General features: G+C 42.7%; 2 protein-coding genes across 5 annotated transcripts; one reads left to right on the plus strand and one right to left on the minus strand.

The window, feature by feature from the left end:
- The first annotated feature begins 32,041 nt into the window (after positions 1–32,041).
- LOC115401948 (MAM domain-containing glycosylphosphatidylinositol anchor protein 2) lies at positions 32,042–215,051 on the plus strand. 4 transcript variants are annotated; one of them, XM_030110342.1, is made up of 18 exons: positions 32,042–32,417; positions 93,207–93,346; positions 103,039–103,213; positions 126,171–126,367; positions 130,114–130,249; positions 130,839–131,108; positions 145,650–145,741; positions 145,841–146,078; positions 159,633–159,953; positions 170,281–170,553; positions 181,576–181,724; positions 190,011–190,188; positions 200,447–200,467; positions 202,358–202,513; positions 204,650–204,811; positions 211,870–212,000; positions 213,472–213,568; positions 214,794–215,051. In XM_030110342.1, the coding sequence occupies exons 1-18, from the start codon at positions 32,345–32,347 to the stop codon at positions 214,880–214,882; spliced, it is 2,898 nt and encodes a 965-aa protein (XP_029966202.1). In that variant the 5' UTR covers positions 32,042–32,344; the 3' UTR covers positions 214,883–215,051. The 4 variants fall into 4 exon arrangements, with proteins under 4 accessions (XP_029966202.1, XP_029966204.1, XP_029966203.1 ...); XM_030110344.1 differs by having other exon boundaries at positions 159,660–159,953; XM_030110343.1 differs by having other exon boundaries at positions 130,117–130,249.
- LOC115401949 (low choriolytic enzyme-like) lies at positions 70,665–72,522 on the minus strand. The gene is made up of 7 exons (XM_030110346.1): positions 72,408–72,522; positions 72,265–72,318; positions 71,995–72,141; positions 71,792–71,909; positions 71,058–71,233; positions 70,890–70,971; positions 70,665–70,806 (listed from the first exon to the last, which is right to left on the minus strand). Exons 1-7 carry the CDS (start codon positions 72,520–72,522, stop codon positions 70,665–70,667), a joined length of 834 nt encoding a protein of 277 aa, XP_029966206.1.
- Positions 215,052–270,908: the final 55,857 nt, after the last annotated feature.

Genomic DNA, 270,908 nt, shown 5'->3' on the forward strand with positions numbered 1-270,908 from the left:
TTGCCTTTAATAACTCCTTTGTTTTCCTGCCTTTATTTCCATTATAGAGATACAAAAATGTTCATTTGATGGTAAGGATTTCATATAAGCCCAATGGGCTTCTCTTCTCTTCAGCAGTTTAGTTTCATCTTGTCATTTTGTAATTATATTGTATATTTATTTCATGCAAAATCAAATATGAGCGTGAGATTACCAACATTATCATTCGTTGGTGCTCTCCATGTTTCCTTCAGTGTGTGCCTGACTTTTCTCCTGGTAATCTGCTTTCCTCTCTCCATCTGAAACCATGAGTTTGAGGTTGGTCGGTCACTCGCATTTGCCGATAGGTATGAGTGTGCATGCGTGCATTCACCCAGTGTCTGCTGGGATTGGTTCCAACACCTCGTGACTCCAAAGTCATGGAGATGATGGATGGACAAAGTCTTCAGCGCTACGTGGATCAAAGTCATTTTATGCGACTTATCTTTCTAACCTGCATAATGTACTGAGACAAACAAGTAGCATTTGATGGATTTGACTTAAAGATAGATAAATCTATCAATGGATGGATTGATGGTTAGTTCCAGGATGTGTGGCAAAATCAAACTTACATAGAAGGCAACAACTGGCTAAATGAAATATCATGCTGCAAAATACCAATGAACCAAAACCAAAAGCAAACTGCCATCAACTGCTCCAACAAACCTAACCCGGAGCCTTTTTATTGGCAGCTCTGGACTCTTTCCAGCAAAAAGTTAGAAAATGTCTCGGTAAATAGAACAAAATAGTGGTGAGCTGCTGGAAACAGGAAAGGCAGAGAAAATAATTGTGTCCGTCTGTCTGTCTCTCCAAGCAGCCACACGCCGGCTGCCAGCTTCTGATGCAAATTCAGGCTGTTTTTTATATGAACATTTTCCAACCAAAGCCCCTGAATGACACTATTTCCTTTCATGTCAGTTGAAGCTCAGGAGACGGCTTCATCGGTGCTCTCTTCTCTTCGCCTCCTCCCTTCCCCTCTGTAGAGTTTTTTTTTTTTTTTTTTTCCTGGAGTTGACGGGGATATTCCCGTAGCTTCACCTGCTCTGGCCTAACATCCTGACCCTCTGCAGCTCTCCCCTTTTTTTTTTTTGCCTTGTCTGCAAATGCCAGAGCCTTTCTGTACCTCGGAGAGCACGCAGAGATCAAACGGCCACGATTCAATGTTGTGAACTCCAGAAGAGGGAAAATGTCACCAGAGGTCTCCTCAGAGCTCGCTGTGGGCCAGGATGAAGATACCAGCTGATCGCTGACTGATACAGGTCTCAGGGAAAACACCTGCACCTTTTTCATTCATACTGTCTGTCCTGCTGACTGGAAATGAGCTTTCTTGATCTTCCCAACATCTTGGAGTGTGGGCATAAGAGTTATTTCAATATGAAATTAAAACGTAGTACAAGACCTTGAATTACCTTCCTGATATTCTTTGAAGTAATGTCTGGTAATCTTGGGAATTTGAGTTAAAAGTGCTTTAGATTTGCATTAGTCTCGCATAAAGTTTTAACCCAATATACATAAGAGCTATCACAGAGCCACACAACATTAATAATTTAGAGGGAAAAAAAGGATAATGTGTGATGAGTCATCTTTTAATGTGTAGTGTGCATGCATGAAGGAGGGCGCTAAAAGAAGTTATTTGCATTTAATTAGTCATGAATACACATGAGACAAAAAAGAACAAAAGAAGAGCCACATGAATTTTGGAATCCGGGCCCCCGATGGGTTGACGCGCGTGTGAAGCTGCGAACATTTTACTCTCGCATAATACCACTTACAGCACCGCGCTCGCAGAGATGAATATAGCCTCTCACTTCTAAACGCTTCGCGCTACCGTGGGAATTTAAAGCTTTTCATGCCAACGATTATACTAAATACTTATATAAGACGCTATTGTTACATTAACATTTGCAAAAGGGTGGCCTGATTTTAGGTGTTGATACTCAAGATGGGTACAAGTAGCTTGATAAAGGGAGTTTGGATTAACTTTTTTTCAGTCTCATTCATGCACTTGTCATGTCGCCACTCACCACTAGTTGGTGCTGTCAGATAGCAGTCCGCCTCCACATAGCATGACCGCACCAGCAGTTTAGAAATAGCTTTTTTGAAAAGGAACTGGCTTATAAACGTTTCGCTGGAGCAACACACACTCAACACGAGAAATGTTTATCTCAGTTTTATCTCTTACAAACAGCAGTGCTCTTTCTCTTGCCCCTGATTCACACCAGCTGTGAACCTTCAGTGTGTTAAGTGTTGATCTTGAGCAGTAAAGCTTCATCTGATTTACCAAATGTGTCAACATACAGAGCATGAATGCATCGAAACGTAATTAATCTCAGTGTGTTTATACATATTCTCATTTGTCGTGGTAGGAGATTTTTTTCAAAGTGAAATTAACCATTTCAGCTATACATTTTCATACATCCTGGTAAATGTTTCACCTGCAGTTCAAGAGACTTCCTCAGTTCAACGTGTTTTCTTGACTCAGACAACAAGTTTGATTTATTGACTGTCAATATTACATAAGATCACGTGGGGTTAAAAGAAAGTTACTTGAAATGAACTATGAGCCTTTTAAGATGAGTCGGGGAAAGTCTCCCTCCTGCTCTGATAATCAAAGATGCTGTGCATGATGTATTTTGCAGCCTTACTTACTTAGCCACACTCAAGTTTTACAATTTTTGAGCACTTATTTGAGAATACAACACTGTTCATTGCAACAATCCCATAAGACATGCTCTCACTTGCATACTCGCAGTATCCAGAAATTTGGAAACAGTGCTTAACTTTTTATTCGGTCAAAGAAATTAGTCACCAGGAACCTTCCTGGTCGACACGCCATTGCCTGTGAAGGCATCAGTACATAAGCAGTGTGCAGGGGGAGCGGTTTGCAGGCCCACCTTCTGTAGCTGATCGAATCTGCACTGTCAGCGTGTGAATGGACTTCCTGGACAGGCCAGAGGTGCCTCCCTGATTGGCTGTCACTCAGCGTCAATCACCCGGAGCCCGACCATCACTCATACAGAACACACACAAAGTGATGGATTGGGCTATGAGAAAACAAATTGTTTGCAAGTAAATAGCAAGACTTTCTTCCAGAGAGAATTACCCCTGAGATCGTATTGCGAATGGCTGCCTGAGTTCACAGCGGTTCTGCAGCAGCGGTTTACTTGTTGAAATGTGAGAGGCTCATTAGGCCGAGGGTTCCCTGATGAGACAGTTTAATTACGTGCCAATGGGACTTGTGCAAGTGGTTGAGCTGCCATTACAACTTTTATTAGTACTGTGAACCAAGAAAATGCAATAAGTTTGTTATTTGGTTTTCTTTCTTTTTTTTTTTTTTATATACAATGTCATGTTTTTATTGTGGGTGCAATTAAGAGGATGGCAGCTTTGGTCACATCAGGTACATATACAGTATTTTGTTCAAGCACTTTTTTTTTTTTTTTTAAGTAAAAACTTTTCTGTGATGGAAAAAAATATGTCTCTGCGAATCAAGATGAACATATTCAATCCGGTGTCACAGTGCAGAGCGTAGGTGTAACTACAGCTGAGGATTTGCTTGCCGGTCGGCATTTTGCATCATGCGCGCGGACACGATGACATTCAACAGAAACGCCGCCTGATGAGTGTTTGGAAACTGATCCCAGACGCAACAGGCTCTCTGACAGTAACAGGCAGCTGCCCAGAGTGCACTGTGCTCTTTTCCATTGGTAACAGATGCGCCTCTCGCCGTGTCCTCTCACATCTGCCAGCGCTGCCCACGTTGAGTCCTGCTGCTTCTGCCTCCACATCGGCTCCTGGTGGAAAATCGCTCACATTTCTTACCTCTGCGGAGCCTTTTGTTTCCCCGTGGCCTGGCGGTCTCTTTAGCATGCAGATGTGATTAGCTAATGTCACAGCGCAGCAGGGCTGATTCAGACTGTTCCTCTCTGCTGGAGTCGCTTAGACATTGCAATCCCAGGAAAATCAAATTATAGAGCCATTAATTTGTCTAGGTAATCCAGCCTGTCAGCTGCTCTGGAGAAGTAATCTCCCAGGACTGCGTTCATCAAGTGTGTGATGCCAGCAGAAGTGAAGCATTATCTAATTAACAGGAGAGGACTGAGTGGCTTGGAATTACATCTGGCCTGAATCACCGGCCTTCAAACTCCAGCTGTAGTGACGTGCAGACAACGTTGGGCGCATGTGTCTCTGACATCTGAACTGATTGGCTTTTCAGGAAAGGTCCTGTTTACTGGCCTCTCAAAAATGGAGCAAATTTAATCAATACATGTTGTTACCGATTTGTTTCTGCATATGAGTAAAGATCTTCAGATGACCCAGACATATATTATGTATTCGCAAACTGTCAATAAGGTTTTTCTGTCAAGGTAATTGCAGACAGCGAGCGTCACCATCTGTGAGAACCGATGTATGCTGAAGACTTGTACCTATTAAATAGGACACAAACTTCTACATCAGCAAACCTGCACAAGGTGACCACCCCGAATTTGCCCATTTAGCTTATTTGTACCGTGGAAAGGGCACAGGGAGCTGTCACATTTTGTTGTCCTGCTCATTAGTAGAAGAGGACCTTTTGAGAGGCTGTGCAACAAAATTACACAGTTCTGAAGGTTGGAGGAGATAAAATGAACTCTCCAATCCTGTTACCTTGAGTAAAGTTAATTATATGAAAATAAGGTGAAATTAAAGCCACTTTAAAGGTAACAGCAACATGGATCAAAACAAGCACTTCATCCCGGAGAGGATAGCCAAATAGTTCTTGATAAATGTGACATTCCCAGCTAAACATGGGCTGGATCCAAACCCACTTTAATGAGAATCACATTGATGTTAAAGCTTTTCTGTTTACTTCATGTAGCCAACTTCCTTGAAAGTGTCTCATTTTTAAGCTATATTGTGTTTATATATTGCATTTTCAGAGATATGCTATTCAGTGATCTTATAGTTCTCAGTGCTGCAACTACATGCTTTTCCCTGTAGCCTATTTGTTCCCCACCTAACGATCATGAAGCTATATTTTCAAGATGATATTGTTTAATCATTTCTTGCAATTATTTCCAGGTTGTTAACATATTTAGATTTGCTTTACAAACACTCAGAAGAATTAATTCAAACTTTTGCTATGCAGACAACTTTTAATGGTCAATAGAGGATCAGTGCAGTTGTCAGGAAAATCTGTCCTGCACTTCGGTAGAGTCACTCAGTGGCTGAACGTCCTTTCCCTGAACACCTCCGGGTGGTGCAGTGAGAACAGTGGTGGAACTTGCTCTCTTTATGAGTTTGTCCAGTTTGTTTCTGTATCTAGAGAGACCCCACTGGCCGCCACAGGCTGGCAGAAGGTGAACACAGGAGGTCTGCAGATGTTGAAGGGTTTGAACCTCCATGTGGCTGGACCTGTGCAGATTATCATCCGGTTGCACACTTTTGTACTTCTGGAGCTCCACCTCCGAGACTGAATTGGTGACAGGATCCATTGTAGGCCTCTTCCTCCAGTAATCAATCACTGTTCCTTTTGTTTTGCTGATGTTCAGTTGGTGATGGAGGCCACTGCACCACTACACAAAGTCTTTGATTGTATCTTGATAATTGCATTGCCAATCTGGATGTTCAATTCATTTTAATCTATTTTTTTTATTGGAGCACCAATCGGCATAGCTGTTCTGTGTATACATTCAAGAAGATGCAGATAAAAACCTAACAATCCCAAAACTAAGATTTTCCACAGACCCTCCAGCATATTCAGACTTGGAGGCGGAGCTTCAAGTTGAGCTTAGAGAGTAGTAAAAGAAGAAAACAATAAGACCAACAGGTTGATGAGCCAATCAGCAACGTTATACTCCTTTCACCAAAAAATGATGCTCGCATTATTTATAAATAAACTCGAAGAGGATTTAAAAGGAATATGTCAGATTTTTAAGGTAGTAGATCTGAACTGCTTCAGTCAGTCTCAGCTATCCATCATCTAATTTAACCAAGAGCATGTTAATGACTCTAAACATGTGCGCTGTGGTTGTAGTAAACAGTTCTGCACGTGTGTGTGTATAGATCGAAAATAGAAGTGAAGGAATCCTTTGTGCTGTCTTTGAACTTTTCAAAATTTGACAGCAGTTCTGAAATAAACTGCATTTAATGCACCGTCATCAAGGAGGAAAGACTGTTTAACATTAGTTCAATGTTTATTTTGTACTGTTGGTCTGTGGATGTATTAAACAAACACAGTAGCCACTAGTAGTATTAGAACTACATTGTTCTCAGTATGTCCGGTGTGCAAAGTGATCTTCTTGGTTCATCTCTTTTATGCGGATGATGGTTGGGTGTCCTATTTCAGTGAATTATGTAAGATCAATAAATTGCGAACAGTGCTCGAAAAAGTTCAAAATTGATTGACAGAACTCTGAAACAAAACAATTGATTAGAAACCAGGAGAAGTCAAATGAACTCCAACATAAATATTACTGAACGCAGCTGAGTGGAAGTTTGCAAACTCAGGTGCTTGAACCAGCGTATTCAGTTTATTGCTCCTTCTTCTTCTCTTTATGACACCCCGCTGCTCTCCTATAGATATTCTACATCGCTGTTTCTTTGAACCTCGTGCACCCAGCCTCGGGGTTTGCTGTCATTAAAAGGGTGATCGGGATCTTAATATAGCTGCATGAGCGCTTTACTTGATCTAAAACATTTGACTTTTCAGTTTGCTGAGAGTGGAGATAAGTAAGTCCACATGACACCAGAACATTAAAATACACTTATAATCTTGCGATGCCTCAGGTCACTTCGTTGCGCAGCCTTGCCAATTTTAAAAGTTGTAAGCACTTGATGGCAGAATATTGTTAGAGTATTTATTCAACTTTTTTAAAACTTGGTTCATGTTTTAATCTGTTCTGAATGGAGTGTTAGTATCTGGCTATTGGAATAGAGAATGCAAGCTCATAAATATTAAATTCAAAGAACACAGAACAGTGTTGAAGTTCTAGCCGTGGTCAGAAGAAAGTGGCGAGTGTGATGTGAAGATAAAGCAAAGAAGGGGATGATCAAAGGCTGCGTCAGCCTGTCTTGTGTATCGACGCCTTTCTCATTAGCAGACATGAATAGGGTTGAATATTGCTCAGAAAATGTGATTTTGAAATATTAATTTTCTACTTGATTAGATTTGAAATTGATGAGAAATTTAAAGCATAATTAGGCATTGATAATGCCAGCCGAGATGACACAGTACGAAGAGAACAGAAGGAGCGAGTTAGAGGAGCATGCCGTTCCTATGATCATTTTCAATTTGCTGTGGTTTTAAAGTGATGATGTTAGCAGATCATTTAGTTCTGAAAGACATTTGTTCTCGCCCTGCTTTCAACTGTGTGTTTTATTTTCTGTGTGTTGTCTTTATTTCTGTGTCAAAGCCTTTTGCTGACATCCTTCCTCTGTAAAAAGGAAGCTTTTTGCCTTCTTTCACATCCAAGGGCGCTGCTCTGTAATCACATTAGCGGATCATTTGTGGCAGCTCTTTCACATGTTTCACTCCGAAAGGTTTTTTTTTTTTTTTTTTTTTTTTTTTTTGTCTCTGCATTGTGCCAGGAGGAGTCTTTAAGCATTCATTTTTGCCAAAATAAAGACTCCGAGGGTACAGATACAATACCCTTTTGTATTTCGGAATGTAATCATTGGCAGCGTTTGTTAGCATGCAGGGGAACATGTCTGCACAGCGAACAGTGAATAACTGCTAACAAGACATCATTATTACCAATCTGTTTCCGTTTGTGTGAAACCTGGCTCCAATCCTGTGAGGGCGTATTCCTGACAGTTTTTTCTTTTGCCTTTTTAACACACAAAGGAGCAGTGGCGGAGCGGGATGTTGAAGAAAAACAGCTCCCTGCATACTGAGGACGTAACCCAAACCTTTGCGAAATGTCATCTTCCCTGCGACTAAGTTTACTGCAGCTATTTGTGTCACAACAAACAACCCCTGGGTGCGGATGATTGACAAGTTGTGACTGATAATTTGTCACATTCTGTCATTATTCCTTTATGCCGACTCACAGTGTATTCTGAAGCGCGCAGCAGCACTGTCAGCCGGAATCGTAATGACACCTGACAGCCACACATGAGAGGAGACAGCGTTCCCTTTATACAAGTGAAAAGGTTTGAACTTTCAACTTAAATGTCTTGCGCACAGGAGGAAAACAAAAAAAAAAAAAAAAGTGTGCCTTCACCCCCTTGGGTCTATGTGACTTTAAATCATAGTTTCTTCAGTTTATTTCGGTTTAGATTTCTTCATTACCACCAGGGACGCTCAGCTGAAGATGATGCACGACGCGCAAAAACTCCTTTGAAATGCATAAACAACGGGCCACAAAAGAGCCTCGCGTCAACCGCCGCCGCCGCCGCCATCCCGGCAGTCGGCTCGACGCGGAGCTGTTTAGCAACCGGGGCCATTGATCGCTTGAAGTGAGTATCTGCCACGATCGGCATCCTATCAAGCAGGGGGGACGCAGGGGAGCACGAGAGGTGCAATTAGCTGCTCCCAGGAGCGCTGAAGGACTGACAGACAATCAAGAGAGAGGACGACGGGGGGAGTCGTACAGGCAGAGGAGGAGCTGAAGGTGAGCTACAGCTACATATATATGTATATAAATATATATATGTAAAGATAGAGGGTTGTAGGCAGAGGGAAAAAAGCTGGTCATTACCTAAATGGGTCGTTATGCCCCATCTATCCATCCCATGCTGCCATTCCCCCTCGCCCACGCCACAGGAGTTTTAATTGGCCCAGTACACAGTGTTTGCTCAAGCACTCTGCAAGTTTGGAGAAGGGCTCTGTGGGGGAATGCGGTAAGCTCAGTCATGCTGGAAATACATAAGATGGAAATGAGTGGGTAGGGGGAGTCGGGACGTGTTTGTGCGTGCGCGTGCACATGCGTTCCAGTGTAGATTCCAGCGCGCCGAAAAACTCCTCATCGACGTTGAGAATTTTATAACCGGCTTTGTGGATAATGAGCAGCTAGAGTTTTGGTGATTTCCTATGAGGGGCGCATAAAGGGGAATCAGCAGTCTTCAGCACTCATTATATTGCTGCTGTCACTGCATTAAAAAGTACTGGTCACTAAACCTAAACTCCATACCAAGACCAGCCCGCTCTTATTGTCGGGCTCAGTGTGATGGGGATCTCTCCGGCGCTCCACCTGCCTGTTAAATGCAAACCGTCCCGCACAAGACGTCCCGTCCCCGTGACTTGACTGTGCGCCGCGCTCGTCATTAATCCCCTCCATAAATCCACACGCCTTTCACCTAGCAAAGCAATGTTAATTTAGATCCCTTTGATCCCAGGAGCAAAGTTTCTTTGAAAGTGGAAAAGACTTTCTTGCCCACAGCAGAGGATAGAGCTGCAGCTCCCGGTCAGAGATATGGAGATGGAAAGCGGACTGAAGTCTTGTCTCTTTCAGCCTGATGAATACCCTCCATGGGATTATCTCAGCCAGCAAAGATGGAGTCCTTGGCCACAGGGCAAGTCTTTACTTGTGGGTGTGACACTGTCGTAGCTGCAGTAGGTGTATTATTCCCACTGCAGTTGTCCGCATCTTTTTTTTTTTTTTTTTTCCATCCTAGTATTCTTGGGTAACAGAGTGGAATCGAGATCCTATCAATTTACAGAAGGTCACCGTCTCTTTCAAACTATCTACCGCCACTTTTAAGCCCTGATCTCTATCATTCCACAGCAATTTTTTACCCTGGTTTTATAATATTGGTGATTTCAAAGCTTAAGAATATTCTGAGACATAATTGGACTTGCTTTTATAATTTTAAAAAGACTGAAGTCTTGTGAAGATTGTCAACTTATGTCAACTGGACCGGTTGAGACTTCAGTTGTTGATCAAAGCAAATGAGCAATTTGAGAACTTTTGTTTAATTCATATCAATAAATATTAAACAGTGAATTAATAAATGTGTTCCAGTAATGACTTCCAGAACGTAGTAAACACTCATAGTTAACTAAAAGGGATTCTGAATAAAAGGACAAGCGTGTTTGAAGCGTTTGTTTGCTGTTTTTCTCTGTTGAAGGAATTGGACTTGAAGCCAGGACTGATAACATTTCCATTCAAAATGTTCAACTTTTCACCGCTAATTGAGCTGCGATGATGTGAGGAGTTTCTACACGATCAAACACTTCAGTTTGGCCTTCAGAGAAACACGGGATATAAAACAAGTCAACGTATGATGTGGAGTCATGCTGCTACATAAATCTCTGCATTCTAATTTGCTGGCAAACTAACTGTTTGATTTCAACTTTGATTGTTGTTTGTGTGGTGAGTTTTTTGGTGCGTTTGACTTTGCTGCACGGCCAGCAACACAGCAGGTCAATGAAGTGGACTGGAAAGTTAAACTGCCTCAAACTATTCGGCAGAAAAACCTGAGTTCAACGCCGTTAAACTACTTCATCCAACACCTAAACTGCTTTAAACAACTTAGGGTCACAGTCGGTTTGAGGCAGGGAGGCCTGTTTTACTGAGAACCACACCAGTAAATTGGAAATGTCCCCCATAATATTATAAATGCAAACATATTTTGCATTCAGTTTGCATGCATTTTCAGGGGAATCTACTAAAAGTGATAACATCTGCGTCATGAACAGGACGATCTAAATGAGTGTTAACATCAGACCCTGACAGTAAAGGCAGGACACAGCCTGGACAGGTCCATCCACATGCATGTATAACATGCATATGCTCATATTTCCAACTTTTCTTCATGACTAAAAAGTTCCTGGTTATAAATGGCTACTCACTGTTCCTGTGTAGAATTTTCCTCTGGGTAGTCCAGCTTCTTCACACAATCTAAAGACTACTTGTTGGGTTAATTGGTGAATTTGTATTAGCTGTAGGCGTGGACTTGTGACTAATGGTCTTTTTTTTCCTTCCTAGTAATGAAATGGCTGCATGTCCTGGGTGTTCTCTGCCCTTTGCCAATTGATGATGATTTCCCTCCATATTTTGAGCACATTTCGGACCGAGAAGCATCTTTATAAACTTAAATTTTCATCATTTCTGAGACTGATGAACTCCTTCTCATCTGTATCATAAGCTTGACTGACGTGACTGACATGCTGCTGGTATCGTCCCTGTTAGGCTAAACACGTGGACTTCGACTGTGTTGTGGCTCGTTTTCTTGTTATTATTATACACATTTTCTATACTTTTGTTTCCCTTGTTCTATTTTTGAAGCTCCAAAAATGAGCTCCAGGTTGTACTTTTGTTAATAAAGTTTGAACCTTTGCTTCCCTTTTTAAAAAGAGGGTCTGACTTATACAGAGCTTTTTTTAAAAAAATTCATGTTTTATTCCCTTACCTTAATAAAATAAATATGTAAGTCACTTAGAAAAACAAAAAAATATATATATTTGGGAACATCAGTAATTTTTCTATAGGATATATTCACAAAGCTTTATCCTATATCTTTATATTTATCGAATTTAACATCTTTATTCGAACACAAAGCCACGCACGCACACACACACACGCGCACGCTTTAAGATGGAAATTGCGATTTTCTCACTGATGCCTTGTCTGATTCAGGTATGTCAAACAAAGCATTGCACACGCTCTCCTGCACACACACGTCCATAATTGATGTGCTCAGCTTATCCTGTTGGAGAAGAAGGAATGAAATGGTGAATTAATCATGGACGGAAGTCTGTGAGCTCTGAGGGAGAGAGAGAGAGAGAGAGAGAGAGAACGAGAGAGCAGTGATGGTGAAGATTTAAACAGGTTGGACTGGAGACTTGAAGTGTGTGTTGAGCAGAGCGGGATGAGGATGCAGCGTCAGGCACAGCCACATGGCACCGCTCAGTCTCGCAGTATCTGACCTCATGAATACAGCATGGAGCCGCTGCTGGGAAACCAGGAGGCATAAATGAGATCTCCTTCACTCAGCTGAGTTTGCTGCTTCCCCTCGCTGCAGCTGCGCTGTCTGCTGCTCATTTGATATCGGAGTAAACAGAACGCCGCTCCTCTCACCCTATAGCCAGACGGAACGAGTTCAGCCGAATTGATTGTGTTCCTGCATCACATTCCTCCACCTGCCTCTCAGCTTTTCCAATTTCATGACGACAATCTGAACATCTTGTATGATCGCGCCTCCATTTATATCTTTTCTTCGCCGTCAATGCGGGTTCGGTGTGTGGCGGCGTGTGCAGATGCAACAACCCGGCGCTTAACTAGAGTGAGCAATTACTCACACCCAAACCGAATCTATCTGAATGCATCCGCAGACGTACACACAGCTGCACAACACACATAAACCGTCCGCTGTGCCTTTTTTTTTAATGCGTTGCGCTCCGTGCTCGATCGCTGGTTCTGATTGCGTTACACTCCTTCTTCACGTTGCTGCATGCATATTTTTTTTTTCCTGACATATAAGAAACTGCAGCCGCTTCAAAGGAATGCCGGTAAACTATTTCATTACATTCTCTGCAATGACAGTAAAGCTTCTTCCATTCCATGTACAGCATAAATCCACATATTGCCGTCTTTCACGTGGTTGGTGGATTTTTTTTCTTCTGCTGAGCCTTTTGGCAAGCTCAAAGCCATCCTCCGACTGAACTGTGTCCATGAGCTCTCCTTCACTTGCAGCCTGTGTCCGGAGGTCAGACTCCATTCAGGAGCCCGGAATGCAAAATGATCTGCTGCCCTTGTGGATCAAAAGCTAAATACAGGCAGATTGTGGCTGTAGATGCATTGAGAACCACTGCACACATTCGCAGCACACTGTCAGAATAAATCCTCAAGTCAACGAACGCCGTATTCCCTTGAAAAAGGGTCACAGTGTGGAGGCGTTGTCGTCATGTCGGATCACCAAAACCAGCAAGTAACAAGCTCCAGGTAAAATTAGTGGCCACAGTGAAAAGGCCACAATCCACATTTACTGTAGTGTGTTCAAGTAAATCAGTAAAGAATGGGTATTGAAGATGGTTTGTGAACCGCAATTAATAATTCAAGGGTCTGATGGTATGCTGTATAAGAAAAGTATTGGACTATGAATACAAATATATGTAACTACAAAAAGCTAAAAAAAAAAGAAGAAAAGGAAAAGCTAGCCAGTGCCCTCAACCTCTCTCCACACTTCAAATTCAGAGGAAAAAACGATTAACAATTGTGTTTCTTGCTACTGTATTTATTCGGTGACGTTTGTTTTTGCTCATCCTCCCACCTTGTTTACAGTGTTCTGTCTCCCTCCACTGCCTTCCATCATGGGGGCTGCTGCCTGGCCTTTTTTACACACTGAGACATCACCACGTGAGCTCCAGTTCCGGCTCCACAAGGTTTTGTTGTTTTTTTTTTGTGTTGTGTTTGTTTTACAGCAGATTTGTTTATTTGCATCCAGAGAATCCAACCTCTGAGTATTCATCTTTAGATCCTTATCGTCTAAAATTGTCATTAAAACACACAATTACATCAGTTACATTAGAGATAATTTCTTTTATTTATGTCATAGTTATTGAATGACAACATGGAGCAGTGTGAATCTAATTTAGTAGAATATAATATTTCATTAACCCAACCTGAAATCAAGTAGAAAAACTCTTTTTCACATTCAGTTACCTGCATTTCACTTAAAACCAAAACTTTTCAACAGTTGCTTCAGCAGACTCAACTGGGTTATGAATATGAAATCTAAAACAAATCTATTGAGATGTACTTTTCTAAAACATTAAAGACAGACTATATAGAAGTGCTGGGAGATAAAAACAAGCCAAACAGTGTTAGTCATGTACACATACACTATATTTCTCCTGGAAATTCTTCTATCTAATAAGAAAATGCATAAGTAATACCATGGAAGCCCTAATAACAGTTTTTCATAGGATCAGTACAAATGTGATTACTAACCTTTAGCTGCTTGTCGATGCTGAGTACCGATATGAGTATTTATTAAATGCCATTAAGCCTATGGGTCGACGCTGCGTGCACCTTGGCCTTTCTCCTGATATTTTGACTGGACGTAATTTACAGTCTGCCTTATTTTTCTCATTCTAATAAATATTGAAGAATCATGTAATCGGGCTGACGTCTCTCGTGCTCTCTTGTCCATCTGCTGCTGGCGTCGCTAGTGGATGACGCCACGTAATTAATACTTGATATAGTTATAGTCTGAATAAAGTCAGATGAAAGAAAACTGGAAAATTTCTCACTTTAGTTAAAAACAAGTCCATGTTGTGAGGATGGAACAGGACCAGATCCGCTTTTTTGCTTCATTCCTTCCTTTCTCAAACAAATAATGTGTGAAAGAAGTATTAAAAAGGACACCATGCAAATTTACTGAGGTGTCAACCCATGGATGGAAAAAAAACCCCCAAATCGGCTCTCTGTTCCATTTCATTTTGGATGCTTTCCTGTGCCAAAACCATGAAACACACTGAGGTTTCTAAATAACTTTAACTCATGTATTTCTTTTTTTTGCCATAAGCTCTGCTCAATGTGGAAAAAACCCGAGTCGTCCTCTGAACACATCTCATTTTTGTTGAGGCAGATGTTTAATCATTTCTTATTTATACAGTGGAATAATAGTAAAACCAAACAAACTAATAATCCTTCATTTTTGATGGGGGCGGTCTGTTTCAGTCACCCCGAGTGTCTAAACTCATCTGTCTGCTGCCGTCCTACAGTACATTTCCTCTGAAATATCTCTGGTGACATTCTCACTGTACGAGTGCAACTTTAAATGATCTATTCACTTTTTCAGTTGCAGGAGAAATACCATCAATTTCACTAATGTACCTTGCAAGGGCGAGGCGACATTGTGCTAAGAACAACTATGAAGTTAAATTACGTGAGCAGAATCACCTTCCGGTGCACTTTCGGCTCCTGGGCCTGCGACGGGATGACGCCGTGTGGGAGAACCCAATTACGAGGCGCTCATATTAACAATAAAGAAAAATCAGAGCTGAAAAGACACGACTTCCACCGAGAGACTGAAATGCCGTTTAATAAGAGGAACAGATGTGCTTCAGAGGGATCTCGCACTCAGTCGAAAGATGCATGTTTCAAGGTTTGACTATTTCTCTTCCCTCTTCTTTTGTAGCCTTCCTCTCTCCTGCTCTCTCTCTCTCTCCCCGTCTCTGCCTAAATCTGTTCTGCTCCAGTGGACGCTCTTCTTTAATCCTATCTGATTAGGACCCCAGTTGTCCCCCCCCCCCCCACCTCCCCTCCACCCACTACTGCATGAAAAAAATGTATGCTAATGTAACCCGACTGCAAAAATGGAAATTAGACTGCTTGCACTCCTCGCAGCAGACCAAGACAATGCAGCCGTGAAAGATGCGGCATTGTTTCAAGCCAAACTCGGGCAGATAAGAAGTTGTCAAATTTGATCAGCTATGAATAATGCATCGCTGGCCACTGGGTTTAAGCGTCATAGTTTTTGATGAGTTCCCTTTATCTCTTCATCTGTTTCAGCAATCTCGCTGTGTTGTCGGGAACGGCACCTTTATATGTACATTTATATAAGCGCGCGAGCGTATCCGGTGTGTATTAACCCAGCTGTGTGTGCTTCTGCTTGTGTAAGTGTGAATAGATAAGATACAGCTTCCAAAAAGTGATAAAGACAGAGAGGAAACAACTTACTTTTGCATTTTTGATCCACACAGCAATAAAAAAAAAAAAAACAACCCAACCTTGCATATTGTATATTTAGATCCAGGAAGAGCAACGGCAGCTTGTAAACAGCTCTGCTGGGGGAAATCTTAGATGTAAGCAATAGATACTGTTATCACAGATACCTTTCCATCGAGGCGAGTGGCTGCGGAGAGAGCTGCTAACAGGATTATGTCTTGCGTGCTCACCTTTACCGAGCAGACAGAGGGGCAGGATCGATACGTGACTAATGTGATCAGGGAGGGCTATCACCCCTCATCTTCTTGCTTTCAATGAAGCCCATTAACCATGTGACTGTGGAGCTCCAGCAGCGGCTTGCAATTTTTTTTCCCCCCTCTAAGCCTTACAGTAAAGCTCACTCCCGGAGCACAATATGTCCCTGAAATGGGATACGTCTGATATCCTCCCCCGTCTCTCTGTTTGAAAATTCAAATCTGGACCGCGTGAGACAGGAGAATGAGCCGTGTTGCTCACACATGAAGACTCTTGTCAGTAACAATCCGGCGTGCATTTACATTTACCTACAGCACAGGACTGCAGCTGGCTTGAGTTGAGCGCATCTCATTAAAACAGAGGAGAATGATTCCGCCGTGTCTATTGTGCTCAGTAATTCCTCGGTGATGTATTCCTCCCCCATCTTTGCTAATGTAACAGCGTTTCAGATCCCAAACCCCCTTCGCGTCTCCATTTTCTTCTTTTCTTCCAGGAACGAGAGCCTGATTTCCCTCAAGTTAATGAAATTGTCACAGTACCTTATGAAATCGCCACCGTGTAAGCAATAACATCTGGCAAATAGATGGTGCATGAAATGTCTGCTGAGCCTCGCTACACAAAACCGTGTTAATGAGTGGAAAGACGGGCCGGAAGACGCCGATGTAGACAGACAGGCGCAGATTGACAAGCTGACGGACGGATCGGCCAGACAGGAGGGAGAAGATTGCAAATATGTATGAATGGAAATGCGGGGAATCTGAAAAAGGGAGCATGAAGCTTGAAAAATGCTTTTGGGTTTGTGGCGCAGTTAGACGAAATTTGACAAAAGATAAACCTGAAATGGAAAAACAATCAAAACCAAAAATTGATGCTGTTTTGTGGGACAGGGATGCAAGAAAAAAAGAAAAAAGTTAGCTTGAATGGTATATTGAATCATAACCTGTGCACACACACACACGCACACACACACACAAAAAGCATCATAAATTTGTTTTTGTGTTTATCTGTTTCTGGCAGATGAAAGAAAAGATGAGACACACATTATGTCTTAATATTGATGTTTTCAACTGCAGCAATTACTTTCTCCCAGACTGAAATCTCTCATTAGCTGCTGGATGAATTCCTCATAAAATTTGTTGGTGTATCTGGTTTTAAATTAAGGCAGAACCAGGATAGTATTCATTGTAATAGAAAAACACAAATTGACCAAAAAGTTCTGCTTTACAGAGCCGCTTCTCTGACAGGACAAGCTTATGTGAAGTGATTTATCAGTTCTTTCTCTACTGGTTTATTGTCTTTGATTTCTAAGGGGGGAATTGATGATAGTTCAGTGTCATTAGGATGATATTCAACTCTTTGATAGTACGTTACTTTCACCGTTACACTGCTGACAAACATAAGGGTCGTGGACCAAAACTGACCTGCAAGAGGCTCTGATCTGGTCAGTTAAACCACCAAGTGAATGTAGCTACCTCACTGCTAGCAAACTGCCATGAGCCTCAAACCCATGCTATCAGGGTGAATTTTGGCAGCTTCACTGTAGTTTGCACCAGAATGTATCATTAAAATTAGCTTTTTATTCAAATTACAGCAGTTCCCAGGAGTAATTATTGTTTTTTTTTTTTTTTTTTTTTTTTGCAGAAAAATAGACATTTTCATCTCGTATAACTCTGAGCCACAGTAAAGAAAAGCTTCAAACTTAAAATGCAAAGGTTATTATATCACTGTTTTACTGGTCTGTCCCACTCAAGGAGAACTTAGGCGACAAGTGACCCCTGAACTAAAATGTGTTTGCCGCCTGATTTACACCATTCATTGTCCAAAGTAAGAGATTTCTTAAAGAGGGAAGCATCTACTCACTGACTGATGTTCTGCACATTTATTTTTTTCTGTTTATACCTCAGGCGTGAAAGCAAGCATCTCATTGAGATTCTACATATGAATAACATTGAATAAGATACATAAAATGAATCGTGCATGAACTTCCTGCGTGTGTGTGTGTGCATTTGTGCATGTGTTGCCTGTTACTGCTTCATGCTGAGCAGAAGGGAGAGCGCACGGCTTCTCAGTAGCTCTGGCAGGCCCCTCACAGTTTGTGCTGGCTGCTCTCCCAACCTGCCCTTCCAACGGGACGCCAGCTGGCCCGCTGCTGCCACCGCCGCCACCGCCATCACCGGGGAGGGCCAGCCGAGCGCGCGCGAGACGTCGGAGGGGGGAGGGAGTGAAGACGGGTCCTGCCAGAGTGCGCCATCCTCACCTGCTCACTGAGATGTTGAATCTGTTGTCGGCCTCTCTTGTCTCTCCGCCGAGGCTGGGAGATTTGTATGCAGACGGTAAGTGGAGTTCATTGCAGGCTGCCTCCTTTACCCATCCTCTCATCCGGGGCCGCGCTGGCATCCGCCGGCGTCTCCTGCACCACACTGTTTTGAAAGCCGTTTATGACAACAACGGAACAATCGGTGAACCTTTGTAGGAGTGAAGCACATTCGGATGTCGAGGCGGTCAGCTCCCCGCGGTGAGAGCGGCGAACGCCGCTGCTCATTAATGGAGGCCAGCCCGAGCGCGCTTCAAGCAGACGGACGGAACGGGAGGGGGAAACCGACGCGATTATCTATTTATTAAGCGGTCCTCCTCGCGTTTCCACATGTACTTTGGCACCTGCGTGTCCCATTAGAAGTGTTCGGTCAGCAGTGCTGAGGGCAGCTTATTGAACCCGCGTCGCACCGTAATTAGGCGCCCCCTCCCTCACACGTTGCGGTTCTGCTTGGCTGTGCTCTCCAGGGACGAACCCATCATGTCTGCACACACAGCCCAGTCATCCAGCCTGCTGACCCCGCTGACACCGACATGCCAGTGAAAGCTTTACTCTCACACCCTCCGAAACAAGCCTGTCTCTGAACCACACCACAGATCTATACACTATATAGGCATTTCATGATCTTACATTGAAGGAAAATTTGAAGTTGAAATGAATCGGCTTCTTTAGACTTCGTCTTGATTATGTTTCACTCTGTCAAACAGCCAAATCTTAGATTTCACCATCGTTTGGATTTATCCCTCCTCTCAGCGGCTCTAGGTGTCTCCCCTCTCATTCAGCATCTATTAGCCATGTGTAGGTTTACAGTGTTGGATGCCTGCCTGGCAATTAAAAGACAGCTTGAAAATGTGATGAGGGATGATGCGAAATGACTAAAATCTTTAGAGAAACACTCCGCCGGCTCAATCCTCTTACAATTTGACTTAATGTACTTACAACCTGGGTGTTGTGTGGCACGTAAACAACACGCGTCCCAGCAAAGCATCCTGAGGAACAATGCGAGCCTTATCGCTGAAGTAATTTGCATCAGCATCTCAGAGAAGATTAAATCCAATTTCATAATGAGCTCTGCAGAAAGATCTTTATGGTATGGGAGCCCGACGAAACCTAGAGGGAAGCGAGAATTCACCTGACGCGCTCACATTCATCCATGAGCGGATGCGGCGGGGTTTGGACGCAGCCGACGTGGAGCGCAGGGAATACAAGCAGAAAAGACTCTGGTTTGCTTCTTGATTAAATATTACTTTCTCTCATTGTAAGCTGCGCGCTGAGAGCCAATCGCATCCCAGGTGTTGCTTTGGGAGGAAACTGTGTGACGGGGGCTCAACAACCTTTGTTTTGTTACCTTGGAGCAAACATCAGCATGAATATTTGAGATGTTGCGTGTCAGAGTCGACTCGCACCTTTTCCCTGAATGCACACGTTAGACTTAGAGTAAAACATATCAAGAATCAACCGATGTTTTCCACCAGACACTCGGGAAGCGCATGAAAAAAGCATGAGTGTAATAATATCCTTGTACTTGTATTTATGATTAATTGATGCCTCTTACTAGTGGCATTTACTGGTGGCGCTTTGTAATATTACAAGTCGTCTGCCGGAAGTTGCTCCGATTGAAATGGAAGTAAGAAAGGCTTTGACCGGCAGTGTGGCCGAGACGCTGCGGCGTTACAACATTCATGATGACAGCGTGCGCGCCGAACAAAGGTCTCCTCCGAGCAATGACATTACAGAGCCTTTCATGCGGGGAAGAAAATCTAATAACATACGATCGCACGCACATATTCTACCACCTGCGATAACAAGGAAGCAGCGGCTTACATTTAGCATTCAGCAAAAGGGATAATTCCCTCCAGGCTGTGGAGGGATTTTTTTTTAGTCGCCGTTGTCACATCAGTCCTCTTGTGACGTCCACGGAGCCTGAGCACGATTCTCATTCTCACTTCTCATAGATTGGGGAATAAGGTCGCAGAAGAGGTTAAATAACCGCAAAGATATTTTAGCGGCACATGTTAAAGCTGATTTTGTGACTATTCTGTGATAACTAAAAGCTTGCTTTGTCATTCCTCACCAGAATGATTCCTACAATCTGCAGGGAGCTGCTGGTAACACCAAACTCTCTCACCAATAAAACCGAGTTCATGAGAATTAAAAGTAGCGCGTTTGTTGTTCTTAATGTTGTTGTTATTGTTAGCTGTCATATTCAATGCATCACATTAACTTATGTCAGATTTTTTGTTGAATGAAGGAAAGAATGAATAAAACACTTATGAAATGACTGTGATCCCGAAGGCAAATTATAGAGTTGCTGGAAAAAAAAATAAAACTTTTCTGGTTTGCTTTCAGCTGACATTTTTATATTTATTATGCATGTGTGTTCAGGATAAGGCACAAGCTCCCAATGTAATACTAAAGAAAAGGTTTTATCTGATACGATCTCATATATTTTTCATTTTTTAAACCTTGAAGCCATAGTTTCAATATTTTCTCCATTGTTTTTTTTTTTTTAAAGTCTTGGCCGACTCTGGTCTCACAGAAATGGAAATGACTCCAAGAAGTGTCTCGGTGAGATACTTCTTGGAGTCATTTCCATTCAGACACCTCAGGAGATTGTTTGAGGAGCGTTTGTCAGATGTTTCAGGGACCGCTCTTCACACCCCTCCTGCCGTTGTACAATTAGTATGTCAGGAAGCAGTCAGACGAGGGAGCCGTTCACTGTCTAATTTCCTCATTTCATCTATCCTCTGTGTCCTCTTTTCTCCTGATAATAATGAACGTTGCTCAAAAGTGACGCAGAAATTACGAATCTCAGAATATAAAGAACGCTAAGTCCAAAGACGTGAGTTGCTGTACTGATGAACCATGTTTTATTTTTTTCATTTAAAAACATGAACAGCAGACACAGACAGGAAAACGATATAAAGGGCAATAGGATCCATCTCCTCCACTCGTCCTCCTCCAACACCCTTGCTGTATACACACACACAGTTGCCTGTTTCCGAGAGACTCGCACAGATGATCCGCACAGCAGCTGCAGGTCAAGAGGTCGCTCTCATCCCTGAGGATCAAGCTTAGGACGACTGTAAAATACCTCTCTCAGAGTCGTGTGAGAACATGCACACAATGAAACGGAGAAAACCTCTCCGTATATCAGATGACCCATACGTCTTGGCGATTCTCTCAAGAGGCCTTCCAGAGCTCTGTTCATTCAAAACATGCTCCTGCCGACACCTTCAGATTAAACAAACCTGGTTTAGCCTGAGCTTCGGAGCAAAACTGACCTTGATTTGAATGGAGATGCTCACAGAGAGAAACAGAAAATGTGCTTTTTGCCTGAGGGCCCCTGGAATTTTGACCATTTGGTTTCCTCAGGATTTGCAGCTTTGTGACTCGGGAGTCTCAAATAAGGATAAAATGATGGATAATGATGGGGCTATACCTGCCCTGGCCAGCTGGACCTATTTTGTAGAGAGTACATATGTTCTCCCCGGTGACTGTGCGGACTGACATGAGTATTCGTACAAATTTTTCCTCCCCCAGTCCAGACGCATTCAGGCTAGGTGAAGTGGAAACTCTAAATTGCCTGTAGGTGTGAATGTGGTTGTCCGTCTGTATGTGTTAGCACTGTGATAGACTTGTGACCTGCTCAGGGTGGACACTGCCTTTTGTCAATTGCACGCTGTTATAGACTGCTGCAAACACCCCCACGACAACAACAAGCCTGGACAGCTGCAGGAGTCGGAAGATAAACCTTCCTTTCACGCCGGGAGTGAAGTACAGTGCAAGAAAACGGCAAGATTATTTGTGCGATCTGAAATTGCAGGTCAACGCAGTTCAAAAAAGAAATGAAATCAGCTTTTAAAACTAAAGTGTCTGCTCGCATTTCAGCGCTCTCCCTTCGTGGCTGCTCATTATGTGTGCGGCGCATAAGCAGCGTTGCACGCTCTGAATTCGGGCTTTTTGTTTTAAGCCAGTGGCAAAGGAAGACGATTCAAAGGACAACCGGGTGAGCAGATGGCAGAGCCATTATTACCCTACATTTGAACCATAGTGCAAAACAGAAAAGCCAGCGGTTACACGGAGGCTCTTCCAGGCTTTCTCTGACCACTCGATTACTTTTCAAAGTGGGCACATCAGAAGGCAATGTTGGGTGAAAACAAGGGACACGGCGTTATTCGCCCGCTGGAGAAATATTGTTTATTGTTGGCCACGGATGACAGAAGCAAAATCAAGCTGAATTGTGAACGAGTGCGTTTACCATCATGGAAGAACGCTGTTTGTGTTGAATGTAACAAAAAAACGAATTCTTTTAGGAAAAAAAAAAAAAAAAATCCATGCATTATACATTTTCTTTTTGTAATCTTTCTCTGCCACGAATTCGGCTGCACGCTGGTTACTATTTCTGCTCCATGTCCTGACGTCGAAAAAGTGATTAGAATTCAGCTTCCACGGAAGTGAATATCCAGCCGTGTAAATCAAATCTGCCGGCTTATGAAGGAGAGGCAACAACAATTTTGAGAGCAATATGCAATATTCATTGTTCATAAATAATTAATTTGTTTGCTCACAACTCAGCCTAAAGTGATTGTGGCCCTTTTTCATTTGGGTGCATGTATCTACGGCAGACTCTGTCCTGCTGAACGGAGTGGCATTTGTATTTCATTCACACACACACACACACACACACACCACTTTACCCATACTTCATTACTTTCTGCTGTTGCCCCCTGGCCTTGCTGTGGATTCAGAGAGAGCTCAGATTCACAGTGAGACTTTAACACCGAATCAAGCAGAGGATCTGCTGCGGAGAAAGCAAAATAATTACACTATAATGGTATCAAACAAAGCGCTCAATTATCTTCATCTGTTTGTACACACACGCAGGGATAAAAATGGATTACTAATAGCCTTTTGGACTGCAGAGGTTGTGCTGCTGTGTAATTTACTGGTCATCTGAAACACAGAAGTTTACTTTGGAATGAGGATTTCCTCCACTGTCACTCTTTACCTGCAATTTTGGGTTTGTGTTCAGGAGTGTAATTTACTGTCTGTCGGGGGTGACGTGCCGTCTAATGGATGCACTCGGAATGAGATGGGTTGTGAAGATTTATGTTCCGGGCCGGGTATAACCAAGGACAGGAAGGCTAACATGGGCTTCACTTTGCCTTCTTTACAGAGAGATAATTACATTCTCAGACATTGAACCAAGCAGCGCCGCATACTTAACTGGAAACACGTTTACGATGCAGCTGAGGGGAGATATATTTGGAACCTGGTAGTTCTTGCTTAGGTCATGGTATTTGTGATTAGCGCGGCGCTGGAAAGCCGAGCGCCTTCTTATTTCCACCAGGAAAAAAACAAACTGCAGATTTCTCAAGGTAATAAAGGACAGATTTTATTTTGGTTCCAAGGTCTTCCTTCTTTGAGAAAGAAAAGTAATTTCAGATAATGAGTCTATCTGTATTGGTGTTTCAACATAAACTAATCCCATTCAGCACCATGTACTGCAATACTTTTTCTTTTTTGCACCATCATTAAAATACTGAATCTTTATTGTTGCAAGATGGATTTATCTGTTTGTGGTTTTTAATCTTCATTTTCATAACCTGGACACCGAGAAAAGAAATGTTTAATGTCTATATGGATATGTGTTGTTTGAAAACGTGTAGAAATGTTATCACAGGCGAGCGACAAACGGTTTATTTCTCATTATCATAAAGGAGCTGCCGGAATGAAGACGCTAATTAGCTCTGCTAGATTTTCTAAATTGATACATTCATCAAATATAGCTTTTCTACGAACGCTCAGTCTCGTGAAATATGTTCCGAAGTTTACAGAAAATTTACAGTCATTTTCTTTGAAGAATAAATGAGAAAGCCAGGAAGAAAGACAGAAGCTGATTTCCATAAAATTTGCTGAGAATCCTCGTGCTTGTTCTCCTGAAAGCTCGCCGATACAACCCAGTGAGTGCTATCTCCGGTTTGTAGAGGTTATATCAGTACTCGCCATCGGCAAATAGCTAAGGGTTACTATTCGCACTTGTACCTTTTACAAAAAAAATGATATTCGTGCATCCCTAGTTAGGAGGAATGATTACAGCTACAGTATGTAGAGTTTCCAGTCATTCTGCAACTATTCACACCCTGGACGTTGTGAGCAAATCCACCCACACAAACAATGCAGGGAGAGCACTAAAAGCTGGCAAATGTTGGAACTTTCCACTTTTATAAAACGTTCATCTGTGTAGGAGAACTTTGCTGTTTAAAAGCTTATTCGTGCCATGTGTTGGTAATCCAGCTTCTATTGCAGGTTAAAGTAAAAATCCACAATATACTTTTAAATTCAACACTGTTTTGCAGATGATACAAAAAAATCACAGGAAAAAACAATAAGCTCATAAGCTAAGCATTCAGTCGTTGCCCAGTAATAATTTCTACAAATAAAACACTGAAGTGGACAATGTAGAAAGCATACATCATTAGACAGCATCGTGGCAGCATTGTTGGTTCATTCTGAGAAGTTCATGGGTTCAAATGCCGGCTTTGTGTGAAGTTTGCATGTTCTCACTCTGTGCAAGTGGGTTTTCTTCAGGTACGCAGTCCAAAAACATGCAAGTGAGATTAATCAGTGACTATAAGGCTCTGTTTACACGACGTCTCAAGTGAAAACACATCGTTATTGTGTTTTCATTTCATAAAAGTTGTAGATTTACACTGAAACAATGTCTGTTTACACAAAATTGCAGAAACTTTGAAAACAAAACTTTCATGATGGGCCACGGATGGGAAAAGTTCCACCTTGGAAGATGTTTTCAAAAAGTTGCTTTTTCAGTTGCCTCACAACAGTGGTGCCATTGTTGTTTAAACAGACATCCAAAATGCAGAAAAGCAAAGATTGCAAAATATTTACCAAAATGCGATCCTTCTGTTCAACTTTTATAGAGGTTTTTTTTTTTAATTCAGGCTCAAATTTAGGGTTATCATTTAACCTCAACTGCATCTTTTACATTTATGTCTGTCTGGTGCATGCATCACTGTGTTGGTCTTTCACGACGTGATTATCAGGCTTTTTATAACATCCACTGCCTTCTAGGTTTCTAATATCAGAGAAATCCTCTTCGTCAGCACGTGGTATCGGGTTTAATGAGGGAAGCAAGATCATACGGCTTAGTCCGAGCGCCATGCTAACTGTCTGCTGTCTCACCAAAACAGCCGTGACAGAATCAATCCGTCGAGTTGGGACGAAGCACTCGGGAGCAAAGCTTGATCGATAGGCCGATTGGAAGTTCCTCCGTGTTAAAATGGATAGCTGCTGCATAGGTGAATTGAAAACTTCCGTGTTCACAATAGACAATGAATTAACATACACGGACAGTGGACACGCTTGAAGGGTGTCTTGGAAATAGTTACTTGGTGAGAAAAGTGAGTGTCAGTCTTTGTCCTCTCCTGTTAAAAAAAAAAAAAAGAAAAAAAAAAGCTCAGTATTAAAGCTACAAGTTCAACACATTTTATGCAGCGTCGGCATGTTCTGCAGCGCTTCAGATGTGCAGGCACAGTTATAGCTCTGAGATGAGTTCATCCTCTCTTCAGCCTCTGTGGAGACCACCCAGATACCGACACAGGGACCGTCACAAAGCCCCGCCATCTCTGGATTTTTATGGCATCTTGATACCACCTGCTCTGAAGTGCTGCGGCTCATTGTAAAATCTAATCTTTTCACCCCAGTTACGTGTGTAAATACAGCCGACAGGCCTCCCGCTGCCGTGAATACCGAGTGTGCCAGAACGCCTCCACCCAGGGAAAATGGAGGTGTCTTGGTGAACATTTGTGGAATAGAAACGCGTGTCAGGCCTGTCGGAAGTGCCTTTTATTTTTACAGGCAGACTCAGGCCTGCCTCACAGCGGGAGACCCTGTGCCGGTCCATGTTAAAAGGCTGTGCTCAAGATGATGGTTCTTTTAAGGGAAAGCAAATCTCAAGTGGAGCCGGCTGCTTTCAATTGGCCTGTCATACAGGAGCACTGAGACGAATTGTACTTTGAATTAGCATAAAAGAAGTTTTTAGTGGCGTTTTAGATCCAGTTCCTCAACTTTTAGAAGCCCACTTGATTTTGAAGGCTATAGCTTCTCTTTGTGCCTTAAAAATAAATAAGTCTGCATTTAATTCATGTGTATGAATCAGGCTAAAGAGAAAGATGAATTGGTCTGAAAGGAAAAAGGAAGGTACCAACAGAGTTACACAGAATATGGCTTTGCTGAAGCTAAATGCTTTCAGTGAAAAACTGAAACTGTGTATGCTGAAGTGGCACCAATCCACCGTAAATGGAGTTTATCCTCAGAGGATAAAGGAGAAATGTCAATATATGCAGAGGATATAATTCACAGAAAGCCAATAAATACTAAGGAAAGATACATTAGGACAAAACAAAAAACCTGAACATGTGATGAAGTTTGTCAAAGCTCAATATTTGTAGTAAAAATGCTTTAAATTCTCAGAGGTTTAATCAAGATTTGAGATTTCCAGTTGACATGTGTGCTGAACATGGATTACACACTTTGCTCAGACAAACATCTAAAGGCAGCTCTGCTTTAGTGGAGAGGAGACACCTGCAAATGCATTTCTATAGAATTCAGATTTCATAAACACTTGTACGTGCACAATAAGTCATCAGACATTTGACATTATTTTTAAAGAAAAAAGGTCTGAAACTTCTTCCCGGATGTATGAGTAATTCCGGTTGAGGTGCTTATCACCTGAATGAATGAAATTATACATAGACTTCTAAAAATACTTTTTTTTTGTTCAATTATATAGCATGTTTTTACTGCTCTGGCAGCTTTAAAGTGAGTCACATTCATCCATTTATGCATACGTCAATGGCGACGGCTGTCATGCAAGGTGCTCCAGCAAACTGCACTTCAGCTGGTGAACAGGGCCAGATGGGGTCAAATCACTCACATTTCCAGTGGAACATGACTCACTACCAAATGACCCAAGATTAAAATTAAAACAAAAAACAAACAAAAAAAAACTAACAGGCAAATGCATTTTTTTTTTAATTAAAAGAGGGAACAGTTAAATACTGTAAGTGTTTAATCATCTCTATTTGTTCAAGAACAAGCCATTGTTGTGAGTTTGTACTCCCTCTGATGTGGTGACAGAAAGCGGACCCCTCAGGTCTGAATCCGCTGACAGGTGGTCTCTGGGCTGGCTTTAAGGTACTCGGGTAATAAAAGAACAAGACCAGGCTGTTCTTTCATCCAATATGTTGGGAATGTGCAATGCCCCAGACAGAGATGAATATCTATCTTTCGCAAGCAGCCAAAAGCCGACCATTAAGCCTTTAGCCAAGTGCTGCTCAGCCTGATTATAGCTTTGTCAGTGAACTCAGATTCAAATTGTGTCTTTGAGCTCTGTTTACTGTGTCAAATTTCTCCATCGCCTGCTCTGACCGTCGCTATTATCCCGCCAGCTAAGCTCCTTAAAGATGCCAGAGCCGGCAAACATTAGTTAACATCTCATTTCTCTGCAGCATATTAATTTAGTGTGCTCGCTGCCGTGTCTTTTGCATCATGTGATCAATCTGGATAGCCTGTCATCAAAGGCCAACCAGCATGCATACTAACACATGGATGCTAAATTAGAGCGGCAGAGGTTTTTCATTAAGAAATATGGAACTTAGCTTTTGCATTTCCTTAAACTTCAATGTGGAGATGCTCATGTTGGATGCACTTTTATTTCCTTCCAGCTGCATTTGGATAATCCACATTCAAGGCGCTGACACGCTACGAGCCTCGCCATCAAATTTCTCCTCCTCTCCCACATTGGGGCTGAAGATGGAACCTCTTTCTAAATGTAAACTTCAATGCAGTGACTCGCAGTGGGATGCTTCATTCTGTGGAATGAGGTTTTGTAGTTATTATGGATGCAGTCTTGGCAGGAAGTCAGATACGTGCAGTTTTTTTGAATAAAAGCCAAAAATGTATATCTCATATCCCCATGGGTGCGTGTGCTTTGGATACTGCAGATTTCCACAGCTTTGCTTAATGAATCTGGGTCGTGCAGATGAAAAGGTAATTATAGGTGATTGGGGCGCTAAATGCGGTTAAATTCAAAATGTACAGGTCTGTTTTATTCCTGCTTCAGTGTGTCTGTCGTTTGAGGCAAGATCAACAGATAAAATTTTAAAGTAATGAGCCTCTTCAGGTGTCACATTATGGCCATCATGCTGGCAAATAAAATGAAGCAGCAGCAGCAAGCGCAGAGACAAAACAAGCGGCGCTCTCGGTTACAGTCGTCAGTCGGACTGCTTCCACAGGTGGCTGGCCGTTACAGGACTTTTAGGGCAGCGAGATGGAAAAATACATGTTGTTCCATTTGAGATTTGCTCATGTGTGATGCCAATCAGAGCAGAATATTGTCTGAGTACCAAAGCCGTAACCCTCTGATCTTCTTTTTCACGCATTCGCGATCACACGGGCAGATACACACACACACACACACACACACACACACTTCTCTCCGGCCCGCTGGACGGCCTTTTGTGACGTTATTTGGACATTAACTGTGTTTGAAATGGGATGCAAAACCAGCAGAGGATTTCCCAAAATGTTAAACTGTCTTTCATCATACCATATCCAACACCTCATGCAGTGTACGACTGGCTAAATTTAGCCAAATGTCATGAAACTGCAGCTGCAGTAGTAGTGAGTGCATGATATGGAAATTAGGCCCTTCACAGCGCTACGTAATGGGCCTCATGCCTGCATTAATGCCAGTGCACTGTCGTAGGGTGGGACATCTCAGATATTTAAAGGTTGTATTGTATTCCTGTAGGGATGGTGAAGAGAGGGAGGAGGGGGCTGAGAGCAGCAGACTTAACCACAATAGACAGATGGGGTGTTAAAGTCTAAGCTTCCCCGGTGGTCGCCCACTCCGGGTCCATATTGGGTGGGTGATGCAAAGGTGCGGCAATAAAGTGAATGATGAGCAGCAAGCAGATGGAGGATAAGTGACAAAACGCACACACACTCCAGTGCATGACAAAAAAAAAAAAACACCCACTTTCAATCTTGTCGGGACATTCCAGCTGAGTTATTCACGTCCAAACTGCTTAACTGTCGACGAACGGCTCTGACAACCTCGTATTTTCTTAGCGCGGAAAATATTCTCCTTAAAAAAAAAAAAAAAAAAAAAAAAAAACGTCAGCGTATCTGTCTGGGAGATGAGGTAGTATAGGTCCGGTGTCCAATCATTTCAAGAACTTTCCCCAAAAGTGACAGTTGAGATAAATTATGCCACTCCACCTCCTCCGACCTGCGAGCTGTTTCACATAATTCAAGCTGAAGTGGACTCTCCATTTTGAGTGACTTATGTGACTTGTTTTAAATTTTATTTATCTGACTATAGAAGGAATTCTTTTATTCCGCTTGCAGACTCTGATGCATGAGTGTTTTTACATATAGAGAGGACAGGGTTTAATAAAAAAAGCAAAGTTAATAATATCACGTATTGTGAAGTAAAGGGAGCCAGCCTTTAAGAGGAGTAAAGACACAGCTACAGCTCATTATAAAATACAGATTTAAATTTTGCAATTAATTTTAGACAAACCAAATACAATATTGACCCTAATTTCTTTATTTCCACCTCTTTTCCACTGTGAAGTCTTCATCTAAGGATCAGATATCGACCTTCTGGCTTATCAGTGACAGGAAGCTTATGAGGCAAGGAAAATATCATCATGTCATTTTGTTATCTGTTTCAAACTCTGACAAACAAGCGATAAAACTCACGGCCTGGTCAGAGACTGGATGTAACCCCTAATGACTGTGCAGTGTTACATTTGTTTAATTGGATCCTGAAGAGGGCGCCAAACCTTGCACAGCTGTCTATGAAGAAGAGGCCCTCTGAGGACAGTCTTTGTGCTTCAAATTGAATTGCTTTTCTGTCACAACAAGGAAAAATGTAACATTATTATAATTCGCTTCAAGGGAAGCCTTTACTCCGGCACGCATTACCAGATGAATTACTTGTCAGGACAAATGTATGGCTTTGCAGACACTGTGATCAAATGCTGGATTCTGCTTCTTCGGCTTGACTGACAAAACTGTCAAAAAGTAATTAGCGTTATATTCACGTTATAGAACTAAAGTCATATTATACTGTCTCCAGTATTGTTATCATGTGATGGGTTGGAGATAACTTTTGCCTGTGTGTCTTTGTATGAATGTCTGTATCCAGTCTTAACAGATGAATATTATGAATTACAGAGAATATGCATGTTGAGCATTGAATCAGTCATTTCTATCTCCTATGCTTTTTGCAGCTTTATTAAACTTAAGGTTGTGTTAGGAGCCTCACGTTTGTACATCCCAGAGACAGGATGTGCAGACGAGTGCTCTTACAAAAACCCACACAAGCCCAGGGATAACATGCAAACATCCAGGAGATATTGCCATTGTGAGGTTAGAGTGCTGCTTTACTGACAAACCTTCCCACAGTGTTTCAACTTTACCTCTCAGTCAGCGTTATTTTAAACACATGTATTTCTGCTAGTTTTGAAGATATGTTTGACCACTGCTGCATGAAACCTGTCACTGGGACAGAACTTATCATCTGGGGTATTTTCAAGTTACCAAATGCAGCAAAAAGCAGTGTAATGAAAAGGATTTTTGTAATTTTGCAGACTCCCCCTCTGGTCCTCTGGAGCAGCCTGCAGGACCCCCGAGGGCCTGCAGGGACCTAACCACTTACCTGCACCTTTTCTAAACTTTTAGCAAAAAAAAAAAAAAAAAAAAAAGTTTTCAGAGATATGTAGGCCTGTGGCAGCAGGAGTAGTAGTAGAAGTAGTGTTGCGTTACAGGGACTAACGTCTCACCATTTGAAGCCAAATGAAGCTGATGCGGCAGATGAACGCTGCATGACGGGCGGCGTCTGATAGAGGAGTCACGGTGAAACATGAGCAGACACGAGTGTGTGGACTGTGTGTTTGGGGGTGATTGCAAAGGTCTGTCAAAGCTCGATCTCCTGAATTCCAATGGCTGCGTCTCTCTCTCTCTCCCCTCTCTCTCTCTATCTCCCTCTCTCTCTCTATCTCCCTCTCTCTCTCTCTCTCTCTCCCTCTCTCTCTCAGCATCCAGCAGCTGCGCCTCTCATGCCTTTCCTAACGCCGAGCGAAGCCTCCCATACAGATGAGCGCTGAAAGCCACGCACCTCTTGACGTAGCCACAGACCGGTTGCGGTGCCGCTCGCGCGCTCCGTGGCACGTATTGCGCAACGTGACCGATGCTCAACTGGCACCACGGCGTGCACGTCCGGCTCGCGGCGCCCGACGGATCCGCTAGGAAGTAGTCTCGCGACGCCGAGACGGCCGACGGCATCGCGGAGGAGCCGCGGAGGACCCACCCGGCGGCGGCGGTGGCGGCGGCGGCGGCACGGAGCCCCCCGGACCCTCCCCTCGTGCCATTGCCACCGGGAGAGATGAGTGGAGCGCGGCGCGTCGGGCTGCAGAGTCGTGATGTGACTGTGTGAGCGCGCGAGCCTCCCGCCGTAGCACCGACAGGTACCGCTGGCACAGACCGCTCCAACGCCCAGAAGGTGAAGGGAGAAGAAGGCTCGACCGGCCGGGAGAGCTGCGGGGGAACGGTGGCTGGGTCTGACAGCATGCGGCGGAGCGAGCCGTGACCACAGCTGGAGAGCAGGGAGCGATGTGCCGTGTCCCGAGCGCCCCCGGAGTGCGGTTTCCGGGCTGTTTTCTCTGAAGCTCGCACGGTTTATCTAACCTGGGAATCGAGGAGAGTGTGCATTATTAATATTATCATCATTATTGTTGTTATTTTTTTTGTGGGGAGTTTAAGGCCGGGCTTTCTGCAGACGGCTCCCCGCTCCTGCCTGCGCCCCCCTCCTCATCCTCCTCCAAGGCGTCTCTGTGCCGAAAGCGCCCCGCATTTTGACTGCATGACAGTTTACATCCGAACCATCACAACCTGAGCGCGTTTGCCTTCCTGCGCACGTACATACCTTCACAGAGAAAGAGAGAGAGAGAGAGAAAAAGATCATTAATCGACGTGCAGATCGGAGCCGTGCCGTGTCTATGCACCTCAGACACACCGCTGACTTCTTGCTATTGAGAGCTGGATATGCAGAGATTAACGTGAGAGGATGGATCTAATTATCTGTGTTTTGGGGCTGCTGGCGCTCATCGTAGAAGACATCCGATGCCAAGGAGTGTACGGTGAGTGTTTGCTGTTTACTCCTGGAATCTAATGTGATCATGACCTTGTGAGGTGGGGGGGAAGTGTTTTCCCCTAAGAACCAGAAGACCCCTTAATAGATTAAATAAATGGATTTACGCAGCAAGGTTGACAAACCGGGTCTGAATGTCATGTTTGAGTGAGAGCCTCCAAATGTTCCTTGCAAGCCTGAGGTTATACAGCAAATCGCGTGTGTAGCCAATCATGCACAGCCCCTTTTCTCATCCAATCCATCACTCAGGATGGTCGGTGAGCAAGCTAAATTTAGTAGGGTGCGTTCATGGGAACATGGGAACCTGGTGAATTTGTCTTGACGCCTTTAGACTGCCAGACTTGTCACACGCCAACATGTAATTCCTTAATCGCCGTTCAAAAGGGTGATGTAGTGATTATCTGCCTTTTGAGCAAATGTGTTTTGAATGTCATGATCAGGACCCGTCGAGCAGCGGCAGAGACATGCACAGTCATGGATGGTGCTACCATGTATTTGATCTGCCCACTACTTCCTGTCTGTCTGTCCCTCTCATCCTTACACATGCTTATCAAGCCTGTTTCCACTTGTGCAACCAGTGGCACGGATCACATCGAATATGAATGGTCAGGCTCACGGCAGCAGGAGGGGCTGTGGTGGTGTCGGTGCTGCTGATTCATGTACTCTGACATCGGAAGAGGGAGGAAGCCTTGAGGTGTGCGGCTCAGGCCCGTCAGATGTGACAGCAGCGACGGCCAAAGTAAAGGTTGGCCAGGGGAGCTTGTGAGGTCAAGTAGAGATGTGGGACTGAGGAGTTTCAGAAGCCATTGCCAAGCAACTAAAGGCCTTTTGTCGCCATGGCGTTGAATGTGCAAAGATGATGGAGCAGGAAAGGTTAGTGTGAGCAGCATGACAGGAACAGTCATGCTGCTGCACATGACCAGTCAGTGCACCTGGATTTGATCTGTCCTTTTCCTCTGGAGGATTTAAGTGAATAAGATAATAAATCACAGTGAAGACCAGTGCAGCTGGGGCGTAATTGCCTCTACATGTGTGCAGTTATTCCAGCTACTACATTTGTCCCACTTTTAACACCTGTTGTGAAGATAGTGGAGACAGTCAAATGCATCTTGAAATGCCTCGGGGGCACGCATCATTTTCATCTCATCTTAAAACTTTCTGCAGCGTAAAAAGCTGATATAGGTGTTGTTGTTTGGAGTTCATGAATTCCTCTAGTTATATGAATTAAGCCTGAGGGCAAAGCTTCTCTTCAAACATTGACGTCTCAAGAAATCATTGCCTTTATTTCATTCGATATCCAGTAAAACACTTTCTCCAAGACTTACATATATTCCAGGCAGACAGTCATGACGTTTGCCATCAGAAATGATCACATGAATGTTAGATCAAAGCTGCGGTGTGAGCGAGCCAGTCCGTGCTGTGGCCTTAGCGTGGTTAAAGATGCAACCTCATTAGAAGGAATCATATCCCATCATGCTTGATGTGGCGTTCGCCTGAGCGGTATGTATAGACTGCTGGGCTCCTAGCAGCAGCAGCAGCAGCAGATGGAAGTGTTTGGGCATTTTACTGTCTGTGTTTGCGTGTAGCCTGAAAATGCCCTTGAGTGTATTCACTCCTGCTTTTTTTCCCCCCGCAACTACAATGCCTCACCTGTTCTGCAGCAACTGTGCATCCAGAAAGATTCACGTTCAGTCTATCCTGCTTTATCTGGCGTATTAACATGCATTATGGATACAGACCATGTATTTGCATGCATGTTGTGCTGCCTCACCTTATGTTCCGTCAAGGTTCCCACGTATGGATAGTGTGGGAATTTTGCACATCGGTTGAAGGGCAGCAGGTGTGTGGCTGAGTAATATGCGAAGAGATACAGAATGACAGATAAAAGCTACCTGGAAACTCGAAGGCTGTTCACTCACTATCTCTGCAGTCGTAAAGTGTTGGATAGTTTTTTTTTTTTTCACAGTGGACTTCATTTCAATATACAAGCCACCAGATTCCATCATCTCCTTTTCTACAGCTTTCAAAGGTTTTCTTATCTTCTCCTTCCTTGATTTCCAAATTGACCCAAGAATTGATGCATGAATGGGGCCATTTTGAGAAAATGAGACTCTCACTGATTATTTTTGTCCCGCAGCACCGCTATACGTCATCACTGCCAACTAAATGGTGAAATCATGATGTAGTAATGAAGAAATCACATACTTGCGTGTTAAGTGGTACTGCTAGAGTCATTAAATACGATTGATGAAAGCCATCCCTCCACGACTCCAGGCCACGGAGGGAAGAGAAAAGACACCACTGGAGTGTAACATCTTCTCCTCTCTTCATCCTTTCTTATTTTTCCATCGTTCCTTTTTCTTTCGCTTTCTCCCTCGTCACAGACATCCCTCTCTTCTGGAGATCACACCAATATGTTGATTTCTCTGCCAATCATGACTCAAACACTGAAGCAAGTGGAGTTTTTTCCAAGATTTATCCTCAAACTTACGGAATATTCTCAAATGGCATTTATGTTTGAAGCTGCTGACAACCAAACTCTTAATTGTATTAAATAATACAATTCAAAGGCTACAGTGGAACACCACTTCTATGATAGCGTGGAAATGTTTTTGGTGCTTGTTCCTTTATCTTAAGATGTACCGCCGTCAGTATGTTCTCTTTGCATCAAAGTCAGTCAGCGACAACCTCCATGGGATGTGCAGATGTTCCTGAACTCGTTTATGTTTTCGCTACCGAGGAGGAAAAACTTCCTCCTGCTATTTCTCCCATTCCACGTCTCCCTCCTCCTCGCCGTCTCGCTCTGTCTTTCTCTCGCTCTCCGTCTCTCGCTCCTTCTCGTTTGCATTGAAGTCCAAGCAATTGCTGGGGTTTCTTTTCATGAGCCCCAGTTCAGACGCTTTGGCTTCTAAGCTATGCAAATGCATTCTGCCAGTGAAACTAAAGCCGTCTTTGTTGGTTCTCAGAGGCCTCCTCCACAGAGTCCTTCATCATTCCCTTGGATCGGGACCCTCACATTTCCCACCGTAATGAGACCACGGATAACTCTATCTCTTCTCTCCCTCCTACTCTCAGTCCCCATTTCCCTGCCTGTCTTTCTCTCTCTCTCTCTCTCTCTCCTGTCTCTCCCCGCACTCCCTTGGGGAAACAGCGGACGGACGTCTACAGTATATGCTTCAATCAGAGGCAATTGAGGATATACAGCTGGCTACGGCACAGAACAAGCAATTTGTTGCAGTGGAACACTTTGCTGTGCACATTGGGGATTACTCCATACCCCTGGGTGGGGTTTCAGATAGCTCTAACTTAATCATACCGAATGTCAGTTCTCTTTGGACCCAGTCCTCCGAGACTGGCACTGAGTATACAGAGACAATGTTTTTGAACTGGAGCGTCCCCGCTGTGCAGTCAGTGTACCCAATAGATAATATTTAACCGTTTTATTTAAGCGCTCCAACTGAAAGCGATCAAGATGAAACAAATGTTTTCGGAAACACAACTTCATTATCTCAGCGGCTTGTAGGACAGTGTGGCGAGTTTGGATTGGATGGAAGTCAAGCTGGGAACTATGTTTGCAGAGCAGCAGAGGCTGAGGTGGTTTGGTTCGAACTCCGCCAACACTGGGTCCTACACTTCCCAGGATGGGAGCACTCTGTAATTGGTCTTGTTTTTCAGACTCTATATTGGTTTTACAAAGGTCTGTGTACTTTTCAACTGAAGTCTGCGATAACTAAGATAATATCAGTATGAAAATCAATTTCCTTAGACTTCAGTCAGCTTCTTCAGAGCTACAGAACAGCCCTTTTACCCGGCAGCCATCACTTTCATATACATCAGTGGGTAATTTTATCTCTCTAACTTGCAGTGTTGATGTGAAACTATGAGGTCGCACTTGTGAGTCGCCGACCCACAGTTGTGGGTCATGTGTGCGCCTGTGCGATGCTGAAAGGATTCCACGCTCAGATTTGACCTTTCCGTGCCCCCTTCAGCTATTTTGAGAGATGCAGCTGTGTATAGTTTGGCTGTAGGCAAAATGGAAAATGGAGCTCCAAGCTTTGGGCTTGTACAGTAGTGTGGATTTTAGCAGCATTGTTGACTATCACAATGTCCTCTGCATGGAAAATAAGCTTCTCCAGCTCCCCTTTTCTGCTGCGTAGTTGAAAGCAAACAGAATTGTGGATAGCTGTGAAGAATGGAATATATTTTCAGCCGGAATGTAATTTTTCTCTTTATGATTTGTGATCAAAACTGTAAAAAAAAAAAAAAAAAAAAAGTATTATGGAGCTTTGTGGTACTTTGCACACATCATGAACAGATGTAATACTTTCCTTCTTCTACTGTGAGGATTTGGATGAGTTCAGGAACACAATTTACCTCTGGATCATTCAAGGGCAAATCCCTACTGCGGACCAAAGAAGCTTATTGTAACCTGGCTGGCTGCTTGGACTGTTAAGCCCACATCCCCAAACCCTGAGCTACTTGTCCTCCCTCACACAGTGCTGGGGACAGAAAGCTGCTGCTAATGATCTTGTAGTCATTCATTCATTAAGTCCTGTTCTGGTGCATGGCTAGACTAGAATTGTGTCTGCATTTATTTAGTCATTCTGTACTTTTAATGAAGTCTTGTTTGTCCTCTAACCTGCAGAGAAAGCCTGCACCAAAACCAGAACTGATATTTGTCTCTTTACCTCCCGAGATTCTAATTAAGTGCCCGTTTATCATTCGGATCATTAAAAACAAGATTTAAATCTTAAATGTCAACCTTGGTCCTGCTAATATTACATAGCACAGCAGCTGGGCTTTTATCTGCACTGATTTCATTTCTTGTAATAGTGTTAATTTCCTGATGCTGGTAGACATGTGGTTATACCTCGATAAATTAAAACTGCAATATCTGGGTTTCAGAAGCCAACCTGGTCAAAAGTGCTGCTGCCGCAGTTGTAGTGTGAGACATGACAGCTGTAGATCCCTGGGATAAGCCGGGGGTGTGCTTTCCTACAGTATGACTTCAAGACTCGCTGTTGCTATTTTCAGACTCGTATTTAAATGGATGCAAGTTATCAATAATTGAGTACAGCCTTCTGCTGTTTTCACCATATGTGTTGAAGAGGGTGCTTATATTACTTTAAATTGATCCCCTCAGGGATGTTGTCCTTCAACCTTAACTACAAATATAAGAAGCAGTGGACCGCTGCACAGCTCAGTGTTTCATAGTGGTGATGATGAGGGTAGGAACAAGCGATGGCTTTATTTCCCCTCAAGATCTATTCCCGGTTTGGGATTTCAAACCAGCAATTTTTCCTGCCACGAGCTCGCTTCTCTAACCTTTAACGTAATTCATGTTGTGACAGCAGCGGCAATACCGAAGCAGAGCTGTTTCCTGATAATGAATGTATGTTGGACTGCTGTTATATAGACAGAGCCTCACGATGCTGCAGTGTCAGGCATGAGCACTGATCCTGAAAAACAGATAAAATGTAATTCTAACATCAGCATAATGATGAATACGCAGACATAACAAGTACAGATGTATACAAACTACAGATGTATTCAGACTCAGGGCTCATGGCAACATAATGTGAGTTACATTTTCAATTTTGATATGGACCTTATGTGTTGGTTCGTAGAAGATAAGGGTTTGCAGTGATTTTTCTCAAGTAAAATCTGCTCACAAATCTGTTTTCTCAGAGAATAAGAAGAAACAGAAAAAAATAGAAATGGCCTAACTTGTCTCTTCTGCTTTTGTTGGTTTCTTTCTGTTGAATGGGGCAATTCGTCATATTATCACATAAAGATCTGTAAAGACCTCTAATATGAGCAAGTAAATGCAAACTGCCGGCACTGTAACCGCATTTTATTCAAACATTAAGTCCAACTCTGTTCAATCCATTCGTATATCATAGAATTTAATACTTTAAAATAAAACCTTAACATCCAAAATATGCATTATATAAAGAATGACCATAAGATTCAGGTAAGTCTAACACAAAGCACATTGAGATGCAGAATGTGATGTATGAGTGAGCGACAGATACAAGAGAGTTTCTCATATCAAAATTGTGGCCGACCAAAGAAGTATTGAAAGGTGAAGGTTACTGCTTTATCTAGTGTGTTCTTTGTATTTGCCACTGAGGTTCTTGAACGTGAGCATCGCTCACTCCTGCAACAATGGTTCCAAAGAATTTCGGTCAACTGTGACCCAGCGTGAGTTTGAGCCGCTGTGCGTGTCAAAGACTGCCACTAAAGCCAGCCAGTAAAGTGAACAAACATTTTGTTCATTGTATTGCTACATGCCATTAATGATTGTTCCTCTTGTAGCCTATGTACCCTGTGTTTATATATGAATTGTATGTAAATACAAGAAACTGTCTGTCCTATCTCCTTCTCTTTCTGTCCCCTCACCCCAACCGGAACGGCAGAAAGCCGCCCCCTCTGAGTATGGTTTTGCAAAGGTTTTCCTGTTAAAAGGGAGTTTTTCCTTTCCACAGTCGCTTATGCTTGCTCATGTGGATCTGTTGGGTTTCTCTGTAAAAGTGTCTAGAAACGACCGTGTTGTAATTGGCACTTCATAAATAAAGCTGAATTGAAATTGAATTGAATTGATTTGAAGTTTTACAATGACATCTAATTAAACTCAGTTGGTGCGGTTTGTAAGAAGTCTGATTAAAAGTCATATGACATTTGACTTCAGATATGACTGCTGTTGTTAAATTTTAACTTGGCAGCCGCTTTTCATACGGTTCATCTCACATTCATGCGTGATCGGTGCCAGTTTTGCAGTATATCTACATTCACAATCCTGTTCATTCTGCTGTTGAGAAATCAAAGTAGTTACATTGAGTGAAGTCTGAATGAGCTTGTTACTTGTATATATTTTTTTCTTTTTTTGTGGAAACAGTCTGAAGAAGACTTCACTGACTGTTAGCATTAGCAAAAAGCTCTGGTCACGAAAAAAGAGCACCGACCGTTTCTCGTCGCCGAACGTCTGCTGACTGGAGAATGGGTGCTGCCAGTAATCAGCGAGCTCAGTCAGAGTCGCCCGTATTGTAGCAGTGCTGCAGCAGCGGCATTAAAGAGACTGTGATACATGGTGCTTTTTTCTCTGTTGGGACAGTTTTGTGGCACCTTCTCAATTTCTTTCTGTAATCCTGACAAAATTAGTGTGAATTATCCAACCAATCTAAAGTCAGATGGTCTTCATGGGTCAATTTATTGAGTTACTCATTAGGTGATTACAGCTCAGAGAATCAGAGTTACTTCCCCCGATAAACTAAACCTTGATTTGCAGGTGTTGGATTGTTGAAATCACCACAAACCTTTCAAGTAAAGTCTGGCCATCAACAGCTTGTTGTAACCCTCATGCCTCTCACCCGCATCTGAAAGGTGACGCAGTTACTAGTATCTCCATCAGGTTGTTAAAATCTGTAAATATTTACTAATTTCAAAATAAGAGAGGGATGAGATCTTCTCTGACTCTTCTGTGCAGAGTTCGTGTGTTCTCCGATGAGTGTGTGTGAGTTTTCTGCCTGTCTATGTTTTCCCTGTGGTGGACTGATGACCTCTTGAGTCTGTACCCTGCCTTCGCTCATTGCCCACTTGCCTTTGCTCCTGAATTAGATAAATATAGAAGATGGGTGACAAAATGTTATGATCTCCATAGACAAAGCCAGGTGTGTTTGATTAACTCACAGAGAGAAGTGAGAAGTACAGCTGCATGCTGATAAGAGCAGAATACTTTCTCTTTTGCCGGGTTTGTTTAAAAACATTCAAATATGTGTGTGTGTGTGTGTTTTTGAGGTTATAGTTTTGGCAGTTGACGGCCCAGATGTAGGACGTCAGGGACAAAACATGAATAATGTCTGTAATCAAATGGAAGCCAGAAAATGGGAAAAATTGAAACCACAAAAAAATGCTTCAGACAGGAGAAAGTGATTTCAGTAGTGGAGAACTTTGGAAACACACCATGTCCAATGCAAATGCAGAGATGTAGGTGAAAGCCGAAGCCACACACACTCGAACACACACACACACACACTAATGGTGACAGCTGTTGTGCAAGGTGCTCGTACACCATTGGGAGTAATTTGGAGTTCATTTCTTTGCCCAAGGACACTTCAACACCTGGTCAGAGCGACATGGGGGATTGAACCGCCAGCCGAGGGATTTGAGAAGACCAATCAACCGAGCCACAGCCGCCGCTGATGGAGACCGCTGCTTTGTCTAGTTCACACTTAATGAGGAGCCAATTTGATTGGCAATCAATTATAGTTGTTGATTGATCAATGGGGTTTCTAAGTTCAAATGCAACATTTTGAGAAGTTAATCAGGCCGGGTATGTGTCACACACACCCAAGAGTTTGATCTATTTGAGGAAAATGCCGCCGCCGTAGGTGCAGAGAGGACACCATGGAAATCTGCATATGCTTTTCTTTTGGAGAAAGAATTCTAAAATGCCTGGAGTGCAGAATGACTCACCACACATTAGATTCTGTGTTACAGGAAGAGAAATGAAGGGAATTTCATGTTGGAAATATAACTTTATGACAATCGCTTGACATGAACTAAGAGAAAAATGGATGAGCTCATTGGGACAAGATGAAAATTGTTCCTTTTTAAGGCACTGTCTCGGAACTTAATCAAACTCTGTTCAGTTCTAAAGCATATTCTCTTTCTGTGTCATTGGTCAGTGAGTAGTTTAAAAATGAAATGATTGAGAGTTACAGGATTGTTTTATTGAACAGCAGACTCGGATGCTGAGACAGATTTATTTTACTGTGTATGATGTGTTCCTGTATCTCCAGCTATAATTTCCATGATTGGCATCACTTCAAATCACAGAGAATTATACATGCTAGTAAACTTCAAAGTGACGCAGACGATGAAAGGGGCTCATTGAATATGAATGTCTCTTCCTGTCTTCCCGTACGCATTTCAGTCAATTGAACTGTCGTTGTTAAGCCAAACTGGCAGCGCCCGCATTTAAACACACCGAGTACAAATCTCTCGGTAATCCCAATAGGTAGCTGACAGGAGCAACAGGGCGCCTTTTAGCCACGTTGTGGGAGAAATAAAACAATAAGAGAGAGAAAGAAAGAAAGCAGGCCAGGAGAGGATTGGTACGCTGTGGCACCCACAAGAGGCTAATGCCAACCTTCAACTATGTCACTTCAGCCCACACAGGCATCCTAAGTGCTGCTCCTGTGAAGTGATGTCTGTTGTCATGGTGACAGTATGTGAGCCTGGCATTGCACGTCCTCTGACTTCCCCGTTGCCTCCCCCCCCCCCCTCCCTCCCTCGCTCGCTCGCTGCCTACCCACTCGCTCATTCTCTCCTTCCCCTCACATGCCAGCAAATCAATCGCTGAAACAAATGTGAAGTGATTGCAGAAGCGAAAGCTCCTCGCAGCAGCCTTACAATTGTGCACGAGAGCAGATGAGATGGCTGTGAGGGGAGTAGGCAGGCGGGGTGGGGTGGGGGGTGGGTGGGGGTGTACGTGAAGAAGGTTCAGGGAGAAAGGAGAAGAGAAGGGGGGGGTGGATGTGTCTCTTCAAAAATCACCACCATTTCATTGCTGTGAGGCAACTGCAGGAAAGGGCCTACTTATCTTTGCAGCAAATAATGCTTAAGCTTCTCTGACAAGCAGGAGCAGTGGTGAAGTAAATGTGTCGACAATGACGCGCTCAGAAGTCTCCTGCTTCTAAACTAATGCCAAACAGACAGACACACAGCATGGGGGTGGGGGGGGGGGGGGGGGTGGGGGGGGGGTCACACACACACTTAAACACACATCCTGAATAAATCTGAGATCATGCTCATACCTCAGCCCAGCAACTGAAAAAAATATGTAACATGCAGAAGCCTAAGCAGTATATGTTTTTTTTTTCCCTTCTCCTCTCCTGATTGCAGTTGTTGAACGCGTTTGTTTTACCCTCCTGGCAAAAAGGAGACTGACACTGTGGAGATGTGCTGCGGCTCCGAAGAGGCGCCGTGAAAATTCAACACGGATGAACATGCAGTTTGTGCGAGTGTGGGAGGATGTGTACTCACTTTCTGTGCGTGCGTGTCTGCTTTTTCATCTATCTAGGGCAACTCTTTGCTGAGATATTAATTTAGCAGCGTGATTTATGACCACGTTCACACTTCAGCCCATCTGAGCGAAGACTCGGCGCGGATGGTGAATGTGCCCAAAAGTGCCTGCAAACATGAGATGCAGTCATTATGTGCGCTTTTACACTTACTACACCTCCTACCCTGCGTAAAGGGATATCCAGCAGCCTGCTAAGCCCTTCTTTGTATTATTTAGCTTCCTGTGTATCCCTTAATAGTCTCTAAAAACCCTATTCTTCTAACAGAAATTCACAATGTAATAACTAATCTCTTTAGCGTCATGCTCTCTTCATCTCTGCACCAGACACAGTATATCCCAGAGGCTGTTGCACCCATGGGGATAACCTCAAGCCGTGTGCTGTCAGTTAATGGCTTCACATGGCAAAGCAAGCAGAGCTATGTGGAGTAGGCAAAGCACTTCTCTGTTGGGATTTCATTCAGCGGAGAGAGAAAATCTCAGCGCGAGAGTTAATGCAGATCTCACCACTTCTGATTGTCTGCCATCTTCTCTCAGCTTTTTTTCCCACGCTGCTGCAGCAAAAACCCGTAGCCGCGCGTGCTGTATTTGGGTAAATTTGGACACTGTAGGTGTAAGAGTCACGTGTCCGGAGCTGAGAACAATCCCTAAATGACAGTCAATTAAAGTCCAGAAAACAACTGAACTCTTGCTGTGTTGACTCAGCCTCCCCGGAGTTTTGCTGCAGCTTTGCCCTCTCAGTTATTAGAGCCCCAATTTGGCTTTTCTGACCCGGTCTATACAGTATGTCTCGGCTCAGCATGAGGTATACTTCCTTTTGGAGAGCTTCTCCCTCGGCACAAACAGCAGAGGAGTCAGCCCACGCGCTTCGCCTTCAGTGCAATTCTCACTTGATTCGATTCTTCTCTGGCCTCCACAAAGACGCACATCATGTATTCATGGCACAGATTCCTTCTTCTCCGAGCCAGTCACTTTCATTTTTTTGTAACCAGATGTTTTTATTAGATAGGCAAATCAAATTATTGCACCAGCGTACAGTAACACGAGCCTCACTAAATGAACGCGCCGCATATGAACACAAGTCGAATTACTGATTAATTCGTGGTAAAATTGCACTGTATTGCAGCATTTGTTCTCGTCAGTAACACAATGCTTTCCCTTAATGAATTTTCGCGCTCGTGTTTTGTGACAGAGTAATACACATGTTATGTATCATTTAGTTGAGGCGTGATTATGACCCACTTGCCTCGCATCAAAGGATCGCTGCTTTGCTTCCGTGTTGAAGTCTTTCAGTGTGTGGTTTACATGTTTTTCTTGGGAAAGCAACTTTTAGAATAAATATTTGTCTATATATGCTGGCGCTGTGATGGACGAACACACGTCCAGTTGTCAGGGATCAAACTAGTGAATGGTTGAACAAGATAAAGGAATGGCTCGGTTCCGTTTGTGTTCTACCTGACGTCTGTTAGTTTGTTCTGTGCACTCCTGCTTCCTCCCACAGTCCAAACACATGCTCGCTAGGTTAAGTGGGGACTCTGAATTACCCGCAGGTGTGAGTGTGTGTGGGTGTGATTGTCGGTCGCGCCGCGTTAGCCCTGAAAAGAACTGGCGACCTGTCCAGGTTGCCCTTCTTCTGGTGTCAGCTTGGATCCTCTCCAGCCTCTCTTACTTGAACTTGGATCTGGCGCGGTCCGGGGATGAATGGAAATCAGTGCCCAGCGGGGCGGTCCCAACCTTGAAGGGCAAACCTCACGTGCCCATGCATGTGCACGCCAGCAGACCCACAGTCGGCACTTTTGCTCGCTCGTCTTTTGGTGTCAGTTAGATGTTTTTCATCTGGAGCTAACAGACGCCTGAAGGGAGCCCCCCTCAAATGCCTCGTCCGCGGCTCGGAATGACCTCCAGCCCTGCTTTTATTCTGGCTGCTTCTTCCCATTTCCTTCCATTTCACTTTCCCGTGCCCTCACATAGCTTTCTCTCTCGCACACAATATCATTACTATTTTGGTCCTGAGTGCTTTACCGAACACCTCATAGAGCAGCGTCTCTCCTGAGCAGTAAGGACATCGTAATCATAAGGAACAGGCTTGGCCAGACCTCTCAAGTGACCCTTCATCTGTGTGATTACCTTCAGAGGGCTGCTAAACTATATGTTGGAACAAAGTTTACATCCAATTGCTCTTGGGCTGTAATCAAAGGTCTCTGCGCTAAGCAGAAAAGCTCCCCACGGTAGCAACTTTTTCTCCAGCCAACCGCCAGACTCACGAGATTTTTATCCTCCCCAGCTCAGCTGGGGGTAGAGTTGATTGTGTGAAATTGCAGGTCAATAGTGGACTTATTGTTGATTGTTTAGGGACGAGTCTCTGCATTTGCAGGAAGAACTGAAGCATTTGCTCTGTGAGTGCATATGTTCCGTCAGTGTTTTGGTGATTTATTCTTGGCTTGGACAAATACACAAACTCAACAGTCTTGTGACGATGCATAGATTTTCAGGCTGTTTTAATTATACAAAGTGGCCTTTCTGGATTTACCTGTGACCCTATTCTCCACGTGGCCAAATGTCATGCCTAATATTGGAATATTATCGTAGTATCTAGTCAATAGAAAAATATGTGTCTGTGGCATCCCACATGAATTAACAGATACCACAGATTTGTCAGGTTCAATAAAAATGGGAGCGGCACTCCAGGACACTTCATCATGTTGTTAAATGAAATGATGGGTCTTGTATAATTAAAAATGTACCACAAAAATCGATTTCACAATAATGTCTGGTGAAGCATGATTTCCCACTGGTCGTCAGGAGGGGAGGTTGTTTTTAGGAAAGAAGAAATATTAATGTTATAAGCCTGTGTAAGGTAGGGGAGGAGGGGAAAAAAAAAAACAACCTGCATTAAATCTGGGATGTTGTGTTGTAAATGAGTTCATTTTTGCAGGGCTATGTGGTCGGAGTGCTGATGTGGGATCGTGCAGTTATTAAAGTTTGTTGTTGGGGATATTAAAGAGGTGGAAATCTCAGCTTTTTCCATGAGAACATAGGACTTCAAAACAGCTTTGAAATGCACCAATAAACCTCCGCATATTAGTGGATCCGCAGGTCCTCTTGGCTCATCAGAAGAGCCCATCCAAATCCAGTAATGGCTTCACTGAATGCATTAGTAATGCTCTCCAAAGAGGTGGAACCTGGGTGGTGTTTCCATATTGCTATCCATATTTATATCACAAGCCACATATCAACACATGCTTATAATATTCATGAATTCTGTAGCAAGTGGTCCAGCAGAGGCAGAATAGTAAAATTTGGCTGGGCCCCCTCTGCGTTGAGAGCCTCCTTCAGTGGGTGTCTGACATGCCGATGTGTGTGTGGGCGCACGCCACGCACGCAAACACGCAAGTGTGCATGTGCCTGTTAGTGTGTGCATTCCTCCATGCATTTTTTTTTTTTTTTTTTTTTTTTTTTTTTGTGATGCTACCGAGGTAATTGGATGTGTGACGCCCACCAAAAATCCCCCTTCAGCCCTGGGCAAGCTCTCTTTCAATCCCAGCATGCCTCTGTGGAAAGCACAACCCAAAGGAAGGCTTAGTCTTTCAACTGGCAAACATCAAATGGTTCCCTGTTCTCTCCATCACAGCCTCCGTCTCTGCGCTCCGCCGTAGCATCAGAGGAAAGCCCATTAACATGTAATGACATGACCCAGTACATGTGTGGCAGTGGCGAGGGGAGGGGGGACGTACAGCTGAGCATGCACACTGCAATCTTCCCTGCTAATAACTGTTGATTTTTCAGTGACAATTATTTTTGAGAAGATTGGGGAACTGATTGTTCACTCAAAGTGCAGACACACACAGCTCCAAGGCAGGCGCTTTAAATTACCCCTGATGGGTGGAGACGTACCTGCGCCCTGGCAGAGTGTCGGCATTTAATTACGGCTCGACTACTTTGGCCTTTCCAGATTTTCCCGATGATAAAAAAAAAATTTGCAAGCTGACACATTGATATCAGCGTGTAAACACCCTGGAGAATCAACAATTAACTGATTTGTGTAATGTTACATTACCATACTAAACACTGCTGTTGCGATGAGCTGCTGTGCTTTTGATTATAGGGGCACAGTTTTTCTCATTATTTAAGAAGCTGAAATGTTTTTTTGCATTGGTGAGCCTGATTAAAATGTCAGAAAGTAGGAGTAAACACAATTTTTCAAAAGATATGTTTCACGTTGTGTGCTTAACTATCCAATTATTTCCTGATCAGATAATCGATCCCAGACTTACCTGTGGCACTTGAAAAATGCAGAGAACTTGTGGTTTTATTCTCTCCAGGTTGTTTTGTTTGAGTTTACCTGGACTTCACAATTTAGTTGCACTATTTTTCTCATTGTTTATTGCGGTGCTGCAAGGCCCTTTTGGCTTCATTCTCTACAAAGACTTTATTTTACTCCTTTAAAACAGAATCTGTGTATTTGTTGTTGTCTATAAAAGAACTGAAGATTTTCCTCTGTTAACTGACAATGCTGAAGTCGTTTTGTTGTTTTGCACCATTTTGAAGGGTCCTCTGTGTTAAGAATCAGATCCTGACGAATACAAACAATAGTCCACAGACTGGGCCAGGTTTTACCAACAAGTTTTCATAACTTTCTACTATTTGCTTTAAAATGACATGTTCCTAGATGTTCCTGTGATGCAGTTGTGTCACTATAACAAACTCACTCCGGCACCTATTTGGTTTCCATTCAAGTAAACTTGTAAGGCTTTTCTGATTATATTCTTAAAACATAACTTTTCACAATGGGACATGTCTTACATAACATTACAAGTGATGAAAATTCTGAAATAAAATGTACACTTTCCAACAGTAAGAATAACCTTAACTGAACTTCAAGTTTTTTTTCCCCAACTTTTTCAGATTATTCTAGAATATGTATTCCTTTTTTCTCTCTTTTGGTGACACTCTCAACTTTAAAGCTCGACACTCCTTGCTGCCTCTCCCCAAATCCTTCCCTTTTTCAAAAATATTTTTTTCACACTCGATGATGAATTCTCCAAATTACTTGCAGTTAAAAGGCGTGTGTTTGCATATGTGTGTGTTCATGTTGTTCAAAACTGATTGTTTAGTTCCATCAGCAACTTAAGAGACATTCTGTTCAGATCCATGACTCATAATTGCTTAGAGCAGCAGTTACTTATTAGTAGCCTGACAATATTCCAATAATTGCATAATTAGTTTTAGCGCTGAAGTTTACACCCAGTGAGTAAAACAGGCCATTTAGTCGCTCGTGAAGGATCTGGATTTATTGGACCAGGTGTGTATTGTCCCATTAGAAAACTGATCATTTCAGAACACAACTGTATTTTTAGCTTTCATAGAGATTCAAAGAGATTTAATAACTTTATTGACTAACATCAGAACATTCATATAAGTTAAAAGGCTTTGGATACTTTGCATTATTCTTTAGATAACTGCCTTTGTAAGTGACTGTACTTTCCTCTGTGCACCAGTTAATTGTAATCCCTTGTGTATTGCAGACTATGTGACGCTTCCTCGGCACACCAGGGGTGTTTTTTTTTTTTTTTTTAACTAGAAGCTTTATTAATAATACATGACAAAGCAGGGTCAGAATAAGGTTTCTTACTCGAGAGGATGCCATGTGAAGAAAACTTGATATTAACGGTGGCTGAATATTAGTCCTCGCAGCGATACACCTCACTGCACGCAGCCTGAACACGTGCATGCAGAACAAGGGCACAATGGACCATGCCTTGTTGGAACTATCATGGTCTTTCCGGCTGCAAGTGGCTAACATGCGTGTGTGTGTGTGTGTGTGTGTGTGTGTGTGTGTGTGTGTGTGTGTGTGTGTGTGTGTGTGTGTTAGCGTTGTGTGTTTGCATGTGTCTGGCATTTGTATGCGTTGTGCGCTGCGGGCTCTCTCATTCCAGTGGTCTGACCTCCTGCTGAATCACTCGCTGCAGAGGGAGGAGGAAAAAGGATTCCTTCCTCTCCCTGTTTTCCTTTTTTGATTCGTCTCTGAATTTTTCTGTGACCTTGTTTTTTGAAGTTGCATAATACGCTGCTGGAGGTTTGGGCGGAGGGCAAGGGGGTGCGCAGGCAGCGGCGGCGGCGGCTGCAGGCAGGACACTGATCTAAACTGTGATGACAGCCCAGGCTTTCTCCCTCTCACCTCCTCCACGCTCTGGAGGGGAGGTGAGAGCGCGGCGACGGAAACAAACCTTTAAGACAGCGGGGGATTTCGTCATCGCCACAAACACGGTTTACCGAGTGAATACGGGAGCGCTCTCCGAGGCGTGCACTTCATTCATACATTGATGGAAAGAATCACACTTGCACGTGTCCGCTGCCCACTGGTCTCTCATGCAGAGGGAGGGGTTAATAAAAAACAAAAACAAAAAACGGCTCATTTATTTCACCATTAAGATGGTTTGTTGTCCATGTTACAAGGTTATTTGCTGCAGCTGAAGTGGGAGTAAAGCCATGATGATAGCATCATTAAAACGCCAAGAGGGGAACAGCTGTGGGAATTGCTCACTGCTTTGTCTGATGACATAATATGCTAAAACTTATGGCATAAAATTGCACGGTCACACATAGCTGTGCCGCAGCGGCGAGCACTGCAGCGAGCAGGCAGAAATATGTTTCGACTGTTAAATGAAACAAAGCAATTAGAAATGGCCAATACAGATAAAATACTGTCTGCAGTTTATTTAATTAATTTAGGGCATAATTAAAACTAAATTAGCAAAAATTCAATAAAATGTTGAATAGAAGAGAATAGCTTTTTTTGGGGGGGCAATCCAATAAAACTCCAATAGAGTGAAGCATAAATTAAAAATAAATTGCGAAGCGCACACACACACACACACACACACACACACACACACACACACACCCAATTCCAAATCATAAAAATGAAACATTGTACCAACCCTACTCAAACAGTGTGTTGGTGGGTGCAAGCATTTTCTACCTTTCTGTATACTGGAGCAAGTTCGTGTTTCATTAATGGCAACACGTTTGAATTGTAAATGGAAATATTTAAGCATTTATCATCCTGCCCAGTGTGCACTTCCACTTCCCATACAACCCTCGTTCTTTCTCGCGGAGTTGCTTCGGGTGCCAGAAGAGGACAGCAGGCCGGATATTCGGTCTTTCTTCAGGTGGCGGAACAAGGAAATTCCACCGACAGACACTCTTGCTCCTTCTTTTATAACACAAAGCTGGGATGTTGCCTGCACAGCTAGTGCAGCAGTAACCTCCTGTAGCCATACAAACGCCTTGTATTTCTCACTTTTAGAAGCTTTCCTGAGACTTGCCTGCAGAATAAATATATTGGGCTGATCGCTGATTCACAAAGTTCAGCCAAAGTAGAAGGAATACACACAACTTCAGTTTGTTCATAACAGGTCCTGAAGCTCTTCCTTCTGACTGTGCCAATTCTTTAAAGTCCCTCAGTATAACACACGTTTTCATTGCATTCTTGACCAAGATGCTATTTTATTAGACTCCATTATTCTGTAATAAAATGTTTTTTTATTGTTCAACCCGTAAACAAAGTGCAAGCTGTGTGCATACAGCCCACTGTAGCTCAAAGCGCTTTGGATCCTTTGTTTTTCAGAACACAACTAGAAATGATACAATGCTACAACCTAAGCTCAAACCAAATTTGCTGCTACTTAAGTGTCCAGAAATTTGTTGGTCCGAACATGAAGTGAGGGTCGATGCCGTGGCAGCACACAATCTGTGACCAACAAAAAGGTGCCGTCTGAATGTGATCGTTCTGTTGAGGAGCCTCTTCGATCATCTGAGATGCTAAGAATGTGCTAACTCTGCCCTGCATGTACACAGCGACACATACATGTGTGACACAACATAAAGGAGACAGGATCATAGTCATCTGTCAGGGTAATTTACACCTGTATTTCTGATGGAGTGGGAAAAAGAAATTGGTGTTATGCTGAAAATGAACTTTTCATCGACTGACAGGATTAGACCCTGTCAGCCATGTAGCTTGTTTTGTGTTCAGACGATTCGCTGCTAAGTTTGATATTTATGTTTCTTATGTTTCATTGTTAGGACAATAAATTGTCTGCAATAAACCTAATTATTTTTTTCATCACCATAAATAAGAATTACAGTCGCCTTCACAGCCAAATCCAAAAAAAAAAGAAACATAAAAAAAATATCTGTTTGGGAAAACGGTGTGTGACTCTTTAGTGACACTCCTGGCTGAAAAAGGTCATGAACACAGCTACATCTCACACTCCATTAGGCTTTTTTCCCCCGCTCACTGAGGGCTAAGATAAATCAGATTTACTGCAATATGCTCTTTTTCCCAAGCCTTATTAAATGTATGCAGATTACTGCCTCTGTTTATGATAATAGCACAGTGTTGCGGGAGGCTGCCTGTAAGTCTTTATCTAATATTTGCAAAGCTTTCTTTATTATTTTCTCAGCGTTCTTTGGAGATGTAATCCAGCCTGCCTGCATGCAGTGGCTCTGATCGTGATTTTATAATAATTCATGCATATATCTGACCATCTGTGTTGGAATGGTTCAGGATGTACCCTACCTTAGTAACCATGAACAGGAATAAACAAGACAGAAGATTGATGGGTGGATGGATATGCCATAATCTTTTTAAAATTTAATGCGAATGAGGGTCATTTGGTGGCTGTGAAAGTATTCTACACCTTGGACACGTTGCCGGTTCATTGCGGGTCTAACAGAGAGAGAACCACTCACTTCAGAATTGTGATATATAATAATGAAGTCTGGTTTGTCTTTTGCATTCGCCCTAAGTGCTGTTCGCTCACCAACAAGGCTAAAAAGAAAATGAAAAATATGGAAGATTTTCTTACCTTGAAACAGCAACACACGGTAATCACTGCTATTCAGCAGATAAAAGGCAATGGTTACACATGTTCCACTGAAAAGCTTTTTCAACTTAAGTCAGGCCAACACCCATAAAGATCAAGAGATCAAACGTCTGATGTTAATATGCCAAGTGTTCTTTGCAGCATTTGAATAGAGCCGGCCCGGATTTGCATTCACTTGACGTTGATTTTGTCTTTTTCTCCGGGTGAATCCTCCCTGGATGGACTGTTAATGCTTCTTTTCTGTGGTTTACGAGTCTTAATGTAATGTCTTAATGCACTTACATCATCAGCAGACATTACCGTATTGTTAGCGGCAGTATGTCATCGTGCATGCCAGCACGCGGGCGCTGTGTGCTCTGGGTGTTTTATCGCTGTACAGGGAATATGTTTGTGAATCTATTTACATAATGGATGGTCTTTTATGGGTGGTTTCATTGGAGACGACTCCCCTTGGACTGAGGATAACTGGTTCCCCGCCTCTGACATGACAGTAAATGTGTGGACATTTAAGGTTATTACAAAGCTTTGATTTTACAGGCAGTTATTGGACCATGCGGGGTTATTTATCAAAAGCAAAGGGCTGCGTTGGAGTTCAAATTCCCTGGTTTTGGTACTCTGTGCACTGACTGGACACTGTGCTTTTGCGTGGTGACTTCAGCTCTCCGTGCTGTCCTATATAAACAAGTCCAGGATCCAGCAGTGCTTCGCTCATTTGTTGGCTTCACTGCGGGGCGCCAACTCTTTAAAGGGAATAAAATCTTTCTGGGAAATAAAGTGCACATGGAGCTCAGTTAAGAGTGTCCAGGCTTGTTCTTTTGCTGGTTTGCAGGCTTTCAGTTAATGAATGGTGAGAGAACAAGAGGAGGAATAAGACTGCAGGAAGAGAATTTTCATGAAGGATTTTTTTATTATTATTTATTTTCGGTATGGACATGGTTCTAAGCAGTGGATCAACTGGAGAAGATGGAAATTCCCTCAGTGACATTATATGAACGCTCAATTTACATATGTAAAGAGTAGAAAAGAGTTTTTCCATTATCTTGCTGTTTATCTTCTTGAGCTGTGTTTAGAATCGCGGGCTTATTTCCTCCTCCTGGTTACCTTTACCTCCTCTGTCATATCCTGTTTTTTCCCTTCTTTTATTATCCTTAAGCCAAGGTGCACAATGTAAGCGATGGCTCCTTTGACTGCCATTCTGAAGGAAAGTATTAGCAACCGTAGAAAGGAGAGAAGGCTCAGCAGGGAGGAGATTAAATTATCTCCTTTGAAGGTGTGCTGGCGCTTTCATGAGACAGAGGCCATTATTAATATGCAGTGACACATGCATACATCCAAAATGATCCCGGACGCTTCGTCATGGATCATAAAATTCCCCAAGGTGCCTTTCGCTCATTGCATACTGAGAGTCGCCACCACGGCTCTTATGAATCATCGCAGTTCTGCCAGGATATATGGAAGGAGGGCAGAAAAGAAGGAGAATGCCTCCTGTGTTTTATTAGATTGCCCAGACAAAATCATATTAGTTTTGAGCAGTTTGACTCGATGGCAGGCCGCCACGGCGTTCCATCCACGGGTGACGGGAAGGCCAGTGAACAGACTGTGGGTTTTGCATGACTTGCAAGAAGGTTAAATGGGTCATGTAAGCTGCCATCAGTCTGGGTCATGGTGATCTCATTGCGTGATTTGTTGCTGGCATTTAAAGTTGAACTTTCATCACAAGAGATCTGCATTGAAATCGACTGTTTGTTTTTTGTTTTTTTGTTTTTTTAGAAGAACATGCCCAAGTTTTACACCGATATCCCAAAACGCGAGTGAAGTTCTCCCTTTCACAGCCCAACTTTTCTATCAGGAATCTGGGAACATCCCACAGCAGCTCCAGTCTAATCATCTCACTATCACAATCTCGCCTTTCTGAAACTGAAAGTTGTCTATTTTTCTTTTCTTTTTTTTTTTGTTTATTTGCTTTGAACACAAAAACTTTGAGGACAAAATGTTCCCTTGCTGCTTTATGCCACCCACCAGCAGGGAACCTGATGCAGATACGTCTTTTGTCTTTGTCATTGTTATACTTACATTTTGCTGAAGCAACAAAACACAATGAACTGATGGCCAGCTTGGTTCAGCTGTGCACAACGATTACTTTTTTTTTTTAAACAGTGAACACACTATGAACACGATAGGCCACGATGAAAAGAAGACAACCGTCACTGGATGAGTATGCCTCAGTGCACCCTGTACCAGTGCTGACAGTCAGCGGCTGCGATGTTTCCCACGTGCGAAAAATCACATATGTTGATCAGGGGTGTCAAACATGAGGCCCGTGGGCTAAAACTGGCTCACAAGCATCTCCAATCTGGCCCAGCAAACCAAGATTGCAAACATTTCTATGCTATGCTACTGTACTCTTTGCCACAGCAGATTAAAGTTGAAGGTTATTGTGGCCCCTGAAGTGAAAATGTGTTTGACACACCTGGTGTGCATTGCGAAAAGGCAGAGATGCTGATATTCGCACAGAAAATTCTAGCTCTCGCTATGGATTTGTACCATGTAGGATTGTATTTTTTTCCCTTGGATTCGAAATAAATATTGTCATTGATTCAAGCTCATGATCATTTTACTTTTCTTTTCTCTCCAATGCTCTCATTTGATGCTATAAAATCTATTTATTTATTTCTGGTGTCCATCAAACAGCCAGTTTAATGATTGTTTCAAAGTGTTGCAATATTGTACATTTTATACAAATTCAAGAAAAACCTGCTTAAGGCCCCATTTACATGACAACATCTCAAATGAAAACGTAGACGACTAAGTTGGGTTGCTATTACGGTTGACTTTTAACTATAAAACTATCCAGTCCCAGGAGAATACAGACTGGGAGTCAAATGTTGTTACTGTCCATCATCTGAGCATGTGCAGAAGAATTATTTACTATGGTTGTGCAAAGTAGTAGTGTTTCAAAAAGGATGCGTTTTCCCACATTTCCACAGGAGCGGAACCTTGGGAGAAGTTTACAGAATGTTGCTTTTTCAGTGTTGGTGAGCACCATTTGTGTGTCAATGGATACACAAAATGCAACCAAAGTTTTCTGTTTTCACTACAAAATAAGCCGAAAAATAATCTCCAAAAAAACTGATGAAGCCCTCCATGAATGGTAAAAGCTACGTATCCTAGATCCCACCTGTCACCTTGTGTAGGACACTGAGCTCTGCAGCAGCCACTTCAACTTTTTTCCATCATATTTCAAAAAGGACATCATCTGTTCCCCTCACTGTTTCATTATAAGACTGAAAATTCTTCCCCACGGCGTCATCTTTCCATTCACCCCTCCATCTAGTCGAAAGTAGGATGAAAAAGTGGGATGACGGGGGGCTGTAACCTCGGTCAGCTGACGTTAGGCAAAAGGCAGGATGCACCCTGAACAGATCTCCAGTCTGTCAGTTACTTGAATCTGATTCTTAAATCCACTAAAATAAGTCATACCCACAGCACACTCATTGAAAAATTGGTTGGAGGCATCAACAACATCAGCCAGAGGTTACACATATCCACGGAGCAAATGGGCATTGACTGTGTAATTGGAATTTCTCCCCTTTTTATTCCCTTATTCTGCCTTTGCCTGGTAGATAGCTCAAATGAGCTGTCGTCCATGATTGATTTTCACATTTCAGGGATGCCTACTTTCACTAAGCACTAACTATTAGAGAAGCTCTGTCATGCCTGTGGCATGGAGTGGGCCGTTAAGTACGGAGCAAGGAAATAGTTTGGCTTGGCTTCTCGTATAATGTACATGCAAATAGGCACGCATTTAGTCCTGGGCATGGTGGAGAACTGTGCAGCACTATGCAATAAAAGCTTTTATGATCTAAAGACGAGGCGGACTCTCAAATCCACCTGCTGGAAGTGTTTGTCACAACGTGGCGGCTTCGCTCGCATGCCGCACGGTGTCAGCTCCGCGTTCCAGATATGGTTGTATGGCTGCGCTTAACGTCTTTGTATGTCACAGCATGTTACTGCATGTGATTGCTCACCGCAGTGTAAGAAACACTGTGTAATTTTCTGACAACTTAATAAGAAGCCTCTGATGATGAAGCAAAGCTGTAATTTCTTTGCTTCAGTGTCTCATTACACTTCACCTCTGTTTCACAGTGACTTTAAGCTGCATTCAGAGCAGCCATTATGAGTCAGTCTGCTGGTTACTCAGCTGGTTGTTCAGTGCTTTCATTTTGTTAAAAAACAAACCGGCGTTTGCCAAATGTAATTGCTTAGACATGATTTTGCTTTGTGGGAGTACGAAGGGTTTTCCTAAAGGCATATTGACTACTAGTGAGTCAAGCATTATAAGGAGTAAAGAATGTTTTTGTGCCATGCGGATCTGGCCATTAGGTTAAATATCCAGCTATTAATAGTTTGAGAGTGGTGGGTTTGTCTTTGTCATGTTTACCAGACTGCTTTTCGCACAAGAGAGTCTGATTCCAAAACTGTGTCGAACTGGCCAGGCTGACTGGAGCAGATTAAAAAAACAACACACACAAAAAAAAAAAGATGATTAAATAATAATGAAATTGGGCATTCTCTCCGTGTAGACCAATTCAGATAGTTGGCTTGATAGATGGTGGAAGATAATACATCCTCCCATCCTGATGATTCAGATATGGTTGAGTGTTATCCAGCCACTTGACTGGATATTAGATAATTCATGCAAATAGGGAGTGAAACCCTTGTTGTTAATATAATACACTGCTGCTGACAAAAATTCTCCATCCATCCAAAAACTGGAAGCCGTTGCGAAGTGTTATTGGCAAAACTTTCCGATTAAAGAGGTTTCGTGCTATCCAATGTGGCCGGTAGCCACTCGATGCCCTGCCTTGCTTGAACATTACGTCCTCTGACTTTATACTTCATGACAGAAGAGTTTGCCTCAGGATTTTTAGCTTATGACTGGACATTGACTTACTCCTTTTGTGGATGAATGATCAGGGGGGGGGGGAAAGCATTTGTCTCACTTACAGAATGAACTGGAGTGTATTCAAAAATGTGACTTTGGATGGCAGATAGGCTCATATCTGCACATAATGTGTCCGGTCTGTGCAGACAGAGTCGGAGCAACATGGTGACATGGCACACAATCAGGCACAGTTTACGGTGCGTGAAATGAACAAAACAGACACACTCCTCCCTGGCAGTAGGTGTAGCATTTTTTTTTTCCTTTTTTTTTTGCTGAAGGTTGGGATGAATCAGCCGTTTCTGTCCAGCAAAACAGGCATTCTTTCTGTGCAAACGGTATGTGAAGTGTACTGGTATGCTGAGACTTCTTGGAAATCATCGACAAGGGCGGGCTGCCTTCCTTTAAAGTGTTGTCAGAGTATTTCTGGCAGAATTGTTCAAGGTAAATCCTGGTTTACCTATGCTTATCTATCTTTGGATGCCTCAAAAGATTCTGTTAAGTCTCCACAGTAGCAAGGACACTGCAGGACTTTGCGGAGTTTTACTGCTGTGCTTGCTTTATGGTTTGAATCGGGGCTTCAGGGTTTCCTTTTGGTGAAACGTAAGCCTTTGTTCTAGCCCGAGACCCTGAGTACTCAGTCGAAGGTTCTCATCCGGCAGCGCTTCATATTTTTCTGCATTCCTTTCCTTCATATATCCCGTAGGCCTCCAGCATCTGACTGATAAACCCCGCCGCGGTTCAGTTTAACCAACACAGTATTTGCCGGTAAAGTATGGGGACCTAAAGCTCAGTGCTGGATTCAGTGTGGACGTTGAGTGAGAGGTTTTAGCGAAAGACTTTTGCTTTGTGAGATCAGATGATTTTACTTCTCATGGTTTGAAAACCCTTCAAATGCCTTTAGGCAACATGCTGTTGAAAATGGCTTAGATGCGGTTGTTCTTAGAAGTGTTGAATCCTTCTCTAATGGCTCATTCATCTTCTCAAGAATATAAGGGATCTCATTCATGATGGCAACTGGGCTCTTGGTTATCCATCTGACCACAGTTTTTTCCATTTGCAAGGCTACAGTTTCTCAAGAAACACTGCATAATGTTTCTCGATCTTACCAAACATGTTTTTGCTCTGAGGTTCCGAGGAGGCACAGGAGGACTGCATTCAAGAGGCAGAAGCTTCTTGGTAGAAGTGAGAAGCACAGAACCTGGACAGTGAGTGTTACAGTAAGGGTGGTGACCTGTTCAGGGAGTAACCCTGTCTTCACCAACAGAGGATGGATGGACTTATAATTGTCCTAAAACATATTCAGGGCATTTGTTTTGTATGCTTATTCATCCATTCATCATATAATCCGCACTTGAGATCTACGGTCCCCCATGAATATGCCTGTGTCTGTGTTACATGACATTTAACCCATGGAGATGTGAAATATTCATGTCGTTCCTCCTCCAGGCTGCTTGCTTCCCGAAACCCGGTAGGTTCTTGCCATGCCCTCGGGTGCAAGGTCCCGCATTATAAATTCTAGAGTAGAGGTCACCGACGACGAATCAGAATCCGGTTCTGCCTGCGGGGCCCCTGTGGGTGCGCTTTAATGATAAGTCAGCCGCCGTTGGAGGTCACGAGACAGAATCAGGCCTTGTATATAACAGCGTGGGGCCACTTGTAGATGCACGAGAGCACAGGGAGAATTATGAAGGTTTTTGGTTTTCATATTTAAACCAATGAAAATGATTTTAGAAAATTCTGATCCATATTACACCATTAAAGCTGAAAACATAATCTGTATTATACATGCTTGTGAGGAATTGTCAGGAGCTCATTAACCATGCAATTTAAATGCTAAAAAATCTTATTTTCACATCAGAGGAATAATTATGTCTCTTCTACTAAAATGAAATGCAGAAAATACCAGATTAGTGTTTCCCGTCATAAATCAAAAGATGTAATTTGGCACAAAAGTAATTCTGAGTCACCTTTTTTTTCTTCTTACTCCAATGATTTAGATGGTCCATGAGGTCTCTGCCAAAAGTAAAGTGTAATTCCTGAAAGATATGAATCATTTCTGGGGTATGATCTTGTGTCCCTTTGAGGCCTGTTGTCATTTATAATACACAAAGTTGCAGACTTGCATGCTTGCAGTCTGGGCTTTCTGTTTCACGCCAGTGTCTCATTTTTCATCTGTTAAGCCTTCATGCGTCTTTGTGCTTTTCCCCCTTGACTCTAGATTGATGTGAAAAATAAAGAACTTAAAACAGAGTTTGGATCAGAACGTGCTTAGAGCAACAAAAAATGCACAGATCAATGAAGGAAATACATTTAATTGAAGATATAAGTCTGGTAACGTTGAGACAACTCACATAAAATTCATGTATGGATTTAAAATTGCATGATTTGCCTATAGACTGTTGATCAGATTATTTTTTCCTTGTAGACTTATTCAGAATTAAAAGCTTCACATATGTAATTACATAAGAAAACAGCTGAAAGAGTGATTCCTGTAGACTTCCCTGTCTTTGTAGCCACACTGACGGAGCTCTGTTTGGCCGTTTGTGGCTCCTCCTCAGTCGAGGGTCCCGGTCAGTGAGGAGACATCACAGGTTGCTCGGCCCTGACAGGTATCTATAGATGCCATCGACTTTGAATTAAAGCAGTGTGTGAGGTGATCAATCATAAGAGTGCAGTCCAGACAACAGGAACAGTGTGATGCATGGGCTTTTCCCTCACCAGGCTTCACGACAGTTCACTGCGATCAGAGCTAAATTACCCCAGCGACCTGCCTTCCCTCACTTCTCCCCTGCTGTCCTCCCTTTCTGTACACTGCCAAACCCTCCCATTTTACACTCCATGGAACATCACTTCTTTTTTTTATTATTATCTTGCTACACTGCTTGCACAACCTCGCCCAAACTGTTACTGTTTCCATTTTGGAGTATGTTAGAGCTGGAAGTGCACCTTATGTCAGGGTTGGAAGTTTACGACTCTGCTCAGGTCCAGTGCACCTCCCCCCCCCCCCCCCCCCCCTCACAGCGGCGTGTTTGTGTCCCGAACATTTTACTGTGTGTTGAATTCAAAAAGGGAAAAAAAAGAAAAGCCTCACACTGTTTGTGTCTACGGGCTCGTTCTGTCCTTGGATACTGTTGCTATGCATGTGGAGTTTCGCTGCAGTGAGTGTAGCGACAATGCTCTTCTCTTTGTAACCTGCTGATGAATGTGATTCAAGGACCACGTCACAGGACGGCTATCACAACAGGCCATCGACTGAACATACAGCGCACCACCGCTACAATACCATACAGAAACCTCCACACTACTGGCCCACACCAACATAGTGTTTTGACAAACGCTATTTTTTTAATGACTTGATGTAAAGGAGCCTCTTTCTCAGTTTCCCTTTCTTTTTAGTGTGTTGTGGTCACATGATAATGTGGGCAGAGACTGTTTTGAAAAAGCTCCGTGCTTCTGTGCTCAAGGACATCTGTGATTTGTGAGTCTGGCTGAGAAGCTGCTAAAATTCAAACAATCGTTCTCACCGCATCTGCAGCAACATGCCCGGCGTGTTCCGTCTCAATATGCTCCTGTCAGTGTTTCAACTGGAACGGTTATCTTCTTTTGTGATACAGTGACACTTTTAGTGGCTGATGGCTGTACACGGTCTCCTGAAACTGTCTGAGTGTAGCCTTGTTTTCTGTGACAACCAGTCATGTGAATTTACTGAATATTTATACTGTCATGCTGCCTAAATTCAGACATGAAAGGGTCAAAATCAAGAAACAACAATGTATTTCATGACATTTTCAGCTAATCCGAATCCAAAACCATAATTTGGTCCATATTGTCATCACGATATCGCCATGCTGTATTGATAAGCCTCACACATCGCACTGTGGACAGCTGGTGTGGCGATCATGTGAGTGTTTTTGACGGTGTCAGACATTCTGAGTGACCGCCTCACAGTGTAGCTCCAGCTCCGGCCTACATTTAGGAACGCTTCAAGAAATGTCACACTGATCAATGCCTTTTGTTGTTCCCAACTGCCAGCTGTAACACTGGCACGCCAAGTCGTCCTCTTCTCCATCACCATGAAGACGTCTGCACTTCACTTTTTTCTTCCTGTACAAACAAAACAGACCCTGCAGTGACAACACGTGTATATTTTGAATTGCGTAGCATCCTCTTTAGTAGGTGTTGTCATCACACACTCTGTATGCATCAGATTTTAAATGATATACTTGGCTTTTTTGGGTTTCAAATGTAGAAAATAGGTCACAATGAGCTTTAAAGCTGACTTTAAACTGGATGCAGTTTGACAAGGAAATACAAATTGCTTCTACTACCACAAAACACTGTAGAATAGAAACTAGTATGATGAAATGATCCTGGAAATATGCAGCTCCATGTGATATTAGATAGGAATGTTTGTCATTTTTCTCCTAAATCAGTGGTTTCTAAGTGTGGAGGGGCGCGGAGTCAGCAGTGTTTTAATTTCCATGATTGCCGAAGTGAAATTCATTTCAAACCCAACTGATGGAAGCTGCATGAGGAGATGGTCTCTGCAACTCAGCCGTTTGACTTTGCAAAGCAAATTTTCACCTTTTTTTTTCTTTTTCTTTTTTGTCTGTTTCAGAGCACAGCTTGTTTTTAAAAAGCAATTTTGGCACAGACAAGCAATTTTCAGACCAAATCTTGAAAATGGAATTTTTACAATGCAAAAAATTTAAAACATGGTGCACTTTCCAAAAGTTCACTGTAATTTTTTTCTTTTTTTTTTTTTTTTTGTTAGTACTTTGATAAGTTTGAGTAGTTTGAGAATCTTCAATTTTTAACAAATATTTGCTCAAATGTTTGAATGTAAAACCATGGGCTAAATGAATAAACATGTGGTCTCCTTGCTACTTTGCACACAAAATATTAGTTGGTTAAATATTAGTCTTGTGAAATGTTGCTGAACTGTCTTGTTGCAGTGTTATCAGAAATGGATATAATCATTTCAATGAAATATTGAACTTTAGCATTTTGGATTTTATTCTCCACACAATTCTCTCGGCAGCTCCACACTCTGGCCAGTTTATTATCTTTAACTCTGTCTTCCGTCGGAGCAGATAAGACCTGACAAGATGTGCCGCTACTTAACTTTTTTGAAGGTATTGAAGGTATTTTTGAAGGTACAGAGCACTTACAGTTTGAAGAACTGTTGCCTAAGTGTTTTATTTACCAGCAACATCTCCAGGAAGTTGGCAGTCACCTGTTAAGGAGTTAACGGCATAATAGAGGGACCGAGGTGCAAACTGTATCCATTTCTGTCGTTCTCTCCACAGCTCACCTTACTGTCATTTGTAAGATTTGTGTCTTGAAAATCGAGGAAACATTGTTCAATTTCATGGTCTAATGAGCCTCTCATCGCATAAGGTTTCGCTGGAGCACACCACTTGTCAACTTAGTTTTGGGAATGGGGGTAAAAACAAGCTTTTCAATTAGTTTCTTGCGCTGGCTGTACAAAGGAAAACTTATTTTTTGTGCAATGAACTGAGATGGAAACAAAAGGCCAATGCGATACGTTCAAGAGTTTCAGACGTCATGGCAGTAAACACATTTCATTGAGATGCATCGCTGTGGGCTTTCACTCTTAAAAAAAAACCCCACAGTTAATTTTCTGCATCACGACGTGACATTCGAGATTGTTTGTGTCTAATATAACGAATAAGACAAACGGCAGTGTCTCCTCTGTTTCAAATTATACGTTTTTTTCTTTGAGAATCAGCGAGGACTCTCACGTCACTGTTCCAGTGCTCTCACTGCCTGCGAAAAACGATGAAAGGATACATAATCAGAACTGGTGAACTGAAGACAAGGCTAATGAGCATATGCACTGCAGTGATGCACCAGCACCATCTTCACTTTTTTTTTTTTCTTTTTGCTGCTTTGCAAAATGATCAGCTATCCTCATGCTATATGCAAATGAACTGAACATGCTTGCCTGCTTTTTACGCAGGCTCAACCCGAGAGGAGGGTTTTTTTTGCAGGTTCTTAGCGCTCGGCGTCAGGGGTTACTCCATGAAGTGGTGCATCTGTTTTCCTCTCCTCCAGTTTCCCGTCGATGAAATACAGCAGCGGCGCAGAGGTGTTGCTTGTCTCTCACATCGGATCTGTTGGTGCTTTGTTAACAACTCGTGCGAGTTCCTGCCCGACCACTTGAAGGTTTTCCAGTGGTTGGTAGTGGTTTTAGAAAGGGCTTAATAGTTTCGTTTCACTTAACAAATAAAAAGGATGTTTGGTATACGAAGCAGTACGAGGGCAGACAGAGAGGTCAGACGTACTTGGAAATTCTCCTGAAAGGAAACTCATATTTTTAAGTGGAAGCAGAATTCATGTCGGCCCTGAATGGCTGCAGTCTGCATGCAATCCAATCTAAAACAGGCCAGATAGTATTCACATGAAGAAAAAAAAAGCTATTTTACCCTGTCTGTGAAATGTTATCGCTTCCATTCCGTAACGTTCCCAAAAGCACCGACTGGACAAAGAAGCTGACAAGATGTTCCTTTAAAGGCCTCTCTTTGTACCACACTGTTTGACCTTTCTGCTGATTTAGCACGTCCTTGCGGACAGCGCGCTCGGCTCCGAGACAGAGACATCCATCGCCTGAGTGGACGTTCATGTGCTCTCCAACCCATTCATTCAACAAGAAGAAATTACATTTTCCAATTGTCTGCGGCAAGATGATGGAAGCGCGCTGGGGGCAAATGGGTGTGTGGAGCAACGTAATCAGCGGAGAGAAGGACTCAAAAAAAAAAAAAAAACATGCCATCAAAGTGAATTTCATAGAAATAACATTTTTAGAGCACAATCTGAGACTTTTGACCTTTGTTTCTGAATCTTAAGCCGCTGCTGCGAGGAGCTTGATCCTCGCTCTTTGTCATATCGGTTCATGTTCTCCTGGCAGGGCGATGAAGCTGCGCTAATTAAATCTTAAAATGTGGGAGTATACTAACATATGCAAGTATACTCAGTTAAAAATATCTTAAACGTACAACAAATCTCTGCAGGGACAGTATGTCCTCCTAGGAACATTATGCTGTAAACAAAGAAAACAGAAGCACTTAAAGAAAAGGAAAAAAAAGAAAATTACTTTACCCTTACTGGCTGTATCTGAGAGCGCCAACATCCTGAAAGAGTTCATCATAACAAATACGAGCCGCTCGTCTGGGAATCACGCTTCACTGTGTTGGGAATTGCGTCATCAGTTTGTCGTCTCGTTATCTGCTCATTTTATTTGTCGCCTGTTTTATCCGCAACGTACGACTGTGCTTTGATTACAGCGCGCTTTAATTTGTGATCCAACTGATTGATTTGAAATTGACTTGGAGAATATCAAAAACTTACCAAAGTCTTAATTAGCCACAATCCTCCCCATCAAACAAAAACAACAAAAAAATAAATAAATAAAGAGAGAAAGATCTAGGCTGTATAATCAGCTGGAAATCAAGAACAGCTGTCAGGCATTACAATCCACCTGGGTTAACTGGCAAGTCTACCAAGGACAAAGACAGTGTAGTATAGTCCAACCGCATGGTAATTAGCAGAAACCATATGAGTTCGTCCTGCCATGCATGCAAGAGAGCTTCTATTAATATAACATGGAGTCAACGGCCCTTCGTGGTGATCCTGGCTGTCATCTACTCCGCTGCTCGCCCAGTCAGACTTATACAACCTGCATAATTGCCACATATAATTGCCACATTTCAAGGTTGTAATTACATTTCTTCTGCAATAATTACACCGTGCCACCTTTAGCGTGCAGGTATTGAAGGCGCAGCTATAGAACGTCGCGCACGTGTGGCGTCTCAGGTGCATCTTGTTACGCTGGCGAGAGAATGAAACTTTGATACATGCACCTCCGGGTTGAGGGTGTGCAAGAACAGTGCAGTTTCTAAGAGTTACATAAAAAAGAAACTCCTTGTCCGCATACGGCTTCAAGCTTTCTCGCCGTGTTGAAATGATCTGTCAGAGTCCACTTCTGCAGACATCTCCAGTGGCGTGTACAGCAAGCCTGGGAGCTTATCTGCTGCTGTAAGCCAGCGAAACAACCTTGTCAATGACAAAATGACAAGACGGCCCGAGTTTGTGCCGCTGACCTCGCTCACCGAGGTTGCCGTAAAGGAGCTTCTTTGCTTCAGAAGTTGCAAACATACACAGATTCTTCACAGGAGTTGAGCTGTATGTGCGGTTATTTACATGAGAAAACACCTTCTTTTTGTACCGAAGTAAAAAGCATCTTCCTGAAGGACATTTCTATTGGCTGCTGCAAGCATTTCACGGTAAAAAGGCCACGGATGAGAAATGTGTTGCTACTCCCAATCTGCTGTCAGTATTTTGTAAGTAACCTTCTTCTTACTCGTCCTTGTGACAGGCGTGAAATGCACCATTTACATGTCTGTCTCGTACTGAGGGTCACGATAGGTCATCCCAGCTGACTGTACGGGAACATCAGCCAGAGCAAACACAGGCGCTGTTTACGTGGCAGCGTTGCAAGTGGAAACTTATTGATTTTACGTTTTCATTTCAGAAAACTTCAGTGTTTGCACGGTGATGATGGAGACACCCAAAACTCAGTTAAGAATTTCCATATAGCTTGTAGAGATGTAATATCTGAACCATAACCTTTTATGTTCTTGGATTTTGCCTCAAAAAAGCACTGGTAAAACTTGCGCTGTCCTCCTAGAAAACCTAGTGTGTGTGTGTGTGTGTGTGTGTGTGTGTGCGCGCGCGCACACGCCTGTGGGTGATTACAAACTCTTCAGCAGATCAGTTGGCTTAAATATGCAGCGATACACCAGAAAACATGGGGATAAAGACGAGGGCTCACTCGTAAGCATGGCTGTAAACAAATACTGGCTTTGAAGTGCTCTTAAAAATCCTCTTTGCTAATGTTTTGTGAGGAAGAATACACTTTCTGCACATTTGTTGGAACCCATACACGCCTTCCCTGGATTTTTGGGGGAATACCACTGAATGTAAACAGCCTTTGTTTGTCTGTTTACAGGAAAATACACAGTACACATTTACATGGCAGTGTGTTGAGTCCAAGCAGTATGCAGACTTGGATTTTAGATGTTTGTACAAACAATAAAAAAAAAAAAAAAAAAATTCACTGGTCCTGTTAGTTGTTTGAATGGTTGCAGTAAAGGGATTTATATAAATGTAGTCAGACAGTTGACCAACATGGGCGGTGTTTAGACCAAGCTAACCTTTGACAGGGAATGGTTTAGCAGGCTGTATGGATATGACTCTGCTCTCAATTCATATTTTAGTGTCAACACTTAGCACTTCAGTTCTTTTCATTTCCTGTGGTCTGAACCTGAACCGGCTGTTATTGTGCTTCCTGCACCTCCTGCCGCACTTGTGGTGATTGTGAAGATAGTTTGCTTAATATCAAGCATCAGGCCACCTTTGAATAAAGAAATCAGTCAGGCTGCTTATTAATTATGTGTTAATTCTGTTGAGGGCTACATCAGTAAGGGTCTCGCTGGATGAAGCAGGCCTCTCTGCTGCGGCACGTCTGTGTCTTTATCCCACCAGGCACACAGTTTAGCTCGGAGGTGGAACGATCAGCGGGATGAGAGATCAGTAACTCCCCGTGAATAAACCTGCCAGTCTTTCCGGGCACAGGCTTCTGGGCATCTTGCTCTCTTTCTCCTCGTCTCTGGTCAATTCCCTCGCTTCGATCGCCCGCTTTGATTCGTGCGTTTCGCCGGTTCCCTTCCCCTGATTGCCGTTCCAGTCGCTCCCCCTCGCTCCCCAGTCCCATTGTTCCCGTCTCGATTTGTCTCTTCTTATCTCCCCCCATCCTTTTTCTTCCCGACTCTCCTCTCTTCCTCATCCTCGGTGCTCCCCCTTTATCTTAACCCCTCCATCTCCTCCTCTGCCTCGGTTCTCATCAGACAGACAGCGAGCGCGGTGCACAAACACCATCCCTCACATCTCCAATGAGAACCTTGTTATCATCTTGTCCCCACAACGGCTTTCTGTCTGGCTCCGTCTCAGCTTGGATCCCGTCACTAATGGGACCGCATCATTTTCGACAGCTGCAATTCCTCAGCGTTGACAAACAGAGATGTGGCGCGGCTCGGCGAAGGCGGCTCAAAGGGATTGTGTACTAATGCTCCTCTCTGATTTACACATTCACAAAGGCCTTTTTAAAACATCATTTCTCTTTGACACAGGCTTTTTTGCCGCACGCCCTGAAAAGACAATATACATTTATGGTGTTTGCTCGCATGCGTTTACACTTTAAAATCTCTTGGCATCACCTCATTTCCCTGCCTTCTGTGATGTCCTTTTATTATTTAAAGAAATGTCAGCCGCAATCTCGGTGTCGGAGAGCACAACACATTAAATCTGAAATTTGAGAACGGCGACAGCAGACAGTAGCTTGTCAGCGTGCTATTCTGGGTTCAGACACATCAGAAGTCTGCGAACGGCTCGTTGGCCCTCTCAGATCTGCACAACAGAAGCTAAGTGAAACTTCATGAAAGCTTCAACAGCAGCACATGTTAAGAGTCGACTTGCCTTCGACGTCTCGTCCCGCTGATCATTTCCGCGGGGTCCTGCAGGGCAACAGCAAAGATTTGCACAAGAATTCTGCCCGATCTGTTATTTTTATGATTGCGTCCTTCACTGAATTTACTTGTTTTTGTGTGTGCGGCTTTCATCCCTCTCCAAAGGGGCACCTAACAGCTGCCCCGGGTCGGGCTCTGAATGCATTTGCACATCACAGATTAGAGAGTCAAATAGACTTAAAGAAACCAGATGTCTGCACCTGTAGAAAACCCACGGACAAACTCCACACAAACATCACTGTGTCCCAGTTCCCTATGATTTTCCTGATTTAACTGCATTAGTTTCACCACAAACAGCAAGCCTTGAATTGAATTGACCTTATTCTAAACCTGATCCAAACGAAATATTTGAAAAAGTGGAAAGAACGTGTTTCAGCGCACACAGTGAACTCCTTGTGATCGTACTGAGTAGTAATAAGTAATTCGAAAAAGTACTGGATACTTTAAAAATTACAATTGTGACGTTGGATTCATCCTCCCAGAGTAATATTGTTTTTGACATCACGGGAGGAAATAATTGTTGTTCTGTTCATCTTCATAGTGAGGCTCATGCAATTATCATTTCATAAAAAGGCAATCTTTCTGCGAAAGTCTTATTTTCCCAGACAAGAGCTTTTGTCTCCTGAAGGACAGTAACCATCCATGCCGCTGAATGCTGCTTTCATAATCATTCTCTAATTAAGAATGCGATTATTTTTGCATAAGTATTACACTATTTTGCAATTCAAAGAGAAAATTCATAAACTACAAAATTGACTTTCATTGTTATCTTTTTTTTATTGTTGTTATTCTGCTGAAATAGAAAGATACAGATAGATGGAAAGTCAAAAAAACTGCTAGTTTGGACCTTAGCTCATTCCCATTTTCTCATAATTTGTACTATAAATGTGTACAAAACGCTCTATTTGTTTGTTTTGTTTTTTTTTTTCAAAAAGCAGTGAGAATACGTGACAATAATTTAGGGAATGTCAGTGTTTCAAAAACATAAAAAGCCACATTAAAAAGGCATTTTGAGAATTTTTTTGTTGTTTTGTTCAGTAATGTAATATATTACATGTGTCAAATCTCTTTGTATATGTTTATTAAAGTTTTGAATCATCAGTTAACACATCTGAAGTCACTCAGTTCCTATTTGACCTTTGATTTCAACCAAAGTCTTGAAATGTTTTTGATTTTCCTTTTGTCTCCGGCGTAATACATAGCTTTAAGGTAGCCTTATTCAGGTTCTTTGAAGTTAGGCACCGCATTTTCAGAAGGTCAAAAGTCTTCCCGAAACAGCCTCCAAGGTTGCGGCAGCTGCAACGGCAGCAGCAGCCGGAGCCGTGGACATTTTAATTTCCTATTGGTGTGCGTGAGGCGGCTCACGCGGTGAACTGAGGAGAGCTGTGTGCTGAGGCTTATCGTGTTTGAAGAGAGGCAGGTACACTGATCTGTGTTAATAACGCAGCGGTGAGAGCCGCTCAGCCGGCCAGCGGTTATGGCCTGCCAGCGTATTACCGATGGCATCGCAGATCAGACTACATTTAGCTCCGCTCGGCCTGCTCTCATTAGAGCAGACGTCCTTACAGGAGACCCTGCTGGTCATGTGCGGACTGCCCTTTAAAACATGGTCAGAGAGCATCTGCGAGAGCCTCGGAGTCTTTTAGAGCTGCTATCAGTTAACAGTGCAATGTCATGTGAATGTGTTTCATATGTCTGTGTTTTATAAGGCTTCAGTGACAAAAAAAAAAAAAAAAACACCCAAAGGGAGACACGTGAGGATCTGCAGGAAAGAGCAAACCCATTCACTGTACTTGGCTTTACAGTAGAGCGATCGGTCTGCAGGAACAAGCGGAGGTTTGAGTCGGGGTGCTGCTGCGGTGGCCTGTTTGTACTTCTGTCCTGGGATCTCAGGCTCATCTGGATTCCGACTTTAATCAGGCTTTGCAGAAACACTCCCAATTTATAGTCAGCCTGAAAAATCTCTCTGAGCTTCTTGGAGCATGAACAGAGCCGGAGCGTTAAATATTTCAATAAACAAGTCGATTTTGAATATTTCATAGGCAGAACGATTGATACGCACTGAAACTACTTTATCAAACATTAAAGGCTCTGTGTCCATCTGAACTATTCAGATTCTCTGGATTTCTCTCAGCTCTGCTTGTGCCACGGCCTCTTTAGCTGCATTTAAGCCAGAACACAAGAGAAATTCATGTAACTCTCTTAATTGTTTGCGCATTCTTACATCAATAAAGGAGGGAAATGTGTTTAATCGGAATCTGTTCTGTGTCTCAGCTGCACGCCGCCTCTATGTTGCCTTTCTCACCCAACGCTGCTCTCTTTCACTGAAGAATAGCACTGCGTAGGATTTTCAAAGGGTGAAAAACACATACACAAGAGCCCGGGATGTGGCCAAGTGGGAAAGGAAAAAACATCTCTGCAGGGTGGGAGAGTGGAGGGAAAGGTTTATCTCGTGTCCAACCACATCCACGCCTTCCCGCTGAGATTCAGCCCTGGAAAGTTTGGCTGGCTGAGTGTACCGCAGTACTGATTCATTCTGATAAAACACCATACTCCTTTTTTTTGGGGGATGTACAAATCCCAAACTTAATTATTATAGACCCAAATTAAAATGAACTCAATTATGAAGATATTGCCACTGTTTCGCCCTTCAGTCATTTATGTATCTAATTAAATCAGTTCTTTGGTTTTCAACTGAAAAAAAGATGGATTTTTGGCAGAAATTTTGCGAGCACAGTTGTTTTAGTAAATATTGATTTTCAGAATGTTTGTACATCTAATCTGTAATTCAACTCCATTCTTTCAGCATTCCTGCATTATAAGCAAAAAATCTTGTCTGGTACGCTTTGGTTTGAAATGCACACTCCAATTCACAATTATCTATGCCTTCACAGATGTTTTAGTTATCGCCATACTAAATACTAAAGAAGTTTACGTTTTGTCTGTAAGAATGTCTCTAAAAGCAGCATTTGACAAAAGAATCATAATTTAATAGTGATTTAATGTTGTCAGTATGGAGCACTGCATCAGGAGCTGTGTTATAGCTGTATTATGTCGGTATTCACAGCATCAAGCACCAATATATACATTTCTTTTTAAAAATACTGGCATAACCCACATTGGCACATATCCAAAAAGTTGCGCTTTCTTGTGTCTACATGGAGACATAGTTGATATGTTTTCGAGGAGTTCCACTCTGGTCAATACTTTCAAAAAGTGTGCATTTTCAGTGGCTCTGAGCACCATTATCGTCTAAACTCGGCCTTTATGTGATGCTTCCATGTTTACCATCTGAATTGGGCCGAAATTTTGTTACTTTTACTGAAGACTTCCAAAGAAACATTGAGAATGCCAAGTTCTGAGGACAACTGTGAGGAAAACAAGTACTGTGTTTTCTCTTTCAGTTGCTTGGCTGGTCATGCCGTTAAAATACAACTTTAGGAATTGAAATATACTGGTATATTACTCATGACCAGTAGATGGCACTGTATGACCGCACAATGCTGCTACGGCGCCACAGAATACCTCCCATCAGAGTAGTATTGGAAAATGAAACGCATACGCACATGAGTGTGTTACATTTAAGCCGTTCTCCCATCAAGATTATGCAATAAACACCACCCAGTTACTTTTTTTTTTTTTTTGCTTTATTTGCACGTTTTCATATTGATGTGCAACCTTAAAATCACGCTCATACGGCATTGATCTTTCATCCTAAGTGCATCCTGCACTTGTAGAGTCTGTTGATCTTGAGAAAGTCAGCAGGCGAAGCCCTCCTCCTCTGGCCAATTTCAACATTGGGGTTTGGAATTGGAGTCATCGATTCCATTCCAGGTTTTGCAAAGGCCGTCCTGAAGATTACAAACATTATATTAAGCCAATAAACATTGCAGATGATTGTTCTTGATGCAGATTAAGGCTTTGTGTGACTTACTTTCCATAGTGCAGCACAGACGAGTAGTCATATGGAACGCCGAGATTGTTTGTGTCATGTTTTTCGAAGTTGTTTTTATAATCTGGTGACAAATCAAAGAATAAATGACATATTAACTAAAATGAGATCAGTCTTAATAAATCACAGAAGTTGTGGCGACTTTCTCACAACTCAATATGTTCTCAAAGTTGATTCTGATGTGGCGGTCGCGGTCGCTCCGACTTTGTTCGTGGAAGAAGCCCAGCGCATGCATCAGCTCATGCTGGATGATGCCAAAAACCAAACAACCCTTCTGCAGCGACAATTTCTGCCTGTCTCCCACGTAACCAACCGTAGATGAACAGCTGCGAACAAAAGGAGTGAAAGACCGACTTGACATTTGTGTTTGGTTCAGCTTGAAAACAACAAATTTGCAAGACTTTACACAGGTCTATACAATCACACAAGACATACAATCCACGCAAGCACAAGTACTGAGGCTCACAGCTAATCTGAACCTAACTGAAAAACCCACACATGCACAGGGAGAACATGCATACGTCACACTTCAAGTGAAAATGCAGAATTTTTTAATTTACTCTGCAACATTTTGAAGAAGATGTTGGTTTACACTGAAACAGCAGGGATGCTGAAAATGATGTCGTTTTCATTACAGTATCCACCCTGCATCGCTTCGAGTTATTGTTACTCAATACATGCAAAGAAAAAAAAAGAAAAAAAAGGGAAGTCCCCCTTTAAAGCAGTCACTCTCTAAGGTCTCCTAAAAATCTGCCTTTCAGTCGGGCTGAGGCGACAGCAATCAACCCTGCCTCAATAACGTCTTGGCAAGTGAATGCTAGGAATACGTCCAAGGACGGTCCTCCATTCATCAGTATCTCTTAGTGCTTTAAATTCTCACTCACCCAAATCTTGGTTCAATGTTCAGGTATCCTCTTTGCCGTCTGTACGGAACGAACCGAATGCATGTTTCTGATTCCAAGTCTCTCATGGCGCGTTCAATCTGAGACTTGTCATCTCGAGCTATAATAGTGGCAAAAATGTAGCAATGAAAACATGTTGTCATGCAGTTACAGAGTTTTAGTTATGCAGTGGACTGGAACCCCACCATATTTTTCACTCAGTTTGTAAGGGACCTCCACATCTCCGTTCCGGTTCTTAGGCCACAGACAATTGTCTGGTCTATTCAGACACTTCCTTGCAGATCTTGTTGTTGGAATCATCAAGTCTCCTTCAAACAGAAGGTCTCTAGATCCTAAAGAGAGAATAGAAGGTTAGACTTTTTATTCAGTCATCAATATAGGAGGTGCAAAAATTAAAAAAAGAAAGAAAGAAAAGAACATGGTGATGATGTGGCTTTGTGTAGTCCGATACTGACCGTTGTTCAATCTGAGGATGGTGGTGGTTATGTCCTCTGTATCCTCTGAGGCCTCTGAGGAATGGGAGAAATGCAGAAGTCATACAACCCTGTGCACCACCTGAGATATTTAACCCATTGGACGGTGCTTCACAGTGACTCACCCTCTCCAGAACCGAGATCCTCTGACACCGAATCCAGAAAGCTTGCTTTGCCATGATGGGCGTTACAGAGGCCGAGAAGCAGCAGCGACAGCAGCAGCTCAAGGGGAAGCCTCATTTTCGACTCCTTTTGCCGTCCGATTCTTCCAAAGTTGCTCCAGAGACTCCAGCTTCCTCTCAGAGGACTGATACACACCTCAGTCACAGGGGGGCAACATATATGGAGGCTCTCGGGGTGTGTCTGCGCGCAGAGATTAATGGCACAGGTGGGATGATGGGAGTGCCCTCCCCACCCTGGGCCACTGCTTCCTCATGGGGGATAATCCCACTGCGGGTTGGATTACAGTGACCGGAGGTTGCTGTTGTCTCTGCTGGCATCAGATTTCACATGGCGATCGTAGCCGGCGGGCCGTCGGTCCACAAGACCTCGGCTCGTCTGAAAGTTTCATCCCACGTTTAACAAATACAGCGTTTGAAACCAACAACGCTGGGCTCCTGTTCTGTGTTTGCTGGCAGCGACTTCAAGTCGTAGCAGCAACTAACTGCCAAGCTTACTTAATTTTGAAGAGGAGCTTAAAATTAACGCAATGCACTCTTTGAAACAGCAGGTTTATCTGTGTCAGTTACCCTCTTCAGTTATTTATTTATTTATTTTTGTTGGTTTCAGCTTTTGAAACGTGGCGGTTTAACTTCTATTCAGGCATATAAGACTGAATACTCATTTTTTCAACCTTCAGATTTAGTCTCTATGATTAATTAATTGTGACAACTGTTACAGTTTTCTAAGGCTTATTTCCTAATTTAAATTGTTTTGATGATATTTGCATGGAATTGTTTGCGTTTTAATAAAGCAATTGTAATTTGTACCCTCTACTTCCACCCTTTTCCCCCTTAGAAATGAAAACAACAAACACACTGCAGGATTGCGCCTCCTGAAGCTTTCTGCCACCCCCATTCTCTATCCATGATATCCCCATTAATCTGAGAGAAGAGGGATAATTATATTGAAATTAAAAGTGATTTACTGAGGGAGTTGCAAAGATCGGATCATTGCTTTAGTTTGTAATTATTGTGGAGGAACTTCCCACACTGTTGTTTTTCTTCCAGCCAGCAAACTTCATTTTACTAGATGTAATCTTTACAGTAGGCTTTGGCGTAACATTAAGAAAAAAATAAAATGAAGTGTACAGATACTGTTGGAGTGGTTTCTTTTGCCCTTCTCCAATAGGTAGTGTGGTCCACAAACCTTCAGACCCCGCTGGTTTTTACTGGGTGTGACCTATCGTTGTGTGTTAATAATGGGTCAATTCATCCTGTATTATTCACCAGGACTTCAAAAACCAGGGGCTTGGGCTGGCAGGCCATGAGAGACTGGAATCAGTCTTCAAAAATCCCCAAATCCAAAAAAAATCTGTTGTTTAAACTGATGAGTATTCAGATTTATTGAATGCTCCACTAATAAATCATGGGGCTCCAGTGGATTGTTTACTGGGAAATGGGCCTGCTGTCTGGCTTCACGGCACCATAAAAGGCTTTAGCATCCGATTTCGCATGTCAAGGCCGGGCAGCTCCAAGAGAGATTCCATCAGGGCAACCTTTATGGGATGCACTCTTTCGCTGTACATCACAATAATGTGGCATTTATTATGGAGGAGCCAAAAATTGCATCGCATGTGTATCTGTGTGTGTGTGTGCGCGTGCGTGCATCTAAATTTGCTTTACTGCAACTTCAATGAGACCTTATACGCATTTGTAAATTTTACCATATGTGCATTACAAGCAAGTACATGTGTGTATCCTTGTGCCTGTGTGTGTGTGTGTGTGTGTGTGTGTGTGTGTGTGTGTGTTTGTTTGCGTTGCCTCTGTCTCTCTGCCTGTTCAATTGAGGAGATTCGCGTGGGTGCGCAGGTAATCCTATTTGCGTTCCAGTCACAGGCTGGCACGAGTAATGCTCAATGATGTATGACCCATCCATTTGTTTGAGCTTTATTCCTAACGCCTTTTCACTGCAAAGAGGAGTAGATCTTACTCAATTGGATGTCAGTCTAGTGCTGCCCACAAGAAAATGACATGTTTTTTCTCTCTCTCTCTCTCTCTCTCTCTCTCTCTCTCTCTCTCTCTCTCTCTCTCTCTCTCTCTCTCTCTCTCTCTCTCTCTCTCTCTCTCTCTCTCTCTCTCCACACTTGCAGCAAAGAAGCTTCAGGGAGGAAAAAAAGTGTTGGAAATATGGCATTATAAAGTACTGTACTGTGAAGAAACACACTCATGCCCTGTTACTATAATGAGACTCATAACACAGTTTCCTGGAACTTGTGCTGTAAAACTGCCGTTTCTCTCAGCTCTGCTTCCTTAAGCGCTTGTTAGCTGTTTGCGGGTTATCCCGCCTCTAAAGTGTATTTGCATCCCTACATAAACATTGGCTTTACATTTATTAGACTCTGCTGTTGTCTGCATGTTGGTGGTTTATCTCAACTGTTTATTTTGTTTGACTTCCTCTCACAGAAACTCAATATTAGCCTGTTAGTGGAACGCCTTGTCCACAGCTTATGCTGGACTTCAGCCGATGAATAAATGTCCACACCTTGGCACAAACTTCTTAATTCTGCATCTGTTGTTTTATTTTTTTCTCCTTCTCATGACTGAAAGATCTACCAGCCACATTCTTAATTTCCATTAATTTTCTATGTACCTGTTGCTCCAATGCAATTGAAGTAAACCTATATTTCTTCATTAATTTACCCAAGAAGCCATCATCTGGCAGAGTAAAGCTGTTCCAGTAAAAAGGACTTTCTAACATAAGGCTTTATTTCAGACTTTTTCCCTGTGAAATGTGAGTCCAGTGGACCTAAACCTCAGGTGTGATCCCATTTCTAACACATTTTCACGCATCAGCAGGAACCCACCTCCAGATTATGTTACATGTGCTGTAACTTCACATTTCTAATAGATGGGGGAAGACTGTGCACATAATACACAGGGGGAGGGAGAAATAAGTCTTTTTTTAAAATATATGAACGGCAATAAATGGCTCATCCTAGAGTTTAACAGCCAGTTTTCAAATTTCGTGGAAAAAAGAATAAACAAAAATAAAAAGATTAATAAATAAATTCTTGCCAAAGGCTTCAGCCCCGCTGACTGAATAAAAGGGTTTTTCATGGGTGGATGGCTAAAATTGTAATGCTGCGCTCCGGTGCCATATGTTACATTCAGAGCAGCATTTGGCAGGCTTATATACTCTCACCTACTGATCACTGAAATATACTGTGAAAGACTTTTTAGGCTGAATAGGTCATGCCGTTTGCAATGTATAGAAATGATAAAGTGTCTGAGAGCGGCGGGGGAGCAGTGTTTAACACAGAGTCTGGTCTCTTTTTTTTTTTTTTTTTTTTTTTTTTTTTAATAAAGTTTAAATATTCAGTGAGTGAGTACTGTGGCTTCCTCCCATATCCAAACACATGCTTTCAGGTCAACCAGTGTTTATACAAACTGAGGCCATAATCTCTAGCTGCAGCCTTACATTACAGGTTGATTAACTTTTTTTGATTCAACCGTGACTTTTCTATGAGTTGGACATGGGAAGAAGTGGAGCAGATGGGAAATTTTTTATCACATTGCTCCTGAAACACTGAACAATGGCGATGGCCTCCCCCTATTAGCCCTCGGCAGAGCTGCAGTGCATCTCTGTCTTTTTTTTTTTTCCCCCTCACACTACGTGGGCAGCCAAGGACAACAGTCAATGAGCAATATCAATTTGCGTAATGGACTATTAAACAATGTACTTAACATTTAGAATTGCCACACTGCTGGTCAGTGGGAGTGGGTGCCAGAGAAGTCTGCTGCCATCATAGTTGCCCTGTGAGATGAAACACATTATCAAACTCATCAGGCGCTCGCCCGGTCTTTCTCCTCCTTCTCCCACACTTGGTAGTCTGACCTCGCACAGAGGCACTCCCCTCACTTTGCCATCTTATGACTGCATGATTAAAATAAAAAGTGTTTTGTGCACAGGTCACATAGATGAATGTTCATTCATGTTCATTTTCTGCAGGTTTGGGTTCCTCCCATGCAGGTTGCACTTTCAAGTTTCTGTTCATTTTATCGGTGATCAATTGAAAATAATAGCACCAGTGACTTCAAGTGAAAACAGCAGTTTTGGTTGCATTTGAGGCTTCATAGACAAGAATGAGCTGTTGGAAATGTTATTGTTTCCCTGCTCGTTTGCTTTAGTTTGCAGTGGGGTGATTAGATGGAGCACTGAGGCCACATAAGCACAAAATGAAACGTAATACAATGGATGGAGGAAATTAACAAATGTATCAGAGCGCTGCAGAAAAAAACAAACAAAAAGCAAAATGAAACATGAGCCTCCACAAAGTCAAAGTTGTGGGTAAAATGGGAGCAGCAAAAGAGTCACTAAAAACATTTCATAAGTGAAAAAGCACAAAAGAGATAAAATCATCTCATAAAATCTGCAAATAAAAGTCATGGGGAGCCATTGATGGAATGAATGCCTCTCGTCATAATTACAGCTGAAAGATGACCCAGTTCACACCGCCCCTTTAAACTGATATTATTTTTATCAATGCTCGCATTTCCAGACATAAATATACCACTATTTTTTTCTGATACTGCATGTTTTCGAGAGCAATTGCACTTAATGCACGTTGCGTGATTTAATATTTTTTTTCCAGTGAGTAGATCATCTACCACATGTGTAACCTTTAATAGATCAGATGCTATATTTTCTGTAACTTTGTAAGCTCAGCTGTCTCAGTCTGTTCAGGGTGTACCCTTCTTTCTCTCATTGTCCGCCGGAATTGTGAGCGGGAATAAAGATGGATAGATGGATGCTTTGTGCCCGGGATTACTCTTTCATTTTCCGCTATCTAATACTTTATGGGCTGTTACATGAAATTCTTCAGTTTCAGCAGGTATTTCTTCTCTCATTTTTGTCTCATTTAGCGTGTGATGAGGTGTTTTCACAGCTTTCACCACACAGTAATGGATTTATTGATAAATGACAAAACCGTTGAAAGACTCTCTGAAAAGAGCTTTCTGTCTGGTTTTTTCTATTTATTTGGTGTCAGTCATTGGAGGTAAACATTGTGTTCGTGCCAAGTGACAATCGGACAAGTAGAAACAAACACGTACAATGTGGACACCTATTTTAATGCACAGGTGTATTATGATAGTATCGCAGTTGATTCAGTGTCAGTCCAGTTGCTCAGTCTTTTTGGGATAATGATTGCATTTGATGGATGAGGTGTCGAGTACTTTATGGGACGTTTGAAATTTAGACTCTAAAATGTCTTTATGCTCAGAGAAATAGCAGAAAGAGTGAAAGGCAGTGGTGTGAGTGAGGGAGCGTTTGGATTTGGAAAGATATCAGAGTGGTGTGTGCCTGAAAAGGTTCATTGAAGCTAATTTGAAAGCAAATTTGATCAGTTGCTGTTTGTTCTTTTTCCCCTTTCTCCAATTGGATTGTGAACTTTCTTCTTGGGGGAAAAAAAAAAAAAATAAGAATTCCCTTTCACACATTGGTGTATTTATTGGATCGGGTTATAGTACAGTATGTGCCTTGCTCAGGGGCACATCAAAACTGATTATGAGCAAGGGAAGAGTGTGACTCACTCACTCCACCCACCCACGTTTTCCCAGCTCGCCCGTCTAGAACTGATGATGTTAGGAAAGTAGTTGCAAGCCCATTTCCCTTCCTTTAGGCTACAGCTGCTGATAGAAACCTTTCCGGTTAGCACTTTGGTGCAGATGATAGTCTGTTCGAACTTCTTCAACGTTTGGAAAATAGTCTGAAATTGAAAATGTGTACTCAGCTCAACCCTCAATCAAAAAAAAAAAGTTTTCATGGACATCATAGTTAAAACATTTGATAATTGAGAGTATCTATTGTGACGAGTAGGCAGTCTGCATGACGTTTGTTTACAGCGTGATATCTTTGCACGTTTTTTGTTTCTTTGCTAGTTTCTTCTTGTTGTGAATCATTACACTGTTTTTGAAATGTTTTGTTTTGGATGTGATGACTGAACACTTTTTGCTACTAGTATAAATAGTATTATTAGTAGTAGTGGTGGTTGGTGCAGCTGCTGCTGGAGCACGTTGTCTCACAGTCAGAAGGTTTTACGGTTCGATCTCCCATCTGTCAGACTGTACCTGAAGAAGACGCTGAATCCCAGCGGAATAGACGATTGTTGTGAATGTGATTTTTGAAAATGGGTTACAGTGTAAAGTGCTTTGCGGGCTGCTAGATCTATGAAAGAGCACTACACAAGTGAAACTCATTCATCTTTACCGCTTTTACCTCCATTATTGCTGTCATTACTAAGACTACCCTATGAGATGTAGTAATCATAGCTACAGTCACATTCTTCATAGAAAGACTACGACCACAGCTATAATTGCTACAAGACAGCCATTACTGCTACTACTGCCAGTACTGCTCGATCTTTATCATGATTGCATCCTATAGGAGCCAGCATGAAACTGTAACAGATTGGTTTGAAGTACAGCATACTTTGCAAAAGCTTTTTAAATCTGCATACGAAGGTGGTCTGGAAGTTGGTGTCATCTGTCCGCTAACATCATGTAATAATGGAAATGGTTCCAAGAAGAAAAAAATCTCAACTGCAAGCCACAAATGCTTAATAATTTCCGAGAAGTCCAAACCGTGGCTTAATGGCAGGTACATGCAAAGTGTGAAAATGCCCTGCAGAAGAAGTGTCTTACTGTTTACTGTTCACTGTTTACTTCAGTCACACCTGCTAAGACCTTGAGGCAACATTTACCTGCGTCACTTTAAGGCTGGGTGCGGAATTGTTTTTGTTCCCCTCTCAAAGCTGAATAAATTAGTTTTTTTTCCGAAAAACTCTTGGAGCAAATTGTGTTACATGTGATCACTGAATCAATGACATTTCATGAAATTTACTTGAGTTGCGTCTGGTGTTAAAAGGAGGTCACTGTTGATGTTGTCAGTTTCCGCTGTACCGGAGTGTTACCCCGTAAACCGTCTTTGGAGGCAGTTTTTTTTTATGCACCCATGAATTAATAATAGGTGCGTTTGTATTTTCAGTTCATGAGGTTGTGGCGGTGAGCAGCTTACTGTGGGTGGATACACATCGGCACAGTATTTCTTGCATAAAACATATGCGGATGCTCTCTTGTACTGTCTTCTACCAAAAATATTTCAAACATTCGTCTTATCTCAACAAGGTTGGAGCAACAATAAGATGCTGCAATAACCTCATGATGGGAAGTTGAAGAGACGCCTCATCATCCAGCAGAGTTTGTCAGTACTTTTCTATACAAAATTAAAACAAGGTATGTCGGAAAAGTCCGACATACCTTGATCCATTGGAGCATTATGCATCTGCAGTCAACTCAAGTATTTCCATATTATCCTGGACTTAATGACAGCTGGTATCATTAACCTGGAGAGACTGTGAATACACTCTGTCTGAGAAAATGAGCTTACTAGATCTGCTTCCACTTTATTCAACAATATTGACACAAATTAGCACATTTAATAAATCATCTAAATTTCTGGAGAATTTATTGAGAAAATTGTGCAATCTATTTTTTTCCCCCACTGGCTTTGTTCCTAATAATGAAATACGTATATATTTCTACACCTCACAAAGTCGTCTCGTTGGTTGCAGTGAATCCTCTGTTTAAAACCCCTGGTATAAGCTAAATGTTTTTAGCATCCATTTCCCCCCTCGATTCTCTTCTTCCTCTTCCCCTCCCTTTTCTCTCTTCCCCAGCCAAGGCATCGGGTCTAAGTTTTTTAAGTTTGTCACCCAGCTGTAGAAAATCCTCTAATGAGGCTTCAGGCTCTGCTATATTTCATCTTCATCATTTGGCTGTGCAGCATTTTGCCATCGCATGGGATAAGCACCCTTCAGTTAACAAGACTTATGAGAAAAAAAAAATCTAATTCATTAAACACAAAAACTCTCAGAACCAAATTAATTTGCACACACGACCGTTAGAGTTTATGTTTAGTGATATCACACCATGTGCCCAGGGTTTGGCTGGTGGATTTTTTTTTTTTTCTTTTTTCTTTTGCTTGCTGTAGTGCTGCAGTGTCGCTAACTTGAGCTAAAGAGGCATCTCCCAGGTCTGTGCTGCTGATATTGGAAGGCCCGTAGTCCACATTTCTTGGAGCGTGGCTCAGTGAGAGATCTCTGAAACCCATTTCCTGCCTGGCTTAGAATAATGAGGTGTTAGAGCCTGCTGGCAGGGCTTAGCTGCACACCTCCCCAATGAAAAAGTTATGGATGATATACATTCTCCCTCTCACACGCGCGCACACACACACACTCACACACACTCACAGACATGGACATATGCCCCCTGGAGGTGTTATGGATAGCTGCATGTTGCAAAGCCAGCCAGCAGGCAGCACTGTCAGAACAGCCCGCGCTGTGGGCACTGATAGGACAATCAGTTCACTCTGGAGTCGCCACAGCCAATCGTTGGACAGTTTCTTGGCGAGCTGCACCCAATCTTCAGAGGGTTGCCAGATACTTTATCCTCAGTGAGCTGCTGCTGGCTCCCAACTAGCCAACCATAAAGAAAGCTGCGGCCCTCCGTCAGCCAATCGTGTGAGTGTTGGCCGGAGTTTGGGCCTATCAATGACTGCAAGGTTACAGCCAATCTGGGCTTTATCCTCCTCTACAGATGTCCGATTAGTGTTGTTTGGGGAAATAAAACTGCCGCAGCAAGCCCGCTTTGCCAATGTGACACCATAGACTCAGAAAATAGAAAAATTGTTGAGGAAAAACCTAAAAAGACATGTTTTACTGCAACACAGCCATACTCTTGTAGTCTACATCTTCAATGAAGTGGCACTCTAGTTTAAGTTTTACAGTTTGATGGAATTTCTCGTTATTAATATGAGCTAACATGCACTACTTGCATCTCTGGGTCCTTGTTTAATGGGTTCAAAAAATGTCCAGCATGTTCTTGTCAAGGCCTGTAGGTTTATACCTCATAAACCTGTTCTACCTCAGAACTGCCAAGGACGTGTTCAGTGAGCTTGGCTCGTGTCCGTTTTAATGGTCCTGTAACACACAGCTGCATCCTGAAGACGGAGGCATTACGTCAGACTGTGGTGCAGAAGTTTTAGTCCAGCTTGAATGTGGTGTAATGTGTGTCTTCCTCTGAATGATGCAGCTTACAGCTCTGAAAAAGAACAAAAAGCCTACCACATTAGTTTTTCTGTCCCGTCTCATCTATCTCTTGTCCTTTTCCATCCATAATATAGGAAATAAAGAGAGACAGTTGTATTCTCACTTGTTACCAATTAACCTCAAATATGTGCGTTTTGGCTGTGTGAGGAAACTGATGTACCCCATGCATGCACAGGGAGAACATGCAAACTCAGCATGGAATTTAGCCACTGTACCGCCCTGCAGTGCTCTCTCTCTCTTTAGTTCTTTTAAAAGACATTTTAGAAAGAAGAACGAAGAGACGTCTTTGCACTGTGCATCATCATTTTGTTATGTCAGATTTTATGTAATCAAACACAGTTATCCAACAATATTCTTTGGGGTGTTTACCGAAATACAACTGTTTATGCGGCATTACACAAGCAGTTGCATTGTAATTTGTCCTATCTGCAAATATGTAATTAATAACAAGAACAAGTCTGTGAAATTCAGGCCAGCTCCCTCCATAGCGCTGGGATTGTTCACACTGACTTTTTTTGCGGCGCTTCGGGACAGTCATGACTGATATTAGTCACATGTTGTCTCCTTTCAATGTCACATCAGAGTGTCAGCTGTGGAAAAACGCCGTGTCTGTTGTCTCAGTGTGAGGGGAAGTCAAAGACATCTTTTTCTTCTTATGACAAAACTGAGAGTTGAGTGAAACAATATTATATAAAACAGTGATTATTCCTTTGTAGTCTTAGAAAAGGCGTCTTCCAAGCGTTTGTGTTCCCCCTGCTGTGCTGCAGAGTCGGATGCATGTCTGCAAACTTTCAGTCATCTTACAGGGCTGATGCAGACTGCATATGAACGCTGCTCATCTTTACTCTTCAAGGTGCATATCAGCCAGAAAAAGAGATCAAGGGAATCTGGTTTTGGGTTCTGCTTGGGTTTCGGTTGACTTTTTACTAGGTAAGAAATAACTCTTTATGGTTTCTTCTAATCCAACGGTGGTAAATTCAGGGGAAAATAGGATATATCCTAAAAAAAAAAATCTCTGTGCTAATTTGTTATATTTTGGAGAGTTACTGTGAAAAATAAAAAACAATCATTTAATAATAGCCATTATCATAATGTTCGCTCACAATGTAATTTTTTTTTTTTTTTTTTACCTTTTCATTGTAACAAAGCCCATAGCTTTAATAACTTGCCAATAGTGTAATGAGTGTTCACACAATTAAAGTAGTGTTGAAAAAATTCTCAAACTCTGATTACTGCAAACAATAATGTAATAATATATGAACATGGAAGCTTTTCTTAAAAAATAGTTGGCATATTTGTTCATTGAGGATACAAATTATGCAACAGCCTCAGTCACGGCTGCAATTTTTTTCTGTTTCATGCAAATATTGTAAGATAATATTTATTGATTTTATTACATTTAGAATTGCCAGAAATGTTACATTATTAGCCTATGATATGTTACCATCGCTACAACTACTTATATAATGCTGAAAACACAATAGTATCTGGCCTCTTTGCTTTGGCATCTCCTAATTAGGGCATCTGATGGTAATTCATTTTAAAAAATGTGCTATCAGTGATAGAGACTAAAGCTAAATAAGAGGATGTTTGGACTGGAAATAATGAAAAAAATTTGATTTTGAGTCACTTTTTGATGATTTGAAGTGATTTGATTGCCAAGCCATGCTGTGTATTGTGACTGCAGTGTATTGAGGAAGTTAAGGAAATTCAACCTGCAGTTGCAGCTGAGTTTCGAGTCTGCAGGAAGTAAATGCTTGTGAATGAACTGTCCCACGCTACTGACTGAAAAAAAACCCAAAACACTTTATACCAAAAGTGACTCAGCTCAAGCTTTGGGTACATAGTATTAAAATGAATATTATTGCATTTTCAAAGTGGTTGTGGTTGCTGTTTTTTTAAATACATTATGTGACAAATAGAAGTTGAAATTGCCAAATAATCATCTGCCTATTACTTATTCATTAAAAAAAAAAAGAAAACTCAGTATTTTACTGCAACAAATTCCCAATTAATGATGTAGAATGACCTTTCTCTAATGTCTGAAACAATACATCCTTTGCAGATTTGAAAATATTTGCATGTGTACCAAAGTGAAATGATAGATTACTTAATTAAACTCTGGGGCTTTGCAGATGTTCCTGTCTTTGTGTTTCAACATTTTCTGAGTGTTAAGATATTTTAGGTTTTCTTTGATGACCAGGGACACTGAAAGTGTCAGCTCTGGAACTAAAACAAAAAGGCAGAACAAATCTGGTACTGAAAGTGAGTTTGAGGTCAATTTGTGCATTATTAATTAATTAGTTATTACTTATGAAAAATACAATAAAGTCATTGTCTTATTACAAATTTATAGTTGGTGTAAGTTGGTACTGATTAATTCCTTGTTGACTTCAAACTGAGAAATGCAGCAACGTAAATCACGTTTGCAGTGTGCAAGGTGTCATTCGGCCAAACTCCGAGGCTCCGTGTGTGTGGAGTTACATGCGCAGCATGTCAAGAGCATCACTATATTAAACATTATGCTCGATTAGATAACATCTCCTCGCTGTATCCTGGCAGCGTGCACAGGAGGATTTTTTTTTTTCTTCCTTTTTTCTTGCGGCAGGCTCCCTTCATCTAACTGAACTACCCAGTGCTGTGCGTTTCAGCACCACGGACAGAGACAGCTGCATCAAGCCCGGCACCACACACATTAAGCAGCACCTCGCATCTCGCAGTGTGAAATGCAAATGTTCTGTTTGAAGTAAGAAAAAAAAAAAAAGCATCATATTCTAATCCCCTAAAAGTCATACATAAGATGATACCGACCCCGTTTGTGCCACTTCCTCTGAGACGGCTATCATGACATAAAGCTCTCATGAACATAATGGATGCAGCTGTATGCAGTCAAGCTTCATAACCCCCGCTGCGGAGCATCATAATATGAGAGCAAAGATGAATCTGCCCTCTAAATTTTTCTATCTTCACCCTCCATAGTAATCTCTCTTGCCTCGCTCTCTCGCAGCAGGGCTTCTTCAAGTTCACACTGGCCTAATTTCAGAGAAGCAAGGTGTATGTGTGTGTGTGTGTGTGTGGACGACGTTCCAAGGTTTAAGTAATTCCTCACTATAAATAAAGCTTCTGCTGTGTGTTTGTTTGTTTCATTGTCATCCATATTTGTTCAAATCCTGGAAAAAAACGGACCGCCCTTGCCTTGTGACTGAGCTATAACGAGTGAAAAGGCTCAACTTGATTTTTATAATGATATGTTCTTCTGTTTCTGCTGAGCGAGACAGACGTTCTTGGTGCTGAGTGAACATCTGTGTTTTTCAAGCCAACGGTACACACTGTGTGATAGATGATCTGTGCTGATAGTGCGAAGCCAGATCTATACGGACTCTCATTTACAATAACGGTGTTGGCCGAGGAGTGCATGCAAGTGCATTACAGTGTGTAATCAATACGCTCTGACAAGCCCTGATGTAATAATATGCATGTGCTGCTGGCAAACCGTTTCAAGGCCTTGCACACATGGATGCTCCCTTGGATGACTTGCTTCTCAATTATACAGTAGGAAGGGCTGCCTGCACTTTGTGGAGGTGCAGGGAGAAGCACGGAAAAGAATAGATTTCAGCGTGAGACGCCTTTGGCAGTAGACCGTGTTTACTCATTCTCACAGGTAAAAGCCACTGAATTCACACCAATATCACTATCAGCTGAGATGATTTAAGCGTGACTCACATTCAAATCTAATTAGGATCTGCAGTATGATTCAGAATCAAGGTTTCATATTTACTGAGGTGTGTGTGTGTTTGTTTTTTTTTTTAAATGCTGTGTTGTTGCTGTTGACTAATTAGAGTGTTCTCATAGTCGTAAATAATGCGGTCATCAGCAACAGAGCTACCATGTATAATGTGAAGAGAATACCTTGTCATGACAAGCCAAACCCATAATTATTATGTCTCCAGTGAAACCTCCCTTAGCTTTAAGATAATCGGCTTTTGTTTTGGTTCACGTTCACCTTTCTCATCAATCTGCTTTCCAACCGTTGCACAAAGTCATTTTCAGCAGAGAAGCTCTGACGAATCCGCCGCACACATTGCTTACCGAGCAACAAACATCCAGCAGACAAAGCGTACAGCTGCCCGATGTGTAAAGCCGAGCATTTAGCTGCTGAAAGCCGCTAAGAGTGAATATTGGATTAAACGTTTTGCAGTGTGGCCAGAAGTGAAACGGCCATTGAATGCTAATACTGTAGCCTATAGCCGACGACATGCTGCTGCAAACAGCGGAAAAACACCGCTTAGAAGATATTTATCAGAAAACAGCGTAGGCAATATGAACTCTTGATAGGCTATAGATGACTCTCAAAGAGAAAGTAACACACTTCTCCTGCAAAAGAAGAGACGTAGTCATGCACATCTGGATTAGACTTACACACAGGATTTATTGTGTGCAGACTGTTTCTGAGCTATAATGAGTTTACGGGGGTCAGTTACAGCTGATACTGTAGTTGTTTTAGAGGATACGCTTTTCTGCCTCCTGTGGGGGGCGCCAAAATTTACCAAATCATAGGTGTAAGAATGTGAGAAGTAGTGATAAATTAAAATTAAATTAGCCTAATAAGAGTTATTTTCATTGTAGTCCAATGGCTGTGACCAATCACATCGTCATGGGTGAAACAAATTAGGATCTGTATTAAAAATGGCTTCTTTGGCGATGCATGGCGCTCTCTGAAGGCTTCAGGTGAATATCAGATATTTCTAAATGTCAAACAGGAAGTGGCGAAATGCATGATTGCAACTAAATATGAGAGGTGAATTACTAATCAGCAGCCATTGTCCATAAAGCACCCGAACAGGTTTTCACGTATATATGAATAAAACCTTTAACTTAATTACTTTATCTCTCTTCTGTTGAGCTTGGCACTTTTTTTTTATCACGCCTTTTGCCCCAGCTGTCTTTTTGGGGGGCAATTCAGAACCAAATTTCATAATTTTGACGTGATAGTAAAGACACTTTTCTTAGTAGAGGAGCAGTAGTAGTCTTTTTTTCCTTTTTTTACCTCCTGTTACTCACTCCCTCCTTTTCCCACTCGTAGCCTCTCCCGTTCTGAGAAGGTGTTTATGCAGCCAGAAAACTAGCAGGATCTGGTTAGTGCTCCTCGGGGGTTTGGTCTGAGGACATTAAACCCACAGTGACAACGAGGCCCAGCTGTTGGGGGCTTTTTTTCCCCCTCCACTTCCCCTCTTTTTTTTTTCTCTTATTCATTTGTTTGTCAAATTCAGAGTCACTTCCATTGCCAAGAAGCCCCTCTGCCACTCAGGCACTCCAGGACTGTGGTGACAAGGCTGCTTTTAGCCAAATCCAATTTAATCTCCATTGGCGGTAGTGGATAAAGCTGTCTCCATCTTCCCCAAAGTGAGGCCAAGGAAGGCAGGGCACTCTAGTGGGAGCTGCTCATTCACCACACAAGGACAAAATAGATGCACACATGTGCATACACATGGAAAAGACAGCGCTAAACCAGCAGTCTAACAGGCAGAATCATGCCTTCTTCTCTTCCCCACATACCTTCTGTTTCTTTGCAGAAAGTGTCACTGTGATGGAAATTAGATAAAGGAATTAAAGAAAAAAAAACTGATTCACATCTGAGATTTTCCTCCCTGAAGGGCTTCCGCTTCATTCTTTTTAAACTCATAGCTGTCAGCAAGCTCTGTGAGTGTGTGGGCGTAAAGGGAGTTTTGGGTGTGTGTGCCTGCGTATGGCTGGGTGAATGGGGAAAGTGAAAGGGAGCGACACCACAGGCAGGACCGCACATCCTGTCCCACAGGTTCGCCACAACATTTACTCAGCGTTCGCCACAGCGCCATTTAATCACATAATGCATGTCGAGCAAATAAACAAGCATTTTTCAGAAAACAACTCGGCAATCATTTGACTGTAAGGGCTCGCTCAATATTTAAGCATTGATCGTTTTTCCCTCTGCTGTTTTGCATTCACATCAGTGTGAGTGGCAGATGTGCTTCTGATACCAATGCCAGTTCCCCCAAATGGCAAATTAAGAAAAAGAAAATCAAGATCAGAAAAAAAAAAAAACCCATTTAATTACAGTCGAAATCTGCCACCAGCAGATCAGTTTCTTCAGCTCATTGCTTCCAGATGACCTCAACTCTCCAGCTCAACACACATGATCACGCTCTAATTTAACAGCTTTTTATTTGGCTCTAGGGAGATGTAACCTTGCAGCGAAATACGAAAGGGTGCCTCGGTGTAAACCGGAGTTTTGATTATGTCTCTGGAAGTAAAATCAGCTTTTCGAGATAAACCGTAAACAAATAGTGGCTCTCACAAATCAGTATAATTTGTATTTTAACTTTGACTTGACAGTTGATTCTGCAGAAGAGGAGCAGGACCACCAAAAGTGTTCAGAAAGTGTTCTACAGAGATGCTCACACTCACACTCTCGAGAAAAAAAACAAGTCAATTTCGAGACTAAAGTGAGAATCCATTTATTAAGACCTGAAAGCCTAAAACCCCTTCCCCGCTGTTTTCATATGCAGCAGAAATCACAGTTTGAGGAGAAAAGATGAGGCATGATTGCTTAATAGGATCCCTCTGTGAGAACACTCATAAGAAAAAAAAAAGGGGGGGGGGGGGCGCTCTCTCTCATAGTGTAGCAGTAATAATTACAGGATGAAGAGTATTACCAGCTGGATGTTCAATCAACTTTTCAATATTTTCAAAAATCCAGTCTCGTCCAGATCATTCCATAACGCATAATTTACACTGTGATAGTCAAGAAAAATATTGCATTTGTGGATTGGAGGTTTTTGGTTTTATTTATTCATGAATACCAGAGGAAGATATGGATCAGTGTTTTCTGTTTAAAGCCTTTGTACTGTAGTATTTAGGCCCCGTTTACATGACGTCTTCAGTCCATATTCTGTGTGGAGTTTGCATGTTGCCTCTTTGCATTGGTGGATTTTTTTTTTTCCTCAATCAAAAAACGTGCAACTTAAAAATTGTCTGTGGGTGTGACTGTGAGTGTGTGTGATTGTCTGTTTCTGTGTGTTTTGCCCTGTGATGGACTGGCGACCTGTTCAGAGTGAAGCTGATTTCTTTTATAGAGTGATTCCAGATTAAACCTGCTGTTAAATATATCACGTTCAACAAGCTGCACGCTGACCTTGGTTAACAGGATAAATTGATCTGTGAAGGACTTGTTCAGCCTGTTGCATTTTAATTGAGCAACTCTAAATCACCGGTTTGAATGTAAAAGTAGTTGGTTCCTCCGCCATATGCGGCGTGCCAGAAGTGAGACGGGATTGAAAGGTTGTAAAGGTTAACAGACAGCTCAATTACACCGGAACAGTTTCACTGCAGAAGACATCATCCTTGTCTATATAATGAAGTTGTATGGGATATATCGCGGTGATGTAAAGGATATAGCCAGTCATTTCCGCTCTGCTGTGATGTGTTCAAAGCATTGTCTATCACCCGGATCCCTTCAACCGGGACATCTTTCATCTCGGACCTGTCAGCCCGTCCACATCTCATTTTATAAAGCACCGGCCTTAAATCCCATCGCATTAATGCGTCATTGTCCATTCTTCGATGTGTTTTCTGAATATCTCATGCGCAGCTACTCTCTGTAGATTACAGGGTGGTTTCTTACAGGCTAAATACGCTGAAAAATTATGCAGTAATGACAGTGATTTCAGTTCATGCTTTGGGCCAAACGATTTGAACGAGCAGGTTCTAGCTATGCAAAGATATGTATGACTATTAGAACATTGCCGTGCTCGTTATGCACACTCAGGAGGGGGTTATTTGCTTTTGTGGCTGTGAGCTTTGTGTTGTCAGCGCGAAGAGGGATTGTGTGTTTATGTGAACGTATGTATGTGGCCGGTGCGGTAGCTGGAAAAAGCAGTTGAAGATCATTAATTACGTGTGTTTCCCTACTTTCCTCCAGGAATGATAGTGCGCTGCTCAGATACTGGCTCATTGGAGTAAATGGCATTAGCACTTTGTTCGGGTAGTGCCCTGGGGTCTTGTTTCTAAGCCTTTTTTGTTTTAAGTGGCAGCCTTGCGTGAAGCTCCCTTACACTGAGCCTATTTCTCAGGCCCTTATCCCCCCCTATGGAATACACCACCAGTGTATTCATCTCCAAATGGAGGGAGGGAGACAATGAAAGCTAAGAGCAAGAGCAGTCCACCAACGCTTTATGAGTAGCTGGTTAGCATCTGTGCGAGTGTTCATCAGTCCGTCCCACATTGCGACAGGCAGGGCGAGCATTAAGCTAACAAGCAGAGTGAGACAAACAGCATGGCCGCTATCAGGGAGGGACGAGTGGTTAGTGCGTGGCAAAGGATACACTGTGGCTGAGACTCCCAGTGCAGCAATAGGGAGGAGTGTCGCTGCGCTCATTAGCATTGCAGGCTGGATGGAAGCAGAACTGCTGCCGGGGCCGGCTCTGCCGAGAGAGGCCCACACAGGAAGCCGCTCCTCCAACATGAAAGCCCCGCTCCAGCCTGCAACTCCCCGTGATTTCTGCTTCGTGTTTTTTTTTTTCTTCTTCTTCCTCTTCTTCTTCTCCTTCACCATTTTGTCCTCCTCCTCCTACTAATCACATTCCGTATCCGCTCTCTAAATCATCTCATCCCAAACCTCTTCGCTAATCATGTAGGTTGGAGAGGAAAAACCCGCTTAACAGATGCTGGTATTGTCAGGGGTCGGCTGCAGGCAACTGTATTTTCACAGCTGAGTGAAAGTGAACTTTTCTTGTCTTTTCTTTTCTTTTTTTTTTTCGTGGCTGAACTTGTTCAGTTTGACCCCCACTGCCCCACTTGCTCCGCTGTCCATTAGCGTGTGGACGGATTAAAATGCCATCACTGTCTCACAAGATTGGACTAAGTGGTGGAAAGACACACCAATGCAGTGACTACTGCAGTAAACAGACGGATGTGAGTGGCTCAGAGCGGCGGTTCCCAAACCTTTCTCCTCAAAGAGAGGCCGCAAACCCCCACGGTGCCTCCGTTCTTTCAGCATTAGAGTGAAGCCAAATAATGGAGGACGCACTCAGTCCCACAAACATTCAAACACAGCACTATACAATAGCCAGTTTTTCCGCATTTACTGTGGTTTTTCCAATATAAGCTAATCCAGTTTTGAAAAAGAAATTTTGGAGGTCCCGTTGCCATCTCTGGGGGGGTTTCCAGTGTGGCGCTGCACAGAAGGAGAATAACTCTTTTAGGCTCCGTTTACACCGCGTAGTGAGTGGAAAAGCGACTTTTTGGAAACCAGGACTGTTTTCATGGAAATGTCAGAAAAGACGGAACCAATATGGTTTTCATGTTGGGCCACTCGTGGGTGCTGTTGCTTATATTTGTAATGAAACCACACACACTTACACACACACACACACACACACACACACACATGCTGCAGACAGAAATATGTTATAAACACTAACCACAGCAACCACACAGATATTCTTCTGGACAAACAAACACTGTTGTCGTGTGAAGATGTAACAGAAGTTTTAGTTTTTAATTGAGAACGTTGTGGTCTTAGAAACATGCCTGTAATGCTACATGTTGACTTTATTTCCACTTGCCTGATTTATTAAAGCTCTGAGCTGAAGTGGTTTTTCCCTCTGCAAAATGAGATACACAGCAGTTTAATTGGAAAAAAAAATCCTCATGTCTACTGACAGTTTTAAATTAATATTAGGATTTTCTGAAATCATATAAAAATTGCCAGAAGACATTTACTTATATTGTATCTTCTGCTGTAGCGAGTCACTCCTTCTTCGACTCCTTCTTCTTCATTTTGATGTGAAATAAACTTTAGATTACATTTTTATTAAACCCTTCTGGCATGCAATTACAGCGCGTTGTGAAATTTACTCAGATATTTGTCAACAGGGACGAGAGGAACAGGAGGAGCCAGAGTTTCTAAGATTAGTTCCAAGATCTGCTGTCAGATCAAAATAAAAATCTGCTAAATTCAAATCACGAATCTGTCAATGCTGTGATCGGCCATCGGGTCAAATATTGATCTGAATTGAAGAAGAAGAACAAAAGTAAGAAAGGAAACAATGCACAAGCCACATGCTTTCTCTTTCAGAGTCGCAATACAACTCTATAGCATCAAGTGAATAATAGCCCCACTCTGCTTTGTTATTGATCTCACCCATTTCATTAAAACCCAACATTACATCCATGTACTTTACAAGGAAGGGAAATTAGCATTTCAAATGACTGATCATTAGTACAGCTCTCAGGACAACAACTTTACCGGCAAGAGAATGCACGCATAAATAAAGGGATGATTGAGAAATTCATTTCAGGAATGAAAGATGTGCCTCGTTACTTGAGATGTTTTGATACGTATTACTGTAAGTAATGGAGGCTGCGGCGCAGTTGGTTGAGTACGGTGGATTGAGCTCCCCATCAGCCTCGTCATTTGTACGGTAGTGGTTTAAATGGACGGGCGAATGTGGCGGATTATGCAAAGCAGCAAGTCAGGAATGTCAAACATGAGGCCCGTGGGCCAAAAATAGGCCCGCAAGAGAGTCTAATCGACCCTGCTAAACCACCAAGCAAATGGCACATAGATTTTTGAGAAAATTTGTTAAGAGTAGCAGACACAACACGACACTGAGACCTGAGCGGAGATAACTTTGGTGCTGCCATGAAACAAAGTTACCTCATTGCTTTCAAACTCGCTCCACAGCCGTGCTGTCAGTGTAAGATTAGTGAACACATGCATAATGCAGCAGCTATAGGAGGAGATGTTTTGACGTTTCACTGTTTTTCACTGGAAGATTTCATTAAAGTTGGCTTTATATTGAGATTGTAATCATTTTCATTAGTTATTGTTTGGTTTTACGGAAATATAGACGTATACTCTGCACCAAAAGAAAGAAAAACTTTATAGTTTTAAATTAAAGATTATTTTGACATTGTTTTTTCAGTTCGGCTCACTCAGGATGGAATTAGGCTGAACGTAGCAGTTGAGCTACAGTGTTTTTGACACTCTGGACTTATGCGATAAAATATGTTAAGTGAAATATCTTTATGCCAAATTAAAGCTATAAAACACAGGTTTTGTTTCAGACCATATTGAAGGGACAATATCTCTGGTTTGGGGTCTTTCTGGGTTTTTTCACCATGTAGCCACAGTGAGGGAATGGCGACGTCACATAGATGGATGACTGTAAATGTGCTATTGACACAAGTTTCCCGCATTACAAATCGAAATAATAATAAGGTAACACACACTAAAAGGTTGTGTGCTACCTTATTAAATTAACTTTCCCCCAAGTTGTGCTTGACACAGTATTGGTTTTTAAAGGAACAAAGCTGAAGGTAATGCCTTGAAAGTCAAATCGAGTGTCAGTTCTTTTTGCAGTTTTATTCCTCTACAATATCTTCAGTTATATGTGTGCTGTGTTGGATGCAGTGTAATTGTGCGCACAAACCTTTGGACCAGCCTTGTTTTAAGTGAGACGACCGTATAATCAATACCCCATCTACAGTGCTCAACTCCTCATTCCTTCAGAAATGGTGGGAAATGCTAACGCGCTTTTCTTTCTTTCCTCCGCAGCACCTCCGTCTGTCCGCATTATACACTCAGGGCATGCATGCAACGTTGAGGAGGAGAGGCACACGGAGCGGGTCTACACCATCAGAGAGGGGGAGACCCTGGAGCTCACCTGTCTGGTGACGGGCCACCCTCGACCACAGGTGAGAATTTAAGCACCGCGACGCAGAAAACCAGGACAAAGACTGATGTTTCAGCCCGTCTCGGCTTCCAAGTGGCACACCACGTACCTCTGCACTAAACCAGCTTAAAAGTTTAATCCTTTAATTATTGATGGTTTAGGTTGCACTGTGCAGCCTGCATGTTGATAATGAAAGCTGCCAAGTCTAATGAGAATGCGGAAACAGGACGGCGGAAACATCTGCCAAAACAAAAAGTAATGAGAGAGAAACAGGCCTCGGCGAGAGACTCCAGGTCATTTAGATGCACGAGAGAGTGTCAGCATCCGGTGGGAAGAAAAAAAAGAAAATGATTTTCTCACATGTGTTTATTGTCATGGTCTAATTAAAAAAAAATAAATCAGTTTTTGTTAAAAAGTAAAAAAAAAAAATGTTTTTGTTCTGCCTTTAAGATCCCCGTTTTCAGCATCCAAATCTTTAGTAATATTCAAATGAAGGTAATAAAAGCCTCATTTTCTAGTTGAGAGAAAACACACTCATTAAATCTTAGCAGGCATGTCAGTTATGCCACTCTTGGTCGATGGCCTGCCAGGATTTGCGCACACTAACCTTCTTAACCTTTTCCCGCGTGTTGATTTCAGTTTCCTTGATAGCGCACATGAAAATGAAATTCAGCACACTATTGCTGGGAAGCACTGAGCTCACATCCATTAATTAATATAATGCCCCCTTTGATCAATAGACAGACACCTTAGTTTGTACACTTGGCCTGCGCATGCCGAGGCAAAAGAGCACATTGATTTTTATATTTCAATTGAAAAGGTGAGGCCCCTTAAATTAGCGGGTTTCTGACACACCGTTCATCTCGTCCCGTCGTCTGGAGGGAACAACTTTGCAATCATCCTCTCCGTCTTTCCTCTTAATTAGGATTTTTTTTTTTTTGAAAAGCAGAGTGGAGTGAGAGGAGGCGGGGGGGTGAGAAGAGTGGGAGATCAAAAGCTCAGCATGGCGATGGCAGGAGAGGCAGGATCTCCTTTGAAACCGAGTCATTATGAGACTCACGCAGATCCCCTGGCACAGCCGGGCTCTCCGCCGTCTCCCCGGACTCCGGGATGTGTCAGCTCCGACACCCCCCTCCGGTCGTGGCGTCGTGGCGTGGCACCGGCGGGCAGCGCGTGCTCACGCTCAGGTTATCTGGGGTGGCAGTGGACCCTGTGGATTCGGAGATGTTACTAAAAAGGAAAAAAAAAAAAAAAAAACCCTCAAGGCCATTTGACCTCACGGGAAACAGACTGTCGAGGTAATTCAGCCATAACAGCTCCTCTTTTCACTGGAATTAAATATTAATCCTCACAATGCGTTTCAGATTTTTTTTTTCCTTTGCTCAAAAGTCCCAGATTTTAATTGACTCGAGTTTTCTTCTTCTTTTAAAGCGCATATGCGGAGGAAAAAGTAATCACTGTTTGCTAAGGTTGTAATTCGTTTTCAATTTGTCATCTCTTGATCATTAAGTTTACTTTTATTATCGTCGGATAACCAAAATTAATCAGGCTTTTTGATTTTTTTTTTCCATTCCGCATAATAGCTGGGTATTTGTTTTCCACATTTTCAATGGAACTACCGAAGCAGGATTTGTGTCCTGCAGATGTGACAGTTTATCTTGCTTTGTTTTGGTGTTTATCTTTTTTCAGTATGAATCTCAGCCAAAACATGTTGCTCTCTCACACACACACACACACAAACACAAACACAACCAGTTTCAGGGCTTCGTGACCCCCTCCCCACCCAATAAAAAAGAAATACAAAAAAAAAAAAAGAACAATAGATTAGTTTCTGTGAAATTGCACCGCTACACAACTAGTCTTTTTTACTGCAGTCATTGAAACATTTAAATGAGAAAGCAGGCATACATGGGGACACCTTCACCCAAAAATGTTGACACCGCGTCGTGTTCTTACAGATATGTGTTTCAGACAATCGTCTGTTCGTATACATTGCCACAAACATAAAAACCACACAGTCCAGGGACAGCTTTGTCTTTACATCCCGGCTCACCAGGGGAAAAATGTCCGACCTGCATGTGTCTTCTTGACACATTTTACTTGTTAAAATTATGCACAGCAGCCCAAAAATACACCAGTCGTGCACACATCCTGACTCCAACAATAACTCCTCATCTGCATGTGGAAGCACTGTTCTGAGAACAATGTTGAACGAGCATCTTTGGAACAAGTGTTTTATTCAGAATGATTATACTTATGTTTCGTCCATAATTTCTCGTAAAAATACTGTATGTGCCATTTGGACGAACTTGCTCCTCATCTTTTTCTTATAGCAGTCTGACCCTCAGTAAGGAAATCTGTTTATTTTAATTATTTGATTTAAGTTCATTGATAACATCATTCCTTCATTTTTAACCTGCAATGAGAATCTTATTGAGCTGTAAGGATCTGCCACTTTAAAGCTTGACATTGCTCAGTCTCAGCCACTATTGGCAAGGCAGTAGTAAATCTCTGAGGGCGTGTGATTATCAGATCAGGTTCCACTTTCTCCCTTCACATAAACAAACACACAAACCTGGGAATTGGGTTTATTCCAGTATCTGTATCGATCTATGCTCCGTCCATCTGTTATTCCGCTTTATTCAATTCAGGGTCACGAGGTGCTGGAGCCAATCCCAGCCGACGACGGACAAATCCGTTTTACATCCCAGGTAGTTTGCGAGTCCATCACAGGGCAAAGCACAAAGAGACTCACAGACTCTCAAGTTTTCATCTCATGGGCAAGTTAATGGCAAACGCACGATTGTTGGACCGTTGGAGGAAAGAAGGCAGTCCGGAGGTCCATGCTATCAGGGTTGGGAAATAGAAAGAGACATGATTCTACATATTCAGGTACCAAACACACATCTCTACGATGACATGATGGTGTGTGTCCTAGAACTCTGTGATTGTACCTTGTATGATGGACTGAATATATGATTCGAGGGGGATTTTGTGAAATATCTTCACTCCGTTTTGAGATGGTTCAGCTTCATTATTCAGTGGTACACCGTTCGGTCGATTGATGGTGTAACTCCCGTCTCTTGGGGACAGACCTTCCCCTTGAGTTCCAGCCAAAAGTATCAGTGAGGACAAGTGAGTAGTACATTGACATTGATAGGTCAGACAAGCCCCCACAGGCCATACCCCGATCAATTCATGGGAGAATAGTTTCCCCTGTCTGCATCCTTTTTAGAAAAGCCTCCGTAAAGTAACTTAAACCGCTCTCACCATCTGGCCGCAGTATCACAGGGGGCCAAGTCGGACTACTTGATCACTGTAAACGGCTTCAATTAGTTCTGCATTAGCAAATCGCAAAATTGCTTTTTTCCCCTCATCATTGTCCAGATTTCAGTCTCTTTCTCCGACTTTGAGCGCTGCTCGCTCCTGGGATAATACTCAGATCGAACGGGGTGTCATGCCAAGTGTGGCGCCACAAAGGACCAACCGCCGAGTAAATGGGGCCACGGTTGGCAATTTCTCTCCGGTTTAATTCTTTGCATGTCCATCAATATGCACACTTCTTAAATTACACAGACGTCCCCTCAGGCCTTCCCACTGATGGGAGTCTTTGGATCGTGTCCAACCAGGCAGCAGCCTCCTCACAGTGGGCCTCTCTGTCAGCCCTGTGCCATCCGCCCACCTACCTCAGAGGAAAAACACAAGCTTTCTAATAATACACACACATGCACGCACGCACACACACACACACACACACACACACACAGCAGTAACATTTCTCTTCCTTCCCATTTAATTGTCAAATAAATATATGTCGCTGTCAGTCACTGGCAGACCATGTAATACTGTAATACTGCGTGTGCTTTTCCCCCCGCTGCCTCCCGGGTTTGGCATTTCAAGGTGCAGGGAGAAGAATTCCGCTCGCATCTGGCAGGATTAGAGGCCAATTAGGTGAACTTGCCATAGATGCATCATGCGGGGGTTGTCAATTATTGAGAGGACTTATTCATTCCAGACTGGATAACAACACGCGCCATATACGTTTTGAAAAGAGCAGACTGAACTGTGATGAATCAGGTTTCCATGCACTGTGCACGCACGCTGTTTTCAAATTCCAAATGATGTAATTTTTGAATATGAAATAATTCATCATTTCGAAAATATTGCGTGATTAACACGTTTAGACCTGCTCAATTGATTTTCAGTTCTAATTTTATATTCAGATACAAAAAATTTAAGACAAAATGACAAAAAAATAACAATCGCATTGAATTCTTATGTTGATTTTGTTTTTTTCAAAAAAGGACACAATATCTCCTTATATAGTGTAACTGGTTCATTTTCTGACCGTTGTTTGATTCTGTTTTCTAAAAACTAGTTAACAAACTCAGATTCCGTCAACAACAGTAATCACTAAAGGTGTTCGATTCATGCCTGAAAACAAGATTAATGTTCTGCAGCTCCTTTACGATTGTATTTGAACACAACGGTGCTTTGACTTGAGCGCTTAAAGGCACAGAGTTGTTCTCTCCACTCAGTTCACCTCACCTTTCATTTAGTATTTAGCACTGAACATGGGCTTTTCCCAAGTGGTTGATTTGAATGCAAGAAGAAGATGAAAAAAAAACACTAATTAACACCTGACTCAAGGAAAAGGCTTTTTTTTTTGTACACAGCTACCCCTCTTGGAACAATACAACCCCCTGTAGTTCACTGGTAACCTTTAGCAGGAACACACTCGACGCCCAGTAACACACATTTATCCACATTTCATATACATAATTGTTAATGTCTCACACACAATAGATGCTGTTTAAGGGTATTTTCATGTAAACATAACGTCTTCCCTTTACGGTAGTTTCTCTTCCCCCATGGGTAACATTCTTTACATAGAACTGCCTCAGGTTCTTTGAATATATTATGAGTATTTTCCAACATGAAACATGTGGTAAGGTGAGAAATGAACATATTGATGAGATAACTGTGAAAATAACTCACAAATGAAGGCTCACAGCATACTAGACCAGTTTGATCTGCTCTCCAGGGGTTTTAATAAATGTTTTCATCACTGTTTTCCTCAACATGTTATAGATTTAGCTGTGAACGTAATTGTTGACGAGCAATTATAGGATACGTGAATCAATACCAAACCAATAGATATTCATCCCACAGCAAGCTACGATCCATAAGCACTTTCCGTTTGTCTTCATCACGCTGCTACTTCAGTTGAACCCTCATACATGCAGCTTCATCTGTTGATATTTTCATGGCCACTGTTCTCCACCGTCGTTCATCGTCTTTGATGCGGCGAGCAGACATCAAAGAGCCCCGGTGATGGAGCCATCTGCCCCCGTCTCCTCCGCCCTGGCCTCCATCCATTCTGTCCACACTACTTTGCTAGAGTACCAGGCTCCAGCATTGCAAACACCTTTTTTTTAATTTTTTGCTGTATTTTATTTATTTATTTTTTTGTTTGTTTGCTTCAAATATTGGCTTGCCAGATTGGGCTCACAGCGCCGTGGGTCAGCGGCTACAAACACGCCGACCTCGGGCTCTGGGATGTCCACCTTCATCCAGAGCGGCAGGAGTTTGTGATCCATTTTGGATGCTCCCATGACAGCTTGCCTGCAGTGCCGGTGTCTTTAACAGATGGTGCTTATTGACTTTTTTTTTGAAGGTTTTTAATTCTCAATGGGACCTTCCTGGCTAAAGAAAGGTTAAATAAATAGATTTAAAAAAAAATAAGCTGCAGTATCTGAACAGCAGCATTAAGCAAATAACTTGTGATAGGTTTTAATTTTCTTTGCGTGTTTCCTTCGGACATCAAAGCTTCAACACTCATGATCGTCCACTTTTTATGAAAGGCGGTGTTTTCTAATAAAGGCCCGCAGACCATGTGCACTCTCAATTTGTGTTCGGGACCTCCCGTTGCTCCTTCTGATGCCTTGATTGTCATGCTCAGCCACACTTGTCTGCACCGTGGCTTTAGCACAGACCAGCACCAGTGCCTAGAAGAAAATATGTGAGCAATTAGAAACCAGTCTGTTATTGGGGGAGAAAAAAAAAAAAAAAGAACGTCACAGCAGGCATAACTGGAGACTCACCGCAGACGCGTGCTCCGGCATATGATCTCTGCATAACAACAGACACTGGGCGCATTTTAATTAGCTCTCGCCGTGACATCGCAGCATGTGTGGTCTCAAACACTGCTGGGATTTTCACTGGGTTACTAATCTAGCCCAGCTTCTGTATCCATGAAAGCAAATGTTGATCTTTCTTTTGGGATGCCTGCTTTTAGAAGGAACGGCTTTTTTCCTGCGTGTTCACTCTATATTTCCCTGTGGAGCCAAGTGTCTTTATGCTGTTTAAAAAAATAAATAAATAACATGTAAAATGTAGACTTTTTTAAAAACATTGCCTTGTAGCAGATGAAGAGCTTATTCCATTTACATGTCATGCTAATAACATACGCTTGTATCACGAGGCACCGAGAGGAATAATGTTTTCCTGCCATAAAACAGCTACAAGCAGTTTGACTTATTTCCCAGTGTATGCTTGCAGGTATCTCATGAGTTACAGTGTACATACATCAAGGAAGCACCTGAAATAGACAACCCCCTCTTCAAAAAAATAAAAAAAAAAAAAAAACACCAGAAGAAGAAGCCTTGGCTAGGCAGTCAGGACTCAAATCCACCAGCTATTCTCAGATGGAGAGTATTTGCATTGCACCGAGAGGAGTGAAGAGGGTCAAACTGCTCTCACCAGGCATACTTCAGGACTACCCCCCCCTGGGCAGAGGTGCTCAGATGTAAAAAAAAAAAAAGAAGAAAAAAAAATAGTCACAGGAGTGGAGGAGTGAAAGTAGCCTCGGGGCGCGGGGAGCGCTGAGAGCTCGCCAATAATGTAAGTGTTGCTGCCCCGGTGAACAAACAGGGGCCCTCTGCTTTTGAAAATATAAAGAGGTATTTGAATACCCGCTTCTTAGCGTCACTCTAACAATGCACTTATTGATAGTGCGTTTTCCTAAAACTCAAAGCTCTTCGCACAAAAGGCAAACTAAATGACTGGGGGTATAAGCGGGGAGAATATTGAATTGTGCTGAGGTCACCAGAAGCCAGCTCGCTTTGTATCTGCATGAGGGAATCCAGAGCACTGTAGGAGGGTGACACACAAAGCGGAAACTTTGCTCCATTTAATTTATGCTTATAACTTATTTAACTTTATGGCTTGTTTTGCTGAACTCATGATGCCCCTGGCTGTTATAATGGGGCCCCAGATTTTTGAACAGCGGGGCTTTACCGTCAATCAGCTGCTGACTTTGGGCTTTTTGGTGGAGTGCTCGTTCTCTTTCTCTCTCGGGGTTTCTCGTTGGTTTTGAACAGAGTGAGTGAAGCCTTTTCTTAATTTTTTAATGGTAATATATCCACTTTGAGACTGTATACAGTGAGTGGACACAAGCAGCGTGATGTTAGTGTTGTTCCAATTTTGCTAATTTGTCTCAGGAACCCCTCGAGCCCGGCAGAGAAATTGAAACTCCTCTGATGAACTTCATCATCTGCAGCGCGTGAATTCCTCTCTGTGTCATTTTCTACCCCCGAGCTGTAAATACGCCTCGGCAACAGTGTCCTACAGTCGCATTAGAGTTATCCACACTTTTACTTTCTTTTCCAGGTCTATTGAGAAAATGATCAAACTCCAAGCTGTCATAACCTTGAGCTGTAATGGCCGTGGTTAAAACCCCACAGCGACAGCTGCACAGCTGCAATCTCTGTGATGGCACCCAATCCCCATCTCTGCATGCAACGATATCCCTGTTCCATCTGATGCTATCTCTGCAAAATGGGATGTTATCTGTGCCCGGGATGATGCTATCACCATGTGGTGTGGATATATTGGATCCTAATTCATAGCTTCCCACTGCCTCGGCAGAGATATGTGTGGCTCCGTGGCTTACTTAGGATGAGGGAGTGAATGGAGTCTTATGCCGGGTAGATCCGGCCGTGTGGCCCCCGGGCCAGACTTGTCACAGTACCTGTTCATGCTGTACGCTTTAATGAGGACAGGAGAGGGAGATGATGGAGAGTCAATTACAACCTCATGTTGGAGAGTAGCACTGTTTCACCTTTCATTACATCCCAGTGCCACGGGCTAACTGGGGCTCATCAGTTAGAGGAAGGGGCTCCTGCTGTGAAGGCCAGGCTGAGGTCGGCTGTGTGGAACCGGAGTGAGGAGGGAAGTTTGAGGAAGACTTCTACTCATCACATCGACACTTTGGACGATGGTTTTGCTCTGAAGATCTTCAGAACTTTTTCTGCCTTAATACAAGATTTGCATCGATACATTAAAATACCTCATTGATCTCCATTTTGACAGGTTGGAGATTTCACCTTTAACAGAAGTGAAGACTGTAAAAGAGCTGCTAGTGTTGTGACGCTGCGGCACACTTTAACTCAGTGTTAATCTGCTGCACAGTCACAATGCGCCTGGGGAAATGTTTTGACTCGTCTCCTCGTTAAACCTTCCCATTATTAGACAGGCCTTTGGTTTTTACATGTTTTTTAGATGCATGTGATCATAATTTGGAAGACCTCTGCTTCCTCGTCAGCCGCCGCTTATTGGTCTGACTAATGAGTTTAGAGACATGCTCATTTTCTTGTTTTGCTCGGAGTTAAATGGAACACTCAATACTTCATCTGTTTACTTTCGTGCATGAACTTCGGGTCTTCGGGAGATCGCTAAAGATGAGCTTAGCATATTGCAGTTCAGTGTGAACACCATAAATTGATGAAGAAGCTTAGATTAGATCTTTGCCTCCTAGTTATGGTTTTATTGGCGAAAGTGCTGGAAAAGGTCACTGCTCAACTCAATATATCATGTCTGCTTAATACGTATACAAATCTAAGTTCAACGACACGTTTATGAGACAGTTTATGGGCCAGCCACTGGCCTAGTTATTTTCACTCCTTCTTTTATCACTTCTTATTACTTGCAAGAATGAACACTGTTAGTATTGTCAATTACACATAGGATTTAAAATATACAGAAGTGTCCTCAAATGAAGAGCGTAGCCCAACACTTAATGCTCAGATTACCTAAAGTTTTTTTGGTTTTGCAATACTCCACACTGGGTGGCCCGTCAGCTCATCATGTTGTTTTGATGTGTGTTCCAGTGACAAATCCACAGTTTAACTTAATCAACATGGTAACCAGGCCCCGTTAAGTCCTCTGGTGATCATAGTGAGTGGTGTTGGCTGTGATGGTAAGATCGGGATCAGTAGAATTGGTTCATTTGTCATTTTTTGGGAGAAATACTGAATCAGCCAATTGTTTTAATTCAAAGCCTCCTTGGAGATCAAAAGTCATCATCTCTTTTTATCCAGTAATCAGCTCCTCCAATTAAAAATACAAAGGAGAGTCACTTCATGGTAATTCATGAAAAAAAAATCTGGAGTGAAAAATGAGAAAGAAAAGCAGTCCAGACTGTATTTATTTATTTTTTTTATGCTTCTCTTTTTTGTTATTGTTGTTCATGTAGTAGACTGTCCCTGCAGCGTAGTAGGTTTATAACATACCTAACTTTTTCTCGACAAAGTTCTTGATTTCCTTCCTGAAGTGTTTTCTGTGCACCGTGGAGCAGAAGTTCATCTCTTGAGACGAAACGCTGACGGAAAGTCATGCCTCCTGTTTTTTTTTTTTTTTTTTTCTTCTCGACAGATCCGATGGACAAAGACAGCCGGCAGCGTGTCGGACCGCTTCCAGGACTCCAGCGTGTTCAACGAGACGTTGCACATCTCAAAGATCCTGAGGACCCAGGGAGGTCGATACTACTGCAAGGCTGAGAACGGCCTGGGCTCTCCGGCCATCAAGTCCATCAGGGTGGACGTCTACTGTAAGTCCTATACAGAGTAAACTCACAAAGAGATATTTGAAATCGCAAACTGCAAGGATAAATATCAACTAAACACATGGTGGGTGGCAGAACAAGCATTTGAACTTAAGTGGTAACTCTAAAAGTGTCTGCAGGAGGCAGGAAGGAAAGAAATAGCGATCAAACGCAGCTTCCCAGAGTTAAAGTTTTTGAGATATTTCTTAAAAAGTCATCCGAGTGTGGTAGATTAGAAATGTGGGGCCATCACAGCCAGAGTTACACAGCGAAATAGTGGCCATAGTGTCACTTTTCCTCCGTTTTAATACTCTTCCAGTCCAGAATCCAGACATCCGTGACCATGAAAAAGGTTTCCATTCTCTGATTATGCAACGGAGTCAGCTGTTAGCTGTGAGATAAAGTGCACTGCAGTGAACCTGCCAGCACACTTATCTCCAAACACACAGATCAACATATATACACACATCACAAGTTTACTGTTTCAGTAGTTTAAACTCCCTGCAGGGACATCAGCAAATGCAGTATGTGCATATTTGCATTCACCCTAATTAGATTTAAGGAAACAAAAGTTAAAGCCAACAACAGCTGGAACACAGATGTGCTTTTATGAAACCTATCGCTTAAAATAGCAGTGACCCTTGTTTCTGCTTCACATGAAAAGTACTTATTTGCTTGCAAAGAGGCCCCTTTAGCGTTCCTGAGAATGGTAATTACACTAAAACACTTTTATTATCCTGACACAGTCATCGACTGTAAGAGCAGCCTCTCTATTTTTAAAGTATCTGTTCGACAAACAGGGAATGTTCATTAGCATCCGTCAAAGAAAATGGTGATTTACTCTTATTGCCTTTATTGATCGTCCATTGATTGTCCTGTTTCACCTCGTGAGTGGTTGAAGATGCCCAAGAGTTGGTTGTTTTGCCTCAAACATCGTCCGCCTCATGCGGCTGTTTGTCCACGAGTTTATATCCAATAATAAAATAATGCGTTGGAGTGCGGTAAGTGCAGCTCTTCAGTCTTCTGCAGCTTCAACAAATTCTATAGAGATGCATTTGAAATGGCATGCTTAGAGTCTGTGAAAGAGCTCTAAGCTGCCTGCTTAATTTTTCACCACAGCTTCTTTCTCAGTGCTCAATCTCCGCTCGCTTTTTTAATGCCAAGCTACCAGGGGGGAAAAAAAAAAAGAAAAAATCTTTGAAATAATGACCACCTCACTGCTCTTATTTGTTGCCAAACACAATTTTTAGTCACAGAGAGAAGTGAGAGATACTGGAGGAAATATTTTTTGCAGTAAATACGATCCCGGTGTCTTGTATGTGATGGATTTCCGAGCGATGAAACGCCGGTGTCTCTATATTAGACGGTAGTTAGGATTTATACTCCCACGCTCTCCTCTGGAGATTGAGACCAGTGTTTTGAGCCGCAGTGTTTTTAGTACAAATGTTTGTATTGACAGGAAACCTTTTGTTCAAGGCAACCTCGTAATTGGCGCAGAGTATCTCTGTTTTTGTGTTGTGATTTGGCTCCGCTCCGGTCTGGGTCTCGCTGAGTGGGAGACGGCACCAGGAGCTGAGAGGAGCAGCTGTACGCTGGATGCATAGGTGCAGCAATTACCCAAAAAGCATCTGCCTAATACAACCGGAATGCAATCAATATCCCTACCTGAAAACCTAAAAGTACAGTTTGATGATGCTGGTATTGATCGAGGATCCACTGACAGTCATTCACAGTCCTCAGCTTTGTGCATCACTTCTGCTTCTCAGGGACACTCTGATATTTCTGAGAAGTTGGTGTTGTTGCAGCATTCAGCCTCAAGGGGCAACGGTGTGCTTTACTGCAGCTTTGTGCCCTGTTTGACTCTCTTTTTGTGTTTTATCATCAGAAGAACATCTTTGTAAAACCTATGTTACTGTATGAAGCTGAGAAAAACAAGGAAAATACAAACAGTATTTTGTCTGCATATTCAGTGTTCTCACTTTGTAGACCAATACATACAAACGTAGGATCGCTGGCTGTTCAGCGCCACTGGCTAAACGCCTCTCAGGTCCATTTTTAGTGAACTGATTGTGACCCACACAAAGCTCCAGAGCAGATAGCCATCAGTAAAACTGCTTTTAATGCATGTGAGTCCCTTACTGTAGTGATGAGTTCCACATTACCCAAATAGTCTCAGCGATACTCTCCACTGAGCTGACTCAGGTTGATGCCCGTGTTTCTGCTCTGGAGGCCCAAAACTGCAAAGAGCGCAGCACTTTAATGGAAGAAGCACATTTCTGCCCACATATGCATGACCGGACAACTTTTATTTGAATGAATGTGGCACTATCTTGTAATCCAGTGTACAATTTCCCCTTTTATACGCCCGTAAACCCCTCCTCTCTCGTTCCCCTTTCTCATGTCTGTCTCACAAATACAAAAGACATTGTTAACAGGCCTGCTTTTTCTTCCCCTGCCTTTTCTTTTTGCCTTTTATGTCTCTGTCTCTTTATGTCTCTTACTCGCTCCATGTGTGAGCCTCATTCTCGCGCCTGTTTATTTGGACTGACACTGGCGGAGGCTGTGGAATTGAAACTTGTTTAGAGAGCCTCTGGTAGGCTTTAGTGGTGCAGGAGGTCGGGGCTGAATGCGTCTCAGCAGCTGACAGTCGGAACCTTGTTCTCTCTGTGCACCATTTCACCTTGGCTGCACTAAAGAGCTGGAGGAGCAGCCGACGTGGAAACGAAGCCAGATAGCACACAGGAGACAGAACACGGGCGTAATCCGAAAGCGTGGCTCCTCCACGAGCTCCACCAGACGCCACTCTGAGCTTCAAGCTCCTGCGCTGTAGAGGCGAGCTATTATTTGTGTTTTTTTAAGAAAGAATTCAGTTTTTGGTGCACTGCATGTTTTCAGTTAGGCTGCAGATGTTCAAGAAAAGTGTATTATTGTCAGTTTCTCTGTGATAAACGAGAGACCTGTCCAGGTTGTAGCTCAGGCTGTTCACACATCCACCCGCAAGCACAGGATGAATCAAAAACTCAACATGTTTGGTCTTGATGTATCGATATTTCTGCATTAATCTTCACATCTTCACATCACACCTTCAGAAGCCATGATCTTTACTGTCAGATGCTTTTATCATTTGCTCAGTTTGCACTGATGTACATCCGTTGTTAGATTTCCACCCATATTTAATACCACTGATTTAACGTAACAATGTAATAGATCACAGTTAAATCACTCCTCGCAGCCCAGCACACATCTGAACCATGAGCAAACTGCAGTTCATCCTTAATAGCATGAAATAAAACATAATTTGCACTATGTCACTCTAAATATAGATGCAGATTTGCAATGTATACATAAAAACAGTTTTTTTTTCTCACATGAACATTTCAAACAGCCATCCTTGTGATGTTTTTTTTTTTTTTTTTTTTTTTGCATTTGGCCTTGTAACATACTAAGTGTATACTTCACATTGTGTTCTCTTGCACACATCATGCCTACAGAGCAGCATTGCCGCTGTCCCCCGAGGCTGAATTTAATTGATGGGCCTTGGCAGTACATGCTATTTTTAGTGGTTTGCAGCTACGTTTTTTAATTAGTATTGAAATTGGTGTTTTGGTGCTGGACCTCCCATCAGCAACACCTTAAGTTATGTTCATGCTTGATGTTTGTGGCTTTGAAATGTATCTTGCATGTCGATGTTCATACGTGTGTGATTGCACTAGAAAAACAGGACTTGAAGGGAAAGTCGTCTCCGTGCACAGCTCCAGCATGTTTTAAATTAAGAGGCTTCAAAACCTGAATGATATTTCCATAGCTGCTTCCTTTTAACACACTCCTTTATTTGCTCCTGCCATCTCCAATCGGGAGGACTTTGATTGCAATTTTCGAAACATCTACAAGAAATCTCATTCTGGGGTTATTTTTGGTTATTAGATCAGCGAGCGCATTTCTTGAGCTTCTCTCTGTCTTCATGATGCCAACAACCTCGGCCGGTCTGATGCTGCTTCAGATAAATGAGAGGAAACTGGAAGTGTACTTGGGGAGCACAAACCCCAGGCAAGGCAAATAGCGCGCTCTTTCACAATATGCAAATGAGCTGTACTGGAGCTTGATATATTTTCCAAACTTCATGAACAATGTAGGAATACACTTTGGGGCTGAAATCTTGAGGACTGAAGGATTGAGATTTCTGCTCTTTCATGTCCTCCACAGTTGTAGCAGGTATGTAGGAGCACGGCCAACACAAGGCGAGCTTAATGTGAGGACAGCTAATCTTCACTTTCTAGCTCCAGCCACAGATTGTAGTTATTTTCCACCTTGTCCCTCTCCCTTTATAGGCAGTAAATAGGAAAGAATAAGTCTCCCCTTGGCACTATCATGGCGTTTTATTATCCTTGTATGTCTTGTCTGGTGTTGCTCATGTTCCCGATTCTGTTTTGTCTTCACTCCTTGTACATATTTCTACACATAGTTGTCAATTTTGCATGAAAAAATACACCACTATCAATTATTACACTGAAATATGATCTTTGAAAAAAACTGTGACAATGAGTTGTGTTTAAAAGAAGGAAGAAAAAAAAAGAAGAGCACAGAAAAACCCTCCTCAGAAACCCATGAGACAGTTTTTGATCTTGGATTCACGGCAGATGTTTTTCTCGCTGGTTTTGATGTTTTGGTCCAACAAAAGATGTTCACGGCTAAATATGTTGTTATGACAGTAAATGTGAATCGTTGTGGGTTTTTTCCACGTTTTCATCGTGTGTTTGAAGTTACATGGTGAATCTAAATTGCACCTGTACAGAGTGTACCCTGCCTTCATCTATAGCCACCTGGGATCGACTGCAGCTCTCTGCAGCACCGAGGGTCTGATCTACTGACGGTACAAACCCACTGACTTCACACTGCATGCACACTCGAATGTGGACGTTGATCTGACACCGAGGACTGTTGCGTTTGCGACAGACGATCTGTCGTGTTCCTTTTTCTTTCTTCAGTCAAATCCATCTACATTTGCTGCAGCGCTCTGATATGTTTGAGATCTTCCTCCATTTCAGTTTGTGCTTGTTGTGGCTCAGTGTGCTGTCCAATTACTGCATGCAAACAGTCTCAGATAAATTCCCATAATTTTGTTATGTTAACATTAAATGAAGACAAGACAAATGAACCACTGTTGAGAAGTCAAGCTAGAGAACCAGGCCAACAGAGAGCAAAACTTTTTTTTTTCTTTTGAGTTGTCCGTGAACAGCTGACAAACTCAGGAACGGATAATTAATGGTAATAACTGACCTCTGCAGCCCTCAGGAGCCGACATTAGCTCCATAGCCGGCTCAAAGCTAACGTATTTACAAAGCTCAGAAGTCCATCTAAGCACATTTTATACCTGCTGACACCTCAGTTGTGTTTGTCCACACTCCGGTCTACGGGGAAGGTCCTCTGCAAAGTTAATAAAGAACCTTGCCCAACTCCTACACTGATCGATTTTCAGCTTAAGACGCTCACTTCTTTTTTCCTACAGGGAAGTCATCTCAGTGTTCTCATTTAATTTCAGCTGCATTAATTTTGCTGCAGCATCTAATGTTTCATTGAGTGACTGATGGAGGGGGGCTTAGGAGTTCTGCAGGGGAAGCTTATTGCAGGCTCAGAGAGTTCATTGACCATCGCCAGCACAATATATCTGAAAGAGGTTTGGCCGGAAGGTGAGTTGAGGGAAATGTCCATTGAAGTGAGTAACCAGAAAATCAACAAACAGTTGGGAAGTTTTGCTGTCGTACTCATTCTTCTTCACAGGCGAATGTAAAAGAAAAAAATGCAGTTTTCATTCAGTCACTTGTGACGGTAATTGTACATTTATTTATCGCTGTTTCCTGTCATTTTTTTTACATCAAACATTTAATGTATTCAGATTATTTTATCCTAGAAATAATTACCATTTTAATCAGCACTGAGCTCAATCATTATTTGCACTCTAGCTCTTGCTGATAAACAATAAATTCCAGTTGGTTTTAGTGGTTCTCAAAACATAGAGGATGTGAAATTTACTTGGAGAGCGTAAACTGAATACAATATTTTGAGCTTATGGTCAAATGGAGATTTGATTAAAACAGCTTTAAAAGATTGAATACAAATTAAATACAATGAGTGCGGAGAAAGAAAAAACAAAACACATCCGCTCAAGATCGTGTATTTTCTGTACCGTTACAAGAGAAGAAGAAGAAGCTCTTTATCCATCTCCTAATATTGGGAGATGATCCACATGCTGCTCGGCCGGGGCCTGTGTGTGTCCGTGGCTGTGAAACAGCTGGATTCAGGTGCTGCGTATGCTGTGAAAGAACAACCCAGCAGACTGTGTGTATCATTTCACTGGAGCGTCCACACACACACACACACGCCTCCCTTCTCCCTGATATTTCTCACTGCATTCCTTCAAAGGGATTAGAATAAGACAATAGCCTGTTTTCTCTGTGTTATCTGTGAAAGGACTTACGCAGCCCGTACTCCACGCTGCTGGTGCACAAGCCAGGGAATTTTAATGAGGCAACTGTGTGTGTGTGTGTGTGTGTGTGTGTGTGTGTGTGTGTGTATTTGTGTGCATTTGTCAGCACACGGGCTGCAGTCTAAGACTTTTTTCTTTCTTTTTTTTTTTGGCAACGGCAGTGTTCGTCTAGATTTGGGACGTGTGAATGTGTGTGTCCATTTCTTTGTGCGCTCATGCGTGTGAGAGGAAGCAAAAATAGAGGCTGCCCATTGGGTTCAAGCACATGCTTATGCATGAACACACTCCCCACCAGTGAGGTCCTGACTCACACAAACATGTCAAAGGCTTAACTTGTCTTGGCATACGCCTCCTCGGCTGTGCGGCGGCGTGCGGGGCGAGGCCGACTCGGAGGAAGTGTGTCCGCTTTATGTTTGCCTTGCCTCGGCGGAGTTCATGAAGGAGCTCAGCGACCAAACAGCGACTGATGGTGTTTGTTTTGCGGACGTGCCGGCTTTATTTTATCCAGTTGGTCAGTAAAAACTGGCCCTTCTAATCTAATCGTGTGTCCACCTGCTGGCACAGACTGTCCAAAAGGATGCCCGTTTAGAACGAGCGAAGGAAGGATGGCGTGTGAATTGATTGAGTGATTGATTGAATTGATTAGGCTTAATGACATTTATTAAGCATTTGTATCGGTACTCTTACCTTATGTTTTGTGTAGATTGCAACACGCTACTTTATTCTGTGCATCTTATATGCAGCAAATTGAAGCATTACTCTCACATTCACAGTATTTAAAGGGAAGAACTTCTGTACATGGAGGCTGATGGTGGAAGGAGTCCAGCATGTTCGTCACAGGGACGTGAAAAGCTTGTTTTTTTGGTGCAGTGGTGCTTTGATGGCCAAGTAATTTGCTGCTGCAGTTCTATTGGATGTTATCTACAGCTAGCCCGACAAGCTTTGCCGGCAGAGTACGAGACCCTAATTTCTTGTTTACCCTTCTTCTCATGTTCAGGTCGACACCGACCCATTTTATTTTTCAAATGCATGAAAGTGTTACATAGATTTTTGTGTTGCATCAAGACCTGAGCGTCTTTGTCAGGAACTTCTTTTTAAAGAAAATAAAATCTAAAAAAAGGCCGTCTCTGGTTGCATTATTTTAACAACCACCATTTGTGAGCCCCGCTCACTCTGTTACACACAATTGCAGATTTTCACGATCAAAGATATTGGCCACAGTTGCTCCTCTTTTGTCTGGGAAGGCCAGGATAGCTCGGTGTACGGCTGACTTTAGGCCTGAGCCGTTCCTGTGAACTCCCACATCCATTCATTACTGCTGTTTGCACCCTGTGCTCGCCTTTCAAGGCTCTGGAGAGCCTCTTATAAAGTGACCTGGTAATATATTTGGGTACGAGCAGAGGGAAGTGTGTGTGTGTGGGATGGTGATCTCTGGGGATCTCATTGATTACTGGGATCAGTTGGATGTAGCCGGAGCTGGAGGCAGGTTCAATAGGTTGAGTTATGACTCAGACTGAAGGAAGATACAACTGTGTGGACCTCATCCCGATCATATAAAGCTTTTATTTTCACAGTTTTCTGGATAAATAGATCCATCTGTTGTATCCTCTGTAATGGTGATACTCACAAGTTGGGTAATTTAGATAGCCTAATGGCTCTCTAACGCTCACCCTCCTTACTTAATGTCACTACTTCTGTAAAGCTTTCCATTCTATCACAGCACATATGCAATTTACACTGATAAACGGAGCCGATTTAGTGAAAGAATAAATTTTTTGAGAGTACGAGTCCTTGGTTTCAGACAAAGATTTAAATGAAATGAAAAGCGTGTCGAGCGCACTCTTTAATATTTTTCTACTGTCTGGCTGCTGGTCCCCGGCAAATTCTCAGGCTCCATCTACTCATAATCCTCTTAGCAGGCATGAGGAAAAAGTAGTGTTTTTGTCTTGTCAACTTGAGTTTTCATCTCTGAAATTTTAAGATAACCTTTGGGGCACATTAGGCCCGGTATCGATCGGTACTGTTCATACTTTTACTCCTCTTTTTACCTTTCCCAACGCTTTTTGCTCAGTCTACCAAGTTATCCAGTAGGCTTTACACTGGGATGTTTCCTGAACCGGGACACAACTTATTCTATTATAACGTAAATAATGTCAACAGGTTAGTAAAGCAAAAATACTTTTTTTTTTCCTGCCCCAAACTGGTGTAGATTCATAAATAATCATTAACGCTGACAGGATTTCCACTGTTTAGGAAATGATGAATTCATCTAATAAATAGATTTAGTTAAAAACCACAAACAACATATTTGGGATGATGTATGTTAATTATTTGAGCTATTATTGCACCGTGGGACCCTCGACCCCTTCAAATAAACGGTGTCCTCGCTCCTCCCACTCTATTTGAAGGGTCACTTCACCCAAATTACTAATGAAATGACTATTTGCTCAATAGCCCATTGTGCTTTCTATTCACACAGGTTGTTTGTGTTGTTTCTCAAGGTTTTATGTCGGATTTTACATAAATGGATTTCCATTAGCGATGCTCACGTTTTAATGGAGCTTTTGAATTGAACGTCTCTTTGCAGAAACACGCGTAAAATCCCGGCCGCACAAGCCGGTCTCATGACTGCAGGTAATAGACAGTTGTTAATTTTGAGATTTTGCTCATTCTCCTTCAGTGGGTTTTTTTTTTTTTTTTTTTTTTTTTTTTTCAATTTTGGAAAATTTTATTTTACCAAAACCAAACTCAAATTATCTTTCGTGACTTTTATCTGACCGGTCAGAGGAGCTAAGTCATAAAAAGACAGTAAACAGAGAAACACAGGGGGAAATTAAGACACCGTCATTATATTTGAGAGTAAAACAATAACCTTTCTTATCTTGTAAAAGTCCCCGAAAGTAGGAAATACAGTTTGAACCTCAAATGGAGCTGTGTCGAGTGGCTTTGTCTCGGCTGGGCTTTGGTCTTCTAATGCCAAGGCTGGTAGTTCAATCCCCACCTTGACCTGTCTGCGTTTGAATTATCCAGCAGAGCCTGTTGAGACTGCTGAAGTGGTACAATTCTCAGGTGCGGGGAATAAAGTAAAACCACATGCTGTATTTATAGCGACGCTGACTTCATGGTGCCAGAAGTCGGATCCAGCTTCCCTTTGCAAAAACGTTCGGAGACAGATTTATTGTTTCATTCTAATATACACAAAGTAAATTTGCTATTTTCTTGTTTTCTTCATAACTGTGATATTTTTTTTTTCTTTTTCGTGCATGACCGGTTCGCCTCAAACAGACTCCATTAACTCTTATCAACAGGATGTCATGTGCGAGCGAGGGCTACAGTATGTTTTTATCTCGTTTTTAGCATCTGCCGAAATGAGCAGCAGCCACTGAGGCTGCAGGAGAGAGGTCAAAAGTTGCCATGGAAACCAGCGGATCAGATATGGCGGCTCCGTCATGCCCGATAAATGTGTGACACAACAAATGTGCTCGTTATTTTTGAATAACACATTCAATAATCCTGCATTGCAACTGGTCCGTTTGGAGAGGAGAGAATCCCAGACTGGCTGCTCTGTATTTCAATCAGGCAAACGGCCCGCCCGCCTCCCCCTGCCTCACAGAGTCTTATAAACGGCCGTCGCTCTGGATGCCATATGCCACACATCAGGGCGAACCCCCTCACAGTAATCATTATCAACTATAAACAGAGCGATGCTCCAGAGCTGATCTGACTAACTCTGGTTCCAGTGTCTCTATATGGTGAGATCTGCGCAGCTATGATACGATATGATGTATTATACCATTTTCAGAAAAGGTCCCGTTATGTATGTAGACAGAGATATATGTACAGCGGCCTGTTAAGTGCTTTTGGATGTAAATGACCTGCGGTGATGAATGGCGCGATACAGCCTCAGTGAGTTATCTGAGCCTTGTTTGAATCGGGACAGAATGAATCAGCACATTATGTGTACATTATGTAAATGTTTGCCGGTTTGGTTAATGGAGGTAAAGCCAGTTCACGACTGCCCATTATTCTTTCAAGGACTCGCTCTGGGGAGGGGCCCTCAATCAGGAGTGGAGTCAACCTCATCTCTCGCCTTTGTTTTTCTCCCCATCAGGAGCTTAAAACATGTTGCGGTGTGTTTATGTGGTGTATGCTAATGTGATTAGCTTTGGAAAATTCCATTCCGATCTGCTTTTTGCTTTTAAAACATTCCTTCTCTGTACAAGTAAAGGCACCGAACTGTTATTAGCTGTTGTTTAGATAGCATTTATTGATGTGGGGAAGAAGAATTCAGAGTATGAGTCAATATAAATATGGATGATCTTAGGTTCTTCCTAATTCTTGAGCACTACCACATTTAATAATTGGTCTTGAGTGATTATATGTTTGAATAAATCTCACAAGGGCAGAGGCATGAAAGCAACAATTAGCTGAAGATGAATGGAATTTAAACTAATGTCATGCAGGGAATTGGCTGAGGGTTTTTTTGTTTTTTTTGTGTTCACACAGAAGACCAAACAAACCTTGAGGGAAAATGAAGTTATTGAGATGGTTTATTTTATTTTTGAGGTGCATGCATGAAACAGTGTGCCAGTACAGTTTGCACTGCTGCCTCAGAGAATTAAATCAGGTTTACTCAGGCTCTGGTCTTTGTGTTTGACTTTCCTTCCTGTTGTGCTTTTGAACGGTTTTATCTTTACAAGCAGATTCTCTGACTTAGTTCACCTGGAGACAATGAAGACTTGGAGATAAAATTTTCAAAAATCAAATTAGGCTAAAATGTGATGGTTTTTATGATAACTTACAGCATCACCTGTTCTTTATCTGGTTTTATTTTATCTTCAGTCCAGTGCTCTCTCCTATTAATTCCACAGAGTAAGAGGTGAATGTTTCACTCTGGCTGTCACTTCATCGTTTAACTCAGGTCCTGTTTATGCAGCAAAACCACACACACAGAGAACAGTTTAACAAGAGAACAACAGTGAGTACACTGACATTCATATGAACAGATGACAAAGTTTAATTGCTACTTCGGGTTACTGTCAACTCTAAAACTACCAATAATACAAACGGGGAGTCATTTCACTCTGGAGGCTGCCATAGCTGTTATTGTCTTTCTACTTGCGCAATAGCGGTGTTTTACACAGAGCTGGGGTGTTTTTGAAAAGTTCCACCTTAGGGGCAGTTTTCAAAAAGTTGCATTTTCAGTGGTCTGCCAGCTGTGACTCCATTGTCAGGGTTTTTTTTTTCAGTCCCACTGTAGCAGGTTGAATCCTCCAGCTCCGCTGAACAGATTGGATGCTGGATTATTCTTTCTTCGAAAAGTTTCACTCAGACCAGCACATCTGGTCAGTCAGGAGTGTGTCTTTGTCTGTTTTATTGGTTGCTGCAACAGTTTTTTGTTGTTCATTTTTTCCCCCTGACAGTTGGTAGTAGGTTGACAGTCATTGGGAGGAAGTTGTGTCGGCGGAATGACCTTAAAACAGTGATCATAATCACAATATTTATATGTATCAGTGTGGTAACAATATTTTTGGATAATTTAACCCCACACGGACAAATTTGACCTCAAACATATATATGTATTTTTGTTTTCCTTTTTTCTGGGAAAATAATGGCGAAGGAAAAGTTTATTAGGAAACAACTGTGTGATGCTGATATGTAATGTATTATAAAACCTTGGAGCCATGTTTTACAGATGCAAAAAACAGTCCTTTACTGTCTAGATTTCTTGTTCACAGACTACACATGCGAGAACTACACTCTATATCTATCTATCTATCTATATATATATATATATATACTACACAACCTGTTCAACCTGTTTCACCACTATATAGACTACTCTATGCCTAAATAGATCCATATATGCTATACTACGAATGGAAGAGACTGCATTTCCCAAGTTCCTAAGCTGCCATTTTGTTCGGTTTTAACTCCAGAAGCAGACAGCCAAGTGTGAGAGAAAACACACCCCTGTGGACACAAGCCCTTATAGAGGACTTATAGGCTTTTCTCTGACTTCACTGGAAACGTCGTCCGCCAAGTGGAAGGCTTCTTCATCGCTCCCCAGTCATGGGAAACACAATCATCCAGAACCTGTAAACTCCACATAAAAATGCCCCTGAACACATACACATGTAAGGAACACTGTTTCTTTACATGCACAAACTTATTTCAAAGCAGCTTAATGAAAAAGAGGTGTATTGAATTAATTTCTACCTCGATGCAGTGTTGTGACAGATAGATTGTGTTGATTCGGCGTTGTTTTGCTCATTTGGTCATATCTCTCCCCCAGCCGACACACGCATCCCTCTTACTTCCAGTACATCCGTCTTGAGCCACTAAGGCACAGAACGCTTGCTACTTTATTCATAATACATGACTGAGCTGTTTATTTTTTGGGAGAGCTGTTTTTGAGTGTTGATGGTGAATATTAAAACGAGCCTGTGACAGTATGATGAGCTTCTTTTTATTGTTATTTGAAGAAAAAGTATCCTCATATCGATGATCCCTGGGTTTTGTATCCCAAACAAAAGAAAAAGTCATTAAGCTCAAACCGGAGAAGAACTCCATCATGTCACTGGTGTTTTTACCTCCAACTCTAATGGCGGGTTTCTAGGTGGTGTTGTTTGGATCAGCGGTCTCTGGCCTGCTTGTTTTCTAGGGAGATGAATTAGAGAGGAGATGGGCTGAGGCAGATGCCACTGTCTCAGGGAGAGGATGAAGAGGAGATTCATTACTTCTTGGCCCCGAACACACACACAGAGAGACAAACACAAACCAACACACACAACACAGAACCGGGCCTCATTATTTTCCCATTTCCATCAGTGGGAGGAAGTAAGGGGTTGCAGCCTCATCTGTGTGGGCGCTGACGTCTGCCCCTCCATTTATCACACACAGTGTCCATGTTTACACGGACACACACACACACACACACACACACACACAGACGTCTTTTGGGCGCACCTCCAGACATGTGATGCTCCTCCGAAGACAGCATAATTGGAGAAGCACTGTCACTAAATAAGATGGAGGTGCTGAGGTTCCTCCGGCTCTTACAGCAACAGTCTAACTAGCAACAAATCCATTTTCATGCAACTCTCAATCTGTTTCCCTTTTTTTCTGGTTGTGACTGTGAAGGTAAAGGACTAATCAAAACTTTATATTTAAACCTTTTAAGAATACTTATGGCAGATTAGCATTTTTCTTTAATCTGTACTCATGTTATTGAAATCTTTCTTTGTTTCGAGCAGTCCTTTTGGGAGTGACCCTAATCTACTCTACATTAGAGCTTTTTCTTACATTTCCAACAAGACCATTGTCCTCTTCCCCCACCTCAGGTCTCTGTGCTGCTGACAGCGTGGCATGTTTTATTGTTCACTATAACTCCAGTGACTCCATTTTGCATTGCCTCATCAATTGGCGGTAATTACACTTAACCAGCCCTGATGACTGTGGCCTCAGAGAGGGAGTTACTTACCATTACCTTAATTCTTAATGCATATGCTGTTATGGCTCAGGAGACAGAAAGAGAGTGGCAGTGTGAAGCAGAGGGGTGGTCACCGAACGGAGATTTGATAGGTAAAGTAGCTTTTTCCTGCGCAGACCCCCCCTCCTAACGGGAAAATTCAACCTCAAGTAAATGCAAGAACGTGGAATAACCTGATGAATAATTCACCGCTTGCTGCGCGGCACCACCGAGGCATGCCAAACAGCCACCACGGCAGGGGTGGCGTGTTGCCCTTTACAAGCTTTAACCCAACTTGTCCACTTGGGTTAATGTTCTTGGCAGAGACAGAAGAGTAACCTTCATAAACTCCCCCCTCCTCCAAACTTAAAGGTCTGCCTGCTCACAGTTTATTAAAGCAGCTGTTAGACTGTCTAGTTGCTGACCTGTATTTCACATAGTGAAGCATGAATAGGTGAGCTGTGTAAAGAAGTAGCACATATAAAACTATCCAGTCCTATTGAACCTTCAAGGCTTTATCCGAAAAGATATTTGGACGTGAACATTCATTACTGTTGTGCCGTATTGTTGTCGTCTCAACAAAACTAGCCTTTTATTTGTGGTGTTTGTTGTTTCTTTAGAAATGGTGTCTACCAATGACATTCGGTGCCAGGCAGAAATAGCTAATTAGGTGAGTTTTCTAAAGTGGGCTTGTTCATTGTTATCTGCCTTTCATTGCTTTAGCTTTGATGCTCAGAGCACAAAAGCTTTTTAAATCAGATTTGCTAAAAACTTTGATAAAGACATTCTATCATATTCAATGGCAAATACAGGCAGACAGACTGTTTGTCTAGAGGATGAAGAAAGACTTATTTTACAGGTGAATAGCTGACATAATTTGTTACACATATTGATTATTCCCAGACCACAAAATAAGCAATCAAAACATTATTAAAAGTGAATAAGCACAAATGTATGGCATTGAGGGAATGTGTGTCAAGAGGGGAAAAAATAGATTGATTCATCAGAATTAATTAGGACTCCATTGAGTGACCCTTGTGTAACGAGAAATGATGATCAACACAGTATCCGCAATCAACAGAGCTCCAGTGTAAATGGAACAAACATAAATTTAACATTACTGTCAGCTTTACCAAATTAAAGACCTGTGGGCATCAGGACCACTGGACACAGGGGTGTGTGATTGTATATTTCGTGTTGGTGTGTGGGTGCGAACAGGTATCATAGGGGTTCACTGTCTGAATGTAAAACTGTAAAAATGTATTACATTCTTATATTGTTTTTTTTGTATGTATGTTTACGTGTGTGTGTGTGTGTGTACATGTGTGTTTTATTTCTCGTTTTTCTGTTTAGATTTTGAACATGTATGAAATGAACTCATTTAAAATATATATCAGTAGGGTTAAACACAGCCAGTTTGATGACAGTCTAATTCCAGCTGCTGTCACAAGGTGAACAATTAAGCCTTTGTCGGAGTCTGTTTCACATGGAAAAGAAACAACATCAAAGGATTGAAACCTAATCGCACTTTGAACACATGGCCGCCATAAGCCAGTAATCTATGTAATCTGAAACCCTGTGGAGTGCAAAGAAAGACTTATTTTGCAGGTGAATCACTGGCATTGTGACGCCTATTGATTATTCCCAAATTATAAAATCTAAGTAGTATTGAAAGTGACAACGTGGAAAAGGTGTTTTAGAATTGTTAGAGATTGCTTCATTACTTCATGGGCCAACAATCTTGTAAACAGGACCTTTCCAAGAGCAGTCTGGAGTAGTAAAAATCCAAAAATCTGGTTACTTTGTTCTGGTGAAAAGGAGCAATATCGGTGCATCATACTGGAATAACACAGTAAATCTCACGTGTTTATAAACTGTAAGAACAAGTCAGGTGAGATGACTTGTTAGCAAAGTGAATAAAGTGTCATCCTGTGATGATTCATTCATGAATGAACCTGCTGGAGAAGTGAATGAATCATCACAGGATGACACTTTATTCACTTTGACACTTCGAAGTGCATTTTATTTAGCAAAAAATCTGTGTCATGGGGTGTGAAAAAATATCTATTTGGCGATATGTCGCGATTCTCAGCTACCCAATATAACATCAGTTTAACAGTTCAGCATCAATTTTTTTTTTTTAATGAAAATAGTCATTCATTTTTTCAACACACTGTGAATACAATAGGACTTTTGAACCTCTGCTCGAGTGGACTCGGGTAACTAAATCCCTCAAATTTTAGTTACTGTGAATTAGTTGTACCTGCTACGTGTTATAAAGCTCTCATTGAGCTATTCAGGGAAAACAGAACAGTTACTTTGAGACGTTTTAAATCAAATAGTTTTGACTCAATTTTCCCTCTGAATGATCAGTATCATCTGATGTATGCTTAAACTGGTGTTATCTCTTTTTATTTCTCTCTTTTTTTTAACTAAATAAATTATTGCGATATATCACAATATTTTGTGATATTGTTGTATTGCAACCCAAGTATCGTGATGTGTGTCATATCATGAGGTCCTTGCCGATACACACCCCTCATGTCGTTGATGGTAAATCGCGGAGGGAGAAGTATGATGTAAAAAGGGTGTTGTGGATTGGAACATGGAAATATGTGCCTGTGTAATATTAAATATCACAAATCAAATATTGCAAATTGTGTGAGGACAATGATACATGCAATAACAGTAAAATTGTTACTGAAACGCCAGTAATGACAGCTGGTCACACCCCATCCTTTGCGGGCAATTTGGGGTAGAGTATCTTGCTCAAGGACTCTTAGGCATATCCTTAGCGGGACATAAGACTTTAAACCTGCAAATTACATTACAAATTAAGAGACAACACAGTTTACCAAAGGAGCCACAGTGACAACATCATGCCATGTTTTTTGTCAGTGATGATAAAGGTTTGGTTGAACATCAAGTTTTCTGATCGCCTTATAAAGTTAGAATATAATATAATCCTGTTATTGACTGAACCTGTCCATTCATCCGTGTTTTTCGCTGCTTTATGTGTCCTCTCCTTTGTGTGCCAGGTTGAGCCACTCCCAAAAGAGAATATCAGTGAAAAAGAAACAGACAAATGCATAAAGGAAGTGGAGATTTTCTCCCTGTGAGGCGAGAGCACTAAAACACCCACACCACTCTGCATCCCGACATCAAACCAATCAACCATGTATAATTTGTGGATTTTCATTTTATTAAAAAAAGAGCCTGACCAAAAGAGTAATTCATCCCAGTGAGCTACAGTGTGTCGCTGTGTTTGTTCAGCCTCCAGTGAATTACAAGAACTATTAATATTAATAATTGTTAAGCTGAAAAGAAAAAACTGAAAAGACGTACAGCCCGTTACTGGTGAGATATACGCAGCTCTCAGAGTTGCAGCCAAAAAAACCCATGCCATCCATAGCTGTTGTTTCTGGAGCTGATCAGATAGCAAGTAACTGCAGCTGTATATCTGTTGTTGTGTATGGGAGCTTACTGGAGGTGGTTTCTACTACCTGTGACAGACAGGAGGATGAATATGAGGAGAAGGAGACGTCGGCTTTTCAGTAGGTGAGCTGCGGTTATTGGCAGCAGGGGAAAAAAAAAAATCACAAACCAAGTGTGTGCTGCAACTGCTGCTAACCAATTATTCAGTGCATCCACTGTTTACATCTCAGCATAGCAATATGTATTACATGTCACACAATAACTGAATGAGCTCCTCCCCAGTTTCCTTCCTCTTCCTCTTTTTATGCCGGCACGGCGCACGAAGCCACTCACGCTCATCTCTCATGTCTCAGGGAACGATATTCCGTTTACGGAGATATCTCTGCTACACAGCCGCCATCGTCGGAGTGGACTCATCGCAGAAATAGATGCATCACGCCCTCGCCCACCCTCCAAACACATCCATCCGCCGCCACAATCACACTTTAGTGTGCGGCAACAGCTGACACCACATAGATACAGCTAGCAGGAGGTAGTTATTGTGGAGTGTCGCCGTGAGATAGAGGTCACTGCTGCCAAGGAGTTGAGAGATGGAGGGAAAGGAAATGTTCTGACAGTAAATTACATGTTGGACTCTCATATTCCATCAGAGGTTTCTGCATGAAATGGATGTTATATATCAACAATATGGCTTATTAGCCTTGTGACCCACAGAGATAAAATGCGTTAGAAAGCATTATTCAGCAAGCTGAAATTACACACCGTGTATTTCTTGTTTTATTTGTGCTTCCTTATTGAATGTGATATCTTTACACACACAGTTATGGTAGATAAGTTCTTTACACTGCTATCCTTTATAAAATCTGTCATCCAGGAATGTTTTCAGATATTAAAATCGGTTTTGTCTCATATATATACTTTTATTTTTTTAAAACTCCATCTATCTGTCTGTTCTCTCTCTCTCTCTCTCTTTTTTTTTTTTTTTTTTTATCAATGCCATATCTCAGAACCACCTTGAGGGCATTTCTCCAAATCCAGTTCGTACTGTCACTCTCAGTAAAGTGATTAGATTTTCCTGGACAAAAGGCGAAGTTTAAGGTCGCTGTCACCTCATATTTGTTCCATTCCAGTCAATCAGAGGGCAAATGTGTGTGGCAAATACGGCTCCGAGGGCCTGCTGAGAAATGGTGGCTTTAGTGATGCAGTTTATGTTGTGACGGTACCTGGTTAAATTAAAATTCAAACATATCCCTTCTTCTCAGATTACTTGCCGAACATATTTAGTAGTTGAAACGTCATGTAAAAGAGGTCTAAGGGCTATTTTAGACTGTTTGCTTTACGGATCCGGAACGGATGTGCAGAGGAATATTGCGTCACGCAGCAGGAGCTTCAAGCATAGATATATGGCCATAGATATGGCTATTAGCATTAGCCCTATTGTAATAAATGGCTGTATTTCCACCGAATGCATTTTAATTGTAGCGTGACGCACCCGGCAACAGAGTCACAAGTGATCCAACAGCGACTCTGTTTTCTCTTCATATGGCAGCCAACATACCGGGGATTGGAGGCAAGATGGCGGACTCTTGAAGCCACGTACGACCGAATGCCAGTCCTCCAAAAGAAAAATCCTACCTTGCACTCCACAACGCGTACTTATTTGGCAGAGCTCCAGATCCGCTCTTATCTGGCGGAAACAAAGCAATTTACTACAATGGAGGCTAATGCTAGTAGCCATACACAAATCTATGACCATATATCTATGCTCGAAGCTCCTGCTGCGTGGTGTAATCTTCCACTGCGCATCCATTCCAGATCCGTAATGAAACCAGTGTGAAATGGCCCTAAGTCAAGCATGCATATGCATACCACTCATCAACTGGGCTGCCAGTTCCTGGAGTGAGAATGTCACATGGAGAGACCAACCACTACACACACGTAAAGACATTTCCATCAAGTTGTTTTGAATATTGATTGTACTACTGACTAATTTTAAAAAGTTCAGCATTGCTTTATTGGATTGATAATTATCATGGATCTCTTCATGACACACTTATACACAATTTGTCAACATTTGTCCAGTGTGGCATTGATTTTTGGAACAAAGCTCGAGAAAGCCGAATTACCAAATGATGTTAATCATAAATTGATCATTTTCAACAGTTAATATCTGTATTTATATTCTGTAGCAGTCCTCTCTGCCTATATTACATGAAGTCTGGTCGACCATTAATTCCAACTGCTGACTTGGCCTGTTAATGGAGACACACAGCCGCGAGGCTATGATTCCAGATTAGGATTTACTTTCAGACTCCAACTTCAAAAATGCAGCTCGAAGGCTTGCCCTGTGAGGTTCTTCACAGGGCAGGCTGCCAAGTAATAACTTCTCTAATCACTTTTCCCACATGCCCATATTTCTACCAGAGTAAAAAAAAAAAAAAAAAAAAACATCTACAAAGGGAGCAAGTCACCCTCATTTTCAGAACAGGAAGCAGCTGCTGTACAGTATCATCACCTCATTAGCCTCACATCTGTATAGCAGCATTGTGGAGGTTGTTACACGCTCTCGGCCTCCTTTTTGCTTAATTTTTCCTTCTTCCTCCCCCCTCCCTTCTAACCGTGACCCCCCTACCACCAACTGTCTTCTCTTCATATCTCTTGATATCCTCCGTTGGCACAAAATAAAAGCAAATTGCTTGTCAGTGACATAACAAGGCTGTTTTTACCCATGAAAGACATTACACAAATGTCATTCAGGTCAGCGGCTCCCGCTGGTAATCATGCTGGGACGGTGATTAGGTGAAATTAATCGCAGGTCTCTGTCGCTCATGGCTGACAGCCTGGGAGACTGAGACACGCTCCCTTCCCAGGTGACTTCAACAAAATCAAGTGGAAACCGCGAAAGACATCAAAGCCGAGAAAAAAAATAGACAAACTCGCGTTAGATTAACTCCCTAGAGACAGTCCCCCCCCCACTCCCAAAAAAAGAAAGGTGTCTGAGTGAGTGTCTGTGTGGGCGGCGGGGCACGAGGAGGTGGAGTGAGATAATGTGGCCGCTTTCTTGCAGGTGTCTGCGTTTTTAGAGGAAGGTCAGGGGACATGAAAGGAAGGAGCGTAGGTTTTTGATGTGATAATGAAGCGCCTTCTTTAGTCTCCGTCTTCTCTTTTATCAGAACCGCTCACTTGCGCCTATTTGTCCAACAAATGCTGTCGGCGGGCCGTCAGAGTGCAGGTCTGCATCCTTGTACGTAAACGGGAGCGATCGGCACGCGCAGCTTCTGTTTCTCACTTGTGAGAAGAACGCGAATGCTGATGGCTTGACGGTTACGCCCTTCCACACTCGTCTTGTGACGACTCCTCTGACTCACGCAGGCATTGTGTCTATCCACCATTGACACATCTGTGCGTCACACCCCCTCCCCCTGCTCGGAGCCTTGGGTTTTGAGGCTTGTCATGGTCGGTGGAGGTGAGCGGGTGCGTCGCTGCGGTTGGCGTGCTGAAGCGTTTCACCGTACATGGGCAGATTTACCGGCCTGTGAACGCATAAACCTGCAATGACAAACCCTAACAGCTCTGGCACGAGCAGCCTGTACGCTACAGTTTTCCAGCAGGCTCGGGGATTTAAGCCACACAATCAGCCGAGCGGAACTTTAGAAGCTAATTGCACAAGAGTGGCACACACGCACATGCTACACACAACATCCTTACAGGAGGAAGACTGATGGCGGAGGTGGAATTTTGTTTGAAATTCATCAAATTTTAATCCAGTGCGTACATTTCCATATTTCCATATTTATCTCTTTGCACTCCTCGCTTCCACTTCCTCTCTGTATGTCATTTTTGCCCTATTAATAGCTCCTACCGCGCATTACCTAATACACATTTATCCACTAACACACGCTGAGAAACATGTCACCACCTATTAAAAAAGAAGACGGCGTCCAGGACATAAAGACACACGGATCCCACAGGGGCTGTTAATAAATCACTCCATTTCTGCCCCCGGTTGAAAGGTAACAGACGAGAGAGAATCTGGGCAGAGTCAGAGATGAGATGTAGGATTCATACTCACCCCCCTCTCCTCTGTAATGAATCAGTGTATTTACTTAGAGTGATCTGCTCCTCCAAAATGGCCTCTCAATTGCGACGTCTTCTCGCTCCCCCTCCTCTGTTTTACCTCTGCCCAGCCCCCCCAAAGGTAATTGCTCTTACCTGAGACACTGTAATGGATCCTGGATGAAGTATTGACCGCCGCTAGATTTTGATTAAGGGGCTGTAGGGCAGAACACGTCTTTAATGAAACTGAGGAATCAGCATTCTCGGGCTGGTGTGTGGAGGCTGTGGGCGCTGTGCATCGTGGCCCACAGGCACCTTGATTAGGACCTGATCCTCGGCAAATCCAGGGGTGGGCCACAGCCACTGAATTAAAAGCGATGATTTCATCCATTAATAATACCTAAGGCGTGTGTAGTTTTTCTCTGGAGGCTTATAATCGTTAAAGATTTGGGTATTCATTTACTGTAAGCTGTTTGCTCTTACCTCACTCACACATTCACCTCAATCACTCACCTTGCTGCTCACCCGCTGGTGCACTAACTCACTCATTAATACACTCAAACACCCCCATTCGTATGCAAAAGGTCGGCCTTTATCAGTGAGAATTTTAGCATGAGGGAAACTTGCATTAGCTCCTCTCAACCGCTGCCTTAAATTGCCTTTTTTTGCTCGTGTTAAAAACTGATTGCATCTCGGACGGAGATGAAAGGGAAAACAGCGAGCTCGCTGCGTTCTTTGAGCGTGCAAATGGACATAATCTAAGAGGCGAGCATTAGCATGCTAAAAGACACCACAGCCATGATGAACGCCACTTGCCAAGGCTTAATACGATAGCCGGAAAAGATGATTAACTTTGAATCCATTTAATCAACCACAAGCACTTTCTCGAAAAAAACCAACTGTTTGTTGTTGGGGTAAAACTCTCCTCAGATGTGCAGAGAAATGGGCACAGATGTGTTAAATCACAGAGTGGCTGCAGCGCAGCGGAGGCTAGCCAAACAGCATTCTTTGAAGTGATGGACATCAAACATCATTTTGTGCAAAGTATTTGTCATCCTCTCTCATGTCTGAGGCCCACAATGGAGTGTGACTTGGAACACACTGCTGCCTGATATGACTGGGGAAGTCGATGTGCCCTTGGGCTGCATCCTATTGACTTAAGTAGTTGAAGCAGTGGGCTTCCCGCCTCCTCCGTCACATCGACCCCGTGTGCATGCCAATAATTTGGTTCTTCCAATGCAAGGAAATTTCCGACCCTTCAGGTCAGAACGTTAACCACAGTCAGAAAGTGAGAAACATCAGGAGAGCTGGCATTTTCGAATAACAAGAAGGTTTCACACAGTTCTGGTTCATTATTGCTGCCACAGCTGAGCAAATACATATTTAATGGTGAAATGTGGTTAGCGTGATTGATCAGTCCACAAAATCATTGACTTGTCACCAGCTGGCATTTATTGTGGGTTTTTTTTTCTCTTTGTGCTTGTTTGCGTGTGTGTGCGTGTGCGATCCTCTAACAGACCTTGATGACCCGGTGGTGACGGTGCATCAGAGCATAGGAGAGGCCAAGGAACAGTTCTACTACGAGCGGACCGTGTTCCTGCGATGCGTGGCCAACTCGAACCCTCCAGTCCGCTACAGCTGGCACCGCGGGAGGGAGGTCCTGACGCAAGGCTCCGACAAGGGGGTGGAAATCTACGAGCCTTTTTTCACACAGGTAAGACAGAGACGACGCGAAACGAACATTTCATGTTAGAAAGAGCAGCATCTCGTCCATGAAGATATGCTAAAAGCAAAGGCAGTTTTCACCTCTTTATCAAACACAGTCAACAACACAACCATTTTGCAGAAATTGTAAATCAGATTACATGTTATATGTAAATGTCCAAGCATAAACACCTCCCAGTCTTTAGCTCAATGTGGGGCACATCCGAAATTGCCATAATCATGATGGCAAAAGCACTAATTTGTGTGTTTATTTTGTGTATTTGCCAGCCATGGTAATCAGTGATTCCCATTAGTAGATACGTTTTCCACAAATCTGTGCTGGTCTGAAACCTTGAGTGAATCCGGCGCTCTTTGCTGTGTTTGCTTTTAATACATAGTTTTATGTTTTGGGTCATGAATTCATGTGACAGACCGAATCAGACTGTTCATAAGAACAAATATAAGTTTTTAAGACTATAACTCTAAGACTATAAGAAACAAAAACCAAAAACTTTGTGACGGACTGTCTCAAGATCTGCTCATCAACGTTGACTCAGCATGCTCTCTTATTAGGAGTTACTCTCATGGCCAGAGCTAAGTCGCCACTGAGGCACCCAGCTGTGTGTCACTGGAGGAAGAAGGGAGAAAGAAAAAAATCCACTTATTTTGTTACAACTGAAGCAGTTTCTTTCTTTCTTTCTTTTTTCCCAGAAAAAAAGTTATATGTCTCAATACACTCACGCCACAGGAGTTTATTTGTCTTCCACTGTGTTTTTTGTAAAAGCTACTTTTTTTTGTTGAGAGTTTCCAGCAGTCGCGATTGATAGATTGAGCAAAACATCTCTGCCTCGACAGACACAGAACAAAAGATTATGAATTATGCAGCGGTCCCAATTACTAGAATAATGACGGTATCAAAAAACAACAACAACAACAACAACAAAAATTGAGTGATGAGCTCTTCACATAAAGTAAACAATGTTAGTGACAATCGACTTTTTAAATTTATGGTTATTAAAATTCATGCGCACTGTGATAGTCTATTGATGATCAAGTTTTACATATACTGTGAGGCTTCAAACACAAAAGATAAATATTTAAATGATGACCTTCATCAGGCTCTTGTGACACAATGCAGAAGGAACAATAACAAGCTGTCACAAGACACGCACACCCACACACACTTTCTGCATTTACATAACGATATGTGTAAGCCAAAGCTGTAAATTATTGAATCAACACAACATCTTATTGCAAAAGTGCGAAACTGCAGTGTGATTTACTGAAATTATGGAGCTGCTTTTTTTTATACCCGCACTGACGACGAGTGTCGTTTGTTTCGAGACCGGAAGGCAAAACCCCCTCGACACCATGTTGTGCCGCGAGACTGTGAAACTTATTAACCCCGCGAAGAGCAATATCAGTTTCACTAACCCACTCACCCAATAATAAGGCTTCGCAGATGAAGAACGACTGGCTTTTTTCTTCACAAGTCATTTCTTTTAGATGAGCGAGGGGTTTCTCTCCACAATCTGAAAATTGAGAAGCTTTGTTCCAAAAAAGGGATTTTGTGCAGTCAACAAAGAACTGATTGAGATTGCTCGGTCGCTTGTGAGGGGGATTGTAGTTTCTTGAATTGATTGAGTTGAATGTGGCTTGTAATGCGGAACTGGGCGTCAGAATGAATGCAAATCTTATGAGAAAGGGGGGGGGGGGGAATAAAGGCGTTCAAGGGGGGAAAAGAAGCTCGAGAAATAAAGAGGGAAAGAAAAGGGAAGTGAAATTGATGTTTGGCCAAATGGAGAAAGATGGCTGCGAACTAATGGAGTGGGTAAAGGAGTCTGAAGAAGAGGCACAACTGGGCCTCTGGAGACACTCCTTCCTCCACCCTGCTCTTCATCCCTCTCTCCTCCTTCACACTGCCCTCTATCACAGCTTTAATTGACTCTGAAAATTTAAGGGCAACCCCAAACCGAGAGTTTAGTAATGTGTGATTCCAAACACATCCTCCCTAAACTCCCTGTCATTTACCGAAATCATTGGAGAATATCATGATTCATCATCAGCACATATGAACTTTCCCCAAACAGCCGCAGACTCAGGAGAGACTCAGTCCTGTCTGACCTATATTAATGCTGGAGGGTCAAACTGAGCCACTTCTGTCCTCCAGGTAGTTTTGTAGTTACCTTCAACCTTTTCTCTCTCCATTATTCTTCATTCAAGCTTCACTCCGGCACCTTTTTTCAGCCTTGCTAATGCTTTATATTCCCTCTGATACCGTAGAAATGCAGAGGTGGCATTTCCAACTCTGCGCAGAGAATTGTTTCTTAATTAAGTGCGGCCCAGAGCTGCAGTGTTATTTTGGAACGCTTACTTTCTACTGTCTGTTACTCCCTCCTCTACAAAGCCACAGACATGGCACAATTATCAAAGGTACAAATCAGCCAGTCCTCGTCTCTTGTCAAACGCAGCTCTTAAAGCGTTGGATCGTTTCAGCTGTTTGTGATGGATTTGATGTTTTCTTTTGGCACGGTGTTCTATTAAACACGTTGTCAAGATCTTAAAGAGGAACCCAGTAAAGGCTAGTTATCTTTAATTACAACATTGCTCTGTCCAACTTTCCGACTTGACACCTTTTTTTAAAAAGGGCTGTGAGTTTAAATTGCATGATGGTTAATAACTCATTTGCATGATTTATAGATCTGCAGCCAGACATTTTAAACTATTCCCTAGATTTCCCCAGAGGAAAAACCTAAATGTTGTTAGCATCACTACAAACTGTTCAAATTAAAATTGAGAAAACAAATCTGGACAAACAATATTCTCACCTGACAAAGGCTCTGCCCCCGTTATTTCCTTTTGCCCTTTACCGAGAGCTATTAGGGCCCGTTCTTAAAGCCCTTGTGTACTTCAGCATTCAATCTTTCCTTCAATATTTCCATCAATTTTCCCAGTGCATTTCGCTTTAATGTGTTTGTCCTTACCATTCCTTTCTCTGCTCCTTGCATTCTCTAAATAGATTTTCCTCCCTGTCCTCCCCCCTGCTGTGAGGAAAGTGTACGCTTTGAATACCGCCAATCTCATCCACTGATTTCCAATCCAGCAGAAAAAAATGTCAGGGGAAACAAAAAAGGAGGGTTTAAATAAAGGTTCTTGGTTGGTCTAATACAGTAAAGCTGTCTTAAAAGATGTCGGTGAGCGCCGTGATCAGGAGCACGTGACGGGCTGGTGTTCTACTCTGCATCCCCGCCGTCCTCATTCCCACACCCTCACGTCGGAGCGCGCCAAATCAAAGGTTTACATCCTGACCGTAACCTTCAGGGCAGGACTCGTGGTCGACTGGCACAGCTGGAATCACACACTCATTCTTGGTATTATAGCTGTTTCTGTGGAGCGATCACCCACAGAGCCTGTCCTTTTTTCTAATGCTCAGTGGTTAAAAACGCTGCAGGATCTTTCTCTGGAGGGTAACATCAGTATGGAGTCAGTGGAATTAATGATTTTTTTTTTTCTTGAAGAGAAGTATCATTTTTTAAAGAAGAAGTACTATTGTTAGAATCTGCTCCCTTTTTATTCCACATTTTTCTTTGTAAAAAAAACTGCGTACATATTCATCCTTTTTGACCTTTTTTTTTGGAGTTGGTTAACCTTTATCTCTTTCCCAGTGCCCAGTTGTTCCTTGATGCATTTCTTCTTCTGTACTACGTTGATATTTTTGCACACATTTGCATACCAGTGTTGGTTTGGTCTGAGCTGCAGGGGGAAACAAAGATTTTGAAGCTGAAGAACCTGCGTCCCCAAGACTACGCCAATTACAGCTGCATCGCCTCGGTCAGGAATGTGTGTGGGATCCCTGATCGCAGCGTGATCTTCAGACTCACCAACAAGACAGGTACGCCAACCCAAGCCACATGTTCACTTTTTCATTTGGAAACAGCAGAATCTACAAAAGATTTTTCAGTATTGAAGAAATAAAAGCAGATGGAAACAGATTAATTAGTGTGCAATTTCTTTTGTCGCAGTTTTAACTGAGCCAGTCAGGGGTGTCAAACAAATGGTCCGTAGGCCTTAAAGGGTTCATTGAAATATGTAAAAATAAAAAAGAAAACATTTTATTTCAGTATAATTAAAAGTAACTACCGTTTCTGCTTTATTCGCTTTTTGACTGCACTGTTCTCGATAGTGTATAATAATCACATCAGTGATTCCTCACTGCTAGCAAAATAGATTTTGCATCCAACTCAAACTGTGAGGAGAAATTTGGAAAAAACAAACACGCTGAAGGCTGCAAAGGACATGGTCTGAGGACATTTCACTGTATGTTGCACCAGCTGGCATCAAAAAATTAGCTTCATGAAGGGATTGCACTTATTTTTCTCTAAACTAGTCAGCTTGTTTAGATTTTTCTCCAAAAAACCAAGAATATCCTGTACCTTGATGCAATAAAACGTGCATTTTGTCTCTCTCTCATTTCTCTTCAGCCTCCCCGTCCATCAAGCTGCTGGTGGAGGATCCTATCGTGGTGAATCCCGGACACACGGTGTCCCTGGTGTGCATCACCACCGGAGGCGAGCCGCCCCCGATCCTCACCTGGGTCAGCAGCAACGACACGCTGCCGCAGCGGAGCGTGGTGAAGGGGGGCACGCTCACGCTGCCGGCCATCAGCTCGGACGAGGCGGGCGTCTACAGCTGCGTGGCCAGCAACAACGTCGGAAACCCGGCCAAGAAGTCCACCACCATCGTGGTGCGAGGTGAGAAGCCGTTCCTACGTGTTTCGCACTTTTTCCAGATATTTTGTGTCCTCAGTTAAATTTCAGTCAGAGTGGACCTACAAGCTGTTACCATAGCTCATTGTTATTCATAAAGTCGTTCTTTTGTGACGTATTTAGAATTATATTAATGTTAGTAACTATAAATGAGTCTGGTAAGCACAGCTGCTATCACTGGAATGATCCTAATGACTCTTATTAACAGTTGAAAGCACAGGGTCAAAATCACATGGAGCTTCTGGCCCTGTGGAAAACAATGAATACACTGCTAAGGAAGTAGTTACGCATATTTAAAATATATATACATATATATTGGCTAACTCTTAGAATACCATTAAATATACTTTCTAGAGAATCCTCTCTGATTACCTTTATAAGCTTAAATTATGCCATGTGGCTATTATGAGAGCAGATATGCCGAGTAAAAAAAGTGAGCTCGGGGTATATAGGTCAACCGGTGCGAAATGGCTGCGGCAGCGCACCGAGCTCACGAATAAAAAAGTCATAATATTGCCTAGTGTTAGATCCTGACCTGTCATGCCCACCTACTCGAATAAATAATGAAGCAACCTGTGTACATGGAGGAGATGCTAATAGTTTACACCCTGTAGCCCCGCTGTAGCATTCAGAACAATACAGATGCAGTTTATATGAGTGTTTTAATGAAAAACCTCTATTTCTGACTTACAGTAGGTATACATGTCTTAAAAGTGACACACCTTATAACACGCCACACCATTTCTAGGAGGTTTTGTGAATAAATTATTACAAAACCTGACAAAAAAACATTCTAAAATAGGCTCTCATACATAATAGGTAAACACTTTAAATAACGGCGTATCTAAACTTTCACTCAGGCAGGCTTTCCTCTCCCGATCCCTGCAGCCATCAGCAAAATAACACTTTGATTCTACTTTTGTTTTGGGTGCAGTCGATGCAAGGAGAAGCTTAAATCGCCATGAAGGGAACAATTTATCAGCAGTGGGGATACGCATAGTGTTAAATGTGAAGGATACATCCCTCTGTGAACCTCAGTAAATCCCACCCTTTTAATGGCTTCATAAAGCCTGAAACCAAACGTGTGATTCATCCCAGAGGCTCCATATTCTGTCCTTCTGTCCATATGGTAAAAGTACTTTTGCATACTTTCAGTGCAAACTTTAATAAAGTTTGTAATTTATTTTCTAATTACATTTTAATTCATATTGAACTTATTTATTTTTCTCATTGCCCTTAAGTTATAAAACACGCGCTCACTGGGTACAGCTACTTAATGCAGCTGCGGTTACTAAAATTCATTCAAGGATGATGCTCCAGGCGAAAAAGTGTGAAGCCATTAATTAAAATACTCTGATTCAAGGAGTAGTTACCAGTAATCTAACAAAAGCAGCAGGATGAGGGCCACTGCAGTTCGTTCGGCCATTGTGAGGAAAATGTTTTTGTTTTTTTTCCCCCCCATCTGCTCCTCACCTGAGTGGCAGAAACACCCGTATCTGATCAGACCGCCGCTCATTACAGGAATAATCGTTTTCTGAGTACCAATTTTTGCATTTTCATATCAACAGTTCCCCATTAAAGCAACAGCCTCGAGGATAATGAGTGCTTCCAGGTTTAAACCTGGCTCGTGACGCATACTGTAAAACGCTGTAATCATATTTGTGGGGTAATACTTAAGACGGGCAATTTTACCATCTGCAAAGAAAAGCCGTTTGACTATAAAACTGGCACAGATGCAGCATAATGCATGAGGAAATCGACTTTCATACTTTTAAATCGATTGCTTATCACTAAGCCGGAGGATTAAGGGCGGTGTGTGACTATAGGCTTTCATCTGTGACACAGCGTTGAATGTGGAATTGCAGGTGAATAAAATGAGGCATTAATTAGTGGAAGCTTTACAGTCAAAGCAGCATTTAGTTGATCCAACAGCAATAAGTGTGTCTTTTAGGAAGGTTTTGACTTTCTGCAAACTACACACACACACACGCAAACTGACTTCTGTTGCCATGTTTTACAGGGAAATTGCTTTGACAGCATTTCTATTTTTTTTTTTTTTTTAAATGTTATCTACAGAAGCAGACAGTTTTATCTGATCTTGCAATTCAAGGTGAAAATATGATACTCAGAAGAGTGGTTTAATAGTTTGGCAGTAAAATATGTGTTGAGTTTTCACCCTCAGTCCCTGGCAATCTCTTCATGGATAGATTAAAAAAGTTGTGCGACCAGACTCATTTGCTTCACTTCAACCAGTGCAGAAGGCGGTGTTGAAAAAGAACCTGCTCGCCCATGCTCAGAAGTACTGCATTTATCTAAATTAATTTCCCTAAAACCCAGCGTACACTTAACACTCGTCCTCAAACAATATCCTGACTGGAGGAATTGTGGTGAGTTTTGTTGCAGGGATTTGCTGTTCGCCACCACACAGACATAAAATTTCCATAATCTGAGTGTGTGAACAGATTTAACTCCCAACAATGGCTGCAAATACACATCCAACCCGCACACAAGTTAATCAAATGTGAATCTTGAGAGTTGCAGACGAGCTCATAAATGTATCTCGCAGACTTCTCCCTTCATCTCTGAGATTATGCCACAGCTCCATCATCAGGTCACCTCTGTACTCAGCCCGTATGAAAGCATTTATTTATGCAGCCATATACTCCGTGGGAGGAAAATCAAATCATCCACAAATCATTTCTGATGGCCCCCTGACAGAAAAAAAGCCCTTCTCTGTGTTGTGAAAGTGCCCATATTGTCGAGGACTTAAAAACTAAGAGGCTTACATCAAAGAGAAGATGTCAGGTGTCCCGTGGGAGCAAATAAGTCAGAGCGCACTCACTGGAGGCAATCACAGCAATAAATATCACAACCTCAATGATGTGCCACGCCGCTGCGGCTGACAACAGTTCTCACAGGGGATCCTCTCATACATCACCAAAGTTTTCTCTTTTTTTTCAATAATAGATTCTGTCTTTTTTTTTTTTTTTTTTTTAAATAGCATCACAACAATTCATATATTGAATGGTTTGGGACACCCGGCTGCCTGAATATTACTCAGGTCCTTTTTTTTCTCCCTTGTTAGCTTCAGACGTCGGCGTTAACAGGGCAGCAGCACAGCCTGGTGTGAGGTGCAGCGTCACAGCATCTCAGCAGCGCCTCATTCAGACGCTCAGCGTTCAGCTCCTTCTCTGCATTCAGCGGTTTGCATCAAAAATAGAGGTTTTTTTTTTTTTTTTTAAAGGGCACTGGCACAAAGCTAGAAATGTTACATAACAATTTTCGCTCTGTACTCAGCGTCTGAGCAAAGGCATAGCTGTTGTTTATTCCCTGGTCTTCAACTGTTGTGACACATAAACAGCTCCTGTGTCTTTAACCAGTCCTCATAGACACTTCCTATACCTGCTGATTCCAGACCAAATATCAAGCACATTGGTGTCATAGTTTTGTCCTTAGCAAAGCGCAGTTGCAGCAGCATTGATGGAGTAGTGAGGAAGACGTGCATGGTGCAGCAGTAGAGGAGGCGGGGGACTGGGTGAGACTGGAGACAGACCATCTGCTGTGGGACAACTCAGAAATGCGAAGTCACATTTCAGTCAATAACCAAACTTCAAGCAAATGTCTCGTATGGTACAGTTATAAAATGGACGCATTTTAATCCTCAAAGGTCAACCATAACTCAGCAGAGTGAAGTGACACATTTTATTTCCTTTCCTTGATTAGACACAACTATCAGTCCGAAACAGCCGGAGAGGAAATCCAAAGAGACTGAAAACCAGGAAAAAATAAATAAACCTGTCATGAGGAAAATTGCTAGAAAGCAATGCTGACATGGGGGTTTACAAAGACAATCGGGCGACTGTGGTGAGAGCGTAGCCACAGTTAAATACGCACAGGAAGCTGATTGGAATCCGAATTACTGAAGAAACTGAAGTGATCTTGACTTAAAGTTGGAAGTGACGAACAAACTAGGAGCCGAAAGAACAAAACAAATCAGTATCATGTGCACAAAGACTGACATTACCCACACGCATAATTATCAGAGGAACAGAAATGCGGATTATGACTATATTTTAGACTGTCATCGGTGACACTAATCTTGGTTTCCCATCTTGAAGTTTGGATGACTTCTCACACTGAGGGCAATCAGGTGCGGCGAGTAAAACACTTTCAAATAACTTGGAATGATGTCTTAAGCGTATCAAATCAATGAATTATCACACATCACAGAGGAGTCAGACTCTGAAATGACACAATTAGTCCATAAGTGGCAAAGCCAATTAGGGATCAATATGCAACAGAAATTAAATTGGAAAAATTTGTGTCAGGCTGATGAATAGGCGCTCTTGTCAGTGCGGCTGTGGGATCACAAATTACTGACAGTCACCTAGGAAGAGAAGCGAGGGTTCTTAAATGACATCTAATCTGCACAAAAACTACGCTTTTAGTGACAAACTGTCACCAAGTGCAAGTCTTGGATCAACATACTTGAATGACTTCTCAGTTTAGCACGGACACCGAGCGATATTATCAAAGCAAAGTCAATTTGAAAGGAAGACGAACTTAGATGGCGTCAGCAGTTGATGGGAGACACTCCCAAGTCCAAGAAAACATCACAGATGTCAGAGTGAATTTGGACCAAGCCGCAAAGATCACATAAAAGCTATAAAAGCCCGCAGCAGGCCTGTTTTCGTTTTATTTATGTGACAGGCTAGCAAACTCTGAATCGAAATGACAGAGGGTGGGAGGTGGGTTGTCTGTTTAACATCACTAATTAACAGGAGGTGGGTTCAGCATGTTATCACACTTCTCCGGATCGCTCTCCTGAGTCTGATGAGCTGTCACTGACGCAAATGCAATTTTGGGATCATCGTGCACCAGATGATCGTTGCCGTCACGTCTCTGCAATAGCGCCACGAGAGATCAGCCTGCAAACCTTCAGCTCTACTGTAAAATATCCGCAAACTGACGCTTAATAATAACATTTAAAGTATCAACACAAGTGGCCTGCAGATTGCCGCATTTTGAAAGTGAGTCGTTAAAGCTGAACTGTGTTTGAGACTTTCTTTGTTTTCAGGACACTTTCTTCGTTGTTTGTTTGTGCTTTTTCTGCAACGTCTGTCACCCTTCCTCAAACTGACTTTTCCTGCACTTGAGTGTCACGCCGCATGAAAACAAGCTCACAGCATCTCCCCATAATAAAGAGGCTGGTATGTGGGCTCGGATTCCGATGTGCTAAAACTCTCTGACTTCAGTAGGAAACTTCAATCACCACGGATAGAGTCACATATTTGAATTCAGGAAAAAAAACAATCTTCACTCTGTTTGACTTTATCATCACTCTATGTTATGTAAATTCAGTCTGAACCCTGCACGACAACCCTTTTCATTGTAAACAAAACAAATGATTACGAGAATAATTACAAGTATTTCTGTAAAGCTACAGCAGAAGACGTTATGAGATGAATGAATGCATGCTTTTGTCGACGTGTGGTTGATTCAGATGAGACATGGGCAAATGGTGGCCTGCGGATCAGTTATACAACAAATATGAGAAATTCTGACTTAATTTGAGTTGTTAATGGAAGGGTGAGGGTCACTTTAAGCTTTTTTTTTTAACCACACACCATTTGAATTACTTCAAATTGCTGTATTACTGAGTTTATTTCACGGTGTGAAATGATCAAATCGTCCATGTTGATTAGAATTAGAGACTCACATTTAGCTATTTTCGGTCAAAAGCTGAATCTTTGGGGTAGGTGTGCTCAGTTATAATTTGACAGAGAGTTTCACCCTCAACCCTCCAGTTTCCACAGAGTCTATCAAACAGGAAGCACACTGTCGCATCACTTCCCGTCCCTGTAGAGACACCAGCTCACCTCATTAACAAGTCGATATATTCTCATTTTGGGGCGAGAGTGTAAACTACCCCACCAATCCTTTTAATTTCAAATGATCATGATGACGAAAGGATTTTGTGCGTCGCTTTAACACTGAGCTTGCTCTGCACCTTTGGCTTCTCTGTTGTGATGCCAATGCTAATTTTCAGCCGGCGTCTGCAGCCGTGCAAACCTTCCATCAGCTGACGCGCTTCTCCGAGATGATTAGTGTTGGACTTTAGTGAGTCAACGCTGGTGCTGGCTCGTGGTGAGAGCGCGCTTTTTCCTGCTTCCACTCCCCATTCATTTGACTGAGATGCTCAATAAATTGGCAAAAAGCTTGAAGTGCAAACACAAATGGAGACTGCATGAAGTGAGCAATTTTTTTATTGCCCACAGTGAGTCTGGATCTTCTGCACGCTCGCACAATTTGCAAATCAATCACACATGATTTCAATCAGATTTCACTGAGGCTACGCAGGAAAAGTTGGCCGTAATGTGATACACTCGCATTACATTGCAGCTGAGATGTCATCTAGACATGTCATGAGTAGATTACCTTGTTTTCTTGTCAAATAAAGTATTTAATTATCAGTGTATAATCATATTGATTTATATGTAAATAGAAATGATCATGTTACATTGTTTGGAATACTTCTCTAACTTTTACAGCAGATTACTAAATTCACACATGAAAAAAACGCTGGTCATCTGTTTGTGTGTGTGTATCGTGAGTCACGTGCACGTGACAAACCAAACCAATTGGTTCTGCCTCACTGGGTTCATCCTGCATGTTTTGCAGGGTCACTCTGTGGCCTCATCCTTGCCGACCTCAGCTTGTTTACGCTGCTCTCCAGTCCTTGAGAAGAGCGAGCGAGCCGCCGTTGCCAAAGGGGGCAGCGTGTGTGTGAAAACACACATCTCTCCCCAGCAGATGGTCGCTTCTCTGGCCATACTGTCCCACCAGCCAGACTGCCTTCCAGGGCTTGGCCGTCTACGTATCCAGCCCAGCAGGCGACTGGCATCCCGTCACCCTGCTGACAAGATCCTTTCCGTGGATTAAGGGTCCGCAACACGTCTTCGAACGCAGGTCAATACCCGGCTTTTTTCAGCCGCTTTCGCTCCGCTCTGTCCCGGCAGAGGCACCAGTTTGCAGCATGTGTCCGCCGTGGCGATGCAGAGACAGTCTGAACTGGTTATTTCTGTCACTTTCTGTGCCGGATACCAAATGTGCGCAGGCAGGTCTCAGATCCAGACTTGCTGGGTTGAGACAGACTGTCTGTAGATTGTGCGGAAGTGGGCAACAGCACTGGCATCTTGCTTTAGTGCCTCTCTGAGATTTGCGCGCGCACACGCACAGCCTGCGCTTGTGTGCCTCATCCCTTTGCAAGGCGGTGTGTTTTTCTCCCCGTGTGATGTGGAGAAATGAGCGTCGCTATCGCTATCAAAGATTGAAAATCAAACGTTGCAGTTTTTGTCATCTGATTTTCGTCGACAATTCCGCCAGGAGTTCCTGACAAATTCAGCTGCGAGGTTTTCACACCCCAGACATCCATCAATTTGACCTGCTGGAGTAGACACAACTAATTGCCCCCCCCACACACACACACACACACACACACACAAGTGCGCATGTTTATGCATAAGCATATACAAAGTCAAAGGGAAACAATCCACTTTTTTTTTTCAGCGTGGATTTGGAGCTTATTTCTATTTAAAAAGAGCTCCCCGCTGTTTACATTTAAACTGTTTGGCGGGCAGAAAACAATCATGATGTACCATGTAAAAAAACGTGTCTGTCAACGTGTGAGTCAACACGTGAATGACCCTTTTCAAATTTGCTTTGGAATAAATTCTGGTGGAAAAGCGGAATACATTTCCATTCATGAATGCAGATTCAGCGGCTGGATGGTCAGAACTGGAAGAGGCAGGGCTTCGCTCTTGTGCAGCAGCCCTAAAAATCATCGCTCCAGCGTGTGTGAACGAGCGTGCCCGTGCTTGTTTTGTGGGCTCGTGTTTGAATGCGAGTCCTTTTTAGCATAAATTACAGTCAGGGGTCGGCTTGAAGGTTGAGAGCGGTATTTAGGACAGCTTTTTTTTTTTTTTCCCCTCTCTCCTTCAGCAGAGAACAGACGTATGAGATATTGTAAAACATGTCATTGCTAATGTGAAGACTCGTGGAGCGATACGAGGAAAACCAAAGGTGTTTGGATGAATATGCGTGTGTGTGTGTGTGTGTGTGTGTGTGTGTGTGTGAACGCCGTGTGTTTTCTCCCCAGTCACTCTGTTGCCCGTTGTCCTCCTTTTTAGTTTAACCTTGAGCTTAGCAGATGAGGAGAGTGGCAGCTTCCAGAGACATCCATCTGGCTCCGGGAGATGAGCTCAGCTTCTCATGCTGATATTCTTCATAAGACTGAATGAGGAGCACAGTGTGATATCTGCCGAGAGATGGACAGACAGGACCGACTGAAAAATGAGACGACTGATAGGCAGACGGGAGGATAATGATTCGAAGTGAGAGTGTCGGGAGGCGCATCTTTCTTCTCTACCAGACAAAGGCAGCGGCTATGCAGAGGAGAGAGCGAAGGGAAAAAAGAAACACCTTCCATCATCTTTTTTTTTTATCTATTGTTCCCCTGTGTTTGTATATGTGATGCCATTGTGTCCTTTCCATTATGTGCACACATATGTGCTGATCATATAAGCCAGCCCCAGGTGGTATTGTAATCTCGCCATGTGGCACAAGCTCCCTGTTGAAAAAGAAAAACTCAACCAGGACTTTTCTCTTTGTGTGATTATCTGTGCTTTTCATGTACAGGTCATCCATTATTCCCACTGGCATGAAAGCTATAGAGAATCAAAAAGGCTTGCATCAGACAAAGAGACCTCAGTTCGCATTGGAAAAGCAGCTGCTGCAGGAACACTGTTCTGTGTACAGTAATGATCCATAAGAATACCCTGAATATTCACCGTGTCACTGGTGAACTGCAAGAAGCCCCAGCAGGAAGCAGGAACTATGTAATGCAGATGTTGGAATGAAGAGAGCCCTCATTTTGTCTCTTGAAATTGCCATGGAAAGAAAGAAGCTCCTAAAAGTGTGTGTTTTACTCCACAGTCAAGGTTCAACGACAGGAAACACTGAGGCTGATAAAAGTGAACCAGTTTTCCAAAAAGTCATCAATAATGCATGCGGAATTTGTTTGTGCATATGTTGAGTTGTGTTTTTCGCTCAAGAATCTGTGATACTGACATTGCTTCTGGAAATCACGCCTTGCTGCTGCTGGTACTTAATATTTGTGCTTAAATCTCACTTATCACTCGTTTTATTTAACACTTAGCAAAGCAGATACCACACAACACCAACACACTGCCTCGCTGCAGCTAATCTCCTGCGAGCTTTTAAAGTCTAAAATGTGGTACAAAGAGTAAACACTGTATTTCAAAATACTTTTCTTGACTCTGAGAGAAGTGTGTGAGCTGAACAACCTTTTTCAAGAGCTTTGCATACACATGTAAACTTCATAAATGCGTGTGTGACAATCTGAATCAACTCAATTGAATACAATGTTAATACAGTAAGATATGATAAAACGTTACCAATGCAATATTATATGGCAGAGTACTGTGTGATATGAAACAATTTATCAGAGCTGTGTGTACAAGCCATTTTTTACAAAGTGATACAATCAAATATGATACAAAATTATCCGCATTATATGATATTTTATGACATTGTTCAAAATGATAGAATAACATCTCATTCAGCATCGTATGAAATTCTTTGTTGGAAGTTTATTCTGAGTCCATAATGGAAATATAACATTTTATAAACAATATGAAAACCAATTCTATATAAACATAAATAAAAATATGCAATATTATACACTGTGGTTAAGTGACATAAACAAACATGTTGGAGATAGTGTTTGGACCCGCCAAGAAAAAGAATTATAGTAAGGGGCTTTGGAAATGACTATTTTCAAAAAATTTTCAATTTAAAAATAAATGGAGGAGGCTGTCGTTTGAATTAAACACTTGGAATCACCTGAACTCAGACATCTGTGCTTGTTCCCACATGTTGAGCATTGATGCGGCGTTAGAGAATCCAAATGCAGATTTGCTTCAGCGATATGCACTTTCCTTGTTGCAGCATTTTTTTTGGAAAAGGGGTTTGCTGTTATAATACATTAAAACAAAGTGCACACACACTTTGTACTGTCTACCAGCAGGAGCAGGGAGCCAGTAGTTTGGCGCGGTAGAGGAATGGCTTAGTCCAGCTTGGAGAAACTAAAGGTGTAGATAAATCTTCATTACTTTGATCTGAGATGATTACAGTAATATGGATTCAGCTTTTTGAGGTATTTAGTAGCAGAACATTCCAGTTCGTGAATGTGTTTATCTCCTTCAGAAAAAAGGGATGAGTGTAAAGAGTGGAGATGTGCAAGATGGGTCTGCTTTTATGGAAAGTTGAGTGTCATCAGCATAGCATTGAAGGAGATTCCATTGTGGCTGACGACACACACACACACACACGCATACACCCATGCACACTTACAGGCCTATGTTAAAATGCATTAGTGTTAATGGAAGGATAGAGCACCGGATGCCACATTTGTTTGGGTGATTTTTTTGCCCAAACACACCGCGCATGCATACATCTAAGTGCAATCTCATATTGCAAATGCACACAATACAACTCTTTTAAAACATTAATGTTGTTGGGAAAAAAATTGTATAACATTATTTCGAGACACAGTTCACCTCCAGAGCAAATGGGAAAGTTCTGTTTCCAAGCAGTTTCCTCATTAAAGATTCATGTTACTTTTGCCATGAACTGGTTATCAGGAATGGGAAGAGGAGAGTGACAACACAGCATCACTCGATAAAATCTCCCAGTGCTGCACTTCTCACCTCACACACTCATCGCAGCCTCTTTTAAAATACCCACAGCTTGAGATCCGTCTCCGTGCATCAGGGGAAAAGGCGCCGTTTTAGTCACCGCTGCTGTCCAGCACAATTTCACCGGGACCGCAGGAAGTAATGCCCATTTATCTCTCTTGTACACAAATGTAGTCGATTTACAGGAATGCCTACTTGCTATTCAATATTTATGGTCAGATAAAATGGCGAGAAAGGACTTTCTAATGTGGAGAAGACAGAGAGGGAACCAATTCTGAAATATGCATGAATGCACATATGCAGCTCTGGCTATTTTGATGTGCATTGCAGCTCTGTGTGGAAATGAGTCACCACAAGAGAGAGAAAAAAAAATCTGGAAGAGGAAAGAGAAGTGGTCAAAGGAACTTTATTGGACATTTTCACTTGCCTCTAAAATAAAAACTGATGTTCTGCAGCTGGAAACTGGAATATTCATCAGTTTGGAAGGTTTACAGCTTTCACATGACAAAAACAAACAAATAACATGGGCGCCTGCAGCACTGCCGCTTTATTGCTGCTGTTTGAGTTCAGAAAAGAGTCAAATTAGCTCATCATCACATACATCAACCTGGAGGGAGATGAAATGAAGTTCTGGAAGTACAATTTATTTTCACACGACATTTATGCAAATATGCTATACAGCAGTGTACTTTGTTTTCCGCTGGTAATATATCAAGAAAGTGTTATGTTTGTTAGGAAGTTTTATAGTAACAAGTCTGCATCATTTGAGTGATGGGAAAGTGTTATGATTTATGTGTTTGAGCAAAGATAAAGTTAAAATGCTGTATTTGTACTGATGAAGGGTATATTCACCTTAAACCACTGTCGTGTTAGGTGATGCTTTACCCACTGCCAGACCTTTCTAAAACTTCTCACTTTCCCTGTGAGAATTTCCCATTCAGATGTTTTGGGGTTTTTTTTTTTTTTTTCTCTCCTCTAAGTTATTTATGATCTCCCAATCTCCAAGAAAATAAGAAAACAAATTGGTTCAAGACCGATTACTTCTAAAATATGAGTTGTTTGACTGAATTTATACTTATCAATGTATCCAAAATGAGCTGTAAATGAAAAACACTTGATAAACTTCAAATATTCACTGAATATCACACTGTGCTGCTGAATCTCAGCACATCTGATGATTGATAATGTCACGTTATAACAGCACAAACTCAAGTGTGAATAGTTACAATAACATATATAACATATATAGTTACATAACATATAATATATTGGTTGACACACAGCTGTAAATTATGACAATTTATTTAAACGCTTTTGAAATTGTGCCATTAAGTAATTCTTATTAAACAACCCAAAAATGCTCTTGCGTGTTTCTTAATTATTGTTACTTTCTTTGATTTGCATGCATTTACAGTTTTTACACAATTCGACTGCGAAGTGCAATTAGAATGGGGAAAAAAAAAGTTGTAGTGAGATAGCATAGTGTTACTGGTGTCACATACGACACAGATGTGAAGTGCACTAATGCTGTTAATGTGATTATTTCAGCACTCTAAACTCTTACCTGTTGTCTATCAGTGGTGATAGTTTCTAAAGACCTCCGTCTATCGATCTATGACGACAACAAAATACAGTCCAGACCCTAATGTCAGCTTTTCTTAAGTAGATGAACAACATATTTCATGCAAACAGACAATCATTTACTGGTTTGAGGTGTGTGTGGCTTTTCACAACAGATACTGTACCCCAGAATGAAATAACAAGCAGCTGTAGAGAATGAATGTGTTTGTCAGGCTGACAGAGATTTATCTGAGGGAGGCTCAGCCTGGCCTTGCAGTGCAACTTGTTCTTTGTTAAAGTCTGGTGCAGTTTCTTCAATCATAGTATACTCTTGACCTGGAAGAATGTAAAAAGTAGTTTAATCCAAATCTTTATTGGCTGTCACCCCTGGCCTCGATCGTAACTAATGCAGGTGTGTGGGAAAATGTGTGTGTGTGTGTGGATAATACTTTTTTTAAAGGTGACTCGGAACAAAGGAGCTTTTCCAAACTGTCAGTATAGAAGTAGAACTGTTTCTCCGTGCTGCGGGGTGTGTATCCTCTCATTAACCTTTTTCTGTGTGTGTTGGCTTTAGGAGAATTGAATTTTGACATTTGTGTGGTGGGTGATGTATACTGTGATGCTGAGCTGAGTCCGACCAGGAAATAATTGTGGGTTTGCCGGTAACACTCTGTGTTTTGTTTCCATAAAGGTCACAGATGTATGCTGCACACCATATTATACAAATTGTCACAGTTTCCATGCCGGCGCTATCGAATTTCACACGACGTGACTGATAGGAAGTGCTTTGGAAAATAAGAATATATAAGGTGTGTACTGAAGACAGAATGCAAATGCAGAGAGGTGTTTGGAGAGTGTTGACATGATTGTAATATTTGTATCTGACACGCGTTAGAAATAGGATTCTCTGCCTGCCGACACTGATTTCAAACGTGAGGAGGAAGATGGTGTCAAGAAGGCGTGTGTCACTCGTCTCCCCTTCAGTGTGCTGCTTGGCAGGCATCACAATCTTTGGCACATTCAATTTCCTGTGTTTAAATCTGACACGCAGGTTTTGTTTTCGTTTTCCCTTTACCAAACTGAATATGATAATGTCACTTGGGAATTGCTAGATGAAAAGATTTCCATGGTGCCGTCAGCTTTTTTTTTCCTTCTTCTTCTTCTCCTTCTTCTTTTTTTTTTTTTTTTTTTTTCGCTGCAAAGATGAATTGAACAGTCGACTCAGAGCTTGGAACCAATACAGCATGCATTATAATGAAATCATCTTCTTTTTTTTTCTGTTCAGAAACGCTGTGCTTTGAAAATGGAGTTTGCAAACCAAAGTGAATTAGAAATGGTGGATATTTTGTTAGGTATCTCTTCAATTTCACAGTGTGTGTACGTGTGTGTGTGTCTGCTTCTGTAGATTCTTCAATCGACAGCTTTTAGTATCAGCGCAGCTTCCAAGCTGAAGTCGTTAAAACACAGGATTCTGCTCTCTCTGCCGCGTTCTGTTTGACCCTGTTCCTGCAATCCTCAGCCACAGCTTCAACATATTCTTCTAGTCATCATTTCAATGCAGCACTAGCGGAACAAATGCACAGCGTTTAACTGCTATTTGATGTATTGTATGTCAACCTACGTGAACATCATCTGCCCCGCCGTTCGCAAGTTTTATTTCATGGGTAGTATAAATCGGCTGAGAGGTTAATAACAGAGTCAGAGTCCACCCTGCGAGGCCCAGACCCTCAACAACGCCGGGCCAGATCCTGCCCTCCTCCAGCTCAGCCGTGCACCGCCGCTGGAAGCCACGTTTACGACCCCGCAGCTGAGTTACAAGAGCAAATGTTGTTTATTATCTCAAATCGAAGTAGGCAGGTAGCTGTGCTACGCAGTGAAGCTTTTACACAGGTGGAGCAGGCATGAATGTCACACACTGTGCATCCAGAGGAAATGCAGAGCTGTGATTTACAGCTTAAATGTAGACATTTAGCAAAGTAGAAATGTACAAAAAAAAATCTATTTAAAAATCCATAAAACCCAGTCTTTGGGATTACTCCTCAAAAACCACATCAATATGACAAGCAGAGCCATAACCTGCAGAAGATGTCTTAGGATTTGTTTCAGTCGTGTGCTGCAGACTTCCAGAGCTGACGAGCGGCATACAAATGTGGATCTCGTTCTTATGAAATCTATTTTCTTTCCACAGCTTTGAAAAAGGGACGATTCTGGATCACACCGGACCCCTACCACAATGACGACAACATCCAGATCGGACGTGAAGTCAAGATATCGTGTCAGGTACGGTAAAACGACGGCAGAGTGTTGAACAGAGCATGTTTCACTAGTTAAATTAAGTCGCTTGTCCTCGAAGAGCAAGTGATGAGTCTTATGTCCTAGGTGGAGGCCACGCCTCCAGAAGAGCTGACCTTCAGCTGGCTAAAGAACGGCCGCGCTCTGCGCAGCTCGGAGCGCATGGTCATCACCCAGACCGACCCCGACATCTCACCCGGAACCACCAACCTGGACATCATAGACCTCAAATTCACCGACTTCGGCACGTACACCTGCGTGGCTGCGCTGAAGGGCGGAGGAATCCCGGAGATCAGCATCGACGTCAACATCTCTTCCACAACAGGTGAGCCTCACACCCCTTCGTGCCAGCGACTCACATACACACACCACTCCATCATACCTGACACAAACACCAAAACAATTCTCACAGATACTTTAGTCAAAAACACAAGTTCGATTTCCAGCTAGCCGTTATGTAAGGGCAGATGAGCCAAACTTTATCTGGAATTAAAAACCAGGATGAAGCAGCGTTGATGTTTATATCAACTTTTAAACCTGCTGAAGATATAATTTCATTCTCTTTTGTTGTGTATAACTGGTAGCTGTAAAAATCTCATTCTTTGTCCAATTTGATCAAAACTTATTTGAGGTTTGTCTCTTGAGGCTCTTTTTTAATTGAAAAATTAAAGATTTAATACTACAAGTTACATTAGATATTAGATGAGAAAGTTAGAATTCTTTCAGAGACCTCGTTTTTCATATAAAGAGTTAATTTCTGCTGCTGGACTCCGTGCTACCTTAAAGGTACATTATGTAACACTAAAGTCATGCCGGGTCTGTTCAGTGGGCGGCAGTGAGTCACAGTAATAATGTCCAGTCTGCTCTCGGTTGAGCTCTTGAAGCATTTCTGCAGTGAGTCAATAGTTACCAAGATTCGGCTATTGTCAAATTTACCTGTCCAAACAACAGTTTAGATTTTGCTCTTGGACAGAGCAGATTAGATGTTGGAGTGACTCACTCCTCCATCATGCTGTACAAACACTTTGTGCCTTGAATGGTTTGGACATCTCAGCTAGTTTAGGTTTTTATCTGCTGGGTTTGTATTTGACACCAGTGGGTTTACTGCTTGTGTTTTCATTCCAGTTTTTGTCTGTTAAAGTAATTGTTGACAGTGTCATGCCAATTGTTTATGAGGCTCGTAAACGATCCAGATCATGTTGTTTATGCGCTGTTATAATGCAGACTGCACACAGCTACACCGTGTTTCCAAAAATCTCAGCAATTTGAAGCCTGTGAAAAATAAAACCAAGCTTCACGATAAGACATTTATTCATATTCGCCAACTAGTAGTCTGGTCGCGAGCAACATCTTCAACATGTCCAGTCAAGTGTTCTCTGCTTACACTGCTGCACACACGCCTTTGTTACAACACCAACAACACTGTCTTGCAATGTTTGTTCAGTTGGACTCCTGTAAAACATAAAAGTGGCCTCATCAATCCGATTAATCAGACACTAAACATTCATTGTCTCTCCATCTAAGCGCTGCCTCCACCACTGTTCCGACTAACGTTTGTATACATGTACAGAGCATGTGATTAACACCGCATACCAGTCCACCGTGTCGATCCAGCTGCATCATCGTAGTTTCAGCTGTGGCATGCCGAGCTGTAGATAATCCCGAAGACAGAAAAAAGGTGCTCCTGTGCAGACACTTGGCCGCTCTATTGTACACCGGTTGTTTCAAAAGCTGGCGAGGCGTAGGTGCTTAGATGACTGAAGCGCCGTTCACTCTTGAAGAGAGACTGCTGAAAAATCTTTCTTTCTCTCTATTATTTTGGATTTTAACATCAATCAACACCCTCCATGTCAGATGAAAAGGAAAAAAAGGCTAAAACAGCTTCGGAGGCATCAAACGATAGCCTGAATTTTTCGGCGATGACTCATGGCTCACATTCAGTGAACGTAACAATGTGCTCGGTGCTCATTCGATGCCTCCAAACTCCTCTCTATTGGTGAAATCCGTCAGTCAAGGAGGCAAAGTAATTGCACGTGTAATAGGATAGAAATGGTCGGTTTTATCTGTAATCTTCAAGGTGGGGGTCAATCAATGACCGACAAAGGTGTGGAACTGCTCCATTGTCACTGCACATTACTTAATCATCCATTGGGTCCAGTGAAGGATGTGGCCCGATCGGATCAACACCCCCACAGATTCCAAGATTGGGATTTTCTTGCTTCCTCTTTGCTGATCCCAGGTTTTGAGAGTTTTCATTTGCAGGGATCCCTGTTGTTTGGTGATTCTGTCTGTGTCGTAGAAATCTGTGTCTTCTATGAACTGTCTGCTGTGTGTTCTGTGCTAATAAGTGAACTTTGAGTTGTGGGATGTTTTGAAAGTCGACCGGGTTTCCAACAACCGTCTTCCTCCTGTCGCACACACACTTTTACACACTCACACACCCTTACCTATTTTTGCTGCATTGTTTTTCTGTCTCACACACACCTGGCTGCCAGTCAGAGCGAGAACATGAAAGCAATGTGTCGACCTTGGGTGCATAATTATTGCTAGATAATCCTTTGATAATCCCTGCGCTATAAAACTGTGGGATCAATCGCATCTGCCAAGATTGTTTCCTCATTATCTTTTAAGTAGTGCAGTCTCTTCTTTTGGAGTGCATGGGCGATGCCAATGCATTAACACAGATCCTTTAATGTGCACAGAAGAAAAAAAAAAAAAATACTGCTTTCTGACTGAGGAAATAACCGAGGCAATGACTGACTCCATTGTGATCATATGAAATGAAAGGTTTCCTTTAGGCTTAGATTTGATTGCTTCTTAAGCTTTCATTGTTCCACTTGGATGGGCGAGTATGAAATAGCATGAAAGAGTTGCGTTGTCACAGAGCTGTTCCTGTCGTAGGAAATAATATACCGAATTTTGACTCTGCCAGTTACAGTTCCTGCTGTTTTACCTGGATCTGACTGGGCCGTTTCCTGCAGAATGCCTCTTATGTGCGAGCGTTTCTTTCCGCCGGATTGATGCTGTGAATCAGAGAAGCGTCTTGGCTGCCTGGCACGGTATATCTGCGATGTACTAAAGCGCCTCGTGCCTCAGCCTGCCATGCGCCTGCAGCCTGTTATGGGGTGAATAAGCCCAGTTTTTGTTCCTCTGCCTGTTCCTCCTGAAGGGAGAAAGCCCGAGCTGCAATTAGAAGTCTTAATAAAAGTGTTTAGAGGAGATTACGCTGCAGGTCTGCCAGTGTTTCGTGCTGGGGAAGTGGTTGGAAAGCGTTTGAGCCTAAAGTGTCTCGAGTCTGAACACAGTGGCGTGCGCTGGCGGTTCCAGCGTCGGCAGCCGTGCCAAACTCTGAACCAAGGCTAAGCTTCTGCTCAGCCCACACCACGCCTTCAAAGGAGAATCTTTATCACCATCTTCCAGTCTCAAAACTTTCAGTCAACACAGTTTTCAGGATTTTTCCTTCTTGCTAAAAAACATTTATATTTACCGTCATAAAACACCTAAAATATTGATCACCTTCGTACGCCGTCATTCAAAAAGCAAGGCTCGTGCCGATATACGAATGTCGCGTGGAAACGAGCACACAGACATCATCTCTGAATAATTTCAGGATTAAGATCTTTAAGACACAGGAACAGCTGAAAAGAGTTACAAGCGTCGGTGTAAAACGACCCATAAACCTCCAACAGGAGCTAGCCAATTAATCTTTTCATTAGGCTGTGTGTTAAATGTGTGTTTAGCGGAATATTATTAGATGAGGTGATTATTGCCATTCTACGGCTGTGACTCTGAGATATTATGTGGATTGAGATCAGAGCCACCGTTGGGACATTTCAGAGATAAAACTTTACTGCCATGCAGAGTTATAACGGATGAATTCTTGGCATTTAAAGCCAGCTTTCAACGCTAATACCCACTTTACCAGCGGCTGATGAGCTGATACCCGCTGTAACAGTGACATCCAGGCTGTACTGCGGCCCTTTTAACAGTGACAAAAGTAGTTTCCGCTGATACATTTTATATTCAGCCGACGATGCCGGTTCATTCTCACTCTGATTGATGATCACAAAGTAAGTATCGAGACTGAAAGTCACCTCCCTTGTGTGGAGTATAAATCCTTCCTTGATGAGTCCCTCAATTAGCACCCCGCTCACACCTGAATATCTGGCACCACCCAGTGTTTCTGTCAATCTTCAGAATCGCTGCAGTTAATGAATTAAGCAAATCAATTAAGTGCGCAGTTGATTAAAAAATGAGCTGGTTTAATAAACAGAATGTACAAACCTTTTTTCTTTTTTTTTCTTTTTTTTTTTTTTTTAAAGAAGCTCGCGGGAGGCCCGCTCGTCTCCGTCTAGCCTTCGCTCAGCCGTCTTGTCGTCTGTCTGACTCTGATTCGTCATGAGCTGCCATCATCTGAGTGATCACGCCACATGTGACTCTAATAGGAAGGGCATGGCCGCTGGCTGTCGACCGCTGCGACGTGCCGATGTTTCAGCTTCGGATTCACTGACCCTGATAAAGAGGGACTTGGTGGGCAGCCTGACTCACCTACAGGGTGCAAAGGTTCCACTCTTCTTTGGCCTTGGTGAGTTTCTCCTGTCATGTCAGGACATGCAGAGATGTTTGTTTTAAGTGGTGGTGGCCAGACAATGTTGCTTTTATGTTAATTATCTATAGCTAGGGAATCAGCCCCAAAAAAAGGAATATTTTTGTGCTATATATGAATATATATAGCACAAAAATACATTCCGTGTTTTTTTTATAAGTTCCTGAGCTGAAGGGGGTTTTATGTTCTAGCCAGCAAATGTGACTCTTTTATGTCTCCATCTGCCAGTGGGCCATTTTGAAAAGATTAAACATAATAATGTCATTAATCCGCCATAAGAGAGACTCAATGTTCTCTGGAAAACATGTGCATGTCTCAGTATAGGCAGTCAATCAAGAGTTGGAGGGTAGCCGCCTGTCAGACGCAGACACAAATCCAATATAATAGACGTATTTGAAAGCAAATAAGCAAATGCAAAGTCTGCTCAAAGCATAGTGATTGATAAAGTTTTAAGATCTCTGAAGTTTTAAAAACAGCTACAGAAACTATTGTTTTTTTGTACTGTGGGAGGAAATCAGAGAAACTCAGAGCAGAGCCTCTCAGGCACACCGAGGTCATCCTAACTCTATACTGAAAACTGGACATTTTGAGTTTTCTACTTATACAGTAGTATTTCCTGTTAAATCCATAACTGACAAGTGATGAAGTGCTCTTTAAAAAGTCAACTAAGGTTTCAGTATGCTTGATTAATTTGAGCATAACGACTTTCTCTTTGTTAAATGGTTCATTCTATGTGAATATAGCTGAATTCAGACTGATTAAATCAAGTGCTGCTGATCTCATGATCAGCTCATTGTTGCTTATTGCACATGCGCCACTTCAGCAGATGCAGGAAATTCAAGTCGAGCGGAAAACGGACATTACCTTCATGCACCACTAAATTCTCTGCCATCCCGACTGATAAAGGATGAAAAAGACTTTGCAAAATAGTTCATTTTTTTCCAGTTCACTTGTGACTGGTAGCATTTTATTTGATTGCATTACGAATATTTGTCAGGATTCCCCTCTGTGCCTCCTTAATTCCCGTGCGTGTCTGCCATTCTCTCCTGCTGTTTGTTTTGCTGAAAATTAGTAAAAAGGTTTTTCATGTTGATAAGTGTTTATCGAAAAAAAAAAAAAAAAAAAAAAAAGATAATAAAGTGAAGTTTTTTGGGGGACTTTAGTTAAATTAGTGACACTAAATTGCCCCGAGGTGTGAATGTGAGTGTGTGTGGTTGTTTCTCTGTGTTGGCCCTGCGATGGACTGGTTACCTGTCCAGGCGAACCCTGCCGTCGCCCATAAGCAGCTGGGATTGGCTCCAGCAACCCGCTGCCCTGAACTGGATAAGCGCTACAGAAGGTGAATGAATGAACATTTGAAATGTAAACCACACAAACACTTATTGTAACAGCTACAAGAAAACTAATTGAAGCAAGATTTAAATTAAACTATTAAAAACTAATTTAATCCATTCAGCAAGATTAGTTTCAGTCGAACGAGTTGATCCTGCAAGGCTGGATTTTCTTGTGTTGACATGTTTGACCAGTGTAGAGTGAATTACACTGCGTTTAATTAGATTAAGAAAAGTTTTTCATTAATTAAAGCTGATTCTATTGAACAGAAATATGTGAATGATGTTGCGCCTATAAAGACAGATGTTGTGATAACATAATTAAGAGAGGCTCAATCTACTTAATGTGAATAAATAGAAATGTGCAGCATAAATACGTTGAGCCAACATTTTTTTTTTTAACACAAAAATCTCAACTTTGTGCTCAAGTTTCAACTGGTGTAGCCACCCTGACAATACAGTTTTACAAACCATAGTGTGGGTGCATGTGCCAAAATGAACTTCGGTAAATTGGCTGAATCAATATTTTTACTTTTACCAAAGACTGAGAAATTGTAAGAAGGCAAGTTACTCTTATTTCCAGTAGTCATCATCACACACACCATGAGCGGCCTTATGTCTCAAGCTGGCTTGTTTCATCATGAAAACCTACAGCAGTTTTAAAAATATATATCTTTTTTCTTTCTTTTTTTTTTTTTTTTTTTTACCTCTGTGGTATCTTTCTGAAAGACATTAAAGCTGCATATATACCCCCGGCCTCAGTCAGCAGCCCCACAAGCTGATAGGCCATATAGAAGATGTATTGTTGTTCATGCACACCGTTCTCAAGTGACCACTTTAGCTGTAGGTGTTCCGACTGTAAACTTCTTTAAATTTAATAAAAAGCTACAAAGCTGCAAACATTGCACTAAAATCGAAAATGATCCTCGAGCAACTTAGAGGCAGTGGAAAAATGCTCCAAGCTGTATGTGCAAATCGTTCCACTTTTGTCTGCGGCCTCACACTAAAGCAATAAGGTCATCATGATTTGCAGAAAACAGAGTGTATAATGGAAATATAAAGTAAACGCATGGCATTGTCTTTCATTGTGTGATTGCTCCTCCAAATCCTGAAACTTGTTGTGAGCGCACAGCAAGCAAAACCCAACACTTTACGCATTAGATCAACATTTAATGGTGGAAACCTGCCCAGCAAGCTGTGTACTGGGATAAAGGACAGAACAGCTGTCCCACAGCTGGGTTGCTGTCCGCTGTCCTGCCACTTCTGGAATGATGCTTACCACTGGCTGGCAGCATATGTCAGCACAACACCTGCGCCGTGTCCGAGCTGGACAGGAGCTGCTGCCAGCTTTAAAGGAGAGGTCTGTAAACACAAGTGCATTAGTGTGGAGGTAGGTGGAAACCAGAGGGGACCGGGCTGAAGTGCAGTCCAAGCTGAGCTTGTGGGTGTTTTGGGACCACTTTCCACTTTGTGCTAAGTCCATAAAATATGTTAATAAGATGAGATAACTCCTGTTGGGTGTATCTGCCTTTTGCCTCAGCTGAACCACCTGCTATGTTACTTTATGGAGGTGGCCATCTGGGAAATCACTTCCTTGTCCAGCTGGGAAAATCAGGGAGGGAAACATGAATAAGAAACATTTTCCCTCCCTCATTAACTGCTGTCAAGGCCCCTTGAGCAATGTACATAAACTCTGGTCCTTTCTCGAGAGTTGTTCAATTCTTAGAGGTAAAGAAAAAAAGTTGTGGCGCTGTAGGAGGCTATGTGTGTGTTGTTTTACTTTGCTGATTTAGTACATGTTTTTTGGTTGTTCTATATTTTGCACTGTGGCTCCAAATCTAAATGTAGCCCATGAGAGCTCTGGCATTGAGAGTCTGCTGCTCTCCAACCTCAGCCGCGTGAAATCAGGAGGGGTTTGTGAGATAACGCTCAGGGGAATAACACGGAGCCCGAAATCACACATGCAGCCTGCGTGGTCAGTGTTGTGTCGCTACAGTCCATCAGTGCGCTGATGCAATTTTAACACATCTGTGGATATTTATCACACCTCACCAACTCAGGGTGTCGATGCATCCCGCGCCCAATTCGCAGGGCCCTTTCACACACACACGCACACACACGCACACAGCTTCACAAACGTGTGCGCAGTGCGCCCACGGGACTCCTCTGTCTGTCCCCAGAGGTTCAGGACTCAGAGGAACAGAGAGTCCTGTCACATTGTGACCAACTCATTGGCCTCAAGCTGTCTGAACACACAGTCTCACACATACAGGCGCACACACTCTGCAGGACTTGCAGCCGTAGAGAGCGATGTGTTGCCATGGTGATGTGGAGTGATGTCATAGTACTTACCCAAAAAGGGGGCAGTGGGGATTTTTTTATTTATTTATTTTTTTCAAAGACATTTCCGCACGCAGCCCTGCATCCCATCTCCTTAAGAGAATGCAAAATGCCAGATATTTCCACGTTTTGCATTTAGCTCACATTGCAGTGTTTCTGCTGTGGTGCTGCTGAAAGGCTCCAGCTATCAGCCTCCACACTCAGAGGATCTGTCCGACTGGGGCTCTAGAGATGTGTGGCAACACTGAGGCCAGACTCGGAGGTGTGGGCACGCAAGATATAGAAGCGCACGCGTATGGATGCAGCATTTTTCGGTCAACAGCTACAAGGAGAAGCGTTCCATTGAGGAACCGCGGCTCGATCACAGCATGCTCTCACCCGTGGGCAAAAAGAGAAACACTCTGCTACACACACTCAGAGGCATGAAACCACATAGATGCACAAGCGTACGCATGCAGCAGGCCTGCCCTGCAGGCCTCACTGGCATTTGGCTCTGCCACACTGAGCGTCTCAGTGGTCAGTCTCACACACAAATACAAGGTGTTCACTTGGAAAGACGGAGCAGGAGGAAGAATTAAATACCACAGAATAAGCATGAGGTGGAGAAGAGTGACTGAGTGTTTATGTGTGCATGCATGTCTGTTCCTGTTTCCTCCATGGTGCAGGGAGAGACAATGGCAGCTGATAGCCGGTATTTGTGCTGCCAAACCCAATAGGCAGACAACTGTAATTGCCTGCCTAATCTTGGCAGTGGAGAGGCCAGGTGTAATGATGGCAACTCAGTGGATACACCTCTCCTCTGCACACTAATGGATGCTTGCAGCTCCCCTCCTGTCCTGGTGCTGTCAGTTCACCACTTCTTTATTTGGACCCAAGGAAATGTGCAGAAAAGTGGGAAAATATGCAGCGGGAAGCGATATGTCAGTACTTGACACCTGGCTGGCTTCAAAAGAGGCACCATGTGAATAGAAATCAGCAAATGTATGAGAATGAAATGAGTGTCCACTGTCATTGTCTTCATGGAAATCTTTCTTGCTTTTCTTCTGATGCTCTCCTTTAGTCACTCCTCTGTGTGTGTCTGTGTGCTGATGAAAATATGTTCAGGATTACTTCCCAGCAGACAACTAGGTTTACATCTGGGTTTTGTTGTGACATTATGATGTTTAATGCAGCGGTTTCCACATACATCAATATGTGTATGAATGAACAGGACATCAAGCAGGTTGGCAGAATTTTAGCATCTTTGAAACCATCGTTTTAATTTTGTTGTGATAGAAAATAAATCATGCATTTTTTTTTTTTTTTTAGAACAACTCCAACACTGTTGAAACACCAGTAATGAGATAACATTTGTTTGGACATTATTCTGTAAGATGTGTTGTTTTTTTTGTTTTTTTTTCTGGAATTCTGGATTTTCGGGTCTGACGTTGTTATACAGGGTTCTGCATAACAGACTTAAAGAATGCGGCATCTGAAAGGCTTTGGACGGCAGTGAGGAGGATGCCCGATGGGAGGAGTAGCTGGAACCAGAGCATGAAAGTGACAGTAGCTGAAGGGAAACCAGTGAAGCAGGAGATCTGTGAGAGGAATAGGCTGAGGGCACTGGAGACCGTATATAAGCTGTATGTAACTAAGAAACATTTGAGAAGTTCAGCAAAGTTGCATGCTCCAGTGGGCGTGCTCTATATCAAGCTACCAGTATTTAAAAACAATTACAACTGCGGCTTTATTCTATGGTTTCGTAAATCTTTGTTTTCTAGAAAGTAACCTTATCATCTCATGTTTGGACCAATATAACATTTGATTTTACTCTTGCTCGGTGATCAAATACAAAGTTTACCTCAGAAAAAGGTGCACATGTTGAGCTTCCCTTGTTTCTGGATGAATCTATATATTTCAGGGGAAACGAGACAAAAGGAGTAATCGGTTTTTCGAGCATTGAAATGGCAGCAGGAATGCTGCCAATTACCCTGGGAGAAATGTGGTCAAAAGAAATAAAGCTGGACTCCATCCCGGTTCCTTGCGATTGCTCGCGATTTCATCACTGAGAAACTTCAATGTGGTTTGACTCTATTCAGGCTGCATCATTGTTTGGGCAGAATGACAGTGATTCCAAAATCATCAGGGAAGCATGACATGGTTTCATCATCGCTGAGGAGATTTTCACTCCTCGATTTGCTGGCTGGAAACTATTTTTGGGAGCCGCTCTACAAAACAGTCTTGGAGGCTGTTGATGGCTGGGATCACACACACACAACCACACCAGCACACACAAAATACACATTCTCAGCACTCTAGGAGCCGGTGCAATTTGCCAGGTTTACTAATTAAACAAATTTACTTGGCCAGCATGCTTGATGAAGAACCAGACGGCCTCGTCCAACCTGCTAGGTTTTCCTGCTTTCCAAACTTAGAACGGAAAAATGCACACAAACAAACTCACTCCAAAAAAAAAAAAAAAAAAGAAAGACAGAAAACCTGCAGATATGGCACTTTGCTCACAATCTGCTTCCTCTTCCTCTTTTTATTATTAATTGCTCACACTCAGCCAGGCTATAAAATGTCCATTCGAGAAATGCAAAAAATATTTATTGGGCTGTATTTTGTCACGTGGCCAGCGGAAGTGTTGAATCACCTTTGGGAAGGGTAGTGTTGTAAATGCTGTGAATTAAATCCTATTGAAGGAGACTGAGCGACTGTAGCGGGCCGAGGGCAGGCGGGTGGAAATCTGCGGAGAGAAATGGAAGTGTGAATGTTGATAGAACGCTAATGATGAAAAACATCTTGAATAATGGTGTTGTAATGAGAGCGATGGAAGTGTGATATGATCCTGATTGTGGTAGGGATGCTGCTGCTGTTGCTGCTGCTGCTGCTGATGGTTTTTGGTGATATATTTGAAGTGTTTTTCTATTTCTTGGAAGATCACAATCAGGAAAATTGCAGTCATTGTAGAGCAATGACAAAATACCTCTCAGTTCGGGTAAGCAATCCTATGATGGGATCAAGAATGTCAATGAATTAAAGAAATATGAGGAATAATTATGGGATGGAAGCTATTCCACCTCAAACCTTCAATAAAAGGTGTGACTTTTAGGCCCCATCCACACGAAGACGAATCCAGGGCAAAACGCAAAAATATTTGATCAATTCACCCTGTCATCCACACGAATTCAGCATTCCATGGATCTGAAACCGAGCACTTTTGAAACCAGGTCCCAGGGTGAATAGATCCGAAAACTATTGAATCCATGGCTCCGTATTTACTCCTATTTTGGAGCGTTTCCTGATACGCTTGCGTCGTCGCCCTACGTCGTAACAAATGTGCAGAACACTGTAAACAACAACAATGGCGCTGTGCAGTGTAGCAGACGTCCTGCTGAAGACCGCGAGCCTTTTGCCGCTTTTACAGCAAAATATTGCACTACGTCAGTGCCACCGGATACAACAAATAAACATGGAGAACGCCATGCTTCATGTATTTTTTTTTTTTTTTTTTTTTTTTTTTACTGTAAATATACACATACATGGCAAACATTATGCCAGGGGGTACACAATAATCAGTCAGTTTCTTTCAAACACTTTAAATTTCTCACAGATACTGATAGTTTTTACAGCTTTTTTGTTTTCAAAGTCTTTTAACATTTTTATATAAAAGAGTATAACATTTTTGAAGTGGGTAAATGATGACTTCTGCCTGCTATATTTTCATTTATGAATAAAGAATTCTGATTTTAGGATTAGTAAATTGATGATAAAAAAATCCATCCTTCTTTTCCTGTTTTCTGAAGAAACAAAAAAAAAAAACAACCCACATTTCCCCACCTCAAAGTCCTTGTATACATTATTGATTACAAAGTGACAGAAATCCTTCCAAAAGATCTCAGTCATCACGTCCAAAAGCGGTGTTGAGTTGTTTCAGGGTGATTTCCGCAGAAAGAACAGTTGTCAGAACATCAATGTCCCTTTTATGTTTTGTCATGAAGTGGTTAGCAGGATGCTTCATGTAATGTTGGATCAACCACCAAAAGATCACAAAGGGCTACTAGGCTGAGGCGCTATGATATTGATATGATAAAAAAAAAAAAAAAAAAAAGCTGTGATATTGCCATGTATTTCCAGCTGTTGTCAATGAAGCGCCGCCTAAGGGCCTGGCATGTTATTGCAAAGTTTCAGCCGTTTTGAAAACAGTCATGTGGACGGTCATAAATATTGAATCAACTCCGTCTTTACAGGCAAACGTTTTTGGAACTATAAGCGTTTTGGCTTCGTGTGGATGGGGCCTTAGTCTCTCGGGATCTGAGAACAGGTGATGTCCAATAACTGTGGTGGGCTAGTGGTCTGTTTTTGATGCAGATCTATCCTGCTCTGCACTGGAGAACCACACGGTGTAGCAGTACATCATACAGCTCTGAAGAAGTTAATCAGCAGGGGATGAAGGAAGAGAGCTTGTTTCAGCTTCCTGAGAAAGCACAGAGTCTGCTGGGCCTTCTTCCCCTGATGGAAGACGATTGAAGTCCAGGCGAGGGCAGCTGAGATCTGGACATCAATGGAGTGGAAGCTCTCCACCCTCTGTGCTTCATGTAGAAGTAGTGTTCCTGTTCAGAAGAACTACTTTTTTTGTGTTTTTTTTAGATGTTTATATTACAGTTTGCAGTCCTTCACAGCAGATTGGTTTAAATAATAATTACAGCTTGGTTTACACAACGAGTGGTTAAGATGGAATTGTTGTATAAGCACTAAGAGACCAAATATTAAGTTCCACTGTAACTGGTTGATGAGCAAACAACACCTACCAAGTCAGACGATAACTTTTTTAATGCTTATTTACCCGATGACTCCCTCATCAACTCAACTGTATTATAACTCATTGAGCATAAATGTGCAGTCACATTTGGGAATTTTATATCTTATTTCCATTCAGTGAAAAACACACAAACTTCTTTATCTTACAGTTTCCAGTGTTATTTTTCACATTTGCATGTTTCTTTTGCATCCATTTATTGGATTAAATAATTAGCCGTCACATACAATGCCTGTGTGAAGTTCAATGCCTGCAGAGTTTCCTGGATTTTGAAAAATGTTTTCCAGGCTCTGTAGAATATTCTTTTGTCGGTCCAATTTGCTTAATCTTCATTGTTCTTCACATATTATTGGCATGTGTGCAAGGATCCAGAGAGAAAACAATCAGTTTCTAGTTCAAAGCATGACTGAAATTCCTTTGCCTCGTTACTCTCTTGGCTTCCTGGTTGGAAAAAAAAAAGCTTCTACTGATAGTTTGCACTTGCTTGTCAGTTCTCCATTGCATTGTCCATCGTTTTGCCATCGCTTGATAGCATTTAACTTCCACACTGCTGTCCTCCATGATGGTTTAACCTAGAATACATGCTCTGGCTGTCCTCGGTGTCGGCCATTACTGATGCAAATATCCGCATGGTCTTCCCATACAAGCTGTGTGTGTGTTGCTGCGACTCAGTTTCATTGCCATTGCAACTTGGATGCTCATTCGCTTCCCCTTCCATACCTTATTCGCCACTCCTCCCACGCCCACGAGTCGACCATTTCCTCTTACCCCGCCTGCTGACTTTCTAGAGCCCCATATCAGTCCCTCCTTTGTTTTTCTCTTTCTTAGTTCCCCCCAACCTGACAGTCCCACGGGGCAAGTCCCCCCTGGTGGCCCGCGAGGGTGACACAGTGGAGCTGGAGTGCCTTGTTTCAGGGAAGCCCAAGCCCATCATCCTGTGGTCGCGAGCGGATAAGGAGGCGCCCATGCCAGACGGCAGCATGCAGATGGAGAGCTACGACGGCGTGCTGCGTATTGTTAATGTGTCCAGGGAGATGACGGGCTCCTACCGCTGCCAGACCAGCCAGTATAATGGCTTCAACGTGAAGCCCCGGGAGGCCGTGGTGGAGCTGATCGTACAATGTGAGTAGACACACTGCGGCTATTATCTATACGCGGTTCTGAATGTGTGTGTAAATGTACTTTTGGCAGCGACAGAATGTGTTTCTACCAGTTGTTTCTGTGATGTATTTTCATTGTATGTGGTGTAATTAATCTTCATGAGTTCTCGTCCGGTGTGACCGAAATTGAACATTCACCCGCTTTCTTCCCATTCACGCCCATCCAATTTCCTTTCTGAAGGCTGGAAAATTAGTCCAGTCCCCATGGTGGCCTCAGTTGGGTCTGAGTGGAAACAGCTCTGACTCCACTTCTTACACTGAAGGGAAGGCTTTATCTGCCAAGTGTGAACCGAGCAGAACTAATATTAGCAGAGGCACAAAGCTCTAGATACTGATGTCCACACTTGTTAGGGTCTTTGTCTATGACTTGTGGGTCTGTGTGTGCAAGTACAATCGTTAACATGTCAGAAAATCCCCAAATGCTACGTGACATATCCTCAGGCCTGAGCCCCCCACTGCCTCGCCACTGTCGCTTACTGAGAAACCCTTTCCCCTCCTTTAAGAAGTGACATTCAAAAAAGGCTTAACGGCTAATTAGTCAGCAGCTAATTTGCTCACATTGGTATTCATTTTGCGTTCATTTATGGACGTTCGAATGGAATATTGCAGTGAACACCAGGGATTCAAAGCGGTGTCACTCACTAAAGCACTGAAGATATTTTTTCTCTCTCTCTCTCTCTTTGCTGCAAAAAAAAAAAGAACGGAATGAAATGAAAGTGATCCATGTGGGGTGCTTACCATTTTCTGGCATGTGATTATAGGAAATACAAAAAAAACGGAGTCTTGTGGCTTCCTTTGTTTTTCCTCATGGCCCACTTAGTTAATCCATACGTTCATCCAATTGAAGAACCTCTGCGGCGTCACAGTGCAGTGAAACATTCAGCAGTTTGCAAGTTTTCAAACACAGTGTCACAGGAAAAAGGCAACAGCAGTGAAACTAAGGTACAGCATCGCTCAGTGTTTGTGCTTCGAGATGAACTTGACAGTCACTTCCAGTATAATGGTTAAACTAAAGAGAAGAGTGATGTTTTAGTCACCATATAGCAGCCTGTCCTGCTGCCCTTCACGTTCCTGTGGGTGTCATTGCACTCTTTGCTATGGCATTCACGTATCAGTACTTACCCTCTTCACTATACTAAGGGAATTAATGAAGTTTTGATGTGCTTTGAAGAAGACTGTGTTAAATTTTTGCCTGAATTGAGTATGAATATGCAGGGATGATAGCCTATATCAAAGGTTGGTAGGCTTAGCTGTGCACCAAAGCTGCCACCAAAAAAGTAAACAAAGGTTTAAAACGCTAAGATGCCTTTTTTATTAATTAGCAGCATGGGGCCTGGTGCCTTTTACAAAGGAGCTGTAGTAGGAATTAGTTGTTTAATTGAAAACACTGGTGTATTTGTTGACTTTTTCTGTGGATTATTACAATTTGTGACCTGAGACACAAATCCCATGCATTATATTTCAGCCATGATATCCAGATACTTAAGAAGTGTCTATTGCAGGACTTACCACAATGAGCCAGCGCAATAAACCTAGTTTTTTCTTTGAATACTCTTTCGTTTGGGAATGAAACCCAGCTATCGTTTTAATATCCAGATATACAAACAGCTGAAAACTGGGAGATATGATGTTTGGTTCTGCTTCCTCTCGCCAGAGAGCAGTTTAATGCCACAGGCACCAATAGGTCACACTAACCCTGCTTCCACTTAGAGAGCAGCGGGAGCACGCGCTGTATTCTGTCTTAAGTTAGTCTCAGTGCAGCAAAATTATTGTTGGGAGAAAAAAAAAAAAAAAAAACAACAAATGAGCTTTTTGGTCCATTGCTGCAATCATACAGCATTAATAAAATCTGGGGGGAAAAGCAAAAATAATAGTTATCTGCATCTCTTGCATCAGTGCAAGCTCTAACTTCAATTCCATCATCATTTAAAGGTCTCGAATAAAAACAGCTGCTTGATGGTACACTTGAAAAGGTAAGTGAAAGTTATTTTAGTTGTGTTTACAGGTTGGAAACTGCTTTTCCGCATCCTAGACAGAGTTGGTGTATGCCACAAATTCATGTTTTTTGAACTGGGTGGAAACCGTAGGACCTGGAGAAACCCCACAGGGAGAAGATGCAAACTCCACTCAGACATGCCTCCAACGTAACGAGGGTTTTCTGGCAGTGAGATGAGATCAGTACCCGCTACGTCACCATGCTGCCCTGGAAGGACTCCCTGCAAACTTTCACGTCTCAGAGTGGAAGAAAAAATGTCAGATCCAATAAAAAGTAATCCTAAAGATGAGAGAGATTGTAAGATGAAACAAATAAAACTTGGTAGAACACATAAAAGAAATGTAAATCTGTTTTACTGCACAGTATATTGAATGAGAAACTGCCCCCATGTCCAGTGTGATAGATGACATCAAAAGAAAAAAGGAGGAACTGGAACTCTAGCGGACGATAAATTCGAGTGATCTTAACTGCAGAAAATACAATGAATACTAAAACTTCAAGGTCTAGGGCTTTACATTCATTACATACATCCTAGCTCCAGATAAAGTCAAAATGTTTCAGTGACAGCAGGAGAAACAAAACTGCCACAGTATTTTTTTAAAATGTAATGGATTTTTATGAAGGTCCACAACCTTTATATGACACAATCTCAGAGTGGAGCTGGAGTTCACAGCACTTAGAGGCCTGATTTCTCACTTGACATCCCGCCACATATATATCACACACTCCTGCTGCCCCCCACTGCATCACTAACAGTGGACCGGGGGTCACTGACAGGGCGTGAGTGCTGTTAGTGACAGTTAGATAGAGAGGGCATGCCTCCAGAGGTAAAGAGAGAGAGACTAAGACTGCAGGACCTCAGCTGAAAGACATTCCAGCCATTAAATCTTTTTTTTTTTTTTTCCTCACCGGAATTCGCCTTGGCGTGTCATTGCATCATAGCTTGACGTTCACACACACACACACACTCACTCCAAGGCACAGAGTAAATCTCATCAATTCACTGAAAATAATTCTGTCTCTTCCTTTCAACAGAATTTATTCTGAGAATTCAATCTTCTCTGATTATGTAGTATTATTTTAATAAAGCACCTCTCCTGCGCTACACTTCTTGATGTCATGCAGCACTTTCATCTGTTCTCGATCTTCAAAGCTGAACATATAATGAAGAGACTTATTATGGCTTTGGTAATGATAAATCAATCATTCTGCCATGTTCCTGCTTTAGAGCCAGTTCTGTTTGTCAGACTCTTGTTACTTATTAATATTTGGCATCAAAGCCAGAGTTTAAAAAGCGCAAACAATCTGCACTTGAGGTGTTAGATTGCTTTGACACACTTTGAATATTTTGGGGAAATGTGTCCACTGCGTGTACACACACACACACACACACACACACACACACACACACACACACACACAAACCGGCACACGCTGCTGACTGTTATGGCCAAACACATAGACCTTTGTGCTTCTTTCTCAGCTTGAGAATTTTCTTTATTAATGCAATCTGGCCCCGCTTTTGTTGTTTGCTCTGTTCGCCTGTCGGTATGCGCGCCCTCTTTCTTTCTCTTGGCCTGTCTCTTGGTGTGTAAGCACAAGCCAATCCCTCTGAGATGCTTTTCTCGCCTGCATTTCCAGGTCCCAGCATGAGCCACCCGCCTTTGGTGGTGAGCCATGTGCAAAGCCGCGTTTAGTAACTTGATCAAGGGACCGAGGTACAGTCCTCTGAAGCAAAGAGCATTAGAAGCGTGAAGGAACGACTCTGGCAAGTCAACAGCTTTGATATGTAAAAACCTGCATCTGCTGGCTGGCAGAGGCGACGCCAGGAGGAGAGGTAGAGGGACTGGAAGACGTCTGCCTTTAGAGTCGTCGCACTAATAGAATTGCAAACGCCAAATCCAAAGCTGTGACACCCTAATGTTCTTAGTCAAACTGACTTGGCATGGTCCAGGGGCTTGAGAGAGAAAGAGAGGAAGAGCGAAGAAGAGGAGAGGAATAGAGGGAAGGAAGAGGTAACGACCGGTCTTCTGTCCTAGATACCTCTGTCTGTCACGGTGGGAGTTATCGAGTTCTACTCCTGCCCAGATGCACAGGCGTCTTTTATCCAGTCTTCCCGTCTGTTCCTCCTCACGTCACCTGCCTGATGCAACAGTGCGACTGTCCCCACGAGCGAGCTCCTCTCTATCCCGCTCACATCACAAAAAAAAAAAAGAAAAAGCCACGTCTGTCTGAGCAAAAGTAACCAGCACAATTGCCTGATTATTGTTTTTAATTAATTTTCCATTCCGCATCAAAAAGGCCTGCCATTCTGGCCCCTGAGGCCCACTCTAATGTGAACAGTATTAGAGCGATTCACATTAGCCCAACGCCAGCCCGACGCTGGCAAATTAATCTTTCACAATCCAGCAGGGCTCACACGCCACATTTAGGGATGAAATTTTAATAACCTTTCTTTTCCTTTTCTTTTCTTTCTTTTTTTTTTTTTTTTTTTTTTTTTTTTGTTGTTGGTGGGAACAATATTGAACTGATCAGCCGCATCAAACCCACAGTAGAAAAGGTCAGTGAGTATGTAGGTTGTAAACACACGCCCGCATGCAGCTTAGACAGAATAATTCATAACTTCGTCAATGACTGAGCCAGAGCTATTAGCGCATCACCAGGCCACTCCTCGCGCCGAGGCATCTGCATTGATTATCCTTAATTGTATATTTAAGTTCATAAATTATCCCAACCTTTTAATAATAGTATGGTAATGCAGATGGTGCTTAAGTTCATTGTTTGATTGCAGTGACTGTTGCGCGAAGGAAGGAGGACGCGCTGATGCGGAGCAGCGTTTCCGTACATTATTCAACACAGGGACTCATTATAAATCAGATGAATCAGAGCTATCATCTCATATTCTGTATATATCTGTTTGACTTCCTAATGAATGTTTTTTTTTTGCTTTCTTTTTCCCCCCTCTTCCATCAAGACTTGATTTTTGAGGCACGTTACGCTACAAAGGTTATCCTCCGCAGGAACGCTTCCGCTTCCATCCAAACACGAGGGATTTGTTTCCCTTTTATTGCAACACGCAGTTGTGTGTCAAACGCTGTGCAGAAATCCTGGATTTTTCTGAATGGAGCAGTGTTTTGCTATTATGTAATAATCTAACAGGCAGTAAATAGGTGGATGCTTCAATAATGAGCACCGCTGGGCTGTTATTCACACCTTGTTGGTGTGCATGTTTTTTGACTGTTGGGGGAAAAACAACAGCTTTTACTTAGGGAGAACATGAAAACTGCACAGGAAGATGCCAGGCCTACATTCAAATTGCAGATATTTTTTTTTTCTGTGAGATGAGAGTGCAAACCGCTAAAGGACATGCTATGCATTTTAAATGGTTTTAAGGATTTATAAGAAATCAGCAATAATCGTATCGACTCTCTTTCTTTCCCTAGTGACTCTTTTCCTGATCAGATCTGTTTTTGTGATCTTCAGAAGAAGCACAGATTCCGATATGAAGCCCCTGGGGTACTATGGATTATATATAATTAATAAAACTATCTGCATCTTCCTTTGCCTTGACGGTAAACTGGAAGTACGAACTTATTGCATCAGTTTGAATAATTCATTACTGCTGAGTAAAAACGAGGCCTGCTTGTCAGACTACTTTGTCAGTGTTCTCCTGTGATTTAAATCAAAAATGTTTGAAATATTACCTGTGTTCTAGGTAAAGGCAGTGACATGCACATCTCCATGTCAGATCAAATCCAGATAAACAGGAGTTGTTGACCCATGAATGTAAGCCCGCAGGTTCTCCTGTATTTGTAAATATATGCAGATGTATAATTTCAGTAAATATTGATGGCACGTTGAAAATCCAAGTGAGCCACTAGATGTGCCAGACCACATTTGGATGGGGTCAAGCTTGCGCTGCAATTAGATGTCAGACGGGCGTGAATGCAGCGTAGCGTCTAACCATCACATACTCCTGCTTCTGCAGTAAAAGCTCCAGCTCATCCCAACAACCTACTTTACATATCGACATGTAATGAAACTTGCATGTAGAGCCACGCAAAATAGGAGCACATGTATAGTGTAATGACTCTGAGGATTTGTTGTGTTTCCTGACATTACAGGGTTTTTTTTTTGTTGTTTTTTTTTTCATCTAATACATACATTTCAGCTGGATGGGCCAACTGCACCTGCTGGAGCCTGAAGATATACGAAGGCCTCGAGGGGCTGAAGCAGCGTGATTGTAGTTTTATTGTGAGGGAGGAAACAAGACGTGTTGATATGAATTTATAAAACTTAATCATGAATTATGAGGTGATGGAAGAGCTCCGTAACCAAGGATGAACTGGGTGTTTGTTTCTTTTAAAGTTAATCAGTGCCTGATTATACCTCATTACTCCATGCTGAAGTTATGAGACTGTCAGCATCACAACACAGTAAACTTACTTTGGTGAATGTTTGTCATGCCGACACAGAAACTTAGGCCCCATTTACCCAACATTTCTAGAGAAAGTACATCGTTTAAGCTTTTGACAGTGATCATCTGCTAACCTTTAGCATGTTAATATCCACTTTTCAGAAGGTAGGTTAAAGGTGCTGTAGGCAGGATTTTGCTAGTCAGTGCTAATTTTTCTGTGTTTTCTTTGGATCAAATGTTAGAGTATCCATTGATAATCCTTTAGGAGTGTAGCATAATTGCACTACCGCGAGGGCACAGCATTTCCATCTGTCTCTGTTCTGAGCTGAAAAGGAATCTCACAGCTCCAGGTATCTTTGACCAATCAGAAGAGCCCATGAGGCTCTAACTGTGATTGGTCGAGGGGTGTTCGTCGCACGTTCTTGTGGGAGGGGCTTAACTTGCATAAGGGCGTGATGTCAGAGAAAACAGGACAGGATTGGCTGTGCTGGGTTTCAAATCGCCATCTTAGATGGGTCAAATCGCCATCTTGCTTAGGTAACCCTAAGCAAGATGGCGGAGATGCGGAATCCTGCCTACAGCACCTTTAAGTCTAAGCTTAAAATGTCCATAATGAAAACCAACTTGAGCAATTGACTTGAGCAGAAACCATTGGAATTACGAGTCACTGTCCGCAATTTCTGCATTATATTAGTTTTTGATTGTTGCGGTGAAGAATGTAATTTGACGTCCAACACTTTCATTTAAATTCCCTGTTTGTGTTTCATTTCAGACTCCTTGAGTTTATTGAGTGCCTACTTTTAAACGGGAACTCTGAATAATATTGTGCCAGAGGCCATGGGGGCCATGTCAGGGTGATGCACTAAGTGCTTTCATTTTGAATTCTTTTGAGTGCATTTTGCTGATAATAGTTTGTGTTGCTTTAATTAAGTGGGATTTTCAGTCCAGCAGTATTTTCATACAGTTTTATTATATATCCTATGATTCCAGAGAGGATTCCAGATCCTAAAAGATTTAAAAAAAAAACAAAAAAAAAACGTATAAGCATGTGATGCATCTCTAGCTCCAAGAAATAGATTGCAGGCACTCACATATGTGCTCAGCCAAAGACCTTCCAGTCCAATCTACTCCTGCAGACCCAAAGGAGCTCTACGCCCTCGTCTTTTCGCAGTCACTCTCAAGAGGTGGAAGATAAATGAAGCCCATTTTGACTGAATCTGAAGTAAACCAGTTCAGTGATCTCCCAGAAAACACGCCGCTGCACCACAGCGTACAATACAAACATCCGCACTGTCTGCCCCTCTCCTCACGTCTCATTCGGGACTCTTCCCAGTAGATGGCGGTCCGTGTGGGCCGCGGGGAGACGTCCTCCAAGCTCTTAAATGTTGTTTTTCTCCACATTACTGTCAAGGTATCCACCGGTGACTGATGATGGATTACATCTCAGCCGGCTCCCGGGGTTTTCCCCTCGGCTTACGGCGTACAGCAAACTCCGAGCCCTCGCTGCTGTACGCTCGCCATGGCAAGCACTGTTCAGGGAATAGCACCGAGGACCTTTCTGCTCCTTTCCTCTCACGCTTGCTGGACAGCTGTTTGGCAGGGAGTGCATAGGAGGAGATGAGGCATGTGTCCTTGTTTAAAGGATGTTTTGGTTATATAAGTTTTTTTGGGGTCGGGGTTAGGGGTTTACCGTTTTCAGCAGACCCAAATCCCGTCTTCATTTGTCTTTCTGTGTGTATGGAACTGCACTTACTGCAATTTGTTCTAGTGCCACTCAGCGAGGCTGTGGAGCTAGCTGTGATTCAGGGCCGCGCACAGACCTACAATTTTAATGTGATAAGTAGAGTTTCAGAACCCTCTTTTTGGAGTCAGAGATAAGCCTTTGGGTTTGGGTAAAAGCCCAGCCAAGGCTCATTTGAAGGAGGAACTGATTGCTGTTTCATTTAGCAGAGATGAAAACCACTTTGCTCTCCACCTTGAGAACAGCATCAAGTGAAGTGGCCAAACTTTTTTTTTTTTTTACCTTCTTGCTCTTTTTCTTTCAAGTCCAAACCTCTTAGAAGGTCCGTGTTTACTTTTCCCGTCACCTCATGGGTTGCGATTTGTTATTTTTCACATTTCAGCCAGTCATTATCCGATCTAATGGTGTGTCATTAATCACAGTAGCTGCTGAGCGAATTGCAGGATGCTGTGTGTTAAGTGATTATTAGCATCGAGGGCAAAAATGTAAAATGGCACTGAAGGCTGGTGTGATTATTTTGCATTCAACACAATATTTACTGGCCTTGCCAACCTGCCCTGCTCTGAAAACTGAAATGAGATTAACTCTGTTATATATGACGGAAGAAATAAATACAAAAGAAAAATAACTTTGACATTTGATCTCTCATTTAAGTCTTCAGAGAAATCCTGTTTGTTTTGCTTTGTTTTGTCACCTTTTCTGTATGTGACTAATCCAATTTGCATGTATTTGGATACGTTGAATCTAGCTGTATGCCTACGTTCATCTATATTATGATTATAAAAAAAAATAGTTGATGAGGGTTGTAGATAATGACATTAATAGTGTTATCAAATTATATGCTGTAAATTAAAATACACTGTTCATTTAATTGCATATCCTATCAACTTTGGAAAGGCTCGATAATTAGATTATATTACAGGGTGTGAATAATGGAGAAGATTATGTTGCAGATTACAGTTTCAATCAGGTAATCGGTGATCTGTAACAGATTACATTTTGAAAAATAGCATCCCCAGCCCTGGCTATTGCTGCTGCTGCTGCTGCTGCCTCTCCTTTACTCTGTCAGGAATTATGTAGATTTCAGGCAATTAAGAGCCGTCGTGTCGTTCTGTCTCTTCTCTTCAGCGTTTGCTGTTGTTTTTCATTCTCCGTTGTGACTTTTCTCGAGTATCTGCACGAGCGCGTCAAGAACGAAGATGCTTAAAATGGGAAAATTATTCATAGCCGCTCGTGTACAGAAACACTCACACACACACACACATCTTCACAAAATCTGACACACACACGACACTGCGCGTAATGTCTGGCAAACAGTTAACACATGACAAAATAGAAACATCTCACAAATGAAGCCCTGCAGGAGACGGGTCTTTAGATTTTTGCGTGATGATAACGGGTTAAATGTTTCAATCCAGGTTTCCTGCGTGTTTAGCGGTGAAGCTCATCAGACATGCGTTTAAGTTATTAATTCTCCATTTTGAAAGTTGGAGGTGCACTTCATCATCCTATTACCAATTTTCTGTGAAGCGCGACTGATTTTTGTCCGGAACATTATTCCAGTTTTTCTGCAGAATTGATCTTTCTGCCTTCATTGCCGGTCTCCTGCAATCGTTTCCATTTATCATCCATTGCTGAGGCTTATTGACTTTCTATTACCGATTGTTTAATGTTAGCTAACAATCCACTTAATTGTTTTTTTTTTTGTCTCAAACTCTTGTTCATGTCTGAAATATCTTTCTCTTTCACTGTGTGTGGATGGTTAGAATGTGTGCGACTCAAGTGTTTATCTCAGGGTCATTTTTGAAATTTTTCTTTTCAGAAAATGTCCTTGTTGAACTCTGAAGCGTATTTCTTCTTTCATCTTATATGTAGCTCTCAGAGTTAGTGTCTTCCACATTTTCTCGTTTGGAGGTCACAGGTTTGACGGAGAGGGCCCTCACCTGAATAGCGTCTGTCTTACATTGATGTCAGCTCACCAGACTCCCACTCACTCTCTTTTCTTCTTCTTCTCCCATTTAGCCAAAGCGTTTCTTTTCTCCTTATCTCAACCCGGCTGACATCCTTGACACGCTTTTTCTGTCCCTTTTCAAATGTGGGCCGAGCCTGTCTGAGCCTCTCCGTCTCCCTCCCAGACCCCCCCACGGTGGAGCCCGTCTACACGGAGATGCGTCAGGGCCTGGGGAGGCCGGTGGTGTTGACCTGCAGGGTGCTGCGAGCCCACCCCTCCCGGGTGCTGCGCTTCGAGTGGCTCCTGTCAAACCGCCTGCTGCACGCCGGGGCGTTCGACGCCCAGAGGGACGAGACCGAGTACATCATCCGCAACCTGAACCGGGACGGCTGGGGCGAGTACACCTGCAACGTCATCAACGAGGCAGGGGCGGGAAAATGCACCTTCCAGGTCACAGGTAAGGAGAGCTTTCATGAGACGGCTCGTCCCGTTTTCATGGTTTGCACAGTGTCGGCGAGACCCCTGAACCACATAACTCCATCCTGGATCAAACATGGCTGGATGGATTTTTCTGTACCGACACCTCAGAATTTACTGTACAGTGATTAACAGGTCTGTATCCACTAAAATAGAATCGATTTCAGTCAGTGGAGCAATCCCATCATGCTTTGACATGCAGAAATGGTCCCAGCTTAATGTGAAAGACAAGCACAATAAGGATCATTTGAACACAAATAGTTAAAAATGCTAAAAACAGATCAGTAGAAACCATCACGCTTCCTAAATGAAACTTTTTTCCAAACTTATACTGTCGGCTCTGCTTCGTTCAGTCGACATTTTCATTCTGGTCAGGCGATCATTCAGCTTAGTCATTATTATATGTAAACACAGCTAATGCTATACTCGTCTTTTATCACTTCGTGATATTTGCCATGAAATGTCACTCTTGTTTTCTCATTTAAAAATTCAAATCACAAGCTTGATTTTTGATATTCATTCAAATGACACCTCAGTTTGCTGTCTGCAGAGAGACACGCCCACTTCTTCTGTGGTCGAATACCAATCTTGACATCGTTTTACGAAACTGTTCTTTGAATTTTAAGCAGAGTATTAAAAATGGTTGTTAATAAAAAGGAAATCAATAAATTCCCCTTGTTAATTTAACCTCACAGTCCAAGTTGCCATCTTCTGCTGAAATACATTCAGTTTTTGCTGTTGGCTTCGCAACATACAATTTAGCACAAGAAACACCTCCAGGTGTTGATTCCGCTGTGTGTTCTGATTTTTTTATATCTGATGCAGACATCAGAGATGAGGTTGCTTGTATCAGCCTTGGCTGGATTCAGCTCTGTTGGCTGCAGGTTGTTAACCTTTTGCAAATAGAAAAGTATTTTGGTGAGGGGAACTTTACCTAAAAAAATAGAAATTGTATTATATGTACTGACTTGATTTCCCAGGTTTGCTTCAATGTTCCACATCTGACAGTGACTCAACATTACTGTGTTTTTGATTGTGCTTGCTAATGTGACATGCTGTGGAATCTGTAGATACCATCAACAATGTAAATATCATTATTGTGGGAATTCAGCATGCAGAATCCTGTCAGCAGCGACATGATTGGGTTAATTTCACGGCAGGTTATTGCTCACATCTACCCAGCTGTTGGGAGATCTTACATATTTAGCATATATTTCCCTCAATCCAATATGCAGAATCAGTTGTAGCAACTAATATTGAATTCCTGTGTGGCACGTTCTTCCGCAATGAACGAAATACTATAAATGTGAAGGCATGCCTGTGAACTGGACTTTCTCAATGCAATCTATAATCCTATGAAATAATTTATCGTGGAACGCTCCACGGCCTTCAGTAGTTAAAGCTGGCTTATTGCTGCTTATGTAGGTGGTAAACTAGTTAGCGGGCCTCAGTACAGTTGGTGAGGAATACGAGCTCCGCTGGATTCATCTCTTTACTTTCTACATTTATAGCTTTGGAAAAGCCTAAAAGAAAGAGATTATTACTAAGCCCTTTATGCACGGAGTATCTTTCTAACTACAACCCCCCATTCCCACCGTCTCGAGCTCAAAACCCGACGAACCTCCTGTGCCTGGTTACCGTTGCTAAGGACGGGCTTTTCAATCTGCTGCAGAAAGATTTTCTTCTCTCTTTTTTTTTACTTAATGGTCAATTACTTCAACTGACACACTAGAAAGAAGCCAAAGCTTGCTTTTGCTTGCAAATGCATTAGTATGATTTGTGTTTTAACACACATTTTCAGTGTACTTCATTCACCTTGCGGGTACAATTGAACCCTCTTTATTTTACTGTCTATCAATATGAAGTTCCACATTATACTCTCGAATTATTATTTTGTATCGGCGCTTGCTTCATGTTTTTAGACTGAGAGAAAAGACAAACCACAGCTTGCCATTCTGAATAAAATGTACTCGTCTTTTCTGGGAAAATCAGTCTTTTTTGACACTGCAGCCTTTTCTTTTTTCTTTTTTTCATCAAGAGTGCCAAATGTCCATCTCCTTGTTGGTTGTTATGACAGGACCGAATTAGTTTGGCCACAGTGAGTGACCGCAGGAACTTTGGCCAAGGTTTCAATCTCCCAGACCTCCCATTAGAGACAGGAGCTGCAGGGTCACAGGGAGAGTATTTGTCACTTTGATCCTTTGCCACTCTCCACTTTGGAACTGTCTATTTCTCTCTATTTTTCTCTGCTTCCTTACTGTACCTTTTCTGCAGTGATTTTTTTTTCTCCCTCCATTTTCTCCATTTCTCCTCCTGGCATGGTTGTCCGTACTTCATTCCTTAGCTGTATCTGTCCGTCTGTCCGTCCGTGCGTAGCCCCCCCAAAACACACACACACATACCCACCGTATCATAAATCAGGCTTTCCTGGTGAAACAGGTAGAGCAGCGAGACAGGAGCAGTTCTTCCCCTCCAGCCATTTGTTTTTCTCAGCAGTACTGGGGTTTTTGCCTCGCTTCCACTCCCTTCTCTTTCTTTTCATCCTCCATCTCTCCTTCCACCACCCCCAAACAGACAGACACACACACACACACACACACACACACACACACACACACACACACACACACACACACACACACACACACACACATACCCCTACTGCTCCCGCCCAATGCTCCAGATTCCCACCATCTGGACTCAGTGGTTGCCAAAGGTATGGAGGCTCTTTTAGTAACCCCCTGAGTGACGGCGCATGGTGCAGAAAATCCACTTTGGTTCCTCCCATCATCTATGAAATCTGCTGTGCTCCGTTCCCCCGACTCCAGCTCTTGTTCTTTCGAACTTTCTTTTTTTTTCTTTTTTTTCTTTTTTTTTTTAATATCATCCTCACACTCATGAGACATGGGTTCAGCAACGCTCGGTATTGTGGCTGAAATAATACGCAGCAGAGAAAGTGCATATCAGCTCCTCTCTCAGACCTGAGAAGCTGTTTCTAGATGAAGCTCATAAAATATTTGTTCGACCTGGCGGCGTTCAGCGGGGTTGTGTTTTACTCACTTCCCAGAGACAGGTGGGAACTCTCTCCTCACTTTCTCCGTGACTTCCTCCTGGGCTGTGACCACGTGAAATGAACATATCAGACAGGACCTTTGGACTGAAGCCACCGAGCTTCCAGGCTTTATACAGTACATGTTCCTGTTCAGGCAGACGCGTGCAAAAACAATGAACTTGGCCAGAAATCCATTTCTGGGCCTTTTATAAATGCTGTCACCCCCGAAAAGTACATTATGCCTGGGGAGAGTGTGTGTGCATGTGCACAAATGCGTGCATGCCAAGCCATTGGGACATCTGTGGAAACAGTGAGGTGGCTGTAATGGCCAAGTTGGCCATTAAATTGTGCCAGGGGAGAGACCCCCTCGGAGGGATGTAATATGTATCTCTGAGCTTTGGCTCCAGCTCCTCAACACAGGGACAAAACGAACAAAATGCTAAAATTATGCACCTCAGATGGAATTGGGCAAGAAGCTATTTGAGAAAGGGGGAAAAAAAATGCAAAACCTTGCAAAAATCAAAAGAGTTTCATCAACAACAACTAGGGCAACTGTATCCGTCAGTCAACGTCTGTCACCCGAGGTTCCTTTCCACTCCTATTTCAGTCTTCAGTTTTGTTACTTGTGTCACTTTGTGACATGAATTTCACAAGTCTGGATAGCACATTAGGGGCACTGGGGGTCCAATTTACCAAGATACTGCGTGTAGTGTGATTAATTACATGCTCATGCGAAAAGACTGCGCGCTTGGTTTGTGTGTGTTGAACAGTGTTTATTCCAGCAAAGCTTGAGCAGATCAGGCCCAAAGGTTTGGGCAAACTGCAGGTTTGTGAGACTCAAACAGATATTCATGCAACATTCTTGTACTGTGTTTAGAAGAAGATGGATGATGTGGTTCAGCATTTCACCTCCCAAGAAATGGGTTTTATTTCACAGCAGTGCTGGTGTCGTGTTCATTTCCTGCTGCGTTTCTATACATATTCTGAGCCAGTGGCGGCACGGCCGTGACAGTACCTATCCGGGAACATTTCTCCCCGTACAACATAAAAACCACAGATTTCAGGATTATCAGTCCTTCTGGGACGGCTGGATCCACAGTGTGTACCTTCCCTTAAATGCCACTTTTTCCTCCTTTGCTGCTCTTGCTGCTGGCATGATCAAGATCTGAACAACTCAAGACTTCATGTGAGTTCATTTTAAAGTTTGGGAACCAGCATTCAAGGCCTCTTCAGACCTCACTCACCCATGTGGAACTACTGAATAGGTGCGGTGACGTAAACGTCCTCTGTGATATGAATTAGAGCCGATTCTGTTTAATCACCGCAATAACACTAATTTCTAACTCCTGATTTGTCTTCATTGTTCGGTCTCCTAAACTGCTCACACTGTACCACTCTAGTTTTTTTGCTGGAATACAGAATAAAATGTTTCTAATCTATCTCCCATTCTTCAGTTTTCAGTCTTTTTCTGCCTCAGTCTTGTTGTAAATTAGAAGTATAAAAAGGAGTAAATTCTCCCGAACAGTGTTCAGATATTCATTATATGAGTTTGCTCATGAAATGAATTCAGACTTTCCTCATAATGATGTGCTTGTATGGGCCCAGTGTCCCTTTTCTATTGTAGTCATTGTCACTAATGATGTAGAAATTGCAGTCCAGTTGTGAGCAAACTTAGCTGCAGTGGGATTTCTGCACATACAGTCCAAGGAAAGAGGTTTTTTTTTTTTCTGTTTCTGTATTTTTGTCTGTTTTAATATATCATTATTGAGCCCATCAAGTGTTCTTCTCTCTGTCATCTTGCTTCATTCCTTTTTTAATGTTTGTTTTTCTCCTTGAGGTGTGTTTTAAATAGGCCTCTTGACCTTTTCCTTGAGCTGTTTTCTGTGATATTTTTGTCTTTTTTTTTTTTAGATTTTTTTTCATATCAGAACTAAATAGATTTTATCTTGAAACTTGCACACTGCTCTGACTCGGGGATTTATGAACCTTATCAGCTTTGGTTTCCAGCAAAGATTTGTGACCTAGCTTCGGTAGTTTGAAGTAAGTCGTCTGTCTGCGCCCGGTTCACCTGGATTGAACTTCACTCCTGCAGTGCACGGAGAATGATGCTGAATACTTTGAGCAGCTCAGAGAGACTGACACTGATCGATCGTGAAGCCTTTTGTTATATAGTCAACACAAAAATTCAGCCTCTACGTAATAGTAACTGCGATCAGAAGTTATGAGGACAAACACTGTCTCTTCTGGTTTTTATTCTTGTGTTTCTGACCTATTTTTTCTTGATTCCCTTTCTGCTATGTGAGTACAGTATCCCAGGATTAGTCACTGCAGAGCAACCTCCGCTGCGCACTGACCAGGACGGCTGAAAAGCAGCAGCCAAAGTACCAGTTAATGCAACCGTCAATTAGAAATCCCCTCTTTTATTTGAACTGGTTAGCTGCAGAGGGAGGGAATTGTTGAGGAATTAGCTGCATTGAAAGGGTAGGAGTGACTCATTACGGGTTCAGCGCCGTGTCCCGTCAGGACAAAAAAGCCACACAGAGGGTTTCTTCTCTATCCCAAAAGGACACGAGCAGGCAATTACCGCTGAGTTTTCTGATGTCGTTTCCCTATAGTCAGTCGCGCTCGTGGCTTTGTGGGTTTGTCTTGGCCAGCTGTGTATCCATATGTAAGTGTCATTTCTGCCACAAAGAGCCTGCGTCCCACATCAGGCCGGCGCCATGTAGCAGACGTCTAGCATATGGTGGAACAATGTGTTTTCCTCAAGATGAAAAACATGTTCAGAAACCCTAAAAATATTAGAAGGCAGTCTCCAAACAAGGTCAACGTCTTGCCTGAAGGGCTTTACTGAGTTGTTGTGAATTATTGCATTGGTTATGCTGTTATAAACAGGATTTTTTAAAAATCAATTAAGCCCTCTGTGCTTTATGTTTGATGTCTCCCACCCAGAGTTATCTGCTTCAAGCAGTAGAAGTGGGTTAGGTAATGTGCTTCACCACACATAATGTATCATTAGGAGGAAGGACCATTTTGCTTCATTACATTGTGTATCTGGATTTAAAAAAGTAGTTATCTGCACTTTTGTGATCATGTTTGTCTTTTTTTTTTTTTATCTCATCTAAAAAGTTTCTTTTTAAAGATTTTTTTTTTTCAAAATCATATTAGTTGATGTTATAAATTTAGCAACAAAAAAAAAAAACTCTTCAACTTGCTGTAAATGGGACTCCTAAACTCACAATGTGTGCTTGCACAGTATGAATGCCGCCTTTTGACGGGCTCCCACTCCAAACTGCGAGTTGGATTTAAACATACAGGGCTGTGAGTCATTTTAATTAACCTTTCCTGCCTTTTCTCTTTTGCAAATGATAGCTTTTTTTTCTCTCTCTTTTCTTTTTTCACCTCAGCTTCACCGTGTAGTATAGACTGCGTGAAACGCATCCGGCACTGTCTGCCAGGCGGCCTTATGTAACATTTGCAGTATACAGTAAACACAGCTGGCTCTATGCAGCCAAACACTGCCAAATGAAGTGCAGAGTGTAATTATCCTTATTTTTTTCCTTCTTATTTTTAAATCTGCTCTTCTCGTTGCATTAGCATCCCACGAGACGTTGGGGTAGTTTGAGAGGCTGCGTTAAAAATCCCAGTTTTGCTTTGCAGCAGACTGCTGATGACCTTTCGAGACAAATTTGCTACCTTAAAGCGACACTAAGGAACTTTTCAACCTTAATAAAACATTTTAATATCTTTTGTGACGACACATCGACTTACAACGGGTTGAATGACCCCTCTGTCACGGGCTGAGGGCGTCAGTATTGCTTTCACTTGGACTAAGAAACTGTGAGGAGGGTGGTAGGAACCCAGCACACGGCATGCGTCACATTATGATATAATATTGTTTAGCCACCATTAGATTCATTACCTTGTCGCTATCCGTCCTTCACACAGCCACTGGAAACAAATGTAGGCGAGTTCAGTCTGACAGCATGCCACCAGGAGCAGCATTTTACGACGTCACGCACTAGTCCTCATGGGAACTGTAGTATTCCTTTAGGCAAAACACTACCGCTTTTGTCCACTGACGCCGCCAAAATCAACGGAAACTGAAAGTTCCTTAGTGTTACTTTAACATAAGCGCAAACATTTAAAAATTTAATACCTCTGTCTCATATTCCACACAGTTCCACTTTGCTAATTTTGTATTCACACTCTACATCTCTCTCCCTCTTTCTCTCTCGCTCTCTGATTTTATCAGGCTGATGAATGAGTGTACTTTCAGTCCAGATCAGAATATTGTATTTTAAATAGCTTCATCCATGCAAAGGCCAAGTGATTTGCTGTGGGCTGCCCAAAGCATCATTAACCTGATTTATAGTCTTAAAATGCGGAGCAAAATGTACTGTTTGTGCAGTGTTGATTCTGACTTATTATCATGTGCAATTATGGGAATTGATCAGACCAGTCAGATGCTGAATGAAACCTCTAATCTTGTTGTTTTTGTCTCGCGCGAAGTGCTTCATTACTTTTGATTTGTCTGAGCTCGGCAATATGCGAACTGCATGTATTTACTTCTACACATTCCAGGTAGAAAATAAGTCAATACTGTATTTAGATTTTTGCTTACGCCCGTAAACTTTTCAGCGATATCGTATTTCTCTTTCGCTGTGAGCAGTTTCATCTCCAGATGCCCCGTCAGATCACTTCCAAGCCGAGCTCTAAGTTTACCCAGGGCCTCCCCCTGATAACATAAAGAGCAAATCATGGACAAAATCACAGAATTATTATCCACCTATCTTCTGAGGATAAATGGAAGTGATCCCAACTGAATTTAAGTGAATGCAGGAAGAGTCTGGACAGGTTATCAGTCGATCACAGAGACATTCAATTATAAGAGTTAAATAAGAGCAAAGAAATTTGGATGAATTTGTTTCCTATTCATTTTATTATTATTATTTTTGTTTTTACAAAGTGAGACCAAAAAATACGTTGCTAAGGGCTTTTATACCACGACCGTGAACACATTTATCAGCAGCAGTGAGCGCTGTGTCCTTGTGACTGTGCATGAGGGAGACAGCGACAACGCACACACGCTTTACCCAGACTCTCTGCGGTTATGTTTATAGCCTTCAAAATACCTGAAGAATTTTTAATCCCGGTTGACATCAGGTGAAAGGTCAACTTCAGGGCCACACAGTGAAACTCAGATACACAACAGTTCAATTGCTTTGAAGGAGAAGAGTGAGGTATGTCCTGCAGGCCCGAACTGGACCAGGCTGACCCGTGGGATGTCATTAAGCATGGTAAAAATGGCAAAACAGACTTTTACTGTCATTTTTCAACAACATAGATACATGATGCATCGGAATTTGTTATGATGTGCGTTTTTGTTTTGTTTTGTTTAATGAAACATTAAGTGAACGTTTTATTATGAGTCTGTCTTAACATTTGGAGTTTGCATTAAAAGGTCATTATGCTATAATTTTACCTGTCTGGCCCATTCAGAGTGAAACTGGGCCGTACTTTTCCCCCTCAACTAAATGCAGTTTGATACCCCAGCTTTGCGGTCACCCTGATAAGCATGTGTTTAGGTTGTTGGAGAAAACCACACACACAATGACAACATGCAAACTCCACACACAAGGCAGCGTAAGTCGATGCTCATGTTCTCATGGAGTGGAGCATTGAGAGATTTTAAATCAAAAATATTATTGAAATTCTATCCATTCACCATTTTACAGATACATTTTCATCTAAATCATTCAGTCTGTAAGAAATTATTAAAACAGAATATGAAATTCACTCTTGATTATTAACATCAGCGGAATAGCATGATGATATAAATGCACACTTAGATGCTTCACTGTACTCATGACCTCTTCCAATTGACTCCCAGGACCCTCAGCTCAGTTCCCATTCATCCTTCCACGATGCCACTTTATCTAATTCAGGGTCATGGGAGAGCTGGAGCTCATCCAAGCTGATTATGGGTGAAGGCAGCGAACACCATGGCCAGGCCACCAGTTCGTCACCAGGCAGTGAAACAGAGTCACCCACACATTTCAGCATGCAGGCCATTCAAAGACAACGGATCGTAGAAACATGCTGTCGTGTCCAAACTGGACATAAACTGATCAGTACGGCCCCGGCTCGGTGTCCTAGTTGCAGTCGAATGACAGCAAGGCGGGAAGCCAAAGGATCTTCCAAACGCCCACCGGGAAGTATCCGGGAGATCTCTGAAACAGCTTAAAAAATAACGTCGTTATAATTCATCAGTGACATAAACTAACTTGACAGGTTTATCCAATTGCCTGACATACATAAACTGCTCACAAAATCTCCACACGGGCACATTAAATCCCCGCGTCGCTTTTGTTTGAGCTAACAATGGCAGCCCCACTGTCTTTTCCACGGCTATTAAAAATCATCTGCCTTGGGTATTGTCATCCTTCAATAAACAAGCGCAAATAGCGAGAGGGACAAACACAACAATGTGTCATTGAGGTGAATTACTATTCTTTGCCTGGAAGGTCATCCTGTAAGCCCGTTTCACAATCTTGATTAAAATGCAGCGTTCTGCCAGCTTCCTTTTCAGCTGTCAGAAATCAGCTTGTACACTGTGACTGGAAAGCTGAAAAACCTGGAAGATTTATTCCGTCCGTGCCTCAATTGTGTAGAAAAATAAATCCGCACAGATTCCAACAAAGTAAACTCTGGTCTTGAGGGGAAACAACAAAAAAAAAAAAAAAAAAAAAAACAAAAGTTGGCAAGGATTGCTGTTCTACAAAATCCAGCCGCATGAATTGTTTTCCAGCGGACGTGCAGCGCGCACGTAGGATCTGTAAACATCTGAAACCAGTGCGTGTTTGATTCATGAGTCATGAAAGAGCTCTTATGTCACACAACATAATATGAAACTTTCATGATCTTTGAGTTAAAATTTGGGTCACAGCAGCAACAACAAGGCCCGCGATATAGGGGAGATACATATAGAACAAAGACGAGATGAGAAACGCTGCACGTTCTTTGTCATGCTAATCCAGCGCTACCGTGGCTTGAAAGAACTTGTGTTATGTTGCAAAATGAAATATTAACAAGTTTACATTTACACGTTCTCGAATTTACTCTCAAGTGTTTGAGTAGGCAGGCAAGTTGGTGAAAATAAAGCACTTCAGCGCATGGCGGAGCTCCGCTTTATCATGTGCAGATGCATTCAAATTGCATGAATCCTTATAAAAAGAAGAATTTTGTTGAGAAAAAAAAAGAGGCAATTTTAACCTTCATTTTTGGAAGTTGTATCTGTAGCCACCATTTCTTTTGTACCCATGTTTTTAATCATCTGCATAAAGAGGAGTAACACCGAAAGAAGTCATTATGTAAAAAAAAAAAAAAAGAGAAAAGAAAAAAAAAGTCTGGAGGACCCAGACAAAATGCACACACAAACAGGACGAGCATGCAAACTCCACACAAAAAGCCCGGATTCAAAAAAACATTATTTTCACTGTGTGGAAAGACTGCTAACCATTACACCACTGCGGCTCCTTTTAACTTTATAGCATTATAGTACAAGTTTAAAACTGCTCCTGAAGGGACACAAAGCAGAATTCAAGTCAACTTTTTTGAGCTTGAACAATACTCTGAACACATCTCGGGCTCGCACAATAGTCCGTGACTCTGAAGAAAAAGTCTGAAGGAAAACATTTGCCTGACATTGGAGCCTTTCACACAATACGAAAGGGACAAACTAAAAAAATGAGACCATTTATCAGCATGAGGGTTTGGCAGCACTTCATCTTGGCTTCTGCAGCTTTCATTGTATCTGTTTGAAGGTGCTTCACAATTCAATTGCGATCATTTTGCCACTTATACACAGCTCTAGACAATGTGTGGAGAGACATTATTTGCAGGCGTGTTTAGCATTTGGTTTAAGTTCTTGTTTATGTCCTCTCTCCATAGGAAAAGCCTATCCTCCAGAGTTCTACTACGATACCTACAACCCTCTGTGGCAGAACCGGCCCAGAGTCTACGGCTTCAAGCTGCAGTGGACGCAGATGAACCCCAACGCCGTGGACCGCATCGTGGCCTACAGACTGGGCATCAGACAGGTAGGAGCTGCCTCGGCGTTCGTCCTACCGCCTGCCAGCTGCTTCGCAGAGGTATTGAGTGTCCTCTGTTCTCCAGAAGCTTTTGTCACCGCCGCAGCGTGAGTTTTCGAGCTTGAAATGTTGCATTCTGCTCCAATAATTATTGGGTCGATGCGATCGGCTCAAACTCCTCGGAGATGAATCGGTCATCTGGGATTGGAAAACACTGTCGTCATCGCCAAGTTAAGAACAGTAACTGTTTTTTTTTTTTCCAGCTGGCTTGTTGAACTGAACCTAATTCTGACGACGTCTGTGCGTTATAGTGCAGTTTTTGAGGAACGCACGAAGAGCCTGTCAGCTGAACAGGGGCCGTGTTTTTCATCGCTCGGTATTGTCTTTGCTCCCCTTCAGAGGAGCGGAATGGGACCCCGCAGCGAGAAATAGCAAGCCCAGCTTCTGTTTTCTCTGCTTCTCAAGTAAACTCCACAGATGACAGGCAGGCAGCATTGATGGATGGCATGGTTACATTTTCTCTTTTGGCAATCAATGCACGCCTTCCTCTCTCTGCCTCCCTCGCTCTCTCTCTCTCTCTCTCTCCCTCTATCTCCCCGTGGCAATGTGCAGCAGCACACTCGGTCTCCAAAGCTTTATATTTACACCAGCAGGTGTGGCGCTGTCTTCAGATAAAGTTTAAAGTGTTGAACGAGCTCCATTAACGCAGCAGGAATGCGGGGTGACGTCGGGTTTGCGTCGCGGCACCGAGCTGCTGCTCAACAAACAATCCAAAGACGCCGTTTATTGGAATATTGTCACACATGCCGCAACGCCGAGACCATCCCGCTCCTGCCCAGAATCAGCCAACACAGCCTGACAGTTGTGTTTGTAATGAATAACATAACTTCATGTTTGTTTCACTCCGTGCCCGTAAGGAATTGAAGCTTGAAAACACACACAACCCTGTTATGTTTGTGGAGCAAAATGATTTTTTTTTTTTTTTCTTTCCTCTCTGTCAACTATCTCAGCTGGTCCGTGCGGTAATAAATCAGAGTCTGCTCTCGCAGCCCATGTTTGCGTTCACCGGGCGTTCGTCTGAAAACCGGCCAAGAAAATGCATCAGCTTTTCCCGCTTTCAGCTGATTTTCGTTTAATGTGATAACGTCGACATCTGTGCTGCAGCGGACAGACTGTAACTCCCAAACTGTTTCCAGTGAGTGAGTGAGTGGGAACATCGTATCCTGGCATATTCCAAGAGAGAGTTGGTGTTTTGGGCAAATTAATTTCTTTCCACCTTCATGCCTTGATATCTCAAGAGGGTACACAGTGTGGCCATTATTTCCTTCCTCCAAGGCATAACAGCCAATTTTCCATTGTCTTAGATGAAAGGGATTCTTTGCTGAGGGGGAAATTGTGACTTTTTGCACCATTATACGGTACAGTCTACCCTTTTTATTGGCTAAATCTCAGTTTTTTAGTATTGATTCAAACTAATAATGTGATTTTTTTTTTTTTATGTCATTTGGTGGTAAAAAGTTGGGAGCAGAAAAAAAAACAATGGCAAAAGAAGATGAGAAGAGAAAGACTGAGTAGGAGGAGAGGTTTCTTTTTGTAAATAAAAAAGAGACACCCTCAGATTGACTGAAAGCGCGGTATGGGAATGAAAGCTCTGGCACATGGACTACACGCCACTTCGATCTATTTATAGATCCAGCAGCAGCTCTTCCCCCCTGCCATTCCCTGGAAATAATTATCATTTTCTCTCACTACTTCTGAATTAATACTTCTGCCTCGTCCCTGTGTAATGGATTGCTCTGCGTTATCGTCCAGTGCCCTCGTGAGAGACAGCCTGGCTGAAGGGGAAATGGGAATGAGGCTCCGGCTGAAAGGCAGGCGCAGGTTGGGAGCACAAAACACAAATCACTGTACCTGTCAGGGATGAAGTGGAAAGGCGTGACATCCGCCCTTGTTTTGATACTGTAGCCGGTTTCTTCAGAGCCCTCTCCTCTGTCCAGAAGCCTGATTACCTCTCTCTCTCTCTCTTTCTCTCTCTCTCTTCCAAATCCTTCCATTGTGTACAGCCTGTTTCTACTCATTCTCCTTTATCTTTTCTCCTATTTTTTTGTGTTTTTCTCAATTGCGCTGACAAGGGCGTACAAGCAGATCAATAGCAGTCATACTAATTACATGCAAGCAATCTGCAGGAGATGAGCTCTACATTACACTGTCATTCTGAAGATCCTCCTGTTTCTTATTGCTTTGATCCGTCCCGCTGTTTCCTGAAGTTGCCATAAAAAGCCCCATGAACCGCTTCCGCAATCAAGTGAAATTAAATCAATATGGCACTCTGCCTCTGTGGGGAAAATGTGGAGAGTGAAAGGTAATGGGATGTAAACAGAAACCTTAAGTGAGCGCAGACGCGGGGAATCAGCGAACATTAATGGGAATCAAAACCAAGGTGCAAAATCTATACGCCAGTAAGTATACGTATGATTTGAAATGTCTGAAAAGTTAAATGTTCTTTTTCAATCAGCATCTCATTCTGATTTGATTTGCTCATTTAAGCGCTGTTTAGATTTCATATAGGGTTGAAAACTGGAGTATTGGCTTCAGTTTCTGTTCATTTTTGGGAGTTTGATGAAGCCATTGTTAAAAGTAGCATTTAAATTCACACACATTTAATTCACACACACAGACAAAAAAAAATGCTGATCTGAGTTCCTCACGAGACATAACTCTTCCAACAAACAAAAGCATCCTGCTAAACAGAGCTACTTGATCAGGTGCATGAGAAGGCTGGAGGTTCCGTTGGGAATTTGAGAACAATAACGAGTAAAGATGTAAACCCCAAGATATTCCTGAGTTAATTGACAGAGATTTTCCACCTCAATCTGCCCATCAGATTCATTCCTGAATGAAATGCCTAATCTAATATCCTTTTTATTTTAATTCCTGATGTGGTAGGTACTGTTATCCTCAAATTATTGGCACTTTTAATTTTAAAAACTAATAACACTCAAATAAATGAGTTGTGGAAAGGTTCCACTGGGCTTTTGTTTCATCACAGCTTAACTGAGCCACTGACATTTTTAATCGCCGTCTAAGGCTCCATATTACGCCAGTTTCAAACCAACACTGTCACTTTGCTGTGCAGTGAACCCACAGTGTGAGAATGAAAGCAGCGCTTACCCTTGTCTCTACACCCTCAAGATTAGGTGTTTTCATTGGTGCGTTTGGCTTTTTCAAACCAGGAAGAAATTACCCAGAATACCACTGAGAACCTAAATGGTGCAAAGTGAAGTAGACCTTCATGGAGAGGTGAACCAACAATGTCTGTAGAAATAGCTTCATTATGAACAGGAGTTCAGCGCAAACAACACCGTCTGAAGCCCTCTTCATGCACTCAGCAAGCCGCTCATTCAGCCAGAGGTTCATGGGAATGTTCAGAGAGGTCGATGTTGCTTTCACACCTGCAGCCGCTCATGATATCTTGACCTTGTTGATTATCTTACCAGCACATGAAAGTGACAGCTTTGCCTCTGTACTATACTGCAGGGGTGTCAAACACAAGGTCTGTGGGCCAAAACCGGTCCACAAACCGAGCTGGTCATGTTATTCTGTGCTGTTTTTACCTTTAAAACAACAGCATTTATTTTGTTGCCAGAACTTTTTCATATATTTACATATCCTTAACTACTAAACTTAAATTAAAACTAATTCATACTGGATACGCAAATGATGAAATACATCTATTAATTCTCAAAAAGGAAAGGAATTCTTTTGCACCCAGCTCTTAACGGGAATAGGATGTTACAGCTAAGACTCACACATAACACCAGCAAACAACACGGCTGAGAGAGTAACGAGCTCGTCGTCTCATAAAAACAACCAAGAGTGGGATGAAAGCTCAGGAGGTGCAGTTTATTTTCACACTGCATTTGTGTGTACAGTTATTACTTCATTTTGACAGATATAATTTATAACGGCAGCCATAAAAAACTTTATTGTCACGAAATAAAGTCTATTTTACTGAAGTGGTGAGAAGGAGGGTCATGATTTATGATTCTGAGTGTAAGATGGAAGAGAAACAAGTTTCATCAGAACCATATTGTGTGACGATTGGAAACCTGCGACTTTGGCAGAGAGTGCTTCCTGTTCGACTGTGCTCATATGGATTTTTACCTTTGGAAAATTGGGACCTTTCCCAACTTCCCAGTTACTCCTGAATGCTCCATTTGTCTTACTTCTTTCCACCTTTCATTGGGCTCTGTGCATTGATTATAACACAGTTGTAAGCATGCTGCCAATACAATATGGCACAATTTAACAAAAACATAAAAACTGAAGCTCATAAATCAACTTTATAAAGATTAAGTCCTTAAAAAATTTGAAAGTAAAAGTGAGAACTTTCAGGAGAATGAGGAAATAAATCTCTAAGCACAGTGAACAGCTTTACTGGCTAAATGCATGTATTGTGTATGAGAACACATTGCGGGTCACAAATACCTGTAAAACACGAGGATAAAAGCATAATGTCACTCAGACACTTTAGTTGTCGGGCCGGCTTCGCCCAGGTAAGGCGACTTGACAGGTGACGACACCCTCAAATTATGTTACAGGCTTTTCTCCCTCCAGCAAACCACAACATGTCTGGAGTGTCTTTGTCGAGTGAACAAAAGGCAAAAAGTTTTCTCTGGTGGGAAAAAAAAAAGTTGTGTTTTTGTATCAAGGGCACTGATGGCTGTCGACAAGGAGAAAGAAAATCAAGGCCTTTCGAGTCGGGAGGCACAAGGAGAAACCGCACTGAATATTCCATGAACAATTGTGAATGAATGGGCGCTGGAATAAAACGCAAACAAAGGTGTCGCGTATTACGTCAGTGAATCAGCCAGGAGGCAGGAATACAGAAACCTCAGGATAAAGGGATCGTACTCATGTATGCAAAGGAAATCAAATGCTTCAGGCTCATTTCACAAAATGCCTTGCCTGTTTCTGATCCTCTGTTCACCGTGACTGTTAACCGTATCAAAACTCAATCACAGCAGAGTCAAATAAGTAACAGTTAGGCATTTAGTGACGGGCGAGCGGTTTTCTTGTTCGTGTCCCTCGTCGGGCTGTTCGCAGTTAATCAGAAATGACTTTTGAGGGAAGTTTGTTCTCAGGTCTGTTCCTTGATTCAAAGGTCAAAGAAAAAAAAATCAATCAATCACACAGCAAGACAAAACCAAAACAAATAAAAAATGCACAAAGTTGAGGTTGGAAGTATTATGAAGGAGAACAACCTTGGCTCGACCGCCCACTTGTCCAACAAAGTTTCATTTCTCCCACTGAGAGAAGGCACAGATCTGAAAGGAGAGTTGGACTGAACACCTCTGTGAAGTGGCAACACAACTGTATAATTTATTTTATTTTATAATTTTTTAAATCTCCTACGGTTTTCCCCCTCAATTCAAAACATGAATTTTTGGGTATTTGGTGATTCTGAAGTCGTCTTCGCCTCCAGTCATCTGCAGTCATTTGCAGCACCTTGCCGTCCTGTGTTAGGTAACATGGCACAGAAGATGACTAATTAGCTGGAAAAAAAAAAAATTAACCAAGTCTTCAAATATTCTTCAACAGCTCTCCAGAGATTGCCTTTTCAATTCCTAAGTAATGAGTGCCCCATTATGTAGTTAGAACTGAATTCACTGTTTGTGTTCTCCTCCCTCTCTTGGATTTTTGTACTTTCTCTTTTTGCGATTCATGATGTACTCCAGCAGCATCATTAAAAACTCGCTCACGTTACATTCAGGTCTTAAGAGAAGAGCACGAACATCACTTCAAGTCTGAATGAGTTTATTAACTGTGAATGTTATCGCGGACTCAGAAAGCTAACCTTTCTCTCCAGACGTAATCAGACCGCTAAATATAGAATCAGCAAAACAAATGTCAGGATGTGGTCAAGGAGGGGGAAGAAAAAAAAGCACTTTATCTGCACGATTTTTATTGAAAAAGGGGCTGTTTGAAACTAGAAAGAGCAACTGTGCTCTAACACTCACTCTCTTTCACACACACACACCACAAACATTTGCAGGCCAACACTTTGTAATTTATGGCAATTAGCCACCGTGCCTTTTGTACTTCAGAGGAAAGATACAATTTGAGAGGAATAGTTGGGGACAAGTGCCCCGTCTACAATTACCAGTGACAGACAAAACACTCTATTTACCTGCAGACTAATAGTGATGAAAACTTGCACCCCATAATTGCGGATCATCCAGACTCTAAGTAATTACTTAATTGGTATTGTTCTCACACATCCACGCCGATGCAGCTATCGCACCTCCGTTCACTCCATCTCTGTCTCGCTGCGCTCGTATCGCTCTTCTTCTTCTTCTTCTTCTTCTTCTTCTTCTTCTCGGCGGGCCGAGGAGGGCATGTATAGTCGGTAATTGCCATGCAGGAGTTGTAGCTTGTCTTTGTGCCGCTTCCCTGAAACTGATTCAAGGATAAAATGTACCCTAGTTCTTCTTCTTTTTTGTTTTTTTTTTTTATTTTTTATCTTTTGTGCCCCCCAGCAAATGCAGCAACAAACCTTCATTTTGTTTCTTTGGATTTCCTAAGGAGACGAGTTGCATCGCAAGACATGAAGAGCTTTTAATTTTTGTGTGATACCTGGGCTTAGTCGACTAAAGACGGCTTTGCTTATGCGCTGCGCGTCGTGCGTCGGCGCAGTGAGAAACTTCTCGCCGATTCAAGGTCCCTGTATGAAAGGATGGCGAAACAATGTGGGGCTTCGTTACAGCGAATCATGAAAAGGAGTGAAGAAGAGTGCGACTGTACTCAGAGAGCGCTCCTGTAAGTCAGACAGGTATGCGTTTAATGGGGAAAGTCAATTTTTTTTTTTTTTTTTTTTGCTGCGGCTTCCTCGTAGCTGAGTTCAGATGCTCTGAGCTTTGCTTTCAAAACAAATATGGCTAATGAGCATCCAGCTGCCAGCCACCTAAACAGGGAAATTTGGGTTTGTTGTATTGCATTAAACGTTGGTAAATCATACAGATTCCCTTCAGACGTCATTAATTGGCAGATGAGATGCAAAGAGAGCAACTGCTGGGGAGATCCGTTGATTTTACACTCCAGACAAACCAAAACACGATGAATAACCCAGCATCATAAATAAAATCTGAGCAGATCCAACACTCCTAGAATAAATTGCATTTCAAAGATCAGTTAAATCTATAACTACGATTAACGGCCATCAGACTCCTTTAAGCGCCTTTTTGACTGTCATCTAATTGGAGTGATAGTTTTCATTAAGCGTAGGAATGGAATCATTCACTCAATAAATAATTCTATCAAAATATCCGCAGAAAATCTTTCTGGTTTTTATGCTTTTCTGCCGATACTGGAATTGGGAAACTTAACCTCATTAGTGGGGTTAAGTCTCCCAAGTAGGGATGTTTATTAAAGATTTCAGCCATCATCATCATCATCATCATCAAAGGTTTATTAGAGATAGAAAGCTGAAGTAAAAGTCGCCTTTTCGTTGGAGCTGGGTCTGAAGAAGCAGATACCGTTCTTGTTTTTTCAGCCACCGACTCCTCTGCTGAGCGTGACTTCCATCTCTCCATGAAGCTGCTTTTCGAGATAATGGCGGGCCTCTGCTGTTAAGATTGTGTCCGTCGCTGAGTCGTCGGCTTTCAAGTGTGGCCATGCGGCCTGCTGGAATTCCTGTCTGCCAAAACGCGCCTTTGAGGTGTAATCCCAACACAACCCTGCCTCACCTGCACCGGGAGGCCTCCGGTGAGGGCGAAGTGTTTTCGAGGGGCGTCAGCCAACTGTTTCCGACTTTCTACATCAGATGGATTTGACTCAGCAGCCAAAAAACACAAACTAAAGCTCTGTCATCTCTTACCAGCAAGTGACGGGCAAAAACACAGCCTGCGCCCCGAGGACGATTACGATCAAGCTTTCTTAGCTCCGATCCGATCCAGATATCACACAGACAGCTAATTATCTCAGGTTACTTCTTATTCGAGCTGTCACAGGTTATTTTGTGGCCTCATTGTCATCAGTAGTAAAAATATTTCACTGATGCCAGCTCTTTCAGGTGGTCTCATCCTGGTTTCAGCGAATCGAATCATTTCAGTGCTGTTTTATTTCATCCAGCTCCAGCGCTGGTAGCTTCTTCAGGAGCAGATTGTAGCAGCCTCTGAAGATTTTCATTGATTAATTATGAATCGAGTATCTGTGTGTTTATGTACACAAGCAGAACTTGGCGTGTGCGGTAATTTTTAATAATCCAAAGCTCTGATGGCGCGTCTTCCTGTGCAGATGGGGCTGCAGCGCTGGTGGGAGCAGGAGATCCCCGTGGACGGAGCCATCAACAAAGGAGAGCTCATGACCCACAACTTGACGGAGCTGATAAAGCCGGAGTCGTACGAGGTGCGCCTCACCCCCATCACCCGCTTCGGAGAGGGCGACTCCACCATCCGGATCGTCACCTACAGCGGTGAGTGCTTAAGGAGCGGCCGATCGAAAACTGAAGGTTCATGAAGGTTGAAGGTCGACGCATGAAACGTAGATAAAGAAGGTTGCATCTATTTTTCATTCTCAACATAGAGAACGCATTGAAGTAAGAGATAAATCCAAAGTGGATTTTCAGTGCTTCAGCCATCCCAAAGCAATTTACCTTGGTAATCACACTCACACACACAGCAATGGTGATTGCTCAAGGACACTGCAACGCATAGACAGGGGGAGATGTTGGATGGATGGAAACCATTTGCTGGTCTTCCACTGGTGAATTGACTCCTCAACCCTACAGCCATGACACTGAGATGGATGCAGTGTGTGACCTAACCTTGTCTTCATGAAATATGTACACGTGTGTACAGAACTGAATGAGTTTTCTCCCTTTTCAGCCTCTCACACCCTTTGCATGACTTGAACCCTGTACCGGTGGTTAGATTTTACCTTGTCAGTGCTCGGTTTACACAGGTGGTGGTGGAAGAATCCCTTCTTCAGCTGGTGATGTTTTCCTTCAGCGAACTCAGAAATACTCTTATATTCACTCCAGCTTCGGCTCGCTCTGACGCTTTATGACACGTGTTAATCAACACTGATGGATATTCAAAGTTCGCCGTGGCATCAGGAGCCATTACGATGATCAGGGAGATGATGTATTATGTATGATATGTATGAGGAAAGGCTGGTAAAAAAAAAGTGAATTCATTACAGTAATTTGAATTGCATCTAACGCATTCCGTCATCAGAAGACGGCTTCAAATCAACGCGCTTTGCTGCTTCGCACTTTGAGCCAAATGCAGGCTGATGAACTGACTAATCCCTTCCTGGTGACCTTTATTGCTTGAGTCAGGCCCGTCCTGAACTGTGGCGAAGGCTGACTTGTTGTTTCTGTGTTTGAGAGATCGTCGTGACATCAAAGCACGGGATGAGTCAAACGTGTGTTTTGGATCAGTCGACCACGCCGAGCTGGTCCGCAGTGAGTCACTGCTCCTCTCCACTCACTTCACCCCACTACAATGTACTGTTCTTTGTTATTCTTCCTCATCCCTCTTGTCTGCCTGAAGGCATCATAAACGTAAACACTCTGAAAAGTCCTCGCCCTCGCCAAGCCTCATGTGGCCTTTCTGAGAGATCAAAATAAGCTGCAAATGAATTTCCAAGAGAAGAAAGGGTCGTGTTTGTTGACGTCATGCTGTTGACTTTGATTTATGCGCGCTTTGTGTACGAGTTCCTAAAAGATAATTTACCAAGTGCGTCATAACGATGTACATGTCGGAGAGAGAAAACCAGCCTGGGCCCAGTGAGAGAGCGCCTGGCAGCACTGGAGAAGCAAAAAAAAATAAATAAAAAAATCTCTTTTCACCCGGAGACGCCTCAGACAGATGTGTCTCAGAGGTGGGCGGCCATCTGCCTGGGCAGGCTGGGCCGAGAGCAGATAGGAGGGAGGGAAAAGATGAGAAAGGAAAACAATGAACCCCGGGCAGGTTGACGGTGCCGCTAATCATCGATCAGAAGCTCGCCGCTCCAGAGCCGGAGACACCTGCAGAGTGAAGCACAAAGAGAGAGAAGACGGGAGATAAAAGCTGGAGCTCCGGGAAGACTCGGTTAATGACATAATTAAAGCTGGCATTTTACAGAAATATTAACAAGCAAGGTTAAACTCGTATAAAGTCGGGATGTGTTCACCGATAAAAGTATAGCCAGGAGCTACCAAGAACAGCAGCCGGAAGGATATCAGGAGTGTGTGTGTGTGTGTGTGTGTGTGTGTGTGTGTGTGTGTGTGTGTGTGTGTGTGTGTTTGTGTGTGTACTGTAGGACAAGTCGACCCAGTGAGAATACATGAAAACACACTGTGCTTCACTACAGAATGAAATGGCAGATTGCAAATGGACTCTTCAGATTCCTCAGCCGGGCGGGAAACACAAAGGTTACCGTCGCGCCCGGGGTTGCCCCGGTCCGTTCCCGGGGAGCAGATGCACAGGTACTTGAAATGTGCGTGTTCAGAAAGAAGCTGACTGGCTGCGTTCAGTCGATCACCGGCTGCTGAGCCCTTCCTGAGACCTGCTGCTGCTGCTGCTGCTGCTGCAGTTGTGAATAATTCAGTTTCACTGCAGCTCATCATGGCTGCTGAAAAGAGAATTGGGAAAGAGGGGAAGAGAGAGAGAGGCAGATAAACTTTCTCCGCTGTTACTTTTGTAGTAGTTTGTGATACAGCGCGGCCCCTGCTACACCTTGAATTGAATTCAGTTGAATTGAATTAAATCAAACCCAGTCAAAGCGATGGAGAGAGAAGTGAGGGCTAATTAAGGCAGAAGGGGAGATGGAGCCAGGCGAGTTGAGACTGGAGAGAAAAGAGAAAGACAGAGGAACAAAGTAAAAAAAAAAAAGAAAAGAAAACGGCTAGAAGAGAGCCGATGCTGATGTGCAAATCATCTGCCCAACCAGAGACTGGACTAATTATCACTCTAGGGCTGCTCTGTTCTCCCACACACATCATAGCGTCACCGCGGCGGGCTAATGTGGGTCTGAGTTGAATCCACTCTGCTCGGAGAGAGGGTCCCATAAGAAGCTCTGACTGACGTGTGAAATATTCAGTCCAGGATCAGTTCGCTGGGGAGCCGGCGCTGCGGGACATCTGTCCACGCTGGACAGGTTTTTTCTTTTTCTTTCTATGAGATGTTTTTACCTATTATTGTTGCATAGACAATAAAAAAATAAGTGTTCTTTTGATGTTTTGAATTTCAATTTGAAATAAATAGATCTTCTTGTCCGGCTTTGCCTTTTGTCAAAAAGTTGCTGTTTTCATCAAATCAATAAGAAAATTACGCTCCATTTATTTCTTTTCACCGTGATTTATTTCCCCAAACTCTAAACCAGGGGTGTCAAACATAAGGCCCGTGTGCGAAATCCAGCCCACAAGAGGCTCCAATCTGGGCCAAACTACTAAGAAAATTGTAAAAATATCAAAGAAAACATGAATTTAAAAAATAAATGAAGATTCTTAAGAATACCTGACAAAATGCAACACTGAGATCTGAGCTGAGAAATTTGACTGCTGTGGCCCCTGAACTGAAATCTGTGTGACAACTTTGCTAAGAACGTTATGAGAAAATAAGCAATTTTAGCCCTTTTACTTATTTCCGGCTGTTATTTGGACTGGGCAATGTCATTTTCACTAAATCGGCCTCGGCAGCTGCTGTGATGTAGTTTTATATTCCAAAATATTATAAGAACTTGCTTGTTCTCATTGTTTTTTAAATCCCTCTGGAACTCTGTATTTTGAAAAAAAAGAAAAAGAAAACTCAAAAAGTATTTTACAACCAGTGCCAAACCGCTACACTGGATTTAATTCCCAGAGCCACTCAGGTGTGGCAGCAGCAGACAATATTACCAATGCATTAGAGTTCCACAGACAATGACGATAAGAGGTCAGTTTTAAATGAAATTTCTCATTTTAGTCTGAATATAGGGAAGCTCCTTCTTCAATAAGACTCAGATTTAGGTTTTTTTTTTTTTTTTTTTTTTTAATGAAAACGATTGAAACAGGTTGTTTTGAGCTTTACACAAAGTTTGTTTGGATTCCAATGGAAGTCGGCATGTAAAAAGGTTTTAAAAATAATATTAATGAAGTGTTGGATTGACATTTTCTCTCCAGGGATTCAGGCGGTCTGGGTGTTTTTTGTCGGGCTGATGGCGCTGCTATAAAAACAGCAGCTTCTCAGTGTGGTCTGAGCTCAGACTGGACCACCTCTCTTCTCCAAGTCGGTCCGTTACACCATATGAATCTCCTCCGCCAGCCCAAACTGGCTCTAAACTCAGCATCAGGGCTGTTGAGCTCTTATGAGGCTCTCAGTGCCTTCAGCTGAATAACAGCTCTGGATATGTTCAGTCTGTCTTCCCTCTTCGTTTTACACCGCTGTGAGGACCACGGTGCAGTCTCCTCTGACACTTTGTGTTTTTCAGATGCTTGTTATGCTCTCCATCTTCTTGCGTTGCACTCTGGCACAGCTTGACAGTTACTGGTCTGTTCTGCATTGATCACCGTCGTCTCAGAAATCCCATCATAGCTGCTCCTGTATCTGATTCGTTTGACCTACTTTTGAGCCACTTTTCTTGAGGTGATCATCATTTTGCTCCCGTTTTCTTCAGAAAGGTTATTTTGCCTGGATGTTAGGGATTTTACACAAAAAACAACAACCTTGTGTTATATTCAGAGCAACATGGTATTCACAGTCTAAACATCAGAACAGATTTGGGCGCCTTACAGAAAATGTTTCGTTTATTAAACATTGAAATTTGTGAACCTGCCATGTTTTTGAAAATGTGATACTGATAGAGACGACGGATGCACGATCTGTGTTTATTTCACCTGCAGCCGCAGCTCTTCCAGTGTGGAGTCTGCACATGTTCCCCGTGTTTGCTTTGGATTTCACCGGCAATCAGAGAAAAACACGCCGGTTTTGAGTTTCCAAATAAAACCTCAGGTGTGATTCTCCTGTTTGTCCATGTCTGTTTGCACGCTCGCCACACTACAGCGAACATGGCGGACCCACCCTTTTGCCAAAGTGTGCAGGGCTCCAGAATAAAATGAAAGCAGCCTGTTTCATCCGTGCTGCTTTCAACGTCGCCGTCTTGCTGCGAAATTTAACGCAAAGACCCCGAAAATCTGAAGATGAGAGAGGTTTTCTCATCGTCGCCCAACAGGCCGACCAATCACTCTGCTGTACATTAAGCCGATGGTAGCAGCTTTTCCGACGCTTGGCAGCAAAACACAAAAGCGGTTATAGTGTCTCCAGCTGTACGATGAAGAATGGTTGTGTCACCAAGCTCTGAAGACTCTCCTTTAAATTTTTGCTGCAGTGACAAACTCAGCATCTGTTTGGCGTTGCTCATAACACTCCTCCCTCCCTCCCTCCCTCCGTCTCTCTCTTTCGTTCCCTCTCTGGTTTTCTCCTAGATGCAGGATTTAATGTTTAAACCTCCCGTCAACCTTCACAGCGGCACAGTAAAACACTGCCGCTGTCCCCTAATATTGCATTTTCATGCAGCTTACAGTGACACATACAGTGAGACGCCTCTCCTCAAGGCAAAACCTACTAAATCATGCATCAAAATCAGTTTTTGAGATGGGTTGTATCGTTTCACGAGTAAAACCTTGTCTCATATTTCTTTTTTTCTGTACAAACGAGTGAAACACTCATACAGCTAAGGTGGGCTGGAGAAAGAAAAACTTAATTTTAGAAGACGCTACGCTTTTTTAGAAATAGCCTCAAGCTTGCAATGTGGAGTATCTAAAAGCTGGCAGTATTTCTTTTAACCCTTGGAAAAAAAACCAGATTTAGTCTACAGCAAAAAAGAATATTACAAAAAACAAACTCTTAACAACCTTGAACTCCGTAGAGAAGCTATCTCCTGAGAATGGAGCTCAGTGTTTGTTAGTTAGTGCCCCTTCATCCTTCAGCAGCCCCAAAACTATTATGCAGACTAACAGCGCCGCAACAGTGTTTACCTTCATGCTCCTGACTCGTTCCTCTAAAAATGTTCAACAGCAGCTTTGCCAGATGTGATGCAGCTGAAACGAAGCACAGCGAATACTCCATCTATTTTAGTTAGACCAGCATTAGACACCCTGTTCAGACTGTATGCCATGCTTGGCATCCTTTGAAAAATAGCAGCAGTGGCATCTCAGAATCAGATTGAGAGCAGGGACTTCCAGAGTAGACTTAGATAAAATATTCTGTTACTGATTTTCACGACAATATGATAAAATACTGTAAAATGCTCGTTAGTCTTTTTCGAAGATAGTGTAGCATTGCTGCGATCTTGCGAATGCTTTGGGGTACAGTCTTCACAAAAGGCTTTAATTTAATGGAATCCATTTTTTTTCATATTCAAGGAGAGGGCTAGATGAGACGAGAGGATCAATACCTCCTTTATATATGTCCATTAAATATCAGTGCTGGGCCAGAGCCTTCTTAGCTTAGATTAGAACATAAAGCATTAAGCTGTAACTCCACGGAGTCCCTGCTTTCCATTTTATATCAGCAGACCCGAGCTTAATTCTGTTTTCTTAGTTTGTTTTCTGCTTTAGTGAATTGAGATAGAAAATGTTAATTAGTTTGCCTTAAAGGTGCGTGTGGGTGGATTTTTTTTTTTTTTTTATAACCTCTTGACACATTTAAGCTAGTGTAGCCCCAGAATATCTTTTGTGGATCCAAAACTAATCTTACCAGCTCTGTCTGGTTGCACTGGAGTAGCCTGCTGCTTGGTTGTTACTAGTTTAAATCAGTTACCCTGCTCAACGTGACCTCCATGAAATGTGCACCGATCATCGATAGAACATGAAGCAGAAATTTCATTTTTAAGCCTTTTGCACTTGCTGTCACCGGAGAAATTGATGCAATCATGATGCAACAAATCGTCATGACTCAACAAAGTTTGGTCATTATTAAATAGATGTGCCGCCTTTCGGTGCTTCGGCTTCAGTCTGTAACTCGACTGCGGTAAACCTGGGTTCAGAAATGTAGAAAAAAAACTGTAAGCAATGACTTAAAGAGAGCAGCCAAATGGTAGGTCACAAAATGATATGACAATGATATGAAAAATAGAGACTTGACATAATATAGCATGACATGATCTAATATGTACTCATGTGAAATAGCATAGGTCCATCTCACACCATATAATGATAATAATACAGTATTCTATGGAAGTGTATTAGTTGTTACAGTTCATTTCCTCTCTTGCGTTGCTGCATGTCTGTAAGATTTGATGTACGCAGTATTTTTTTTCCCCCTTGGTAAAGTTTCTTTAATATTCCCTGTAAGTACGTGCGATCGTGTGCGGACCTGGAAGGCAGTCCTGTTGGATAAAGCTGGTTTAGAAGATGGATGGATGGGAAATGAAGCTCAATCAGAAGTGATAGGATACGTTGTGTAGTTCGATTTCATACGTGAATTCAACAGAATTGCTCACCCCTAATGTGACACAGTGTGAAATGACCACAGTGAAGTGATATGAAGTCATTCACTTTAGACAGTGTGATTAAAACATGACTGCGTGACAGAATGTGATGTACTGTGTGATTCATTATAGTATGACCGAATACAATAACTTCCAACAGGGCTCGCTCTACTGTTTAAAACCTAAACTATTCTCTTTAACGTCAAACGAGATACAACATACTGATAACACAATTTGATATAACAGGACCTGATGATGTGCGTTTATATGAGATGATGCAATTAGTCCAGTGCGTTACATGATATCATGATTCTGTCTTGTGCAGACTTTTTTCATTTTCTCTTCTCCGCATGACAGTAAAGTCAAAGTTCATCCATTTGAAAGTTGATCTTTTCTGCTCGCATTAATGCGTTGTACATGAGTTGGCGGCTGGGTCCGGGGCTGCGCTTCGCTGCAGGGACGACGCAAAGCCGAACATCCTCGGAACAAGAGTTCGGTTGAAGGGCACGGCGGCGCGACGCCGCTTTTTGTATTTCTGTCACGGAGACACGAGGGAAAGATCGTTGAATTACATTTACCTGCTCTGCCGTTATTCCGACTGATGGTCGTAGCCGTGAAAGGGTCAGCGGGGCTTTCTCAGAAACGCCGTGGCACCCGCCCAGACCCCCTAAACATGATGGATGGGAATCTGGGAGAGTGCGGATTATATGAGGTCAGTTAAAAAGAGCCCGGCCCGCTATTGTCTGCGAGGACGCTTGGCTGCAGCCGCGGATTCGTCTGCTGCTTTGTAATACGGCTGCAGGCGAGTGGGCAGGGATTCCTGCCAAGATGAAGTCAGCGCTCGTATCCGGAGCAGACTCCACAGACCGATGTCCTTCGGCGGTCAATGAGCTCACTTTGTGTTTCCATCAAAATTAAGCAGTTTTTATGGAGAGCAGTCGTGCATCGAACAACTGTTTGTTTTGTTCTTTTTCCACAGAAAAAGTAGAAACAAAGAGTCAGACAGATGTGCACCTCGTCTGTGGTGTTGCAACCCAAGTTTTTCTGTTCTTTTTTTTTTTTTTTAAGAGCACTTCACTTCACTCTGTGATCACTGGGAGTGTTTATCTTGACAACTATCAAAATTACATTTCATCCTTGATCATTATTGGAGGCAGTTTTAGCTGGAGGGGAAAGCAGGGCGCTGCTGCATTAAGAAAGAAATCCGTGATATTTTCCAAAGCCGTTTGAGCTCGCTTGAGGGCTCTTCATACCTATACTTTAACAAAACCGTGCATTTTGTGGAGGGCAGCCGAGGTCTGCTTGTGTTTTCTGCAGCTGAGAACAGACGGAGCTCCAACGTTCCTTTAAAGCGTGCTTTGTTTGAGACTGTTGATCCAACCATACATCTCAGTTTCGATCTTTGTTTTATTTCTTTCTTTCAGTTCTCTGTTTTCGCATATCCAATCGGAAGTTAAATTATCTTTTAGTCTGAAGGTTTTTGAGGGAGTCTGTGCATATTGTGAAGGAGCCTCGGGGCTTCTCCTGCGCTCGGCTTGATTTCCTCAGTGGGTGCGGAGACGTTGCTTCAGCAGACACATTCATCTGGACCGAGGCTGAATGAGTCAGTCTGGGAAGGCTGCAGGTAAAGGAAAAAAAAAAAAACATGGACAAGGAAACATAATTTCATAAACATAGTCTTGGAATAGCAAAGGGGGGGTCAGAAGGAAGGATTTAGGAAGGGTTGAGGGTTATAGGAAATGCGAGTGTGAGACGGAGAGAGCCGTCAAATAGGAGGGGCGACTTAAAGAACCGCTTTCTCAGTTAACTCAGCATCCGTTTCACAGGCCCGCGGCAGCAAGTTGTCATTTAAAAACATTTCCTCTGCAGCAAATCAGATGAATCTTTCCCCTGCACTGCTCCGCTCGGTCCAGCACAGATTCATTGGGAAACAGCGAGCGTCGGGATGCAGGTGCTCTCACTGCGTTGGTAACATAAAAGATCATTAAGTCTCTTTACAGAGTAGTGTACATTGGAAATGCAATTTTGGTTGCAAGGTTTGTTCACAATCGCCGGCTCTTTTCTCTCTGTGTGCGTCTTTGTTTATTAGTCGTTTCTCCACCGCCGAACAAGAGGGCATACATTTGCCGCACGGCAAATAACAGAAATCACTTTCTGCTTTTAAAAAGACCAATTCCATCAGCGCAGCGGTGCTTCCCGGCTCCTCAGTACATGTTTTCCTTTGTAGGAATGATTTGTTATTACTCACTTTAATTGGTTGGATTAAAATCAATTCCCTCCATGAGCAGCAAGGTTTCATAAATCACACAGCAACATAGTTTTGTAGTAAAGCTGATGTATCGCATCTATTCAGCCGGTCAGCAATCGATCATGAAAATGCCCATGAATCTTCTTGACAGGTTAAATGGTATTTACTCTGCAAAAAGTGAAGTGCCGACTAACTGGCTCGTTGCAACTCTGTGTGATACCCTTGACCTTTATGTGTTTGCTGCAGCGGTAGCCTCTTAAATTATCAATGAGGGAGGCATTGAACCGCGGTCCGGTGGGCTGAATGCAAAACGAGCCTTGCATGTATTTTAGTGGCCCGTTCAGTGGAAAAGTTTTCCTCATGACAGGTTTGAAAACACAAAAGGCATGATGCAGGGAAGCGATTAGCGGACACACTTGCGAATGTTACTCATTTCTGTGATTTATCAGCCTCTAAATGGAAGTATGAAATAGGCTTAGCGTTTTAAATGGAAGTCACCTTGGACGGGCACATCAGCAGAGCCGGTAAATGGCAGTAATGATAAGCAGTTGCGCTATAAGCTTATTAATGTGGTCAGGCTGGTCTTTCTAATCCCTCCGTCTTTTACATTAGATGACAGACTGAGACTGACTGTTGTCACCTATCCCACGTCAAATCTCAGACGTCTCTCCTTGCGCCGGCTCGTCCCGGACGTTTTGTGTGAGCCAGCTGATTGTTACCTGTCCAGCCGGGTGCTCATCTTCTGGTTTGTATATCGGTGCAAAGCAAAGGACGGGACGGTGACTGCCAGAGGCTCATATAACCACATGGTTGTGAGCAAGGTTTTATGTATGTAGACGTTTATTAGCTCCCCAACAGTATCGACGCTGACGACAGGACACAAGGTCAATAGCCTTGGCTGCCATGGCGTATGAAGCAAAGGTGGTCGAGTGCTTCTGTGCATGTTTCCTTTTGAAGAAGTGTTGCATGTAATGACAGACGTCAAAGATATTTTGTATTAACAACTGCCTCTGGCCTTTCTCTTTCACAGCACCCATCAACCCTCACCTGAGTAAGTAACATGCACCTCACTTCACGGTCTTGAGAGATAGCAAGGTCTTCGTCTTCTTTTTTTTTTTTTTTTGTAACAGCCCATAAAAAGCAGTGGAGGGATTGAAAGTTGTTGTACAGTTTATAGAGATCTGGCTCTCAACATGTCATACTGCACTGGTTGCATCTTTCAATGAGTGAAAATAAAGGAAGTCTGAAGAGAAAAACTTTCTGAGTGAGCGTATTGCAGACTATCTGACATGTTGGGAGCCTTTAATCTCTGCAGGACATTGCACATTTTACATACCGTATGTATTTGTGCGTGCATGAGTAACTTTGCACCCTCTGTGCATTTGAAGCATAATGCATGCATCCGTTCTGTACATGTTTATATTCATCAATATTTAGTTCCATTTATGAGACATTTCATTGTTGAAACTTAACAAATTCACATTATTCACGCCTTGAGAATCCACATTTAATCACTGTTTGCCTCGCTGCACTGCTCTGTTCTGCATGGCGGGTTATTTATTTATATGTGGAGATATATTTTGGTGGGTGTTCGCACAGACATTGCCAACACAATAACAAACACCCTAATCACCAACATCATTATCCAAATCCCTGAAGGAAACTATCTTACCTGCCTCTTCTTCCTCCCTACTTCCTCTGCCTATTCTCCAAATCCTCCTATCTCTCCCGGGCGCAGAAGGTGAAAACATTTAGTTTAGCTAACAGTGGACGGGGGCGTAAATGTCTAATGCTTGGAGCTAGACCTCCATTTAAATCTGCATGCCTGGAAGCAGAGTAGTCCAGAGTGCCTGCACCCCTGGCCCCTTCCCCCTCATCTCCCACTCCACCACCTCTGCCTCGCACGTCCCTCTCTCTCCCTGCCTCACAGCGCCACTGCCCTCCTCCATCCCTTGGTGCATCCACCCACACTCCGCCGCCGCCTGGGTTACCTCCATTACCTGAGTAAAAGCTGCCGATCCCGCTCCTCTCAAGGTCACCACTCCAAACTGCTCCCAGCTACGTTTTAATAAATCAATGAATATTTATCAGAGCACATGCCTACACCCTGAATCTAAATGCTGCTTTTTACTATCTCTTTAAGGACACTCGCTCCGGATTACCATGTCCCCCTGTTAGCTGTTTCTGTCTTGTTCGTTACATGGACTAAATGGAGGTTTTGACACTGTTGATCCTGGTGCTTCCCCTTCATTAGTTCTCTGCATGTGTGATATCCACCGCCAGACATTTTCCTGCGCCTCGCCCGTCATGACCCCGTGACGGAGCAACACTAACTTTCCTCAAAGGGTAGAGAGGCCCATGCTTTGTTTATCTCCCTGCACAGTCCACTTGTTTTAACATTTGCCGGTCAAAGTGGCGTGGAGAGTAAGAGGGGAGACGGGAGGTTAGAGAAGAAGCATCTCCACCTTCATGCTCACTGCAGAGAGGCTGGTGTGTGATGGCGAAGGAGTGAGCGGGCCTCAATTTGAACAAGTGATTACAAAAAGACCTACTTGTGAGAGCTTCCGAACAGCCAAGGACAGGTTCCTCATTTTCGCTTTCAGTCCTATGAAACGCAGTTTCGATGGACCGTCTGCAGAGTGACGCTTAAATGAGCCAAACTTGGTATTGTTGCACACATCCGGTGACGCTCACACAGCAGTCAGGAGGAGGTCACGTCTTAATTTAGAAATTCCGTTCAGCAGATTGCATGGTGTAATTAGGACCCGGGCTGTTGTCTATCCCCATGAGATGCACACACTGTAGGGAATCTCATAAATATACAGGAGGTGTCACTATGCTCGCATGCAGTATCGTAGCTTCCAGGCAGAACGCGCTGCTTCTCACTCTCTTGTGAAAGACGCGAGTGTGTGAGACCACTTCTCGTCTGCTCGGTCATCAGGAGAGTTCCACTGCACCTTCGAGGAAGAGCCCATCTGCATGTTCACCCAGGACAAAAACGACGATTTCGACTGGACGCGGCACAGCGCCGCCACCCGTGACACCAAGTACACACCCAACACGGGACCCAGCGGCGATCGCGCCGGCTCCAAGCAAGGTGGGTCCCTCCGGAAACCTGAACCGCTTAGCTTCCAATCAGCAATCAATTTCACTGAATTTTTCAGGCTTATGTTGTTCATTTATAATTTAACTAATAAAATCCAAAAGTTTGTAACAGTTAAAATACTATCGACCTGTTTTGATATGAAAACTTAACATTCAACTTGATATATATTAGTTCAACTTAGCGTAACAGAGACAGTCGTTTTAAAGGTCCATTTCTTTATAGATATCTCAGTTAATTGAGTTACGAGAACAAAGATGACATTGAGGACTGAAAAATCCACTTTGCCGTATTTTCTCTGCTTTTTGAATGCTTTGATCCGATCTGACGGCAACAGTTTTCATCTCAGCTCAACAAATCGACTTGAAATGAGAACCTCGCTGTTGCTTATATTCTGCCAGAGATCAATAATTCATTGTTTCAAAATCTGATAGGACTTTTTGAATGGTAAATTGCACGTGTGTGGGGCTATAACTGAAAGCTCGGCAGGGTCATTTACTGGATTCCCTGGATGGGTAACTTGATGTGTTGATTGACTGACACAGAAACAAAAACAACAACAAAAAAAAGTGTTATGAAATGAGTCTGAGTTGTGAATATTTGCTGCAGTATTTCTCCTTTTCAGACATGAGGTAAATCGTTGCGTATCGGTGTGTTTTTACAAAACAGTCAGACGCAGATCACCAACACGCTGAACTTTCACCATCCAGTGAGCGAGTAGCTTAATTACATGTCAGCTGGGTGTGTGTCTGTATGGCTTAACCGTCGTCAGGCATGCACCGATAGGAAGAAAAAAAACAGTCCAGCTGGTACGGGTCTTAGCGATTGTTTCTGCCAGCTGTCAGCGAAGCTCAGCGAACGGCATACCTGCCTATTGGATTGGAAGTAAGTGAGCGCAGTGCACACATTCAAACGGACACCACACTGTTATTCCTTATGTAATCCATGCATAAATGCAAAAATTCCCGCAGTTTGCAAGATAACCGTGGCAATTATCACGTTACTGGGAAATGATGTGGCATTATATAGAATTAGCATCTTCACTATGCTGCGCCCCTATTTCCAAACATGACTTTATAAAGTGCCACACATTTGGAAATGCTAAAGTAAGTTGAGGAAATTGAGGAAAGTGTTGCATTATAGATGATTTCAGCTGTGCTCATTCTGTCACCGATTTCTTGATGCAACGCAACAAGCAGCCTTGATCATTGCTTCTCAAGATAATCATGTAAATGAGCCTTTGTTACTGTTTCCATAGTACGTAAACCACACATGTTGAATGCAGTATGTTAGTTGCATGTGGAAGTGTTCCACATTGAAGGAAGAATTAAAAAAAAAAAAAAACTGGAACGATAGCAATCCCTTACAAGGTTTTATGTGAATCCTGTAATGGAAGTTATCTGTGGTGGGATATAAGTGCTTATTATAATGCTGTGGCACCAGGAGCAGCAGCTGAAGCAGTAAATAATACATTGGCTTTAATCATCTAATGGTTTCAAAATGTCCAGCATTTCATTACCAGCCCCATTCCTCTTTGAGTATAATTATCTGATATGAGATTGGACTGGGGGAGATATTCCATTTGAATTTGGCTGGAAGGGGCGTGGGGCTGCTCACCAGCTACCGTCACTGTGCACAGACTGGCTCCGGATCTTTTGGCTCAGGCACAATCGGAGGACTCGCAGAGTCTCTGGCATCGCCGCTGCTGTCCCGGAGGGCACACATGTAACCTTATTGCCATTATCTGGACTCGCCGGGGGCTATTAGCTACTACGGTTAGCAACTTCATAGAAAGCTTTCGTCTCTGTTTTTGATTTAGAAGATTTCCTTTCCATCGAGCGGCTAAACATTCACTGTGAGAAATAGCTTGTTGCTGTAATAAAGGTCCTGTATTATTCATAGATTCCATCAGTTGTTTGTGAAGCTTCTCAGTCAGGCACAGCGACTTTATCCTTAATCCTGACGCAGAGTGGGTTCAGTAAATACATCACATACATGTTTATGGTTGTAATCCTGTCGTCACTGGGATCAGCGGCCCGGTACCCGCACAGGTTATATGATGGATGGATGAAGATGGACATTTGCTGCTCAATAATGTCTTGTCTTATTTTTCATTTTCTTTTTTTAAAGGTTTCTACATGTACATTGAGACATCCAGACCGCGTAAAGAAGGCGACCAGGCGCGGCTCATAAGTCCATTCTTCAACGTAGCGCCTAAAAATCCCTACGGCATCACCAACCCTCCTGCCTACTGCTTCGGCTTCTTCTATCATATGTATGGAAAACACATAGGTAAGACTTGTTTCCTTTACATCGTAAACACAACTGTTCTTACAGACCAGGAAATGTTGATGGAGAAAAGGATAAGTCCACTGATCGTCTGTATGTCAAATGCTGTTCGAAATGCTTGGAGGGAATGTGCTCCATGTGTTTGTGTCCAATTAAACTGCAAGTACAAATTCTATTTACAAGATATCAAGCATTTTTGAGACATTGAAACATAAATATGAGACGCAGTTCTTGCACATGCTGTCCACCACCTACATGTTTCACAGTGAGATCTCTGACTTTTCGTTTTCTTCCTCTTTCATTTTAGAATCACAGTGTTCAGGCTGGGAGGAAAAAAAAAAAAAACAGAAAAACAGAACAGAGTGGCGGCAGCAGAATTTTAGTCATTTCCACAGAGTTTGTCCCCGCTGTGGGTGCAATGTGGAGTTTTGCGCTTTCAAGCTCAAAATTTTTTGTAAGTGCAGTTGTCAGATGTTTCCAGCAAAAAGATATCTCGTTTTTGCAACAAGCCCCTTCAAAGGTCTGTACACAGATCCTGGGCATTAGCTCTTCCATTCATCTCTGAATGCAGATAACAACCTTGGATGGCCCATTTGAAGATGGCAGAACGAATGAAGGAGCACTCTGCGGCTCACATCTGACTGCCCTCACCGGGGACCCAATCAGGCCACATGCACTCCTGCCTTTGAGTGCACGCTGTTTGTGGTGTTTGCGGCGTTTGGGGGTGGCGAGCTCGACTGGGCACTTGGCGCAAAAAAAAAAAAAAAAGCAGTTGCTTATACATTGTTGAGAGCGCGAGTGGTGAATTTTAAATCTGCCCTGTCATTAGCCTGTGTATATGTTCACAAGGGCTGCAGGGTGGACTTGGTGTTGCGGGGGCCGGATGTTATTCGGCCATGAGAGCTGCCATGTCGCCGCGCAATCAAAGCATTGCAGTCCCATTCAAAATAGGAATTTTTTTTTTGTTCCATCAATCACACACCGCAGCACCCCCTGCCAGCGTTAGGGCGGTGTTGTCATGTGTGCAAACCGCAAACAGCCTCGAACCGTGTGACAGCGCCGCTCGGAGCTACAGCTGCTAACAACCGGCAGAAATGCAGCAGAACATGAGTGACGCCAGCGCTGCAACAAAACAATGCTTTGCAGATCTCCCTAAACAAGAACGGCTCAAAACTTGGCACATTGTTACTCATGTGCACTGAAGTAGAATACAGCAGTCGTCGCCAGTAACTGGGTGCAGGGCGGCGCTGTGCAGACAAACTTGTTAATGCGATATCCAGGTGGCACAGCTGTAAGACTGTCAGACCCAAAGTTAGGTAAATTTAGTGATCTCTTCTTTTTTCATGACGATCTTTCACACACAGTTACCTCCTTTTATGGGTTTAATATTTGCAATGTAAATAAAAAGGTGTGAAACTGTACAGTTTTAATGATGCTTTTAGAATCACAAATTGCAATCCCAAAATATTTTAATTCCTGTTTAGCCATGTAAATCACAGCATAATCTTTTAATCAATTAATGAAGCACACACAATGAAAAAACAAATAGAAGTTTCCTGTGGGATAAACCAAAACTGTAGCCAAATTATTTCTGCCCCTATTTAACCCTCGTGATTTCTGTCTCTTCAGTGTAAAGTGAACTTGTAGTGACAACAAAACATGCTACAATAATACTGAAATTAAAGACTTTGCAGAACTGAATTGACTAAAGAAAGAAGGATTAAGAAGACGGTGAGTAAGCATAAAGACGTGACTGGAAGCTGCAGTTTCCTGCTCAGAAAAGCGGAACGTTCAGCAAGCTGCGTTGTCCTGACAGGCAGCTGAACCCCTCCGTTTTAATAAGGCGGGTACAGCGAGCAGTTGGCCGCATTTACTTCAGTATCCTGGAGAGACGGCGGCGGTGCCGTCGTCTTCTCCGCCCTCCACCTGCTCCACTCCTCCGAGCTTCTGCTCGACCTGCTGCTCCAGCTCCAGACCACTCAGCTTTTCCTTCCCCTTCCAATCTGAACCGTTTCTAACAGTTTTGGCGAGCTCCTGTGAATTTCATGTCACATGCAACGCTGCGAGGGGACTGGAGAATCTGGGATGGATGGATGAGACAGGACGTATGATGGCGAGAGGTTAGAGAAGCAGACTTGGGATGAGAAGTTCCCATTTCAAAGTCCCACAGTGGACAGGTAGACCTTTGACCCCTGACCACCCCTCCACCGCAGCCCACTAATCGAATGGGTTAAATGCTGTAAAGGGATTTATTTCTGGTTGGATGGATGAAAACTTACAGATATCTTTGTTCAACTGGAAAAAAGTCAAAATTTGTTAGTGAAATAATTAGTCATGGATAATAATTATTGTTGAACACTCTGTCAAAAAGGACGATCCATTACATAAACTCAGACTCACGCAGTGACACATGGAGTAAGAAATATATAAAAACAGATTGAAGCTCCTCCTCAGTACTACAGAGGAAACAGCTTCCTGTGTGTTGCTCTCAAACTAAGAAACATGTTGGATTAAACCATTCCCAACTCATAACATAAAATCAATCTTCTTTTTTAATGTAATTTCAATTCATGAATCGAAAAGTTATCAATGCAAATATGATAACATAGCCTATGAATAAAGGATGAATAATTCATTCAACAAATGGCCCCATCCGATCATGTTTTGATTTAAGAAAAACAATAAATTATTGGTTTCCAGATATTTTGAGCAAAGTTTAAGCAGGTATAACTCCAACTTGCTTTGAATGATGTGCAATTTGTTACAACTGACGTAACAGGTAAAATCTAAAATATGGCTTTTTTTTAATAGAAATTCTAAGATGTGAAAAGTTACACATCCACATCAAGAGGAAGTATATGAAAATATTCTTTTCATTTGTTCAAAGAGCTCACCTGACACTGAGCTGACAGCAAGTATCCATAAGTAATGAGAGTAATGGGGGGTCTGGCCAAACATCTGGAGAGGTGGAGGAGTGGGAGGTGGAGAGAATGTAAGGATAGAGGTGTTGGAGGGCGACTCAGCGGGGAGATGAGAGCTCCTCCGGCTCCCTGCCGAGGTTGAGTAGGCCGTGACATTTCCAATTTGCTCAAATTGATCGCCAGCCAGACCCTCTCTTCCCTGCCCTCCCCGTCTGTGGTGAAACCCGTGCCCAGACTGTGGCGTGTTATGATGAATGGGCTAAATGTCAAGGACTTGAAACCCAGCTCAGATCCTCCATGGCTACGCTCCATTTAGTATTCTGCCTCTCTGGCCATGAGAGAAATTCTCTGCTGAGCTCTGGAATGTTGGTTTGTTATATTTCCTACCAAGAGATATGAATACATAGACTCAATTATGGAAACGGCGTGTGAGCACACATATTGTACATTTCGCCTTATCTCAGAGGGTTGTGGCGCTGTAAACAGTCGAAGGCTTTTGTGACTCAGAGAGCCATCAGACATGGCACAGTTTCCACTTGAAAGTCTGGGAGTTTGATGCTCTTTGGGACTGCGCTATTGAGGTGAGTCACAGTCAAGCTGTGGCACGGCGGCGCCGACGGCCACAATCAGTCGATAAGGAGTCTCGCCTACGCGCTGATCAGAACGGTGGCACGGGCTCAAAGAAACTCCTCCATAGTTAGCCGGCGGGGGGATACCTGGCACAAGGTCACACTTAATTACTGAAGCACACATCAAAGTTTGCCTTTTGGAGCCCGTGTCGCATTTGTTTATGGGATTAAGTCTCCTGCAAAGCACAGCGAGAAAGTCTGTCTTGAGCCTGACCTTCCGAGAAGCAACGGAGTCGTCTTTTCATTAGCAAGGAGGGTGGTACTCCACCCCGATCCCCCTCGCACTCGTACTTACTACATAATTGAAAATTTCCGGGAGCGCTTTCTCACTTTTCACAAGGCTCACATCTTTCCCCCTCTCAGATCTCTTTAAATTTCACAAGCGTCTGCCAAAGGTATTCTGTCCAGAAAAGAAAAGAAAAGAAGGAGATACTCCAAAGAATATACAGCACATGCCTTTGCTCAGGACGTGATGGCACTGACATAACCACCTACATCGCAATGACTTCAAAGAAAATGTAAGCCAGCCAGCTCAGCAAGAATCCTCCTACATCCTAAACATTTCAACGGGAGATGAAACCGCGGGTCATGTTCTGTTCAAGAGCTCATATCTCACTGGAGATTGTGCTGTCGCGGGGGGAAAGTGTAGCGCGCTGATGAGCGAATATGAACAGGGGCGTTCAGTGAAACCTTCCTCCTTTTCCTCACAGAGGTGCCGTTTTTTCTTTTTTTTTTTTTTTTCTGTAAGGGTGGTGAGCGGTAATGAGGCACCTTGCTGAGGTGGAGATGTATCAAACGCAGGCCTGCAGTCCGAGCCTCGCCGCTGTTTTGCCCAGCCGTCGCGCCAACACAAAGACGCCGCTTTCCATACACGTGAAAATTCACTTAACTTCGGAGCAGCGGTCCCACTGAGCTCTGCCGTGCCGCCAATGCTAACCTGATTTGGGTCCTTGGATGCTGCTCCTCCTCTTCCGCTGCAGAAATATACTTCTCCTCTCCTGCTATTTCACATATTTTTACTGCAGGACAAATAAAAAAAATAAAAAAAAGTGAACACGATGAGCGTGTTTGGCGAGGAGGGTGAAGTGGTTGCACTCAATGTCATCATCTGACAGTTTTATATCAAAGCCCAGGGCCAGACAAGAGGTCTCTCTGAGGGGAGTCTTCAATTCAGACCTTGTATATAGTCTGTTCTGTCTCAATAAGAGCCCATATTTCAGTTATTGTAAGGGTTATATATGGATTCAGCTGAAGTGCACCTGTCAGCTTGCATTTTCTAATGCAGCGTCGGCCTCTCTCTCTACGCATTCAGTGATTCTTCATGTGTGGCCTCAGTGGGAATCCCACCGGGTGAAAAGATTTTCAAACTAACCATAAATCGACTGTCTTCTACGGGAAAGTATTTACATTTGCCAAAATATATTCTTGTCACATATTGCCCATTAGCGATGATTAATTTGGATTATCACGAGCTGGAGAATAATTTACCATTACTTACAGAACCCCAACTTAATAAATGTATCAATTCATGTGACCCGGCGTTCACCTTTGACTCTGCTTGGCTCTGATTCACACCAAGAGGAATATTTGCATCTGAAAAGAAGTTGGCTGTTGAAACTGCAGTATCACTTGCCAGTGAAGTGAGCATTTTCAGTGGCGTCACTATAAAGTAAAGTACACCTCAGCATTAATCGCATCTCAAAAAATGAGTCATGAAAAGGAAAAAATATAAATATACGCTGCAATGTTATATAAGATACATTTCTTTTTCCAGATGTACCTGCGCCTTTCATAAATCTTGGCGAGCAGCTGCTGTTCTGAAGCTCATCTGTGAAGTTTCTCACACACTCCCAAATGTTTATGCAACTTTGTTTACTACTTGTTAGTTTGTCGAGGTCTTTTTAGCAACATTTTAATTATACTGTCAGTCTCTGGAGGTGCATCTATTGCTTCCAAATGGGAGGTTCTGGTGCATTTTGATATATAAATTATTTTCTAGTACAAGCAACATTATCAGCCAAACATTCCAGAAAATGCATCAATCAGAACAGTTATGATTTACAAGTAGAGCTTGCTACATAATTATGAAGTTTATTACTATTTCCTTTTTCCTGATTTCTTCTCAGCCATAAAAAAGAAAAAAAATGGGTTCCCCTGTCCCCGTGTTCTTCCTCCTGAATCATTCTTCCTCCCAGGAACACTGAAGACTGAAAACCACACCCCTACTGGCACCCAAAGCCGGGGTGTGTTTTTGTTTTTATTATGTTGCAAGACATCACTTTACAAAGTTCCAGGAGGCTGGAATGTGTCTTTTTTAATAAAGAGTAGATTCTTTTTAGCTACTAGCAACTATTCTCCATTCCTACTGAATAATAGAGTTCCTTTTGGTCTGGACCAAAACAAAAGACAGCAGAAAACTAAATGAAGACCTCAGTACTGGTAGAAATCCACACCGACTCTGCCGCCACACAGAAAGATCTGAAAGTTTTTGGACATTTTTTTTAATGATGGGCACAACCTGACATAACTGATGTGCAGCACAATAAATGCACCGACAGGCTGATAAGGGTTGAAAACAGATCAAATCGGAGACACGACACAATGTTTTTAGAAGCTAATTGGATTGTACAACTTCTTTTGGTGGAGTTTTCTACATCAAACACACCCTCCATGTTGACCAGTGACCAACATTGCTCTTCATTGTTTAAGCCAAAGTGCTACAGGGGACTGTCGAAGCAGTAAAGCCCCCCCCCCCCCCCCCCCCCCCAGCCTATATCTGTAGCTCATCACAATTTAATCAGGCTGCACTTCTTGGAACCTATGGCTCAGTTATTTTTCCTGACAAGCAATGTGACCGAGAGGACTTTTTTTAGACATGAGCGTCCTGTCTGAAGTGGATTCTGTCTAATTTGCCGAAGGAGGATTTTTTTTTTTTTTTATTCTAGCACATTTCCCACCAGTTTTTAAAAAGAAAGGCTTCTTTTTGTGTTGTCTGCCAGTTTTCTGTCTTTAAAATCAGATCCAGTATAAAGAGAAATTAATGTATTCTTGACAAAAACATGCTCATTTCTACCATTTTGCACTTGCATGTTTTCCACAACGTAAATCTCGGGCTTCTGCATTTCCGCAGAGGAGGAAGCGGTGTCCTTTGGTTGATTTAATGCACTGCTGAATGCAGGAAGATGGTTACGATGGTTACCTTGAGTACTGATGACCTACTTAAATTAAATAGGAGCATATTGTCGTTAAGGGTGCAACATGGAGGAAGGATGAGAAATGCAAGACACAGTAACTGAGTTCAAGGTAATTGCTGTAAAATGGTCTACAGAGGTAGTTTGCCTATAAAATTACAGTATATTATCATTACTTGGTCATTATTCTGAGCTACAGAGGAGCCTCGAGCCTTTTTGAAACATTTGGGTCTCAGTTTTAGTCGATGGCGTTTGGTGCTGCAGATGTTTTTTGCATATTTGTTCGGGTGGTTTTTAAATGCATTCCCTCCGACTCCCAGGAACACTCAACGCCTTCCTGAAGCAGAAGGGCCAGAGCAGCTCGGAGGGGCCCGTGTGGTCGCTGAGTGGTAATCAGGGTGACCGTTGGAAGCAGGTCAAAGTGAGCATCCATCCGACAGCGTCCTTCCAGGTGAGACTGAAATACCTAATCAATCCAGTGTGGAGCAGCCCACCCACTGCGGCGCCTCTATTCTCATCCCTCTCAGTGTGTGTGAGGTATGAGTTCCCATCGAGATGGAGCACTTTATTGATAATGAGCCCAGAAGTGAACGACATCCGCGGACACGGTTTGGTATTGAGAAAACAATATCCTTCACACTTTACCATCAGGGAGCCTAAACATTGCAGGCGGCGGATATAGAACCGCGGCGTTCTCCATCATTTTTATGGTTCCGGTTGTGGAAAGTAATTATAGCTTCGGCTGTGCTTCTGTGTCTTTTTTTATTTTGTTTCTCGAACGTCTAGCTGTTCGAATGCCATGAGCATTCTTACTTACAAATTTTGTGACATTAAAAGTTGAGACAAACTCTTGCCACCTGCTGTAATATTTTAAATGGGCAATTTAACTAAATTGCACCTTGTAGTGACTTTTATTTATGATTTTGCAGCAAATTACCATGATTTTGTTGCCCACTAATTACAGACATATATAATCATCCATAACACCATGAGCATTCATGCCATATGAAGTGAATAACAATGATTATCTTTTTTGTCGAGGAGCATTTGTCATGAGAATTCTGACCTTGAAATTAATGTATTAGACGCCGTGAGGATTTAAGCTGTTTGACGGTGAGACGACTGAGTGAGCTGAAACTGTCTGTTGCTGGTCTGCAGTCATTAATATGTATGGAGAGTGGTCCGCAGAAGGAAAAGCAGTGACCCGGTGACGGGTTAATGTGCGACCGAGGCTCGCTGATGCACGTGGGGAGCGACGGCTGACCTGTGTGGTCTGATCCAACAGATGAGCTGCTGTTGCTCACTCCACAGCCGAAGCTAATGCTGGTTCGGATATATATACTGTATGCGTCAGAATGCATGATGGCCGAGCCTGAGGAACCGCTTTGCGGCCGGAACTCAAACACAGGTTAGAGGCTAAAGGAAATCTTGATTAAATATGTTAAATGGTGGAAAAGGCTGTAACCGGACGATGGGATCTGAACAGCCACACCAACAAAGGGGCGTAACAGCCGACGCTAGAGATGAGAGGAGGTGCACACGACAATACGCCACAGACATCGGGCAGAAACGAGACATCTGATAGAACAAAGACATCAGCCGCAGCATGAAACGTGAATAAATACAACAACAGAATGACACGGACATGGCAGGGAATCTAAGAAGTACAAACACGAACCATGACTGGAACTTGTAGCAACATGACGGGACATGAAAGACAGGAGGGAAACACAGTGGGAAGACACATGGAGGAATAAGTCACGGAGGCCTTCAAAACTCATGTATGTGGATGTACTGTGGCTCTGTACTGTTGCAGCTGCGTGGCTGCAGAGGAATGTTCAGGAAGGCTTGGAGGCGTCACAGTGGGGACAGCACTGATCAGAGCACTTTGACTGTTGGCTGTTTCTCTCTCCCCGCTGAAGGTGGTGCTGGAAGGCGTCCGCGGACCAGGCATAGAGGGAGACATCGCCATAGACGACGTCACGCTGGAGGAAGGGGAGTGTCGAGACCTACCGCCCAGTGAGTCGCGCCGCTCGTCCGCCGACGCTCAGACGCCTCCCGTCCCTCTCAGCTAAAGATCCGGGCCTTTCTGTCTTCCTCCCCCGGACAAGGCTGAGATTTACGAGAGGGGGATTTAATCTGAGACAGTTGGCAGCGTTGGACTACCATCTCATGGGGGGAACATGGTTGCCATAGCAGCAGGGTTGTAATCACATGAATGATAGCCATGTTGGCTGAGTGGAGCACTGTAATTGCACTGCAGGAACAAGCTGGAGGTAAAAAATAGAAAACAGGGCACAGAAAATGGCCTGCAATTGACAAGGTGATATTGGTCGGCAGACAAACACTGTTCCTTTTGATTTAATTCCTGTTATTTATGCTCCGAGGAACATTATTTCTGAAAGCTTCTCAAGCTCAGACATCTCTTTAACATACCATAGATGAATTGGGCCAATATGTTTTCATTTTTCATGTCATTTGGCAGAAAATAACCAGGCGTCTGTAAAGGAAAATGAAAGACGGTGATCACGGCCTGCAAGATGTATTTGTGTCATTATTCCAAAATTATTACGATAGAAGTTATTTTTCAGTCGGATCCATTATGATTCAAAGCGACAGCGTTAATTCATTCACAGTTAAAGGAGTGGTCACCCAGGCTGAGGACAGAGTTAGTGCCATGAATTATGCAATTCAATCTCACATGATGAATCTTACATGACTTCACGGGATGTAAGAAGGGAAAATTGAGAAATATCTCATGAGGGCTGATCAGAGGTGACTTCTGACGGATGATGTTACTCGTGAGGAATGGTTCGGAGAGGCCAGCTCAGGATGGAGGGGAAGAGTTCGATGTTTCAGGGAGACAGTATTCACATTCCTTGCAGAGACTCAGATTTAGAGGATCACTGTCTCTTTTATGTCCGTACACAAACCAACAGCAGTGATTCAACATGGCCACTCAGCCCAACAACGGCCGCAGCCCATTATTTACCAGTTAAAAGCATACTGAGAAGCGGAGAAGCACTCAGGGAAAATCATGATGTTAAAACTCTGCCGTGGATAATTGGTTTGCTGGAAAAGTCATTTAATAGAAGTTGTGCTACTTTTATATTGTGAATCAGACGACTCAACTGAGATATTCTAAATTTGAGTCATATTCATTGAATCAATGAGATTTTTTTTCTTTGTTTCAGACTGTAAAAAGTTCATTCTAACCGTTGTTTATCTTGTATTTCACATGTAGATCTCAGTGCCAGGGCTCTGTCCACATCCTCCCATATATGGCTGCTATGTGTCACCCTGCTGGTGGCCCTCCTGGAAGGTCAGAGGTGACCCTTTTTCAGTCATCTCAGAGGCGAATATTCAGACCCACCGTCTGTGAGCTACACCCTCGGCATCCAATCACCAAAGATTCATGCATCCTGAAAGCAGCAGGGTCCCCCCCTCCATCCACCGGCGGACCGCAGAGGGGCTGAAGTCAACGGAAGAGAGTTTAAAAAAATATATATATAAAAATTAAAAAAAGTAATAAGAAAGATGCGCTAATTTTTTTAAAGAGACCTCTTTTACATGAAACTCTCCTCGGCGCAGGACTCGGGACGTCTTTACGAGCACAAAGGCAGGTGGGCGGCGAACGAGCCTGGACTTTGGGCGGAAGAGTTCGCCAGCGTCGAGGGAGGATAGTTTGTAAAGCACAAGTACAATTTTATTGAAGCTCCGGAAATCTCTTTGGGAGGCGGCGGAATACAGACACTGCTGACTTTTTCAATATGAAGTAACATTTCCCCCCCCCCCCTGCTTATGAATACATGGAATCAGACCTTTCTCTGTGTATCTTTATCTTCATTTTCTTGCATCAGATGCCAGTCTTCATCCACGTTTGTTTTTTGTTTTTGTTTTTGTTTTTTTTTTCACTCTGGCCCACCCTCACGTCACTCCCTGGCATTTCTTTATCTGCTTGGTGCTGTACTGTTGGAAAAAAAAGAGAAAAGAAAACAAAAAAAAAAAACAAAAAACAAAACAAGGACTCTGGCAACTTTTAGTTCTGTCTGCTTTCTCCCCCTGTAGCTGCCTATGTATCTTTTAACACTGTGCTCACGAGTCCAAGTGGCCGACTGACGGTCTGGTGGCAGAACAGGAAGAATCAGCAGAGGTGGAGACAGCCGGAGCAGGGAGCAGATAGAGGTCTGGGCCCGGGAGGTGGAGAGGGAGGGGAGGGGGGGGGGAGAGGAGGAACGAGCAGAGGGTAGAGAACGGTGAGATCAGAGGGGCTCGACTTGAATATTCAGTCAGCAGTCTGCCTGTGGAACAGAAGCCACTTTACTTTCTGCCATGAAACAAAGTGCCTTCAGATTACAAACCGAATCGTGAGCCTGGGTGTTAAACAACATCCAACAAATCTCTGTTCATGTTTTCCTCTGATGGGCTATTTTTTACATGTTTCTTTTCGCCCCACAAGTGCTGATGGGAGGGCTCGGGCGCTGAGCGGGAAGGGGGGAGTCGTGCCGCGCCCGGACGGCGCCGTCGTCCCGCCCCCGTGCGCGTCCGTGCGCACGCACTGCGCCCACAGCGAGCCTGCGCGTGGTTTGATGGGAGGGCAGCGCTGGCAGACCCCGAGCACAGATTTGGAAACAATTTGGATTTAAAAAAAAAAAAACAAACAACAACACACAGCAGCAACAGTGAAAGTGAGGCTCTGGATCTTCTTTTTTTTTTGTTTTGTTTTTTTTTTTTGTTTTTTTCCTGTTTTTGCAGAAAGACAGTTTGAGGATAAAGACACTTCGTCGAATGAATACCCCTCTCTCTCTTCCCATAATTCTCCTTCCCTGTGGGTGAGCATTTTTTTTAACAAAAGAAAAGAACAACTGCTGAATAAAACATTGCGTTGTACAGGGAGGAGAGTAGGAACTCTGGGACTGCAGGCTCCGCGTTCGGGTGAGACGCCTCTGGCCCCCCCCTGTCCTCCACCATTTATATGGAACAATATGAGAATAAAAAGATAATAATGACCATAATAATAGTCATGATATTTTATTACTCTAGCGAGAATGTTTCTCTGCTTTTACACAAACTGTGAAGATTGACTGTGGATGATCTACCTGAGACCATAACCTTAACCAGCGGGGTTTTTAAAAAAAAAAAAAAAATGTATTGTATAAAAGAGAAAACAAGATATTGAAAAATTCCGTTCATTGTTGGTTATGACAAATGTTTTTGAGGACTTGTGTCTTGTTTTTTTTTTTCTTCTTCTTTTTTTAATTTTCAGTTGAAGATGACTTAACTTCCTTTTTCCTTCTCGTTGTCTCCCTTTGCGTTGCTGAAATATCAAAGCCGATGGAAGCATACGAAGCAAACCAATTTGGTAAATGTATAACTTGTAAATGTAAAAGAAGCTCTATTCAAAGGTTTATGATAAATGTTTTTTATGTTGGAGTACAGGAAGCACAACATACCGTTTTAAGGTCTCAACATATAAAAGTCCATTTTATGATTCTCCGCACATACATGACCTGCCCCCTCAAATTCAGGCTTTTTCCAACACTCTGCTAGTACTTTATATTTAACAGTAAAACGGACCGTTTCCCATGGGTGTAGCGTCTGGAGTGGAAGCCTGGGTTGGTCCGAGTGGGTTGTGTACATGTGTGCGCATAAAGCTGTGTACAATAGGTGTGATACATGTAAAGAAGATAAATATGCTGAGCAAAAACAGAGCAGAACGATGAGCTTTTCAGGGCATCCTTACTATATCATTATGGTCTGTATAATGTTATTACAGAGACATACTCATGAGAAATATTATATGCTATCCATTGCTGTATTCTTATTTTTTTTAAAAAAAACATAATTTTAGACATTTTCATTTGAAATATAGGATCACACTGAATGTAAATGGAGTTCCTGGGAGTCCGTCGCTCTTATAGTCTTACTAGATGTAATGTTTTACTGAAGCATATGTTTTTGTGTGCTTTTGATGATGAGAACTTTCCAGACTTTTCTCAGTTGTTTTGGACACATCAAGAACAGAAAGTTCATCTGACTTTGACACAGACTTTGACACGATTTCCAAAATAAAATAAAAAAAAAAGAAAAAAGAACTCTCCATTAGTTAGCTGTTCTATCTTCCTGCGGTGCCACAGGTGATGAAAAGTGCCAAAGTGCCCCACGCAGTCGTCACCGTTACCGAGTGTGCACGTGAGTTTGTTGAGGTATTTTGGTAACTGTTCCTTTTACAACCCTGAGTGTTTGATCAACAGCGCTTGAGCATTTAGGCCAACGGAAGCTTGCACCCAAGTTTAAATTTAAAAAAAACAAAACAAAACAAACAAAAAAAACCAGAAGACTTTTGTGTGTTTTCAAAGATTTCAAAGTATCAACTTTTTGTTTTTGCTTAACATCAAAATTTCTCTTTACAAATCTGAACCGTTGAGAATCATGAAAACATCTGAAGTGAAAGGACTTTGTTTCTATGTGTTTGTGTCAGAAAGTTTTCCATGTTAACGTGTTTCTCATGTAGGGCTGCTGTTGTATTTTTTTCAAATGAAACCACACACACACACACGCGCGCGCGAAGAAAAATAGACAATAAACATTAACAATACCGAGCATGTAAACACATCAGATCCAGTTGTTACGACTATCTGATGACTCACTAGTCATATATTTCATTATTCATGTAAACAGGCTCAGTGACTTCCAGTTTATTACTGCCGGGTGTCTCCCAGATCGCAACCAAATCCTCTGAACTCTTTTTTTAATCAGTTTTTATTTGATTTTTTTCTCTGAACAATAAAGCAATTCACAGACTTTATTTCCCTCAAATATCAAACTATTGCTCGTCATAAATAAGCAGCCCAAGCCGCGCTCTGAGCAAAGCTCTTTTTGTGGTTTGTGTTTGCTGAATTTACATCAATATTCGCCATTCAGACCTCATTTCTACCCTCTGTCTTGATGTGTATGATTTAAAACTGGGTACATTCATGCAAGCCGAACATTTCTTTTGGGTTAAGAAAATCCCCTCTAATTTTCCACAAATTGCTTTTAAATTGCACGGCGAAGTGGAATTACTGTTTATTTCTTGGGCCCTGGCCGCGTCCCTGCTTTCCATGGCTGCGCTGGGCGTCAGCCTCTGCCCTTTGTGTACATGAGGGCTGTGATGTGAGGCTGGCGAGCAGCTCACACTCTCAGTTCTGCTCTGTTTCTTGATAAAAGTCTTCTGAGCTACTTCAAAGTGCAATTGGGCAGGATTAGCTGTTTTGGAATATGTACACAGTGCTGAAGACTTTTTTTTTTTTTTTTCCCTTTTTTTTACTGTTTGCCGACTGATTTTAACAGCAGGAGGCAGGGAGGTGTGAAGTGTTCATAAACTTAAAGAGGCAAAATGAGTTATTTCTGCACCAGTTTGGATGCTCGAGTGTAATTTTCCTACATGTGTCAGGTGTTTTTGTTTTTCGCGTCCCGAGACATTCACAGTGTGTCGTTTCTTTTCGCCGGTGGGCGTTAATGATGCCATTATTCTTCCTCGTAAAAATAAAATCAGAACAGATTTTCGTTTTCCTTCCTTTGGTACAAACATTCACACTCTGAGAGGAAACCACAGGACCTGGAGGAAACCCACAAACCCACAGGGAGAACATGCAAACTCTCCAGATGAAGGTACTAAAGCCTGCTGTAAGCATGCAGCTTTCCAAACATCTTGTATCTCAGTTTGTCGGGTTGATGCTCTGCCGTCCGTGTGTTTTCTGATCGGGTGCTGTGAAACGGCTGACGTTAGCTCCTCATTGATGAACTCCGTGCTGCTTCAAGCTGCAGGTTTTTATTGGATTGTTTTGTGATTTTCCTCGAGTGCAATCATCGTCTACAAAGAATAGCCTCAAAATATCCCGGAGATCATGACAAATACGACTCCTCGCTCACTTGTCAGCTGTTTCAGATATCCGCTTTTGGAAAAAAAAAAAAAAACCAGAAGAGACGTTTTCCTTTGATACTGTTTGGTATATTTAATTTGATTCGCCACCTTTGTGACCTAAATGTTACATAATGTTCATGATTGATCTGGAAAGGAAACTGTCAAATCTGGTAGAAGCCTGGAGAACTAAGGAAGCAAACAGGGTCTTGTTTTCAATGCTGTTTCATTTTAAATTCCCTTTAAAAAAAAAAAAAAAAAAGTCGGTTGTTTCATTTGTGCATTAATGAATACATGAATGAATAATGCAGTTGTGCATGAATGTACCCAGTGCTTACATTAATACCATTAAAATGAAGGTACTGTAGCATTTAAGGACGTGGACCGTCAGATTGAACAAAGCTGCTGCAACATGTCGAAACTATTTCCCATTTCTTTGGCGAATTTGATTAAACTTCATCCATGCGAGCAGAACCGTGATTAAATGTAATTTATAACAAAGTGTTGCTCTCTTCCTGCCTGGCAACAGGGCGGCATACCTTCAATATACAATCAGCCACATGTGGAAAGGATGGGAGAGCAACACCTGCTGTTAAACTTCTGCTTTCTCCAACTGGAATTCAGTGAGGAATGAAATCCAACCAGAAACTCTGTGTTTTCCTCGCTGAGCTGTATCAATAATGACTTTAGACTGTGAAAAACCATCTCGCTCCCGGGGTCTCTAAAAGGAACAGTCCCAACATTTCTTTCTGAGTGGAAATGTTCTCATTTTCTGTTCAACCTAAGAAGGGCTTTGTCACATTGTGCCATCCACCGCGCTGTTTTAGCCCCCCCCCACAAAAAAAATAAATAAATAAAGAACCCCATTCCGTTTCACTCGCCGTGATACAGTTGTAGCTCGTCGCCCTAATTATCGCCGTGCCCGCGCCCTGCTTTCTGGGTGTTGATTCAGCAGAGCGAATCGGTGCCAAGGCGGGGAGCATTGTGGGAAGGCACAGCCAGCTCGGACTCCCCCCCAAAAAAAAAAAAATTTGCGGTCGCATTGAATTTGGCAGCCGGACAAAAAAAGAAATCGCTCGAAAGATTCCAGCAAGAACAAAATGTCTGTCACATTAGAACTTGAAGCACTGCGAGTGCGGGGCGGGTTCGTCTGAAATCAAAATTGCCACTTTTAATACGGCGGGTTTCTCTCACCTCCAGACGGCAAAGCGAGTCCTCGACGGGAGGCCGACTGCAGCGCCGCTAAGTAACCGCGAAAGGTAGACACTTTTCAAAGATCTCATTTTTACTCTGTCAGGGGAAGAGGCGGCGTGTCCTCATTCGACGGCACGGCGAATGCTCGGCGTGACAACTGCACCCGGGGGGGGGGAGAACCGCCGCCTTTAGGTATCAAATCTCACTGCTGTGGTGCAGATCCACTAAAGAAAAGTTCAAAACCTCCTCCCTCAAAAAAAAAAAAAAACAGTCAAATCTGATGCTGCGATACGGAGGTTGCAGCGAAAGCATTGTTTCAGTGATGTTATTTATCTGGTTCTGTGCCAACACCCTGTAATGAAGACCTGTCACTCTTCTCTGTTTTGTGCTCTATATTTATATATGATCAGGCTTCTTTTTCACTGTATTACTTTGGATTTATCACCCTATTTTTCTTTTTTTTTTTTGTTTTTTTTGTGCCATACCTGCAACTAATGACAAAAATAAAGAAAAGAAGTATTTTAAGTGCCGTGTCGGATAAATTTCACACCAAACTGTATGAGATTAAAACCTAATAGAGCAGAACACAATAGGATGAATTATAATATGCCGCAGTGTTTTGTATCCTTACTGCCTCGAAACAAATCCTTTTGTTTCTGTGGCTTACCTGTACTTGACACCTCCGATGCCACAGTTTTTTTTTTTGTGTGTTTTTTTTTTGCGAAGAGAAAGCAAAGCTATTCCCACAGCGGCCACCTGTCTTCCACTCAAAGGGCCAGAAAAAAAAGGGGGGAAAAAAAAAAAAAAAGGAAAAGCTTTTGTGTTGTGCAAATTGTTCCTTTGACTGTACTTCCCAGTCTTCGCCTCTTCTGAGGAGCCTGCTTGTTTTCCTCTCAGGATGGAGAGTGTGCAAGCTGATTGTGGCAAGAAAAGGACATCTGAGGGGGAGAAAAAAAAAAAAAAAAAACCAGAGGAATAACAATGGTGTGCTGGACGGACTTGAAAGTCATCCAAAGGTTATTCAGCGGGGGCCTCGACAGCGAGGAGGGCTCAGAGAGAACCTGATCGCCGGCGACTGTACACCAATCCACTGTTTGTATGATTTCCTTTCACAGCAGCAAGAAAATCAACAAACCCTTTATTTTTGCAAAACTAGACGGAAGATTAATGCCTCTTGTGTGGTAAAACAGACGATTACATAGGAAGTCTCAAAGTGCGCTGTAGGGTTTTCGTCCTCTGTAAACACTCTGGAGCCGAGGAAAGACTTTAAATGTAGCAGCTGGAGGCGGGAGCACGCATATAAAACTAAAGTTTGCTAAAGGAATTCAAGAAACATCAAAAATACCAAAATTTTGCTGCAATAAAAACTTATGATGATAATAAAAAGGTCACAGTAAGAGCGTATGTTCTCAAAATAAAGACCAAACATTCTGATGAATTAGGGATTGAGTTTTAACAAGTTATGTTCAAAAATGCACCAAATGGATAATAATGGATGTATTTTTTATTCTATACAATCTATGACTCATCCCTCAAATACCTTCACAAATTAGCCTGAGGCTAAAGGTCAGCCACACGGACCTCCTTCCACGGATTCGTCCACCATCACTTGAACCTTGAGCACAAAAGGGGAGCGCATCCAGAGGAGGACGCGCTCTTTTGAAAATTGGAAATGCATTGATTTGCATCTGTAATATGCACAAGTGTCTTCGGCGCATATTATCATATTAATTGCAGTTGTCTGGTGGTGTTTTCAATAAATAAAGGAGGAGGAAAAGATTCCAGTTTTATGATGATCCCGAAAGCAGTCATTGATGCTGAGGTAAAACAAGACTTTGGTAAAAGTGAATGGATTTATTTAGCTGTAACTGAGAAACAGGAACATACATATATGCACGCACACAAGTATCCAGGTTAGCACAGTTTCAAGCTCTATCAGTTTTGTGGAAGGTTCACGAGGAAGGAAATGCGAGTTCGACCTTCAGGCTGAACATCAGAGAAACAGTTTTGAAAGATAATATTCCTTTAAAGAAGCTGTAAGATAAAAACAAGAGAGGGAACATAAACATGCTACAGACTGCAGCTCCGGATTCTTTCCAGCGTTCACAAATATAACAACCGGCACTTTCACACTCTGTGGTTTGCACCGATAATAACTTCTTTGCGTGTTTTTATCGCAGAGACCTGCATGCTTCTTTTTTTTTTTTCTTCTTTTTTTTTGAAAAACCAGATTTTTTTTTTCTTTGTGGCATAAAAGGAAATGACTGTGACAGACTTTTAATGCAATAAAACCAGACCTCACAGGAAAGCAAACAAGCACAAAGGTGTTACAGAGCTATATATGTTCTGCTCTCGTTTTCTCATTTTCTACTGATAAACACATTAAGGCTTGTCAGGATTATCTGTTCGCTCTGTTGTCGCTTCTTGGTGTGTTTGTCCTCCATACTGCCCCCGTTTCCACCTCTGTCCATACACCTGAAAGGCACATTGTTTGTTTTTATTTTTTTATTTTTTTTTTTTAGAAATGGAGGGATCTGCCAGTGGTGTTGTTTGTCAGCCCGATACCCCGGGGGAACAGCGGGAAAGCGCTTTATTGTTTATGAGATGCTGATTTTTGTCATCAGTCTCCCTTTAGCCTGGGGGTTTTCCTAAGGCTGCCCGCAGATTTAGAGGATGCTATGGCTGTGTGTGTTTGCGGAGGACGTGTGGGCACACATACTGTATGTGCGAGTCCTCTGGTGACAAAACACTGAGTTGTTGCTACAATATTTGTGCCGTTTCCCCCGTGGTGCTTTTTGCAGGAGTTTGTAGCTCTGTGATGGGCAATCAGGAACACGTAACGCCGAATTCCTAATCCAGCGACGTTTTGCCCTGAATAGGTCCACTTTGCTGATCTCCACGAGTTGGTCTCTTTGAGCAAATGCAGATTCATGTTGGGGAAAAAAAAAAAAAAAAAAAAATCACATCAACATCACATTACCGAGTTCCCTCCATTTCACTGACAATTACGGTGAAGAGAACTGCTCCTGGTAAGTGGAGCTTATTTATTCAAAAAGGTTGTTGGGTACACAATCCAAACATTGTTCCGGCAAACAAGCCACTAAAAGTAATTTTACAGTGTTTTAGAGGCACTCTAAAGTTTGCCCGTGGCCTTTATGATCTTGTTTCTTTCCTGCGTACCCTCTGTGAAGCGTGACAAGCCTCCTTTTTTGTCCAGATAATAAGTTACTCCCATAAAAAATTCAGATTGTTTCTGCTGCCGATAACCCCTCGTAGCATTTGGCCTTTAAAATCCCGAGCACTTTCAATTACCCCGCTGCATGTCCCATTCGTCCACTCCCTTATCGCCTCCCTCCTCCGTCTCGGCGAGCCAGAGGTTGCCCTGCAGATCCGCATTAGAATGCGCACCTGGTATCTCCAGCGCTGAACAATGCCATTTTACATTACATTCTATTCCCTTCTCTCCTTGCCATGCGCCACAAAAGCACTTTGTTTACAGGGCCACCGCCGCTTTCTGGACGGACGGGGAAAATGTCATGGAATGCTAATGGTCTGCTAATTCTCCTCTGACAGGGCTCCCCATGTCACTCAGACAATATCTATTCAGCCGTGCCGGCGGTGTCAAAGTCATTCAGGCGAACGTGGGATGACCACATCTGCGGACAGTGCGGCGTTGACAAGGCAGAGATCAATACAAAAAAAAAACAGGCCTCGTTGAAGCCCTATCAACATGTGCTGTGTTCGGACTAATTTATGTTCATCCAAGATGATTGAAGTTGATTGGTTAAAAAAAAAATAAAAAAGCACATCCACAAATCCACAGGGACTTCATTTCATTTATTAGCTGGTACAAACCTTTGTTGCCTCAGCTCATCTTTCTGAACAGTTTGATTTAAAGCGGAGAAAACGGTTTGCTGGTATCACCGTCACCTGCCTGTCAAGCGCCGAGGAGTCACAGCCTCAAGCAGGGATTTTCAAAGTGTGCCAGGATTTGCACCTTCTCACAAAGCTTCAACCACAGTGTGGCGAGGAGCAGCTCCGCATGTTTTGTCTCACGCCAAGTAGTCGTTTTTAGGCCGAACGGCAGAATCAGAGGATTTATTGTCAATAAAAGGAAGGCTCTTCTTGTGTCCGTTGGAAATATGGTTGTTTGTCTTCATGACACCCAAAATGGTCGTTTCTAATTCTGCAACAGCAAAAAAATTGGGGAAAAGGCACCCATGCACCCTCGCCTGAAGCTCTCCGGCGCCCCCCAGAGGAGTCCTGCCTCACAACCTGAGTCTGGAGTGGAGCTAGCAATTAGCATTTCCTCCACGAGGAGCAGAGGTTCGCCTCTCCACACGCATCTGAGCGCCTCTCAGTCGAGCCGCCGCTCTGACTCATCTGCTTGTCCTCTCGTGGATGTTGCATAAATTAATCCCTCTCATGTGCTGCCATCTGATGCAAAACTTCAGGGTGAATAATTTATCTGTCTGCCCCTCGGAAGCCTGGCGCTCGCACCGGGTGCCACCGCGCATAGCTAGGAGTCCTCATCACCGAGCCCAACCCGCCGGCGTCCACTCAGACATCTGCCGTGTGATGAGAGCGCCCATCATGGGAGGAAGACATCAGGTCTGATTTGAATTGTGGGCACTAGTTAGGAGCACAACAGGGGGACTAACTCTGTCTCAGCTGATGAAATCTTTTATAACAGGGTGGAATGTTTAAGATGGACTTACAGTTGTCTTTCTGCACAAAACAGGAAGTTCCTTTAGATTGCTCGTATTCATTTCTGTTGTTTGTTCTTGTGAGAAATTCCAAATGAGATGTGTAATGCTGCCTCTCAGGGTAAATATTCGCTTTGACATTTGTTTGCAGAGCTCTCTTTCATTTCCGGGGCTATCAATGTATAAGTTTCCACCGCTAAGTGATTCCAGCGAATTAATTCAGGCGTCAGCCCGGAGACAATGCCTCTCCTCACTCTCCCACATCACGTATATCGTGTTCACCATATTTTTTCTGGATCATTTCTCAAAGAGCTAATTGACAAAAAGATTTCATAAGCTTTGTTTACTGGTAGGCTATGAGTATAATGCTTCAGAGCTAGCCAGATAATGACGGGCGCCTCTGTGCATACCAAATAGGTGATTCATTTGTTCAGTATGAAAAGTGTGTTTATCCCAGCAGCGTCTTGGGTGTGAGGACACGGGCGTTTCATTACTGTTAAATGTGCTGATACAGATCAAAAGAGCATAAATCTGCTCCCGTTCCGTGTCGGCGAGGACACGGTCGAGCCTCGGCGCGTTCCCCGAGCGCCGCCAACGCTTCGGTCCGCCGTCTCGGTCAGCGAGTTACATTGTGAGGAAGGTCGCGGGCAAGGTTGTTCATCACGGGGAGTGAGCCGGCCCCACCCAGATCCTTACCCGCCCACCGGATGAGGCTGCCTCGGCGCTCCTGCCCTGATGGACGGCGTCGCGTCGAGGGCGGCCGTCGGATCGGTTTTGCATCACGCCGCAGGACAGAAGGGGCGTGGCGACTCCGCTGACCTTTGGATCATCCATCATCGCTGAAGTCTCTCTCACACAATAAAAAATGTTGCGTTTGCTCAAATGACCTTTTCTCATCAACACGACCCGATTACACCACGCCGAAGGATCCGCCCCCGCTGCTTATCTCCCTGCCCTCACGAGCAGCCATTAAAAAGGAGCCCAGGAATTTACAACTTCAGACGTCCTACTTTGAGAGCGGTTCTAAAATTTGATCTGCTAACACACCGAGCTTTCTTCATCTGATGAAATTGCGCCGTGTGTGTTTGACGGCAGTTGAGCGTGAAGGTGCCGAGGAGTGACTCATTGTACGGCGCGATCAAGTCACACGCCCTTTAACTAAAAACAGATCACACACCAAACCCAGCCTCAAAATAATTACCAATTTACACCTATTGAACCAGCGTTTCCACCACCGAGGCCGATCTCCCCGGCGGCTCATTCAGCCTATTGAACATGAAAATGTGTGTCGTGTCGTCATTTCACTGTTTGGCAGACGTTCTTCCTCCTTCGTGACAAGTTTTATATCCGCACAAAACCATCTGTGGAGGCTTATTTTAGTCTGTATTATGTCTTTTTTATTATTATTACCTAAGAGTTTATAAGAAGTGCAGAGTTGGCTGATAACTCTCTGAAGGTTTATTCATTAAATATTGTTATTTAATTAACTGTATTAATGAGAGCAGCTCAAAGAACAGGAATAATTTAACATGAAAAAGCTGTATTTTAGAGACTCTTCATGCCAGCGAGAGTCAAAACATTTCCTCAGCTCAAAACCCTCTAAACATCCTTGGACACATAAATCCACTGAGGGCTTTGTTGTGTTTCCAACCTGATTTCCTTCTAGATCAGCAGAGCAGCTAAAATGATAAAATCACATCCATAAAAGGACGTGTTGATATCACAGTAGTACCAAAAATCTTGATATCTTCTCTGCATTAATTTGCACTCGGCACTTGTGGCTTTTTGAAGTCACACTTGTGCCTTTTGGAGGGGATATAGATAGATAGATAGATAGATAGATAGATAGATAGATAGATAGATAGACAGATGCTACATTCATAGTTTTAGTTGGATTTAGTTGCATTCAGTATATTCTGTCCTTTGAATGTACTAAAGAAAGTTTTCATAAGAAATGTTAGTTTTCGAGCGCCGTCTTTGAGGATGGATGGACACATAGATAAAAGATAGACGGGTAAGCCAGATAAGCCAGACAGACGCCTTCGCCCTGCACACATATTTCACAGTGTGGCTGCGCTGGTGTCAGCATGAAATCATTTGAGAGATGTGTCGTTGCCAGGTTTTTGACAACTTCTGCAGATTCAAGGTTTCACTTAACACGATGTGGTTCTTCTGTTCCTCTATAAAAAAATAAAATAAAATAAAATAAACATCCTCCACACCACGTTAAGCTAGTTTTTACCCCAACTTAAAGCTGACAACTCTGGAAATCCAGCCGTTCTCGTTGCGTTTGAGTCGTATTTTTGTTTTGTTTTTGTGTTTTCTGTCTCGATTTGCTCGCTCCGCGGCAGGTACTTTCATGTGAAATGACATTTATCAAGCTGGTCAAACGGACTGGAGAACTTCCCCTCACATCCGAGGACTGTGTCACATTGCAGGACACAGCATTTGTTGTCTTTTGTTTCGCCAACAAAAAAAAAAAAAGCACAAGTCGGTACACTGCAGCAGCAGCGGCTTCGTTTTGCCATGTCTGGTGGAGAACAAAGCAGCCATCCTGTGCCAGCTTTCCTCCCAGAGGACTAAAACCTTCTGCTAGCTGGAGAAAAACAAGGAGGAATAAAGTATCACACAATCCGAGGCGGTAGTCATACCTCTGCCTGTGACATTTCCACGAGCGCTGACAACATGTGAATGCAGAGTTGTCACACAGTGCCAGCGCTCGTGTAATTTCTGTCTGATTCTTTCTGCCGTGCCGGCGTCGCTGCTGCAGGAGAGAGCGCGTTTATCTGCTGACTGGCTGGTCAGTTTCACAGAAATCCTCCGTCACAGACCTGTCGTGTGGTTTATTTGCAGTCGATATTTTAAGGGGGATATTTAGACGTCTTTAGATACAAAAATAACATTTCCATGAAGTTTCACGCTGTTTTAAGCTTTTCTCCGAACAGGTCTGTTTGTGTCTTCATTGTATTGTATCTGCTGTCTTTTGAGTAGTTCTCTCTTTACTGTTTGACACACACACACACACACACACACACACACACACACTAACACAGAAAAGAAGTCAACATTTCCCTCAGTAACAAACTGGCCGCTCAGGGATTTGCTACATATGAAAGCATGAAGTGTGGTTTGTGCTTAAGGCGGATATACGGCTGGAGTGTAGTATCATTAAATCCTGTATAGTTACATGTATTTTTAGACTTTGGAAATTGAAAATTGAAAAATAGTCTGTAAAGAGCAGTTTACTGGACGTTGGGACTGCGGTCAAACAGACAGATGCTCAGGGAGAACATGGGAACACAAGGAGCAACGCTCAATTTTAAACCTTTTCTGTCTTGTAGTTCATCATGTTTCTGTTTCTATACTTGATAGTCGTTTCTAGCATCCATGGCTTCCAGACTTTAAACTTACAAATCAGCTATAGTGTCTCAATTTAAAAAAAAAAAAAAAGATTTTAAGAGGATAAATAGCAATAATTTTGCTCATTTCGAAAATGCATTTGAGCCTCATTATCGAGCTCCATTCAAGAGAATGTTGGGAGTTTATGGCAGTTTGTGGTTGTAAAGCAAATAATTGTACAGATGCTCAGATGAAACAGTAAAAATTTGTTGGTTTTCTTAAAAACTACTCAGAGAGCCTCATGCACTGCGTCTCTGCTGAGCTCAGTATATAACTTGCTCTTGTTCATTTTATGCTGTTTCCTAATGAATTTGGAAAGATGAATACATAAAGATAGCGTCCGATAAAATGCTAAAGTTGGCGTTGCATGAAATTATAGCCTTGGTAATGGAGACTTTCTTTTTCTTTTATTTTTAACATTTATCTTTTAACACTATCGTGTTCCCATAGGATGCCAGTGGCTTCACTTCCAACAACAGTTCAAGGCACAAAAGAGGCTGCAGTGCACCACCGAAAGCCGGATTTAAGATATAAATATACAGTAGGAGTCTAAAGGTTATCTTCAACTCCATCCTCACAGGCCTCATCTGGAGTGCGGTACTCCTGCTCCCCTCCGTACCCTGTTCCAGTTTCTATCCCTTTACTTTCACTACTTATTAGTCCCCCCTTTAACTTTATGTTCCCTTTTAACTTCGCCTGTTCCTCATTTTCCTAATATTGACAGTCTGTAAAAGCAGCCGAGTGTGAAATTTTAATTGTGTGCCGAGAGCCACCTCCAGGTCCCCGGGGAAAGAGGTGGAGATGCAGATCTGGTTCAGTGAAGTTTTCGCTGCCTGGGGCGCGTATCGATCAGGAGAGAACAGTAAACAGTGTGGCGTGCGGCGGGCACACGCAGAGACCCCCTGACTGTCGGGCTGCTTTTTGCCTCCGCCGCCGCCGCCGCCGCCTCGGGTTCTCCAGAGATGAAGTCCTCCTCGTTTTGCTCCTTCCTCTGACAGCGCCCGGATAACAGTTTGATTATTGAAAGGCAGCGTGGTTCACCACGGGGGGAACCTGGCATCCTTTGTCTGACAGGAATACAAAAACAGAGAGGTGAAAACAGGAGTGGGCGGCAGGCAGCGTACCATAACAGGCCGTCTCTTTTAAGAACAAACTCTTCCTCCTCTACAGGAATTAATCCTTGCATTGTACTAGAAATTCCTCTTGAATGAACCAAAGTCACTTCAAGTGTGAGAGATTTGTGTCGACGTCAGCGTGCGCTTGAGAATTTACACAGAAAAGCACTTGAAATGCCCCTTTTTTTTTTTTTTTTTTTTTCAGGTTGGATTTGTGTTTCAGAGCGGCGGAGGGGTTGAGCAACTTAACAGCCTCACTCTCTGACAAAGGGTAGCAGTGATACCCGCCCTGCCTCCTTCCCAGCGCCGGCGTAAACACGGAGAGTGCTATTTTTGGTGCTCCTCGGTTGCAGGTGTCCAATTATATTTCACATCCTCCTGAAGGTGCGCTGAGAGGCTGCTGCGAGCGGCGCAGCGCTGCGCGGGCTTTACCGGCCCTCGGTGGAGCCTGGGAGGGAAATGAGCCGAGCAGGATCCCCAGAATATGGAGCAGAAGAAGAAGAAGAAGAAGAAGAAGAAGAGGAAACCTGGACTTTTTATTTCAATCTGTGAAATTTCCCGACAAATTGTGATCTCTGACATTAAACCGTGGGCATCCCGTAACATTTTGACCTCGGCCCGGGCGCCATGCACAGATCAAAAAACGGCGGCTGAGACACGTTTCTGCCTCCTGGACGGCGGGGGAAGAGATTTCTGCTGCTGCAGAGCCGGGTTATGCGGGGCGGGGGCTACTGAGGTCAGCTCTGCAGTGTGGGGGTAGTTTTTGAGTTCACTGAGGCTATTTGTTTACAGCTTGTGCACATTTTCCATTCCAGCTGGTTAGTCGTCCTTTGGGTGTTATTTCAGTGGAGCTTGTTTAGCCCCCCCCCCCCCCCCCCCCCCCCCCCCCCCCCACCCCCACCCCACCCACCCCCTTTTTTTTTTGTTTGTCTTCTCAGGACGGAAGAAGCTGGTGGGTGGAGGGAGGATTTCTGTGGTTTTGTTTCTGTAGGTCCTTAAACATGCTCCACAAAGAGCGTTCCTTAAAATCAATACACACATCTACAAGAGTATAGCTCCCCTTGTTTTGGAGATATTTTTATTTTTTTGTGTGTGTTTACTGCTCTGCAGAACACATTAACGGCGAGAGGAGAATGGAGGAACAGTTTTGTTTTGTTTGTTCTCACAGCTGAATTCTGGGATGTCCCGAGGAGCCCGACATAATGTGAGGGGGGGGGCCATTCCTTGAGGAAGAATTGACACACGCGGTGCGGCGCTGGGAATATATCACTGAAATAGGTGCTTCTTCAACGGCGGCACGGTGACAGGCTCAATCCCAACGATGCTCCAAGGCTCCAGTAAAAGTGACAGGACCGGCAATCAAGTACACCCAAACACCCGCACAGAGTTCAGACAAGATTGTTCCTGATAATACACCCAGTGGCTATCTGTTATTCACTTAAAAAGACATGGGATTTCAATTATACTAAAAATGGTTATGAGAATTTCAATGGAAGTTTTCAGTATCGTGTGTGAGAATTCCAGAAACAAACTTTCATTTACTGTATCAAGGTTCGACACGTCAGTTTGTCCTCATTCTTACTTTTTTGTAGTTTGTTGAAACAGCTAAAAGAAAAGTAGATAGTGTGGGGAGCTTGAGTAACGTGTGCTATATTACATGCTTTGTGTATTAATTGCACCTTTTGTGCATGAATCCATCAATATAAACTCCTCACAGCATGTTTCTCAAGTTATGAAACATGCCACATTTATCTGATTTTCTGAAAGCAAATCTCCAGTAGATCAGGTCAACAGCGTGTCTGGTTTGATAAAATAAAGAAAACGATATGATATGAGTGGCCACAGAAGGTTATGAATGCCTTGTTTTCTCTGTCTGAAGCACAGTAACATGTATCTATTTTTATTTATATTTATGACTCCTGTAGCAAGGTTAGGATTTCGAATAAGATGCTAATGGAGAAAAAAAAATCAGTCACTAAGAGACAAATGTCAGCAAACTAATGAAGCTAACGCCACTTCGAACTGATGAGATTCATTTAACTGAAATCAACTGATCCTGTCCAAGCTGACTTCTGCCTCATCGCTTCAAAATGTTTTAGAACAGGCCCGTAAACTGGTGATCACATAAAAAGCAGCACGTCCAACTGTTTCACAAACTACTGAGGAGCCCGATGCTAAATCTGGAGTTCTCTGTCAGTTTGCAGCGATGTGTCACGCGGCAGCATAATCAAGACAAACCGAGCAGCATAAAAATGATGGGTAATGACTTAGTGTCGCTTTGGAGTTTTCAGAATAAAGAAAACCTGCTGAGATCCTGCTTAAATTTACATGATCAATGTTTTCTGATTCTTTCCCCACTTCCTTGTCTTCTCGTGTACCAGATCAAAACAAGGATTTGTTTTAGGAGCACTTCAAATTCAGCACACATCTTTTTTTTCCTTCATTATTATTTTTATTCTCTTACTGCTTCAGCGTCTAACAAAAGTATTCAGTATTTCTTCAGTGCCTACAAGAAGCATTTTCCAGAAATAGACTTGTTACCATTGCACATTTCTAAATTGGAGGGACAGCCTTGACCATTAGCACATCCTCGGGCCAAACTCACATATTCATGCAAAGGTGCAAATTTCAGTAATCATCTCTGTCGTCCCCCATTAGTCCAAAAGTTAGATTTAAGACACCCTGGAGGCAAATGTAGGCTTCTTTAGTTACACGTCATTAAGCTCTTGACTCACAGCATGAAGATCCCTGGTTTGAGTCCAGACTTAGAGTTTGCATGTTCTCCCTCTGGTGGGTTTCCTATATGTGCAACAACTTGGCAATAAAGTAAGAAAATATTTTACTCCTTACCATAATAACATATTACCAATAACATAAGTTATTACGTAACTGACGCAGCATTGAAGCAAATCAATCCAATAATAACTACAGCCAACAACGTGGTCATGCGTGAAAGGGCGACGTTTCTTGAGAATTAACACCTTTATTGTTTTTTTTACGTTTTTCTTATGAAAAAAAGATGTAGTGGATATTGCATTTCATTCAGTCATTTCATTACTGCTTTTATGACATTCAGATTAGCTGAAATTATTACATTATTGCTTGCTGCTGAGATTCAAACCTTGCTACCCCACCTTTATATATATATATATATATATATATATATATATATATATATATATATATATATATATATATATATATATATATATATATATATATATGATTTTTCATTTCATTGCTTGATACTCCGACTTTAAACCATTTCATATTTTATTGTAGAATTAAGTAACTATAAAGTTCATTTTCTTTTCTTAAATGAATAAATCTGACACTCCAGTAATAGTTTTGGTATTTCTTGAAACTTTGCAGTGACGACGTACCTTATTATTTCTCGTTTCAAGTTCATTGTTTCAAGTTAATTGAAATGAAGAAGCATTAAGATCACGGGACTATCGGTGGAGCCATTTGAAGTACATTTTGCTGATAATACTTTTTCTTAATTAAGAATCGGGATGTAAATGAGCTGGATATTTCTTCTACTTCTGTGCATATGCAACGTTTCCTCAGCCGGTGTCAGATGGTGTTTCGGAGGGTGTTTCTTGGACGAGGCAGCTGTGTCGGTACATAAAGATCAGTCAAGTGCAGCTTTAAAGAAAAGACATTATTGAAGATGTTCTGTTAACTTACAGTTAGTCAGTAAACCCAGACAGAAATAAAACTTTTGTGTGACAGCAGTGCTTTTATTAACCTCCCAGCAGTTTATATAAAAGCCAAGTTCTAAAACGGGACATTTAAAGTGTTTCTTTCACTCACTGACAGCGTGTCTGGGCTCTTATTTCTCTTTTGCCAATCAGTGTCCCAACACTTTGCTCTTAAGCTGTCAGAGCCATTGGTTCATCTCTCCTCTAAACTTATTTGCCTTAGGGCCACCTTTCCCCGTCCTTTCACTCTGTTTTCCTCTTTCATTAACCTAATCGCTCACAGTCTGATTTCCCTCCGCCTCTCCCCTTCCACAGTCCTCTGGCCCGTCCCAGAGGGGAGCGTTGTGAAGGTGAGTCGGCTGATTAGCGTCCAGCTGATGTACTGTCCCCCTTCCAGATACGACCTCCGTCGTGTCCCGTCGGAGCGGCCCGCCGTGCGGCAGGGTATCCGGCCGGAGCCGGGCCGGGTGATGTTTCTGAGGGACGTAGACGGACCAGGTGTTGTGGGGCAGACTGCAGCTGCACAGGAACTTTTTGGTTTTGAGCACCTCGACAACCAGATCGATCCAGAGTTTGACTAATGAATGAAATATGAGCTCCACACTCGGACGGAATATGTTGAGAAATGTAATGATGTTGAAGTTTCGCTTGAATCCGAATAAAAGTTGAGAAAAAGTTGGGTTTTTCCCCTCCTAGAAAAGAAACAAGATCCCGGACAAGATCCAACAGTTTGTGGAAAAGATTGCCAATTTATTAACAGATTCAAAAAAAGATACAAAAACATTTCTAACTGCCTTCAGAACAGTTCCTGTGAATACAATCAATCAATCATTTCTCAATCAGAAGAGATATGTTTGAATCCCCATGATGCCCTTGAACAAGACAGACTGCTCCCAACAGATGGACCTGCTTCTATTAGTCTGTTAATGTGTGGAAAAAGCAAAGTCCATATAATCCATGTTTTCTTTAAACCATCCAGAACTTTCACATACAAGATATCTGCATTTTTGCTTCTGGAGCAAAACAAGCTGTTTAAAGGCTCCGTCTGGCTAATAAGGTCACACTGTTAGACATAACAATTGCAACAACAACAAAAATACTTTGTTTATAGGTAGTAAGAAATATCTTTGCAGCAGTAGGCATTAAAAAAATGATATGATGCTTCAGTTGTGCAAATTCTTCTTGGTACAAAGTTCTGTGAGAAGATATTTTGCCCTCTGGCATACTACATGTCATTCACTTGATTAAAGTGTTTGTTTAAAGAAAAAAAAAACAGAAAAAGAAATTCAGTTGTTTGCATAAATCGCTGAAGCAACACCAGCCCTGCTCAAAACTCCACTGTATTCCATAATTTAGAGAAACCCAACCCTTATGAAAACTACTTCAATCACATGATTAAAACCTACTAAAAATTTAGGTTGCTGTGTTTTTTATTGATGTAACAAATGTTGGTGATCTGGAGGAGAATTTTTCAGCCGTGGGTGTGTGACAGCCAAAATATTGACTTTGATGCATTGTTTATTTTTGGTGAAGCCTCAGATTTTAATCATTAAGACCCTCACGAGAAATATGAGGACAAACATGGCCCATTAAGTTCCAATAAAATCACATTTTTGCGTCTCATATTCGCTACAAAACATAATCTTTCATTTTTTAAATAGCCCAATTCCTCACAGTCACTGTTTACTGAAAACACAAATTTCCTTTTTGTGGAGGAATGCATGAAATGCTTGTGATTTCTTATCAGTAGAACAACTGCAGTAATGCCATTTGCACTTTTAAATCAGCACCAGGCGTATCCTTGAATATTTATTTTGCATACATTTTGTGACACTTAACATTCACAGTTGAATCCTATTTTAGAAAACTGGCATTTGAATGGTAAATATTATGATGATTATTCAATATTTGATAGTTTTGAAAAGGACTCGAGTTAGATTTAGCAACAAAAAAGCATTAAGAACATTAATCTGAGCTGTTTTTATGCAACAGTACTTTAAAGTGGACTTGTTTGTCCTTAGAGGATAGATAGCAGTGTTCTGTGGGTCTATTAAAAGACATAAAATATGAAATTCAACAGCCTTAATAATACAAAATGTAAGAATAAACACAGCTAAAATGAACCCAGATATGGTAAGGGGTGATGTTATTTAGGGCTGGAGTTTGTACAGTCATTATCTCCCTGTCGGAGGCACAGAATCGATGTCCTGCCAGCGCCGCCACATGACGCAAACATGAGACACGTCTTGGCTCGGAGCAGCTTTCAATCACAGTCACCCGTCCTATTAATAGCATCAAGCATCCGGATGAAACCCAACCTACCGGAAAGATAACACACGCATGTGTCACTGTATTAACTACTGCCCAAAGTTCACGATTCATGATTTTTTTCTGGCAGCTGAATTTGATTCACACGATGTCCTTTCTGCCTTTCTGACATAAGTCACTTTCACATGGACTCTGCATCGCAGCGAATGACTGTGACGAGTTTCCCTCCAAGCTAAAGCTGCCCTGAGTGTGATTTAAACATCCACTGGAGATGAGACCCAAGCACAACTTGTAGCTCATTAGTAAGTGAATGTTCTGATAATGTCTAACAATCGTAATGTCTGTTCGAACAAAGCGCTTTGCCTCCACTGTGTCTGTTAATACCTGTGATCCTGACTCAGAGGTGTGAAAGTGGCGAAGCACGATGATTCCTCCAGCTAGCGAGAGGTGACGAGTAATGAAGCACTTGTGCTTCATTAGTGGATTGAAAAGCACAACAATGGCAATATCTAAACATATGTAACTGTAGTATATGCATATGATGCCATCATAAAGACAAAAATAGACTGAAGATGTCTTTGAATAAACATTTTGAAAAATCAGTTTTATATGTACTTTTTTACTGCAATAGAAAATGAATCTGACAGCGTTTTAAGGGAAAATACACAATTTTTGCGTTTTTGTTACCAGAAAAGTTTCATGTTTTTTTCTACAGCATGTGAAAAGCATGTAGTTTTAGTGTTTGGCCTCTAGTGGATGCTCTTGTTCATATTCGTAATGAAACCAAGCACGCAGGCAGACAGAGAACAATATGCTAAAATCACTCGATTTTTCCAGTTGTTTATCTGCTCTTTCATTGCAGATTATTTATAAAAAATTAAGCACAGGCATAGCGAGTTTGTTATTATGTAGTATTAGATATTCTTTGGTAGCAGCAGCGGCGTGCCCATTGTTATCCACTCATTATTCAAGCCATTATAAATGCTCTACTGTGATCAAGAAACAGTGTCTACATGAAGTATTGTTGCGTCTTTAACATCTATTGTGTACCTCACCTTAATAGGTGTTGAACACTTGTAATTCATTTCCACATGGCAGAGATTTTCATAAAAAACTGTGATGTTCAGACCGGGTCCAAGTCAGACGCAGCACAAATACTAAAGGACTGATTTTCTCAAAGTTTTTTTTTTGTGGCGCACACCCTTCATCCACCCGCAGCATGCCTGATGAGACCTCTTAACTGGATTGAGGGGGCGTGTGCAGACTGTGATTGAGTAGCATCTTACTCACTGTTAGCTGTGTTGTGCCCGCTGGGGAGGGAGAACTTGCAACTTTAAAGTCGTTAAAGGACATTTTGACTGACATTTACTTTGGCACTGCTCTTTTCAGTGCTCAGTGAGCCGGTGTGCAGAATACCAGGGCCCTGGAACAAAACCAGGAAAATAAGTAAAAGCTACTCAGAACCAAGTCATTGTTAATAGTGATATTTACACCTCGGCTTTTACAGTGACTCTTTCAATAGTGACAAAAGCTTCCTGCTCTATGTGGTATAAACCTAAGTGAACTGTTATTGCCGATTGTCGTCAGATAAACACTGTGTGTATGAGGTGGATGGATCTTTTGCACGTTTTGCTTGCGTGCATTTCAATGCATTTATTGTTTAGTGTTTTTTTGCATGCAGTGTTTTAATTCCCATTGGCCCTGAACACAACAGAGACAATGGCCAATCCCAAGCAGGCATCAATCAATGAAGAAGCAACAGGTGGAGCAGACAAGGAGGTGAGAGGAGGAAGTCAGGGAAAGACGGTTTGCAGCCACCCATGAGAACCAGGAGTGTTCGTGACTTGGCGTGATGCGTGGGGGGGGATTACGGCCAGCTGAGGGGCCAGGCGAGGGGTGGCTCGGTGCTGTTGTGTGGCTGCTGGAAGTGGACGATTACTTGTCGAGTGGTTCCACGTGGATGGCAAGATGAAGGACTTTGCTAAAGATGACCACAAGGACAACACACTGGTAAATATTACTCTAGGTTTGTGATTTTTACTCTTCTCACTCCTGATTTTAACAAATTCCAGCGTTTTAGGCACCCAGGGGGGTTGGTAATTCCGAATGTGGTGTTTTTGAGCTTTAAAATCTACTTTTGAATCTTTTAAATGGCTGTTAATCATTTTTAGATTTTCTTTCACAATGGTTTGATTTAGTTATTTGTTTATTTTTTTTGGAATTAAGGAGAAAATGTGCAGGTTTGGATCAGCTCCAGGTACACTTAGGCTTCGTCCCATTTTGTCAATGATTTTTAATAAAAGGGTGTCAGGTTCTTATTCCTGAATTATACTGACAGATGAGCTGCAGCAATGCAGTGACCACAGTGGGCTGTAGTAAAGCGAAGTACTCGCCTATAGCAATAAACTTTGGGTCGTGACCAAAAGAATGACATTCCCACTCAAGTGGAAGATGGTGAGACTGACTCTACACGAGCGAGAGGAGCCTCGTCATGCGGGGGAGACTCAAAATCAAACCACTTCTCTTCCACATCGGGAAAAGCCAATTGAGGTGGATCATTTCATTAGGATGCCCCCTGAATGCCTCACATCAAAGATGTAGCAGACATGTCCCACAGGGAGGAGGCCCTGAGTTCAGTCTGGGAAGAGAACCGGCGTGAAAATCTCACTCAGACTCGCAGCCTGCCTCACACCAAGGAGTGGAAATTTAAAAAAAAAAAAAAGGCTGACAAATCGGCAAGAAATGAAGGTTTCACGTTTTATTTTGTCTGACTAGATCATATTATATTCAATCCATGCATTTTGTAGCATCGTGCTTTAATCTATCTGTCCATTAATGGAGTTAGAGTTATGCTCATGGGCACGTTCCAGTCTGGAGCTGTATCCTGTAACTGCAGGTGATAATATCACCCTCTTACTCCAGTCAGTGTCTTTAGTTCCCTTTACTCAATATCTAGGGGACTAATTAAAAAAAACAATTTCAGTTCAATCGAATAAACTGTACTTCAATCGGCAGAAGATATCGATACAAACTGAATCAACATTCTTCTGGGAAGATGTTCCTCCTCTGATCCAGGGGCTTTATCATCAGCTGGCCAGTCTGATTCAGCGAGAATGTGCTGACAATCTTGCAGAAAAGTTTTTATTTTCTTCGCATAAAGCTTGACAACCTTTCGTGTTTGATGCATAGCTCCATCTGAGCTGGAGTAATCAGCCAAGTGAGCGAGGAAACCTGCGGGTTTGTATTCCCCTCATTAGAAAACGCGTAGCAGGTGTAATTTATAAGCAGGAAAACATCTCCAGATAACAGAAAGTCTATCAAGTAATTGTGTTGGCGTATATCAACACCGAGCCACAGAAGACGCTTCGAAAACAAGGAGATGAAAACAGCGACAATAAGAAAAGTTATCAATTTGTTTTGAAAGTCAAAGAATTATCTTTCCATCCTGATTTGTTTACAGTTTATCTGGGACTTTTATCAGGCAGTTTAATAGGAATGGACCCTGGAATGGTTTGATAGTGCTGAATGCGGGCTCCCTGAGGCCTCCACTGTGCCAACCTGAGCTGTTTTTAGCTCCGCTCCGACAGCACCAGACCACAACACTCACCCACGTCTTCATCTGCATGCACGGGCGGCACATACATGTCCACCGTGCCATGATAACGCTGCTCTTTCCTCCTGTTTTTGTTGAGGCCACTTGATCCCCGAGGCGCCAAAGGAGGTTGCTCTCCAAACTGAAGCTATCTCTGCAAGCGTTTGTACTGGCGACGTGCAGCAGAGCAGCGAATCATTGAGCGGATTAGCGGGCGAAGCTACAATTCATCACAGCAAAAAGAAAATCAAACCAGCTCAGGCGCCGCTCTCATCGAGTTCAATTGGATGTAAATGCAAGCAACCCATCTTATTTGTACAATGATTCTGCAACATTACATCTATTGACTGCCATTACATTTCTTTATGGGCTTTTTGAATGCGTGATTGGAGCAAGCTTAAAAGTTTGAGATGGTTTTCAGCTGTATTATTTTAAATTATTCATAACTGTGTTCATCAGGGAATTGCTTTCTCTCCATTACATTATTGGTTTATGCAAAACAGGGAACGACTGGCTGCTGGGATGCGACTGTGTGTCTGAGTAAGACGGTACGTTTCTACATGCATAGTAGTGAGTTGAGAAGGTTTTTTTTCTGGTTTGTGTCTTTGATTCTATTTGTTTGAAAGTTTATTTACAGACCGAGAGTTGCTATAGTGGCTAACATTAAAATGAAAGTGAAAGAACCTCATGAGGTGTGGAGAACATTACCAAAGAGGTCACATACCCTGATCCATTCTGATTTCTGATTTCGTCTGTGATTAGTTTACTTTGTTTGAATAATCCTACCTTTTTACATATTTCTGTTCCCTCATCCCTATCGGAATAGATTCTGCAAAGGGTTCTTCCTTTTTTAAAAGGAAATTATTCTTCCCCAACGTCACTGATGCTTTCTCATGTGGACTTGTTGGGTTTTCTCTGTAAAAGTGCCTTCAGATGACTGTGTTGTATAAAGTTGAATTTAATTTAATGTGAAGCCTTCCATCTGAGAAGAACGCAGATCATTCATGTTCTCAATTTTGTATCAAAATAGTGACTAAAACAACATTTTGGTGCATTTTTTTTAGTATATGATAAGACACAGATTGTGTTTCAGCTGCTCTCCACAGCGGATCTTTTGAAACGCATGTTTGATTTTGCTCAAGTTTTATGTTGGATGCCGGTATGGTCTTGATTGTCTTTTCTTCAGTTTGATTAAGAAGTTACTAAATCGTGAAATCATGCATATATTTAAAATGTACTCTGATTAAAAAGAAAAGAAAGATGGAAAAGTTTCTGGGCAGCCTCAGCCTGAAATTGTTTGTAACGTAATCATCCGGCTGTTTGAATATTTCATGCATTTATCAGCAGTGTGTTTCAAATTAATATCTAGATGCCTGTTTTTCTGTTGTTTCTAATGAACATTGTTCTCAAAACGTTAACGGCAATGTGTTTCTGAATCCGAAAATGCAGAAAAAAGTATTTTCACTTGAAGCGTTGCCATGGGAACGGGGTCTTCGGTGAGGTCCCTGGTAGATGGACCTGTGATGGACTGGTGGCCCGTGCAGGGTGTGCCCTGCCCTCGCTCCGTTAGCTGGGATTGGATTCATAATGTGTTTCGCAGCAGCAGGTAACAAGCGTCTCGCAGGAGGGGCTTAGTAACTTAGTAACTAGAAAAGAGAATCAGAATGATTATTCTGTCTATTTGAATAAATCCATTATTCAAAAGTTACTAAATGACACGTTTAATCGCGTTTTGCTTCTCGCGAGTATGAATCTGTCACATTCGGCTTTGATAATGATTATCTGCCATGTTTTAAGATTGCCTGTCAGCCGAACAGTGTTGTAGTCGAATGGTTTGTCATGGGTGATGGAGAAAATGTGCCAAAGACTTGTTTCTTTTTGCACTTCAGTGGCCCAACACACAGCTGAACTCCTCGTCGTTCTGTGAGTGACAGATAACAAGAGCCTGTTCTTTGGTCAGAGAAAAAAATTGAGTTCACCCAAATAGAACATTTTTCACTGCTTCGACTTCTCAAAGCAAGTTTCACTGTAATTCACATTCACTTATTCGCACACACAGTCGCAGACTTCCGCTGCCGTGCAGTGTGTTTGACCTCCATTGGGAACAACTTGGAGTTCAATGTCTTTTCCAAGGACTCGGAGCAAAGGGGGAATTAAATTGCCAACCTTGGGACTGGAAATATTACCAATTCAGTGGATCCACTGCTGCCTCCACAAGACTTATAAAATCCATTTGAGCACATTAAATGCACAGATATAAAGCGTGTGCTTTGTTTACTGTGCGTGTTTGTGTGCGTTTGCTCTGAATTTTTTGGTAAAAGTACATTTTCCCATGAGGATCACAACCGCAAAATCTAATGTGGCCACAGCGTGAGTGAGCAGACCAGCTCATAAGTTATCCCGGGGAAGGTGTCCTGATTCTTGAGTATCCCTTCACAGCACGATAATGACGTCCCCGCGGTACAATTCGTGTTGTACTTGAATGGGTCCTCATGAAGGTCTGCAGTTGCCAGAAAATGTGCCGTTCATTTGAATTTCTTCCAGCAGAGAGACGGCTCAGGATTGCCAAACATTGTATTAGGACCTAATTGACACAATTCTTGAAACTCGGGAGTTTACTTCTTTTACAGTAATTTCTATGCACAACAATCATCTCCTGTTTATGCACAAGCACACATCTAAATATCGATGACTTCTAGCAGTGCATGCTGGAGATATGTTAATGTGACACTCCAGTATTAAAGTCACATTGCACCGGAATGACTGAATAATATTAAATGAATGATAAATATTTTGTTCTCAAAGAGCGTACTTTACCATTTGAATGGTCTCATTAGTTTTACATGATGTGTCACGTTTACACATGCAATGCAAAATAACCCGCGAAAGATACATTTATTCAATGGACGGATGAAGTTCAATGGCTCATTGCTAATTTAAGATTAAAAGACTATGTAATCTACAACTCAATCATATTCAAAAATACATATACAAATTCTGAGTACAAGTACATTTAATGATTTTACGGTCTGGAATATGGATAAACTGCTATCCGATGTTCGATCTGCTGCCGCGTTTCTCCTCGGATGAATGTGAAAAAGTCCGTCTCTTCCACATCAGCCACATGGTTGGATTTTGATGCTAATGCGGCTTCATGAGCAACAAGCTGGCGAGCTCCCGCCTCGCCGTCACTGATTGCTCCGCTGTGAGTTGAGTTCTCGGTCTCCGTGTTGCTTTATGTCCTCTGCTAACTGAAAATGCCGTGACCCCTGGTCATTACCGTCATTTAAAAATTCCATTTAACGTCCCATCAATCCATCTTCTCTGGTACTTTTTTCCAGCTCTGAGGGCTGCGGCTGATCACAGCTCTGGGCCAGATTAAACCTCTTTACAGTAAGACACATTTGCTTCATTTCCGTATGTAAATTGCTGCACGAGTTTCAAACGCTGTCCTGCGCCACTGCCTCCATGCTCCCATGTGTCCTTTACGTTTACGGGTTTGTGAATCAATACGTTGAACAAAGTTTTGAGACAAGTTCACAAGACATTCACAGGCCACGAAAAAGCAGACGGGTCTTCCTGTACTGTATATACTGTCAGAGGAGAACCGAGACGAGTCACTTCTGGTTGCAGTCAAGCAAGAAGTGTGTCTTGGAGCCTTTTGCATGTGAGGGGAGGAGAGAAAAAAAAAACTCTGTATAACAAATAGGTTGATCTAAGAACAGCACTTGGGGGATTTGGTGAATATGGTTTGATGGGTTGGGTAACTTTAAAATACATTGTTATCCCACCAGAATGCATACCTCCCTCTTCATCACGCTGTGTTATCGCTGCGACGATCAAGAGGAAGAAGAGAGGCAAGCGGGAGCGAGGGGGGGGGGGGAGGAAGAAAGTTCTCAGAAGTCAGATAAGAGGACCCAGACAATCCCTCGGCTCATCCCACTTGTTTTTAATATCTGGGGGAATATATCATTCGCTGTGTTGTCTTGGCTGCACCAGCGATGGTCTTTGAGTTAGCGGCATCTATTAGAAGGCATCTGCGTTCATTTGCCAGCTGGGAGGAGCCGATGCGAAAAGGGGGAGGAGTGGGCGCCGGTTTAGTCTGACGCCATTGTTTCAACATTGATCATTCTGTTTTCTCTGGACGCGCGCTGATCATGCACAGAGTACACATTCATGCGTTGCATCAGCGAGTGGCTGCAGTGAGGGAGAAGTAGAAAGAGAATTGTATGGATGTTATGAAACAAAACCAAGAGAATGTGCTTTGATATTCATGTCTCTGTGGGTCTGGTGGTGATATAACACATGTTGTAAATTTTTCATGCCAGATGAAACGCAGCATGTAGGCTACATACCACAGTACTGAACCAGCACGACTTTGAAGAGAGTAATGCTGGTTTTATGCTTGGAAAAATGAGACAGAACATTAGCTTGTTTCCCTTTTTTTTAAAAAAAAATGCAGCTGTTTTCATTTTTAGAAAAATGTTCTGCAAAAGTATGAATGCTTTGCAAGTCCTCCGTCAAGTGCCGTGATCACACTCGCCAGGTATCCTCTCCTCTATAATTGCACCTCAGACTGTGAGAGCAGCGTCCACATGCATGTCAGAAGGTTTCATTGATTGCAAGTTATAGTAGCTGCAGTTGACCCAAATGAGGAAGACGAGGGTGTGTGAATAGAAGAAAAAAACTGTCCCCATGTGCAGTTCGCTTGCAGATACACATGTGTTTAACCAAAATGAATTTTTTTTGTTTTTCTTGTATGTTTTAAAACTCATTAGGATGTTCCTGAGCACTAAAGAAACAAGCATCACACTAAACAGCAGCCTGTTAAATTAAACTTGGAGTATCCATGGGAAAAAAAACAATGGACGTAACATAAAGACATCGACAATGATATAAAAATGACCAACAGTGCAATAACTGCCAATGTATAATGATACTGAAATGAAGAACCAGTCAATGACTATTTACAACCACGACTGAAAGGAGTGTTACAAAACATGCATGGGCGTGACAGTCATGTTGTCTACTATAAGTATTTATCACGCACAAAATTGAAAAAAACATTTTTTTTTTCATCAAATGCAGCAATATTGATGTATTATTACATTATTGGTTGCAGTTGTTATGATGTGAAATGACTTCTTAATGCTGCCTCAATCATGAAAAAACTCATGTTATTGGAAACATTTAATCACAATAATGTCTGAATTATCTTATTACACTGTTGTTAGCTGTTGAAAGCAAAGTTTTGATTTTGATTGATTAGCTCTTTGCTTCAGTTATTTAAACAACAAATCATCGAGTGCGACTGTCATCGTCCCTGAGAGCAGGGTGTTGTTATTCACTAGCTGCCCCCATCCCTGGCATAAAGCAAGCCACCAAGAGCGAATCTTACAAGATGTAATAAACTGAAGATAAATAAGTAATCTCTCAGCAAGCTAACATTTCTCCAGGCCCTTTTCATCATTTATAATGAATCGAACTTGGTGTCATGGCTGCTGGGGCAGATCTCAGCCGACTCTGGAACGATCTGGCCAAACCATCACACTGCCAACACCGTCACAACACACACATTCACACCATGAAGCAGCTGTTTGTGGTGGGAAGAAACCAGAGAGAACACACACACGGAAAGTCCCCAAAGAATGGAGTGAAACTGCGACGGAGCCAATAGTTCACCATTGTCTTCAACATTCAGGTTCTCGTTTTCCTGTCGTGTCTTCCTCTGTGCCTCCATCGTAATGCGCATAACGACAGGCTGCTTTCCAAACTGACAGAGGATCTCAGATGAGACCTGAGAAGTCTTCAAAGCCAAAGGTTAGGTGTCAGAAATAACATGCATGTAACGTTTACGCTGGCAGTGTATTGATTATTTGAATCGTGAACGTCAGCCGGAATTGTTCGATGCAAACGGTGTCTTTCATGCAGAAACAGCTGTATGAATATAGTCCGCAGCGTCCTCTCCCCCTCCAGACACCCATCAGCACATCTCAGCCTCTCCAGACCTCCACCGTGACACATGAAATTGGATTAACCTCTTTGGAAATGTGCAGGTCAGATGGAAAAAAGGTGAGCCCACCGAGAGCATCTCAATCTTTCAGTCCGACTCCACCGATGCTATTTCAAAACCACAATGTTTGTGTCAGTTTTTTTTTTAAACTTTCTTCATATTCAAGATGGTTTAAATGTCAGGCTGCATTTTCATTAGCTCGTCTTGGTTCGGTATGTCGTCACCATCCTGCTGTCGTCTTGTTTTTCTGTCACTTCCCCTCTCCGACTATTATTTATTGCCTGATCCTTTTCCATTGTTCTTCTTGCTTACATTTTATTTTGCCACCATATCGTACAGCCACTCTGTATTTGTTTATCATTGTCTAACGCCGTTCCTCAGAGTGGAGTGTGTTTTTTTTTTTTTTTGGTTTTGTTTTTCTGAACATCATTCTTTATCTCCCTCTCCTTCCCACTCAGGAAGGGGAAAAAAAAAGCTCTCCTTCAAGGTTAGGCTCGTAAATAAGAATTTGTTCTTTACCGACCTACATGCATAAACAAAAAAGAGGTTTTCCAGTCTCTACGCTGCTGGATTCATCTTCCAATTGTCCTTGGGATTCAGAGCTGGCAGACTGAAGACCCATTTCATCCTCGATGGGAAATAAAACGGCAGAGAAAAACTCCAAATTGTACAGCAAAGTCTTGCATCTTACATTTGTTAAATAAATCCACCCAAAGCTCAAAACGCTGCAGTCAATTGGTCCTTTGTGTTATTGTATCGGTTCAAACCCAGGAGATGTGTTCGGTTAGATACGGGCCATATGTTGCCTTTCTGATGGCAGTTTGTTTTTCTCTGAATTCGCAGATGAAGATATCCGTCCCCAGAGACCCGGCGCTCGTTGGCTTGTGTGTTTGCGAGGGGAAAGAGATGCAGGGAGTGGGAGGAGGGGGGCCGAGCGAGGAAGCACGGCAGAGGTTCACCACAGCTGCAGCGTTTAGCCGGGCCGGCACAGGGGAGGGTCACTCGGAGCAGAGCACAGCGTATGCCAATGGGCCACAGCTGTGGCCATCTGCACGCCTTAACTAGGACTTTTCCCTCGGAACAAGCCGCCGCCGCGCGCCCGGGCCCATATGGGATGGGACATATCTATGTCAGCCATGCATGACCACATTCTGAATCTTGGATTAACAACTCAAGTACAGCAGTATCTCCCCCGGGTGTTCCAGGAGTCTCCAGCAATGGAGATGGTCAAGATAACGCTTCACCTCATCTGCTAGCCCTTTTGTTCCAGCATGATGGCAAAGGTCATTTCACACTGTAGACATAATGAGAAAAACAACATGTAGAATATTCATGGTCAGCAATGTACATACATCATTTCTTCTAGAGTAAGTTAACTTTTGAGCGATTTGTCTGAAAAGAACCTTTTTTTTTAATTCAACTCTGAAATGAGAAGTTTTCTTGACTCATACAGACGCGTCAACTCCACCTGAACAGCCTCAGAGCACATTAGTGTGATGAAGACAGAAAACATACTGGGAGCCCCTCTTGGCATGATGGTGCCAATTTTAAAGCAGCACAAATAAATAAACGTTTCACACCAGATCTTCATTTCTCTATTTGACAGCAGCCATGACGATAGCAGCCGCTCACAAACTGTATAAACGGTGCAGCCGGGATCAGTCGCAGCATCGCGAGATGGATCAATAGATGAGCGGTTTGTTAAAATCTTTACTCAAACAAGATCTAATGAATTAATGAACATGTTTTAACACACGGAGGAGTATGCTTTTTTTTTAATTTCGTCTGTATTCACAGCAACAAAGCGCATATGGAATCAGCTCAAAGTAAAGCGCAGCGTTTTGTGAGGTGGAGGGAGCTACATAAAGTTTGACTATAAAAGGAAAAGCATTCGTCAGACTCAACTAATTGTCAGCTTTGGTCTTTTTTCTGGGATTTGTTGGCTACGAGGAAAGCAGACAATAGCATCTCCGCAGCCTTTAAACCTGAGAGCAGAAAGGTTAAGCCGAGCACGAAGGAGGCTTTTGATGCTGAGCGGCTCGGCTACATACATATCAGCGTAAACAGAGGATAAACAGAAACAAGATCCTTTCAAGTGAGTTTCCCGTTAATTTCAGGTTCGGAGTGAAAGAGGGGCAGAGGTGAGGGTGGTCTCAAACAGCCCGTCTCCCTCATGCATACGTTCGCCACCTCTCTCGCGCGATGATTACGGCTGCTAATGAGCGCGAGGTCTGGCGTTAGCCGGCGATAATTCAGACGGAGACGTGTTTACTGGGAGACCGGAGTGCGAGAGGGAGGAAACCGTGCGCTCCCTGGAGGACGAGCATCCCGCTGAATTTCCTGTGCAAGCAAGAAAGAGAGCGGGGGGGGAAGAAAGAGGGCGTGAAATATAGGGAGACAGAGGAAGAGTAAATTTGCTCTGACGTTTCAGAGTTAATACAGGAGTGTGTCAGAACGCTTCTGCTTTCCCGTGACTGTATAGGAGGTGACCTCCTTTACTATTCATGCATTTAATCTACTGTACACATGTACAGCCTGCTGATTCCAGGGAGAACCTCTGCTCTGCTGTACTTTACAGTATGTTTAGTTTGTGTTTTCCTGGCGTAAATGGTCAGGGTGACCTTGCCCGCGGTGGGGGGGAAGTTCAGCAAAAAAAATCTCCACGGCCCTCACACACCGCCTCGCAGATTTTAAATCTGCGCACACATGCAAGCGCACGCCGTTTTCCTGCCAAATTGGGGCAGGGTGTCAGTAAATCATGAAGACGCCGCCTGCAGAATATGATCGCCTTTTAGCTTGTCATCCTGACAGGAGGAACGGTCTCTTTATCCCGTCCGCCGGCTGTCATGCCTACGGAGCCTCCTGAAATCCCTCGGCCTAACTCGCTCCCTGATGTCATTATCTGCTTGATCAAGGACTAGATTGAATAAAGGTCGCGTGTGTTTAACCCCTGAGAGTGTAAAATGGAAGCAGGGCCAACTGGTGCTGGGCGCGTCGAGAGCAAAGACAAGGTTGTGTCGCCAAGCAGTCGATATATCCGGAGAGCCGAAGTGACAGCTGAAACCTCCGTGTATCCTCGGTGTTAATGGTGGAAGAACTAGCAGGTTTCACGCCTCTTCGTCTCACTTCATTTCATTCATTCATCTAAAGATCCCTCTTCTATACCTGCTTTATCTGACTGCTGCGAGGAGCTGGAGCCAGGCCTGGCTGACGCCACATGTCACCGGCTCATCGCAGCGCCAAAACTCAACAGGCCAACATTTATAGTGATTTTCAAAAACACTATGTTGCTCTTCATGGCATTTTTCTTTTATTTATCCAACAAATACATGGAGTTTTTAACCACTTCATGTTAAAATCACAATTATCACCTTCATTACTATGAAAATGATTGGTTTATTCCTCTAAGTGATGTGATTCCCATATTCATATGCGATGAGAATATCATGCCTCCTAGAAAGCAAAAAACTGTTTCTATGTTTGGCCTGTATCCCCTTTTGTATTATCTTTACACTTGATCTCCTTTGTTGAGTCAAAACAAGCAGCCCTTCACTTTGAATCTAATCTGGAAGAAGACGGAGTAATTGGAAATCCAATTTAGCAAGTATACAGAGCAACAATTGTGTCAGCGTCTCCATTGTTGGCTGGGTTTGCGTGCTGGGTTGCACCGCAGTGTGGGACGCTTCCTACAACACTCTCAGTTTGACTCTGGAGATTAAAAAATATCTCAAAAGTTGAACCAAAAATAAACAGAATGCTCTTGGTTATGTGACTGACTAACCTTGATCGGATCTGACTGTGAGCTCTTAGGTTGATTCATCTGAAGAAGTCAAATGAGTATTTATTGAATCCTCCATCGACCAGCTCAGATCTTCGCAAAACTGCTATCCACAGTATCAGAGAAACAATATGAAAATGTGTACAACGAAAAAATGAATCCTCACATCACAACTACACAAAGCACATATTAAAGGTATAATACAGCATTTTCTCGAAAAGACGAAGCCCCACGTCTGTTACTCACTTTTTGAACAACGCGCATGCGCCAGACCATCCGCCCGGCTCTCCTGCTTCTCCCAGAAAACGCGGAAATGTACGAGCGCGATCTCCTCTTCTCCGGCGTGCACGGCTCTGTACAGTTTCTGCGATCCGCCTCGCTCATAAATAAAGCTTTTTTTTTTCCGAAACAGCTACAGTTTCATTATGTCAGACTCGCCATTGGTAAGTACGAGCTCAGAAGCTCACCGGCTACATAAACACTCTGAATGCGCATGCGCAAAAGGGAGAAGCTGATTGGGCGCAAGCACGGAGAACCGCCTTACGAAAGCAGCTCGTCAGAATGATTGACAAACAGACCCACCAGTTATTTAGGTGATCCACCCGGAAATCAAAATGTTGTATTACACCTTTAAACTCTTTCACAAAGATTCTGTTGATTTGGTGCATGACTGCAGAGAAACTAGACTGGGAACAAGAAACTGAAGAAATTACAGATTTCCTTTTAGGGGTGTACGAAAAAAACATCAGCTCATATATTGTCCAGTGAATGCATACGTTTATAATGTCAATGCTTTCTAAAATGTCTGCAGATGTTTTTAAACTGACTCACTGATTTCTCCGCTGATGGTTGGGGAAACTGGCAGCTATAAAGGTACAGAGGCGGAGCTTCAGCATGCAGTTTCAAGCTTATCGTGGCAGTGTTCCACCTGCTCGGCCCACTCAAGGTAAAATTAGGCCGAATGTGGCCCCCGAACTGAAATGAGCTTGACACCCCTGCATTATACACGTGTTAGCAGGCAGGAGGTCGTTACATGTTAGTTGGAGATTACTGGGGCATAAAATAGAAGATCTAGATCAGAGAATAATTCCTGACACAAATTATGACATTGATGTTCAAAATAGCACACTCACATATATACATATTCACACCATGTCGCTCAGACTGATTCACTTCTCACGGCTGACATTGTTCAAGCACAATTAGCTATGCTTTGTTTGTGCAAAACACATTTTCCAGACGTTTTCAATTAGGAAAAATGGCAGCACAAAAAATATCTAATTAGGGGACAAAGACGAAGAGAGTGCAGCTCTATCACAGCAACCTAATTGGTGTAATTTAGTCTAGTTTGTATCACGTAGCTTCGGGGAGATACAGGTAACAAATAGATTAATTGTATGATTACTCCATCAGGTTTTATTCATCTGCGCTCAGAGCGGTTCTTTCTTACATGTTTCCTCAACCAGTACTGAATGTATGCAGTGACTTCGGGCAGGAACTTCTCTCACCAGCTTTACTTTTGGGTGGATTTTGTATGAGCGTCTGTTTTGCTCAAACAAAAATGTTCTAATACATTATTAGGCTTTCCCAGCTCGTGCCTCGCAGCCATCTGTGTACTCCGATACAATCGCTCCGCTCGTTTCGCAGACAGATGACATGAATATTCACGTGAGACATATGTACGGCTGAATATTCAAGGCGCCGCCTGATTATATAATCCTCCTCCTCATCCTGCGAGCGGCGAAGTTCTGCCGCTAAACTTAATGAGTGATTGGCATTTTGCGTTGCCGGGTCGTCACCTCTCACCCCCCCCGGGTAAAACCTGTGAAGCTCCGGGTTCAGGATTGGCCAATTTAGATCCAAGCGGCTCAGACATCCTCTGACCATAATTTCACCCAGCGAAGATGCACCGTGCGCCAGAGGAGGGGGTGCGTGGGAGGGAGCGCGTACGCGCGCTCTCCGGGTATTTCACAGATATGTGGAGGGAGAGAGGGAATGAAACGCACAGAGCCGCAGAGAGAGAGAGAGAGAGAGAGAGAGAGAATGCCAGGATTGAGAATAGTGGCTGCTGAAATTCAAAAATGTCAGCGTGAAAAGTGTGCTTTGAAAGCATATGTGCCTGCGACATTCCAGAGAATGGCTTGAAAAAAGGGTGCAAAATCCACATTCGTGCGGCAGGATTACTAATGGATCTTCCTCATTGAGAGCGAGCCGCTAATGAGGAAGTGGGCAGAAAGAGGGCAAGCGGCGGGTCGGCAGAGGAGGTCAGAGGGAGGGCTTATTGCTATGCTGGGTTGCAGGTTAGAGGCCCAGGATCACCGCGCTGGATTTGACGATGTGGAGGCGATCTAATTAGCGACGGTCCGTTCGTAACGTTACTGAAATGCATGATGGCAGTGTACCTTTGCTAATGGTCATTTTTATCTTCGGAGGGTTCACCTCACTTGCATGAAGACCAAAGAGGAGTAAGAGGGGGGAAAGCAGGCATTTTAATGGCTATTACTCCGTAGATACTTTGTGAGTATGTGTGTGTGTGTGTGTGTGTGTGTGTGTTTAAGTGTATTTTTTCATGGTTCAGATTTCATTCATTAACCGTGCCATTATAACACCATGAAGTGTGTCATTTATTAAGGATTATGGCTTGAGGTTACTCGGGATCATTTTTAGTTGTGCGCCTATGAACGGGCCCCATTTCCTTATAATGAGCACGTGCACATATAATACCTGTAGCTGTTCATAAAATGTGGGAGACGTTAATCCAAGACAACTCAGTAGTTGAAGTCAACGTCACCAGGAAAACCTTTTCTTCACAGTAAAAACACCTATTCTCCAAATTATTGAGAGATCTTTATAAACTTCTTCACCAGGCTGAGATTCATCCGTGGGAATCCCCCCGCAGACCCCAGACAGTGATTTCAGCATCTCTGCATGCTCAGAGCGCTTTTATTCAGATTGTTTAATTCAGTGTGACAGAGAGACGGGGATTGCAGTTACTTGGTTTGCTGTGAAAATAGCTCCTGAAAACCAGAGTGAGGGTACTTGTTTAAAAAAAAAAAAAAAAAGTGGAGTAACTGCACTAGTTATTAAAGAAATCAATCAATTTGAATCATCTTTCCTATTCTGGGTGTCAGGATAGTTTGCACGAAATGCGGCACAATGTAAAGGAGCGTAACATATCTATTGTTGAATAAATGCCTTTTATAAAGGAATAATACAGCAGCCAAACAGGTGTGATAAATTTTAAATACGAAGACAGCTTTTGTAAAGGTCAGAAAACATTTATGAAATGGCTTTTACAGGACTGTGGAACGGTCTTTATAGCCACCTCGACGGCGGTTCCTTCACTTTAGAAACTGTGCATGTTGTCTCCAGTCTGTCATTGAGTCAAGTAACACTGAGCCCAGTCGGAGTTCCTGCAGCCTCTCCGCAGACTCCAGCAATTGGTTGGTTCGGTTTTAAAGGAAGCGCATGTCAGCCGTAATGTGTATCATTAGTTCGATTCATCTCTGTTGTTGTAGCCAACCTTCTTACAACTACAGACTTCAATCTCTGCTAACGTCCTGTTAAAGAAGTTTCAGTCCTCCGATGCCTGCCGTTATCTTGATCAGTGCATCCCTGATCACATCCCTCCCTTAAAATTAGACCCAAGTTGTCAGAAGCTGTAATTTTGACTTTCAACTCCTGAATAAGATTGTGTGTTTAGGCGCCTCTTGACAGCGACAGCGTGAAAGTCTAAGCCGAGATTGAGCATTAGGAGCGGGTTTCTAACAGCAGGCAAAGAGCAGCGTGTAGCCTGGAGACCTTGTTAGCCTCTCCCCTCTGATCAATGAAGAATGACAATGCCAGGGGCGAGGCGCGGTCCCATGGGTGCCGCAGTCAGGCGGCACGCAACCAGAAGCACAATCCACCCAAAAAACAGACGCCGCTTCAAAGACCGAAAGAGACGCGAACGCCGCTCAGACCTTCATGTTAAATCTTTAAGATGTCATGTTTCATGTGTCACCGATTCTCACAGGGGCTTCATGTGTGAGCGCATTTCTGGAAATCTAAGCCTCTAAGATGAGAAGGCGCGCTCAAATAAGCTGAAGGGTGCACCTCTCATCATTTAGAGGGAGAAACCTAATCCTCAGCTTTTTTTTTTTTTTTTTTTTTTTTTTTAGGTTTTATTGCACAGGAGCGATACACAACAGTAAGTACAGTGATGCTTCACAATCTAGTGTCATGGAAAGTTTGAATGTGAGAAAGCAGACGCTCACTACCCAGGAAAACTGTCAAGTTTTTAACCTTTACCTCTGAAACATACAGTATATGGTGGTTTTCTATACCAGCTTGCCCTCTAGCTGTGGTGAAAGGAAAATGTGAGCAGGTTAATCGATCTAATCTGCTGTGGAAAACAAATCCCACTAATGATTCCTAAGGTACCATGCTCTACTTTTCTTTTTAGGAAACGCTGATGTGGACCCGAAAGGTCCTCTTATTCCCGCAATCAGGCAAGCTTCCATTTAAAGTTATTATTTTTATCCTGCCGTGTTTATGGCTCTGGGTTGAGGTCTAGAAAAGTGATTCATAACAGCAGCTGCTTGATCCACAAGCAGCCTAATTGCACTGAATAAAAGAAGAAATTATGCTTCCATGCAGCTACACACAGCAAAATATTATTATCCCTGTAAAGGCTATGTTAAGGTTTTGCCTGCAGCAGGAAAAGCAGAGACATTTCAGCACATTATTGTTTATTCCAGCACAAATTATAACTTTAAAGCATAATAAATGGACTCAGTTCACACCTGGCATTTAAATGTAAGTTATATCAATATTGTATCTGAACACCTGATGACATTCATGCCGGTGAAGCTGATTTTTTTCTTCCCATCCCACGACTGTTGGTTTAATCCCCATCTCTGCCTGTTTCTTTGTGTGGAAATGTCCTTGGGTAAAACACTGCGCTCAGACAGTATAAGCTGCTTTCTCTGCCGCTCCGCTGCCATCCCTTCATTGTGTATTTTCCTGTATGGATGCTGCCATGCCTTCATTAGTTCTTATTTCCTGCCGCCACGGTCCAAAGACAGGCCTGTTAGGTCAAATAGGCTAATTACTGAAAATTGGCTGGGTGTGTGCGGTCTTTGTGTTTTCGTGACAACATGGTGTTGAACAATGTGCTCCAGTAGCACGCTGCTTTAATTCTTCCATTGTTAGCTTCTGATGCATTACCACCAAATGCAATCACTTTTAAACTTTCATTACTAGTTCATGTAAAGCATGTTTCAGACTGCATTAGAAAAAAAAAGACTGAATGAGTGGATGGAGCTGCATATTTATCCTGTTCGGTCACGAACAGAATGGCTCAGTCACTGTTGTTGATATTAAAATGCTTTTCCTTCTCACATCAGCGGAGGAGAGTTTCTGTACAGAGCCTCAGGCTCAAGTCTCTCCTTCAGATAATTAGATTATTTTAATATATTCCAGTCAAAAGTAAAGGTAATGAGCTGCATTAAGTCCAGTGTAATGGAGTAAAGGCTGTATTTTTTTTTCTTTTGAATTGTCCTCAAGTAAAATAAAGCATTTTGCATTTGAAGTACTCTCACAGATACAATTTATCCACAAGAAAATGTGACGTTGATAGAACCGACTACCCAAAGGGTTTTGGCTGAGTGCGTAGTGGGGACATTTCCATCTGTATTTCAGTGCAGAAGATGATCCTTTTTCCTCAGCCACTTTTCCTTGGAGCTCCCCAGTTGCGTCTAAAAATAGGCTACAGATCACGTCTCCGGTCTCTGCCTTGTCAAAACATCGGTGAAGTCAAACGCCAGAAGACTGAGATTTAATGTAGAAAGTGGTTTTTTTTTATGGTTTTCTTTGACATGCAGGGATGTAATTTCGCAGTAAAGCACCGAGCCCGCCCTGTTATCTCCTGCCCTGCACTCCAGGTGCTGTGTACTCTGCACCCTGTCACCCAAAACTCATGTTAACGCCGGTATGCACCGCCTCTAGATGAGCGCATTAAATGTATGGACAAGCAAGCCGCCACCTGTTTACACTTTCCCTCCATCCCATGCCTAGTGAGTGGAAAGAAAACAAGGCGATGTGGCACACTCTGTGTGTTTAGAATAATGAACTCTGCCAGTTTTGCTGCTAGATGAGAATTTAAGTGCTTTGGACAAGGTCGGGACATTCGGGTCACAGCCGCATCTCGTCTCCATCGTTATGACAAGCCGAGCTGTAACAGTCTAAGAGACACAGGTTAATTAGAGGGATTCCTTGCCACTGTTGCCCTGCACCAGTGACTAATTTAATGGCTTTATTACTGCAGCTTTCTGGCTAATTAAATTGCTCTAATCTTATTTGCAAAGTATTGTGAGGTGTAAGTTCAAGGTGCTCCCTCAAGCCTGGGGTTTGTCACGGCGGTAATACACGCAAACACACAATCCACACGCACCGGAGCGCCAGTTCAAGCTGTCAGATGAGGCGTGTGTGTGTGTGTGTGTGTGTGTGTATGGAAATCAGACTGTAACTGCCAAACGTCGAGATTCACCACGCAGGTGCTTAAAGGTGGAAAAAACAGCAAGTCACACAAGTGCGCTAAAATGTTTCAGAGGCTACAATCAAGTGGTTCAGCTGACAAACGCTCAGTGAGACGGGGTAAAATTAAAACCAACCGGTGACAGTATTTATCCCTCCGGCAGCAGGCAGAGCTCCTCAGTTGCTGAGAGACCGTTCAGTCGGTTGACTCCTGCTGCATGTGGTGACAGACGCCCCTGTCAGACAGACCATCACTCACTGTAATGGTGTCACCAGCTGAACGCTGGCGCCGCCGCCGCCACCGCCGCCGCCACCGCTGCTGCTGGTCGGAAGCTCTCAGGAAGCATCGCTGCATTACATGCCCAAGAGATCTGAATGTGTGTGTGCCTGTCACACCAACTCACTTTTACTTGGAGGCGAATGATTAGCATGGCTGCCGTAGGACGCTCAGACTACGTCGCCATTTCATTTTAATTCCGAAAAGACTGAAGGAGAATTTACAATACAACCTGACTTTATCAGGACTTCTTCCACTCGGGATGTTTCCAATTTAATTACAGTCTTGTTCTGTTATCTACTGAACTGACACCGAGCATTTTTTTTTTCCACATGTAGCCGCTCGGCTTCCCGCAGTCAGTCGAGGAAGCGGCTGTAAAACAAACTTTGGAACTCTTTACCGCAGACAAATATGGTCCTCCTCTGGGGAATAGTTTCAACAATCCTGAAATCTGCTCATTGACTTTCAAGAGCGAGATGAGCCGATTAACGCCACTCTGGTGTCATTGCATTAAGTACTGAGCTAAAGCCAGGAGGCAATTAGCTTAGCCCGGCTCTGAGGACAGGGAAATGAATCTTTGCTCTGTTTAGTCTTCAGAAATCCACCTTCCAACCGCCTCAGCTCAATACAACCAAAATGGAATCGATTATTTGTTGGGGTTTTTCTTTATTCTGTTTTTCGGAGTGATTTATTCAAGGTAAAAGCGATTTCTAACAACGCAGCAGTTCAGGTCTGAGGAGAAAATGATTAACAAATATACCAACGACTTCAAAATACAACCCTCTTTTATTCAAACAGAGTCATGTGTCAGTCTTTATTACTGAAAAGCATGTTTTCTACAACTTGTTGCATATTCCATTTGACTGCTGCAGTGGCTATGATGAATGGTTGTATTACCAATCTGACCTTTAACCTTTTGTACATAGACAGAAGTTCTGCTCCCTTTGTTGTTTTTCTATGGAGAAACACCACAGCAGGAATGCTAAAGCAGCTGAATAGCAGCCCAGCAAGGACGAAGAACAGTAAAGCTCCGTGGCGTCACGTCTCTGTTCTTCCATCCAGTGAAACTGAAGAAACATCCACGTCTCCATCCTTCAGCCGCTCGCATGTTCGCTTCATTCTGAGGACATTTCTCTGCAAACATTATGCAAATAACAGGAAGATTTTTGTGAAGGCTTGTAAAACATTTCTGATTTTAACTGCAATGTGACTGAATTTCCAAAATAGAGATAACGGGCCTTTTCTCACCATGCTCTATAGAGAACGGCGTGTTAAATTTTTTGGCATCACAGCATCTTTCAGAGTATTGTGATAATTGGTGCAGTCTTGTGTTGCTTTCAGCGAGTTTAATTCCATGTCTCGAGCGCAGATCAATGCATCCCCATCTGCTCGAAGGTCTGTATGGAGGAACCCACTGAGGACATGAAAGTTTGGCATTTTTTAATGCAACACATAGCCTCTTTTGAAGTATTCTATAAATGTAACAGTTTATGTATTTTTTTTCCAATTAGACGGTTATTGTTGTGTTGTTTTATTTGTGTGTTTTTTGGGTTGTTTTTTTTTTTTGAAAAATCAATCTCTGACTTTCACTCGCTGGCGTGTCGTTTCAATTTGCGCTCAGTATTGTGCGGATGGCACAACCTTCAGTCACCATTTCTTCTTCTTTTCTTCACTCGTCTGAACACGGACGGCTTGATTCGGTGTGAGTGTGGACGGATGTCAGCTCGGCCCCGGAGACGGCGTCAGCTGGACAACGATAAAACAGCGAGCAACCTGTCAGGAATAGCATTCATTGTTGTTATCTGCGTAATTTATTGTTGGGATGTGCGGAAGGCTCCGCCGTGCCCTTCTGGGGACGTTGCCATTCAGGCTGATGGGATTGGCAACAGACTGCGACAGGTCTCCGCGCTGACAGACACAAAGTGAAGCACCGGAGACAGCCGCGACCGCCCGGAGTCACCTGGATCCCATTTACCCCGAGGCTGTCGCCTCTTCACACAAACAAATAACATGTACACAGCTAGTCAAGCACACAAACGTCACACGCTGACAGCACAGCACGCACACACACACACACACACACTACAATAGACAACAATCGTGTAAGTTTGTATTTTCTCAGGTTGTGTCTCAAATTCACACACAGTCGGCTGAAATCCGGAAGCGTACAGCCACATGTGGTCGTGCGTGTATCAAAAACAGCGCTGAAAATGTTTGCTCATCACGGCGTGTTGGTCTTTTTTCCCTGCACCTGTCTGACCAGGCCGGTGTCTCCACTCGTGTCAGATACTACAATAGTATTCACATTGATCCGCGCTGCACGTGCTTGAGACCGTACTTCAGTCTGAGATTGTAGCGTATCACATTCAGGGGACCGCGGGAGTCTTTGAATTTGAGGACTTATTAAAGCCAAGAATGGATCCATTTTGATCCAGTGGCAGCTGGAGCTTCGTCATGTTAGATATATTTATTGCATTTCCATCCACAGGCTGTCGTCACCTGAAATATCCAATTCACTCTCTCAGGGAATCAATAAGTTAATCTTAATTTAACACTTCGCCCCGACCTCCACCGCCCCCAAAAAACCTTTTCTTCTTATTGTTAGCAACCCAGTCCCAAACCCCCTGACACACACACACACACACGCACATGCACACTCGTGCAGATTATATATTGACATCCGCATCAATGCCACTGAGACCGGAGGACATGGGTCTACACACACACACACACACACACACACACACACACACACACAAAAACACAAACACATCCCTCAGCCAAGCATATGTCTCGCCCCGCTAAACAAACAGGCGCTCGCACACGGTCTCACTCACACTCTCACACACACACTCTCACACACACACACACACACACACACACACACACACACACACACACACACACACACACACACACACACATGCATTGCCAGCCTTTAAAAGGAGAGCAGAGAAGCCTCTTAAGTTCCAGCACATTGCATTTGCGATGAGACCAGCGGGCAATCATCGCCCATCTCCGCCAGTGAAATGAGCCCAAAATTGTGAAGAAAAGAAGGCCGTTTTGACAGGCAGGGTACAAATACAAGGCGATAGAATCTCAATGAGGCCTGAAAGAGGGAATGCATAAATAGATTAGATTGAAGGGACCGGCGCCACACAGAAAGCAAATCTAATTATGAGGCGGCTGTGTCTCCTGATTTTCGAATAGGGGGAAGCTCATCTCTACCCAGCGGAACCTGCTGGATCCACTCGGACAACAGGAGCCATTGATGGAGAGCGAGAGACGGCGGGAGCGATGCATATTTCATTTCCTAACAGGGGAAAATTTCCCACTGTGCAACAAAGACCCAGGTGCCAGTGTCGTTTTATAACAAAAATAAGCAGCCGACTGGAAGGACTATGGCAGATGTTCAGGTTACTGTGACACACATAGTGCTTTCGTCAGGGTCTTGATGGACTAACAACGTCGCCAATTAGGGTTCGCCTGAAGCTGCCGCCTCATGTTGGCGAGACAAAAAAGTTTTGAATCCCACTTCTGCAAAAATGGGTTAACAGAGCACGCCCCGACTTCACCACAAAGTAATCTTAGACGGACCCCGTTTTCTTAATTCTCACCAAATATAGTATGATTGTGACGTCTCAAGTCCAAATGAAAAGTCGCCTCCCAGTGGGGGAGTGTGAAAGATGTGGCAATTTATTTTAAGGATTGGATATAACAATTAAAATTCATTTTACGCTAATTATGCAGAATCAAATTAAATGCAGAGCTGTTGCTCTAAGGAAAGCATAATGCATGTAACCGAAATGTTCCAGCGTTGCAATGGCTCACACAATTAAATGTGCATTAGAGGAGGAGTGCCCCTATCAGTCAGGAGACGTATATTCCACCGTCGGCCGCCACGGCCGGGGCCGCGTGAGTTTTAGCACGGGCGAGATAAAAACGCGTTTTTAAAGGCCGCCGCTTTTAGATATTGCGCGCCACGGTACTTTTCCTCATTACACATGCAAATGCAGCGAGCGGGATACAAAACGCTCAAATGCCACTGTCTGCGCGGCGAACAGCTACCGTTCATTGTTATTCACACTGCGTCCGTCGGTGGATTTGTTCACGTTGCAACGAGCGAAAAGCGATCCAAAATACAGAGGAGGGTATTTGTGAGGTCCGCACGGCGCAGAGTTAAAAGTCTACCGCTAAAACTCAATCAGAGGCCAAATTGAATTGAAATGAAGGTTAACTGAATAGGTTCAGGGGAACATTGTTCAAGGTGCTGGTTGGCTTGTGCCTGTCCCAGCCAGCAGGGAACGCTGCATGACCCAACTGCAGCCACAAACTTCCTTTCAGCAATTTGAATAATGAAAGGGAAGCAAACACACAACAAAAGAAATAATCACAGCACAGCCAGTGCACTTATATTAACTCCTGCCTGGGTATTTCAAGGATATTATATATAATTCACTCAGAGGCAGAAGAGGGGAAAATGAAAAATTGATTTGTGGAATGTACTATAGTGAGAGTGTGTTTTTTTTTCCATCTTCTGTTCCCCAACACACATCTGTCCTTTTTGTTTCAGTGAGGGGCGATGTGAGAAAAGGAGCAGTGAGATGGGTTTTTAATTGGACAGCTTGCATGCACAACTGCTGTCTGCTTAGTTTAATAGTATTAATTACACAAACATAAACATATGTGTTGAATGCTGAGTGTTTTCCTTGGTCAGCTGCAGACATCCATCAAAGAGTCTCTAATTATATTTATCCTCAGAAAGCAGCCTGCTTGCCGTGCGCCGCCTCCACAGTGCACACGTCGCTGTTTTCTCTGCAGCGTCTCGCACGCGGTCGCTCGTTCAAAAATGTCCGCACGACCTCTGACTCCTCCGCTCCCCTAACACCGCTCCCCAGATGGAACATTTGGGCCGTGAACTTGACTGCGACCTCCAACACGCCCTCTGCCCGCGTTCCCGCGGGCGCTGTCCGCAGTGATGGAGTGTCTGGCTGGGAGGTGTAGTCCAGTTACCCCGGGCGCAGCCGTCGGCTGGCCGGGCTGAGTGATCGGTGGCCCACGGGTCTGCCGGTCAGCGACTCCGCTGTTCGGCCCGACCTTCAGACCGCCGTTGTTCTTCAGTGTTTCCAGATGGTTTTCAAATAAACATCACAGCTGTTTCAGAACCGGTGAAATCGGGGATGTCGAACTCACAGAAATGATCCTGAAATGACAGCAATGACTCCGAGGGTCCGAAACGGACATCATGAAATTATGACATTGTTATTCATAATGCCTTCTCCTGTGAAATACACTGTGTTTCTCTTCAATATGTCGAAAAAAGCCCGTCTTTTCTCGGGCTGCCTTCAGCATGCATGTTTTTACAAATTCACGCTCGCAGTATGACTTTGATGCTAATGCTTCGACGCTAGCGATCAGCTTGCCAATGCAGATATCACTGATCTCTCTCACAGCCAGTCCTGCCATCTGCTGGTCCTTCCCGCCTCTCAGTGCTGTCGCGTCTTCTAATCTTACTTGACTGTACAATCTCTGTTTAACAGGAAAACTACAGCAGCTATTTTTGCATAACATTGTCAGCTTTTATATCATGTTTTTAATTTTTTTACACAGGCGGTTCGTCCTGTGAGCCAGATCAGGTCCTCTGATGTGGGCCACTCGCCATATGTTTGATACCCCTGAGTCGGATACTAAATAAAGAAATAAAGCACCGAAAAGCTCAAAGTCTTGTTTGTTATTCGGTGTTTTTCACAGATGTCATCCAGTCTCTTGTTGCCTTCTGGGCCGATGAGCACCATTACAACGCGGCATTAGCTGTAAAACTCACATTCAGCCGACGTGCTCTGCGAGATCCAAACGAGCTGCACGGCAAATCCATCAGCTCTCCCACTGATTCTAACGGTCTGAATGTATGCTCAGGGAAGAATCCATTAATACAAGCTGCTCTTGGTTTACAAAAAAGATCCCATATGTTCACGTGTTACTTGGCGTCGCTTGACTTCATATGCCTCACCGAAACAAAGTTTATTTACACACCTGTGGTACAAACTTCTACCTGTGTATTGTTGTGGTGTTACAGTGAAGAGAGAAGGGAAAAGAAAAAGGCTTTGGGGGAAATCCTCGATGAAAAATTCAAGGTGGATAAAGTGATTAAGAGGATGCTCTCTCCTTGCTCGTTTCAACAATTAATTACGATAAGCCCTCAAACGGGCACTTAAACCTGTTTATGTTGAGGTTTAAGACTCTGGTTATCCTGTCATCTTGTCAGACGTTGGCGTGTGCCGCAGCAGCATCCATCTGAAGCCTGTCGTCGGCTGGAAAAAGAGCATGCATGGTCAGCAAACCGTCCCCGGACAAATACGGGGAAAAAAAAAAAAAAAAAGGCAGGAGGAAGAATGTTATCCTGGATCAAGGATAAGTCGAGCCGCCCGTTCCCCTCCTCCACAGGCCGATGCTTAAATCCAACAGCAGCTCGCCAAATAAGCCCCGAGCCGGCGCGCTGTTTCCCCGAGCCGCAGACCTTGACCCTGCGTGCCACGGGCCCAAACTCTGCGGCTCCGCCTCGGCGCCGCGGCCGCGGCCGCGGAGGCCCGGGCAGATAAGACATGATGAATGCAGATTGTTTGCCGTGTGACAGACCCATTCGTTTACAGTGGGACGGCGCCTCGGCGAGGGGCAGGGCCGCGCAACCTTTTTAGTCTGAGAGGTGGAGGGGAGGAAAAAAAAAAAAGTAGAGAAGAGAAGGGGAAAAAAAAAAAGCAGGACGGAGTGCCAGCGTAATGGAGGAAATGAGAGATGGAGGGGAGAGAAAAAGACAAGTGCACAGAAATAATGTTCATAGTGGAGGACACCATGACACGGAGGAGGCAGTGAAGAGTCCATTTCCCCTTTAGGCAGGTAGTAAGAAGGAGGGAATTGGAATGAGAGGAGTGAGAAAGGACATCACAACAAAGTGAGCAGAGAAGGAAGAGGAGATCCAGGCAGACGAGATGCATCCTGCACATTCCCGCGTTACGAATCCAGCAGCTTTTATCGCCGGGCTGTGGGATTTATGCTTCTCCCTGACACACAGACAAAGCCCCGTCTGATACTCTCCATGGCAACTGAACGTGGTGACTAATTTTAGGGCTGCGGTTTGGATAACACTTCAGATATTAAATATCCGTCCGACAGCCTGCGCGCCGCGCCTCGTTTGAACAGCGGAGAGGCTGTTTAACATACTTGAGAGACAGTTTTTTTTGTGGCATAATTCCCCTGATACGGCTGCAGAAAGTTCACAATTTATTCCTCTGCAGTTCGTCAGCCTTTTGGAAATTACCGTGTGCAATTTTCAACCTGCACTCGTCGCCGTGAATTACAGGAGAGCATAATGTGAAAGGGATTGTTCATGGTGGTGAGCCCGTGCACTTCCCCTCCAGTCTGCAGAGGCTTTTCATTTACTTGAGGCTTTTTTGTTGCATCAGCAGGCGGATTTGAGGAAAAAAAAAAAAAAAAAAAAAAAACTTCAGATGCATGTAATAAACCCTGAATGTTAAGCTCCAAACAGCAGAATGGCGAGCGACCAGAGTGTAGAGCTCCATATGTTTCCTTTGGAGTCAAACATTAGCTAACAATGAATTTAACTTTTGATCTGAACAACTTGAAAGTTAATGCAGTTAAAGCAAAGTTAATGTGTATTTTTTCCTGTTCCACACACACACACACACACACACACACACACGTCACACGTGCCTACATAAACACATTCACACACACTTTCGGCCACCATAGATTCACCAGTCAGATGACACGAGCCATATCATAACTATTATAGTTTTTTAATTTTCCTTGTGTAATTTTTTCCAGATAAACATTAATAATTGTTGCTCAGGAGTGAGAAAAGAAACTTAATGTGTGTGTTTTTTGTTTCTTTTTTTTGCCTCTCCCAACAAAATGATGTAATAATAAAAGTCAATACTGGTAGATCAGTCACATGCACACACACACACGACAGGTGCTATTTTCTATGATTTTATATTTTATTTGTTGCTTGCACTCTCATAATAAATATTTGTTGCAATGGAGCAAGAAAAGGAACTTCTATGGTTGTACAGAGCTGCGACTTGGTATAGTGGTTTGTTTCCAGGCTGGGGGTCATCTCTGCTACAGTTTATCTCTCGGTACACTCTGTCAGAAGTGTGTGTGTGTGTGTGTGTGTGTGTGTGTGTGTGTGTGTGTGTGTGTGTGTGTGTGTGTGTGTGTGTGTGTGTGTGTGTGTGTGTGTGTGTGTGTGTGTGTGTGTGTGTGTGTGTGTGTGTGTGTGTGTGTGTGTGTGTGTGTGTCTCAAATATCGTACCTTTGCTCCAAAACTCATATCATATCAGCACACAGAAATCCTGCATGGGATGAAGTGGTGTAGAAAACAGGCGGATGTTTACACAGCTTGGTTGCAGAGGATGAAATACAGCTGAAAGAGCTAAAGGGAGTTGAAATTAGGATTTAAAATACTCCCAAAATGTACAGACTTTGATGGCCTTAAAGTGACCCATTTTTCACTTTGAACTGAGTCTTCCACAGATTTGGATGCAACAGCATCATGTGATCTAAACATCCTTAGATCTTTGGTCCTTTTCACTTGGAAAGGCAGAACATTGGATCACAGGTCTTTTAATTGCAATGACTCTAAAAAATGTAATTTATAGGCTAATCTGTTGTCTTGTTTTGCCCAGGATGTAGATATATAATGCGAAATTACCAATCAAATGAAAATTAGTGTACATGACGCCTGCAGTACGGCTGCTTTCCTTTATGAAGGTTGCAGCCTTTATTTTATAATGTAGGTAGTTCATGGTTGTCTGTAACTTTATTCATATTTGCTGTGTTGAAAGTCAAAATCTGAATTCTTCCTATCAAAAAAAAAAAGGAAAACTAGAACTTGACCCATTTGGAGCAGAAACAGTAGCTTATCATATTATTCATATTCGGCACTGCAGCAACTAATAATGCAATAATGGAAAATGACATGATAACTGCCTGTAATGTCATTTTAGTAACACTTTACTTGAAGCCCCCCTGTATAACACATTATAAGTACATTACAGCACTGTATACATATAGTTATAAACACTCATAAATGATCACAGTGCTTTATAACATTAGGACCGAACCCTAACCCTAACCGTAATCCTACACTATATAGTGGGTTATAAAGCATTGTGATCATTTATGAGTGTTTATAACTACTTATAATGTGTTATACAGGGGGTTCAAATAAAGTGTTGCCGTCATTTTTTTCCATTTTGAATCTTAATAATTTAATAACTTACCAAAATACCTTTTACAATCATGATGGATCGACAGTGTTGGAGAGTGTATTCATGATAAACTGAACATGAGGACAACACTATGCACTATCTTTGACAAGCAAACTATGCAAAACTTTCCAAGAAATGCGGCACTGTTTATGTAATATTACACTTTATAAATTTTGAAAAGCTTTTGTAAAAATGCTACCCCTTCATTTAATAACTTTTTACATTATGCTACAGCAATAATGGCTCAAACATGTTATTACAAACTTAGTAAGTTATTACATTATTGAAAAGTAAAACATCATTAGCCATTATTACAATATTGGTTGATAAACGCATAAGTGAGTACAAGCTGGTATAATCAGTTTACTTTACTGATGCTGTTTGCAGGACATTCCCACACACTCCTCTTGTGAAGTTTTGTAGAATACACTTGAATGTTTTCCTCCGGGCGCCGTCCAGACGATGCTCTGAATTTAACGACGAGCCAAATTTACAATCAGCAGTGCTTCTTTTTTTGGCATTTAGAGATAGCGCCGTTTCAAATCGCTGCTCCGACTTTAATAAACGCGCTGCGACGGCCTGCCGACGGTCCACTGGGACGTCTCCGGACTTCTGTCCGGCTCAGATGGGAGCGCTGGACAATAAAGCAACGGCGGCTGAGCGATGAGATCCTGCATTTCCTGTCGATGCTCCACTGTTTTTGTAATTCAGTGATTCAGTGCACACAAACACACAAGTGTCAATATAGCAACACACAGCAGCACATGGAGACACCCACACAGGGCAAGGAGCATTTTTTCCTTACATGCACATTTAAATATGTATGAAAGGCTGCATCACCTTGTTATCACAGTAACAACACTCATTCTTCATGTTTTGACTATATTAGCACAAACGACTTCTCATTGACGTTCTTGTTTTATACACCAGAAAGAAGCAGTTAAACCCAGTTGTTGCTTTGGGAAAACGCCGTTATGGCTCACAATGCTGAGTTTTCTCTCCGTGCCTCCTCAGTGACACATTTTCATTTCATATTTTTGCAACATCTCTGTCTTGAACGTGGCCATTAACGGCAGCCCACGCCGCCACGCCGCTATAATTTACATCTTAAATCACAGGTTTCTGCACTGTAAGGTTTCTGCCGTACAATACAGCTGCCAGCAGCACAATTAGCCGAAGAAATCCTGTCATTTGCATCTACCTTTAGATTATATTTCATGCCCGGGTTTCTTCAAGGCCTCATGAATAATGAAATGAATCTCGGTTCTGTGGAGAGAGGGACTTTTTCGCGATCGAGCACTTTGTTCGATGCCCAGCTTATGACGAAATCCCTTTGAGTGATGCAGAACCGCTGCACTCTCTAAGTGAGAAATGATTGACTGCTTAATTGATACTCTCCTCTGCCCATATGTGGGCTGTTATCCCAGCAGCCCACAATTATTGATGAATTACCATATCATCAATATTTAAGTAATCTCTCGCTGGGTAACCAAAAAAAGAAAGATTATAATGGTCTGCAATTTGTAAAATATTCAGGGAAGGGATCTCTTGGACCAGCTCCACGTGTGATGAGGGAGTAAACGTTCCAAAGCGCCGGCGTCTTTTTCTCCCATTACCAGGAGGGCAGCCGTCCCCACCGGCTCCGGATCGACGGGGGAGTCGGACGCTGTGAAGGACAATTGGCAGCTGGTGAAACTTTAATCAGGGCCATGAATTAATCAATAAAAGGGGGAGGATAAATGAAGCGGGCGCATGCACCTAAATGATGGCGGGGGAGGCCCCGTGGCCCGCTGCTACACTTACTTCCTGAATAAATCATTTCCTGCGAAGGCCCGGAGTGTCCTGAGGAGCAGCTACTCCCAGACTCCAAACCTTTCTCCCTGCTGAATCTCCCCGCCGTCGATCTCAAGGCCACGACGGAGATCAGGGAGCTGAGTCTGTGTATTCACCTTACCAAAATAGACTCACTCAGAATATTTATCACACACAGTTCTGGATAATTTCTTAAGGGAACCAATTTGGAGTGAGCTTTGCATGTCAATGTCCTGCAATTCAGCCTCGAAACTCCTCTGATTGCTGTTTGCTGCAGCATGTTAGGTTGTATTTTCCTCGGTCCATTGGTACTTTATACTCTGCGTGTCTCCTAATTACAGGCCATACCTGTGGCTGATATGTTGGCGCCGAACCACAGGAGACTAATGGGTTTTAACAGTCGGCCATTTGTGTAATTGTGCAGCTTAAGGGGCTTGATTACTGGCTCGCGCTGCAGAGATTGCAGTAAAAACAAATATCATTTCGCACGCTGCACACAAAGCGCTGATGGTAAATAACGCGGCCCGCGTAGCACGGGCGAGCGAGCCGTGCCGCTCCAAAAACAGCGGAGCGTCGCCAAGCGAACCTCTGAACTTCCGCACGCGTCGCAGGTCGGGCCGGCTCGACACGGCAACAATCGGAGAAAGAACGGCCCGGGCGTTCGCCTGGTGTCTGTATTCCCAAATATTTGGACTTGATTTTCTAGCCAAGTGAATGTGAAATTGAAAATGTGAAAGCACCTGGCGGGGTAATTGGTAACTCGGGCCCCAGCAAGGATAAATCTGCGGGAACTAAGTCCACACGAAATTGAAAATGCACGCTTGTGGCTTGTGTGTGGAAGCCGAAGACACTGAGAAGAATACCGTGTTTTACATCGGTAGTTTCACACAATTTTCAGCCTTTTAAGTCATTATTATTTAAAATCTGCTTCTTTTTTTTTTGTTTTTTTTTTTGTAATTGGTATAGGAATCAGTTGAACTGTTGCTATTTACTGCCAGTCGTCAAACGTTGGATGAAAGAAAACAAAGGAAAGTCAAATTAAGGGAGACACAATGAGAGAGTGGGGGGTGAAATGAGAATAAGAAGCTACCATGGAGAGAAAATCAAGTGTGACAGAGACAGAGAGCACAAGCAAAGAAGGCAAAAAAGACAGAGAGACTTAAACTGACAAAGCAAAACTTGGGCTTCCCCCCCCTGGCTCTGCAGTGCGCTCGGAGCCAGGTACGGGTCGAGGTAACCATCTAGAGCGGCGTGGCGCCTCTCCCGGGCGCTGTTCTCCGCCATCTCATCCTCGGTACTCAGTGGAGCACGGCAATTGCTCCTCTCCACACCCTTCCACAGATCTGCACCCGCGATTACGCCCCAAATCAAATGAGTCTGGGGCTCGGAGAGGAGGGGAGGTTCAGGCAGAATGGGCGACAGAGGCGGAGAGGAGGCAGGGGCGGTTCGGCAGACGGGCGTGCGGATTTATCACGCCAGTTCTGGATCTGAGTGGTTGGAGAGGGAAAAGTGAAGAGCGGAGCACATGTGGTGCTTTAAAATTCATTTTAAAAAAACGCCTGCTGGTTTAGAAAGGGCGTTCATGCGTAGAAATGACTTGAGCGTTTTTGCACAGATTCGATGTGAACAATAGCGTTTGTACGGCAGATGTGTTCTTTGAACTCGAAGTAACGCTTCTTTTGACCTATTTTTTTATGATGGAAATGAAATGCTAATATCTACGTTTTAGCCGTTTTATGATGTGAAGAGTTTGGTGTTGGGAAAAAAAAAGGTGAAAATGACAACAGATCAGAGGGAATTGTGGGAAGAATACATCGTCCTCCACCACAGATTTCCAAACCGTGACGGTAATGAGTTCACGTTGCTGATTAGCTTTGAACTTTAGGAACACTGTTGGACCCAAAATGGAAATATGCTGTTGTGTTCTTTTTTTTTATCTTTTAAAGACAAAGCTGAGATATTATAACCACAGTTTGCTTTTTTTTTAAACATTTTTTCTGTCAAAACCTGCATTAAAGGGAGGAACATTCAAACAGATGCCTGAACACACTCACACCGAAAATACCGGCAATTCCTCAATTTCCTCAGTTTAACCAAGTTGACACATTAAAAAATATTGAACTGCGCTGACATTAAACCAAGAAAATTGTGTTGTAAAACTGAATATCAGAAGAAACAGTGAAACAGATTACAGCTATGAAAAGCATAATGGCAAGTAAGAGAATTTTATAGTTCAGATCTGTACTTCATGATAAAATTCCTACAAAAAAATCAATAAAAAGAAGTCTGTTTTCACCAAAGAAAAGCTGTTACCACAGGAAACTGAAAACAAATTCAAACTCGCAAACATGCAGAAAAAGAATCCATGCAAACTGCTAAAAAGTGAAACTTCAATCGCCAAACGGCTTATACAAGCAGCATGGGGGGAGTCTGCTCGCCTGGTCGTATGTCCCTGTACCAATATCAATACGCCGGCGAAGCCAATGAAATGATTAATGATCAGAAGATGTATTGGGTTTTTCGTGGGAGAGGTCGGTGCTGCCAGAAGGAGAGTGTTTGTGCTGGAGTTTTTATGAAGCCGGCACTTACTGACCCTCGGCGGCGCTGCACTTCAGAGTGCTTCCATATTGGCCCAATCTTCCAGCCACAGTTGATGCAGCCCGGTTTAACATCTTTCACCTTCCTGCTTTCTCTTTTACGGCGAGCAATATCTGTGTTTTGGCTCAGTCGACATGATTTACACCCAGAGAGGAGAGCTGTTTTCTGTGATAACATAGAAAATTCCCCGCTATTTTACCGCTCAACACAGATGAACGTATCGCAGAGAGAAAGAGAAATATTCATGTCAGGAGTTGGAGGCCGAAAGGGGACACAAAAGACAAGTAAACATGTCAAAATATTGTTAATATTCACTAATCATTAGTAGTTTTATTGATATCATACACTATGGAACTGGATCAAATTAAAAGTGACGTCTATTTTGGACGAGAAAAAAAATAAATGACTGAAAACACATGTAAACAACGCAGGGCCACATGAAGGATCAAAAATAGAAACAATGCAGGAAAAAAAACAGAGATCGAAGCAGGAGGAATGCAGAGAATCAATAGTTTAAAAGTACTTAAGAAATACAGAAGGGAGACGCGTGAAAATGATTGAGCGAACAGTCCTGAAGTAAACACTGCTTCCACTCGGTGTGGGGTTATTTTCTCTCCATGTGACCGATCAAACAAAGCTACACGCTGCACACACACTCTCCTTCGCAGCAGGAAGGAAAATCTCCTCAATCTGAGCAGAAGTTAGTCTTTCTGGAACAGAATAGGACAGACGCAGGTTTTTTGTCGTCTAATGATGGCACACATGGTAAATGGGTTTCACAAAGCCCCCCACACACACACTCACACACCAGCGGAGGGCTGAAGCGCAAGGTCCTCAGTCCATCCACCGGGAGCAGTTTGGGGTTCAGTGTCTTGCTGAAGGACAATTTCACATACCTGTGATCCACAGCCGCCCCATGATTTACATTCAGCGTTGCTAATGTAGTCCAAGGGGAACATATTTTTATTTGCAAAAAAGGAGGACAAATGCCCCGGTTTCCAGATATTCAACTGAACCTCAAGGTTTATTCAAATATGCCTTACATTTTTTAATTTATTCAAAATATGCCTCCTCCATATGGATAGACAATGCAGTTGAAAATAAGCCTTCTTCATTTAGATTCAGATTAGCTACTGAGAGGTCACTCAGCATGCTTTTACTCACTCCAAATAAAGGAAAACAGAAAACCTTTAG

This window comes from Salarias fasciatus, chromosome 15 (assembly GCF_902148845.1).
Source record: "Salarias fasciatus chromosome 15, fSalaFa1.1, whole genome shotgun sequence".
In the NCBI taxonomy this organism is placed as follows: Eukaryota; Metazoa; Chordata; class Actinopteri; order Blenniiformes; family Blenniidae; genus Salarias; species Salarias fasciatus.

Coding starts and splice junctions, on each gene's coding strand:
- LOC115401949 (XM_030110346.1), bottom strand. CDS start 72,522: ATGAGGCTTCCCCTTGAGCTGCTGCTGTCGCTGCTGCTTCTCGGCCTC. Junction 71,910..71,994: donor CAAACTGAGTGAAAAATATG/GTGGGGTTCCAG, acceptor CCACTATTATAG/CTCGAGATGACAAGTCTCAG. Junction 70,807..70,889: donor TCTGTGCTGCACTATGGAAA/GTAAGTCACACA, acceptor TGTAATCTTCAG/GACGGCCTTTGCAAAACCTG.
- LOC115401948 (XM_030110342.1), top strand. CDS start 32,345: ATGGATCTAATTATCTGTGTTTTGGGGCTGCTGGCGCTCATCGTAGAA. Junction 181,725..190,010: donor ACAGACTGGGCATCAGACAG/GTAGGAGCTGCC, acceptor CTTCCTGTGCAG/ATGGGGCTGCAGCGCTGGTG. Junction 204,812..211,869: donor TATGTATGGAAAACACATAG/GTAAGACTTGTT, acceptor TCCGACTCCCAG/GAACACTCAACGCCTTCCTG.